The sequence below is a fragment of the Lineus longissimus genome, chromosome 6, assembly GCF_910592395.1.
Source record: "Lineus longissimus chromosome 6, tnLinLong1.2, whole genome shotgun sequence".
In the NCBI taxonomy this organism is placed as follows: domain Eukaryota; kingdom Metazoa; phylum Nemertea; class Pilidiophora; order Heteronemertea; family Lineidae; genus Lineus; species Lineus longissimus.
Genome location: NC_088313.1, coordinates 15,543,589 through 15,749,165, shown reverse-complemented (window position 1 = coordinate 15,749,165; position 205,577 = coordinate 15,543,589). Strand labels below are relative to the sequence as shown.

At 41.3% G+C, this 205,577-nt stretch overlaps 16 protein-coding genes and 1 long non-coding RNA gene across 22 annotated transcripts; 13 read left to right on the top strand and 4 right to left on the bottom strand.

The window, feature by feature from the left end:
• Positions 1-2,694: 2,694 nt before the first annotated feature.
• Positions 2,695-18,398, top strand: LOC135489216 (prominin-1-A-like). Its single transcript, XM_064774461.1, has 25 exons — positions 2,695-3,158; positions 3,345-3,452; positions 5,354-5,409; positions 5,823-6,028; positions 6,396-6,516; positions 6,660-6,819; positions 7,056-7,273; positions 7,559-7,636; positions 7,838-7,901; positions 8,228-8,304; positions 9,233-9,306; positions 9,593-9,745; positions 10,121-10,247; positions 10,511-10,614; positions 10,892-10,979; positions 11,193-11,333; positions 11,663-11,767; positions 12,166-12,240; positions 12,507-12,560; positions 12,798-12,878; positions 13,513-13,581; positions 16,539-16,628; positions 16,937-17,058; positions 17,247-17,315; positions 17,694-18,398. Exons 1-25 carry the CDS (start codon positions 2,984-2,986, stop codon positions 17,779-17,781), a joined length of 2,703 nt encoding a protein of 900 aa, XP_064630531.1. The 5' UTR covers positions 2,695-2,983; the 3' UTR covers positions 17,782-18,398.
• A 3,479-nt stretch (positions 18,399-21,877) lies between these two features.
• LOC135489800 (homeobox protein ceh-2-like) lies at positions 21,878-28,905 on the top strand. Its single transcript, XM_064775350.1, has 3 exons — positions 21,878-22,296; positions 27,979-28,123; positions 28,326-28,905. The coding sequence occupies exons 1-3, from the start codon at positions 21,900-21,902 to the stop codon at positions 28,624-28,626; spliced, it is 843 nt and encodes a 280-aa protein (XP_064631420.1). The 5' UTR covers positions 21,878-21,899; the 3' UTR covers positions 28,627-28,905.
• A 736-nt stretch (positions 28,906-29,641) lies between these two features.
• Positions 29,642-33,662, bottom strand: LOC135489639 (fatty acid desaturase 6-like). Its single transcript, XM_064775074.1, has one exon. It carries the CDS (start codon positions 33,369-33,371, stop codon positions 32,229-32,231), a length of 1,143 nt encoding a protein of 380 aa, XP_064631144.1. The 5' UTR covers positions 33,372-33,662; the 3' UTR covers positions 29,642-32,228.
• Positions 33,663-34,668: 1,006 nt separating this feature from the next.
• LOC135489268 (E3 ubiquitin-protein ligase RNF103-like) lies at positions 34,669-39,065 on the top strand. The gene is made up of 4 exons (XM_064774542.1): positions 34,669-34,800; positions 35,255-35,502; positions 35,908-36,160; positions 36,415-39,065. Exons 2-4 carry the CDS (start codon positions 35,277-35,279, stop codon positions 38,120-38,122), a joined length of 2,187 nt encoding a protein of 728 aa, XP_064630612.1. The 5' UTR covers positions 34,669-34,800; positions 35,255-35,276; the 3' UTR covers positions 38,123-39,065.
• A 667-nt stretch (positions 39,066-39,732) lies between these two features.
• Positions 39,733-44,582, top strand: LOC135489068 (heme A synthase COX15-like). Its single transcript, XM_064774190.1, has 10 exons — positions 39,733-39,905; positions 40,282-40,401; positions 40,701-40,867; positions 41,299-41,421; positions 41,743-41,935; positions 42,279-42,446; positions 42,670-42,751; positions 43,014-43,168; positions 43,462-43,575; positions 43,816-44,582. Exons 1-10 carry the CDS (start codon positions 39,831-39,833, stop codon positions 43,945-43,947), a joined length of 1,329 nt encoding a protein of 442 aa, XP_064630260.1. The 5' UTR covers positions 39,733-39,830; the 3' UTR covers positions 43,948-44,582.
• Positions 44,583-47,799: 3,217 nt separating this feature from the next.
• LOC135490006 (cytochrome P450 26B1-like) lies at positions 47,800-52,790 on the top strand. The gene is made up of 5 exons (XM_064775651.1): positions 47,800-47,879; positions 50,276-50,465; positions 50,792-51,289; positions 51,628-52,044; positions 52,377-52,790. Exons 1-5 carry the CDS (start codon positions 47,800-47,802, stop codon positions 52,740-52,742), a joined length of 1,551 nt encoding a protein of 516 aa, XP_064631721.1. The 3' UTR covers positions 52,743-52,790.
• A 1,211-nt stretch (positions 52,791-54,001) lies between these two features.
• LOC135489445 (soma ferritin-like) lies at positions 54,002-58,442 on the top strand. The gene is made up of 5 exons (XM_064774802.1): positions 54,002-54,242; positions 55,437-55,534; positions 56,122-56,289; positions 56,679-56,804; positions 57,443-58,442. The coding sequence occupies exons 1-5, from the start codon at positions 54,074-54,076 to the stop codon at positions 57,575-57,577; spliced, it is 696 nt and encodes a 231-aa protein (XP_064630872.1). The 5' UTR covers positions 54,002-54,073; the 3' UTR covers positions 57,578-58,442.
• A 1,215-nt stretch (positions 58,443-59,657) lies between these two features.
• Positions 59,658-64,184, bottom strand: LOC135489464 (docking protein 1-like). Its single transcript, XM_064774828.1, has 3 exons — positions 64,064-64,184; positions 63,223-63,634; positions 59,658-62,856 (listed from the first exon to the last, which is right to left on the bottom strand). The coding sequence occupies exons 1-3, from the start codon at positions 64,118-64,120 to the stop codon at positions 61,835-61,837; spliced, it is 1,491 nt and encodes a 496-aa protein (XP_064630898.1). The 5' UTR covers positions 64,121-64,184; the 3' UTR covers positions 59,658-61,834.
• Positions 64,185-64,349: 165 nt separating this feature from the next.
• Positions 64,350-78,189, top strand: LOC135489158 (uncharacterized). Of its 2 annotated transcripts, none has more exons than XM_064774370.1 (15): positions 64,350-64,399; positions 65,077-65,258; positions 65,493-65,637; positions 66,527-66,651; positions 67,127-67,195; positions 68,590-68,617; positions 72,915-72,977; positions 73,093-73,269; positions 73,540-73,817; positions 73,999-74,173; positions 74,446-74,800; positions 75,066-75,723; positions 75,961-76,020; positions 76,430-76,609; positions 76,925-78,189. In XM_064774370.1, the coding sequence occupies exons 2-15, from the start codon at positions 65,187-65,189 to the stop codon at positions 77,189-77,191; spliced, it is 2,652 nt and encodes an 883-aa protein (XP_064630440.1). In that variant the 5' UTR covers positions 64,350-64,399; positions 65,077-65,186; the 3' UTR covers positions 77,192-78,189. The 2 variants fall into 2 exon arrangements, with proteins under 2 accessions (XP_064630440.1, XP_064630439.1); XM_064774369.1 differs by having other exon boundaries at positions 75,958-76,020.
• A 2,430-nt stretch (positions 78,190-80,619) lies between these two features.
• Positions 80,620-92,711, top strand: LOC135489157 (protein SPT2 homolog). The gene is made up of 21 exons (XM_064774367.1): positions 80,620-80,632; positions 81,194-81,411; positions 81,694-81,844; positions 82,092-82,213; positions 82,581-82,649; positions 83,892-83,919; positions 85,602-85,664; positions 85,983-86,159; positions 86,379-86,626; positions 86,954-87,128; positions 87,540-88,284; positions 88,501-88,978; positions 89,177-89,227; positions 89,583-89,639; positions 89,843-89,956; positions 90,113-90,214; positions 90,405-90,497; positions 90,673-90,765; positions 90,932-91,024; positions 91,290-91,391; positions 91,607-92,711. The coding sequence occupies exons 2-21, from the start codon at positions 81,319-81,321 to the stop codon at positions 91,772-91,774; spliced, it is 3,222 nt and encodes a 1,073-aa protein (XP_064630437.1). The 5' UTR covers positions 80,620-80,632; positions 81,194-81,318; the 3' UTR covers positions 91,775-92,711.
• A 727-nt stretch (positions 92,712-93,438) lies between these two features.
• LOC135489717 (uncharacterized) lies at positions 93,439-99,569 on the top strand. Its single transcript, XM_064775207.1, has 10 exons — positions 93,439-93,507; positions 94,175-94,430; positions 94,728-94,805; positions 94,971-95,055; positions 95,305-95,480; positions 95,813-95,901; positions 96,294-96,488; positions 96,678-96,916; positions 97,391-97,472; positions 97,849-99,569. Exons 2-10 carry the CDS (start codon positions 94,241-94,243, stop codon positions 98,185-98,187), a joined length of 1,473 nt encoding a protein of 490 aa, XP_064631277.1. The 5' UTR covers positions 93,439-93,507; positions 94,175-94,240; the 3' UTR covers positions 98,188-99,569.
• Positions 99,570-101,608: 2,039 nt separating this feature from the next.
• On the top strand, positions 101,609-107,248 carry LOC135489100 (signal recognition particle subunit SRP72-like). The gene is made up of 14 exons (XM_064774269.1): positions 101,609-101,715; positions 102,113-102,230; positions 102,449-102,569; positions 102,780-102,845; positions 102,969-103,046; positions 103,374-103,645; positions 103,925-103,982; positions 104,315-104,495; positions 104,741-105,054; positions 105,346-105,449; positions 105,700-105,777; positions 105,951-106,079; positions 106,258-106,461; positions 106,642-107,248. Exons 1-14 carry the CDS (start codon positions 101,613-101,615, stop codon positions 106,817-106,819), a joined length of 2,004 nt encoding a protein of 667 aa, XP_064630339.1. The 5' UTR covers positions 101,609-101,612; the 3' UTR covers positions 106,820-107,248.
• A 1,391-nt stretch (positions 107,249-108,639) lies between these two features.
• Positions 108,640-126,196, bottom strand: LOC135489749 (uncharacterized). Of its 2 annotated transcripts, none has more exons than XM_064775244.1 (6): positions 123,842-124,677; positions 114,140-114,257; positions 113,727-113,869; positions 113,081-113,162; positions 112,605-112,744; positions 108,640-111,792 (listed from the first exon to the last, which is right to left on the bottom strand). In XM_064775244.1, the coding sequence occupies exons 1-6, from the start codon at positions 123,936-123,938 to the stop codon at positions 111,737-111,739; spliced, it is 636 nt and encodes a 211-aa protein (XP_064631314.1). In that variant the 5' UTR covers positions 123,939-124,677; the 3' UTR covers positions 108,640-111,736. The 2 variants fall into 2 exon arrangements, with proteins under 2 accessions (XP_064631314.1, XP_064631315.1); XM_064775245.1 differs by lacking the exon at positions 123,842-124,677 and adding an exon at positions 125,521-126,196 and having other exon boundaries at positions 108,642-111,792.
• A 5,254-nt stretch (positions 126,197-131,450) lies between these two features.
• On the top strand, positions 131,451-145,227 carry LOC135489040 (uncharacterized). 2 transcript variants are annotated; one of them, XM_064774124.1, is made up of 11 exons: positions 131,451-131,569; positions 133,158-134,864; positions 135,404-135,490; positions 136,378-136,548; positions 136,774-136,955; positions 137,262-137,411; positions 137,613-137,727; positions 138,154-138,174; positions 139,322-139,499; positions 139,871-140,070; positions 140,676-145,227. In XM_064774124.1, exons 2-11 carry the CDS (start codon positions 133,178-133,180, stop codon positions 140,894-140,896), a joined length of 3,012 nt encoding a protein of 1,003 aa, XP_064630194.1. In that variant the 5' UTR covers positions 131,451-131,569; positions 133,158-133,177; the 3' UTR covers positions 140,897-145,227. The 2 variants fall into 2 exon arrangements, with proteins under 2 accessions (XP_064630194.1, XP_064630195.1); XM_064774125.1 differs by lacking the exon at positions 138,154-138,174.
• A 2,558-nt stretch (positions 145,228-147,785) lies between these two features.
• LOC135489741 (uncharacterized) lies at positions 147,786-149,950 on the top strand. Its single transcript, XR_010447212.1, has 2 exons — positions 147,786-147,882; positions 149,563-149,950. It is a non-coding gene; the product is annotated as an uncharacterized LOC135489741 (long non-coding RNA).
• Positions 149,929-153,683, bottom strand: LOC135489740 (beta-1,3-galactosyltransferase 5-like). 2 transcript variants are annotated; one of them, XM_064775233.1, is made up of 2 exons: positions 153,576-153,683; positions 149,929-152,380 (listed from the first exon to the last, which is right to left on the bottom strand). In XM_064775233.1, the coding sequence occupies exons 1-2, from the start codon at positions 153,591-153,593 to the stop codon at positions 151,151-151,153; spliced, it is 1,248 nt and encodes a 415-aa protein (XP_064631303.1). In that variant the 5' UTR covers positions 153,594-153,683; the 3' UTR covers positions 149,929-151,150. The 2 variants fall into 2 exon arrangements, with proteins under 2 accessions (XP_064631303.1, XP_064631304.1); XM_064775234.1 differs by lacking the exon at positions 153,576-153,683 and adding an exon at positions 152,929-153,012.
• A 24,031-nt stretch (positions 153,684-177,714) lies between these two features.
• LOC135489159 (homeobox protein Nkx-6.2-like) lies at positions 177,715-196,974 on the top strand. Of its 2 annotated transcripts, XM_064774371.1 has the most exons (4): positions 177,715-178,576; positions 179,734-179,769; positions 186,606-186,781; positions 194,513-196,974. In XM_064774371.1, the coding sequence occupies exons 1-4, from the start codon at positions 178,120-178,122 to the stop codon at positions 194,693-194,695; spliced, it is 852 nt and encodes a 283-aa protein (XP_064630441.1). In that variant the 5' UTR covers positions 177,715-178,119; the 3' UTR covers positions 194,696-196,974. The 2 variants fall into 2 exon arrangements, with proteins under 2 accessions (XP_064630441.1, XP_064630442.1); XM_064774372.1 differs by lacking the exon at positions 179,734-179,769.
• The last annotated feature ends 8,603 nt before the right edge of the window (positions 196,975-205,577 follow it).

Sequence of the window (205,577 nt, the reverse complement as noted above, 5' to 3'; positions counted from 1 at the left end):
CAGGAAACACTGCTACACGGATAATTCAAAGAAATACACCCGACACCTCATTTCAGTTTGTTTTGTGAAACTTTAGCAACATATTAATGAGTTATTCCCTCTTTGACAACGTTATACAGTACATATGTTTGGAAATAGCTTGCCTCAGTTATCGTTTTGGTGCTGTGGCAGCTCTGAAGCCTTTACTTGTAAACAACAGATAGCTGAAAAACCCAATCCATGAAGATCCCGATGGAACGATAAAACAAACTTGAAATATCACTTAGAGAATCCTCGAAAGTGATCGTCGGCTCAAGTGCATAGGTACCCATCAACTGGAAGATGCAAAAACTTCACTTTCATTCCTCTTATGTTTATTGTGGATTGAGGTAAAGTATTTAAAAAATTTAAGGTACCCAGGAGAACTATATCGATTTCAAATCGAACTGAGTACCCGAGAGATAATGTGAAACAGGATGAAGCTGATTGAAGATTGCGACCACTCACCGTGCTCTATCTGGCAGTGGATGTCGGCCACTCACCGCGCCCTATCTTGAGGTCGATTGCTCTCTCAGGCAGTCGATTACGACCACTGATAATAAATATGTATTAATTTATTTTTATAAAGGTTTAATTGTCAGTTGCGCTTTACTACCTCCTGACTTTGATATTCGATGAAATACCTCACCCGATATTTTGTTTTTTAAACATTCTTTTTCTGCGGCGTGTCATACCGACTCGGCCGATCATAAACAACCATTTTATATAAACTCATACCAGACAGAACCACCCAGGAGAACTAAGATATGAATTCCAGATAGTTTCTTCTGCGGTATCTTCTCCATATATCGTATTCTTATAGCTCAGAGATTATATAAAGAGAGGTTGTAGCCGCTTTTAACGTTTGCATCGAAAAAAGGTTTTAAGAATCGAGGTCAAAAGCAATCGTTTTTGGCGCCAATGACGTCATCAGTAGAATCAAGTAGAATTTTCGAATTTGTTTTGCCGATTGCAGACCAGGTAATACAGGCACTGTAATTCAAGCGAAAATGACGTCAGTAATGGTGAAAGCCTGTCTACTATGTAGACCGTATGAGACCTGTTCGGAATTTTAGACAATCAACTGGTTGAGGCGTCCAGTTGACCTTAAAATCTTAGCCAAGGCTATCAGTTGTCGGGAAAAATTGGATTCTCTTGCTCCATCCGGTATACTGATTATTTGTACCAAGGAGTGCTCGGTTAACGCCCTTCTGGCAACCATCAACCACACCTCCACCATAAGACAATCTTTCCTTCCACAGAAGATATTTTCTCATATATCCGGGATACTTCCTGATTGACAATTACTTGCATACCTTTCCTAACTAACGACCAAAACATGCTTCTTTGGACTCAGTGACATGACTTCGCCGTCAATGTCAAAACACGAGGAAATGTGCCATCGTTTTTGTAAGATTGGTGTTTGTAGGTAGTTCCCGAGCTGCCGGCTGCATTGCATTGTCAAACAGCAAGAGGCTAAAGTACAAGGTCATCCAAGTACAGCTTGCCACCAAAGCGTAGAGAGAGTATTGGGATATTTTCATCACCCGCCCCTACGCACCTTATTACCATCAGTTGCAACCGCAATTCTTTGAGGGACATATCGCATGTACATTCATGCAAAAAAAATCTCCAAAGCCAATGGTCGTAACTTTTTTATCCTGTAGTGTGTGTGATCAATCATCTTTTACCTCTCGCATAAGCAAGACGCGACCTTCTCCGCGTAGGCTGTAACCACTGGCTACTCATTGCTTTTAAATGTTTTGGGGGGTAACCGCGTTGGAAAATATACCCTCAGATATCGTATGTCCTTTTTTTCGTGACTATGATCAACCATGCATACTGTCGACGGCGATATTCATCACACGAAGAGGACTGACCGTCTGAGATGTTCTAGGAGTTATCATAAGCATGTGTTCATCTGACCTTTCAGTGGAAACTGTACGTTGGCTGTCAGCGCTAATTCGCCTTTGATGATGATTGCGCTTCCTTGCACATCGATGTATTTATGGTGTAATCTGTCAGCTGCAAGAAAGTTCAAGGTTGTTGGAAGTGAAGGTTTACATTTAGGGGAGGCGAGACTAGACGCGATTTCGGAAACGTTTCACAACGTATGGGATTTTTGCAAAGTTTGGGTGGACAGCACTAATAAACGCGTGCGTTGTCGAAATCGCATTCGATGTATGGGTAGGATAACACTGAACGCGATTCCGACATATGCATCATCACCGCGCTATAGACTCGCATGCGTTGTGAATTATTCGAAACCGCAGTAAAAGCCTACCTTAAACCTAGCCTTTGGACCTACGTGTCTCAGAGGAATCGATTCGACGATATCGCTGTTCTTCTGTCGGTATATGATTGCCCTCTACCCTTCTTTAGAATAACCTTGCAGCCTGCGTTTCCCAGACATACACCAGCAGTAGCTGGTGATGGCGCAATGATTGAGGAACCAAGTCGAAATGAGATTCAGCTTTAGTCCTTGCATTAAAGAAAAATGAATATATTTAAATGAGGATATTTAATAAAAACTTCATGCGACACCAACTGAGCTGTTCAAAATGTAGGCCATGTGGCGCACGAAGCCTAGAACGATTTGTGACGTGTCCTTTCAAGTCAAAGGATTGCAATGTGCTTATCCTGACAATGACCTACAGAGGCGCTGACCTCATTTCGATAAGCGTGACGTATACAGTGACCAGAGAAACGTTGGCGGGAGACCCGGCCTTGCCTCCCCTCAGTACAGCGACAACCAGTTGTTCGAAATAGCAATGGGAACGTGAGAATTGAAGGATAAACTGCTGGATATATATACTAAGATTCATAACGAAGTCTATACGTAGGTCAAGCGAATATAAAAAGCTAACTTGTCGCGTCAACAAGGGGCCTTTCCATAAGGCCTATACATTGTGGCCAGGCTTAATCCGTTCTTAATAACTGTACAAGGATATTTCAGGATTTCAACATGGCTCCCGACCGGACTTGGTGCCAGCCGAGTCTAGCATGGTTGGCTTTGGCAGTATTGGTGACAGTGGTGGGACTGCCATCAGGTACAGACGCCACGGCAAGTAACTACACTAGGGTTACCAACACCCAGGATTTCGCAAGTGGAAATGTTGTATGGGGAGATTTGCCTGCTGGTTAGTATCTAATTATATTCTGTAATCCAAAGTATTGCCAGATAAGTACATGTTCTTTCGTTCAGAGTTTATTCTATGATTCTGAAGTACTGCCTTTGTTACCAAACTCCCAAAGATGAGATCTGATCTCTTACATTTATTCTTTGTATCATTTAATGTGTAATTATTTTCTACTTTGTTTCTCAGATCCAACATGGACGAGCACGAACGCTACAGGAGACGCCATCTTGGGCATCTTGTACGGCATGGCCGGTGGCCTGATCAACATCATGCAGCGAAATCAGTTCCCGTACAGTAAGTGAACAGGGAACAATGTGAATATCTCAAATATAATAACAGGTTTAAAACCACCCTAAGCAACTTATTATGTATTACTACCCGACTAAGCAAAATATGAGCAAGCACAAAGAACCTTAATATTCAATGAAGACCGTTATGTAGAGCAAATTCCCAGCATTCTGAGAACATAGCCTACATTTCTCCCAAAACAGTCGAAAACACCTCGTCATCGAGAGCGATATCCAACCATAATACTCCACGAAAAACAAGGAAGTGTGCGGCCAGTTTTGACAATAATCCTTTGACGTAGCGCTGGGCATTGAATTACATTCCTGCCCGATATCACTGCTACTACCATTTGGATGGGGGAACCAGAGCGTGACAAACATGCTATCATTCAAAATCAACCGAAAAATGCCTTAACATTATGTTGATATAAACGCATTATTTTTACCGAGAACGAAAATTGGATCAACAGCGATAAGCCGTGCAGTGTCAATGAAATACCATCGTCTGACAACGTTATGTTTACTTTATCAAAAGTGTCATTTTGTCGGGTAATACTGCCATGCCAGTTACCTGAATTTCTGAACGATACGATTATTATACGATATTGAATGCCCGTGAAGTACTGATCAAATATCGTCACTTTGGTTGATATCATTTTATTTAAAAGAGCATTGATTAGTGGGTGGACTCATGTTATGAATGTTCATGTTGATATTTGTGATGGAGAGAGGAAACCATTTTTTATCATATTTGTAGCAACATGATAACTGTGCTTGGTAATGCTGTTAAACATCATATCATAGGCAGGAGCTGAGTTGAAGAGAATACGAAATGAGAATAGTGTCATTGACATGTATAGGGAGTATCTCCTTTGAACGAATATACAATTTATGAAGAGGGGCTCCAATTTATTAGCCATTTTCATTTAACATGTACGAACTGCAGCGAAATGTTTAAATGATTGTGGTAGTTTTGAAGATGTGACATATTGATCAAGAACATAGATACTTAAGAGACACTTTGTCAATAAAGTTAGAAAACATAATTGGAACGAATAAGTTGCAGCAAGAAGACAACCACCATAGTTTGCATGGGAAATGTTGCATGGGGAAGTAATACTTTAGCTATAATCTCCGACATAGAAAAGTATAAGCATGAAATCAGTTTGTAGTCCATGTTGGTTCAGTTAAGTTATTTACATTTCAAAATATTTTTGCAATGTCTTATATACTTAAAGCCAACCAGCAGACGTCATTCAAGTGGACTACATGTAGTTACCTGCAAAACCCTTTCAAACCCTTTCGCAAAAAAGGCAACCAAGATTTAGGTTAAACATCAAAATATAATAACATAATATAACATGTAATAATGGGCTGTTGGCCAGTTCTTGACGTGGCTACTGTTAGCAATTTGCAGGAAATCTCTACACTGCAAACCTTAATAACAAACAATATATAAGCATAGGCTCAGCCATGCATAAGGTATCTTGCTATTAAAGCCCCGTAAAGTACCGAAATAAGCGACTACTTCATTAGCTTAAAAGTATGTACATGCTTAAAGACTTTCACTTTTTACAATGCATTCCATTGTTAAATAATGGTTTTAAGTACAGGTTGTCCTAACGATTTTCTTGGTCAAAATTATCGGTCCCATCTGCATTTCTTTTTGAAGCAGGCTGTAGTTTCAATTAAAACAGAAAAAAGCTAGGGTTGATGAATTCTATAAAAAGATCGTAAGATGTCCGAGTATTCGCCAATTATTTCTTCTTACTTCTGAGAAACTCTCCCCTCCACCAATGTCTTTGATCTATTGAACTGAGAGCTTAAAGTCATGTCAGGTATGACCAATCAGTAAATTGAGTGGCCCTTTTATGAATTGAGGGAATTATATATCGTTTGTCTCTTTAGGTATGCTTCAAACCATCGCCAGAGGACATTTCGATACTGCCTCACGACAAAGCGAGGTAGGATACAAAAGTTGTACTCCACGTTAATATTACAGCCTTGACCTCTTACCTGTATCACATCGTGAACCATCTCTGTGACTTTCACCTTGGCCTATTGTTTAATATAATCGATTGCGACCTTGGCATTACATGGCTACATTGTTGACCTCGTATTTCTGATAACCTTCCTGGTCATCATCGTCAGCTAAATCCCAAAGGCCTTGACATTTACCGTCCTATAGACTATGACCATGGCCTTTTCCCCTACCGTTTCAGATTGGTCCTATCTCAATGGCCATCGTCGTCTGCAAAATCCCAGTGACCTTGACCTGTACCCTCCATTGTATACTACAGACTAGGACCTTGACTTTTGCCCTGCATTCCATACACCAAACTACATGTATGACCTTGGCCTTTGCCCTCCCTTTCAGATTATCGACTATGACCTTGGCATCGTGATGGCGTCGATGGTTGGCCTCATCTTCATCCTGATTGCCCTCGCCGTCCTCATCACCATCGTCGTCTGCCGGCGGAAGGGAAAATGTGGAGGACAGAACTACCAATCCTATCACCCTGCAAACGAAAAGTTTAAATTGGCCTTCATTGTCTTGAATTTCCTTTCTCTTACCATGACGTTGTAAGTTCCGAAAAAGAAAAACATCAATTTTCTATCAAAATTTTATCTAATTGTTCAATTTTAATTTCTGTGCTGAACAATGGTGACCGTTTTGTTAATGGGAACAATGACGTTTGGTGTCTCTCGTCTTCGTTGGTGGAGATGAGGCTTTTCCGAATAGAAAGAGTCGAGATAACTCTGTTAAGGGATTTTACATGTATCTGTCCGTATACACTCTTGACTGCAACATGCCTGGTAAGAAAGGTTACAAAGGATTTTACAAGGATCAGTCTTTATACGCTTTGGTTGCTACTGGCCACGAAAAAAAGGCAAGAATAAGCATCGGGAGAGAATAGCAGTAACCTCATGGCGGTACTCTTTCTTTCAGTGCTATGGGTATCGTATCGATGATGACAGCGTACTCAGCCATGGCGGGCATGACAACATTGGGGACCACGATGGATAATAGCTTGTCTGAGTTTAAAGCGTACTGGAGTAACCTTGCTGGAGTAAGTACAACATGGCTTCGATAGAGGGAACTTGAAAAGTAGGATCTTATCACATTTAACTACGAACCCCTGGTATGGACTTCATCAAAAGCATATTTCAGCAATTGAACTACAAGTTCATTGTACAGCAAATATCATTTCAGCAACTGAACTACATCTCTGAGGAGTCGTTTGGCCATATGAATGACGTCATCATTGAAGCTGACCTGACCGGAATTGATGTACTACTGGGGCAACCTGTGCGAGAAACATGGAGGACCGAGACCGATGCCGCTTTTGATTACCTTTTCAGTTTAGACTCTGGTGAGTAGGATGGTCAGTGCACGAGTATGTAGTGGCACTCATGGTGTCGCAATTTTGGTTTTCAAAACCATGGTAATCTTTTCATTTTTGTCAAACATATACAATGTACATACATTACACATGTGCTTTGCCTTAGCTTATGGCGTGTTGTATTATCATTCGAGTCTTCGCAAACTTACCATATGACACATGACTGGCTGTAAACCAATTGTTTTCTCTTTAATTTCTTTTTTAAGAACTCTTGGATGTGGAAAAGAAATTTATTAGGTACTACCAGCTTATCGAATACATCAAGGCAAACGAAGGAGGAGATTTGAAAACAGCGTATGCAAATATCCATTATGACGTCACAAACACTATCAATGACGCGTCATGTTATGGATGCAATGGTTCCTGTTCCGGTTGCAATGAAATCGTTGCAGGTACTATTGGACTCGGATGTGATTATTGGGATGTAAGTCTCGTTATACATTATTACGGTAGCACTCTAAGCGTCCCTCCTTCTCCATACATGAGCCCTTCTATTTACTCATCTGCCAGACCGAAGTCAAGCAAAATATAGAAAATATTTAGAATTCTCAGGTTTAGTATACAAAATGTAGTTGAAATGTTCAGAGTGTTTGAAGTTTACGACAACAGGCATTGATTCATTAAGTCGTAATAGGTAACAAAAAAAAACTTTAGGAATTTATCAATATCAACAGTTGGAATAAATTTAATTTGTCTAATTTCGTTAAAGTTGCAAAATATCGACAACGAGTACGGTGTGATGGTGAACAAGTCGAATGAGACGCTGACAACAGGCCCAGGCTATAATGTGAGTACATTTACAAAGTAACTTCTAGAACGTGTTTGATGACACAATGTTATACGAACCGTACTTTGTACTGTCTTAGAGGAATTCGATATCCACACTTGTCATTCCTGATTGTCACATTCTGTCGTCTGTTTATTTTTCTACTCTTACAATCGAAGTTTGGAGATTGCCTACATACTGTTCTTTGATTTTATGTTTCAGGCGAAACAAGTTTATGAGAACATCCCAACGACCTTAAAGACGAGGTTTCTTGACACCACTGATAGTGAGTATAATCAGCTAACATGAAGTGATGATGATCATCGCCAACAAATTATTTATAACTCTTGTGGTTCTTTAAATCCTCATGGATATACAGGACATATTGGTGCACATTCACCCCCCCCCCCCCCGCCCACGCCGCTGCATAATACAACCAATCACAAGAAGGTTTTATCGCCACATCTTATCACTTGCTTTTCTTTGCTACAGGTTAAGGCATCAACAAGGTACCAATACAGATATCGTGCCCTCTGTTGCTTCCATATTCAAATTTGTACAAACTACCAGTATTTTTTTAAAAAATTTAACGCGTACATTTTGTTTTTTCAGTCATTCGAAACATCTCACTCCAATATTCTGAAATCGTTAAGAATATGACGTACACGATGCAGGGTAATATCTATACGGTAGGTAGGAGACCAATAAATGCATGACAAGTTCCAATATATATTTCAATTCGAGATATTTAAATCGTCCTTTGGCAATGAAATCAATGAAATAAAAATGGAAGTGACTACTTGGCAAGCAGCGACTTTTTCTTGTCCTGAATGGAGAGCCGAACTCATTAATATTAAAGTAAAGTCTCCAGCTCGCCAAACAGGGTAGATTTTTTACCTGTTTGGCAAGCCCGGCTGGCCGAACAGGGTGGCTTTTTAGTGCTGTTTGGCAAGCGGCTCTCCAAACAGGACAAAAAAAGATGCCTGTTCGGCGAGCGGCTTGCCAAATAGATCCCGGCCAATAAAAATTGTATTTCAAAACTCAGGCTGTGTATGGCCTTATATATGTTCTACACTTTGTTTAAATACGTTATGTACTTATTGTGAAATGTATGCATGAGTGCTAGACCTTCACGATATTTATCCTGGTAGAGCCCACGGTAACGGCTTAAACTGTTTCGTATTATGTATTTCTGTAAGGAGAAAATAGGCCTAGCACTTGATTTGAACCAAAGTTGGGTCATAAAAATAACAAATGCATCATGAACTTTCTTTAAGCATTTTGTCCCGATTTAAATATTGAGGAAGTTTTTCAGTGGTGCCACATGAATTACCATTTGGTATCAACATCGTCAGAAGTATATTGCAAACCACAGATACCAAAATGGATCATGTATCTTCGCAAACTGCCCAGCAGATTAGTCGCCTTCTCCACACATGTTCCCCTCTGCTTACTCAACTAAGTACAGTAAGCTTAATTAATGTTGTACCAAGTGAAACACATTGAAAAGCATAATCCTATTCATACATCATACATAAAATATTACAGAGTACATCTTTAATTGATTCCCTGGTGCAAGTAACCATTCTGCATTCAAACAGTGTGTCTCTCATTTAGGCTTTTGACTACACTAATATGACGAGTGGTTGGGATCTGGCGTTTGAAGAAATATCGTTAACTACTATGGCGTTGTAAGTATACGTCACGGTAATCTATGGGCAAATCGAACTGTTGTGGAGATATCCATCTCATGGGGAACTCACTTTTTTGCATTCGGTGCAACTCAACTCCTAATCGCCTATATTAGACATCACGTCTAAATCACGCGATACCATGACCCGAAGGTATGGCAACCCAATGCTCTACCCTTTTTGGCTTTGACAGAAAGGGACCTTTTTTACGCTTATATTTTGTAAAAAAAGCTCTTTATTGCCAATTCCTGTACTGCATGTTACAATATCGTGTATTTCGCTGCAGATTTGCGGTAGTGTTGGTTTCGACGCTTTGCGTGGTAGGCTTTGTGGTGGCAACCGTGGTGGCGATGGCTCTTGGTATAAAACATTACGATAAGGAAGTTACCGCCACGCAGAGGGACGCAGTTTCGGACAAAATGGGCAAGATACTCCTCATGTAAGTCGAAAGTAGTGATTACTACGAGAAGGATTTCGTCGAAAGGAAGCTGAACCAATACTTTGGGTCGTTTTAGCAGTGTGGTCAGATCTACTTATTCGGGTAAAAATTGACAGATAAAAGGCCGATATATCTGTGGACCATATTTATCCAGCACTACTTTCCTTTATATATACATTCTTTGTTATCTTTTCGAAACCAATTAAGACAAACATTTGGAACAAGTGGAACACCTTTTTGGAAAAAACTTATCTTCCCGGTAGAATTATGGAAATGGGCAACTGGACAATAAGTTGAGCATCACTTGAAACTACATTGTTATAAATTCAGTCCAGAAATTGAAAACGTGGTAATTGTTTGGTTCTTTTGTTTCAGCATGGTCTACTTTGGCATGGCGACGGGTATCGCTTACTTGGCAATGGCGGCGACCATCGTCTTCTTCGGCGCCAACTGGGAAAAAGCGACATGTGAGCCAATGGACGATCTCAAATTTCTAGACCAGGTAAATATGGCGACGTGTCTAGTCACAGGCAGTTCAATTTTACATTACAAATCTCCTTAACCGATGCCAACGCTGATGTCTTTGAGAAAGAAGGTGATCATGCATGAGCTGCAATATCACCCACCAATGTTTCACCCATTGGCATCTGAAATAATCGCGATTGTTCATTCCTCTTTGCTGATTGAAAATTGATGGTCGGCAAGGGTATAGAGGGCGATTTCAACTTTCAGTGCCGGACAATCTGATTCCTGTATCTTTTTCAGTTCATGGATGAGCCTGACACCATCCCAGGATATGATGGCTACTTCCTCGCTTCAGCTCTCCTTGGAAATGGCACCGTTCCACTCAAGACCTATGACGTAATAAAGTAAGGATATGTACAACCCAGCATCTAGTTTCTATAGGCTCTCTTGAAATCCAAAATGGCTACTGATTAGGATTCGATGAATTACTGAAACTGAGCAGAATTCGAGTGACGGTGATATGGTGATGAAGACGACAATGAAAATGACCCAAACGACGATAAAGTCTTGAATTTAATTGATTGAAGTCAATGTCATTTATTAAACCATGGTTTCGACTTCCCCAAAATTAGCGACTTCAGGTGTGTTTTCTAAATATTTTCTATTCGTGTCGTATCCTAGAGCTTGCCGTGACAACAACTCTGCCGCCTACTACGTGATGGACCTCTTTGAAGTGAACGACCTGTCCTATCACATCAACTACACCAACGTGAGTAGGGCTCTGGCATATACATGTAGATCATACTGCATATTTCGAGAAAGTGGCGCCCCGGATATTTGGTAACTTCACACAGAAAATAATGCAGCAGTTGGATGAGCAGCAATCATGTACTCTCAGGATCGGACAATATTATTTGACCTTTTTCCTCTCCTCACCACAGTTCTTACCTCTGAAGCTAATTAAGGATCCATTTCTCTTCAGTATATACCGAATGTGGGCCTTGCCTATGAGTTCATGTATTCCAACCTGACTGATGTGGAGTTCTACACAGCCGAGTTGGACACGTGGCTACAGGAGTTTAAGACGGCTGCCAACCTCAACTGGACTTCGATACACGAATTGGTAAGATTTAAAATGACAACTGGAATGTTGTAGCCTTTCCATCGCCTGCAACACTAACATGACAAAGTTTCTTGCGAACTTCCCGAGACAAAATCCAATGTTACTTGTGCTTTCAAAGATTTGTTAACATTAAAGCCTGTCGAAATCTGCAAAGTGCGATCACTCACCCATACATTTTTCGAGACAGCTGAAATCACGTTTGTTTTATCACTTCGAAATGAAAGATAAAACTTCTTCGATCGAAATAAAAGCAGACCTCACTGGTTTCCTGGACTCAAGCCCCATTAGTTAATTATTTCTTATTCTCTCGAATATGGCTTCCGTTTCAGATTTATCAGAATGCGACTGGTTTCGACATCCAAGCCTACTGGGCGAACCTGGATACCGTGGCGAATACAGCTTATGGCTCTGGGGGACCCATCGACCCTGCCAAGGTACTTATGACAAGAATATTACTCTCAGAATAGAAGACCCATTTATATCAGCAACGTGTCGGTTCGGTAGGTTCTTGTGGCAGTACTGAATTTAAAAACGATGAGTGGAACCATCTACCAACTTGTCAGGATGCCACATTTAAGATGGCACCACTAGCGTAACAGTGGGCGTCGCGACAGGTATGATCCTGGTACCTTACCTTGATGGTAGGTTCATATCATAAGACGCAGTGCCTTTGTGGTAGTGTCCTTCTGTAAAATTTTACTCCACACCGTTAAAGATTCGGCCTTGCGATGTTCAATGTCCATAATTGCCAGAAATGAACAGACTGGTCGTTCTCTTTACCATTGTGTTCCATGGTACATCCTTAGAACTTTTTCACATCTTTCATCAATAGACCAGGTTAGGCGACCATAGCACCGACCTCCAGAGTGTCTACTCTACACAAATACCAGCGTTGGAGCCGTATCACGTAAGATATTTTTTTCCTCTCAGTCACTCACAAGATATGGCAATCTGGCAACGTTCATCTTCATCCTGAGATGGCCCGGTAATCATGGGAGCGCTCGCTGGAAAATTTCTGTCTTGATACTTCGTATTACTGATTGAATGTTCCTCGAAACTTCAACAGTCGTCGTTAAACGTAAACGAAAATCGTTGTTCAGGATGTTACAGTGATACTAAAATCCAAATTCCTTCTGACTTGTCATTTAACTCTTTTGGCGCTATTTCTTTCAGCAAACCCTTGTAACCTACATGGAATCACTTGAAGCAGCTGTGAACACAACCACGGTAAGAATCATTACCGGTGAAAGAAACCAGCGAGTTACAGCAAATGATACACTGTACTTATAGGACACCTCAGCACGTTACCCTTGTTCCACAGAGGTAACACATGAAACTAAATTTCTGGAAACGTCTGGATGATTGCGATTTTCTTTACCATCACTTGCACATTCCGTAAAAAAGTTCAACAAGTGGCGGCCACACGATAACAGAAAGGCCCAAAGTTTTCATTTATATTTTCAGGACCACATTGATACAGCAATCTTAGGAATCCAGAACATTCAGGCCAAGATGCACAATGAATCATACGCGGCTATCGTCACTGTAAGTGAAGACATTCATCATTTTTATTCGGCAAAATTAGAATAAGATAAATTGAGGCAACACCTGTCAATGACAAGATATGGTTATGGAAAGACTCGTGGTCGGTTTAGAGAGGGCTTTGGTTCGGGATGTTAACGGAAAGTCCGAATCGTCGTTTGTCGTCAAATCTGAGTTGGTGTTGATGTTGCTGTTATACTTGTGTCAGTGTCAGTGATGGTAATATTAGTTTGGACTTTAAAACAATGAGTTGCAATCATCGTCCGTTAAAGTGAAGCATATACCCGTGGCGCGGGCTGTTCGAGGTATAAAAATCGGATTGTGTGGGTGCTGGTATGTTGTGGGTTTGGTGTAAATGGGGTTCTGGTTTGTGAGTAACACTTTTTTACATGAGTGTAATACTTCTTGAAAACGGAGCTATGTAACCATGTACATGATGTACAGGCGTCCACAATGCTAAACCAATTCTCGGAAAACCAAGATGGTGCAGACTGGTGATGTACTCGATATTAGCCAGCGATTAGCGCCAGAATGGTTTAAGTTACCGGTGTGTGCGTAAATCTTGTCTCCCATTGGGTACATTGGGTCCTAAGATGAGCTAAAGTGATGGTAATATTCGAATATGTATTGGTTTCAGGCGACCAATGAATACAGGACGAGAGTGCTCAGATATTATGAACAGTATAGGACCCAGTGTTTATTGTGGGTAAGTACATGTTACTTTAGGAATAGGGAACCCCAATTCTTTTATAATCACTCCCGGTGTAATACTTTTGAATGTACTAGTATCGAGTGTCATGCCCATTGGACGAAATATTCTATTACACGCTTTCAATGTCTGAGCTATTGCAGGTCATGGGTCTCTGTAGGACGATACCTTAATATGCCACCATAAAAAGTGCTCTGTATGGAGAGAGAAATATCAAAGAACTCGAACCTTTGCATAAGAGACTATAGCTGTCGTTAAAAACTTCAAACATTCAAGTATATATTTTATACAAAGCCCTGAATTCGGCCAAGTGTGAACGAGTATCAGATTTTTTAGATTCAACAATCTTTGCAAAACGCAAAATACGCCGTCGTCGTCTGCCCTAAGATTAGGTTACGTTTTGGAAAAATGCTTGTTTTGCAGTGGGTGAACCTTCGTTATGGAGTTTGATGCAGTACATCCAGCGCATAATTCTGTAGAGAATGTACAGGTTGACAACCCAAGTTAGGTTGGTCTAACATCACACATTATGCTACTTGTCTACTTATGAAGTATGTCATCGACATCAACTGTAAACACTGTGCATCACTCGGCAGCTGCTGGCGGCATTTACAAAATAAACAGACAATGGCCGCAAAGGAGATCGGACAATGGCGGCCATGCTTCCAATGGTGGCAAGCACCTCCAAGCACCCTCAGCCACAAGTTAGACATGTGTCGCTATTTACCTTTAATAGAACTTCAATGGGACTTGTCGCGCCAAGTGCAATATAATGAGACACAAATGGCATTGAGATCTGGCCGGCTTGATCATTCAAAAATAACCATTTGTTGCTTCATCTCATTTTCAAAGATAAGATATGTTCATAAGTAAATTCCTGCAACTCAGGCGCGGATCCAAGGGGGGGGGCGCACTCGGCGCACGCCCCCCCCCCCCCTAATTCCTGCACGGTGTAAAAAAATTGTAGCCCAAATTAAGCTTAAACAAGCTTAAACGAACGAGCCAGTGCAGCAAACTTTCGTACACGTTCACTCTCATATAAAACATGACCACACCCCTTGGCTTTATCGCGAGAATATGTACACGCCATGATCCCACGAAGGATATTTCCCGCCGCAATCGGCTATCTGTGCAATGGTCAGCTGACCGACCAATGCGCCGCAGATGCGCTACAGACAGGTAGCCTAATCATGGCGGAAAAACGAAAGTCGCAGTCATCTCTCGTCGATTTATTTGCGAAGAGTAGAAAAAAAGACGCTCATCTTTGAAAAAGAATTTTCAACCTTCTTTCATAAATCACTACCTCCTTCAAACCACGTGCCTTTCCTTCAGTCGGACTTTTTTTCAGAAATTTTTCAGGCAATACCGATCTGTTCCTGATGATTTTGCAGACAAAAAACACTGAAAATGGGGTGGGAGTGGTGCTTAATATTTGAAGATCAGATGGCAGGAAATCGCATATATGGAGTCTTATCTTAAAAATTTTTCTGGGGGAGGCCCCCCAGACCCCCCGCCGTCGCTTCGCGCCTGCGGCGCTCGCAATTCGGGCTACGCCCTCAAAGTGCGCCCCCCCCCTTTCGAAATATCCTGGATCCGCCCCTGCAACTTGAGGCCGAATTGTCGTTAACGGGTAAGAAAACTGGCTGAAGACGTTCGCCTACCTTGCAGTTTTAAGCCTACATGCAGGACAATTCTTCAGTTGATAAAAAGACAATCGTTGTGTATATTTACTGTCCATTGATTAAAGAAACCATACCAAACAGTCTGACTTTGCTTAGAAACTGCGTCTCAAAACTTTCAAAGTTTTCTGGCTGAGGACCGTAAACCCCCAATTCGAAACCTAAGGTGCTCCTAGTTTACTTTCCCTGCTTACCAGTCCACGTTCCGTCAGGTGAGATCCTCAACGACAACCCTGAACTTATTGGCCAACTTTATGCGCTATTTTTCGAAAGCAATATTATAAATAACGAATGAAGGTATTGTTCTATGGAGACCCATGCCGGTCAACACCCCTGAGACAAAATGCGGATATTCAAATTCATTGTCCTTGGGACATTCTGTCAAAAAACTGTTTTACCGCCGCGAACGCCTTTTTGCAAGGCTAGCTTGCTGGTATCGCGGCACCGATCAGCAGACTGCTCTTTCCTTGTTGCTGGTTCCATTGAGCATCTGGTTCGAATGATATTTCACCACTTTATACGGAGAGAGAGACCAAGTCATTGACCATTCGATGATTGCTCTTCAGTAGCACCTATGATTGTTGAGTCTGATGCAACTGTAATTGTTCACCTTTACCTCTCTTATTGTGCTTATCAGATGGTCCTTCACGCGCATAACTGCGTTGTGTTTACGCTTCACTCGAGGGTGGTGGTATGTTTTGGACACAGCCACTTCGCTGGAGAGCTATTGCTGTTGAAATTGCGGTCTGGCGAATTCGCAAGAATTGCTGGCAGCTGCAAGCTGATAAAAAGGCACTTTTCAGTTTGCTCCCTTCGTTGGTCAGTGGACATTCTTCTGCACTACGAAGAGTTCTTCTCCCGAGAGTAGTTATTCTTCTCCAAAGCGTGCATACGGTTACGTTCCAATCGAGGTTGGCCTAGAGACATCAAAAAAATGGCTGCATCATCATTACTTCCTGTTGGGACGGGTGGCAGATGAGGAAGAGGACAATACTTCTGAGCAGTCTGGCCCCTTGAGGTGTGGTCCGTAGTATCGGAACGGCTCGAATAATGGCCGACAAGTACTCTTGGAGTGTTTGTGGAGGAGTGGGGTAACACTTTGTCACAAATGGCCATTTTTGTACCCCGTGTTTGGAATAGTCAATGTTTTAAATCTAAAATTGGATGCGTGAACACGTCGTCCTATTCAATATTTTTTATAGATATTAGTGATATATTCAAGCTACAGGTATAATTCCGTGTTGATACTTCTATGATGCCGATTGATATTTTCAGCTCAGTGACACCGTTGGCCAATGTGAGCCTCTCTTCGACCTGATTATGGCAGCCCAAACCCAGCACTGTGACGTCACAGTGGACAACTTGGTAAGAAATACGTAACCTTCTAAAAAAACGATATTCATGTACATGCTATGTCAAACAGTTAATACAGCGCCCTTACAACTGAAAATTGATCAATGGTCAGAAGCGCTTGCTAAAAAGGTCATATCACCACTCAAAAAAAGTCAAACATTTATATAAGTGTCTCATATCAGTAACTATGGTTATGTTGATGAAATCAACTCATGATAAAAACTTATACATACGCCCTGAATCTCAACCAAGATGGAAATTATAGATCCATCATCACGTTGAAATCGATCTTTTTCATGGTGTTCTTTTCGATATTTCAGAATGCCTGCTGGGTAGCCCTCGGATGGGCGTCAGTGTTCTTATTCTTGTGCGTTTTCTTCAACTTGAAGCTCTACCCGTATTTCAAGTGTATGGAGGAAGAAGATCCCATTACAAGCGACCTGTAAGTATTGTGTGGACATCTTGATACACAAGGCGTCCAGATCACGAGGTCAAGTTAACGCAATCGATGTTATTGAGGTGGGATTGGGCAAATATGTAAGTTATACGCTGATGCAGCAGTTAACTAGTTCATTTTTTGTTGAAAGTAAATGTTTAAAGTCATTGATTTTTACGGGCAATCGTTTTCAGAGCTCCTATCTTCGAGGTTGGCACTGGTATGGATCTTGGTGGCGGACACGCTGGACCCTCTGAAGCCTAGTAAGTAACGCGTTTATTGAAATCGGATATTATCATTCCGTGATCAAACTTAACCATCTTGTTCTGATGAAACTGCGCGGGGAAAGTTCTATTGATAACTTAGGGGGCATGTGCAAGCACGATTGTCCATGATGTTGATCACTGTTCTCAAACAGGTGGTGACCGGCGGTTACGTGTCTGTCACGAAAACTGACCTGAGAATGTTCCATATTATTACCATACACTCGGCGTATACGACGGCAAAGTTGACATTTATATTCAATGTGAATTCAAATAATTGAAAAATCTCATGTTAAATTTCAAAATATCAAATTTTGTACAAAGGTCGTCGGCATGTCTGATGGATTTCTAATTGATTCGGGTTTGTTTATTTTTTAGCTTCACCAAGGTCGAGGGTAAGCAACGTCAGTGGAACAAACCTTCTGAACCCAAGTTGAAGAGCAAGAAAGGCTTGGAGAAATGGTAACCGTAACAACGCCAAGACACATATCGCTATATCGTAACCAATCAAAAGACTTTGTTAAAAGGTGAATGGTTATGCCAGTGCCAAATCTGTATAAAGGACTATAAATTCATTTCATGTAAATGTATCTTACCACTGTCCATGACCAAGGTCCAAGGTGACGTGAGGATCCTCAGTGTAAATTTTCGTACATGACTGATGCATATCCGAGTGATGCTTTTTTTTTCGAAGATGAGAAAATGCATAATTATTTTTATACAAGCGTAAAAATTGCATATTTATTTTATTCAAGCGTAAACTGGGTCGAATTTTGAATGTAACAAATTGTGTATTTTAAAAAATTGTAGGAAATACTGTGATAACGCACTTGTCGAGTAGAAGAGTTGTCTTGTAATCCCTTTGTGTTCCAATTTCTTGCTGTTGCGTAAGAAATTTGGCTGTTGTACTTGTACATAGTTATTTTGTGTGAATCTGTATTCTGTATTCTGGTCCAAGATAAATTCGTTCTGCTGAATGAAGCGAAAAAGGAAGCTCTTTGTTATAAAACATCGCTGAATTGCTGCGCAATTTTAACGCTCTCGGGAATGGTGTGCAAATAAATTTTTCTTCTCAAAAACTTCTTACTTCGATCTTTTCCATTTGACAGTAAGTACCAGAGTTATCTCTGGCCTGGCAAGATAGTACATGTACATCATTAATTACCAGCAAAGTGAAAAATGGAGAGCACCCATAATTTCGGATCGTTTTGACTGACCCTCAATGTTTTGAACAAGAATGATAAACTATGGTTGTTACCCAAGTGGAAAAATTCAAATCAACATCTTAATTTGGGGACAACAGTTCCATATTGGAAGTGAATAGCGTCTTGATGTGCTGACTAACAGTCCCGTCAACCTCTAAATTGATGCAATTAGCCGAGCGGGTTATCCTAAATGATGGTGCGATAATTGCTCGATTGGTCATAAAGTAGGGAAAACTGGCCTCAGCGGGTCTTACTAATCCTGGGGGAGATCGTGAAGTCTGCGAGTTGCTAGGGTTCCCGAACCAAGGTACAATGTGAGACTTGTATTTTTCATCACTTTAAGATGTCGCCAAGTGCTTTCTATAATCTATGGTGTCGCTGTGCACCTCCGTTGAAGTTGTCGTCTCTCTATCTTGATAAAGTCGGCCTCTGATGAGTCAAAGCGCTTTAAATAGTGGCATGGTTCGAATTTTTGTTATCGCTGTCACCAAGAATTAAAGGAATGGGCGGTTTTTTACTGCAATCTATTTGTTCATCTCCTGGTTTATTAGTAAGCTATTTTTCTGAACGTGTTCTCTATTAATTCTCGCTGTCATGCATTTGTCTCATCACCACTGGCTAGTGCGGAGACCTTGGTTCAACGGAAGAAGACATACGGAAGTATAATGATCCCGACGATATCGGCGCCTGGTGATCATTCATTGCTCTTTATTATCACATTACGGCCGCCACGCGTCCATGACACGCCCTTAGCTGATCGCGAGTGAGAGATGACAGAAATTCCTTTGAAAACCATATTAATTGCTTGAATTTGGGATGCTAAAATGTTGATGCTTGGTGGTGGAGAATTTTCTGAAAACCTAACTGTCATGACTGTATCTAGATGAATGGCTTGACTTCCGTTGAAGCCACCAAAATGGGGGGGGGGGGTCCCCCTAAAAATCGTAAAATGATGGAAATCGTGCTATCAGGTGGCTTCTTGGATACAGCACCTATGCCGCTTTGAGGCAATTTTGCCTTTCCAATGATCTGGTAATATCGCCAAAATTATCTTCCAATTTGTTCACTGTGGGCAAATTACTTAACGACAACACCTCTATAACCAGACAGGGAATACTTCTGAACCAGAAGTCCCTCAGGTATCCTGTAGACAATTGTTTCATATATTATGGAGTTACTGTTCCAGTGATTTGTACATAATTACGACAACCGTATTCTCTTTTTCATCTTCCTTTAACATCCACTTAAGCAATTTGCAAACCATTCAAAACATTTTCCAGCGATGTCCATAAATGGTAAAACAACACCAGCTCCCTTTTCCCACTGATTAAGGGCTTAATTACAGCTTGGTAGATTGGATAAGTCACGGAACAATATGCTAGATTCGTGAATGTTTTGAAAATACTCAGCTATCGAAACTGTAGTATAATTACGTTGTGAGGTGGTACTTTACTGCTTTTGTTTAACCACATTGAGACCTTACGGTGTTGTTTTATGTGCGGTCTAGGCGGTGCATGGAAACAGAACACTGTACACACAGGGGGATGGCTAAGGGTCCTATAAGGGCCTAAATCGCATTATAGGCGAGAATTAAATAAACATTGGTACCTTATAAAAAGACTCGATAGGCCTTGTGGAAACACCGCAAGAAATAAAATAAACATTCGGGCCTTATTAAAGGAATAATTTTCTTCCGAGTTTGTGTAAATGTTGTCTACAATAAAAGGCATTAAAATATCACCGTATGTGTTTTTCAACTCCGAATTGTGATCCGTAGTCGTATCAAAACACATTAGATTCGAAATGACTCAAAGGGGTACCGCGTCATTGAGATGACGCTGTTCACAGCTTTGTCAATGGAGAAATCTAATTTGCATTCCGTTGTACAATGGAAGGGCAATTTAAACTTGGGAATATACTTCTTTCAAACGACATTGCTCTCTATCTTGGTGTGTTTGTAAGTAATCAAGGCACAATAAATCAACAAATCAACTCTAAATGAGACACGATTTGACAATATGGAAACCGCGGGGTCCATTCCACGCCAAATTTGCCTGGCCACCCCGTGCAAAGATGCGTATCACCCTATTTAAATCGTGTTGGTAATTTCGGCCATCTCTTCACCAGAATAAACCTGACATTGCGCATGGAAACACGGTTTATTGCATATCACCCTGATTGGTGACGAATCCAATTAAATGACACAAAGGCACCAGTGATGTCAGGGAGTTGATCAGACATGTAAAATATGCATTTTTTTCTTCATTATTTGTCCGGTCGCTCGGTGCTCACAAAACGAAGACAATTTTCTTGTTTCCTAAATGAACATCGATGCGGGTCACTCTTCTTGGCAGTTGTTCTTAATTGATTTTTTGCAATAACGGTGAATTAGCACTCTTGAGTGACTCTAAGATAACCATCCCTGTCGTCCGACAGACTTCTTTGGGTTTTTGGTCATAGCCTCGTATTACACCCGCTGTATAGACTGCCTTCGTTCGCCTTTATTTCACCAAATACAGTTTCTTGGTTTCTTTTTACTACCCAATCGCAAGCGTTGTGTGCAACCCGGCCACAGCAGACGGTACTGCATATATTAGAACACATCTTTTATAAACGTCTTTACAAATATTATAAGAGTTGAATTCTCAGATTTTCAATATTTATGTCAAAAAAGCAAAAATACACCGGCCAGCCAGTGTTGTCTTATTGCGTTACTATCAAAAGGGAGTTCCCACAAACCATTATGACAGCCATACAGCCAATCACCGTCAAGCTTTCACCAACCAATCGTCGTCAGCTATTTGATAATACAGCGGTCATTAGAATCTCTTCAATATCATACATTTACCGTTATCACCAATTACTGCATCGGTCCTGGTCACCTCCGAAACTCTCAGACCCCAAGCACCAATTAGTAAACAATAGGCTCCTATTGTTCAGCTCGTTTTAATTGTCCCGTGGTGTAGTGCCGCTGGACTGCGCACGGTTGATTCGGCGATCCTGCGCCTGAATAAATAATCCAGGGAGGTTGCGCTCAGCAGTCATTTCGTATTCGTGTTTCAATAAGTAAGGACATCGGCACGCGACTGATCGGTTGTGAAAACAGACGCAGCAGTTTACGCACGAGGCGACGGACGCAGATTCGGAACGCAACTCCACTCAGCATCACTTATAAGAGGAGTGAAAGACTTCATTAGGCTTACTCTTAAGTAGCTTAATTTTAGCTTTCGACTTGAAAAAGGGACTTTTTCTTTGGAAATGCAAATTTAACGATATCATCACAACTTTTGGACTTTTGATTCAATTTGAGCTGAAGTTTGAGCGATAAGTTGTCAAAGTGGCAAGCGATTCCGAAGACAGCGCTACTGCAGAATACTCAATGAAGCACCCGACCATGCCTGTCAACCAGTTCCAGAGTTTGGCGGGGTCCGTGTTTCATCCGTTCCCGTACGCGTTCCGACCCATGAACATGGAAATGCCGATCCATCCGGCGTTCCTCCCAGCAGCGTACACCAACCAATTCGCGGCAGCAGCCCTGCAATCGGCCACACGGGCTGCGGAACAGTCATCGAAACGCCGCTCCTTTACGATAGACGCCATACTCGGACACGACAGGGACGAAGAAGGCTCTCAGAAATCTGATTCGGACTCGGAGACCTCGAAACATGACATCAGGAGACAGCAACAGAGACGATTAGAGGCACATCCTTACCTCAGCAGCCTAGCTTGCAGCCCTGGGCTCGGCTACCCATCACCTCACCAAACAATATCAAAAGGTAAGAGCGAATTTCGTTTTAAATTTCACGTTGAAATTACATGCATTTTTAAATACATGTACCACGTTTTGTCTCCTGATGTCATGTTCCGACATTGTCCGACGTGAAGCTTTGAATTAAACTTAAAATTACGGCAGTCTAGTCCGCCTACTATATCATGTACTCGACGACAATTTCAGGGTGCAAGAAATTCTTTTTGTTTCAGTTGTTAATAACAAAGCGATAAGTCAAGTCAAAATGTCTTTCTTATGATAGGATTTTAAAGTTGTTGTCTCGAAAGAGGTTGCCTCTAATCAAAACTATTTTTTTCTCAGTTTAACTAATCAGTTTAATTTTGAGAGAAAAGAGACGTTTTTATTATTTGGTTAAACTCACAAATGCTGATTAAATAAACATTTACATGTAAACTCGTTCTTTTTCACCCGTGATCAGCATCTCGTTCCTTATAGACTATGTCATTTACGGCCGTTCGCCCATTAACCTTGTTGATTGTCTCCAGCACCTCATCACAAACCTATGCTTGAAACCCTGACTTCAGTTTGCATGTGGAGGAGTTTCTGGTGATGTCTTGTTTTTCAATTCAACATCGGTCAACATTCTACCAATAGAAACTATTGAAATGATATCCATGTACACGTAATGAGAAAACTCAATGAGTGTATGGGAGAAAGGGAACCTATATGGAAAAGCTAATGAAATAAAAGGAGATTCCTCTCCACCTCTCCATTTAAAACATAATAAGTAGTGTTTGTGTCACCAGGTGCAATGACATTGGTTTTTACTATAATTTTTTTCATAATTTGCCTTCAATAGTCTTTCAACTTGACAATAAACATTATGAAAAAATAATGTCCCATTTGATGGAGATACTTGTAATTTGAACGAAGTACCCAATGCCCCAAGGTTTAAGCCCCTCTTAAGGTACATTGTACGTGCTGACAATGATCTTTATCTATTCAAGTAAAAGTGTTGAAATATTTGAGAAGTTGTCTCAAAATGGTGTTATGACCATTCATGGGCATCTGATAAAAAGGAAACGAAATTACATCGAAACAGAAACGAAATAGAAACGAGTGGGCTTAGAGTGGAATAGGACGGACGGCACCTCTCTTACACGAGGTTGCTCTTCATCAATCTCGTTTCCATCTTAAAGGTATACCTCTGACAGGGCCGGCGGTAATTGACTATACACTGACATACTCTCGTGAGCCAGGGGAGTTTTCTCTTCCTGTCTAATTTTTCAAATGAATCAAAATGAGGAGGTTGGTGTAGCGTTAAGATTGATGGGTACGAGATGTTAAATATCCATTCAGATCAGTATCTACAGACCCTAATCTGTCACAGGGCTCGGTTTCTGTTACGTCTCGTTTCTAGTTTTTACTAAGGCCGGCGAAATCTGGACGAAATCTAGTTCAACAGAATCCGCGATTGATGCCCCAACCACAAGGCATTATTCGGGACAAAAAAATACTGAATGAAATAAGAATGAGGATTTTTTTAGTTGTAATGTATACGCTATTAATTGATTATTGAAAAGGTAATAATACAAAGCCTCTTTATTGCTGGTGAGGGCATATCACTCATCTCTCCTTGAAGGAGGATCGGACGAGTGCACTTGAGTCAAATAATCAGCACATGATGCCCCGCTAATCCAGCTGTGAAATGAGTTCGTATTTTTTTAGAACACGTGTTACGGCTCCTGGACTGGATGTCTCCAGGGATCTATCCCAATGACACTTGATGTATTCCTTCTCCAACATTTCGAAGGTGTAAACGTTCGCTGGCTTAGATTTACCTTCCTTTATAAAATTGGTTGACGACTGCCTCACGAAGCTGATATAAGTACATGTAGTTATAGCTTCATGGCTGATCAGAGTTTCAATTTTTATATATAATTAGCTAGTTTTCTTGGCTAGTTTTCTAGCTAGTTGTACATGTAGCAGATATGCATAATGAACTGCGCTAATATTTTCCTTGATGATACTGTATTCCATATTTTCGTATCGAGTTATGGCGTAATTCATGCAGAGTGTTTTAGGCATTCTTTGGCACTCATCATTAACCAAAACAATCTAGACAATTATCGCAATTTCACCGTACCACAAAAACGTCGCCATTTGAATAATTTCATTGGGCAAAATTCACACATTGTACAACAAATTCAGGCGATTGAATACTGGTGTAAGTTTAACGAGCCTAATCACAGGGTCAAAGGTACCGCCTCGGATTCCACTCTTAATCTGTTTAGGGTGTTTTTTCGCCATGTTATTGCACTTTGATTGAAGACTCTTGAAAGTGGGTGGTGAGCTAGATACTTAGTCCCGCTCTGGCGATCCTGCATCAACCCAATTGTCCGTTAAGAAAACACTAATTTGAAATTTGTCAATTCGGTGGACAAATGGACACTTTCAGACTTCATTCGTCGCAGGGTGGGCCAACTAATAATCCAATTTGAAGCCTGATAGTTCCAGAAAATTTACCCATAAAAAGAACGGTAATTCAGTTGCAATTTGCTTGAGTCAACTTGGCCGAGAAATAAGAATTGTCAGTCCAAACATCTGGGGAATTTCGTCATATTATTCAATTTTATAGCTTTCTCAGCGCAGCTGTGAGTTGGGTCTGGGCGTGTGTGTGTCCAAGACGACACAGGTGAAAAAGATCACATTTTTTAACCGGCTATACCCCATGCTTTGGGGGGGGGGGGTTGGTTAGAATTCACTCTCAACTTGTGCGCATGCCTACGCAAGAGCCGAAACCATCACCTGCGTACGTACGCAAAAAGACCGTCAGTCAATGTACCAATGCACAGGTGATGTCGTTACGATGCATAATGAAACACCATGAAACTCGTTCATGTTCGATATCGTTCAAAATCAATAAAGTAAATTCTAACCTTAACGCCACATCTTTTTTTTAAATATTCAGTGACTTTAATAATGTTCAAATAACCTTCCTCCGCTGGTACGCACGCGTATAAAGCCAAATGGGCCTCAAATTTACAAAAATGCCCCCCCCCCCCGCCATGCAATTGCGCATCATACACAGTCCCATTATACATGTAGAGCGACAAGAGTGCATTGACTGAGGGGAGGGGCATAAGTGAAGAACTCATTATTCTATACCAAAAATATGTATCCATCATATTCATTGATTGACATAATGACATTGCTGGTGCTTGAAAACCATTCACAGCAAAATTGAAATTTAATGGGGCAATTAGATAGTCATTAAAATACATTGACACCTGGCAATGGCGGATATGATGATACATTCTACGCGAGAACGGACTTGATCAATTGCCATGATATATCACAGTATCCCTTAAACTAGTCAGTGTGATACGCCATGAATTTTTTTGGCACGACTTATATAATGTTGTAAAGTTTTGGGGCCAAATATATTCGTTCAACAGAAACTTTCTCCTCGTGTCAAATTTCCTTTTAGGACAACAAGCCATATGACGATATTAGTAAAAACATTTCCACAGGCCGAATATATTCTGTGTTTAATTGCTATTACCCTAACGATAATTGTTCACAATGGTACAATACCTGCTTGAACAGTTAAGGACGCTTATTATTCTTGCTGTATCGTTCCTGTTTTGATAATACATCGCGTAACCAAGCCATGGTCTTTATACCAACCCTGATATATTTTTCACAACAAGTCGGTGTTTTTATAAACATTGCCTAAAATATGGGAAAGGCACATTTGGTCAACTAACCTGAAGCTCTCTATTGGTCGAAAAGTCAATATGATGGCTAATATTTTCCGGCGAAAGGAACAATTAGGTCTGGACATTCGACACGGCTGCAAAATTAATTGTCCGTTTCGGCTATTTAAAGGAGTATTGACCATGAGATTCATGATGAATTTGCTTGCCCGTCGCTGCTTACAGTTACTTACACCGCGATCTGGTCAGCGTTGGGCGTCGGTACAAATCCTCCTGAAGGAAAAGATTTAAGGATTGACGCACAGCATCGATAAACCCGCATGCGCTGCAGAAGGAAGAACAGCCCCGGGTTCTCCATTCTTTTCAAAAGAAAAACTCAGGATTGTCACAATATAATCAGAAATGAGAAATTCTTATTTTAGTTTTTCGGCATTTTGCCCTGCCCTGCCCGGGGATGTCCGTCATCCAAAAATCATGCGCATGGACACCATTATCCATGAGCGATAAACAGTAGCATCAACATCATGTATATTAGATACCACTCGTCTCCTGTTAGTTATACACTAATTTGAAAATGAACTCTGAAATCAGCTAATACAATGGGTCAAGTAATCAAGCATAATTTGCTCGACACTGTATCAAGGGGGCTTAATTAGTTATTAATTTAGTTTACGTCATGAGGTGAATGTAATAGGTTACAACCCTGCCATCTGAAAACGTTGAATGTGTAACAATTTATGCAAGATGTAACAATTTGCGGTTGAAATGACATTAGGGAGCTTGAAGGATCATAACATGGCTCTTAGACTAAATAATTATTCGGTTTGTTTTCCTGCCATTATGATGACTGTGTAGGAAATTTTGACTCCGGGGTACAGCATGTACAATGACATTAATTGATAATTACCACAGCTGAAAAGCTAGAATATATACATGTCTTTCTTCATTTTCATAAAACACATTAACATATAACACATAAAAAACAGCAAATTGAAAGTTTGCAGGTTGTCTGATATTACATACATTGTAGCTAATACGCGCGTGGCATTGTTTCCGGTAAAGTTCAGTGATAACCGGCAAAAATGTGATTTTCAAAAGTGTGTTTTTTTGTTAAGGTGTGAAGTCCGACAGGTTCCGTTTAATGGCCATAATAGCCGTACAGATTTCCTTCACAAAAGTTTTTCACATAAAATATTTAGTGATATATCTTATGACAGTGCCAATAAGAATAATTTCTACAGTGGAAAAAATCGTTTCTTTCAATTGGGTGTTGTAAGCGAAACAGGTGTCGTCTGCGAACTCTCGCTGCGTGCGCATCAATATAACGTCGCTTAGGAGAATGTAAACAGTCCGCCATTAAGACGATACCTCCGTGGTACAATGATCTAAGACGACCCCACCCACCAAGCGTGTAATCTTAACACCTGCAATCAAACGCCAGCGGTTTAATAGTCGTCATTAAATTACAATCGAACTTTGATTTTTATATAGTGGACAATTAGTCTGTGCTTGTCGTTCGATCATTTGATCTGAGTAAACCCGGACAACACGCAGGGTGATGAAAAATAAATGAGCTCTTCCGCGACAGCTAATTACTAAAGAAGTTGCCATGAAACCGCCGATAATGTGCGAGGAGGTGGTAGTTAGGAAGAAGACATGGCGAGCTTGGGGAACATTAGACATCACTTTGGATACCGTTAACCCTCGTTAGTGAGACAATGAGATAATTTGGTATATTGTCGAAGAAATTAGTCATCTTAATGATCAAATAAAACAAATTAAGTTAAGGTCTATTGGAACGCATGTCAGTTTGATTTTTTTGTCTTGTCTTATTCTACAGCGCATGCGGTTTCTATGCCCTTTCGTACATGTATTTGCAGCCAAAAGAGGACAACGTGACTCTCGTGTACATCACGTGAGCGAATTCTTCGATCTCAAGTACTCGCTGGCAGTTTTCACCCTTCTTGCACCAACAGCGATTGACAAAAGTGTCCTTCTTATCATTGCAGAAAAAGCAGACACCCTGAAGGTGACGAAACATCACGAATGGAAACCGAGCAAGTCCAAGCGAGTTCGAACCATCTTCACACCCGAACAGCTCGACAGGCTGGAGGCAGAGTTCGAGAGGCAGCAATATATGGTCGGCACCGAAAGGTAGGCATCAAACAGCGGCAATGATCTGATTCTAACCAAATGCAAGATACGAGACCGCTAGGTTTCACCATCATGAAGGCAGTCATTTTTTAAACAGAAGATAACAATGCTACCCGATGAAAACAAGGCGTATAGGCTGGTCCTCTTGATCGGTCTACACACATTTTATGAAATAAATTGCAATGTATATATGTTTTTCCAGATACTACCTCGCATCAGCACTTAACCTGACCGAAGCTCAAGTCAAAGTTTGGTTCCAAAATAGACGGATCAAGTGGCGGAAACAGAACTTAGAACAACAACAGGCAAAACTCGCTAAACTCAACTTATTGAAGACGCAATCTGACAGTGATTCTGAATCCGAGGAAAATGACCAGAGAAATGAATTGATGAGGGCGCATGCGCCGAGCCAGGACTCCTGTTCGCAGAGTGGATTAGGTTTGAATGACTTTGCCGATGTTGACGCGCATGAACAGTGCCTCAGTGATGACGAGATGTCATAGTCGATAAAATAATGCGATGAAAATCGATATGGAGACAATGTTTGTTTATGATGTTTGTTGACCATGCTGTGAGAGAGGTTGTCCACTCACATCATCAAAAGCAAAGACATGATTAGTTATTTGGATCACAGGTTCGCAGACAGAGATTTCGATTCTGCTGATTGGACAATCGTTTCACATTTGCGGTATTCTCTGGAGTGCTTTTCGGAACTAAAGAAAAAGAAAAAGAAGAATCGTAGAGTGCTTTGTTTGACAAGAATAAACTTTGAGTGCATGATAGTAACGTATTGCCGTTTGAAGCGGTGCACATGAGAAATATTACCTGCAGCTCTGCATATAGTTATTGGTATAAATATTGTTGTAAATAGCAGTTAGGTCTAGCTTTAGATTATTTATTGTCTTCTGGAAAATCATATCGAGAAGTTTCTGTAAAAAGTGTACATTCATTTGATGTAACCAGTTTTTTTCCTTGTAACATACCACCAACCTGTGTTGTAACTGTATAGGCTCGGATTTTAGAGCGTCCGCAACACCAGCGGAATGTAATGGGTTGTTCGATTACCTGCAAATATCGACTTAAAAGCCATTTAGTGGTTTTTAAATCAAGTCTAGCGGTAGAAATCTACTTAAATTGATTGTCATTTTAATTTCACTTTGACAACATATAAATAGTACAGTATATGATGATGAATATGTAAGAGACACTGAACGAAACATTTGTTGTAACGGGTGACATCCGTTGAGTGAACTGTTATCCTAAGGTCGGTTTCGGACGTACATGTATTATCCTTCTCTGTGCTTACACTCACAAAGCAGTTGGTGTCCCGACATACCAACCCAAAGCCCATTTTAGACTCTATTTCTCCTCCTCATAATGTTTTGTAATAATTTGGACAATATCAATCAGTACCAAATCAAATATCAGTGGAATGTCGTTCAGTCATAAGAACGAGATGTTATTCATAGTTTCCTTATGGAGCGTTCCTCTTAACAATAACCAATAATGACTATAATAGTCCCGCATATTATCATGTATACTCATAGTGTTATTAAGATTTTCCTAAACGGAAATCTTTACAATGAGAAATAGTGGTTTCACTAATCATTTGTTTGCTCTAGTTGCTGGCAGTGATGGGGACGTGGTGGTTTATTTCCTTATGTTTGGTGTCGTTCAATTCTTTGGAATGACTGATGATGCTCTGCCAGTATACTCCTTCCACAAAACTGGTCAGGTGTGGACATACTATCAAAGTAATAAATATAAAGGACCGACTTCTGAAAGTTTTTCCTTTATGATCTTACCTACCAAGCATTTGTTACATGTAGTCTGCGACCATTCTATCGTACAGCAGAATCCAACATTGCTGCATTATAAACGATTTCCTTTATCCGTATATCCAAATCATCCAATTGGGTCGATCCCGCGGGCATATTGAAAGTCGCTTATGTCACTGCCAATATTTAGTTTTAATAATAGCACTTGATGTGGCGTGATAATTGCATTAGCCTCCTTATTCATGTCACCACCCGATCCTATACCTCTGTAAATACTGTCAAACCATTTAATGGCATTAACACCGGATAACCAATGTTACTCGAGATTATTAATTTATGAATAGAGAGCACTTTTCTATAAAAACATGATTGTTGAGTTTTCATTTTGCTTGCGTTTATCTCGTCTTTGATGGGTCCTCGGTCAAAGGAGAGTTATTAAATCTTCCCAAGCGCTGATCTTATACGCGGCTATTGAGCGCGGAAGAAATATTTCTCGGAAGACTAATATATCAGGGCGGTTTTATTGAGGGAAGTGACGTTTATTGTGCGATTTCCGGGCCGTTCTTCACTTAATTAAAATCTGGTCTCTTTTCAAGGGGTAAGCATCCGTTTAATGATGAGAATTAAGAGCGAGGAACGCTGACACCCAGAAGTAATAACGGGAGAAAATACCAGCAATTTAGCACGTGGCTGTCAAAAGGCCACGATTTGTCAATGGAATGGCGGCCAGGAATCTTAATATGCTTTCCCGTGGCTGGTTTATCGCGCGCGCAATATCCCGCCAATAAAACCCACGGGATAATGATTGTCAGAAGGTGATGAATTGATACACCTATTATGTTCGGGGTCTTATAAACTGATGATGCTGACACCGGGAACGCGCATAACAAGCGTTCCAGGCGATTGATGATGCCCATCAAGAGAATGGGGTTTTCATAATATCACACAATACCATAATAATTTGTCTGGTTTGATGATGATGGCCCTGCGGATCAGTTGATCGGGACAATCAAGACAGGCGTCGGGCCACTGAGCGCAAAATGAAGCGTGGCGATTTAATCTCTTTTAGTATTTTAGTAACAAGACGTTATGAGGATATTACTTTTACCCAATATCATCAAGCAAGTTTTGAGACTGGCTTCTCCGCAGACATCATCGATATGAGTCAAGAAGCCAATACCTGGACAAGAAGCACCTTTCTTTACCAACAGCCCCATCTTTCTTGCTTCGACGAAACACCCTTTAGAGCAGTGACCTCGTGGATGTGGCGTTAGGCAAATTACTGTGGTGCTCGAAAGTGTTTTTCTCGCGGTAAAAAAGCCAAATCCGATAATTTGTCATCCCTTCCATCCGGACACAGTAAATCGACCGGCTTTGTCAAGGACTTAAAGAGAGCATTTCCATAAATGTATCTGAGTGTAAATACCCTTTTTACATATTGCAAAATTGCGTTTAAGATTTCTTAGAATGTTTTTTTTAATTTTTAGACATCTGAGCACTGAAGATGAAGTGCAAGCAAGTTTGTCGTTGACCGACAACAAGACTCAGCCTTATATCAAGTTAAAACACTTTGTAGTGGTAAATATCAAGTTCAATTATAGAATGCGTCATGTATCTAAAAGGCCTACTTGTAATTGTTATGCCATATCTGGGGCGTATAAGCTAATCAGTTTAGAAGTACCGAGTGCACAAGCAATACAATACAGGTGATATAAGTGATATATGGTGTACATTCTAAAAACAAAGCTCTTGAGCCATCAGACAATTAATGTCAGAGGTCTGTCACAGAGTCACACGCTCAAGAAATCTCTGAATCACTCTCGACTCGTTTACAAAGTTCACTACGCCGTCCAAGTGCTGTTCCAGAATAGAAGCCCCTCAAATTCTGTCCAAATAAGGGAGGGACGAGGTCAAATGCGTCCGGAGTGTACCTTAGGATTGATGTCCAGCTATCACCCATGGTCAGTGAAGTCTCACCAGCAAATACCACTTCCTGCCCTGTTACCAGTGCCGTTAGTCCCTGCCTTGAATTCCACAAGATGATGATAAAAGAATATTAAATCATTACGCGGGTTCATAGCCTGGAGGATCAGAGGACCAACTTTTTGTCACCTACATTGCTGTCCCTTCATTCTAAGTGCATACCCTGTTTCCTCGACAGTCATAAGTTACTGTAAAGCCGACACTGAACCGTCCATTGTACCGGCGACAAGACACTGCTAGATAACAGTAAATCACATTTTCTTGACGAAATTGTTAATATTCTCGAGCAAAAATTATTCCTAGATTACAGTGTATGAGAAATGTTTATCCATATAAATTCTGTATTACTGGATCCCCACAAAATGAGTAATCGGGGGCGCGTTCTGCATAAGTTCCTTGTATTTGGTCAGGAAAATCACCAACCGATTCCAATAAGTGTCCTCTTGGTATGGTTGTCCATGCTCCAGAAGAAACTTCGAAACAATCGGCTTGACCTTCAAGCACATGTTGTCGGAGAGCTTAGGGAAAAGGTGGTGCTCAACGTGACAACTTATGATAGCATGCCCGAAGGCGTAGTCCAGGATGAAGTTACGGTCAAGGTTGAGGACGCCTGTTGACATCTGGTAAATCCGCTGGGGGCGATGCTCCTGGGAGTACATCGGGAGTCCGATGTGTTGAAAGATGTTGACATGAATGTACGGTATTGCCAGCGCTGCTCTGCTTGCGAACATGACGAAGATCGCTGTGGGCCATGCATATCCACAGTAATGAACCAGGACCCAGACATTCCCGTAGAGCCCAGCAAAACTCAGCGGGAGATAACCTAGGAAGAGTTCCTTAAACATTTTGTTCCCGACAAGGTGATGGATTGTGACCAATGGGGTGATGGCCGGGACGACGAGAGGAGCTACGAACATGTAGATGTACCTTGGTAGGAAAGGGACTTTCCAGGTAGAGGAGTCCCCTAACCCGATGATATTCGTGTGGGGGTGGTGAATCCGGATGTGGATGTCATATCCCATTTCTGTGGAGAACGCACCAATAAAAGTAAGGAATACTCTTGACCAGAAATGGTTCCATCGTCCAGAATTTGCAAGGGCACCGTGAGTGGCTAAGTGGCTCGCCTTGTTACTGAAATTGGCGTGTATGCAGCCCATGAGAAACATCCCTGCCATGATCACGGGGTAGCTTTCTCTCGCCAGGAGCCAGAATCCGACGGGAACTAGAGACGCGCAGACGACAATCGCAACCCATTCCCAGCCGTAGCGCTCCCACCACGAAGACCGCTCGACGACCGCTTGTACTTGCTTGTTTAGGTCTCTGAAGCTCGGTAGTTGTTTGATGCGGGTGTAAATCTTGTGGATCTCCTCTCCGTTGTCCGTGTGGTTGATTTCACTGCTCTCACTGTGGGCCTGGAGGACGGGATGCACCGTGCCATTTCGTGGCACGGCCGCACCGTTTTGTTTCGCGTCTTTTCGATTCCCCATGACGGTCCCTAAAGTCACAACCAATATGTTTATCTTAAAATCCTCTAGTTCGTGCCCGTTAAAATGTTCCGTACAGCTCACCAGTGGCTGTTTTGAGAATTAAACGTCCGTGTTAATGACGAAAAATAGCCAAAAGCCAGTCGAATCGTCGACTGAGGTCGCCTGTCCTTGAGATGCTGTACTGAATGTGTCCAACAAAAATGTCTTCGACTGAGGTCTCCACTCCTTGAGATGCAGCACTGAGGTGTTTAATAGCAAAAATGACGTGAGTTGTAGAGGCATGCAGCTGTCCTTGACCTTATCTGCTATATTATCGATCAATACCGTGGTGGCGGTGTCGTCTGAATGAGAACGAGGCTTTACCTTATATGCTAGTATGGAATTTTTATATAACTTTTATATGCAGGCTATTTAAGGCCATTGTTACACTTTTTATCAAAACAGACGTCTTATTATTATGATGACCCAAATATGATGATATGATAGAACAGGGCACTTCGATATCAAAACGTTGACTAGTCGATTATGGGCTTTTTTCAAAAGATTATCAAAAAGTTTTCCAGGTTAGAATATACCAGAAACAAATTTATGATTCTGTTTTGCGCTCTAAATCTACGAGGTAAAGTCTATCAAAGGTCTTAGGTCTCTACAGTATAATGCCTTAATCCATCACCATAATATGGGAGGACACTTTTCCAGGGCTCAAACCCTGAAATTATCATGGTCAACTTAAAACGAAAATTTTGAGTTGAGAGCTTAGCGTCAACTTGGAAATTATGACCTCTGGTTCCGGCCTCCGCCTCGCGGTGAACGGAAGGTCGAAGGCTCGAGGCCCGCTGGTAACCTCTTTCCGATACGGCCGGTTGGTTAGCCGCGCCGCCAGCTAGTTAAATACAGCATAAAAAATGCCTTCTCGCCAGGCGCGAGGCATAAGAAATAGGAGATTGGAAGTAAAGAGTGACTCTTGTAAGCCAAAGCAAGCTTGCCCTGCCTTTCACTAGGGGTGACACCATAATAAACAAACTTTACTCACAGTGGGCAATTGAAATGTTAGAGGGGGAACCCCGAGATATTCGTTGAATTATACTTTTGAGGAAAAAATGTATCAGTTGATTGTTGGCCCACTGTATAATATCGATGCCATTCCTAAAAACACACCGGAAACACCCAAACTTGTCCAGCGGAAAAATTTGAATTTGCCGCTCAATTTTACAACAAAATAACTAGTGCTCCCTCCAACTCTGACTGACACGCAATGAATGCTCCTGGTCATGTGACCATAATAAACACTCGCCATTTTGACTTGTCAAAGGAGTGTTCGGTGTCAATTTTTGGACTGAAATAAACCATCTTTCGAACAATATCAAACATCAAATAGCAATGAAAACTGCTCAAAGGACATAGACAGACATGTCACGCTGAAATTTAGGTAAATTACACTATGCCAGGGCAGGAAATCACGACTTTACCACTGACCATGAAAACCGGATGACGTGTCCGATCCGGGCAATGCACTGCAAAATGCATGTATTGATGTACACCCATGCTAACTGCCGTGTAAACAAACCCCAGCTGGGATACACACCCCCGCCTTTGATATTAGCCGGCCTGTCTGCCACACCCACACATATGGCTAACGACGAATGTGATGTTGTGTGCCTTGTCAATATGAGTAGGAGATTCCTTGTCTCATTCTCAATGACAATGTCTCTCTGGTAGACTCACTAGAGTGGTGCGAGGTGCACGGTGGTAGGCTTAATTAATGATACTGATAGGCCTGGCCTACATCACTTTGAAACTTCAGCTAGGCTAGATTGCGATGTTGCTTTCTCTTACAAGATATATACATCATTCATACGGACTGCTTGCTTCTTTCATTTTAGGTCCATTGAACACGGAAACAAGATGTGGTGGCGTCTTTTGCTCCTGTGCATCTATGCTGCCATACTTTTTGTTTTGGCAAGAATTTTGGAAACCGTTGCTTTTTACGAGCACGGTTTTGTGGCGAGTCGTTTACTGGACCCATTCTCATTGAGTGTCAGTCGCCTCAAGCTTCTCCTAGATCAGCGTGGAATAGGTTACCATGGGATCGTGGAGAAGAAGGAATTGTCCGAGATGCTTGAGAACACAGGTTGGTGTCACAATTTTCTTCTTGGGAGATAGGATTTATTATTGAGGAGCAATTGCTCTTTTGCAATGGTACAAACTTGATTTGACACTGTCTTCATTTCTGCGTTTTCCCTCCATCTCTGTCTTCATAAATTGTTTTGGGGGTCATGGGCTTGCAGCAGGTGAGGAGTTAGTGCCTCCAGGGCACCTCAATTTTGGGTGTAAACAGAGTCCCTTTAAAAAGTGGAGTAAGTGCTACCAAACGAAGTACCCTGCATGCTAATTACTGGTAGTGTTGCAGTGGTAAATTGATCTGTGTTGAATAGAGAACGGATCACAGATGCATAGTTATATTTGTACCCAACAGCCTTTAGATAAATTATACTTTGCTATTGACGATATGTTTACATTTTGTATGATTTTCTAGGCGATGTGACAGATGGTGAACTGGACTGTGCTAAGAGTGAGGAAGAGGATGCCCTGCAAGTTAGTCACAACTTCACCAGCGGCTCTCATTTCTATGAAGAAGTCGAGGACACTAAGGACAGCATCTGGTTGGTTCATGTCATGAAAGATCGCCATTCTGCTGTGCTAAGCGAATTAGACTGGCGGAATCTGGTGAAGAAATTGGTACGCTTTGGAGTTCGGACTGGGATATTTGACTGCTCAACAGATTGGAGGTGAGTGAAGAATTTTAAGAAGACGTATTCTTATAATTCGAAACATGAGCTTTTTAAACCAAATCCAACCTGTACTGACAACCACCTAGGTATTTCAGTCAGAAAATAAAATATATCCTCTGACTAAAGGATAACTTTCTTAATGAATAGTCATATCAGTTGGTTGTAAATTTAACTTTTGGCAAATTCTGTGATCTGCACTACAGTATGCCACTGATCTCGCTGACAACTAATCTCTCCTATCTTTCTTTCAGATTATGCTCCAAGAAAGGCTGGTACAAATCTCAAGTTGTTCTTGCCTATCCTCAAGGGGTCCATGCCAAAGATAACGTCGTGCTTGGTAGCTTCAAGGGCGCACCGAACGTGGACTCCATATTTGACTGGGTCAACTTGAACATAGCATCAAGAATTCGAAATATGTACGACTTTCGAGAGATCGAGAAAGAACGAAAACAATACGAACATATCAAGGACAAACAAACACAATGGGTCTCAGTTTATTATTTTTCCCAGTTACGGAAAATTCCAATGTTTTTATCATTCCTTAGTATTAAGTTCACTGGCAGAGTCAAATTTCGCCGTGTGAACATCCACACAAAGGAAGGTAAAAATGTGTTGAAAAGGTTAGGATTTGGAAAAAGTCCTTTGTATTTCATTATGACTCCGGAAAGAAATTTTACATATGGTAAAGGTTATGGCGAGTATTACACATACAGTTCCCTGGAAATGTTCCTGAAGATGTTAAACCCTGAAGTCAATGATATGTTTATGTTGAGCCTCCTGTTGTTGAACTTTTGTTGTTGTTTTGAGTTTTTTATAAGACAAGGGGGACCAATAAGACGAATGATGAAATTGATATGGGCTCTTGGGAAATATAACTGTGCTCTTCTCATGCTTTGGTTGCCAGTTCTTGGTCTGATGAAGTTGCCCACCTCGGAACATGTCCTTTTCTATTTTATGAAATTTGTTCGACTTTTTAGTGGTTCTTCCGTAGCTGGCATGGTACGTCAAGATGTTCTCCTTGGAACGTACAATTCAGACGTACTTCTTGCCACTTTTCTTATCCTAGGTATTATTGTCGGTATTCGCGAGTATAAGCGCACAGGTGGGGTCGAAGAGGACATGGCTAGTCCTGATTGGTGGAGTGTGACGTGGGATGGGTACACCAGTTACCTTTTCCAACCCATGGCCACTCTCTCCCGACCAATGACGCCACAAGATTTAGACCTTGAGGAAGGTATGGAGCTGTTGATTGAGCGACTCGCCGTTCCCAACCTTTGGTTACAACCAATGATACAAATTGACTACATCAAACATCTACCTGTATGGCCGTACCACGGCCCAGTCACTGATAGCCCGGTGTCCTCAGATGGGGAAGGTTATGATAGTGGTACAGACACAACGGATTGTTTTCTCCCTTCTGGGTCAGGTACAAAATGTCACTTGTCGCAACTAGCATCTGTAGAAACCATCGGAACAACCTCGATTGGGGCACCCTGTTTACCTACCATTCAGGCTCCTAGTCTGCAGAGTTCATCTGAAATGACACGGCATGCCTGTGCGAATCTTATCATGGACGGTAACTACCAGTGCATGTGTGCTAAAGAACACTCCAACAAACTAGACCATTCAGAGAAATCGGAAAAAGGGAAATCGGTTGATGTGGAAGCGAATAAAGAGAAAAAAGAGAATGTGAATAAGAGTCAGACGAACATTTGTAAGCAAGACATTGAAAGTGAACAAAGATCTACTTTTCCTGCTGGAATGATCTTCAGTTCTGAGTGTGTAATCTGTCTTGATTCTTACAAGTACGGTGTATTGATCTGTGGCCTGCCATGTGGTCATTCCTTTCACCAACAGTGCATCTTGGAATGGCTTGCAAGAGATAAACACTGTTGCCCAGTGTGCCGTTGGCCAACATACAAATCTAAACGCATACCCACTCACCGTCATAATGACTGAAACGTTTTTTCGGAGGGGGGAACCAAGACCATCTTTACACTTGTGAGATATTCCTTTGAGTCGGGAACGAAAGAGGTTCTGGCATTGAGGCAAATTTTTTGTTATGTCTCTCTCAGGTTGTGGAGTCATCATTCTCAAAATCTGTAAGTCTCGCCATTAACCAGTATTCATTGTGTCTTTGTCCCTTTTTTCAGACTGTCTAAGAATAGGCTCTTGTACAAATTGAATTGTTGATCGATACACAGTAATTCATTCTAACACAAGCAATAGAACAAATGTGAATATATAAATGTTAGAAAAGACTCATCGAAGTAAGCCCGCTATATCATGACACCAAATTTATGTACTTCAATTGAATCAATTTCTTGAATTGACAAGACTTGCACGGTAATGTGACGAGCTCTGTCAACTGTTGGGGCTAGTTGCATGTGGAGAAAGAGGAGAAAAGATAAAAAGCTTTAATCTAAATAGTGATGAATGATAAGTTCTTATAAAGGGCTTCTATAATGTGCAGCAATCTCAAAAAGTTCTAGGAAGTGATTGTACTTTGTATAAGTCAATTTAAGATTGTTTTCCACTTTGGACTTGGTCCTAATTGTGATTTTTGGGTCATCTGGTCCTGTGGGCAGAATCTGATGGAATTTCATTATTGGACTAGTGGTGGTGGTGATGTTTTATCTCCCTTGCTTTACTGGTAAATGATAGTGCTAACATGTGATAGGACTAGACTTTGAGTCAGGAGTTGCACAGAGATTGTGGCCAAATAGAAAAACTTTGAGGATTGTGTCCAAAATGTTTTTGAAATTCAGAACAAATGCCAGAAACGTATAAGTTTTGGAAGATACCCAGTAGAGTTTCAAGCTGGTGGGGGATTTTTACTTACACGGCATGAAAGAGAAAGTTATTCCGCTGTCAATGAATATTGAGAAATAAAGGAATATCCCAAAAACCTGTTGTTCATTGCTCATTGAGAAATCAAACTACCTAAACATCATTTGTGGCAAGACTGAGTGGAAGTCTCTTCTTGCACGCATGATTGTCACAACCTATGTGTTGTCTTCAATATACTGCTTGAGGGTCTTGCAATCTTGGAAAAATCAAAGGATTTCATTTGGAAGAGTCAGGGTGAATACAACCTTGATCCTTGGCGTCCACCACATCGGTGCGATTATGGAGGACACGCATTTCGGAGGGATCTGTGATGTCACAACCAGTCTGAAAGACCACCTAATGCATTGCCAACATTATTTTTTGCTCTGACTGTAACAACCTGTCTGAACCAACAAAACAAACAGACTCAACCCACGAAACCCTTTACATACTGCGGAAACTTTGCTGCAGGAGGTTGGGCAAGTAGGACACCCATGTCTTGTCTCCGATTTGCGAGACGGATTCTATTTTTAGGATTTCGAGGAGACGTGTCGCAACAACAAAAAAGGCCCCACCTGTATTTATCAACCAGTTTAACATTTTAAACACTTTACGCAATAGTCATTGCTAATAAATTATATTATATATATAGGTTATTTTTCAAAATTGACAAATATACCCATAAGACACTCTTTTCAAAAAGGAATGGTTGTGTAAGTGTTTTATCGTTGCAACACTAATTGCGAAACAAGGTCACTTTACAGACCTTCGCCCAACTAAAGCCGTTTTTTGTGGATTTCCGTTAAATTTGCATCGAACATTAACTGTCAACGTCACAATGTATTGCACACGTTTGCTGAGTTTGCCGAAAACTATCCTGAAGTCTTCAACGAGTAAGATTCTGCCCCAAATGGTGAGGATGCAAACTGAAGTAAAACTAATCTACAGGGTGTCCCCAAAAAATGTGCAGGCGGTTTTGGGCTGAAATTCCTGTAGATGGCCAAGCGAGTCATCATGTACCTTTCATGGCCAATACGAACACTGTCGTGATTAGAACTGTAAGGGCAACAGCAACTGCTGGAGGGTTTTCTTGTTTATTTCAAAGGACATCATGTGATTGATCATCTCTCTGTCATCGACTCATCACTCCGCTGCAGGATGTTTCACTGTTTCAGCATTGCGACCTCACAACCGCATAACTTGCTCACCAAATGTCAAAACGATACGTGCGGTTACTACGCTGCATGCAACATAATGTCAGCTGTTTGATATTTCTGTTTACATTTCAGAGAGGTACCTGCGCCCAATGTAGCAGCAAACGATTTTTTACGCAGAGTGCAGAGTTAGCTCGTCCAGTAAGGCAGTATGGGCAGAAGACATGGCCGTTTCAAAGGCTTTTAGTTTTAGGGGTAGGTATGGTTATCGCACTGGTTGCGCTTCCTTGACATCATAGTCCTGTAGAGTGACATGAGCCACACGTGATTTTACCTCACAAAAAAGTTTAGCTCTGCATCTAAAGGTGTTTAGTTTCATCTTGAATACACAATTTTTCCAAAGACTTGAAGGGAAGAGAGAAGAGTGCAGCCTCTCCCCCTTAGTTAGCTTCCAGCATTTCGATGCCAGAATAGATGCATTAATGGAATAAGTAAAAGACTATGCAGTAGAATGAGAAAATGTTTTAAATTTAAGATAATAATTCTCTTTACAGCAAAATTCCAAGTTTTTACCCCAAGTTGTGCGTCAGACTACAACTGTTACCAATCAGGGAGCTGCTGCTACTGGCATACCCTCTCGTGCTGATAAATTGGTTGGAACATGGCTCCTAACATGTGCTGGGATGGCATTTGGGGCAGTAGTTATTGGAGGAGTTACCAGGTACATTCTACAGACTTATCAGAATCTATCACTTACATCTCTCTCTTGATAAGTTTTCTGGACCCGTCTAATTTGTCAATGGTTTTTGAAAAATGCTTATCCAACCTGTGAGAAATTTATGAAAATTCTTAGCGATAATTGAATCTAGTGAGAATGGATTTCGTTGATTGGTTTGTTGATGCCAGAGGAGTAATGGCATGGCCCTCTTCCCATCATTGCCACTGCACTCTCACCATGGCACAGCCAACTGGCGATGCTGCCTGAGGCCCGACTTGAGACAGAAGCCTGAAAGTTTGCAGGAGCTCTAACAATAGGTAGCATGTAATAGGACACTCCAATGACTGAGGCAGTAATAGGAATAGACAACTACTCTTCTCTCAACTATTCATCTGACGCTGTTGATTAGCAGGTTTGTTTTGTTTACCGTTCAGATTGACAGAGTCTGGTCTCTCGATGGTCGACTGGCATCTGATCAAGGGGATGAAGCCACCGAGGACACAGGAGGAATGGCAGAATGAATTCAACAAATACCAGCAATTCCCAGAATTTAAATAGTAAGTAAAGTTTAATTACTTGAGCACTTGGACAGCTGTTATGGTGAAACAAGGGAGCTCTTGCATGTTAAAGGTAGTCTAGTACCAGGCTAGAGCCAGGGAGGACAAAATTGTCAATAGTGGTTCGCCCATCTGACAAAACGACACAACTTATTCATGCTTGTTCAAGGATTACACTTAACTGAATATGACCAGTTTGAAAAAACTACATCAGGTTTTAAGCCAGGTTAGGCAGGTCAGCTGTAGGCCACCTGTACTCCAGCTAAGTTTCCTGTCCAAAGCTTGTGGCACAAGTGAAGGAAAATTTCCGTCTTGTTTCAGTTCTGAAACACATGCAAAAATGACTCTGACTGAGTTCAAGTTTATTTGGTACATGGAGTACTGCCATCGGATGTGGGGAAGAACGATCGGTTTGATGTTTGCTATTCCCGCAGTTTATTTCCTGAAGAAAGGTTGGATAAGTAAGGCCCTGAAGCCAAGACTTGCAATTTATGGCAGTTTGTTAGTATTTCAGGTAAGTGTTGTGATTTTTCCATCTTTTCCTACAGCTATTGCTTGCCATCTCGAGTTGTACAAGACAAGAATTGTTCCACGCCACCTTGGCAGGGCCCCCTAGGGTCTTCCGTCTTCGGTGATTTCCCTTCCCTTACCTGGGGATATGTCCTGTCAGTGTCATGACTCTTTGGCCAACCTGCTTTATGTTCTTGCCTGCCAAGGCTAACAAGTGACATCTCCCCAGGTTTTATATCAGTTTTCCTTGTCCTAGACTTGGTACCAACCAAGGCTAAGAATGCCAGTCTCCGACAAAGCATGCATGATTTAAATGTGGGCAATTTACATTGTTTTTTTTCTTCCAGGGGCTGCTTGGTTGGTACATGGTCAAAAGCGGCCTGGAAGACAAACCCGAATCAACTGATATCCCACGGGTCAGCCAGTATCGACTCGCATCGCATCTCGGCGCAGCTTTTATATTCTATACCCTTCTGCTCTACCAAGGGCTGCAACTTGTCCTTAAGCCACAACCAGTAAGTAATCATGATGCTGTGAAACCTTCTTCTCTAAGCCTAGATTGATGTACGTGTAGTATCCAATAATCACAGATGTCGCTACGTGTCTCAGTTTTGCAGATATTGTAGGGTCTCTCTACCAATGCCCTAATGAAGTAATGAAATATTGGAGATCAATTTTTTAAGAATTTCTTTTGTCATTACTAATAAAGATTGTAATTGAGAGCGTTCTGTCCTTCAGATTAAAGAGTTTGCCAAGTTGGGACGCATACGTGGATTTGCCCATGGGCTCACAGCTCTCATTTTTGTAACTGCCATGTCAGGTTAGTAGATATGTGGTCATAATACAGATTTTGTTGTTTGTGACCAGGTAACCCTTTCGCTGCGGATGACATGTATAAGATAATTATATCACACTTCCCAATTCAAGCAGGTGATGACATTAGTTTGAACCAAATACTATAGATGACGGCACTTTTGAATATCGTTTGCCCATTCAAATAAAAGTGTGCTCTGTTAAATAATGTCCACTATTCAGTAGAATTTTCCAAACAAAGACGTGATTTTTGTTTCTCTTCTTTACAGGTGCCTTTGTTGCTGGCTTGGATGCTGGATTGGTCTACAACTCTTGGCCCAAGATGGGAGATAATTGGATCCCAGAAGACTTATGGGTGTTCTCCCCAAAGTGGAAAAATATTTTCGAGAATACCACAATGGTCCAATTCAATCACAGAAATCTAGTAAGTACAGTGGAGCCTCCTTAAGCCGCAAGAGGACACTTGTGTTGGAAGGACACCCAAAAAGCACTGGTTTTAATACCAAATGATGCATTACTGTTCATTTCGACATCTGTTATTAAGACACCTCTCTCTCAAGGGCAACATCTGTTTATGTCCCAAAGGGTGCCCTGAATAGAGAGGTTCTACTGTAGTGTATAAGAGTTGGTGTGTGGAATGAAATGTGTGAAGATGTATGTTGGGATACGATAATTTGTTCTATATAGTCTAAGAATCCTTTTCTTATCTTTTTCTAGGGCGAAACAACGGTGTGTGCGATAGCTGGATTCTGGTGGATGTGTCGAAAGGCACCATTGCCTCCCCGGGCGAGGATGGCAGTCAATGCCTTAATGGGAATGGCTCTAATACAGGTATACTTCTCTTTTTTTCTTTCACTGAAAGTAGCTCCTTTTCTGTCATGTAAGTGGTGGAATTTCATCTGTAGAGTTGTGATTTATTTGGCCCCATTACCGTAGTTAAGCAACGCTGATAGCTTTTTATCTGTGGATTGGTGACTCAAAAACAAAAGTTTGTCCCAAGTTAGACCAAGACAAGAAAGTAGAGTTCTCCATTCCAAGTTGTTGACCATACCTCAACCTGTCTCATTTCAGGTGTCACTTGGCATCACCACACTCTTGACATACGTGCCCACACCATTGGCAGCCACTCACCAGTCGGGATCACTGATTCTTCTCAGCATCAGTATCTGGCTCATGAAGGAACTCAAACGAATCCCAAAGTAATGGAATATATTCTGATGAGGACAATATGTTGTTCTCTCCATACGGTGACCAATTCAATGAACTCATGAAGCTCATTGCCATTGTATTTAGAGTGCCAGGCTTCTGACAAAGAGGTAGTCGGTTCAAAACCCTCCCGAGGCGAGTCACCTCGTTGTTTCAACGTTCCAGTTTGAAGGGTGATGTTCTTAGTAACTGCTCTGAATCAACAGCCTCTGGAGCACTAAGGGATGCCATAGTGCTCCAAACAGGGTTGACTTGGAAAAGGGCTGTATAAATGCAAACTTAAACTTCAAACTTTACATGTTATAGGGTTTTTCCATGCCCTAACCTAATGCCTACAAACATTTGGTTATTTCTTAACAGTATATTTTAAGAAATTTCACAATATGAAGTAATTCCTAGAAAACATTCCCAAAATAGAAATGTTTTGGTGCAGGGGTTCAACTTCTGGTTGTGTCTGCTTCTTGCCTAGAATGGCACTCAATCATGTTAAGATCTCCCGCCTAGGGACTGTCATTGCCAAGATTATGCTTTTCTCTGAGAATATATTTATAAGAGTTTATTGGTGATACATATGCAGATTTGTTTTGAATAAAAATGCTTTGCTTAGCAGACAAAAGATACGGTCTTGAATTTCTAACTGCCCATTAAAAGGAAGCCGCTTCTTGGCCTGCCCAGACATGAGGAAACCTCCAAAATGAGGACAAAGTAAAGGTGATTCTTTTATTGTCTCTCAACCATTTTAAGGTTGTGTCTCTCGGACATTGAAGGTGGGGAAATAAAAACAATTGATGTGACCTTCGTTTTCGTCACAGCTCGATCAAGAGATGATTGTGACACTGTCTCCACAAAAGATTGCTAAAAGTTACATCTAGTTGTAAAAGGTAATATTACGCAGACATCCCAAAAATCACTCGCAGGGGCATATGCCGAAAGCCCCCCCCCCCCTCCTCCATAATAGCAGATGTCAGTATTCGTTAATCACCCAGAATCGTCAGTAATACCGTCCACATAATTTGAGTTTCGATAATGTTCAACTTTGACCGCTGACCTCTAACCAACCCACCTTATCCAAAAATACATAAAATGATGTAAAATTGTTACAGAACTAATTCAGCTATCCAAACAATTGGAAGTTCCTGTTTTTTATCAGCATTTGTCTTCTTATAGAATTGATGTGACGCAACAGCGAGGTAAATCTGGGGCCATGCCAGGTCTGCACCAACGGCGCTTAAAGGCCAACAACCTGCGGCTTCAAATCGGAATCTGAGTGACACAATTCGGTTCATCAGCAAAGTTATCTATCCCTTCACTCACGAGGCCGAGGTATTAATATGTATGTTAGGTGACAAAGCTATTATTTGTGGGTTTTTTGCGAGCGGGTATCGCCTAAAGACTTGAAATGGGACGGCGCTTGAACTCGACAAGGTCATGATAAAAATAATTCTACAGGCAACACGCCCACCCCCGTGCTACTACTATTTGCGGGTCGGGTCACCCTCTCCTAAGTTCAACCTCATTTGGACACTCCCTCCTTTGTGATAACGAAGGTGTTAGCTTTCAAAGATGCGGGGAGAGGTGAAGAAGGGTTGTTAATGGCAAGTTGCCACTGACAGATGGGCGGCGGAAGTTCACCCTATTAACCCTGTTAGGTCACACGCGTTGTAAAAGTTTCAGGGGTTGAAGAAGCGAAAACCCAGTGATTTCCTCAGGATGAGGATGAGGGGCCTGTGATGTGCGCCGATAAAAATGAATTCTCGTCTGCGGATTTAACCGGTCATTCTTGGTCATTCTAAACATCGTCTTGTCGGGAAGGAAGAGGCCGATCCACTGTGTCCGAAGTCGAGCGTAACTCGTGCTGCGCGGGTAACACCATAAAGTAATAACTACGCAAAGGTTCAACCAGAGTCTTTATTTGAAAACAATGGAGCTCTTTTGATCTTTTGCCATGTAAATTGAAATAGTCAAAGAAATGGTGATGTTTGCGGTATACAGGCAAAATGCCTTTTTATTAACTTCACTATACAAATAATAGATAACAAGGCAAAGAACTGGGTTTTCAGAATAAAAGGGGTATGCCTTGGGGAGGGGCTGGAAGCAAGCATCAGAAACGATCTGGTTGTGATGGGAGCAGATTATCTTCGATTGTGTGCTTGCACATTCTTCTTTTTATCTTGGTTTTCTTGTGTCGTTTCGGTTATGAGGCGGGAGACCATTAGACGCAACTGATAGGAAAGACACGTTACGCCATGGCTAAAAGTACTGCACTTTTGAACTAGCAGTTGCATTCTGACTGTCATTACAGTAATGTTTGTTAACAAATTAAAGTACGAGGGGTACTAAAAGTCAGCGTTCAATACGAGTTCACACTCGGTATATGTTTACATTTACTTGATACAAATAAACTCCTGTGTACATGTAATTTTGCAAGTATTTTTGTCTTCGAATTGATTTTATGTTGATCGGTCACTTTGCCTGACCTTAAATAACCGCATGGGGTGTGGGTTCTTGTCTCAGTAATTTGAGGACAACCAACTTGTTTTTCAAAAATGACCCTGATCGGGACATCGATCTCGCCCGACCTTCTTTAACCTGCGATGTTATGTACTCCACAGACACGCTTGATTGAAAGGTCGATTATTTTTGTGCAAAAAACTGCGACCAATAATAATTATACCATCATAAACTAATAACTTACGCATCTATGCAAACATAACAAGACATTGAAGAAGGGGTGTCATTTTCTGGTCTGGCCAATTTTGCGCGAAAACGATGAATACTAAGGGAAAGGCGTCTGGTGAAGACATTGTTTTTTTCCCCTATACTCGTCATGTACAATGAGCGCTTGATTTCAGTGGAGACCCGGGGATGACGATGATAATCATTCCACGTGCTTATAAAGCACTTTGAACAAGGTTCAAGATTCCACGGGAAAACGCTATGGGCCAAATTCATAAAGGGTGTTTTGCTTAAAACAGCGTTTAACTACTGAATAGACATATTCTGGCCCTTCATGTGAATCTTCACAGAATATGAATAGGCCCTGAAACTGACTAGAGAGAAGTTGTACATGTCTAACCCTTAAACGCCCTTTATGAATTTGGGCCTTAATGTTTACGGATAATTGTCTTTATTACCGTTATTATTATTATTACTATGAACGAACAGCATGGGCTACGATAGATTAATTTTGATGAGGTTGTAATAAACGATTTTGCAAGAAAGTCGGCTTTAGTTTTTTCATGCACGTTAGCAGAGGATATCAGAAAATGCTAAATCTGCCGCAAAGATTGTGTAAGAAGAACCCACGCATTCCAAGAAAATCGTGATAATTTAATATTTGAACAATGGAAGAATTTCTCTCCTTTCTTCGATATTGAAGTCAATAAAATCTCTCGTAACCTTTCGTTGGTATCCCCAAATTTATCTCTTTGTGCCAAAGTTCATTCACAAGAATCAGAATCATGAATGGGTTCTACGTGAGTAACAAAGGCCTTATTTGGCCGCGGGTACCCCGAGATGTTTACTAGGAGTTGCTATTCTTGTGAAATTTGGCCCAATTCTCGTGAACTTAGCAAAAGGTAACATCAACCCCGTCACCGTGATGTTGTGAACCCTTTTTCACACGAAACAACAATTCAAGCGTCCGTTTACGAGGTTGGGTTAACATCGTCATCGGGTCTTTGGGGTCATAGTAAATTTGACCTGTGTCCCCAGAAAGAAGTTGCGCAATGTGAGACGACTGTTTAGCATATAAATGCGTCAGGGCATTAGCGTTATCTTCAGGCCTCGTATAAATTCTTGCCAGGGTCAGGAAGGGACCATATTCCGATTTTCAACCAAAGAGGCAAGATGCAGACGCCAAGCTTTACGAGTTTTGTAAACGAGACGGAGACAGAAGGCACAGCCATCGCATCATTCCAAGATCTCTTGTAAGTTGTCATGAACATTTCCGTTTTTCTCATTTTGCTCTATTTACTGTGTTGTATTTAATTTAAGACGCGTCAAAAATTCACGTTATATCCAAAATTTCCAAAGGCAAATTTCTAAGCATCCTCGAAAACCCAGAGTCAGTCGTATCCCCCTCCCCTCAGGAGTATCAAAATCCTGATCTCAGGATAATAATCAGAGTCGCGTGCCTCAATCAATCATTACCTATTATACCATCAGGATATGAGCCGACCTATTACCTATTTAGGCTGTTGGTTGTTTCGACAACACTCTGAAACCATTCTTTTGACCCGGTAGCAATATCTAAGATCCGATTTGATTTTTTGGGCTTGCTAACAATATTCTAAAAAAAGTCCCTGGGAATTTTCAAAGAAATTGTCACATCAAAGTAAAAAATGCATTTTTGGACACCCGATATAGGCCTATCTTTATACTGTATTTCCCGATCTTGCAGATAACTCATAAGAAGATATAAAAAAAGTACTAACATGATTATTTCATTTTCGCAAGAATCTCGAAATTTATCGCGAACGACTCACAGACAAGGGAAATGCCTAGAACAATTTCTTGTTTTGGTCGATGACGGTGACCCCGCGTTACCCTATCAACCCCCGAGGGGTACGGGTGTTTATCACCTCGGACCTATAGTTATAAAATGTTTAGAAGTCCGTGGTGTCACTAAGGGGTCAAATCAAAACGAAGTGAATTTCGGTTACTTCTGCAGATAAGATCCCATCCTCAAATGATCTAGGCTTACCAATGACAATATGAAATGATATTTAGTGTTTATACTTGTATCTTCGAATCCTTTGAACGAGTTCGTTGGTTAATTATCCACTCTCCTTTATTATTACCCCCAAAGTGACCTCCGTGACCGCCTGTTGCCCGCATACCCTTAATACGACCCCACAAGAGGTCATGCAGCTAATCCGCCCGGCCCGCTTGGTTTCATTGTCTCTCAAAATAGCTACCAGTGCCCGGTGAAACCAATTATAACATCAGTGAAACCCTGCCCCTTTGATATTTCATTTGGAAAATGGGATGCATTGTATAGAATGGAAATAACTGGGATGTGATGGGTGGGGGGGGGGGGGTGAGGCAATGGCCCATTGCACTCTGACCTCGCCCTTGTACTTCGCCCCATTCCAGTTCGCTTACTTTCCGAGTTCAGACATTTTTTCTCGATTTTCGGCACATCATTTTTTACCTAAACTCTTGTCATGCACAGCCTCAAATTAATCTGACAAAAACACGAATTAAAAGTAATCAAAGGTAACAATATAACTGTCACTATCAAGAGTATTTGATCATTGGTTATGAAAAAGATCTTTTTTAAAGATGGAGGCATTATTTTTAGTAAGAGAAAATCAAAAGGACGAAGCGCAGCATGAGAGGGTCAAGTTGTTCCGTTGTTGTTTTTGAAACATTTAGCATGTCCAAGAGTGAGTTTAAGTTCAAATATGTCTATTATTATTGAAATCAGCTTTCAAAGGAACCTTTTGTTGGCATGGTTGGTGGACATCTCTCATCTCATGATAGATAGGCTACATAACGATGCCCGTAACCCCTTGCTGATCGAGATTGTCACCCCGACATGCCCGAAGAGCACAACCGATGTTTACGTGAAGTTGTTGTTCGTTCACTCCAACCAAGGTCAGCTTGTCCCTTTTCATGAGGTCATCGGAGGGTTTCGATTTTTGTTGTTACACGAACGTGATGTCCCAGGTTGACACCGTGGTTTCTATGGAATTGGCGAATGCATCAGTGATCTCAGTGATATTAAAAGCAATGGGACGAGATTGATCGATTGGTGACCATCACGTACATAGTTCTCAAAGGTCACATGATATACTGCGAAAGGTTACATTCCAAAGAAGAACACCAATCAATGGAGACATGTTATAAACAACTTCGCTCAAGGTTGGCCATTGCCGCAAACCGGCCGAGGCAGCCAAAGGGTCACATGAACCCTCATTACGAAAACTGTTGACAAGAACTCCGGATCAGTCTAAACGAAACTTATATAAGGGCTATGCGGGGTTCATGTATATAATATGAATATCGGCAAGATTCTTCATCATCTTCTAAATTCTAGGGCGCGCTAGCCTTCTTTTGTAAATGATTGAACTACATGCATTTATGATGATTAATACCATCTACATGATGTCCTCGTCCGGCGTATTTTGATTTAATTGCGCACCCTTCGAAAGTATTTCACTTCTATGAAATACATTTACGTACTCTCCTATGACATGTTTTCAGGAACGCGGAAGTTTTCATCGAATTGTTTCTACAGCGATTTCTTCTTTTTGGCCGGGCCCCTACGCGTTATCGTCGCTCTCCGCTAACCATCAACTCTTCTTTGATATCATTCCAGAATCCCCCATGGCCGAACAGTGCAATTCCTGTTCTCCAACTTCATCGCTCCAATCCTCCTCATCATCGCATGTAATGGTATCTGGAAGTCCCACAACTACAACCTGAAGGATCTTACTTGCAACCTTCCGTTACCGCCTGGCAACTTTGGCCTTCCTTTCATTGGGGAGACGCTGAACTTCGTCCTTCTGGTAAGTTGATTTCGTGGGTCATCGTGACATTGTCGGTTGCTGTTATACTGAACTTTGATCTTGATAATGACCTGTCAGCGACGAAAGGGCAGGGCGGCTTTGTTTCGTCTTATTCCCTACCAGGCGTCTTATGCCCCAATGTTGGGGGCTTTCGCCGACATGGACTCGTTCGTCAGTGAACTTTCGAAAAGCGATCTATTGCAAAGATACTGAAAGCTTTGGTTATGAACATCTAAGGACAATATTGGCTCTGGTGGAAATGGCGACTTCGCACCACTTCGTCTTGCAAGCATTTGAGTTATCACGATCCTTTTCTGTTCTTTTAGGGCAGCAAATTCTACAAAAGCAGACGAGAGAACTTCGGCCATGTTTACAAGACGCACATCCTGGGGCGGCCAACAATCCGCGTGATCGGGTCTAAGAATGTCCGTAAGATCTTGAATGGAGAGAACACGATCGTGACCACACACTGGTCGACAAGTACACGGATGATCCTTGGCGGAAGCTGTCTGTCACAGTCAGTGGGATCCCTCCACAGGCAGAGAAGGAAATTAGTCGCCAAGGCGTTCTCCCACGACGCGCTGTCTTCGTATGTCAAGCCCATGCAGAGGATCGTGAAGTCTCACATCGAAAAGTGGTGCTTTGATGAAGTCATCTTCGGCTATCAAGAATGTAGGAATCTGACCTTCGCCTTGGCTGCAAAGATCCTCCTTGGCTTCAACCTTCGCCAGGCTGATATCATCTCCATGCTCCACGTCTTTGAAGACGTATCCAACAACATCATCTCCATCCCGATCCAGTTCCCCGGTGGAGGACTTACCAAGGTAAGAATAACACTATGTATTTGCTGATGGTAAAGCATTTGCTTGCTTGATTCCTCTCGCTTTAAAGTAGATGGTACATTGCGCCTTAAATGGTTATGACAAACCTCCTATGATATTTTTCGGAATGATTTGCAACGTCATTTCATGTAGCTTTCCCTTAGCACTGTTTGTTCTTGGGCTAAAAACCTGCGACACCTTTTCGAAGACAGCATTGCCGATTACTAATCGTGTTAAATTGGGTGTAACAAGTGTCAGCCGCAGCAGCACTTGGTGTAAGTGTAAGCAAAAGTATTTAGAAATGTACCGTTAATAGTGCAATATTGTTTGATACATTCCAGGGTTTGAGAGCAAAGAAAATCCTCCTTGAAAAAATCGGCGAGTGTATCAAGAAGAGGCAGGAAGAAAACTGCAGCCAAACGTACGTGGACGCTCTGTCCCTTCTGCTGAACGACCAGAGCGAACTCAAGATGGCACCAGACGAGCTCAAGGAGATTGCGTTGGAACTGCTGTTTGCAGGCCACGAGACCACTGCAAGCGCCGCCTGCACCTTGTTAATGCAATTAGCAAAACACCCAGAGGTCACCGAAAAGATCCGAGACGAACTTCACGCGAATGGTATCACAGAGTCCGGCCCCATAAACTATGACAGCATCAATGGTTTGAGCTACGTCAGTAATGTTGTGAAGGAAGTGCTACGCATAGCGCCACCTATTGGTGGAGGATTCAGAAAGGCCTTGAAGACGTTTGAACTTGATGTAAGTACATGTAGTCCTTTAATGCCAGTATTCCATGATATTCCTTTAAACGCGGTGTGTTTCTTTGTCAGCGTTTATTGCTTGACTGCTCCGCTTCTTTACTGTTGTCTCACGAGTTCGTTTGGCATATATATTTGCTAAAAACTATCTTGATACCTAGTGTAGAAATCGCGCAATCTAACGTCAGTAGTTGGTAGTTTGCAATGGAAACTGTCTTTCAATGACGAAGATAAGGTACAAAATATATTAAACGCTATTTCCAAGTTTCACGTTTATGCGTTCGTTCCATTCGAGTGACTGCATTACTAATCTACCCCATGATCAATCTTCAGGGCTACCAAGTTCCCGCCGGTTGGACAGTCATTTACTCCATCCGGGACACACAAGAGACCAGCAGCATGTTTGATGACGTAACAGATTTCAACCCAGATCGTTGGGCAGACTTTAAAGGTCACATGACACCAGAGGAACGCTACCAATACGTTCCCTTCGGTGGCGGCAAGAGGTCATGCATTGGAAAGGAATTCGCGAAACTTTTTCTCAAGGTCATGACTGTTGAACTTTCAAGGTCATCGACGTGGAAACTGCACAACAACAATCCTCAAATGAAATACTTGCCAGTGCCACACCCTAAAGACAATCTTCCTCTTACCATGTCTCCACTGCCAGGTTTTAGGAGCAGGTCTTACACCTTGTAAAAAAACTGAACTTTCCAGAAAGAAACTTTTGCAATTTGCTTTAACTCAGGGTCAGAACTGAACCGTGCTAAACACAGTCAAAGACATCAAACGATGGCGGGATGTTCATATCGGCGAACGCGTCGACTATAACTCTGGGTCCCGCTGCTCAATCCGCGTTGGAGACAGACGCCGCCAGCGTTAGCAAAAGCGTATCTCCTTAGTAGCGTTTGGTTTTCACGCCAACGATACTGTTGACAATGACTGAGCAACCATGACTCAGTAAGTTGATGTGCGTTGAACATCAATCTTGTTAGTTGACGATATTTTAGCAACGGGAACATGGCATTTATATTAGATAAACTCGGTGAAAATTAGTATTTATTCATATAATGTATATATCACAAGCTTGGAACGGGTCTTCGGTAATTGTCACAAATTAATGTAAATATATCTCAAAGTATTCATCTTTTCTGATTAAAATGATCATGCTACAATTCACATCCGATTATGGTTTGTTTTTTCCTACGGTATAAATACTTCATTGGTTAAAGAAAAGTCCGGTTGATATTTTAAAACTACACGAAAACGTAACCGTAGGAAAAAAAGGTTCACGTCTGGAATCTCACATCCTATGTCGTGCCAATGCCATTGGACGTAGAATCTCATTCGTTAATTTCGTTAACGGATCTCGCCGTTTCCAGGTAAGGTAAACTAGCTATCCTCAGAAACTAAAATGACTTTTCAGAATTGCATGACCCATGTCCTAATTTCGATGGACTTTGTCCAAAATCCAGTCACGTTGGCCTATTACAACACAATAAGGCTTTGCCAAATCATTTTTTAGTTGCCGCATTATAACACATGAGGATATAATCGAAGAGGAACGGACACATAGATCGATAGATTGGCGTGAGTATGAAGGCAGATGGTTTCCCGATATCTGTTCTCAGGTACAGCTTCCGACGGTTGTCTCCCGTCCGTGGCATCGCGAAGATCACCAGCCCGCTGTAACGTTTTTGGTTTGTCCCCGATCCTCAATGTTTACATACACTATAGAGTTAGAGAGAATATGATATGTCAACGGGGCAGAGAAAAAAACAGATCAATCTGTTCTTTATGGGATTTGCCAAACACTCGTCAGAAACAGAAAAAAATCAAAAATGCTATGCCTGTATTGTGTTTTAAGATTGGAACATCATGTGGACAAGAAGCAAATAATTGGCCCAAATATTGCACGGCCTAATGCGAATAGTAATAGTATGATAACATGAGAGTAGTGCAAGTTATATTGATATAGTCCAGCTGATCGGGACTGTGAATTCTACTGTCATTTTCTGTTCGATCTTACAATGCGCACCATGGAGGGAGCTTGGTTATCAATTTTTGTAGCCGTCTTGGCTTTCTCGGGTTTCGGGATTTGTGGCTTTGGAGGACTCGGAGACGCGAGCGGAGGACAACACACATGGCCGGACAGTGAGACACCATGGCCGGACAGTACGGCACCATCTCCGGACAGTGGTAAGGTCAACAGAGAAGAGACGCAACAGACAGTATCATCAATTCCCTACATGCACAACCCACTTCTCCTGGTCCTTTGAAGGGTCTTTCATCCTATATAGCATATTTCTGTTTTCAAAGATTGTGACAGCGCAGCACTTTAGGTGACAACTCAACGCTTGCTTTCTGAAATTCGACAAGATATTATGAAGGAATAAATGCCACCTGCCAAAACCATGGCTGAGCTGAGGGGCCGTCTGTACATGTAGACCCTGAGAATGCGTCTAGAAATGGCTAATCATGGCAGAACAACAGCTGAGAATTCGGTCAAATAAGGATGGTTATATTTTCTTGGAAACCAGATGACAGCCTATTCGTCTGGCCGCCATTTCTATGAGGCTAATCATTCCCCTTCTTTGTCCTGAGTACATGAACTCTTAATATGCGCCTAAATTGGTTTTATTTTGCTCAAGCTACAATCTTTCCAAATTCCATCCGAAAAAACTCGTGTACACCAAACCACTCTTGCATCAGTGTTTTTTCAAATGACGTATAGGAGTATCAAAACCTGAATCTCAGGATGATAATGTACTGAACTAAAATGAACCTTGTCGCCGATGGTCTTTGTTTATTGTTGTCTCAACGCATCACATGATACGTTTGTACATTGTTGATCAGAATAATGTCGGTTCAAAGTTTAAATCAATCTATATGTGTCTCGAGATATGTAGGCCAAATGTCATTGTTGCTCTGCCCTTGTTGTTTTGATGCAAATATTACTGAAAAATATCAACGTCTCTCTCGCCAACGCGCCTCACCAACTATTCCGCGGCGTATCATTATCGCGGATTTCATAAATATAGGGAGTTTTCGCAAGTCTCCCGAAGCGTCAACGTAAACGCCAATCTCATTGTTTGACCTCCTGAAAACGAAGGCGAGCGATGGGATGCGTTTACAAGGACGTTTCGGAGGTTTTTTTTGCGAAAACTCCCTATTGACCTAGATGAACTCGCGATCACTGCTTGGAAAACAGAAGAGAATCTAGAATCCGCCAAAAATCGCGAAAATTTTATGATTTTATTCGAAATTTTCGCGAACCGAAAAATGAAGACTTTGTAATAAATGCATGGAGATGTTATGACCTTCTGACCGGGGCTGTATTTTCTAGTTTTTGGCTTCTAATTCTGAAACATTCTGAAACGGGTTTTTTTTCAGATTTGGACGTTCGTCAGTATTTCAACGCAGAATGTGAAGACAAATTGAATGATCAGATTCAGGAGGAGCTAAAAGCCAGCCATCTTTACTTGTCAATGGTGAGATAATAAATTTATAATTAGAAGAGTGATACATTGTATTTAATTCAGGGAGAACAATAACATACATGTTTATAAGATAAAGTGATGTCGGAGATAAAAAGCCAAAGGCTTAATCATCTTTTTCGATTGCGGATGTATTATTGTAACTTAGGCCGCACTGTAATTCATTATCGAATGACCTAAATAGAATGAAAGCCGGATGACATGAAGTGTTTGTTTTTATAAGGACAGTCAGTGCAGCCATTTCATGCTGTCCACCAATAGCAGCTTTGGTGGATAAAATCTTACCAAAAAAAGTTATTATCGCATCCATTGTGGCAAACAAGTTAGCCAAGCCCTATAATGGTCCTTTATCGTGACGTCATGATGGAAAGAAGCGACAGAGAAAAAAAGGGAGACAAAGTCACAACCACCTGCGGACGGCACAAGCATTCGTACAGGGAGACCGTAGAGACTTGGTGGTCTTCATGGTGACCAATTACACTCCCAAAGCAGTGGCGGCGTTTCCTCACGTCCGTTGATGACAATCAGACGCAGTCGTCTCCCTTTAATGTCGCCGGCCTTTCCCTATTCTTCATTTCCAGGCTTATTACTTTTCCCGTTCCGATGTCGCTCTCTACGGCTTCCACAAGTTCTTCAAGAAGATGTCCGATGAGGAACGCGAGCATGGACAGGTGTTGATGGAGTATGTCAACAAGAGGGGCGGCACCGTCAGTATGACACCATCCCTGACATTCACTCACCAGAATAAGGTACTAGTATTAGCACATAGTGGTCGCTGCAGATTGTTTTGCTTAGTATGAATGCTGATGAAGCGTCCATGAGGAGATGGTATCGTCCGCATATTCAATTTAAGATTATGCCATTGGTTTCTTTAGCCATACACATTGAATAGAATCGAAGGCAATGACAGAAATTCCGAGGTGGCGTTAATTCCATTTTGCTTTGAGGGATAGCTTAGATAATATAATATCAGCTAAAACGTCTCGACGGCTCCTGGCTGGTTTTATTGTACAGTCTACGAATCATCCGCTTTTCCGGCTAAAGCTGGAATTACTCCGAGAAACAAATTGGGATGCAGCAATATATTTTAGGTGTTGAGCCTACGCATTATACTTAAAGAGTCTGCGTTTGGTTTCAGTTGCAGACCGGAAACTGGGACAGTGCCCTGCACTCAATGAAAGAAGCCATGAAACTTGAACATCATGTCAACAAACACCTCAAGGAGAAGGTGCACAAGTGTGCCGTCGATCATGACGACGCTCATGTAAGTCAATTCTCCCATGCGGGTGATCCGCCGACTCCCATCATGTTCCCGTCAACCTTCCGTCATGTTTGGGACAAGCTCATCATGTTGTTCCCATCAACCTTCCGCCGCCATGTTTGGGACAAAGCTCCCGCCATGTTCCCGTCAACCATTCGTCTTGTTTCCATCAAGTCTCGTCATGTTCCCGAGGAGCCCCATCAAGTTCCGGTCGTCACAACCAGAGCTTGACGGGACCAGGCCGAACTCCGGTCGTACTCTGATTAGAAGCCCGCATGCCGGATTACCCGGCGGTGAACGTCAATCCTTAAATCTCCTTGATGAGTAATACGCACAATGCCGGTAGATTGGCATGAGAAACCCAGCCCGGCTGTCTGTTAATTTAGACTTCCCGTAATGACTGTATCCATCCCCTGCGCCCGGATCAAAGAGTTGCTTTTTTAGAACATGAGGACAATCGTGTATGTCCTTCTACTCTTACTGATAGATCAATTTCCTCAGATCACGACGACTATCATCAAGTCCCCATTATCATTCATGAAGACCCTCCCCTCCTCATACCACGATGAGGCTCAATGACTTTTGTGCAGTCTGAGTTTTGTTCGACATGAAAACATTGTGTGTTTATTCTCTTACTTCAGCTGCAAGACTTCATCGAAAACACCTTCCTAACCGAACAGGTTGACTCCATCAAAGAGCTCGGCGACTACATTACTAAGATTACACGACTCGGACATGGCGTTGGTCTTCATATGTTTGATAAGGAATTGCAATAAGCGGAAAAGTAGCAGAGCCGACTCTAATGATAATATCAACTAACTTTTCACAGAAATAATTGTGGATTACTCCATATGATTTGATACTTTTGAAACAAAATACGCGCATGGGACAATTCTTGCCCAGTGCTTGGACAGTTCACCCCACGAAAGTTGTCCTCGGAAAATGTTTCCCTTCGGAATATGTCTCGTTGTTCCCAATATCTTCCTTGAGACAATTCGCTAAAAGGTTGCCCGGCCTGCCCGGCCATCGGTCTTTAAACGAAGCACGGGATTATTGGTTAGGATTGGACATGGGCGTCTCCACCATGGACGTCACACCCTAGTTGCAGATTGTCCAATGTGTCTGCCTTTGGGAACAGACGTTCGTGATTTACGACCACACTTTCTTATATTGTTCCTTTTAAATTATAAAAATATCAAATTTAGCTAAGTTGAAAACTAGTATGTACAGTTCTCTACATTAGATCTCATATATCACTCCGTCATTGAGAAGTAACAGTATAAAATAGATGTGGTGTTATTCAAACAGACATGACGCCATTATTTGGTTACTTGAATTGCGACACCCTTGTTTGGATAGCCTATATTTTATAAATAGGCGTTCAATGAAGAAATGTGAAGTCATCATTTGTATTTGTAATTACATGTAGTTGATGAAATTAACCGGGTAAACAGTTCTGGTCAGTAACAACATGCCTTTTATACCAGTTGTGCATGATACTAAGACAAGGACAAGTGGTATGTTATTTTTGACCAGTACTGTACTCCCAAGTTTAAATTAACGTGTATCTCTTAATACTGAAAGGTGTTCATACATTTGATTAAATATTTTGAAATGATAATAAAAAACAACTCTGCTTTCTGTCGTTTATTTTCTTTGAATTCCTCCACAGATGGTAACATGGTTTGCGACCAGAATATTGTCACAACCAGTCTAGGAACACATGTGTAGCATAGCTTCGTCTCGGCCATGCATGGAGTGTTATATAGATTGGCTTTAGACATTGGCACAGCCAAGCGAGTGTCGTGGTACTGAGGATGGGATATTGGCACGTACAGCCAGTCGGAGATCAGTTACTCACTAGGTTCGCTTGAGACATTGTAACAGCCTGGCAAGGATTATATGTTGTTTTGAGATATAAGCACAACCAGGTAATGGTAGGTTGGTTTGGGATGTCCATTGGCATAGTCAGACAATCATAGGTTGGTTTGACTGGCACAGTCACTCAAGTATCATAGGCTGGTCTGGGACATTGGCACAGCCAAACACAGGTATCATCGGCAATTGGTTTAGGATACTGGCATAGCTAAACAAATATCAGTCTATCACAAACGGGTTGGTTTGGGACATTGGCACAGTCGGGCGTGTATTATAGGTTGGTGTGAGACATTGGCACACTCAAGCATCATAAATGGTTCGATACATTAGAACAGCCACGCAAGTATCACAGCTTGGTTTGGGACATTGGCACATCCAGGCAAGGGTTATGGCTTGGTTTAGGACATTGGTCCAGCCAGGCAAGTGTTATGGCTTGGTTTGGGACATTGGTCCAGCCAGGCAAGTGTTATGGCTTGGTTTGGGACATTGGCCCATCCAGACAAGGGTTATGGCTTGGTTTGGGACATTGGCACATCCAGACAAGGGTTATGGCTTGGTTTGGGACATTGGCACATCCAGGCAAGGGTTATGGCTTGGTTTGGGACAATGGCCCAGCCAGGCAAGTGTTATGGCTTGGATTGCGACATTGGCACATCCAGACAAGGGTTATGGCTTGGTTTGGGACATTGGCACATCCAGACAAGGGTTATGGCTTGGTTTGGGACATTGGCACATCCAGGCAAGGGTTATGGCTTGGTTTGGGACAATGGCCCAGCCAGGCAAGTGTTATGGCTTGGATTGCGACATTTGCCCAGCCAGGCAAGTATCAGAGGCTGGTTTGAGATATGATTGATCTTATTAGCTGACCTGAGACATGAGTATTCAGACAATACATGATATATGCTGACAGCCACAAACTGTCTTCATTGTTGAACATGCCAGAGAAAAAACAAACAGGACAACAAGTTTAATTCTTTCATGGATATTTTTTGCTAAGCAATCACATATTAATCAGTGTATAAAATATACCATGGTCACCATTGGACACAAAGTTGATGTGGTTGTGTTGTCATGCATATTTAGATCTATTCTTGATTTTATGATTACAAAATATATCTAGGCTGCTCATCCTAACAGAATATCATCATACATATAAAAGCTCCATGCAAAAATACGTTTTAATTCGTATAAGAAATCTTTGGTCCCATACATGTGCTTTGTCTGTGACATCATACGACATATCTGAGCTCAGGAAAGTCATCAACACATCCTCCAATAGCAAGCCTTTGGCTCCATTCCATACACTAACACTTTGACGCACACAAATGAATCGATAGGCCTGCAACATGAGGATGTGAAAAAGACTTTTGAATCACACGACGGTCATACTCTCAAAGCAGTGATGACCTTCAATCTTCCCTCATGTTCTGTCATCTCCATAAACTTCAATCACGGCACAGGAGTTTACATACATACATCTACAAGAGTAATTATGTTGCCAAAATCAATCTTTGCACTGGCTGGGAAATTATGAAGTTGGTTTGGTCTTTAGTGTGCACAAAAGGTGACACTGAACATTAATTATAGAATGGTCTACAGAGGCGACATCAAACCAAGAAGAAGCTCCATAACGCCAAGAAGACATAAAGACAATTCTTGGTTATACATTCATTCATAATAATTTGGGGATGGGAAATGAACTGAACAAACATGGATCCAATAAATTTGGTCATCAAACTTATACCAGAATGATACCTCCTTTCACAGAATAGTCCTCGAGTGGTGGTGGGGGGGGGGTCACTCTCACTTGCTGCCCGAATTCAATGGTCAATGCATCATAACGGTTGAAATCGTCTTTTTAAAGCTTGCGTTTGCATTGCATGACACTATCAAAAACTTCCTGGTTTATAGTCTTTCGGAGGCCAGGCCCATTCATTATATACAATGTCAAATATATCAAAATACAAGAACCAACAAATGCAACAAGTATATAGCACCAAACTTGGTCGTTTAAAGGTTACACCTGAATAAATGGTCCAATAATCCTGTGCCCGCATAGCTTTACCCACTTGCAATTACTATGCGGCAATTCACAAACTTTTAGTGCAGGAAGAGCAAGTTGTTTCGAGACCAGCAGCTTAACCACAGAAACTAATGCTATTAAAACATTACACTATACATCTTTTATTAAAAACAAGAATTACGAACTCTTTTGGAAATAAATGTATGCTTCCACTCGGATGTAACCAGGGGTTACCGTAATGTTTGCTTCTGAGCCCTGTTGGGGAAGAGAACATTAACGCTGAGCAACATTAACCCCCTGATTTCCTCAAGTTGCGTAATCTGATAATTCTCATTCAAACGTTACTCGTGTCATATGGAAACAATGGTGCGTATCACAGATTTTACTCCCAATAAAAATAAAAATTACAAAAATCACTGTGCTCGGTACATCATTGTAAGCACTTGTCGAGACATGCACACGCAATTACAATAAAACCAATTACAAAAATAGGTTTGTTCTCTGGATGGTTCCATCTAAAGTCTTACCATTTGTGAGGAAAAGCTTAAAGGGGTGCACTGTTTCTATTATATTCAGTACATTTTTACCCAATTGGAAATTTTCTAATTTAATTTCAAATTTCAAATTTTCAACAAAAGGATACGGCTTTAATGAAAGAACACAATACACCAAGATGCTATCACAATTAATTGGGTCACCCAATTAGAGAAAATAACTCCTTTCTGGATTCAAATGTTAAGGAAATATCAAATTTACAATAAAGTTACTAAGGGGTTAATTTTGCCTAAGTATAAGATAAGGTACAAAATTGCCACAAGGAAGGTGCAAGTCATATACCGATACACTATCAATGTATACATTGGACTAAGTGACAAATTTTGTACATGTGACACTGTAAGCATGATGAGTCAGATATAACCTAATTCTGACATGGCTACATGTAAATGATAATGAGATGTGACCAATATGTCCGAGACAAGACTTGGAAGAAAAGACCTGCTGAGGTCAAGTGTTTTGTTCATATAACGGGTAATGTATGATCATAGTGGATTTCAAAAATGCATCCTGGCATCTCCTTTTGATGAAGGGGTCAAGAAAAATCAATTGATGGCCAGCCACCCTCAATCCCTCATTACTCAAGATAATCTGTATCATCATCATCATTTGATTCAATCCGGAACTTGACTTCTCCAGGCTCTGGTTTCTTCATCCAAGGCATATCACGCTTGATATCCTCAACACTAGCGTATGCATATGCCGCTTCGCCAAGCGAGTAATCAGGCTCGTCATAATCTGCATCATCTTCAGGGTGCTCCATTTTCTCAACTTTTAGTTTTTCAGACATAGCAGACTTACGAGAACCTCTATCACTTGGGGAGTCGATCAGTTTTGGCGGAACAGGGGGACGCACGTCAACGTTTTCATAACTAACACCACGGGATCCAGCCTTAATATTTTCATATGGACCACTCACCGCCTGCACTGGCGGTGCTTTGGGAGCCCTTTTTTCGACATTGGAATATGTACAATCAACATTGTGGTCATTCTGACCAGGAGGTGACGAGGATTCCGCAGCTAAATGATAAGCAGAATTAGGATCAAGCAGCGGCGCTGATATTTGTCGATTTAGATCCCCTTTCTTCTTTTGAGAGCCCTGCCTCCCCGTCGTCTTGACCGGCTGAGTATAAACATAAGTACTTCCATTATGTGCAGAATCCTCTCCAGCACCAGCATCAAAAGTCAGGCTTTGCTTTTGCTGAAAGTTTTTCCTAAGATGACTGGAGGGACGCGGCAAATTAGAAACTGGAGGTGGACTTCTACCTTGGGATGACCCACCTGAATTACTCTGCCTTTCTTTTTCACGTATGATTGTCGCCATCCCTTCAATTATGTCAAATATCTCATTCCCTTTCAATGTGGACAATTTGAAAATTCCCTCCCCGGACTCGCATCTTCGGCCGGCATCAAAGGAGAATTCACCTGGTATGCGCCCATATCTGCGAAGGTACTTCAATGGCCAAACGTAAAGTGGTCGTTTAGTTGCCTGGTTGATTAGGGCTATATTGCGTGAATTGACTTGTAAGTTGTACATTCCATAAAGTTTGAGATGGTTGGAGGCATCAGTTTCTTTTATCTCGACTTCGAATGAGACACCTGAAAAATAAAGAAATCTTTATGACTTGCCACAAATATGAATGTTACAGTCATCTGAATGTCACTTGACTGATTGACGGGACTATGTCACAATCAGCTTACAAACAACACAATATGTTTAGGAAGACATTGTCAAAATCAAGTTACAAAGACAGTGAAATTCACATCCACACTGGCCAACCAGTGGGGCACCGTGACTTTTATCTTTCCACAGACAAACTTCTATGAATGGAATAAATGTGGACACGTAATAATGATAGTAAGCGAGCATGTACATCACAAACTTGCATCGTGAATGGTGCCGGACAAAAAAGGCCAGTCAAGGTTTAGACCATCATTTTCCAAGGGAGAGATGTAGACTCTAACCTTCATCTTTTGATTCATATAGATCATTCTCATTTAATGACCACTGATCCGGAGGACCACGTGCAGAACCAATGGAAGCGTCGGTATTCTGAGACAATTCAAACTGGTATGCCTTTACCCAACTGTCAGCGCGATTGTTTCCTTCTTGATCAGCAAGTAGCAAATACTTTTTCCCGGAGTCGGTCATTGTCTCGATTGCATCCTGATCTTTTAGTGAAACCTTGTGCAAGCATTTAATATCTGATATCACAATTTGTGAGTAAGTTTTTGTGCACTTCTCGAACTTGCTTGCATCACTATTCTGCATTTCAGCCTCATATCTTTCGAAGATTCCCTTATTTTGGAATCCTATCAAACAGATGCCTCGCTTGGTTTTTGTGACGAGTGCAAAGAACTTCTCATCCCAGGAGGACTGAAAGTGAGAAGAAGAATACTCAGGGAGGCCTGTCATGATACTATCAAAGCTTTCCGGCTAGATGATTATGATAAAGCCCAGCTTTATCCCTTGTAGGCCTAACAATCACTGGATGGTCCTTGGACCCACTTTTCTCTTCCTGATCACACCGGTTATGAACACTGAATCTCATGGCATGCCAGCTCTATCAATTTATAGGCCTAATGATGACTGGAAGATGGTCCTTGGACCCACTGTATCTCTTGTGATATTAGGCCAACTAAACTGTTAACCTCCCTGTCCCTTCATAAGCCTTATGTCATACATGATATGTCTAGAGTGCTATGAAAAGTATGTTTTGAGTGTACTGCCTCTGGAGTGTAGTAACTAGTAGACTGTAGTACTACAAAAGTTAGTACCAGTAGAATACAAATCGGATAGGCTTACTTTGATAATTTTCTTCTGTAAATATTTGAGACAACCAGTTTTTAATACATCACCCATGTTGTCGTTGAATTCGGATTGCAGATATCATCAGTATCACTTCCTGGTTCTTGGTACAAGTCACGTGACCCAATTAAATTAATGTTAGATGAAGTAAGGTTCATATCCAAACCAACTATTCGAGTTAACCTTGTTTGCAACATTTTCCCTCCAATCAATATGTACACATCAATGTACATAGGATTATCCGGGGAACAAGGTATAGTCGAAAGGAACGAGTTCGGGTAGAGTTCGAACGAGGCTACACTGAAGAATGGTGGAGATTTGATTTCGGCGTGGGTTAGTAATTTCCATCTTTAACACCCGATTTTGGCAATTGCCTCGTTACTTGTTGATTCATCGTATAGTTTTGATTAAAAAAAACAATGTGTAGAATCTAATAAACAACGAACTGTCTAAGCGTGTGTGGCAGATTTTTCGTTTTCATCAATTTTATTTTGTAGTTTAGCTTGACGATCACAAAGTTACACAAACACAATGCATGTAGTGTAGCACTGTACACACTCTTAAGTATTATACACTAGTCCAGGTAACCTCGACACTATCGGTCGTGCAGCGAGGGGGTTGAGGAGGCCTCGTTGATTTTCCTTAGGCGAGCCATACATTTTCAGTGCATACAGTGGATGCATTGTGACGGTCGATTGTCATTTATACAGAGCGAGAGCGCTCTGCCTGGTATTCCTGACAGCGATTATTTACTTGTGGACATTACCCATCTTTGTGAAAAACCCGTGACTGGACACCGGAAGCGGACACCCCCAAGTCTAGTTCATGACGATTGAAATGCCATCGAGTAAAAGTCTCTGTGATGAGTGAATGGCGGACTAAGACTGGTGAAAGAGTCTAATTTTATACATGTATTGTTGGGAAGGCCCTATGGCCTATTCCAGATCATGAGATGTAAAAATTTTAAAAAATTACTAAATTTGGTTAATTTTCTTTTGTTGGCTTCGCAGGATACGTGAAATTGAAGTGTAGCAAAACTAAAATCTTCTATCAGCCTAATAAAAGCAGTCCCCAATCAATCGTCGATAATCTTACCAACTGCGTAGAGTGAGAAAGCAGAATGACCGACACTGAGAAAACCACCGATGTTGCAGAAGTTGAGACCAAGTCCAACGGAGCAGAACCTAGTCAGGTATGTACATGTAGTAGGAGTGATGGATATTTCTGTAATAATCAGTGAGTCTGGGTTGGTGGTAAAAAGTAAGCATGGGTTCACCTTTTGTTGCAATTTTTCACCTTTATTATTATGTCTATAATGATTGTACGCTTTCAACTGTAATGGCACTTGACCACATCCTTTTGATGAAACTCTGAATCATAGTGTTGGTAAACACTGAAACAAGTCAACTTCTTTCTCATTCTGCAGGTTGGAGCCTCACCTACCAAGCTGACTTACAACTGTAGCACATGTAAGCAATTCTGTACAAGCAAGGAGTCTTATGAGAAACATGTCACCACTGATGCTCATAAGAAGAAAGAAGAAGAGAAATTAAAAGCAGATAAGAAAAAAGGTGAGTCTTGTAGTTTCGGTTTAGGAGCTGCTGGAGTCTCAGGAGCTGCTGTAGACTTGGGTTCCGACTCCAGCCTGGCAGTCGAGACGTACCGGATGCGCAGACCCACAGTTGGCGTGGGACTAGGCAGGTCTCTTTAATATCAAACTCACCTTATTCCACTAAATCCAGGTTTGCAGGTGGTAGTGGCCATTGTGGAGCTCATCTGAGTTCTGCTATTAAAATGTCTTGTTTCCTATTGGGTGACTGACCCTGTCATGTTTCCTATTGGGTGACTGACCCTGTCATGTTTCCTATTGGGCGACTGACCCTGTTATGTTTCCTAGGGCAACTGACCCTGTCATGTTTCCTATTGGGCGACTGACCCTGTCATGTTTCCTATTGGGCGACTGACCCTGTCATGTTTCCTATTGGGCGACTGACCCTGTCTTGTTTCCTATTGGGCGACTGACCCTGTCATGTTTCCTATTGGGCGACTGACCCTGTCATGTTTCCTATTGGGCGACTGACCCTGTTATGTTTCCTAGGGCAACTGACCCTGTCATGTTTCCTATTGGGCAACTGACCCTGTCATGTTTCCTATTGGGCGACTGACCCTGTCATGTTTCCTATTGGGCGACTGACCCTGTCTTGTTTCCTATTGGGCGACTGACCCTGTCATGTTTCCTATTGGGCGACTGACCCTGTCATGTTTCCTATTGGACGACTGACCCTGTCATGTTTCCTATTGGGCCACTGACCCTGTCTGGATTTTGGAAAAGACAGGTTGGCAGATCCATGAATAAATCCACTTTCATTATGCAGAGTACATGGAGTTTATGCTTTATGCTAATACATAGGAATAATGGAAATTTTACTCCTACACAAAAGAATTAATTTTCATTTCCAGAGGACGACCTGAAGTTGAAGAACGAGAGACGCCAACAAAATCGTCGTAACCATTTGAAGGATGTGAAGGCTAAAGTCATCCGCATGAATAAAATGGGGGGCCCTAGTCTTCAATTCAAGTGCACGGTAAGTATTCAGTTCTAACCGAAAAATTTATATTTAAAACATTATCTTCAATGTGGCTGCCTCTTTGCATTGCTTCATTCACCTACCTCTCACCGGGCTGTTTTTGGAGATTCGTGGTATCGCCGTTTATTTGCATCATTTTGTCAGGCCCTGTTGCTCAGTGGTGTGGGGTTCAATAGTTTTATCAGTATCCTGATTTGCTACTCTTTCCATCCTTCGATAGACATGCAATGTCCACACACATGTTGACAGAACATGCTATGTACGAGGGATCTCACTCAATTGGTAGTCTAGCGTGCACAGATGAGGCTGGGCCCAGCTTGACACAATCATTGTGTAGTAGCACCAAGCAATATTGCATTGTTTTGGTCTTGGGTCTTGGGATATATTCACTTGGTGATTGTACACCAAGTTCAGCAAAATTTACTTTTGGACATGACCTCCTTGTAATGAGAATCTCTCTCTTCTGTTTCAGATCTGTGCCTACCAGTGCAAGCTTGTTGCAGAACTGAAGGACCACTTCATCGGAACGACCCACTTCATGGTATTGTTAACAAGTGTTTTTGCATCTTCTCTATAGACCAAGACTTGCTTGATTTTAGGTTTCTTTTGCTAATGTTTGGTACTGGTACACCTTTTTGTTAAAAACCACTTCACATGACTGACTATGAGACATACTAGTATACTATCATCATGCAGGTCTTGGTGTGTCATTTGTTCATTCATAACTATTTCTAGTTTCTGATTCTTGGGGTACAAGTACTTTCGCATGCAATAAAATGTTTGTGTGTGTTGCTGAATACCGTTATGAGTTAAAGGGGATAGGTGGAGAAGAAAACTTCTCTTCTCATTGCCTTTCAAATATTGATGAGTAAATCACATTTCTGTCTTTATTAGATTTTTGGAAGTCCGAGTACCCCAAGAACAAATAATCATACATTTTCTTCCAGAATACTAAATACAGAATTGCGGGAAAGCAGAGAAATGTACAATGTTCTTTGCCCGTTATGTTTTACCTATCGTGCAGTTACATTTTTACCTTATATGTTTTATCATTTGGTGCCCAGGGTAAGACAGAAGTTATCATGCAGTGGTACTCATTGTCATCAGTTTGGCTCTATCTCGGCCACCTTCCATGATGAGTCTTGATGCAAAAGTTATCTTCCATGCTTCCTTTGTTTTGTTTGTTGCCCTGGTGACTATCTGGAACAATATGAATATAATATCAAGCTTTTACGGTGCCTTTCCGTGGTTAACATGTCCCATGCACAAAGTGCCACATCTCCATCGATCCGTCTGAAGAGAAGTGTCTTCAAGTCTGCCTTGAATTTCTCAATCAACGCGGTAGTTGAACTAGTGTAGAACACCGCTGAGCTGGTCTTCTCATGAACTGTGTTTCTGAAAAAGACTTTTGAAACAGAAGTCATCATCAGTAGAAGAATAATACATTAATACATGGGAGTTTGAACACCTGTCAAGTTATGCACCTCAGCCTAACCATTGAGATGAATTGAAGTAGCTCTGTCATGTCCGTTATGTATAAATACATATAATAATACGTTTGATTTGAAATGGCCGCCATTGCAAAATGTTATCAGTGACAGCTGTGCGCATCACACAATGTCGGTGCACAGTAGTGTAGATTATGTACTAAACTACATTTAGGTGCAATTCTGAATAACTTAGACATTGTCAATACTGTGATACAAGTCTTGATAATTATTTGTCATACATTCGTATCGACAAATGTGATTTTAAATACCTCTCAAAGTATCCTTCCGATACTGAAGACGTAATATTCTCGAGTTCACCGCCAAATACTGAGGGTTTAGTTGAAACCCCTCAAGGTATAAGTTCAGATTTGTCCCCTGATGAAAAGGGTGTCATTATCCTTTAGTTGAAACACTGTATCTAGATATTCGTATTTTCTTTTTCTAGAATCAGTTGGATCAGGCAGGCTACAAGGGTGAGTATAACTGGAAGATGGTGGCAAATTTGCACCATCGATAGCCAGTGCCAGTAACCAGACGACACCATCATAAATATGAAGACATACCAGTCAAGACTTCCAGTAAACAGGATTCCTACCATTAACCTTTTCAAAGACATAATGGACTTGATAGAAGCATGCTGACTTCACAGTCGCACTTGTTGGCTTAGACTGAGCTTTCTCCAGTCTTGCAACATTTCCAACCATCCTTTTCACATCAGTGAAAATAGTCGTGAGTATGTTGATTTTAACCCTCCGTCAGCAAGACCCCGTCTCACAATGACATTCACAGGAGAGGGTAGAATCATGTTTCATTTCATATGCTAGTATGGGCTGATGTTAAGGTGAATAAGCATATCGAGGTATTCACTTTCAGAGCTTCCATGTGCAATGGTGTGCAGTCTTGTGGGATGGGTAACTTGGGCTGGGAAGAATGCCACTGATGTGTGGCATTCATCAGTCACTGTCTTTAGAAGCCGACATTGACTAATTTACTTTAACTTGACCTACTAAAGTTGGTCATTTCACTGAGGCGAAAAAGCATTTTTCTGCAAATGATATAATGGTTTAGGTTGGAAGTTTTGCAGCCTACCTATGCCATCTGTCCAAGAGCACTCTTCTCTTTGGCATTTTCTAAAAATGCAACAGGCAGCAGAGTGTTGACTAACGTCAATAATTTCATTCATAAATCGGGGTTGAATATTCAATGCATCGTGCAGTTACTCATGGTACAATCTGTAAACAGGCCAAAGTAACTGATTTAGTCTGCACACCCCCTTCCCTTGCGCAAATGGAAGCTCTGCCCAGTGATCGCTTGCCTTAGCTCCGAGAAATGGACCTCATTGAGTCATTGCATGTGCAAGACCTTGCTGTCTTTGTTGAATTCAGCTCTTGACGGCCATATTACTGTTTTTGGCCCAGGATATTGTCAAGTGTTGCCTTCGTAGTAATAGCTGGAAGGTACAATGTTAACTTATGATTGACATTCTAAATTCTGAGGATATTTTTGCCTCGAGTAAAATGCAATCCTATAGGGACAAAAAGCAGCCAATGACTTTGCCAACTCTGCGTCCGTCACTTGAAAAAAGGTTTCCTCCAATTATACTTTTGCTGCTTTCAACCTCTTTAGAGAAGTTGTTGATTTAAAGGTTTTCCGCACTGTCTGTTGCCTCTAGGGCATGCAAACAGTAAGATACATGGTTGTCGGTCACAAGTGGACAGAACTTACCCTGCAGTATCTTGTAGACATCAAAAGTCTGTATGGCCCTGTCCACGTTTAAAGAAAATGAGTTCATACTGGTGTACTTTCCCTCCCAAATTCGGTTGTTGTTGGCAAGCAGACCAACAGGGAAGCAAACATTGAAGAAAGCTCAAGGATTTTGGTCAGGGTTGACAGAACGGGATTAAAAGTACGCTTACAAGAATAGATTCATCACCAAATCTATAGTTATGATGCCGGATATATCGGTAAACTGCACTGTTTGTGTGTCAGTTTGTGAATGTTGTCAAATGTTTGAAAATCAAAATGGTGAGTATCCATTTGGAAAGGTATTGAATCCAAGTTGGATTAATATGCCGTCTACGGTTCGGATGAGACTGATGGATGGTTTCTGCAACGCTTTGTTCACAATGACATAAAATCATTTCTGGGTTGTGAGTTTTGGAATACTCACTCTATTGGTCCTTGACAACGTTATGTGTTGTTCCGGGTTGTTCTTACAATAGGGCTGTGTGCTAGCTCCTGAAATTTGAAAAGTGTAGAACTATTAAAATGTCTACACCGTGTACAATTGGCTACAAAGTTGGTCTGACAAACAAGAGAGTAGAGTGCTGGCCACTACTACATGTATTGAATGTCCTAAATGTGTCGAGCCATAAGTTTCTGCACTTCGCATGAAAAGTGAGTTACCGCAATGTCAAAGAGTCTTTCGTAGTAAATCCACGAGTGATGGCCCTGCTCCTAATGTAAAATCATGTGACTGCCATTTCAGCAGCTTTGCCTCCACGAAGACTTTGTTTGTGCAGTGACGGAGGAATGATATCCACCATTGTAATTTCTATATGTGTTTAACTTGCAGTGTTGCCCGAGATACTGTTAACATTGCTAGCCCCAATCAGTTCGCTCCCAGATTGACTTCTATCCTTTCTTTCCGTATGATGGGTGATCCTTGACACTTAAATCAAATTGATAAACCCAACAACTGACAAAAGACTGCTTGAAGTTTCATGCACTTTGCCAAGCTGAGTTTCAGTAAGCTGCTGTTTGTTATCTTTGCATTTCCTTTGAGTAAAACAGAAGTGTATTACAATACTGTCTCTCTTTGATTTCTGACAGTATGTTCATTGATCCCTATTTCTTGTTCCATGCAGTGCAGCAAGTAGTATGGTTGCATCAACTCCACTCAGGTTGTGGTGCGTGGTCCATTTGCAAGACACCAGCAGCTTACTCATCTGTCTGTAATCATTCCCCATCAAATTTATACTTTACTCCGTGTGCTCACAGTAGAGACCCCAGGCAGCTGTTTACATGCAGCTGGTTGACTCGAGTACCATACTGCTTGAAGATATGACTTTCTGGTTACACACCCTGGCTTTTCGGGGGCTTGGCGCATTACAATTGTGCTACTGCATCGGCAAGCTACGCTTCATGCAGTATTGGGAGCGAACTGATTTTAGAAAGAAAAATAATTACATTGTATAACCTGTCTTTGGTACAGGGCGCATTTTACATATGTTTCACTGTAATTTTCTTGATATAATGTTTGTTTGATAATGAATGACATTGTACTTTTATTCAGTGTCTGAGGTCAACTCAGAACCTTATGGTCAGCAGTTTTCAACAACTGCTTAGTTCCGAAGACAAGTGAACTCTGGAGTTTTATTACTTACTGCAGCAGCTTAACACCTATTGCACTATTAATAAGGGATTAAGTGACTTAAAATTCTTTTTTGGCTATGAGTTAACTTGCAATGTATGATATCTTAAGTGCGTATGTGCAAGTCATATTTCTGTATTCATAGCTGACTTTCTTCAGTAATAGCTAGTTGATCATTGGCCAAATTCCTTAATGAGCAATGCCGGCTTCTTCAGCCCCTCTTCTCATCAAGTTGCTGAGGCCTTGGCGGTTCGAGTAGTCTTTACACTGCTCTTGATGCAGTCATTCTCAACCTTTTCAAATATGACTTACAATGGAGGGATGCAGCCTAAACTAGCCAAGTTAAAGGTACTAAGGGTATGCGCATTCTCCCTCGATGGTTGCAACCTGTTGTCAACAATCGATGTGATCATGTTGAAAACATCAATGCAGGGGATTCCTAATTGACCTAAATGATGTAGAACTAGCATTACTTTTGCTTTGTAGTTCAATTGCCTGTCCTCCTAATGAGGTTTATCCTGAACAGATTAACTAATTAACTATTACTATATATTCTCATATCTTCGAAGGGTTGTAATAATGATTTGGGGGGATCGTTAAATTGAGTCGACATTACCATCAATCCTATTAGAAGTTTCATTAACTAACTTCATTTTCATTCCAGCATTAATCTTGTTGCCTTTCCCAGGGGTTTTGTGTTGGTGGAAATAAATGACTGGACTGGACAACACTTTCCTCGTAGTGATTGGGCTGTTGTAGCTCTGATGGAAGCAGCCCACAAACCACCGCATTTGAATGTCCATTTCTTTCAGCACGATTGGATGGGTCTGAAATGTATTTCACGCATGCTCCCTGGAAAGTCTATCTAAAATGCCAAAACGAAATAGGTCTTCAAACCCTGCCCCACCCCTTTGGTGAAATGGTTCATGAAAATTCCGTTAGAAGGAACAAAGCCACTCAGGAAGTACCCGAGTTCAACAATTAGTACTTGTTTGAACGTTGGCCCCTGATATTTTCAGTCCCTGTAGTTGTCCCCAAACCCCATCTTTGGCCTCAAAACTCACGATGTTGGCTACGTAAACATATTTCAAACCTCTTTTTCTCTAAAATGCCACGCAAACAAGCGATAATTGTCACTGCTTCCTTGCTGTGATGTGCAATACAAAGGTCTCCTCTGCGGGTTTAACTGGCAATCATTGCGTTTGATGTTGGTCACCAGTTGGCGCAATCACCAGTGCTTGTCGCTGGCAGCTGCCATGACCACTGCAAACAAGCGGTTTTTTGTCGCATGCAATTGCGGGTTGTAGTGACGAAAATTGCCTGTTTGCCGGGCGCTTAAGCGATTTCAGTTTATGATGACTTGTTCACCTTCTAACTTTTAAATTGTTTCATTTCAGAAATTGATTTTGAAGACAGCTATGCTGATGAAAAGAAAGACAAGGATAAGATGCCCTTGCTAGGTAGGTTGGGTCTTATCAATAATTTATAAGGCGAGCTCGCTGATATATTTTTGGTCTCATGCAAATTCATTAAAAAAATTCTTCTTAAAAATATGTACCCATTGTTCTGTTACAGGTTTGGGTTACATTCGTGAGCACATAATCCGCGATCGTTACGTCAAGCCTGCAGAGTCTAAGAAGGAAGAGAAGAAGGATGAGGTCAAGGCCACATCTGAAGCCAAAACGGAGGGAGATGGAGAGAAAGAGGCAGACAGCGAGAAGGAAAAGGAGGAAGAAAAAGGAGAAGCAGAAGGTAAAACTCAGCTAATTTTGATATTGTCAGCGAGAAATTTTTGTAGTCCTAAATGTTTCCATATGATTTCAGGTATACTATTGCAAAGGGGTGGATTTCTTGTTGAAAAACATTCAAGTGTGATTTTCTTTTCAAATTTGATGACAAATTGCATAAAAATTAAACACAAGCTTCTTCTAGGGACCTCAGATTTTCGTGGATGATTATACATTATTCATTGATAATCCAGATTTTGATAGAAGCTTTTCACTTTGAAAATTTACATTTCAGGTGAAGAAGAAGAGGTGGTTAAGGAAGAACTGCAAGAGGAAGAAGAAAAGAAGGAAGAAGAAGCAGAAGAGAAGGAGGAAGAAGTGAAAGAAGAGATGGAGGTGGCAGGTGAAAAAGATGTTGAGAAGAAAGAAGCAGATAAAGATGAAGACTTGGTTCCTGAAGGAAAGGGAGATCTCCTTGTTCTCTCCTTTCGCTGCTTTCTCTGTCGATGCAGCGTCCCAAGGAACGAGGTTGTGGCCCACTGTGCCAGCCCAAAGCATTATAAGACTTACCTGGTAAGATGTTGTGGTATCTTGCTTCTGAGATGTGCCAACTTATACTGTAGTTACACAATGCCTTTTATACAGACACCTGTTGTCTCGGAATCATGAATATTTTATCAAACCTCCAAATCACGAGGAGGCAAAATTTGATGAGCTGGATGTCAATATGAGTTTCATACTGTTTCTATTTCAGAAAAAGCATGAGAAGGTTAAGTTTGATGCGCTGAAGCTGGACACCAAGGACCAGTCAGAGAAGGCAATCGAGGAAAGAAAGAAAGCTTACACCACTTTGGCTGAGGAGTTGATGGCAGAGAAGGGTCTGCAAAAGATCAAGAGATCAGAATCAGTTCTGGTCAAATCTTCTATTGGTAAGCATGCCCTTCTGTCATAAGACTATGATGTACAATATAACTGAGGTCACATGGTTTCCTAGTTGCTCCTGTTTCTTTTTTTGCCATATTGGGAGTTGTAAACCATAATCTGATTTCACTAAAAAAAGTAGCCATTTACTGACGAAACTATTTTGCTCTCCATCGATGTTCTCCAGAGGAAACCCTGTCTCTGGCACTTGATTAGCGGAGGAACATCTATGACACAGGCCTGTGTTAAGAGTGTCTTATTCTAATTGATTTTTTTGCAGGCATTCGTCATTCACTTGGAGTACGAGCCCCATTGGTTGAGAAGGACATTCAGTTGGAGTTGCAGAAAAAGCTGCGCATGATGGCTCCAAGGATGGGTGGCCCAATGGGACCCCTCGGCAGGATGATGGGACCACCCGGTCGAATGGGCCCACCTGGTCCTGGAAGGAGGGGTGGACCGATGATGGGGGGACCGAGAGGAGGACCGAGAGGAGGACCAAGAGGAGGTAGAATGGGACCACCTGTATCTGCACGCATGGGACGACCTGGGCCTGGAGCTATGGGCCCTGGAGGACCAGTGAGAGGAATGTCTGCGCCACCTCGGGCTCAGGAGCGGATGATGTTGCTGAACCAAAAGTAAGTCTGTTTTAGAGTGAACCTTCTAGACACTGTCGTCTGCCTCTTGGACATGTGTGCATTTGGTCTGGATTTGCAGTTAATGCAGGGACACAAAGTTTCAGATGAAATATAACCTTTCGTTCAGCTGCTTTGTTTTTTGTGTAATTCGCCGAGTAAAACCCGAGTGCTACGTTTACAGACTAGAGATGTCTACTGATATTCAAGCAACAGTGACGAACAAGTTGAAGCCAAATGTAAAAATGTTTTGTGACTTTTGTTTCAGGCGAGAAGAAGAAATGATGAGGCAGAGTTTAATTGTGCGAGAAGAGCGCGAACGCTTGATGAAAGAAGAACGCATGATGCAGGAGGAGCGACGAATACTTGAAGAGATGAGGCTGCGAGAGGAGCGTATGATTCGGGAGAAACGTCTGCTACAGGAGGAGAGGATGAGACACGAGGAACGCAAACGCGAACTAGAGGTGTTGAAGATGCGTGAAAAAGTGATGCTCGATGAGTACACTACAAGAGGTGGGCAGTTGAGTGGCATGAGTGGAGGAAGAAGCTCTGGTTTCGACCAGGGGATGGGAAATATGTCATACGATGACGGTATGAGCGCGGGAGGAAGAATGGGCCGGATGGGTGGTCAAGGTCAGCGACAAGGTCAAGGACAGAGAGGTCAGGGACAAGCACAGCGTGGAAACCAAGGTCAGGGGCAAGGTCAAGGACAGAGAGGTCAGGGACAAGGACAGCGGGGAAACCAAGTTCAGGGACAAGGACAGCGGGGAAACCAAGGTCAGGGACAAGGACAGCGGGGAAACCAAGGTCAGGGACAAGGACAACGGGGAAACCAAGGTCGCGGAGGGCAAGGACAGCAGGGTGGTCGAGGAGGCCGTGGTGGTCAAGGTGGCCAGCAACAGAGAGGTCAGAAAAGACAGTTTGAGGTAAATTATAAGATTACAAATTCTGGAATATAATTGCAAAGATATGATTCATCTCTATATACTTGAAGCCACACAAAAATTATGTCTTTTTTGGACAGTGGCACCTTCAAGAGACAAAAAAGTGGTATGATTTGCTTCATCAGTTTTGTTCTGTCCTCTCCATGAATACTTTTCGTCTTTTGTGGCTTCAAGATATAATCTCATCTTGTCCTTAATCATTTAATCTTTTTTTAGCAGACAAGAGAAGACCCCTACAATGATGTCAGGTCCAAGCTGAAAAAGATGATTGATTCATTGGTAAGTATGACTTGTTGTGAACCCAAAATGTAATCATTATCTTATTTCTCCATTCAATTGAAATAAATTGACAAATAACTGTAAACTGACCTTTTATACCCGAGGTAGGGCTTTGAAAAGTCAGCTTGTTCGCTAGATCTCAACTCCTGACTGTCTCTGTGCTATGCTTGAGTCTGCTAGCCCCCTTTTAGTTTGGTCATGCTCTTTCACAGTGACTATATGCTTCCTGTGGAGAACTTGACTTGCCTGCTGCCTGGAGCGCCAGTGGCTGGATGAAATAGTCAGGTTGCAGCTGTTGGATAATTGGAGCAGTGCAGTGACTTTCGCTTCCACATTGACCGTGTTGGTCGTCTTCTACGGCACAATTATGTGATTCCATCAATGCTTGACGCAACAATTCTCATTTCAGTCTTCAACAGAATCGAGTATGGTCCTTGATATTGCCAGCTCTGTATCTGATGAGCCAATGCAGGGCGGCAGGAGACAACAGGGTGGAGGAAAGGGTCGTGGAGGCAAGAGAGGGGGCAGGGGTAACCAAGTACAGGCCTCATCAGAGTCGGGCTATTCTCGTAACTCTTGGCAAAATATGGTGAGTAACGCACTGCTGGTGTGGGATAATAATGGGAGATGGGAGTTTAGCATAGCGAGCCAACATCCTTGGATCCCGTTTACTCAATCTAGTGAAGTGATCGAAAAATTGAATGACCAAATGTCATGGAACGCACTTCTGTTCAGTGTTGTTCACTGAGCTTTCTGGTGCTTCTTATTTCTCTAAAATTACAGTTACTCTCCTGCAGTTGATGACTTGCATGTTTGTGTAGCTTCAGGAAGATAACTAATTAGTTTCCTTTTCTTATGAGAGAAACTGTTAACTGTATATAATGAAAAATTGTCTGATTTCCAGGGTGCAAACACTTCTTCTGATTTTGGCATGGGTGGTGCCACTTATATGTCATTCGATGACCAAGGATCGTCAAAGCCGTTCAACTCCCGTAGAGACCTCACGCTTGCGGAGCAGATGGGACTGGGTCATGAATCTGGTGCCACTGGGGCAGGATTCTATGACAACTATACGTCGAGCAATGCATCATCACGACAGGCATCTACATTGGATTCGTACACGACAAGTGGATACTCAAAGTCTGATTGGTCTTCGAACTCCTACTTCTGAACCAATCCTTAAGGACTTAATTCTGTATTGTTGTTTTGACATTTGACTGGCAATTTCAACACTGATTACATATATGTATATGGGAGTTGTCTCTGAAGTCATGTAATGGTCTTAAATCAGTGGATAGAATATCTCCGGATAGTTTTGGCAGGGGCGTGAGACAAGTCTTGCTTGGAATTTGGGGATGTATTAAATAAGAACCACCCTTTTAAAGTTAATTTTTATCAGCCGCTCGCATCCCTGATCAGGAGGAACTTGAATCATGAATCATTTGAATTTGAATATAAATAAATAAGCTTTTAAAGGTGACTTCACATATCTACTTGTTCTTGCATGTAAATGTATTCAACACATATTATGGAAGGAATAATCGGGGACAGGCGTACATGTGAGAGATTGGTATTAAATGTTGTTATTTTGAGCAGGAAATTTTGTGTTGCGAAGATTTCGTTGATGTGGTACAGATCTTGGAATTCTTATGGAATCTTTTTAAATAAACAAAGAGTAAAATGTATCAGAATAATTCGTTTGGCGCCCCTGTGTTCATTCATTAATTGTATTGGCTGGTTGATACTTGAGCTATTGGCTGATATGAATAAAGTCGAGCAAATGCTTTTACTTCCATTTTGTACAAAAAGGTGTAGTGTAAATGTACATGGAGTTTTAGATAAATGCATTTGCTAGTCTTTATTCATATCACCCATTGTCTCAAACTAGTCTCCGGTTTTCATTCTCGGGTGGCTATTGAGTTACAGTGTATGTTCTTTGTCACATTCTTTACATCACTTGAGTATGAGCTAGCCCTGTATGTAGTAATTTTTAACTCATGGTGGTAATGTGAAATCTTAGTATGTCACTTAGTGTCTGGTTCGAGACCTGAAAGGCAGGTGATCCACCCATTAGAGAAGGATGTACATGTAACAATTTTAAGGCGTTTCTGCACATCTGTGCGAAAACTTATGGCAGTTTGTGTAGAGAATAAATTGCATAAACTTGAATTTGCATTACTTCAGTTTCTTCTATCAATAAATACTGGTGACCGGTTTGTGCGTTAAGGGTACAAGACCTATCTTGTCGGCATGGTGAAATCCCCAGCCAGTCTTGAAGACTTGAGGTCAAGACTTGTCATGTCAACTTGGTTTCCCTCTTGGAACACAGAACCCAGAGGAAAGAAATTCTGCACTCTCAATCTAGGATGGACAGACCTGTTCTTGTGACAAATAAATGCTGTGGTCTGCCTCAGTTCCGGTCACTGCAAAGCATGGTCCTTGATGCAGTTTCTAATGCCCTGGATAATGTTCGTTCCTGTCCTTGCGCATTCCCTTTGACAGTTGCCTCGTACATGTCCTGAGAAGACACCAGGAAGGACAACGTGACCTAATATAAAGCTTGTATGAAGATGTCAAACATGCCATGTAGCACCTTCCTCATTCAGCAGTAGCGAGCGCATGGAGTCAATTATATCCCACTGAAACATCAAATCAAGCTGGCAACCTGTACTGTAATATGTTTTTCCTGCGGAGCCACGTCTCTAGTGACAGTGCTAAGTCAAAGGCTTGTTTTCCTCTCTATCTGTTGCATCAGTCATCAGTCCCCTCCCCTCCCCTTCTGTAAAATGATGCCTCAAATAGCGCTGTTCTCAGCATACAGTATCAAAATATACTGGAGGAAGACCATACACATGAGGCAGTATCGAAAGACAAGTCTCATTGCAGAGAAACATATTCATACTGGAGGAAGATCATTCACAAGACCATTCACAAGTCTCATTGTATATTCATACTCAATATGATATCTGAAGGACTATCCCTTGGATCTTGGAGATGGCTATCGTTATTGTCCTTTCTGTAGGTAGGCATATGTTGCAGGCAGCATAACTCAAATATCTAAAATCTAAATAACAAGGGAAAAGAAACGCATTATAAAAATAAAATATAAAGTAAAAAAGAAAAAGAAAAATGTTGTCCACAACCGGATTCGAACTCGCGACCTTTGGATCGAACATCGTATTCTGCCATTTCTGACGAGCGCTCTACCAACTGCTCTAATGTTTCTAAAACGTCTGACGTCATGTATTTGTCGAAATCTGATTGGCTGAAAGTCCCTGTACAAATGTACAATGTACTGCCCGAAAGGTTCAGGAAAAAAATACGCACAAGTCTGGAATGACAGGTTCCCAACCTGCCGCTGGGTGTTAGAGGAGAACTATTCCCCTGGTATGGAATTCCATTGTGGCTGTTGTTGTAAGTCGCATTGTCCTCTGTCCCCGCCTCTGTCGTTTACAACTTGTTGATGGTGTAGCAGGAGGGATAATCCTCTGTCTTTCTTGTCGCCTGTCTCTCACAACTGAAATGCCGTCTCCCACAACTAGGGCCCCCACCGTTCGCAGCTTGTGACTGCATGGTGACCTGCATCCGAGTAGCCCCTGGTTTTTCACAGCAGTTAGTAGGAGGTATAACAGCTGACTTTCACACCGTGGTCCCCTGACTTTCACAGGTCGTGGCTGGTGTAGCAGGAGGAGTACCCCCATCGTTCAAAACTTGACCAAATGTCTTTTACAACCTGGTGGTCCCCGTTTCTCACAACAGCAGCTGAAACAGGAGCCTTTACAAACTGTGTCTAGTGTTACACGTGAAATAGCCCACTCATTTCTACATGATGGTCCCTTGTCCTTTACGATGTTGCCCCATCTCTCACAACCTGGCTGGTGAAGCAGGAGGTACTGCCCTTGGTCGATCACAACCGTTGTCTGGTGTAGTGCAGGTGAAATAGTCCACTGATAAAATTTGGTCCCCTGTCTTTCATGACGTTGTCCTTAGTCTCTCACAACCTATAGCTGGTGAAACAGGAGGTACACTGCCAAAATGGGAATATCTGTCGATATAAAGGGGGATATGGTGATATTTGAATCTTAGAGGGCGCCACTGTCAGTAACTTCTGTTAAAGTGAAGTCTGCCGCTTTAGTTGAAGGTGAAAGTTGTCGATATTTCAAGTTGTGAAGAAAAAGCTACAACCGTCATTGGATTGCCCCACCTAGAAAAAATTGGCATGTGGGTATGTGGGTATGTGGTATGTGGTATGGGGTTTTAGATATTGCCTTAACTATAACCAGCAACGGGTTGTGAGAGACAGGGGCCGACGTCATGAAAGACATGGGCCCAAGTCATACAAGACGGAAGACTGTTTCGCCCCTCACACCCATTCTGAACCATCAGAGTTAATCGGTCCGTTGGTGTAAGGCTTGATGGTCAAGATGCTCACACCAGCCGCCTGTATAAAGACCGGAGACTTCTCGTTTACCACAGCAAACAAGTTCCGTAAGTCCACACCAGGGGAATGACACAAGCCAAATAAAGACCGATTGGGAGGGAAATCCTCGGCCGACCTGGAATCGATGAAAGTTAACTTGATCATATAATTACAAAAAAGTGTGCGGCAAGGGTAAATTTATTTCAGTATTCCAATTTTTGACATCCAATTTCGCCTATTTTCTCAACACTTTTCACTTCGTCAAGTTTTCTGGATTATGAGTAGAAATTTATAGAACGTATTGAACATTGAAATATGAAGGTTGTTTCGCTTGTTTCCTGTTTATATCGACATTCTCAAAGCAGAGCTAGGCTGCCGAACACACTTTCACAGGCGCGTGAAAATAGAAACGACTGGCATTTCCCCAAAAAAGTACATTAGCCTCGGTTTGAGTGACGATAAAAGGGCATTTCTCATGATAGCAAGAAAATAGCAGTGACTTCTTTATGATTTTGGCTGCGAGTGTGAAAAATTGATGGACTGATTCTACTTTCTACCTGCGCCTGTGAGTGTGATTATATGATGAGCTACTCGTTACTCGAAGGGGACAAAACTTCTACTATTGCTATGCTATTGCTTCATTACGACAATAGACATGATTTTGAGAAGAGGGGGACATGCTGGCCTGCTGACCTACAAGATTTAAGGCCGGTTTGTTAAAGCCTATCTACACTGTCGTCTCTGTTTTTTCAGATACGTATGTCGTATTCAAAAGTTCGCAATACAAAAGAATCCTCTATCAGCATCTTGAATTAAAACAAAAGCAGACCCCCACTGGTCAAATCCAAATCTTGGCTGTGCAGAGGGAGAACGGCAGAATGACCGACACGGAGAAAACCACCGATGTTGCAGAAGTTGAGACCAAGTCCAACGGAGCAGAGCTGAGCGAAGTAGAAACGATGGATATTTCTGTAAGAAATATTGAGTCTTGGATTAGCCTAATTGTTAGACCTTTGTTGCTTTTTTGTAGCTTTTTTGTCCAAGGTGAACAATTTTGAGGTTGGCAGAGATGAATAGGGCATGTAAATATTATCTTATGCTAAAGTACAAAATGTAAATTAAATTCATCCACTTTCTATCCTTTAAGAGGATGGATTCAAATAATGTCTAAAACGTAATAGTGTCTCTGAATTAGTATACACGCAAACAGGTTGTTGAGTGATTTCTCATGTTTGAATTGAACATTTATGCAGGTGGATGCCAGAGTCTTGCCCACCAAGCTGACTTACAACTGTTGCGCCTGTGATCAATTCTGTACAAGCAAGGAGTCTTATGAGGTACACGTCACTACTGATGCTCATAAGGCAAAAGAAGAAGAGAGAATAAAGGAAGAAAAGAAAACGGGTAAGTCTTGTAGTTTTGGTTTACAAAAGTAACTATAAAACTGTGTTTACATGTTTGTTATTTTGATTGTGAATACAGAAAGGGTAAAAGGGGTAGGCCTTTAAGATGGGGGGGGGGGGGGGGGATGATGGGTTATATTGTTACAATGCCAACAAGATGAACTTAATGCCAATTGGAACAATAGATTAATGGATATTACTCCTGCACGGAAGACCGTTAAAAATCTCAACGTCTGTTTCATCTCCAGAGGAAGAATTGAGGTTGAGGAACGAAAGACGCTTACGTCAACAAAATCGTAGGAGTCGCCTGAGAATTGTGTTGGCTAAAGTCAACCCGATGGGAATCCCCGGTTTTCAATACAATTGCACGGTACAGTATTTTAGTTCACACCAATGAATACAGTGGTCGTACAGCATCTCCACTGCTCCTGCAATTCAAAGTGATTCCCTTTCCTCATATCACATCATCAGTTGGCGTGTGTGGTTTTTTTCCATTCTCCGACGGTGAACTTGCTCGTGAACTTGACCGCCTTGAATCATAGACAACCTCCCAATCGCACTCGGTGCCTGTTGTGTCGTTTTTTTAAGTCGCCATGTCACTTGTGTGTTGCTGAAACGTGGTCACTCCGTCAAATGACGTTACATCTGCAAAAGCGTAAGCCATTAATTTGTCTGCAATAATGGCTGTCATACTGAGATGGGTTTTCTTATTTCGCCCTCTTTCTTGTTTCTTTCAGATCTGTGACTTTCACTGCAAGTTTGTTGCCGAACTGAAAGAGCACTTCATTGGACAGGCCCACTCCCAGGTAATGTTGACAAGTGCTAATCATCTTCTCTCAAATGATTTTAGGATGTTGCTCATACCTGGGTACTGAAGTCAACAATGATAGCCTAATCCTGGTTACACTTTACATTCTCACCAGGAAATGAAGTAGGTGTCAGACCTAAAGAACCCCATCTTGTCCCCATGAAACCAGCCCATCATTGGTAATCATGGTGACAGGTGACTGAGGTGTCTGGTGAGCTAACGTTCAACATTTCCACAAGGGTAGAGAGAGTACTCTTCCTCTCACCCCAAAAAAGTATTGCCGGTAAATGAATTTTTGCATGTACATAAATTTCATTTACAGTAAGTTGGAGTATTCCAAGAATAAACAATCATACATTTTCTTCCAGGATAGTGGAAGGCAGAGAAGAATATTGTCTTCTTCGCCATTTATGATTTACCTAGTTTATGATAACATTATTCTGTAGGTTTAGACAGAAATGATTCTGGTGTCATGCTCATAAGTGCAACTCTCATCTCAGCTAACAAACATGATTCTTGATGTACAAGTCATGTCCATATTGACCACAGCCAAGAACAATCTACAGATTAGTTAAACACTTTTAGATTATCAATTATTGAATCAGATAATTGTGATGGCTTTGTTTTGAGCTGGCCTTCAAATAAACTCCTTGTCTGAAAAAGACTTTGGGAACAGAGGTATCCTTACCTGTGGGAGGGCAACATGGGTTTAAAATACTCGGGCTTCTGTCAACTAATGCTCCTCGGGCCTGCTTGTCATTGAGAGGAAAGTACTCAGACGTGTATTTTCGTTTGATTTGAAATGGCCGCAAGTGCATGAATCACAGTTGTGCGGGTCACTTACATGTACATGTTATGTCAATAGTGTGTGTCCTCCATGTACATGCAAGAGGTCTACTTCTGGGATGTTTGCAGCTTAACAAGTGAGACTGTCCATGTCTCAGATGCAACTTTGAATTATTGAAATGTCAATAATAATGTATTAAACACAAGTAATGATTTTTGTCTGACATACATGTATGTCTCTCCAAGGCAAAGCATTTCTTCCAACAGTGGCATTATATTTTTGAACTGAGTATACCACTGAGCGTCAGGGGGTTAAGTCTGAAACCCTTTTGGTTTAAGTTTAGTCTCCTTAATCAAAGGCACCACCTCCAGTTGACCCTGGTTACCCATTGCATCTTCTTCTACTCCGTTCGGAGACCCATTGTATCTAGATATTCGTATTTTCTTTTTCTAGAATCAATTGCAACAGGCAGGCTACAAGGGTGAGTATAACTGGAAGATGGCTGCAAATTTGCACCATCGATAGCCAGTGCCAGTTATTGGGAGAATAACCAGACAACACCACGATAAATATGAAGACATACCGGTCAAGATTTCCAGCAAACAAGAAGCCTGCTGACTTCACAGTCGGGCTTCTTGGCTGTAACTGAGCTTTCTCAAGTCTTACAACATTTTAACCATCATTTTCACACCAGTGAAAATAGTCGTGAGTATGGTAATTTTTACCCTCTGTTTTCAACGATCATTTTCACACCAGTGAAAATATATGTGGGTATGACTTCTTCCCTCCTTATGCAGGGCCCTGTCTCATAAACATTTTCAAATGTCATTTTCACAGCAGTGAAAATCTTTGTGAGTTCAGTGATATTTCCCCTTACGAACGCAGGGCCCTGTCTGATGAACACTTTCAGCCATCATTTTCACACCAGTGAAAATCTTTGTGAGTATAATGATTTTTACTCTCGGTGAGCAGGGCCCTGTCTCATGAACATTTTCAACTGTCATTTTCACACCAGTGAAAACATTTGTGAGTATGTTGATTTTTGCATATTTGCCAAGGTATTCACTTTCAGAGCTTCCATGTGTAGTGCAGTCTTGTGGGGGTGGGGAGCTTAAGTTGGTAAAAATACCTTTGCTGGTCACTGTCTGAAGAAGCAGACAATGACAATGACTGAATTCAGTCACTTTGGAGTTGATTTCAGTTGAAGTCGACCTATAAACAAAGGGCATTTCATTGACTCAAACTGCAGTTGTTTAATGTTTAATGTTTAATGTTTAATGTTTAATGTTAAATTCTGTGAACAGACCAAAGTTACTGATTTGGTCTACATACCCCCTCACTTGCACAAATGGAAGCTCTGGCCAGTGACTACTTTTCCTCTGATCTTAGAAATAAGTCGATCAGCGCATGCTGAAGACATGACTGTCAGTGTCTTTGTCTAATTCAGCTCTCCATGTATTAAATTCTGTTGGTCATGTTCGTACATGATACAAACGCCAAAATAGGCTTATTGGTTTTAGAGAATGTTGAATTTGTAGTATTTACGTGTAGCTGCAAGAAGTTAACATGTAGTTACCAGTTGATTTTAAATCTTCTCAGTCCGAGTCTGACAGTCCGACTAAATGATGTAGAAAATAGCATGATATTTGCCATGTGGTTCAGGTCCGTCTGATGAATTAATAGAGATTTAAAGATAAGGAAATGGATATATCATATCCTAGATGGGCTTTCGAAATATTATATCTTATATTCTGTTCAAAAATTTGATCACCTAACTTACTCTTGTTTTCCAGCATTAATCTCTTTCCCTTTCTAGGGCTCTTTTTGGAAGAAATGGAGGTCACTGATTTGAACAGTGTCCTCCTTCATGTTGAGTGCACTCTTCAGTTGTGATGAGGGCAGTCAGCATTACCTTACAACTCGAAACCGCCAAATTTTCATGCCTGTTTATTTTTTTGCAATGTCTGAAAATTGGGAAAAAATAAAATTTTCACGATTTTTATATTGGGGGATACTGAAATTTAAGAGTTTTTCAGTTTCAAAAAAAATATTTTTGCTGCAATTTTCATATTTGTCAACAAAAATTATACCCCCGTGAAAATTTGACGGTCTGACTAAACTCATCCTCCAACTTCTATATGTCATGTATTTGTTCTATTTCAGAGGTCAGTTTTGAAGATAGCTATGCTGAAGAGAAGGAACACAAGGATAACGTGCCATTGATAGGTAGGTTGGTCTTGATAGCTTTAGGAGTTCAGTTTAAAAAACAGGGCTCAAATTTAACCATGGCCACCGTTTGGGTCGCTGTACTTTAAACCTTTTGAAGATTTGCTTCTTCACACTTCAAAAATGGTACAGAATTTGCTCAGAAAACCAAATTGTATCATACTCAAAAATACCTGATTTTACAGTTTTATTTCAAGGTTTTTTACTCAAAATGTTTGCTTGGGTACATGTATATGTACATGGGTGGCTCTGAATTCACATGATTTTATACAAAAAGTCTGCAGCAATTTGTCAACTTAAGATACTTCTGGTATACAGGTTTATGTTACATCCGAGAGCACATAATTCGCGATCGTTACCTGAGGTCTGCAGAGACTAAGAAGGAAGAGAAGAAGGATGAGGTCAAGGCCACGACTGTAGCAAAGGAGGACGGAGATGGAGAGAAAGAGGCAGACGGCGAGAAGGAAAAGGAGGAAGAAAAAGGAGAAGCAGAAGGTAAGAATGAAATGTCAACCAGAAATATCTGCACCGCTAAAAGATTGTTGAAGATTCCAAGTGCATAAATTTTGCTGGGAATGGAGTTCCTCAATGATTTTAATGATAAATATTCGTGTGCAATTCCTTTTCTTCAAATTTATTCATAAATTGTGTAAATAAAACCGTAGCATTGAAGGTAACGTTTGCGTTAAAATGTTGCGTATGATTTTCATTCAGGTAAAGAAGAAGCAGAAGTTGTGGAGGAAGAAAAGATGGAGGACGAAACCAAAGGAATTGATGCGGAAGCTAAGGAAAAGACGGCGACAGCTGGTGAAAAAGTTAAGGAAGTGGTACAGATGTTAAATGAGAAGGGGAAGGGAGAGATCCTTATTCTATCGTATCGTTGCTACCTCTGTAAATGCAGTGTCCCTAGGAACGAGGTCGTTTCCCACTGTGGAAGCCCACATCATTACAAGACATACCTGGTAAGATGTTATAATGCTTGCTCCGGTTGCTCAATCGGCTTTTGCAGATGTTGGCGATAAGTCCTGTGGCTTCTATTGTAAAAGTAAATCACTGATGGAGAAACCGCTTACTTGAGCTAAGCTGTCGTTTGTCTCCAATGCCGATTGGCCATTCACGCACGCCCTGGAGATGTGATTGACAGAATACTTGATGCACTTTTGTGTTAAAAGCATGTCTCTTGTAAGATGGGAGTATCACATCGGAATTAATGGAGAAGTTCTACCAAAGGATTGGATGCTCTCAAGTGTGACATGCTGGATTTCAATATCATTCCGTTACGATTTCAGAAACGGCATGAAAAGGAAAAGTTAGATGCGCTGAAGCTGGACATCAACGAACAGTCTGCGACAGCCGTCGAAGAAAAGGATAAGGCCTACACCACCTTAGCTGAGGAGGTGATTGCTGAGAAAGGCCTGCAGAAGATTAAGAGAGTAGAAACAACTATTCCCAAAGCTACTCTCGGTAAGGGAGCCTTTTGAATTATAAAACAACATGGTTGACTTATGGAATAACTTGGGTCACAGCAGGGTTTTATTAACGCATACTTCTTTTTGTAGCCATATCAAGAATTCTGTTAAAATATGTAAAAAATATCCGCACCCTTTTATTTGGCCGAATTGCAAAAATTTCTGAAAATAGAATTCGCATTGTTTATTTGGTAAATCTTAGTTACTGGCAAAATCGGCAAAAATACTGTGCCCGTGAAAATTGGGTGGTTTTCAGTATCATTGCAGGTACTCGGGATGATTTCAAAGAATTTTAAGCACATCCCTTATATTATTACAGATTAGTATCTGTTGGGGAGGTTGTCATGCCATCAAATCAATAACTCAACTAAAGCCATGCTAAAGGTATCCGATTGATTGCTTGCAGGTGTCCGTTATTCACTTGGAGTAAAAGTCCCATTGGTTGAGAAGGTCATCCAGTTGGAATTGGAGAAAAAGGCACGTGGTATGATGCCGAACAGGGATGGGCCTACAGGACCCCCCAGCATGATGATGGGACCCCCTGGTAGAATGGGCCCACCTGGCCCTGGAGGGAGCAGTGGACCAATGATGAGGGGACCAAGAGGTGGACCTGGAAGAGGTAGGATGGGACCGCCTGGTCCTGGAGCTATGGGCCCTCGAGGACCGATGAGAGGAATGTATGGACCTGACGGTATGGGACCTGGGGGACCAAGGAGACCTATGTCTGGACCTGGAGATTTGGGTCCTGGCGGACCAATGATGAGAGGAATGTCTGGACCACCTGAAGCCATGGGACCTGGGAGACAGAGGAGACCAATGTCTGGACCTGGAGCTATGGGCCCTGGAGGACCGAGGAGAGGTATGTCTGAAGAACCTGGACCTGGCGCTATGGGCCCTGGAGGACCGAGGAGAAGAATGCCTGGACCTGACGCTATGGGCCCTGGAGGACCGAGGAGAGGAATGTCTGAACCTGACGCTATGGGCCCTGGAGGACCGAGGAGAGGAATGTCTGGACCTGACGCCATGGGGCCTGGTGGACCCAGGAGAGGAATGTCTGGACCACCTGGACCTGAGGCTATGGGCCCTGGAGGACCGATGAGAAAAATGTCTGCACCACCCCGGGTTCAAGAGCAGAAGATGATCAACCAACAGTAAGTTTGCATTGATTCTTTACTGATATCATAGTCATTCCCCTACTTCCGGCACCTTACCTATTTTTGCCTGGAGGTGGGTGCTGTTTAGCAATAGTACTATCTGAGTGCTTAAGAGTTTTGTACAAATGTTTCGGCCAGGAAACTTTAAATTGAAGCTGGAGTCACAAACAATTCAAGACAAGTTTAAAGAAGTTAAATGCTGTGGTGTTTCAGGCGAGAGGAAGAGATGATTGAGCAGACTTTGATGGTAAAAGAGGAGCGTGACCGTTTGATGAAGGAAGAACGCCTGCTGCAGGAACAGCGGAAAATGCTTCAGGAAATGAGGGTGCGGGAGGAGCGTATGATTCGGGAGAAACGTCTGCTGCAGGAAGAGATGATGAAGCACGAAGAACGTAAGCGCGAACTGAAGGCTTTGAAGATGCGTGAAGAAGAGATGCTCGATGAGTACAGAACAAGGGGCATGAGTGGAAAGGGTGGTGGGAAAAGCTCTGGTTACAACCAAGGGATGGGAAGTCAAGGTCAGCGCCAGGGGCAAGGACAGAGAGGTCGAGGTCGAGGTCGTGGAGGCCAAGGTTGGGGTCAAGGACAGCGTGGAAACCAAGGTCAGGGAGATGGATTTCATCCAAACCAGCAAGGACAGTGGGGTGGTCAAGGTAACCAGCAACAGAAGACTCAGAAGAGACAATCTCAGGTAAATTTTCCAAACTAACTGAATATTAGAAGTAAGGGACTCTGGAAGTTTTTATTTTGACGGAATTTAAAAAAAAGAAGTTTTTTCAAAGTTTTTATTTTTGTAATTCTACGCTATTCATGAAATCTATGGAATAAAACACCCGCGTGAACTTTGCGGTTTACAGTATAAGCATTTCATAATGGGGTTTTTTTTCAGGCAAAAGAAAACCCCTACGATGAAGTCAGGTCCAAAATGAAAAAGATGATGGTATGTCTTTCATTTTTGAACTCAAAACATCAGGCCCATGGTCATTTAATTTATCCTGTCTTCTTTGACACTTTGACCTCGTTAAATGTCCACGTCCTTTTAGGCCGCTGTGAAAAACAAGCAACTTGATAATTAACTGCCGTTTCCCAAAAAAAGTTCATTAGCCTCGGTTTTAGTGACAAAATAAAGGGCATTTATCATAAGAGGAAAAAAAGTGGCAGTAAATTCTGCAGTCAGGCCGCAAAAAGTACTTGGTTCACTTCTTCTAAGTTTATTTTAGTCTAAAGTCAAATTTTGAGTCCCAACACAATTCAGTGAATTAAGTAAAAGAATTGAGTATGCCTTCTGATTTCAGGCTTCAACAGAAACGAGTGCCGAGTCAACCTATCCTCACACTGCTTGGCAGAATGCGGTGAGTAAGCCACTGCCTGTGTTTAAAATAATCCCATAAATGTGTTATGCACTTCATGATGTTCTCTATGAAATGGACACCGTTAGAGCTCTGTTTGCATCTCTTTTGGACTGTTTTGCTATGTCATCACTGCTATAGACAAATCTCGAAATTGATAACATGTAGCATTGTATGTTTTATGCTAGTATACCTTCTGATTACAGTCTTCAACCGGATCCAGTGGTGGAAGGGGCGGTGGAGGCAAGAGAGGTGGAAAGGCTACACAAGTGCAGACCACACAAGTCTCAAGCTATCCCAACACTGCTTGGCAAAATACGGTGAGTAGTGTCCTGCTGGTGTCAGGTGATATAAGAGGAAGAGGAATTACCCTGTTCATGTACCTGTCAGTGAAATACTTTCTGAAAAAACACACGATTTTTTGCTCTTTTTGTTGTGATAATGATGTTTCATGGGCGTATGCCTTCTGATTTCAGGCTTCAACCAAATCAAGTGCAGGACTTGGTCGTGGAGCCCAGGTTGCCCAAGCACAGGACTCGCAAGTCCCAACCTATCCTAAGACTGCTTGGCAAAATGCGGTGAGTAATGTACTTCTGGTCTCGGGCGAGATTTGCGAGTTGGGAGGGCTTAACATGGCTACTTCTCCTTACTTGTAGGTGAAATTCCGCCAGATATGTCCGGATGGATCTGGAATGGAGGGAGAAAAAACAATGTTTTGCTTTTTTTGTTATGATAAATGTTTTATTGGAGAATGCCTTCTGATTTCAGTCATCTAGTTCTGGAGTCGGTCGTGGAGTCAAGGTTAACCAAGCGCAGGAATCAGCAGGGTCAGGCTATCCTAACACTAGTTGGCAGAGTACGGTGAGTAATTCACTTCTGCTGTCTGGTAGTTAGGGAGGGGGGGGGGGGCTAACATGGTTTCTAATGATAAATGGAGGTAAAACTCCTCCAGATGGATCCAGATCTGAAGAAGAAAAGAAGCTACATGTACTTTTATTGGGATAATCTTTTATTGGAATATGCCTTCTGATTTCAGTTATCTAGTGCTGGAGTCGGTCGTGGAGCCAAGATTAACCAAGTGCAGGAAACAGCAGGGTCGGGCTATCCTAACACTGGTTGGCAAAGTACAGTGAGTAATTCACGTCTGCTGTCTGGTAGTTGGGGGAGGGGGGCTAACATGGTTTCTAATTCATAAATGGAGGTAAAACTCCTCCGGATGTGTCCAGATGGATCCAGATCTGAAGAAGAAAAAGAGCTCTTTGTAGTGTAATCTTTTATATGCCTTATGATTTCAGTCATCTACTGCTGGAGTTGGTCATGGAGCCAAGAGCCACCAAGCGCAGGAATCGGCAGGGTCAGGCTATCCTAACACTGATTGGCAAAATGCGGTGAGTAATTCACTTCTGCTGTCTGGTAGTTGGGGGAGGGGGGCTAACATGGTTTCTGATTTATAAATGGAGGTAAAAATTCCTCCATGTGTGTTCGTAATTAATTTTTCAAGGTTACAGAGGTCAAATGGCTTAAATTGACTTGTGGATACCTCTGGTAACGTCTCTGGTGGACTGTCTTGTGATGTCATCAACGCTAGATCAACCTAAAAATTGATAACATGTAGTATTGTACGTTTTATTCAAGTATACCTTCTGATTTCAGGCAACAGAAACAAGTGGTGGAAGGGGTCGTGGGGTGGGCAAGGTTAACCAAGTGCAGGCTGCACCAGTCCCAAGTTATCCTGCCACCGCTTGGCAAAATACGGTGAGTAATTCACTGCTGGTGTCAGGTAGTTAGGAGAAGCCAATTAAACCGGATACCAAATCTGGAAAGTGTGTTCCAACTGCTGACGATCATAGTGCTAATTGAAAAGTTAAAAAGGATTATTGATTTAATTTTAGAGACAGAGGAGAGTAATCATAATAAACTGCATTCAATATTCAGTGTCATTGTAACAAGTATTTTCTGTTTGTTTCCAGACAAACGCTTCTGCTCAGTACGGCACAGCTAGTGCCACCTATGGGTATGAGTATGACCAAGGATCATCAACGCAGTACACCTCCGAAACAGACCAAACGCTCTCTCAGCAGATGGGACTGAATCAAAACTACCCCCAAACTGATTGGTCATCTAATGCCTACTTTTGAACAAATCCACAAAGACTTCTTGATTCTGGAGGATTATTTCAACATTTACATGTACATGTACATGTAACTGGGTCTTAGGACGAAATGTACATCGGTTCATCGCCTTGGTTTTTGTCATTGCGGGGCAAAATTCCTCTGCACTTTGTTGTTACACAAAGAATTTCTTTCTCAATGGATATAAACCCTTTCTTCAGGAGGTATAAGAGTGAAATTTTCAGATCATACTTTGGAAGGAGTAAACAATGCTGTTGTTGTTTGTGTTATCATTGATGTCGTACAGATCTTTGAAATTCTTATGGAATCTTATCCGAATCTGCCCAAACACGATCATGAATGGTTGAGTAAAATTTGTCACATGACACAATCATGTTGTACCTCCGTGTTCATTCATTATTTGTCAGTGTCACGTCTGGCCGATACTTGAGTTATATGTAAAATTGATGTCTCAAACTTTGCACTGATGTTGTTCACCGTCTGCTTACCAATGAGGTAGTGGACCATGGGACTCACTCAGTTTAATTACTTTAGCTTGGCTACCGTGAAAATATACCGTTGTTTCCTGGTGAACTACATGTAGTTTGGTGAACTGAAAGGTAGGTGTTGTAATTTGTGACCCTCTCTGAGAAAACCCAGCTAAAGTTGCCTTGAACTTGGCAGGTTGACACAGACTTGAGTGTTCATTTCCTTCTGTGGTCCTATTGTGAAATCGAAGTTGATCAATTTTGACTCGGATTTCATAAAAGGCCTACAATAGAGAAATAAAACAACAAGTCTGTTTCATACTGCGAAGTTCACAGCGACTTTAGCTTGGTTTTCTCAGAGAGGGTCACATTTAACTCCTGAGACGAGAGTTATTTGATTTTTCTGATCATTCATGTACATGTAGTACCAGCAAAAACATTGTAGTAGTTTAGAGAATAAATTGTATGAACTTTAATTTGCATTGCCTCAATTTCTTTTATCAAAAACATTGATGGTGTTTCCCCTGTGAGAGTTGGCAAATTTTCTGATGCACTGCCATTATGCACCTGTATCATCTGCATGGAAAAATCTCCAGCGTCATGTTGCGTGGAAGACTTAAGGCAAAACTGTCTTGTCAGCTGGTTTCCTTCTAGGACTCTGGCTTTCCCTTTATATCAAGGAGGTCATCCCTAGAATATTAAATTTCTCTGATTCCGGGATGAATCAGGAGGACTCCCATCCGACCTTACCATCAGGAGGCTTTGAACACAGGCCACTGGATCATGGTCAGTTGGGGGGGGGGTTGGAGGTCCAGGGGAAGGGCTAAACACTGGGGTTACTGACAATGCATCTCGAGGATTTTAAACCAGAAAGCCCCCTGCAGTTTAGTTAACAAAACAAACCTGAAATTCAAAAAACTTCTCTCCTTTTGTAAAAGCATTTACTTCATGCTCCTGAACCATTCTGAACCATCAGGGTTAATCGGTCCGTTACCTTCCCTCATTCTGGAGTGGATCCAATTCCAAGGCTTGAGGGTCGAGATGTGCTCCTGTGGTGTACTTGTGCACTTATTTGCATTGCCTGTGCTGCTACATCGTTCTGAACCATCAGAGTTAATCGGTCCATTACCTCCCCTCATAGTTTATCCAAGGCTTGAGGGTCAAGATGTGCTACATCGGCTCGTGAGGAAATGGTGTGCCAAAGTTTACTGTCGTGGTCGAAAAAACATGGTGGTCAATGATTGGATTATTCTCTCTATCTGAAATTATTTGGTGATTTAAATGATCAATTCGTGTTAATGATGGTTAAATATTGATGTGTAAACATAGTTAAAGTGATAATCTACAAATACATGTTACATTAAGCGCGGCTCTTCCACAATGTGGACAATTACAAAAATAGAAATACAAGCATTTGGGGGTTGCAGCCCTCGCTCATCTGCAATCAAAATTCAATCAATGGCCTGTGTAATTTGATGAAAATTTTAGCCTTTGACATGACAATTCAGCTGCTTAGGGATCAATTATATGTACCGCCATTTTGGTCAACCCTTAAGTGCTACTGCATCAGTCACTGCTAGTGTAGTGAGTTGGTGCATGAGCCATGACTGTACCTACTGACCTACCTAGCGCTATGGCATCCCATAGGCCCCTTGCCTTGGCCCTTGTCAGTAGGCCTACGCCTCGGGTCAGGAAAACAAACCAATTCTACAGTAAGCTTTTTAAGTTGGAGACGCCGGCCATTTCCCCTGTTGTCTCTTGAGCTGTGGAGTGTGACCGTGATTGTCCTGAAGATGTTTTGTAAAGATAGTTTGTTTTCCCAACACTAGGTGGTACGTACCTACATCGCAGCGGCCTGGCAAAGGGCCTAGATACCCATATTGATGTTTAGAGCATTTCGACAAAGTTTGTTAGGGCGCTGACTGGCTGTGCTTTTCAGATAATGACGTCAACAGATGTAGTGTAACTCTCCAAGCAGGTTAGGATCGTGATTGACATCTTCAAAATGGCGTCTTTACCTGGAAGTGCTGGCTTTGCGGTCATTGGTGACAAATCTCTTGAGTTCTACAAAAATCCTGTGAAATTTGTCGACAAGAAAATCAGAGAGAATAAGTCACGATTATTTGTGACAAGAGTTCTCAACAAGCCGGCTGTGGTTATAGCTTCATATTACGGTGTAAAGGAACTTCTTGATAGTAAGTGTTTGTCATTTAGTAAGGGACAGCGCTTACCGTACCTAATTAGCTGATACTTGCTTTAGCTTACTTATACCAGGGCTAAATGCCCCATATCGTGAAATGGTTTAACTGAGCTTATTGCTCACCACCTCTCATTAGCACAGAAATTAACACGTGATAGCTTTCTGGGACAATACTGTCAGCTGTTTTGTCATAATTACTTACAAGCTAATATAACTAAATTCTACAAGATTAAATAAATTAGTCCTGAATGACATGATTCTTGATAATCTATTTATCGTTTCTTACCTTCAGACCACGCTGATAAAACGGACCTTGGTTATCAGTCATTTATGGGAGATGTCTTTGGTGAAAACATATTGTATTCAGATGGTGAGTCTTCAGTTTTAAATGATTGATTATGATGCATTTTTAAATCACTGATTACTTCTTTCACACATCAGTTTCATTTCCAAACTATGATATCATAAAGTTTCAAGGCATATCATGCATTCACCCAATTAACAACAACATGACTCGAAGTATTTGACCTTTCAGGAGAAAAGGCAGCCAAGCTGAGGCAGCTCATGTCCCATCTCTTCAATGACGCTGCCGTGAAGAATTTCCATGTGACTGTCGACAGGTAACTATAAACTACATGTACCGAGTTGATTCGTTAAAGCTGGTTGAGGTGCCTTGGTTCAACATAGGCTGATTACATTCTGCCCTCCTCTATAAGTTTGCTGGAAACTATGATCAACTATATACCAGTATGCATCTTGCCCTTGCCAAAAAGGACATACTTTGGTTGTGGCACAGTTTTCGATTCACTCTGAAGCTTAATTAGTTGTCAGTCTTTTCGTAACCTTTAATTTCCATGTATCCTTTTCAGATTAGTGAACAAACTACTGGCTGGGATAGATGAAGCTGAATCTCCTCTACCTGTGTATACATACTTCAAACAACTGACCACCGAGATTTGCCTGACTCTTTTCTTGGACCTAGACTTTGAACAGTCCCAGGAGCTAGCCAGTCAGATCATCCAACTGACAACGCAACACTGGCATGGTGAGTGGAATGACTCCTTTTGATCTTGGAGATGAGCTAGGTTGTTTGAAAATTTGCATTTAGATCGATACGGGCAACGTTACATGTAGATGACAAGTTATTTTCTTGTGTGGTTGAAAGACGTAAAAGGATCATTCCTCATCATCATTTTGTGTTTTGGTTTGGCAGCTTCATACCTATGTATCTGCACCTGCACTGTTGATTGAAGTCCTTTGTATGAATAAAGAAGATAAACTGTGTCGACGTCATTTAGCTGGTTGAGCAGCACCTGTACAAATGGCCTATCTTCCAGTGATAGGCTTTTGTGTCAGTCTTCTGCTTCTAAATTTCAGGTATCATATCAATTCCAATGAAGTTGAAGCTGCCTCTACCTGGCTTCTCTACCTACTCATCTGGTTATGGCAAGGCCATTGAAGCCAAGGTGAGTCCTTAATGTGAAAAAGAGATCCATATTGATTGATATTCATTTGCTATCAATTGTGTGGAGCATTTGGTTTCTCGAGCTTATTTGTCTTGTGCTCATCTCAGTTGCCCCTTCAAAGCCAAGTTATTTCTGGTCAAAACCCAGCATTAATCAAAAGGCCATTCTAGCAGAATATCAACGATTGGTAAGCCTCATTTTGATCGCAGCAGTGCTTGTGGTCGCGACCAAGGACAAGGACAACCAAGGTCGCAAGGTGCTTGTGGTCGCAACCAAGGACAAGTCACGATGATTGCAAATGTTTTGTTTTGACCTCTTTGAGAATTAGAATTAATACCTTGGTGATATCTTTTAGGAGGTTTAAGTTAAAGATACTTCCAATTTTATTTCAGGAAGCTTTATCAAATATCATCGACAAGAAGTTGTCTGTATCTCCGAGAGGTCTCTGCGCAAAGTTTGCTGATACTAATTTCCCATCACCTGAAGATGCCAACAACAACCTATTGCTGTTCACGTGTGCTCTCGTTCCCAAAGCACTAGCTGCGGTGATGACCTCTTTTGTTCTCGCAGCAAACCTCTATGAAAAGGTGCGTATCATTATTCTGTACTTCAAATGTAAACCGCGAAATTTTCGCAGGCGTTTAACTGTCGCAGATCTCGCGAATATCCAAGATTATGAAAATTAAAGTGGCCAAAAGTGATTTTTTATTGGAAATCTGCCAAAACAAAACTTTTTGGTGCAAACATATTAAACAGACCATCTCATTCATTTTCAGGGTGACCTTTTGTCAAAGATAGAAAAAGATCCAGAATACCATGATCGTTTCCTTCTCGAGGTCTTGCGTCTATGGCCGCCATTTTTTGGCGGTCGGCGCCTGGCGAACGAAGACATAGAATGCCAGGGATATCGGATCCCCAAAGGTTACTCAGTGCTTTACACGACAACAGCTGCCCATCGTGATCCTGAGGCGTTTGATAATCCGGATGGATTTGATCCCTCAAGATGGAGAGACAAGTAAGTGTTTCAGATATTTTGGTTCCGAATTCATTACGGAATTCTCGATAGAAGTTGGACCAGTTCTAAAACCAAGGTGGCTTGTATCTAGTGTTCATGTCAGTGCAAACAAAAGACCCCACCTCGTGAGTACCTGGCGTGGACTCTACCTCTTGCTGGAGACAGCGTCACGTGGTCAGTAAACCCAACTGGACCATAGTGGCACATCAAACTTTTCATCCTGTGTACACTCTGGAGAAGAACACTGCCAAGTGCAGGGCGAACACTGAAGAAGAAGAAGACCCCGTCGAAATGAATACGTGTCAAATGTTGCAGAGGGCTTTGGTATAGTAAAGAGGCTCAATTGTTCTCTTGGTTACAATGTTCAGTGACAGTTTGCAAGGGCATGTTTACATATTCTGATTCATTGATCTTCTGATTCAATCATTATCTTTCAAACATCTGGTCAAAGTGTCGATCGGTTTTCATTTTCAGGCAAGATATTGATAAGCTCCTGTGTTTTGGATTTGGACCAAGAATATGTATTGGCCGGACGTTTGTTTGGGATATTCTGAAGGTAGGCATGCTTGACATTAAAAAGGGTGAATCTTGATCTCTGACATCAGGCAATCAGCTCACAGCAGGCTGGAGTGTCATTGCCATTGATTTTTCTAACTCTTCAGAGGGCACATCCACTCTTGAGACTGCAACGGTCCAAACGACTCCAGGCCTGGCCACTCCTTGGTTCCCATGCTGATCCAGTCTTGCTGTGTACTTGTATAGTAGTAGCACTTGTTACGATACTCAATAGAGTCTGCTTGAAGAGTAGGAGAGTTTTTGTCCCAAAGTGCTTGTAAGAAGCACTGAACATGGAACAATCATTTTACCTTTAGAAAGCTCTTTACTTTTCTTTCCTCTACATGTAGGTTAATATCATGTTATTGTGTTTTCAGACGACCACTCTTAAAGTTCTTTCACATTTCTCTTGGAATGTGCCCGACGGACAATCTCTTAGCTACAAATATCTGCCAGTGTCACGACCAAAGGAAAAGGTCCTGGTTGAGTTTATCTTGCGCAAGAAACACCCTCGTTTGGATTTGAAGGAAAGCGTGAGCGAGGACAGCGAGACGTTGTTTGAGAGGCCAAAAGGAGAGGAGAACGACGACGTAAATAAAGACAAAAACTGCAACACCGAACAAATACATGTATGCGAGAGAACAGATGAAGAGGTTGAAGCCAGCAGGATAAATCAAGCAGCAGTATTGTTGGATGAGAACATATTTGTTCCTTAGGGTAGGCTAGATGGCAGGGCCGGGGACATTACATTCCTTTAAGAATTCAAATTGTGTGTTAAAAGGTAGAATTTTTCATTTTTCTTCTCAAGATAATACATCAAGTAGAATGGGCTTTTAAGCATACAATAGTGAAATATGATATTCAGTTACTGACATATTTCATTGCCAGTAGTCTATAAGACAGACGTTCTCGATGTGTTGCATTAAAATGATGTTTTCATGGGTGGGATCATGGAAGCAACAGAAAATCAGCATTGGCAGTTATGCAGTGGTCAGTGGTCCCTATACCTCCTCAATCCACTCAGGCAATACCTATTTAGTTGACACTCAACATTTTATTCTAGAGTATGAATAAGACACTAATTCACCCAGCACTTCGCCAGTGCATGCAGATGCCACTACTGTTTTGAAATATGGCGTTGTATACTTTGACATGGATATTTTTTCGGAAGTCTTAAGTCTGTGGGAGAGGGTGGGTACAGGATTCGCATTGACTGCTGCATTAGTAAATGAGAGGAAACCAGTTGAATTGCCTGTGAATACTTGATTTCTTCTGTAAAACAGGATCACTTGAAACTTCACAAGTCTTGACCTCATTTTAAACAATACAAGGTGTAACCGTCCAATCGATTCAGATATTCTGACTTAACAGTTTTTATGTCACATGACGTATTTGCATTGTTATATTGCATGGTGTTCTTATAGTATGATGTTGTCTGTACAACCCGAAATTCCTTCGACTACATAATCAAGACTTTAAGATGGAAGCCATAGTGTTTTTTTTATGACACATTTTGGCCGATATCTGCCAATAATTTGAGAGCTGTTGCATATCGGCTGGGATTTGATGCTCTGCAGCTTGCTCCAAAATGTGACTCGCTCTACATCTGAACTTGACAGGTTGATACGGACTTGTTGTTCATTTCCCTATTGTAGACCTTTTGTGAAATCTATTACAAACTGATTTGGTCACATTTCACAAAAGGTCTACAATAGGGAAATGAACAACAAGTCCATATCAACCTGTCAAGTTCAGATGCGACAAGCGCCTAGTTTTGGTAGAGCGGGTCACAAATGTGTATGTAAACGATCTTTGCCCAATGCTTAAGTGCAAAGACTAGTGGGTTACAGGAATGAGCAATGAACACAGATAATGCTGCAATTGTATTTTGATGCCAGAAATCCCAATATTGTTGTTGTTTAGTTTATGTGATTTGATTTAGAAAATTATTTTTCTTGGCACAACGAAATATCAGTACCGGCAAGAATAAGACTTTATTGTTCTGCATGATGTCTTTTTGAAACAGACTGTATTTTTGTTTATTTTGTTTGATAAGTTTTATAAATAAATAGTTCTGTACTTATGATATTGTATGGTATATATACATGTATTCTGTTAGGAGTATTTAATTTTTATTTCATTGCAAATGAGTTATGCATAATGGAGGATTTATTCTATAAACCTATTAATAACTTTTCACTTTTATTGTAACGTTAGATTTTTGTTGTTGTTATTGTATACTATTATACACATCACAGCAGTTTCTCATTCGTGCCAGTTATGACCTCTTCATGTACACCTTTACTGTACTGTTTGGTTGGTATAATTTGACAAATTATGTTCACTATAAACACTCTAAAACACTGCACTTGTCACTTATTTTAGACAGTACATGTAGGCCTTTCATCTCTGATGGCGAGTGTCGCATCTAAGGTTTGTGCAGTGTGAGGGAGAGTTGTCCTATCAAATCTGAAGATGACTGTGTATACTTTAAATCTTGAAATGTTAGCAAAAGCCATTTAATTGTTGGGGAATTGGCTGTAGAATTAAGATTGCACTTGCTGCCGAAATTTACCGGTAAATGGTTTCAGTTAGAACTTTCATCATATGTTTTAAGTTAATGTTTGACAGTTTATTCATGAAAATTGCAAGAAAATACCCACAAAAATTTCATGGTTTACAGTAGTTTCCTTCTCAGGAAAACTGCATTTCGCTGTTTGTTTGGAATGACAGATTTTTGTGCTATTTTAGGTCGAAGATTACATTAAAACATTTATTTATTGGTTCTTATAAATATTGGATTACAGTACACCCATGTGCAATATTATACTTTAAAATCATATCATATGTTATTTGATAAATTTCAACTACCTTACATGTACATGTATAATTATAAACTGTGAACTAGATGTATATTGTATATTAAAGTTTTATAAAGTCCAGTCTTACACAAAAGTATCATCATCAGTATGAAAAACTTGTTATTTCCAAGTTTGATCAAATTATGGCTTTTGTCCGTTCAACAAGGAAATGGCACTCACGCCAAAAAGGTACAAGTTGTCAGTTTCAACACAGGCACATGGAGATAAGAGCTCGATCGCCCCCCCCCTTGACTGACAAACACACCCCACTGACAACATACTTGTCTTTTAAGTTTTATGTATGTTGTTAGTCGGGGTGTCTTTGTCAGTTCAGTGGGGGGCGATTGAGCTCTTATTTCCATGTGCCGGTGGTTTTAAGTGCTTTAAAAAATGATAATGTTTTGTTCTACTTCTGAATTTTTCTTTGTTAAATCCTTACAAATCAGAGTGCCATTTTCCTTGAAATAGACATGTGGTCTCTACTTCTGAATTGAACTGTCAAGGACGTTGGCAGACTGAACATGTTATCAATTGGTTTTGAGAGTTCATAACTTGGCCTTCTTCAACAACGAATAGTCTTTTATGATATTTATCATTATCTGGCATATACTTTTTGACCAGTGTTTGGTCTCGTCTGTTATCATACCTGAAATAAGAAGTTTTAACTAACCTATGTGTTTGTTGTTGCATTGATTTTAGTCACTCTCCCAACGATCAGGAAAGTAAAGGCCTTCAAGGGAGCTTTCTGAAAGATCAACATTTCAAGGGAGCTTTCCTGAAGTTTTAAAAGCCTCCAGTGAGCTTCCCAGTGAACATTCTTAATGTCCACAAGGCTCAGTGGTCCAGTGCATGGGAGGTTCCTCAAGACCAAGAGATCAGTCTCAATGAGACCAAGGTATATTTCTGATATTACTAATTAACTGTTTTTTAGTGTTATTCAGTCTCCAGGTCAGTTGGAGATGGAGCAGTAAGAATTGAGTTGAGGACTAGGACTGAGCTCAAGCAAGATCATCCTCCTACTGACAGGGTATTCAACATGGGCCTGAAATCATGTCAGGATGAGATCACAGGTGCATGAAGATCAAAACTCTAGCCCAACTGACAACACTCATCAAATAATATTATTCATGAGTGCTGTCCCTGTTGGGTTGGAGTATTGTCTTCATCACGTGCCTGTGATGAGACAAGCTGATCCTCTGCCACCTCGTGTTAATTTGTTAAACTAAACTCTTCAGTTTGTCTCCTTCGGTGGAGGGCTGGAAATTCCACACGTCGGAAACATGGCGCAACCAAAAGAAGTGAATTTGCAGGCTTTTTTCGCCGAATTAAACAAATATGGGCAAAATCAAGAGTATGATCGGGCTCTTAAAGTAGCAAACAAAAGTAAGAGATCATTTGTCACAAGTTTATTTTCGTTTCTTGGCCTAAGAAAGTGGCTTTATGCGGTTGAGAGTGTTCCAAATTTCTCGCGTTTATTTTTTGCAGCCATGCCCATAGCGCTAGCCATAGGCATAGGGCGTGATAGGCCTATCTATCTTTTGTCTATCTATCTAAACCTATCATTATCCAAAGGAGCAAGCTTAAAAAGCTACCATCAATAGTATCATATCTATGGCTATTCATACATGCACTATGTATGCGCATGATGCACTGTAGTCTGTAGCACTGTAGTCTGTAGTGCAGAGTGAAGATGCCTCCCTAGGCTAGGCGGCAGGCCAGAGCCCCTCCCCCCTCTCCAGTAATCATGTATTTGTACTTCATTTCTCTTTTGATGTTGCAGTTCTCCAAGAAGTTCATGATGATGAGGAGGCCTTCCATTGTAAGATTGTCTGTCTCATTCACCTAAATAGATTTGAAGATGTCCTCACACAGATCAGGAAAAATCCTAAAATCAGTGGGTGAGTTGCTAAGTAGGCCTACATGTAATCATCACAAGCACCAATTTGGCAATTATCTTTGTTACTAGAATACATCCATGAGCTAACTGTCGAAAAAAGCCCGAATAAAACCATAACCTCACCAGAAGACTTGCAAAATATCAGTAGTTTTCTCCCGCCTCACCCAAAGAGACTCCTTTATGATTGAACATCGATGTTGAGTCTTTTTCTCATTCCAGAGTCTTGATGTTCGAGAAAGCTTACTGTGAATACCGTCTGAACCGAACCAGAGATGCACTGGTAACTTTGAGATTTTCTCAGAGCGAAGATCTTAGGTTGAAGGAACTGATGGCACAAGTGGTAAGAGATTAATCAATTGTACTGGTAATGATTGAATTCAAACACTTTTATGGATGAACTAGGTAGATCTGTGTGAACTCTGGCCCTGGAAAAGCTTTTGCAAAGACCTTATACAGTTAGCAGTCCATGGAGTTCTCTAGACGATATTCCTTCATCATGGGCAGTGCCTGTTAGTAAACATCAACTCATCCATCTGCTTTCCATTTTCAGCTCTACCGTCTTGAAGAATATGATGAATGTTACGAAGTCTACAAGGACCTTGTCAAACACTCTATGGTAAGAGAATGCATACTTTTGTCAAAGAAGAATAGAAGTGAAGTCAAATGATCTGGCCATGATGGTGCACATTTTGTTTTAATTCATGTCAATGATTTGATAGGGTTTTACTTTTCTCTTCAGGATGACTTTGAATACGAAAGAGAGACTAACATGTCTGCTGTAATGGCAGCACTTCAGCAATGGACAGATAATGACATGGTAGGTTATTCCAGACCATGGCTAACTTGCTTATCCTTGAGGAAAATGTTAGTTCTTTTCTGTGCTGGAAGTTGTGGCACCTGGTTCTTCTATCTACTGACTAGACTTATCATCCCTCTGCCATTGTCTCAGGTCACTATTCCTGAAGTTTTTGGTGATGGAGGCGGATCTTTGCCATTTAGTCTGAACGTCTTAGTATTAAATCCTTTTTGAGCTATCTTTAAAAAAACGCAGTAATACACACTAATGCTATTAATTGCCAATGGGACTAGTTAAAAGTTTTGACTTGTCTCAACTTTTCTAGTTAAATACTCAAATGTTTTTCAGGGTGATGAGACAGGTCTGCGCGAGGAAACGTTTGAGTTGTGCTACAACAATGCCTGTTTCCTTATTGGGAGGGGCCTTTACAAACAGGCTGAAGCAAAGCTTAGAGAAGCGGAGGATCTCTGCCGAAAAACCCTTGAGGAAGACCAAGATGTCACCGAAGAGGAGATTGAGAGTGAGCTGGGCATTATCCATGTTCAGTTGGGTTATGCCATTCAGTGCCAGAACAGGATGGAAGAGGCCCTCAAGTTGTACAATCAAGTGGTGAAATCAAAGTAAGTCGAGAGCTTACTAGACGCAAACAGATTAGATAAAGTGGTATTGTCTCCTTAAATTGCATTGACCATTCTTTGTTGACTGTCTATGCTATTCATGATTGGAGATTCCTGATTGGAGATTTCCAGGCACAAGAGCATGCATTAGAGGTCTAGTCCCTTAGGATGCGGGCATTCCAAGCTTTGCAGGGAGGTGGATAATCTTGCTAGCAAATGTAAAAGAAAGTTTAGAAGAAAAAAACGACTCTTAGTCTCATACTCTTGCATCGTTCTTTTCAGACCTTCCGACTCTGGACTTGCAGCTGTAGCTTCTAATAACATTGTTTCTATCAACAAGGTAATTTGAATAATATGTAGAATTGTGACCCAACATTTGGTTTAGAAATACCAGGTCACATTGTCGGTCAGTTCATGCATGGAACAAGCTATGGAAATGTTAGTTGGTTATCTTGGACCTCATGTTGCCGTTCATGATCAAAACATGTCTCAGTCAAATCAGAAAGTCAAAACCGCTGCCACAAAAACTAGGCACTGTGTAAAAGACTGTGTAAAAGACTGTGTAAAAGACTGTGTAAAAGACTGTGTAAAATACATGCAATACAATGCTACGTCGCAATCGAGGTGTTTAAAATGTTGTATGGTTTTGAGCTGCATTTACCTCCCTTCCAGGATCAAAACGTTTTCGACTCGAAGAAGAAGATTAAAGTTGCCACCGCTGATAACCTTGGGCAGAAACTCACCAGGGAACAGAAGAAAGTCATCGAGTTGAACCAGTGTTTGCTGTTCATGTATATGAACCAGGGAGACCAGTGCAAGAGAACTGCGAAAAACCTTGAGGCCAAGTATCCAGGTGTGTCTGCTCGCTCCCAATTCCCCGCTGTCTCAAATTGAAGCTGCCTTAAGGAAGTGCATCCTGATTCCTTTGCGTCCTTCTTTCTCATCCAAGTATGACAGTTTTATACTTCTGAGGCAGGAATATGAAACTATTAACTGATACTTCAGGTTTTCGACGACTCAGGTTTTTGATTTGGGGCAATTCCATAATCCAACAAATAAACAAGTGTGGCCTTACATGTACGATGTATTTTTTTCTAGACCTGGACAATCCTATCCTCATCCAAGCAGGACAACTCTGCCGAGAGAAACAGACCAACAAGGCAGCAGAATTACTCCAGAAAAAGGTGGACGACAGCCCGGAATGTTCGATCCAAATCAAGCTGACCCTGGCACAGCTTTACCTGCAGCAGCAGCATTGGTACAAGGCTTGCAACGTGTTGAAGACAATGGGGGACTTGAGCTACAAGCCTGGTGTCGTGTCGGCGCTGGTGACGTTGTACCTGAACGGAGAGGATGAGGAGGCCGCATCGCAGGTTCTCATATCTGCTGTCAACTGGTACAAGGAAAACGATGTAAGTATCTGATAAAAAGAGTTGGAAAATTTGATGTTCCTGTCCACCAACCTCCTCTTGCGGGCATTTTTGTATTTTTTCACTTTGATCTGCTGCATATGATGTCATACCTCTGATTGTAGCTCCAATTGAAAGAGCAGAAAATTCAATTAATCCAGTAGACTTTCACTTTTATGCTCTATTCTCTGCATTATGTCACGTCAGCCATTGCTAACTTTGTGAACTATGAATTACTCTCGGGGTTCCGGTCTAGACCAGTGTATGCTTCATGAAGATATTTTCCATTTCCAGCCTGACTCTGATGAGTTGATTGCTCTGATGAGGGCAAATGCCAACTTCCAGCTGAAGCATGGAAGTCCCAAAGAGGCAACGACGATGCTTGAAGAACTCAGAAGGTAAGTGTATATTGTAGTAGGTAACACCAAAAATGTAAGAGCGAGTTGTCCTCACGTGGTTTTTGAGTGACCTCTCAAATATGATGGCGCAAGTTTATCTGGGTCGGAAATATTTTCTTTGTGTTGTGAAGATAAGATTTTCATTCATCAAAAAATGAGTAATTCACTCTGTGTCCTTGGCCGTCTGTTACATGTACATGTATTATTCTGTCAATACATATCGAGATGCAAGTTCTGTTTTATTTTCCAGGAGGGATCCAAAGGACATGAAGACCTTAGCCCAACTCATCTCCGCCTATTCAAAGTTTGATGCCAAGAAAGCGCAATTGTATCCTTTTTGCAGACTGATGTGTACGTGTATTGTGTCTGTTACAAACCGGTTCCATACTCGCGAAAAGGCCTCTTAGTTTTGCTTGTTGTGACAAAAATACGATAACAGATGCAGTGACGTTGGTGTGGGTCTTTGACAGGGTCACAAGCTTCCTTAACTCTTCCCCTCAGGATAAGTAAAGACCTGCCGTCATTGACCGAGATGGCTACTGATGTTGATGTAGCAGCTTTGGAGTCGACGGTATCCAACTTGACTCAGAAATATGTAAAGAAGTCGACCAAGATCGAGTCTCCTAGACCGTAAGTATAACATTTTGTTAAGTTCTCTTCCTGAATTCAGTTTTGTTGTTTTGAGTCTAGGAATGAATTTGTCCTTGTAAAGGTGGCAGTTTCTTTTAGATCTGAATACCTGGTCAGTGGGTTAGATGTTTTATAGTCTGCAAAACAGTAGAGACAGTAAAGCCTTTTTCTTCTTTAGTGGTTCCCATGGCGATGAACTGATTCAGAAGAAGAATCGGAAGAAAAAGAAGGGTAAACTTCCCAAGAACTTGGACGGCGAGACTGACCCCGAGAGGTGGCTCCCTAAGCGTGAACGATCGTACTACCGTGGCAAGAGGAAAGATAAGAGGAAGGACATTGGCAAGGGACCCCAGGGTGCTGCCAGTGGTGGTGCCGATGCTTAGTAAGTGTAATGCCTAATCATTGTCTTGGGGTCTTGGATATTTTGTGAAATAACTACAAGATTTCAAAGTTACCTAACACCTGTCATCAAGGTTAAGATTAAATAAGTTTTGTTTAACTATGAAAATTGGCATACAGAAGTATACTGCAAGTGTAATGACCTGACTTATTTTCTTTCTAGCGATGCAAGTAAACCAGCTGCGCCCTCCCCATCTGCCAGCGGTAGTGACGTAGGTTCCCCAAGGCCTGGTCAAGCTCAGGCAGGATCAAGCAGTGCACCCGCCCCTCAAGGGCCACGCCAACAAAAACCCGCTGCTGCTTCGAGCAAGAAGAAAAAGAAGGGGAAGTCGAAATGGTAGAACTTAATCGATTTACGCAGACACGCTTTGGCTATAAGGATTCTTCTTAAACTTATGACTACATTCACATGTACCATGATATAAAATAAATGAATGAACATAAATCTGATTACTGCTGTGTTTGTAACATGTACAATGGATACGCTTTAGTGAGGTCAGTTGAGATCCAGACATTAACATCGCGACTTTTGTCGTCAAAATGATACTTTGTTCTCATGTCAAAATCTGAACCTGTCCGGGAGTTCATCACAGTCTCTGAGTTGTTTTTATCAAAAAAACCCTTAAGTACTTTCATATATACATGTTGTGACTTATCAGTTTGAACTCTTCAGTTATGCTGAATGTATAGCCCATCATGTCCATGCTAAGTGCATGTATGCGTACATGCACTCATATATATGTAAAGCAAATAACATGAAATGACATTGAGTTTGTCTTTGAGTTATTCTTTTGAAAGAGTCTCTTTCATTTAATCACTGACCAAAGAAATAAAGGAAGTTGTTCTCACTGTCGGGGAAAGTATATTTGACCCGTCAGCTTTAAGCCATGCAGCTACTACTAATCCCAGCTGAGAACCCCTCCCTGTTGCCTATCATCAAGCCAAGGACTCATCCCAGCTGAGCACCAGGCCTGTGACCAGTGTTAAGCCATCAACTCTTGGCTGTACCACCAGGAGCTTGCCTCCTATCAGAGTCTTTCAAATACATTGGCTCCTATCCATCAAGGACTCTGCCCAGTTGAGCATGAAGTCCTTTTACCTCCAGTGAAGCCATCAAGGACTCGTCCAAGCTGAGTACCAGGCCCATTAGCTGGCGATAAGCCATTTTCCGGTTGAAAAGTGACAAAAATGACCCCCTATCATCATCATCACTCCCAGTCCCTCCCAGTCCTCTCAAAAATCCCCAAGTCAACGCGTCGAGTCAGTTCCTTCCTCACCCTGAAGATGGCGTTCGTGTTGCTTTAACGTTGAAGCCTTTAGAGAAATAAAGTGCGGGAATTTCTGGCCGAAAAGTTGACGTAGATCTACGTCAGATGGAGCTAAAAGTTTTAAAAGCCCAAATGGAACTTGTGACTAGTGGCTTTGAGGGGTTTAGTAGCTTACATGAAGGAATAGAAGGGCTCCAATACCTACCACCAACCAGGCACGTGGCATTGGAGGCACGTGGCATTGGAGGCACGGCCATCTTCACACGCCCAGCGAAAGCGTTAACGAATAATCTTTGAATTACCAATTAGAAATCGTAGCCACTCAGTTCCTTCCGAAACCACAACACCAGCGCATAGAATTTCATAAAATTGACAAACCATGCTCTGAAATCTGACTCCTTAGTCATTTTGCAACTTGAGAGCGCCTACTGCATTATGCATAAGAAATGATCAAGATTCGATATTTTTGTTTGGCTCTTTGAAGAAGGAGTCATACGAACTGTGTTGCATAGGTTTGCAGCCATTGATTTAACTTAATGGTGACTTCTGTATGCCAAAGGGAGACTATAGCTTGGAGCTACATGTAGGTGACTTGAGCCATATTGAATCAATTTACACCACCACAGTACGTCGTCATTATTCACGCTTGTACAAGGAATACATTAAGTCAATCCCGGCCAACCGCTCTTCCCTAACTGTGTCCATCCAGATATCATCAATTTGACCCCCCCCCCCCCCGCAGCAGCTGTCTAAAGTCCACCTTTATTCCAAAGCTGCCAAAAGAACGTGCATCGTTGGCCAAAAATGTTGACCACTGTCGGGAAGGAGCTATATTTCATGTCAACACCACAGTCACTGTTTTCTGGGCGATTTCTGATTCTATGACAGTTGTTATCAACTCTGCCAACGCGTGTTCGAGAATTTTAAAGAAAATGACTCATGGTTTCTGCTGGCACACTCATTATCCCAAGAGAAAAGTAGAATGTGAAAAATTATACCTGAAGATAAAGCGTAATGATAGGGTAATTTTATTTTAAGATGGTCGCTCATGTTGCTGATGTCACCAAATCTCAGGAGGTTTTATTTCTGTGTCTGAAATTGTTTACCTTAATGTAGCCATTGCTATTGCCCCCGAATAGGATAGGCCTATACTAGTAAGTCAGTGCCCCCAAAGCCTTGGCTCAGCAGTTTTTAAAAGAATCTCGAATTATACGACTTAAATATATTGATTGACAAACTGTCTTTACGAACAAGCAGGGCCTATTTCTAGAGTATCGGGGACAAAAATAGTACTGATTGTGTGATATGAACTGCATCATGTCATTTAATCCTTGTTCTCACACTTTTCTTGTTCATCGCCCTTTCGTAAAGCTGTCAGGCGCAGGATTACACTAGCAGAGTGCTCTCCAGACCGATCATTCTGATACGATGTTCCATTTTAAATAGATGTATATCATGGAAACGTTTTAAATACTTCAAGTTTTCTTGTTTGGGGTCGGTAAGTAAAAAGCCTATACACCATCTCGTTTCGTTTGAAAATTGCATTGTTTTATTAAGGTTGAGTCGTCATACAATTTCCACAATTATTAACTCAAGCGTTTGATATTCAACTTGAAACAGTTGCATAATCTTCTAACGAAATCATTCTGGGATTACATGTTTGCGATGAAATGAAACCAGGCCTCTCAAAAACCCATGACACTTTAGATTGGTACACGATTTACTCCCTAGAAAAGGTCGAAATGAGTCCTGCAATATCAGGTATACCAATCCAGGATTCACTTCACGCATTCATCAATTCCCTCAAGCAGCATTTTGGGAGTTCCTGACAGGTATCGACGAATCAGAAGAGCTGTCACACTTGTTCGGCACAGACAGCACGACCATGCATGATCACATACGGGGGTTTTGATTGGTCGAAACATGTCACCTGACGGTGTCTGCTTGAAGAAAGTGGCGAATTGGCGTTACGAAGTGGATGCACGAGTGACGACATCACAATGATATTTTAAGCTTTGAAATAGTAACTACTGATAGTATATACATCACCAATAAACACATTCACACAACGTATAAAATTTTACACATATCTTCAGTAACTATTACATAATGTTATCAATACAACAATTGTGTCCATTTCTACTACAGGTGTATATTATATTCTAGCTGATTATATACAAATACGCTTCCGCATATCGTACTTGAGTACATTTAGTTTTCTAGTCTTTAAGAAAGTCTTTTAATGGAATTTCCAAAACTTTAAGAAATCATGAAACTTGATGGTGTTCGTGGTCAGGCACTCTCTCTCTCCAAAAGCAGAATTAGAGAAACTTCCGGTTGTATTCGGCCCAATCACAACACCAGAATACTGCATCACCGGTGTATACATTAGATCTGAGCCAATCACAACTGGTCATTTTGCAATTGAGTGACTTCCGGCCTGTTTCTCTTTTGCCTTCTTTAGCAAAGTGTTGATAACTGCATGTTTTATTCTTAAAAACCAGAAACGATCTTCCAGAAAAGCTCTTAAAGTGTCGACCCTTCCTGTGGTTTATTTGCATATCAGTAACCATAGATTACGTAAAGTGAAATCTAGGTGAATGTTGATGAGAATTTTGATGGAGAATTATGGTAAATGAATATAATATTATGCAATAAATATGGATGAATATCAACAATGCCCGTCAATGGCAGTCTTCTGCAATATGCTGTTAAAATGGTGAACCAGCTTTACTATACGTATGGCTGTATACGTTCCGCGGAATTGTTTCGGTATATATATGATGCGGATAATCCATCGACTACCGCCATGTTCTCCTCAAGGCCCTTGACACTAATGCAGTCCCTAATATTTTTGTGAAACCCTCTGAAACTCTATATAAACATGACTTATGACCGCCCATAACGAGATGATACTAACAGTGAAAAATGATTTGCACAAATGTAGATGACGTCACAGGAATGGGTCTACACGTCCGAGTATTTTAGCTGCCCGTGACTCCTCTGACATATACTATCTATATAGAAGTACAAAAGGCACGAGTATTGTTATAATATGTACGCCTGTGATATCAAAGTGCATCAAAACAATGGTAAATTATACGAAATTTCAAAAACTTTGCCGAGAACTTTTTCAGACTTCTACACACTGATCTAGAAAATGTCCTACGGACCTCACCAGCTAATTGCGTGTGTCACCAACGAAAGTGAACTGATGTCCACTACCGAACTAGATAGGCAGGTTTTGCAACCCTCACGAAAAGTTACGAACGATGAAGTACGAAATGCGTAGCTCGTAGGTTGCGAAATTTGCCTATTAACTAAAGCCGCGAAATAATTCATCGAAGGCTAGGAACCCTTTGCCACGTTCTTGACAACAAAGCGCTCTTTCTCAGCCAAGATACATCTCATGAATTTGAAGTACATCCATAGTAAGGTCCGACACCACTTCGGCGCTTTCCCGCTGCGGTCGCCGAGGGGGAAACTATACTCGGCCCCAACGTTTATCTTATTACAGTAAAATATCTGCCGGGAGGAGTTGGCGTCTCTTGCTGGTACTTCCGCTTCCTGGCGCTATAGCGACGGGTAATTTGAATAACCAAGGCGCTGGCCTGGCGGCGGGAAAGCCCCATGGTACAGCCGGCCTTTAATAATGACACAATACAGATTTAATTGTCCATGCATTTGTTATCCCTTCGTAAGTCACTGGTATCAATCATAACCAAACTGCAATCGTTAAAGTGAATGCTTTCATTGGTGGGACGGCAGGGACTTGGCAGGACAGATCGACATTGCACACACATAGAAATGTTTTTTTTCCACAAGAATCGTCCTTCAATTATCAACTCATAGAAGTGAGCAAAACCATGGGTGCGGGAATGAAAAACACCTTTGGACGTTTAGGTTCGCATCAGCTGTACTGTTCATTGTTTACAATAGTCTGGTGAATTGCTGTGACACCGTGCAGCTGTACATTGAACTCTCGCCATCCTAAATCGTGACCGAGATTGTTACCACTATCGCCATGGTAGTCCAAAGCAAAGAATCTGAAAGAAAAAGAAAGGTTTGAAGAGCATTTTATTACATATACCGATCGCGAATATCGCTGCCACTGCCCTATTGTTTAAGATAACTAGTCCTCATGAGATTTGTTCCGAACATCAGACATTCCTTCGAAATCTTACACGTTTGTTTCTGATTTGAAATGTTCTCTTCAACCTTGTGCTTTCTCCGCCTCTCCGGGTTTTAATTGTGAACAACATGGTAGCACCAGTATCGTTGAACGTAAGGGCAAGATTACTTTTTTACCTGGCCAACAGGTTTGCTAAAGCCTAAAGCATTGTTAGGCTAATCTAAACCTGATTGCCCCCTCCCTATTTGATTTGTTCATGTTCAAAAATTTTTTGCTACATTTACTTAAGGTAGTTTTAACCTTGAACCTAATTACCAAACGTACATATCGCATCAAGTGCTAGAGGCGTCAATACTATAGATTCCTCTAGAAAATAGCATAGTGCCAGAGCATGGAGCAGTTCGAAAGGATTTGCATAGCTATAATGGTGATATTGAGTTTAAAGATGCTATCACATGGTGATCCATCCGCAGAGTTCTCACAGGGTGATCTATTAGTATGGAAGAACTCAATTTAGTTGGGAACAATTGAAATAGTGCATGCAAAAATTTCTGTTGATGTGCTATTTCAACTCCCTATGAAATATTATATTGGAACTCGGTGTCAAATAACACGTTGCTTCACTTGAGGATGCATTTAAATACGTAATAGATACAAATGTCATCAATGGGTAGACCGATATACAAATACCAGGCATGCCCACTAATACCTACGCCTTTAACTTACGTAATGTTTTCGATGAGCCACCGCAGCCCATCTTTTTCGCCTGGTCATTTACTTTTTGAATATTGTCTATGAAGTTTTTCTTCAGCAAGTCACAATCGCCCATAAATTTGTCGACGCACTTCAAAAGTGTCGACATGGCGCTGCAATATTAAAATGAAATGAATGAAACAGATAAAATGTATCTTGTATTAAGGAATCTGTGTCATGTATGTGTACATTTTGCAAATATAGCCAAAGAGTCCATAATCACAGTTGATACTGTAAGCCCATACTTCTTAAGCAAAAAAGTCACCAAAAGAAGACATTATCATGATGTAAATAATGATGCTGATGATGATGCTGTTGATGGTGATGATAATCATGACGATTGATGGTGATGAGAACGACAATGATGTATCTGATCCCAGCCCCCACCCCCCTCTAATTCCCACAGCCAGAACGTTGGTCTATCATCTGTCTAGCTGAGTTCGCCTTACCTGCAACTCTGGTCTTTATCAGTCACATCTATACTGAAGCATTGGGTGAGATCCAATGAGCGCTGGACCATGTTATCACAACCTGAGAACACAAAGAAAGAGTAAACAGGCTATCTTTTGGAAGAACACGACCTCAGTAGTGTTCAATGGTTGTATTTTGAGTGGCAACCATTCAAGACAAATATTGAAAATCCGTAATTTGGATACCTGAAAGAGAAACTGTTTATACTGTTCGGAATGGTGATGTTTTCCAAAAGTCACATTACATCGGGTGTGCTTACAAAACAGGTCCAACTTTTAGGACCAATAACTCCCGCAAGTCCTTTTCCATCACTTATTGTATATATGTATACGCATATAGTATGCGCAGACATTCTTATACATGTATTATACTCGTGAAAAGTGCTCGACCTTGGACATGTTGTAATGCCTTGTTCTTTACGTGTTTCGACCCAAAGAAATTGTAAGTTCCGGAGCAACTAAAGCATCACCGGAAGATACTAGTAGATGGTAATTATAGATACTGCAGGTATCTTCTCAGAACAACTAAGTGGAAGCAAAGATATTGGCGCCAAGAGCGTACAAGGTGCTGCAAGACGCGAGTCGAAAAGCCGGAAGATTCTTAGTTGTGATCATTCCCACGTACCGTTCACACTGTTGCAAATATGAGTTAAATTTGCCTTCATCTTTTCGAATCTGATTTTCATGGTATCCACGTTGGTCGCACTATCTTTGGAACATCCGAGCAGGTGTGTATTCAGACAGCTCTCAATGTCACCAAGACGAATGCTGAAAAATCAACATTACTGTTTGGTTAGGATGTACACAATTATTTGATAAAACGATGACAAAAATAACAAAATATACAGATGATGCCACGGTATCGATCATCAGACGATCTGATGATACATTGCCGCCATGTTCAGGATGTTCATTTTTCTAATCATGAATATGTGAGTTACATTTCTAATGGGTAAATGTAAAGGTTTTACCAAGTCTTCTAAACTTATATGTTGAAAGTTAGGAATCTAGACGTATTAATCAAACGGGCGAACTTACGTGCAGAGTTTGCCAGCAACGTCATCTGGATTGTTTTCGGCGTTGGTAAGGCCGATGGTCATGTTGTCAGTGCACTTGGCGGCGGACATGATGTCGCACGATCCAACCAGACCAAGGGCTAAAAAAGAAGAACAAGAACCCAGTCAGATGATAATGGATGTTCCAAATAAACAATGATAGATCCTGAGATCAGGCTTTTTTTACTCCTGTATGTCATATAAAAAATATCGACAGGCGGATTGTCTGAAAAGCACTCAGTGGTTATGCCAGGATGGAAATGACCTGGCGGCGAACAGTTTGAACGACTAAACTTTTAAATCAACGCTTCATACACGCAGATCAACTTGGAATTCAATAACTGCACGAAGACAATTTTGTGTGTGTTTCAAACCTATGAAAATTTCTTGACAAGGTAAAGGTTTCATTTGCAAAGGCTAGTTTGTGGGGTTTGTCTTGCCATAAAGATAGCATATGGTATCGATAATCAAACGATCGCCTGGTAATCTGATACATTGCCGGCTAGAGATTGGAACGATTTTTTACAAAGGGTCACTGACAAACTAGGGTGTGGCGGTTGGCGAAAAATAGAGGAGGATTTCCAGCTTTGAAATATGAAACACATATTTGATGTCATCTTCGCCCATTCTCGGGTGAGTTCGTCGATATCCGGACCAAGGCCGAGAATGATGTCGTACTTGACTATGACTGTACTTTCCGCTCTGTTACATAAAGGCATAAAATGATAAAAGTCATGACATTTATTTGATATCTTAACCAGCAATTTCCCTTCCCTTCCCCAACCACAGAACGCCTGTACTGGACGAGTATTGCTCTATTTATAAATTGCACTTGACGACATTCGTGGAAGCGACAGAGTAAAATCCATATTTGCCAGGTCCCCTGATTTCAAATTATATTAACTTAGCGTAGAAGGTCAAGTAGCACGGGATGTTCTTGGAATGACATCGTACGTGTCCACAACGGCTTATTGTCATTAGAAGTACTTTTAGCGTTTAGGATGTGGACAAACAGGTAAGCACCATTCGTCATCGGCCAATCAGACACTCAAAAGTGCCGATCCGCCCCAAGAAGCCTGTGCACATGGCTTTTTATTCCTTGAGAGTGTCATCCCTGATTAAGTAAACTATTGTGGATAAGCCCTCGCATGCTCAATAAGCAGAAACTATATTTAGCACTTTACTTGTGAAGTTGTGAAAAATATATCGAACCGTACATCTTTTTCAATATCAATTTGCTCCAGGCGTCGAAAGGCATTTGAGGTGTTTACTATACAGCCGTTTGTACGATAATCAGGAATATATCTCGCCCACTCAAAATATAAAAACAGATAATGACTAGGTTTCTATAGTAACGGGACCATCTCCTGCCACAAATAGGTATTACTCTCTGTCTTACCACTGTCGAATTGCAAATAAAATGGAAAAATTCAAATTCTGGTACTGAATTCTGACTTGCAGAGCCCGCCATCGATACGGGCTCTGCAAGCACTAATTTAGCCCATTCTGCCATCGGCAGGGGGCTTGCGCAAGCAAGCACCAACCAAGCTCCCTCCAACATTGATACGGGCACTGCAAGCACCCACCCAGTTCCCTTCGCCATCGATACGGGCCGGCTCTACAAGCACCCACCCAGCTACTTCCGCCATCGAAACCAGCTCTGCAAGCACCAACCAAGCTCCCTCCGCCATCGATACGGGATCTGCAAGCACCAACCCAGCTCCCTCCGCCATCGATACGGGCTCTGCAAGCACTAACCCAGCTCCCTCCGCCATCGATACGGGCTCTGCAAGCACCAACCAGCTACCTCTGCCATCGATACGGACCCTGCAAAGCACCAACCAACCTACCCCGCCCTGGAAATCGACAATAGACTGCATGACCTGCTCTCCACCTTTATCATCTGCTAACACCGGATGGATTATCTACTGTAATCAATGACTATCGATTTGCCGATGTATTTGACACTTTTTCTAATATGGCATACAATGTTCTTACTACTCGGCCTTGAGTGCATGCATAACGTTAAGTGATTGAGACAACCTCGTCCCAGGTTTTGGTAAAATACAATAGAAAACCAAAGGAAATACAATAAAGCATGTTAGACGTGTACATGTACCGCAGGCATTGCTTCCATGGGAATGTAGGGGGGGGGGGGACGAGTAACTAAAATCAACACATATATTTTTTGTTATTATTGATGTATGCTCAGAGTGTCAGAAGTAGGTACATATTTTGTTTAACAGTTTTCCTTGCTTCCTAAATGTGGGGAAGATTCAACACCTCTGACTTGGCCACTCGAGTGAACGTTGTGACGATACAATTACTCCGGTCAGAAAAAATGACGCATCCTTCAAGAAATTCACAAGGCGGAAAATGAAGAAGTTCAAGTTTTGATTAAAAATATTGAAACCAAATCAGACACTGGATTTAAGTTTGGTCACCATACACAGCGTTTCCATTGCATTCAAGAAGCCGTATAACGGCGCCCATTTTTGCGATGCTTGGGAAAAGCTATCATTATCAATATCGATTATTTGTGTTGGCACAGAAAGTGCATTTGAAGACTTTTTTACTTTTATTGGAATGTGCTTTATGCATTTTGCAGATATTTCCAGAATGCTATAGATTTTCGCATCCCACGCTTTTGCCTTGAACTGTATTTAGCATCAAGTACTAGATCACTTAATGTTATGCATTGTTTTGCAACAATACGTACCCATGCAGCCCCCAAGGAATTCATTTATGCAAACTCACATATGGGTGTGGCGTTATTTGTTGTACGAGTAACCTTCACCGTTTTAAAGGCAGACTTTCCTGGCACTGATGGTCAACAGCAATCGACCCTTTTCCTCAGCATGCCGTTTCTCTGTACTGCTTCTTAGTATGGAAGTCGATTTGCGAGTGTCGCGTTAATGATTTCGACTGAAGATTGAATGAATGAGGACTACAGTGGCGTAATGGTTGCGAAACCTGCCCCCCTTAAAACCCTGACTACGCTTCCCCCCCCCCCCCATTCCCACCCCCCTCCCCAAGCCATGCAGCTGTCTTTCAGGTTGACTCAGCCCGTCACTTCCAGGCTGCTAATGAACTTACGGACCTAGTCAAGACAAATGGAGCCATTCTCATTCATTTAAACAAAAGAGAAAACACAAGATTAATTTGTGCACGTCACCTCGTCCCCAGAGACTAATAGCCTCCAAATCGCTGCAGCATTACCCATCATGCCAGGCGTACGATGACTTCCGGTCCGGACATAATTACTCAATCAAGTATTGTCACAGAAAGTGCGTGCACGCAAGAAACAGATTAGGGGTTAACCCTTCCCTATCGGATGCTGACGGTTTTCGAAAACAGAAAATAGACACATTTATTTATGCCGGCGATATATATTCCTAGACTGACCGACAAGCAGTAACATATATGTAGAGAAATTCATGTCACAAACTTTGATATTATGTATTCATAAGTCCAATTGTTGTCGTCATGACAGTACGATGCAAGAAGTATACGGAAGTTGGATGCTTGGAGTGCGTACGTGTTCTATATATGCAATTTAAAGACTGAGAGTTTCTTTTTTCTTCGGCATGACAATTACACTTTCTACACAAATGAAGGAGTCTTCCATCCTTTAAGCTGTTAAAGGTCAGGCTACTAGAAGCGTTGACCTTATTCAGATTTGTCATATGCAAGTAAAGGCCATATTCATTCTGCTAAAAACGTAAATATCTCTGAACGTTTTACTGCTTAGAGTTAATGATTGAAATTCCTAAGAGTACCGTACTATTAATTTCATCACTATGCGTTTTCAAGAAATTCTTTAGCTTATCTAACCTCCACAGATCCTGTTAAAAAGAATAGAACGAATAGAGCAAAACCTTATTGACATTGAATCTATCCACATAAAATATTATTAAATAAAGCATGACACCCTCTATTCTCAAACCTGGATATCGATTTAAGAATATGCATAATTTGCCCTTTACGGGTGGTAGCGGCATGCTCTACACTCGCGCAAATATTATTCAGACTGATAGTACAATAGTTGTGAGGCAAAGCAATAAAATATTGATATTAGTACTAATACTGAAAGTATTATCTTCGTAACCTAAAGCTCAATCTGTGAGAGCAAAACTGTTATCTCGTCTTGAAAATTACAATTCCTTAAAAATGTTGCTCTTTTCGGTCCCTCACCAAAGTGACTACATGTACATGTACTTCCATGACGTCGAATGAGCTAATAATGTTTTTGTCTCTTTGATACATGTATATCGATGCATTTTTCACAGAGTAGAGATTATAGCCAGTCAATTTTATATTTGCTGTCGAGGAAAAACTCTTTTTTGCTATGACTTGACACTGCAATCTGCACCACCAGTCAACATCCATGACAATTAATGTATCAAACTTCAAAGACACGTCATTAGAACTAACAGTTCTTGAGGTATTCGAGATTAAAATTCCGTGTGGTTCACGGTACAGTTTTCTTTTGGCCAACGGGTATATTCTGCAACATTAGCAAAGGCAAACTGCCTAATCAATGTAAAAGAAGTTACCGTTTTTTAATTACTGGCTATTTGCAGCATCAACATTTGTTGTTGGTGTAAATAGAATGATATGAGTACCCATTTGAGGTGATAAATACATTACATAAGAAGAAGGATGGTGCAGATTCAACCTCATACGTCGCTATAGTCTTTATGTGTACTGAATCTTGCCTATGGAGTCGACGTGGGCAAGATGAAGTAATACGAAGTTACAAATACATGCAAGTGTTTCCGCCATCGTAGACCACTATCCCTACTAGTATCGCTTGTACAAGGAATAGTTTATATCATAATTATCTATACAGTCCCCTTTACTACCAACGTATACATAAGCCCTACGGATGGACTTAGTCATGACCTCTTCACGTGTAGTTGTCATCCCGAGAAATGTCACCATCAATCGAGTCCACACAATCATGACACGTAGCAAGTCATCAATGGCCAGTTCTGACTCGCCCGGTTAATGACTTCAGCCAAAGAGAGGACATTAAGTTCGAGCGGGAGCAAAGTTTTCTAACCATGGCAAGAGAAACCAGAACGTTGCTTCAGAGAATACATGCATTCATGAGTCCAGTTGCTGTTCTTCAAATGAGTCCAGTTGCTGTACTTCAAATGAGTCTAGTTGCTGTACTTCAAATGAGTCTAGTTGCTGTACTTCAAATGAGTCTAGTTGCTGTACTTCAAATGAGTCTAGTTGCTGTTCTTCAAACTAGTCCAGTTGCTGTACTTCAAATGAGTCTAGTTATTGTACTTTGGATGAGTCTAGTTGCTGTACTTCAAAACGAGTCTAGTCGCATGCTGTACTTCAAATGAGTACAGTTGCAACGGCTGGGAAACCAATGTGCCTGATCATCGATGTTGCTGACGTCATCAGGTTTTCCAACTCTGCATGGAAACCTTTAGATTCTATTAAACAAAGCTGATGAAAGTTTTTGGATCCAACAGTAATACCTTGCTTATAATAATCTTTTCATCACGATGACATTTTCGTCCTCGAAGGTACAGGGGACTTCATGACTCGTGGTTAATAAACGCATGTGGCTTATCGTCTCGTCGTCAATATTGCATCTCAAAGGTTATTTAACGTTGATGACATTCATCCTCATGCACATACTTGGTTCACCAAAGGCAAAAATCTCGCACCAGTTATACCATGAGCAATAACAGAGATTTTCATCTCTTTTTATCGTTGACCATGCGATGAAACGGTTGACTTATCGATTCTCTTTAACGAACATGTTTAATAACCGGTGCATGCGTCAATGACATATGGGACCCTGTGCTGCCAAGTATTAAGGCTAGCCCGGGAGCCAGCCAGAATACATGCAGGTGACCGGGGAAATATTTGAAATCGACAACGCTTTGCTGTTGTGGTGGTCAAACGTTAGCAAGTTGTTTGATTGTGGCGGCACGTGCACTACCAAGCATGTCAAATGAAGTGTTATGACGATGACGATATTTGGCGGGCCGTGTAACGTATATCACAGTTTCTTAGCTTGTGAGCACTTAATTTGTAGGACTGGTGTGCCAGGTCCTCTTGATATCTCATGTAGCCACTCCTTGTCAGATTACCATAGCTTTGGTAACACTTCGCTTGAGATGATGACAACTCTCTCCCATGGGTGTGTACCCAAGGTCAGAGTAGACCGATTTGCCTTTCATTGTAATGCCTCTCTTGTGAATAGCAACTTTATCAATCTATGACTTCGTCCTTGGTGTGACATGTCAGATTCTGAAATGGTTTCAGACCGAAATTGTATGCATGATGAGTTCCATTAAGCATCACCAAAGGAAAAGGAACCAGCGCTTACTTCAATAACATGTGCACTGCAATTACATGTACACTGACAATTTGATTGCCGTCATTTAAAAAAAAATTAACTCCGTGTTTTCTCATCCCCACAATTTTTTACCGACAGCTTCTCAAGATTTTTTCCGCCGAAAGACTCAATATATCCCGTGGCACCTTTGTGGGCTGATCACATCATACATTGAGGGAAAGACTACCGGTGGTTATTATTTGATATTGAGACATCAATGTCAAATCAACGCTTCCAGTCATTTCAGGACCTTGAAAATGTAAATGCTGATAATTCAAAGTTCAGTGTTCCCGAGTTAAGTGCACTGCCATAGCCTCCAGTCACGAACAAATAAATTACAGTAACCGACTGATAGTTACCTGTTTCAAGACAGTATCTGCGACCCTGGATAATTTTCATTTTACACATTTAAAAACATCCATGTTCAAACCATTTGAGTCAATTGTAAGAACTCGTATAGGCCTAATAAGTTTTGAATCTTATTTAGAAATGATAATGATTAGTCAATAATTTCAATTAGTTTTAGAAAAACATTAATTAAATAAAAGTCAAACTTGATTAATAAAACAACAGCATTAAAATAGCTTTTGAGCACGTTTTTGTAGGATCTACAATGTATTTTTAGTTTACAACGCGTGTGCAGGAAAATGCGCATATCTACAACATTGATAATTGGTGGCAAACCTGCCGCAAGTCTGTCCAAATATCAGTCACGTGACGGGCGGATCTAAAAAGGCCTCAACGTTCACTGTTAAACATGTTTTATTTACCGTAACGACGTTCTCAAGTTTCCTCTGCAAAAAACCATGAAGATGCGCGCACCATTATCTTCGAGAGTGATTTCTCGCCAATGCCAAGTCTAGTTAACGCGGTAACGCTAGTTAGCTAAGACAACCACCTTGCTGTTTAGCCGGTGAATATTTTATAGCCGGTATGAATAATCGAAGAGCTAACAGCCAACAGAGGCTCGCGTGAGGAACAACCGTCTCATTAATTTCATCTTCATTTGCTGTCCACTTAACGATCCATTAACCCTCAAAAGATGCAGTACGGGAAACCCAGTACATGCATCACCAATATCTTCCTCAGAAAAAACAGATCCTGAGCAGAGCTTGAGGATTTCCGTTTCTGGGTGTTTCCCGATGATCGATGATGACCATTATCTTCGCAAATTTGAAATGAAATGTCACTTTGACGTCAAACGTTTGTACTTACAAGTGCATTGCATGTACATTTATTCAATGTCGCCCCACCACATCCAATCCATTTGGTGACAACGTACTCAAGAAGTAGTTACACCTTCAATGGGTTAAAAAACACCTCTCCATCTCCAGGTTAAGTTTGGTTATTCCGCTGACATTGCCCTTATGATTTAATATAAGTGAAGGTACAGCCCCAGGCGGCTTACTGAAGCGTATTAAGACTGAATCATTTCAAAAGGTGATTATAGCGGCTTAGCATTATCTTTGGGCAACAGGACGTCAATTTGTCGCTCGGCTGCTATTCCCGAGTGAGTCACCTTAGCAGAATAGCATGGTGACATTCGTGACAGCTCCGACAACATCGGGTCGATATCGTGCTCAACGGAATCCAAAATACAGTGGAAAGAATCACGTAAACTGCATGGACACTCCTAAAATATTGTGCGAGATTATCAAACAGGGCTCGGAATGCTGAAGGGGAACCTTCAGATGCTGGTGAACCCAAGTCACTGCGCTCAATCATTAAAATATCGCTCATTAAATTGATATTACCTGCGATTCACCTGATTAGTAATCGATTTTTCAAAATAAACTCAACTGCTCTAGTGTTGCTTGCGCTGGGATGTAAATCAGTTAATTTAGCATGTTACAATTGTGAGGACCATTAATAAACCTGTGTTGAAGGAAGGCTGGATGACATTGCAATTTGTAGCCTTCTGTTTCGCTCGGCGCATGTGGTGCATGTTCTCCAGGAATGGTGTTTGCGGTGTTGGAGGGAAAGCGCAGCAGCATTTCTGACGTTTTTTCACGTCGCGAGGCATTTCACATATTTTTGTACCAGGATGGTGTGTCAAACTACCTATTATTTCAAGAAAGCGAAGAAAAAAGCCTCTATGGTTGCTTCATGCTTAGAACACAATACATTGCACCGGTAGCCTGTATGTTTTGTATATTGCATATTGGAAGCACCAACCCCCCCCCCCCCCCCCCCCCCGCCGCCGCCAGCTATAGATGAACGCTTTACGATCATAAAGCTGGCGGTAAATGAATGAGGCGCGAATTAGGTTATTCATTCACATATTACCAAGCCCCAATAGCAATGCCATATGATGTGAATTCTTAACGAAACTTGATGTTCATTTGATGCAAATGAAAACTATTGTAGTAAACGATGAGGTCACACTATATTGCAACCCATGGCCAGGCGTTAATGAAATCTGCAAGCGTGTGGTTGAGAATAAGAAGAATTATATTCTGTTATAGTCATACGATGCGTTTTCAAGAAACGTTTTCCAAATATCTTTGAGCATGCTGTAGAGCGTTGCGTTAAATGGATTTGAAAATAATTTTTTCGTGCTTTGCTGCATTTGTAATAGTACAATACTAACCAATTGGGCAGCTTTTCCCTACATATTTATTTAATAAATTTCTAAATTCTCTCAAGAGGATCCAGCAAAGCAGTTTTTCTTCTGATTAAAAAAAAAGATTGCTGAAAAAATATAATGATTTAAAGTAAGAATCTTGGAGAAAAGAAGTTTCACAATGCTGGCAAGAAAGTAATATACATGATAGATTACTACTTAACATGCTTGTCCCAAAGTCATTCCCACAAACCGAGTTTGGAGTGTCTTAATTATAGGTTCGTCTTAAGCCAACTTGATGCCGGACAAACGCAAATGGCGGCCAAGGAGGGATGGAGCCGTCACCCGAGCTTTAAATCATTATGTTCCCGATGATCAACACTCCAGTAACAAGAGAAAATGTTACTTCTTCTCCACTAATTACCAGATGTTATAAAGAACATCCAGCATCTTAAGCCACTTCAGTCGGGAATAAAAGCCATCATCAATAAACGATGGTGCCATTTGTAGGCATGGAAATGACGGCAATTTGCCACTTTTGCTGTTTAGCTGGCAATGAATGATGATTCATTGAGGGAAGGTGCTATCTTACCCCAGATTGCCGCACGTGGCGGTGCTTTTTATACGCAGCGTACGCGACGGGGAAAAGATTCGACGCTAATTCTGGGGTGTTAACCAACATCGCGTGCTGAGATGATTAATTCATCAATTACCCAGCAAAGGGACCAGTGAAACTGGAGCAACATTCTATTTACCTCCTGATGCGGTTTCAAATGTGTTTTTACAAAAAGAAGGATGTTTTGCGTTCGCACGTTTTACGTTGCCGCGTCCGTGATACGGCTGCTTCGCCATTATACAGAGTCAGAACATCAGGGTAGCTGGTTGGAGCAAAGACAGTGTTTTTGGCTGCCATCTATATTAAAGTAAGAATCCAGTTCTAAAAATCACTTCAGGGACCAACACGGACCCAACAAAAAAACAAAACACATGTACGCACTGATATCCATACGCGTAACTTATCAGATTCATAACCAATCGATCAATGTCGAATCCTCGTCATGTTCCATTAATCCATTTGAAAGACAATGTAAGACATTATAAGGCCATATTATCAACATAGTTGTTCCCAAAGTATGAATTTGATACTCCAGAAAGAATAACAGAACGGAAAGGTAACGTATACATGTAAAGAGCATAAGAACGATTACATGTACATGTACTTTGTTTTAGCACTCCACTTTTGTGGCAGTCCTCATGATATCCGATTGTGCTTCGGTTGTTTCCGGAACCGTTCGTAAACCGATAGATATCCAAATCAATAGGGCTGATCAGGGACCTCAAAAGCTGCTTTATACTGTTTTGATTGGTTCATGAGCTATCGTTTTGAGGACAACTTAGCTTTGTGGTGAAGCTGAGGTAAATTGTATCAAAGAACTTGGCTCTCAGTCTTACTCGCCCAGAAATTCGAAATCTCGACAAGACGCTTCACGGGCTTAAGCCTTTTTTACATTTAGTAAGCTCACACATGCCGAGGGACAGGGGCAGGAAAGAGCTACATTATCCGAACTATTTGCTCATCCGTCATCATGTTCACGTAAACTGTACCTGAAGTTGCCGCAGAGCCAAAAGTTCACTTCGCCAACTGCGAACTTTATCTACCACTTTTAGAGATTCAAGCAAGCATTTACCCTTGTGGAACATGAAGCATGTGAATGATGATGATACCAGAGACAGTATTCTCATGGGAAAACACAGGTACCAAGGTACATATGTTTACAAACATAAGCGGTGTAAGATTGCAAACAATGGCAACTTAAAAACAAAGGTACGGGATTTGTTAAAACAAGTTATGGTTGTTTTCACTTGTCACGGTTTTTGCCGCCATGTTCTGGTAAATTGCTTCCGCGAATCGACTCCAGAATGAAGTCAACATTGCAGCTGCTTTCTCAGGTCGGATAACCATGTCGAATGTGGTTTATATATCTTCACCACTATCAGAAGCACATTTCTTGAAATATTGAAATGATTTCAAAATCTAGATACATGTACATGTACGGGAATAGCAATTTCGGATTGTTTGATGGGGAAATTTTGCCTCACGCAATAAGGTAAAAACGCACAGTTGCCGGGCAATGATTACTATTGCAATTAACTATAGCGTGATATATACTAAGCTCCATGTAATTGCCAGACAATCTCATGCTTTGCATTATTCATTAGAAATATGTGCATCATTCACTTTTTCATACTTGCACTTGCAGAAATCTATGATGAGCGACTCTATTATTAATAGGCACTTAACGTTTTGCAGCGAAATCCATTTTTGAAGGATATCTACATTATCATTTTCAGTGCAAGCATTGAAGTTAATGGCTTACATGTGGAGGCAAAAATATGCTATATATATGTGTCACAAAAAAACCCAGTCACCTACCGGTTGCAAGAATAACGTAACATGCAATAAAGAGAGGAACATCCAGCACCTTCCCCTCCATTTCAATCAAAGATGGCGTCAATTCCTCTTCGTAAACAAATGTCACTTTTCCTGCAAAGTTCGAGCGTCTGAACTTGAATTTCCGGAGTGCACGCTGCGAATCCTTTCGCGCAAAAACAGAAATGAATCTTCAGTAGAAGTTAGAAGGGTGTTTCAAAACAAACTGATGCTTCCCTGCAGTGTGATGCAGTATCGATTGGCTAACAACTGTTTTCGTAAGTTTTTTTTATAATCCGCAAATCTTCCTTTGTGAGTGCGCAATACCTCAAATGGCGCTGAACTCCGAAATGCAAAATTCGAAAAACTCCCGAGGTATTGTGAACTGCACCTTGGCTGATATCATGCAAGACGCTAACCCTTATCCAGGTATAGTTAGATCTCCTTTTGGGCAACGTAAATTACTGACTCCTGTCAACTCCTCCTCATATAGTGAACGCCGTAAAGTATAGCACCGTAGCAACGCATGCAGAGGCGCGCGCGTTTGCGGACTAAGGAACTGGGGACGAGCTTTACGGATATATGCAGCTTCCCGCCAATTAAGATCTTGGTATTTTTATATCGCGTGCAAAAAGTCGAAACAGATCTGTGGAGAAATCGAACAACTTTTTCTCCTTTTGTTGCTGCTTGGATAATCAATCAATAATCTTGAGAGCGGGAAAGTCGGTTAACAGGGTGTGCGCAGCATATGATGCTACACGAAATGCGCTCTTCTGGTTTATATCGATCGCACACAGGTATCTGATAATTGTTTTTATAGCCTGGCCTTTCGTCATGAAAGTCACTGTTTCTATTATAGGCTGTGCAATCGATGTTGTCTGGAGCTCGGATGAACTACTGTCTCATTTATATATCATTGTGAAAAATGGTATCAACGATAGATGGCAATATCGAACGATGACATAAATATAAACCATCTGTAGGTGCAGAGAATCTCTCCAATCAAAACTTAAAATATAAGGCACCGTCTAATTCCGTCTGTGTTATACCAATGGGCATGTTGAGTGTCAAAAGAACTTCAATCGAAAACTAATCCGTATTTTGGCACTAAGCAAAGCAACTGCATGTATTATTGAGGGTGTTACGCAAGGGAAATAAGTTGCTGATATCCATACAGCCACAATTATCACTCTGAACTTTCTAATAGCCTTATCTCTAGTCTATACTTTCAAAGGAAAAAGCGTAAGTAGCGGACCCCGAACATACAAGACCTCTCCCTGTCGATTTCTTAGTGCGACTAACGAACCGTCTTAGATCGCCGCTACTTTCTGCTACGCCAGGAGACTGGCATAGTATAGTAGAAAGTCGCGACGATAGCAAGAAATCACTATTGCGACAAGTCCGATTTCTAGGATACTTGCCTCTTACTGTTCATAGCACTTATCACACCGGAGTTAAGCCGAAAAGGCAGGCAGGCATGCTTGGCAACACGCGGCACATATATCGGAGATGGAAAGAAAGTAACTCCAAGATCACGAGTGAAGTTTTCGCCATCGGGGACGCGGGAAGTGGAGTTTCTTTCGCGTTCTTTGCGTTGGGTAATTCGACGCGGCGACAATTACGTTCCATGGCAACATTGATGGACGAGGATAGGCTATACTCATGGAGCGGGAGAGGGTATAATTGTGCCAAAGAAAACTATCAGGCTCATCGAGTTAACACCCCTGAACCAACGCATTGGTCAGAATCAGATGTCACAAATACTTAATCCTTTACATCATGTACAGTCTTAAATCGCCGCTAACTTTTTTATCATCTACTTACTAGAGGGATGCTGGACACTCGGGCACGTGATACGTGCGAAGTGTACGTCGATTTCCTGAAAGGGAGACCATTGGCAGGAGTATATTTATACACGAATACGTCAACAGGGATATCGGATCAACTTTTCACCGTACATCAAAACTGTTTAACTAAGGGGTATGAGTTGCTAAAGCTAAGAGTGGCGCCGAGTCAAACACAACACTGACTATGGCCCTAACTCTGCATACCTTGGCGGCCCGGCGTTATGCTGCTGCACGATAAACGGGCCAGAGAATGAGTTAAAGGTGGGTGTGTCCTCCGTGAGTCACTTACGCAACCGCAGCAGCCTTGCAATGTAAATCTGCAGCTCTCGACACCAAATCAAGGATGGTCAAGAAATTGATAGACTGTTATTCCTGGGGGTCTGTTTCATGTGGGACACTGATAGCTTGCAGGAAAGGTTACGTGGCATTATTGCCCCATGAGCGCTTTTTATTGTGTCTACATCGGGGTTGAATGAGCTTGGTATTCATTAAGTAATTAGTAGAAAGAGGAGGAGGATTGTGGCGTGTCCTGTTTGTCAATGAGTTTGCTATCCCCGACACCAAGCATCTCTTAATCCATGCTTGCTGTCACTCGAAAATACGTCCTACTGACAATGAAGTATTTTGACATTAGATTCAGGCTTGTGAAATTACAGGGAAACTTACTATTATTAATAGCTGGCTGATGGGGATCACATCTGCCAGTCGCAGCAAGTAGAAAATGATTCAATCATCGGGAATCCACATATAATCATTATATATTCTTGTGGGCAATTGGCCAAGTTAAGAAAATCACGTGGCCAGAAAATTGGGTCCGTTTAACAAATATGCGGGCAGTGGGAAAAGAGCTGTTTTCGGACAATATACTAAACGGCCGAGTGTCGATATCAAAAACGATATTCTTTCTACATGTATTTTAAAACCTCTTTAATTGACTTTTTAGATGGTGAGCAGTTTTCACTTTCCGTACGATGATAGGTTACATTATTTGCAGTTGCCGTGAACTCCGTCTACTGTCTCAGCTTGGCGTATTGGAATCCTAATCCATGAATGAACACCACAGTAATGAATGAGTCAATGAATTAAGGATACAGAGATGTTTCATCTGAAAAGGACAGGATCATATACGTGATACCACACGGTAATACGCAGAGATAGACGTCAAAGTTAGGCTGGGCTAGAGCCGAGTTTCGGGCGAGGCGTACGCAAGTCACGTCGTCATTTGCTCATTTAAACAATCCCTCTCTTTATAAATGCATGTGTAATGCAACGTCTTTATGGATGGTTTCACCCAAAATCTACCTAAGGTCTATTTAAGGCCGCCAGTGTGTCGTTAGAGACAAGCACGGTTAATTTGAACGTGACACGGCATTTTGAGATGTGAATTATACAACACGTCACATCGCACTTGCGTCTTGTGGTAATTAATTGTCCTTAACCCTTTCGTACCGTCTTTTCTTTTTAATTTTATGAAGTGAAGGCTCTAGGCCGGAGCCAGATGGTCCAAAAAAGTTACATGGAGTCGCCAATCTCTGTTTTAATTGTCCATAAAACACCTCACTTTGTCTCAGGTTTGAACTGGGTTTTTTTCTCTCTGTAAGGTGCTTTACAAAATCTTTTATCTCACAGCACATAGTTCATGCAAAAAAGTTACATTTTCATCACGAAGGTCAAACTGCCTTACTCGAAATATATATAAGAAATAAGGACCCGGGTTTTGTTTTCATCTGTTACATTGTTACATCGATAATAAATGTGCTAAGCAGCAGGCCTATATCCTCACCACGACTCTAATTACACCGGACACTACCATAGTCCCTTTGAGCATCAACAGCCCGATATAAGAAACCCTCTTCATCCGTCGAATCCTCCACCAGAATCGGCCTCCTGTCCTCGAATGTGTCATGTCCACTCATCAGCAGTGCAATAAAGTTCGTAGCGATGCCTACACATAGAAGACTAAACCAAATAGCTTGTTCTGTCCCGTCCATGATCATGCCTGTAAGTTCTGGCATTAGTCTGATCATACTGCTATCTACTAAAATGAATGCTAAAAAGACGCCAGTCAGCGTCAAGGAGACAACGTTACTGAGGAACAGTGCTATTCGAGCTGAATAAGGCAGACATGTTGGCCAGTTTCGCCTGCAGCATCGTGGGTTACAGTCGGAGATGTGACCACAAATTTTGAACGTTAGTGTACAAGCAGTTATCATAGTGGCAGCAAAAAGGAACACGTATGGACAAACAGAGCCATGATACGTCGGGGACAGGGACCAGTCCCAGCAAGCCGCAGTACTATTGTCCTTGGGATTTGCGAATTCTTTCACTGTGAACCTCAACAGGACGAGAAGATAGAGAATACAGGATATGAAAGTGATTGCAGTTGATATGATCTTGCTTTTGTTGATGTTCGAGCTGATCCTACCGATTGTATCGGTTGTGACAAACATGGCTCAAGACAGTCTGCTCAGATGGAAACCTGCAAGGAATGAAGTACATGTACTACGAAAGGGAGTTTACGCATACAGGCATTCCACTAATCATGGGTCTTTTTTTATCTGACAGCTATGTGTGCCCTAAAATGTTGTCGAACTTTGTCATGTTTTTATCATGTTTGTCGATTGACCTGTCTATGACATATATATAAACGCCTAATAACAATGTATGCTTGTTTATACGGAACAGCAATACACCGATAAGATCGATGGTAGTTGCATATCCACCAAAATAAGTTTCAAATTCAAAATTGTAATTCTTAGTTGTGCATGTTTTGCCGGAACTTAAAGGTTATCCGACAGGCGAGCCATGAATAGGTTGTTCCTTCCGAAGACGAATCATAAGATCGCGAAATCTCAAGCCTACTTTTCATAATACTCACCATTTGCACCGCATCCAAGTGACAGAGAAGGTTTTATCCAATAAAAGCAGGCAATGACAATAAGATACGGTTTTTGAAGACGAAAAGTCAATGTCAATTGTTACCAATAAACCTACTGAAAGTGGCAGTAATACATTATCATGTCATGTGTCCGTGTAGGTCGGCCTATAACGATATGTCACATGATGAATTATAGTTTTTGCGAGCTTTAGATAACGATGGACCCGTAGAGATTTTTCGGTAATATGATATATCCATGAAAACCTATCATAATAGTTTACAGCTACTTTTCATTTGGAACACTCATTAAGTAGTCAATAAGGTGGAGACAAGGTCCACCCTGTAGAAACATGGTGCACTACGCTGGGAGAGTACACATCTAGATCAGACAGAGTACGCATAGTGAAGGGGCATGGCACATCCAACAAAGACTTGGTACACTCGCTGACAACATGGCGAGCTATGAAGGGGAGGGCACATCCATAAGAGATATGGTGCACTCTCTTTGGCCGAAAGTCATTTCTGCATGTAACAATATAGAGCGACAGTAGGCCCGTTGCGGTGGAAAACAGAAAGGTCCTCGTTCTTTGAACAGGGTGACAAGTTCATGTACTACAGGGTGGCCCAGAATTATTTCCCCTCACACAATAGATACCGTACACAATAGAATTCTATTGTGCAAGGGAAAACCTTTCTGGGCCACCCTGTAGAGTTTGGTGAGTATCCTCATCGATGATTTTGACAGGACCCCAGCTGGCGCCATCTGAGCTAAAAAAGTGGAACTAAGCCATTACTTAAAATTAAAAAATTCCCCAGTTTTGGGTGGAAATCCCCCCCCCCCCCTTTTAAGGGGGGGGGCTGGGGGACGAGTTATTCCGTGAACCCCAAACATGGTACTAACGACCGTTAGATCACAGCTTATCGTTATCCGAACTTACTTACATAACAGGACCCTTATATATACAGTGCAAATTCTCACGGCATTACTCCCATGCAGTTCAAATTATTCCCGCCAAAAAACTTGGTTTATATCAGCCCCGATAGCGGCGCTCAGGTCACATTATTCCCGACTTGGATCTAAGAATAGAAAAAATACTTTCCCCACAAAATTGGTGGACATTGGAACTTTAGGGAAGTTGCACATTCACCGCAGCCATTTTCAGGTCATGTGATTTACGAATAATTTGCATCCTGGGATATTGTTTATTGGCAACATGGCGGCACATGAGTGAGCTGTCAAAATGATGTTGCCAAAACACTGAATTTCTCCTTAACCACTGATTGAATCTCACAATGGAAGACATGTAGTATTTGTAAAATAATTGAGGTAAGTACGAAATATCTGTTACATTCCAAATCGTTCAGGATTAAAGGGAAAATCGTGTTAGAAAAAAGATAACCTGGTACTGTGACGACTCGGTCACGTCAGCTGTAGTACATTTTCTGTATGCATTGCACTTGCAGCGGCCAGTGTATATAAAAATCAAAAGGTTTTGACATTTGCTGTCAATCTTCTTTCATCACCTGTTCATGTCTTCATTCATTGATTGTCTAGATAAATAAGTGAACAGTCAGTAATGTTGGTGTGTACTGTAAGTGTAAGGTCTGTGTTTAAATTTTTTATATCACTATGACTAGGCCTTGTCGGTATTGACATGTCTATGAGTATGACTATATTAGCCAGCAATGAGCAAGCCAAGAGAAGTGAACTTATCTTGAATAGAGGCCCTTGCACCAGGCCGAGGAAGCCACTGCTGGCCACAACAAACAAGCAGCAAACAAAAGACCGCATGGTCAGGTCGCACACCACATCATCACATGTTCTTTTGTTCATTGTGCCTAGGTTTGTCTGGGCCACCAGTGGCTTCCTCCGCCTGGTGTAAAAGGGTCTATCATCCATTGTATACCGGTAGCGTATGATGAGCTTCACGATGCAATCTCTAGAAAAAACCCACAGTACAGTTACCATCCTCGAAAAACCAGAGCAAGTTGTATGCTTCTCCACTCCCAGACATTACTCAAGGCTAATTTGCGGGTTGGGGGTAAATCCACTAATCAAAACGGCTCTCACATCTTTCCTAGCAACTTGGTCACCATTGAATACAGTCACTGCTTCTAAAACACGCTCGCATCGGCCAAAATTTCCAATGCATGGAAACCACCAGTGGAATTTCTTGTTATTACATGATTTTGTATGAAGCATTCAAAACGATGTACATGTACATGTCCATATCATAAGTAACCCCCTCCCCTCATTTTGTGATGACATATCTAGTCACAATTCAATTACATTTATTGCATGTCGTGTTGTTGTAACCGTAGTTGCCACTAATCAATATGTTCTGCAATCTCAAAAGACAAAGGGTTTTAAGAAAAACGTAATTGACTAGCAGCCCTGGATAGCGACCTTCTAAATCATCACTTATAAATCACTGACTTACGTGGCTCATGGCTCTTAGCATAGGGAAATCTCTGTTCTACCGGCCGTTATGTAACTAAATTATTCATCCAGGGCCAGTCCATCTGGGTGCAGATGATAGTTGCTATTGATTTTTGCCGTAATGTCCTTTCATGCATGTTTTATCAGTATGTCAGTATTTACAGTACCATTTTATTCTTCTGGTACCGTTTGTGTTCTGTATTGGGATTGGGAAAGGAATTGAGACGGACTCTAGGTATGTTGTTGTGGCACCAAACACAATGATGTTGGAACTAAAAAATTTGGACAGCTCCAAACAGCAGTGTTTGTTGAGACAGTCAATACCAACAGCGTTTATGAAAAGGTCCCTTAAACATGCAAGACCATGTTTAAAAATGTATTCGTTTCATGTATCTTAATGTCTACATTTTGAGAAGGGAAAGTTAAGAAAAACATGCTAATCTTAATATCCAGTCTTCGTCTTGTCTATTTTCAGTTCGGTTACTTTGATGAAGAATGGCTGGTCGTATGTATGGACGTCTCCCCCGCCTTCAGACCATCGGCAAGGGACAATCAGTTGACAGTGATGAACCACCCGACACAGGAGACAGTGACAACTTCGACAGCACAGACACAGCCTCTGACAATGATGACATCATCGTCGCGTCTAGGCAGTCGTCCGCTCGGCAGCAGCTCTGCTTATGTTTCGAGCCAGAAGATGCCTGTGATGCAGCCAAAACGCTTGGAAAAAGCTTTCGCGTTTTGAACCCAAAGGCACATGTTTGCATGCGGAATCGCACCTATGGTGCAAGTTTCACTCATTGCCAAAGAAGTATCAGCTTGAGTAAGAGTTATTCCCAATTGCGGAAGTTGCTTGAGGGGAGGGCTAGAGTACAGCTGGTCCGAGACTACACCAGTCGAATTCATGCGCTCTCTCTGTTTGTGGATGAAGTGGAAGGTTTGGTCAGTCAGGAGTACACAACATGGCATGCAATAGTTCACAATGATCAAGAGGCTGATCCACCGTCGACAAATCTGGAATACTTAAGCTGTATATGTGAGGATTTACGTGTTCATATATACCATTGGAATTCTGTGAAACAGCGTATACACACTGAACGGTGGTTGAGCGCCCATTTACCAAGTCTGTGCCACGAGTTAGATTTTGTTCGCGTGACTTTGACGAAATTGCGTGACAAGGCTCTTTGGTTGATTGACAAATTGATACGCATTGGCTTGCAAGTGTTTGCGCATCTAGATCAAGACTCGATATCGCATGAGTGCTTGTGGAGTATAACGCGAGGGATTGAGGAATTCAACTCCATCATATCTTTTATACGTTCCACACATGTCACGTGCCCCTACGAGACATTCAGCCGTCTAGATTTCTTGCGCGGCCGCCACCGTTTTCCGACCTCTGTGACGAAACAGAACTGGCACCCCTTCCATAGTAATAACCTTGGCGTACGCTTGGAAAGTGTGAAAGCTGTGCCATTTACTCGCATTCTCAATACTATTGCAAACGAACGTTCCAAATATGCAGCGACACTGACCCGTGATTTCTTCACCATGAGTGAAGAACTTCTGAACAAGCTAAAAGTCTGGAAAATCCAGGAGTACCCATGGGCCGGTTTCATTGGTGAAGAAATGAACCGGTCGAATCTACATGGCAAATCGGATACGAGTGATTACCACAGTGCTACGGGTAGCCAAGCTAGTCTGAGCAGTTCCCTCTTAAAAGTGGGTAGCACTGAAGCCCCTAATCTTTCAACCTCACACTCTTCTCCTCTCTTGCACTTCATGCAACGCGAGCATGACTTTGCCGTTGGATTTTTATCCGCCGTCTGTCAGTGTACGAATCTCCTTCGAAGGAGTGCAAGCAAAGGATCAGAACATTCGCCGAAGAAAAAACCACACCTGCGTAGCGGAGGGAGCGATCCAACTGTAAATAATCAAAAGGACCCGTCGAAAAGGAAATCAGTTTCTTGGGGTGACACTGCAGACACGAATGTCAAGGCACAGTTGTTGAATCGCTACATGGACACGTTGTGGCAATGTTTCAGTAACTTTCTGTTCGATTTCTTCTTCCATCACACATGGGGCGATGGGAATATGGGAGAGCAGCAGGTCGGCCACATCCACCAGTGTCCGTCTACGGTCATCCTCATGGTCGTGCAGATGATGAAGCAGACGTCAGTCAAAGGTGAGAAATGCTACCTAGGTTTGTTTGTTCAAAACAACATCATTTTTGGCGTAATATTCATCATGTCAACAAGGCTTACAGTAACTGGAAATCGTCAAGATAACCCTTTTTTTAGCAACTTCTTTTTCCCTTATTTACCTTGCATGATGGCGGTTGCTCTGCCTGCTAGGCCGACTCCCCGCAATGGTCCTCACCACATCTGCAGGAGTCTCCACGAGGTCACCAAAAGGTTGCGCTCCACCAGCCAACTTGTCCATCTGCACTTAATAGTTTGAGTATAGTTTGCTGTGCCATGAAACTGAAAAGTACCTTTCTTTGTCAGCCTATGAATAAAAATCACATTGCGTAAGTGCTCATGCAAACAAAGCTAATTTCTCATAAAATCTGGGGATGATAAAATTGAAAGATTGGAATGCCCTCAAGTATGAAATGAGTATCATTCTTCAGAAAATCTCCCCTTTATAATCTGACCTGCAGGCTCATATGCTAGTCTTCATATATGGTGGCCTACAAACCAACTTTCCCATTTTTGTCTTCAGATTTGTTCCCACCTGGTGCTGTTCCGTCGATTTTGATGGTGACAAGGAAGCTACAGGGTCATGCTGCCATAGCATCTTGGGATACAAGTAAGTATGTTTTTGTTGGAAGTATTTTTGGATGCAAGTTGGCAATGATTTGGTCGTTAAGGCGCTGAATTTAACAAAATTGGTGAGCACAATGGCCCTATTTTTTTTTATTCAACAAAAAGTAGAAAGTATTGAATGAGTTTTATTAAATTTTTGCTTTATTGCCTTTGATAAAGCATCAAATTATGCTAGTTAGCATTTCCTAAAAACACATTTTGTGTGCTGAAAATAGGCTTGTGGAAAGCCTGGTCATGTTTTCGTAATTCCTGTTCGTTCAGTGGTACATGTCGATAGTGTAGCCTGGGCCTTGAAAAATTACTTTATCTTAGGATATTGGCCTGTCTAAATAAGTCCTTTAGATTCCATTTATAATGGGAGAAAGTAGGTTAGAATGACAGGAATGTGTCACATCAAAGGATCAGTGGAAATATTGTGAATGAAAATAATGTGAATGAATAGTGTAGTGGGATTGGTTGTAAGTAATGGACTCGTAAAAAAATCTTACCATGGCTAGGCCAAATAAAGTTATCAGACATTTATTTGTAAGTCATCCCCGAATACCAGGTCAAAACTTGCCTTATCTGAAAGAAAACTTAACTTGTTCAAGGAAAACTTAAGATTTCCAATGCCATGTTATTCGTTATATTCCCCAAGACATTTTTAACGTCTGGTCCAGGATAAATCATCCTCTACTGTCCAAGGCATCCACACACACTTAGTCATCTCATCTTGCATGTTACTAAAGTTTGTAAAGTAAGTACTGAGTAAATGGAAGTGGATAGACTTCCTTTATAAAGGAATGATGTTTTGATGTGGTACAATCTGTAAACTAGAAGTACATGTATCTGTCAGATCAAAAATTAGATGCATTTGTTTTGTTTTTGTAGTGATATGCACAGCACTGGCATCAGGTGCTGTTGACAAGTGCTACCCTATTCCTCTGATCCACAACGAGTATTGTACAAGAACGGGTAAAGAACTACGGGACTGCTACCAACCCCTGACTAGCGTGCTTAGCATGGTGCAACAGAGCCCCAGTGATAGGACCACGCTAAAAAGTAAGTTTTCTAAAAGTGCTATCAAAACAAGCACTTTAGTGGAGAGTGAAATCTTTTGGCTCTTTTTTCCGACATTTGAGCACCTATAATTGTCTGAGTGCTTTAAATTTCATCTTGAATTTCTTTCCAATCATTAGCTGTCTACTCTAACTTGTGTCATGTTTTACGTTGCTCTTGTTTTCTATTGAAAGTCTACATGCACTGAGAAGTATCATACATTTCCAGATTCTGGTCCGAACAGTTTGATGATGATGCAATTGGTTCAGCTACCACTTCTGCATGCGGCGATGCTGCGGCTGATTACCACCACCCAGCTGGTTCTAAATTGGTGTACGACCAAATCGTATCAGTTCATGGCGGCCCGGTCGGCGGGATCTTTTCTTTTGATTATACAGAGTGATGCAAAGGTGAGAACATGTATTTTGCAACAGTGAATTCAGCCAGGACAGGAAAATTTGGAAATAAAAGTCATGGTTGTGTTGGTAGGCAAACTTGTTCCTTGTTTGATGGGCAGTATGTGGAACTGGCCTCAATATGACTGTAGTTTAAGGTCGCTTTACAGTAAAGATCTTACGTTATTTGCTGTTTGGGGTGTGATGTCATTCTGTTGATAACCTTCATTGGCAGCTAGTGCTACATATAGTTATAAATAAATGATACCATGATTCATAAAGGGCTGTTTCAGATCTGTAGAGTGACTGTTTTCTTTATAGCTTCTTGCCGATGAGATCACAAAAGCCCTACAGATGTCACAACCTCTGTGCGAGCCCCACAGCAAGACTGCCCTCCTTCCCGACACCAACTTCCAGGCTGATCTACTCCGGCTTTTGCAACAGCTCAATAATAAAAATGGACAGTTGCAGGTGAGGAGATTGCAGCATGGTTTAGTGGCAAGGTTTCAAACTTCTTGTCCTGACATTAATAATGGGTACAGACACAGTGTTTTTTTCAGTCGTGTGTAGACGTCACTTTGAATGAGATGTCAAATTGAGATGCCTTGTTCTTGCTTTTGCATAAAACCCTGGAGAATCAATTCCTCACCTGACATTTCTTCCTGATTTTAGACCCTGTCTGGCCAAGCCATGAAATCGTTTGGCGAAGATGTTTACAGGATGTCGCTGGAATTCTTCGAGGAGTGTATGCCCACTGGGAAACTCTGGAAACAAAAGGCTAATCAAAGTAAGTAGAACTTTCCTCTCTGAATGATCGAGAACAAGTAAAGACTTGGCCTTTAGTCTTTATTAATTTCAGGTATGAATATGTTATCAATGCCTTGCTAGTAGTCACAGGGCCTCTTAGTGTAAAACAAGGCACTCGGCCGTCTGATTTTTTCACCGAAATTAGGCTATGCCAAGAGAAGGTTAATCGATAGATGGTTGGCTAGAAATATAACTTTGACAGAATTCCCATCTCACAGTCCTGGCGTCGTGTTGTGGACACAGACACAGTGAGGCACTTTAAATCACCATCGGGCTGATTTTGTCCAAGGGGGGAATAATGTATCATACTCCTAAATGAGGGTCGTCCAACCAATCACTCTATGGAAGAATTTTAACTTTAACTCGGTGAAAATCATCTTATCTCATACGCTGTTCTTTCTTCCAGTCGCATTATTGTCGGAGACAGGTTAGCTCTCAGTAGATGTAGTGTCTAGTTCCCTTGTCACTCAGTGCACCTGGTAGTCTTTGCATCTTGTAATTCTGTTTCACTGGGTGTACACATCTGACTGCAGGCCTAAAATTGATTAAAAACAAATTTCCTCAATAAAAATATGTATTACCAAAAAAGTGATGAAAGGAAATAGTGTCCAGTTTTGGAATGTTTGTTTAAAAGTCTTGCTGTCAACTTGCCATCAATGAAGATAAAACGTGATGTGGTCTAAATGGAAACGTATCATACTTTTTTGCCGGGTTATAAGCATCATCAGTCAGTGCTATCATAAGAATGCTCAAAATAGTCATGTAAGTGTCAGAATACCCAATCAAAAATACTTTTCAACATGCCTTAATCGTTATTTAAATGCTTGGTCCCTGTCGCCATGCCATCCTGATCTTGTAGTTGTCTTCAATCCACCACCTTTGCTTGATAATAAAATCATTCATTGTTCACCTACCTTGTGTACCACATAATGCATAATGATTTCAATCTGCTAGGTTTCTAATCAGCTGTATAATGTATTACTCTCGGAGTAGTACCGTAGCCACTTATCATGAAGTAGAAAATTTTGAAAAGAGGTAGTCTGTTGGGTTATTTGAAAACGTCTTTTCCAATCCAACAATACTGCTAAAAACTACAGAGTTTTTTCCAAACATTTTGCAGTAAAGATGTAATTGAAATCCGTTTTAAATTAACATAATGTATTGTTTTAAATTTCAGACGTTCAGATTTCAGATTCTCGTTTGTTATAGGGGCTGTTTATTTAGTAACTGCACGTCGTAAGGGGGAGAGGGGGTCAAAAGTGTGGGGTCGATTTTATGTGGGCACCAGTACAGCTTAGGGATTGGAAAGATGCTTTGAACATTTTTCTTTGCTATTACACGTCACTAAGTATTTTTGCTTCCGTGCCCAGGAAGGCTTACTGCCTCAAGCATACACATGCATAGAAGGGGGGTATCAAATTGGAACGGCCCCATTTCAACACCTAAGTTCTGTGTGCGAAAGTGGGAAGTCTGACATGCAATAGACGAATAGAGGGATGTGCAGTGTACTGAAAAAAGGACGGATGATTTCAATTGCTGCTTCTCTTCCATAAAATGATCTTGTTTTCCTCCAGATTTTCCCTCCGAAGTCAACCCATATGTCCAACAGGCCTTGGACAGAATCCTTGAGCCTGTCGTGGATGGTGTTAGCAAGTTAAAGACCACTGCCCAGCTCGGTGCAATATCCATGGCCGTCACAAAGATGTGCGAAGCGTGGACATCTTTCATCCTCAAGGAGAAAATCAAATTCAGGTAAGTGTTGTGGCTTGAATTCCCAACATGAGCTGCCAGAAAATGGCTCTCTGTGTTCGATCAGAAGATAAGGCCCCATGCAGGGGCAGATCTAGGACGCAGAAATAGAGGGGACACCCTGGCACTTGACACTAAAAATCCCGGTTATCAAAATTCATTGGCTCATTTCAAAGATTAAGTGGTGGCAGCTAACATAAATATAACCTTTTGGCTATTGCTCATCCCACTATGTATCTTAGAGGAGATTAAATGCCCTATGGAGAACAACTCCTCCAACTCTGTAGAGCAAACACCAAAAGAAAATAATGATAATACATATGATCAAATCTTGAACCATCACTCAAGAGGACCGTCCTATCACTTCCTTTCAGTTTGTATGGTGCCTATCAACTCCAAGTTGACTTCGAACATGTACGCATCTGGTTGGATGCCTACCTGGAGAATGAGGAGGTCAAACAGAGCATCCTGGCGCTGGATATTCTCAAATACTTGAATGGTGCTGTTCTACTACTCAAGAGACAGCCACCGAGGAATGCTGGCAAGGGGAAGGAATCGCGCACTGATGAACGAAGTGAGTAGCTCTAACGATGACTATACTGGACGGTTTTAGGTTAATAGAATTGATACTGAACTGGAGGCATTCGTTGTGGCACCACACACTACGAGGGTGGAGCGAAAATTGGGCCCAAACCAAGGCGGAGTTTTTTGGTGAAAGGCCAGCTCTACTCGAGTGGTGTTTGGGAGAAGACCAATACCGACTGTGAGGTATCTGTTTCTTTAACCCGCAGACAAGAGACCTTTTGGTCGAACACCGCAATGACTATAATCACAGGGCCAGTGACAGGAATCGCTCATTTGCAGAGAAACACAACACCCAACAAAATAACACTATTTCTAATGAATGTGCTCAGAAATGGTGGTACAGTGGAACCTCTGTTAGCGGACACCTCTCTACTAAGGACAACCTCTCTATCAAGGACACTAGTTTTGGTCCCAAATTGGTTGTTTCCATTCAATTTGACCTCTCTAATCAGGACACCTCTCTATTAAGGACAGCACTTGTCAGTCCCGAGGGTGTCCTTAATAGAGAGGTTCTACTGTATTAAATTCGGTTAAATTTTGGGAAAACTGCACGATTTTTTGTGTTGTCTACACATTCGATTTCTTTTTCCTTAGGTGTCGAGTACAGCACTAATGCTACGGAACAAACAAGTGGAAGTACAGAGAGCGGATCGCAGTCTGGTTCAGCCCAGCTGAGCATCAGCAGTGATGGAAGTGGTCAGAAGAATGATCTAGAACTGGATGATTACACCATGCCCAACACTGAAGACTGGCTCGCTCTGCGTGTCCACGGTGGCTCAAGGAACTGGAAATTCTCATCGTGTTTCAATCCGTAGACGTTGTTCTCAGCATGCAATGTTCATGTGCTAGAAACTTGTGGTGCCTGAGGCCTTGCTGTATTCTGTCCTACATTTGCCTACATTACTGTTGTATTCACTGATTATAATATGTAAACTTCCTTCTTCTAAAGTAGAGTAGGCTTCATAATGTGTTCATAATCTGTTACATCATTCCTGTGTGTAGAAAAAAAAGGGGTGTTAGGAGATTTTCAGAGATTTTCCTTTACACCAGTGTGGCCTCTGGGCTCTGGGTGAGGTATCTGCCTTGTGCGAGTTGAATTGAATACAGTGTGGCTTAAATGGAAGCTACAGAATCTTCAGAATACTGTTAACTCGACAGTTTTCATGTGCCTTTCAAGTTTACGCACACACACCTTGAATGAGGTAGAACTAAGGTCGCTTAAGCGTGACACAAAAGATCAACTTAAATCACAATCATATTTGTAAACGAGCTATTTTTTGGCAAATCACTACTTCAGAGCCTAAAGGAAGGTGAGCTTTCATAAACCACGATCAGATGAACCAATGTGAAAGCTGTACGTATAAAAAAACAAAGTTACGAGGAGCAAATAGTCTGTTTAGGGTAAACAGTGTTCTGTATAGTTGTTGTCAAACTGTCATAGTCAAACAGACCAAGTTGATTTGAGAAGAGGAGCTTGAAGCTTGAATTCGTTGTTGTAATTTCAGGCACGAGATGTGGTTAAAGGAATTGATACCTCACTGTCGGTATTGATTGCCTCACCAAAACCGCTAGGGTGGAGCTGAAATGTTGACCAAAACCTCGGCAGATGTAATATAATTCTATTCTTGTGCGGGATCTGAAAGCGGATTACGGTTTGGGGTTCATGCTCATGGTTCACTCCCAGTTAATTTGTGAGATTACGGCTCAAAGCATGCTACGGGTTTCTTACTTGTATCAATTGACCATTATTTGTGTTGAATAATCCCAGGAAAAATCATAATTTGTGGTATAAACTTGTAATATTTCAAAAGTAGATTAGAGTGTGTTCGTGCGAGTATTTATAGTTGTTGTTGTGATACGATGTAATGTTGATGCATTTACCATGGTGCTTCCCAAAAGCGCCCTGCAAATGAGCTATTTGAGTCGCAGCGACCATGGCGACATGGCGATTGTGGTTGGTATGCGGCCGCCGATTGGATAAATTTCAATCACCCGTCATCTTGTCAAGACCCCGTTCCAGGTCGCAGTGATTCAATTGTTCGTTTGCGCCGCGCTTAAAGCACGATAGCTCAAAATATATTGATGGGTTTTCCTGAGTTTTATGTGATATGGTCTTACCATGAGTATCCACGAATGACACATGTATCCTGTTGCGAAGATCAAACATTTTTAGTCACCTCAATGTAGTCGTTGAAGTTTTCAGTAGAAATATTTGGTGTAATGTATAAAAGATGATGAGTTTCATTGCTAAACGAGATATGTATATTTTGGCCATTTTGAGAAAAATCACGTGGAAAATTTGGAAATTTATTGAAAATGCATTGGCAAAATCCAGACAAATTTGTATGCATGCATAGCGTAAAAATCAAACTAGGTAAAGTGTATACACATGTACAGCTTCAACTGCACATAACCACTTAGCACTAAGCAATTCATGACGGATGTTGTATTCTTTTATCGACATCAAAACAATAATTATGACAATGTGATGTCTAGTCATTGTGGTGTATGTACATGCTAGTACCTTGTGCAGATATTAGCCTCTGTGTACAGCTACATTGTGTAATAAACCTGTGTTAAAATGGCAATTTTATAATCTTATGTACATAAGTGATGTGTATACGTGTACATAAGGTGTAAATCTAACTTATAAATGACGAACGTGTTTGTGGTAAACCTACATGTATTGAAAGTATATTGTACTGGCGTTGTATCACCCTGTATACCATAGCCAAGTAATTTGTGCAGTTATTCAAAATAAATAGCGTGATTTTTATATTGCACTCTATATAGTTTTGATGCACCTTTAATAGTATTGTATATGCCTTCTTGAAGTCACATATGTAGGTGACAGGGGATGTATAGTGTACTGTAATGTGTTCACCTGTGTTGTACATTTGTAGAGCATCTTTTCTCTTCTCCGAGACACCAGATTCTGAAGGGGCTAGGCAGGGTTTGGGTAAGTGGGCACGGCCTGGTACTGCTGGCCTCAGGGTTCAGTTACGACAGCGTCAATATCAAACAAGTGGGTCTTGATCCCACACTCATACTGGTGACACTAGTCGTAGTTCCACCTATCATAAAACCCCGTGTTTTTTCAAGACCCGTGTCTTCGCCGTGTGTCAAAAAACCCGGGGCGCACTTACACCTATCAGTGGTGTTAGATAATGGTTAATAGCCCCGGCGACAGGTGCGCTGTAGGTAGGGAGCTCTCCTGTGTTTCTTTCCCGTTGGAGGAGAATTTCACGTGCGCAATACTGAGGCAACTACACCGCGCCATCTGTCGCCGGGTCTTAGAACTTGCAATTGCCGGGGCTATTCAGATTCCACCTATCAAAAAGCCCGTGTTGATCACGGGTCTAAATTAGCCCCCGATTAGCCCCATCGAGCTCGATGGGGCTAATAGACACGGGGATTTGACACACGGGTCTATTTAGACACGGCAATTCAGGTGTAAGCGCAAAAGACACGGGGATTTGATAGGTGGAAGTACGACTAATGCCTTGTTTTTTTGATGGGACATTTTTCGCCTGGCTAGGGAAATGGGGAATATCCCGTGAAAAAGGCTGCAGTGCCTCTCTTGTTTGGAATCAAAATGGGTTCATCATGCGACGTCTCAATTATTCATGTGACGTCACACTGTCACCTTGGCGTCAAAATCGCAGTTCAATACACCACCAAGGTGATTAAGTCAGAGTTTACTGATGTGACAGTTACGACATCAGATAGCAGAGGGACCCATTAGCAACTTGGTGAATGTTGCTCTGGCCCATCGGAAATGTGGTCCAGATTCTTCAGGGTACCAATTGGGGAAAAGGTATGATTATATTTGTGTGAGTAAATCATTTTTGAAGTGTTCTCTAGCTTTTATCGCCAGTGCCAAAAACACAGTGATGTATTGTTGAATCGTAAAATTTATACCGGTCACATTTTATGGAGTTTGGAAAATTTAAAGTAATGTTCACACAGTTGTCATTGAGACCTGAAATTATTTTTTATGTACATGTATGCGATTTCTTCATACACAACTGATCGTGATTTAACTACGGTACTATTGCAGTTGTTCTTGCAGATCGAAAGGCTGATGGCTTGTTATGCAATCACCATTATTGGGAATGTGAAAATTGTGGATCTTTGTGCATGAATGACGTTGTCTGAAAAGAAAAGTGATAATTTGGGGTTTGAATGACAAAGTTGGTGAGAATCTTACATGTAATAGACAGTTCCAGGAGAAATAGATAATCAAATGGGTTGTACATTTATTTGATGTGAATTGTAGAGTGCCAAGTACTCAATGTGTAACAGTTGTGCTTGCATGTTGTGGTGCACTGTGACGGTATGTTCACAAGTTGTTTTTGAAGTTATATTGACCCTAGTTTTAGAGGTTGCACACGCGACCACGATTGGCTTGCTTTGTGGGGGAATACTGTTGTTGACGTCTTGAAAATAGTTAACATTTTGTAGGAGGTGAAAAATTCCGATAAAAATATTGCCTAAAAAAATGGTTATGATATGTTAAAACTGGTTTCTGTCAGTGGTGCGTGCAAATTCCCTAACAGTGTTTGTATGTTGTGCTGAGATAGCTCTTGACAAACAATTAGTGATGTAAAAGCTCTTCAGTATAATGTTATTTAAAGGACCACTCCGTTTATTAAAAAATTTGAAAATTTCCAATCAGGTAAATAATATGCACTGAATATGAATTTTTGACATCATGTAGACAGTAAAAAAAAACAAAACAAGTTATAGCAAATTTTCATGCATAACGGCATTCCAGAATTGTGTGTGTCTATTTTCCTGAACAAGCACTAAATCCAATGAACTTGAACAGCGTGCCCCTTAAGGGCAATTTCAAATAGACTATTGGCCCTACCTAATCATTTTGACCTGTCTTAAAATACTAGCCAATGTAATACTGTTATGCTTCGTGAAACCAAAATAGTGATTTGATTATTGTGTTCTGTTGTAATTTTGTCTTCTAGCTGTGATATTATTCTAGTTCATATGCATTCTGTGTACATTCAGATGTATTTTTGTATCTTATAAATTATACCCATCCTAGGAATGTTATCAAAATCACTGCATTGCGTGGAGATCCATGTACAGCCGAAATAGGTTCAATAAAACAACAATTCATGAGGGGTCACTGCATTTTATTTTGGTTTTTGTTTTCCAAAATGTCTTGCCGGCTAACTCTGAGAAGGAGTCAGTAACTCAACTTTCGAAATTGCCAATGCCCTGTGTGCTCTGTTAAGCCCTGAACTGATGACAATTCGTTAATCCTGTAACTGAGCAGTCTTTGTTGGTGCCGACCAGCGGCTTGGTTTAATTGACTTGACCCCAGATATTGTAAACCCATCGGGTTCTAGACTTAAAGAGTATGCCCCTGGACGTCTAGACAGTTCGCCAGCGCCATGGAATAAGTTCTTCACTTGCCAGCGCTGTTAGCACAGCTGCTCTGGAACCTTCTCAAAACGACACGACCTAATTTGAGTCACTGCAATGGCATCCTGAGGAAATCGGGGGTCACTGTTCGCTTCTCCGGCCCAGCACACAAAAGGGCAGGGGAAGCGAACATTAACCCCTGATTTCCTCAGGATACTGCATTGCCTGTAATGCTAATGTTAGCTTAGTAATTCCATGGCGTTCTGATATATTCTGTAATATTCTTTGCTTTGATCGGTGGATAGGGGTTTCTCAGCTCTGGGCGACAGAAACATCCCGAGAGCCTGATTACCTGAACGCTGAAAGAAGCATCAAAGTTGAATGTTACAAGACTTAAGTTACATGATATTGGACTTCAGGTTCATTTACAAACTTCTGAAACATCAGCTGTCCGCCGAAGGTCCAAGCCCTCGGGTATTCTGGCTGCTGATCACCACATACAATCGGCAAATCGTTGAAAATATTGCAACGGTGAACCATTGCAACGTCAGGCTGCTCGCTGGGCTTGAAGATGTATCATAACACCCCCCAACTCCTATCAATGGCGCTATCACAGCCAGCCTCTGTCTGTTCTTTAGGACGGCAAGAGGTGGGGGAAGCGACGAATGGACAAGATCACTTCGCTCTATCCCTTCGAAAGTCGAGACAAAGCCACCTACCTTACATTTTATACAACTACAATGTGGGAATGATGCAGTTGTTCTGTTCAGGACTGTTAAGACGCATTGAGACACTGGATCGGATCACAGAGCTGCCCGATATTAGGCCTACGGGGATCGAATTCACCGTCCCTAGCCTCCATCAGGAAGGCACTGGCAGCCAATAGATCAAGCCCCAAGACCGCATCCACAAATTCATCAGACTGATGAGAGTCGTCAAGTCCATTGTCAGTCCCATGGAAAGCCTTACTCTGGAGATTTCTGGATGACCAGCCTGACCAGTAATGTTGTCTCGGTGATCTTAAAAATCAAATGCATTACTAGTATGTCCTTATTCTTGGTTATAACTGCTTCAGAAACAAGAAATACGTGATGGCTATATTTGCCTGGCTTTATCCTGATAGTGAACAGAGAGTTATAGACATGTGGTGTAGCTGAAACGCAGGCCCCTGACCATATTGGGAGTCCGCTCACTGATGATGAAGCAATACACGGCCACAACTTTGGCAACAGTTCGTAACTACCTGTCCAAATCCGGAGGCTACCATTCGTAGGCTATTTTAGTAGGTTATAGCCCATACCATCGATGGTATAGCAGGATCTTTTGTACACCGTGATTTATTCATACTAGAGTTACATCACTGTTATCAAAGACCCATCTTGTTTGTAAGAAGGAAAATCCAACATCTGTCGAATATGATAAAATAACTCCTCGGGAAATAAGATAAACTATTTGGTTACTAAGCACGGTTTGTGTGTCGTTAACGTGTCGCATCACCAACTGACACGGTATCTTTTACCATCTTAAGGGAAGACACGGCTCCAAGTTGCTTCGGGCATGTCAGGTGGGTAGGAACGCGAAGAGAAAAACTTTCAAGGTGAAACTGGTGACTCGAATTTGCCAATCTAAGAAACATTGACCCGAACTCATCCAAAACCCACAGAGAGGCATAATGATAACTCGGAGGACAACATTGTCACCTTTGGTCTGCATGGCCCGGCTCAGAACAATATCTTATCCGATTTTTGGTGTTCTAAAAAGTTCTGGTGTCCTTATAGCAACTCGAAGTCACTACTGAGGTTAATTAAAGGGATAATGTCCCCGCGTAGCCTCATGGGTTTGACGTCAAATGTCTATTAATTACCAAATAACCGCTGGGGCCGAATGTAATTTTGTTTCCGTAGCGGGGATATACTTTATTGAATAAATGTTCCTTTCCCAGGACAGGCTGGCTCAGTGAACTGGAAGCCCTGATAAGTTTCTGGGCAATCTGGGGAATTGATTCTCCAGGGTGGAAAAGCCCAGTGGAATCGCATCGACCCGTGGAACCCAAACGACCATACTTATGAGACTGAGGGAGGGAAGAGCTTCTTTGCCTTGATTTGTAAATCTCATATCCCATAACATGTGTATCATTTGTTTCATGCTCATTCACGACCATGTATTCAAATCGGAGAGAGATAACCAAAACCATTATCACGAGCTATTAGAATTCAGTCAAACTGCCCAAACATTCTCCAATCACGATCCAAGCCTTGGGGGGAGTAGAGGGGCTGATAAATTTATATAAAATACGACCTGTTGGAGACCAGATTCAGACACCACGAATTAATCTTCGAGTCAACGTGAAGCTTCCAAGAGCTGACGATCACCTCGATTTTTGAACTTGACCATTTTGAAATCTTAAAACTAAAAGGTAAGTCAACAAAGGCATTACGCGGTGTGGTGAAAGAAGGGATGACATTAACCATCAAGAAATTGGTTGAAATATTGCTTGGAAGTCCGACACCGCTTATATTCTGACAATACTTTTTTTAAAGTGCTGTACTGCTGTCGCTGAACGCTCATCGTTACGTTGCGCGTCACTGACGCGAAGCAGGACGGATGTTAATTGTGATCTGGACTGTAGGTGTGGCTGAAAAAGTCTTGCCTGTATGTCCGATTCTACTTAGATTCCTTAGAGTTAATCTCCAACAGATCATTGATGAACAGGACGGATTGAAATGGAAGACGGTTTTGGCCTGTGCATCCACGTAGATCCTTCGTGTATTGATGATGTTATATTTATATGGGGCCTGGTAAATTTTTTTCCCGAGCATAAAAATCACCCTTTTGCCATGCCGATCTAGCGTCGTTGTGCGTATTATCCATGAGACGTTAGGATTGACGTTCACCGCCGGTACGTCGGCTTGCCTTTTGCAAGCAACTTCCAGATACCACACACGCCACGGTCATTTGTCACATTCCTCACCCTTTTCTTAATTAACAAAAGGAATAATTGCGTCCCTCCCAGTGCAATCTCCTAGCCGCGCCATTGGTAAACGGTTGCTTAGGATACTAGCACCGTTTACCAGCGTACATTTGGCCTCTTCCGATTGGTGTCTTCTCGGAGGCAAATGAAGCGGCGTCCTCTCATTGGGAGATTACTCCCAGTGATGAGGGTTCGAAAGGCAAATCTCGTCGAAGATAACTCCTTTATTTTTGTTGCAGATGCGATTTGTTGTCACAGTCCTTGTTTTGGCGCTGGTCGCGTTGCGCGCGGACGCCAAATGCGACTCCAAGGATATTGCCTTGTGTGGTGGCGCCAATGGCAAGGACCAGTGGGATGCATGCATTAAGGGCTGTAAATTTGTAGGCAGTAACATGAAAAAGTGTTGGCATTGGATTTACAACAAGAATTCGACTAAGAACAAGTGCCCGGATCACTGCACCGATATAATAAAATGCAAACATTCTTCAATGCCCCAAAGCTATCCTTCTGATTGGTGATAAACATTATTGAGAGATTTTCTGACTCGAGAACTCCTACAATCCCGGGATATGTACTAACTTAGAACTGAAAATAAATGGAGAGTATCATGTTTGGCTCATGTTGGTTATTATCGTTCGAATGGATTTTAAAACTTTAAATTACCGATTTCACACTGCAGTCAGTCAATCCATACTGCTTCGTTAGTGACGACAATCACTTTCGGCGAGTCTACATGTACTGTCTGTATCCGGCGGCCCGTTAGCGGTATATTCACTTTTTGAATCGCCACAGTGATATCGAGGCAAAATAAAGAAAACTCGAGGCTCCGGTCCAGCTGCTATTCAGCAATTTTACGTCACCAGAACGTTTTAAAATCCATTCGAATTTGTTATTTTTTTGGTTTACATACTGTCCAAATCAAATTGTCATCCTAAATTCGCGTCAAGGCGTCACTGGTGCGTCATTGGCATCCAACTCGGCGCGCCGCGTACGTTGCGCGTCAATGACGCGAAGCAGGATGGATGTCACTTGTGATTTGGACTGTAAGTGTAAGAGTTTGGTTTTCGGTCAGCCTAATTCTACTCCGATGATTCCACATTGGTAAACCAGCTTTTTCTGTTGCAGATGAGATACGCTATCTTCGCCCTTGTTTTGGTTATGATGCTAATGACCAAATCTGCCGAATCGTCTTGTAAAAAGAAGTTTTGCAACGTCGAGGGAAAAAAATACAATCACATGAAACACTGGGAACAATGTAAATTCAAGTGTGACTTTGAGAACATATTATTCGACATGTGTTATACCTGGGTTTACCACGAGAACTCGACCCTTAGCAAGTGCGAGGATCTTTGCGATAACATAAAAGATTGCAAGCTCTCGGGGATGCCGAGGTCCTATCCTTCAGACTGGCCGCCAGCACCCGCCTACTTCTAAAGTGTCGTATAACTTACGAAAAATTAACTTCATTCCCGGGACATGTAGGAGTTTAGAATGCAATAAATAGAATCACATATTTTTGACTCATGTTCATGTGTTCATCCCGACTATAGTCCATTCGTAAATGTTATGCCCGTACGTTTGGGGCTCTGGAGGGCGAACTGCTGGTCGGATTTCTTTGAAGTTTGGGTTTTATTAGTCTACACCTCAAAACCAAACAGGATCGTTTCATTTTAGTAACCGTTGTAACAAAATCATTTTTATAGGAGAACGAGAATGAGATGTCTCGGGAAAAGTCGCAGTGAGCATTTGCACATATTGGCATTGGTAGGCCCATCTTATATAATGGGTGATTTCAAAGTCAGTTTTTAGATTTAGTTTTAAAACTAAATGGAACACTAAAACCCTTGATTAAACCAGCATTGAAATGAATTGGGTTTTAGTTTCATCCTATTTCAAAGTCGGTGTTTGTTGGTTTTAGCATTATGTCCGGTTTGAGCTTAAAACTAAGGGATGGTTTTAGTGTCAAAAACTAACACCGGGGCTAAAACTAAAACTCTCCACAACACCAGAAATGAAATCAGTTCTGGTGTTAGTTTTGACACTCAGTTTTAGCATTATCCTATTTCAAATTAGGTTTTAGTTTCACACTGAAACCAATTGGAACACCAAGGTCTGATCTTAATCCCAGCTCGGTGTTATATTTGGAAGATTTGTAGTGCATTTTGTATTACCAATAAAACTAACACCTTAGGCATTAACACCGAGTGGATTTCAAAGTTGGTGTTGGTGTTAAAAAAAATAAATCATGTTGTTCATACCATTTCAAGAAGTAGTTGCTGGTATTTTGAACGCTGATGGGAATGATGATGGACGTGAAGACGAACAAATTTATATAGATCGGAAGCGGTTACAATAGGGAAACAACAGTAACAACGACAACAACATGCATGTTGGTTTTTCCAAGGTTTTATCTCTGTCCATCTTGGTGTTAGTTTCACCTGCAGAATAAAACCTCTTCTTAGTTTCAGCCCAGGTTTTAGGTGTTTAGATAAAACCAGGTGTTGGTGTTAAACTAAAACCTCGAATTGGTCTTATCCAGACATAGGTTTTTAGGGGTAGGAATTAAGAATAAAACTGACACTTACACCCAACACTAAAACCATCAAAACCAACTTTGAAATCACCCACTCTGCCTCGTAATATGTCCATCTTCTTGGATGTACCAACAACTTTCATGAGCACAAACAGAATGATGTGTTCAGTTCACCAAGATCTAGCACTTATAACCATATCTCATGAACCTCTCAAAGTTATCCCAAAAAAATGCAAACTGTTTCGGCGTCTGGAAGTTATGTACAACGTTATGGGCTTTCGAGCTGCAGAAGTCGAACTTCTTAGCAATCTTACTTCCGTCGTGTGGAACGAACCCTGGTATCGCAGTGGCAGTCACATTTGTAGCATTGGCTAACATGCCAATGTACACATCTTCGAATACGAAATACTTCACATAAGGTGCACCAGCTAAGAAACGTACTACGCTTTTCTTTGACATAAGTATTCCAAACCCTAGTGCGTAAGAAGGATAGTTTGCGTATGGGTACTCTGCCTCTGAGACGGCCCATTTCTGGGGTCCTCCTTTCCCCTTTCGCACAGGTGCAACCAACCATTGGACATAACCCCCGTACAAGAACTCCTTTTCGACGTGCTTCAAGTCATTCAAATAGTCAAATATAGAATGAACATTTACGAAAACGTCTACGTCGGTTTTAAGTATAAACTGCGCATTCGCGCAGTATTTTATCGCCCACTTCATCCCGCCAACAGTTTTTAACACAAGAGCGGTGTAAACGTCTGTATAATTCAGCTGTAAAATGTCTCCGTGTAACTTGCTCTCGATCACTACTTTTGCTTGAGTGAGGTTATCCTTTGGCAGTGCAACTATAAACATAAAGGTCACTTTGTTGTCTCCGGCCGTTTGAAAGAAGGACAACTTTGAGCGCCACGTACGGCGCCGATCAAAGTCGTCAACAGCACTCTCAACGTATATGAACAGGCTTAGATATTTTGACAGTTCACCCTGACAACGCATTTCGTTGTTCAAAACAAACGCTATGGATGAATCATTTGCAGTATTAACTTTGGTATCGAAGTTTTCTGGTGGTGTCCAAAGCTTTTGTACAACAACAACCTTTTTTGGGACCATTGGCGCCATCTCTTTAGATATGGGATCACCCTGCGCATGCTTTGGTGACGTCACCGATGTTGTCCTCCGATATTCTGCTGCTGCTGCAGTTGATACTGCCACAAAAGCTGGAATCTTTGGCTGCTTCCTTGATGAATTCTGCATGGGATGGATATTCAACGGTTTCTCCTCAGAAGCTGGAATACTGTTTGTATGGATTGGGTAGCGAGGGGACCAACCCTTGGTCTGAGTTCCAATGAAGAGTATTAGGAACACCACTGATCCCATAACAAGGGGAATGTACCAGAGCTTGCGTAAACGCTAAAAAGAGAAATAAGAGCGGCGTTATGGCGTAGGACAAAGTCATAAGGTGATTTATCTAAAGCGTCCCGCAAACCGGCAAGTGATTTAAATCGCAACACCCGTCGAAGGGTCTCCCGGAAACAAGCGATTTAAGTGGAAATCGCAGGTATCTGCGACGCATACATGTAGCTTTGTACACGGCACTATATGGTAAAAATACGGCAAATAGACCCGTGCAGGGCGTGGGTGTTAAAAACAAATTCTCTCACTAACGTTGGCGTTAACTTAACATAGCCGTATCTCCTTCAATTAAGCCCTTAGACTTAACGTCAAGTTAAGTCAACGCCAGCGTTGGTGACAAAACTTGTTTTGAACCGGGCCCTGATGATTATACCGCAGGTCGCTACGCTGACCGCTGACTCGGCAAAGAAGCACGATCCGTCACCCGCAGATCGCTGCGACTGCGATGCTTCTCGGCAAACGAGCGAGTGCTGGTATTTTCTTCAAGAAATCTCGCAGGATTTGCAAGGTACACACTCATGTTGAAATTTGGGCCCCTTCCATACCTTAAAGGGACGGTATAGGCAGCAGCTAGGTAGGCAAGATCAAGTTATACGAAGTTGCCAAAAGGGGTTTCTCCCATCTCACGGTACATCGAACCTGTTCACACTTGTACGAGAAATGTATATATAGTGCTGAATCAAACATGACCCAGTGCCCTTATATACTGTACATGTAATAGCCACCTGAAGACGGTTTTGCCTGTAATCATCGAGGTTTTTAGGACATCGATTTGTCCGTGTGTCACCTGTAGGTTGTCGTCATTTGAAGCACTTACAGTGTGTCGTCCATGAAATTTATCGTGTTTGCCTAATAGTATGTGTTTTTTTAAAACCTAGTCCAGATCGGTCTGGGCGATCGGTGTGGGCGGGGCACTTTTGAACAGGATAATGTCTGCACTACCATAAGGTGAAGTGGCGAAACACAATACAGTCTGATACATTTCATTAGAACTGAACTCTTTAGACAATCTTCACTCTGTCTTCGTGTATGTCAGATCCCAACCTCGCCGTGCCAGTTGACAATCATTCCCGCATTCCACAAGTCCGTGGTCGCAGTGATGTCGATGTCACAAACGATATGAGCCAAAAAGGGAAATTGTGCCTCCTGAAAATAAGTCCATAATGTATCATGGCTGCTCTTAAGAACTTACCCTTAAAATCAAATCCATCGCTCACTGTCCTGCAAGTGTGCCAGTGCTCTTCGTCATCAAGTATACAGTCACGCAGATTGTCCCTGTATGCGGGACAGGTCAATTCAACATTTCAGCTGAGCGCCAGACCGTTGATTGGCCTCTTGGTGTAGGGGAGCACTAATATTCATTACACTGGACTACGCGTTCAGATGCTTTGAAGGGCCTGGCCTCTTGGTGTAGGGGGGAGCACTAATATACATTACACTGGACAACGCGTTCAGATGCTTTGAAGGGCCTAGTTGCTGTGTACTTAAGTCCGCGAGATGCGGACAAAACCATTATAATGATATGCATCGATCGCTTCAAAACATGTACATATGGTATGCGGGTAGGATTCATTTTTGTATATAAAAACCATTGTGTGATATGTGGACATCTGTATAAACGGCCACGTAGAATTAGCGGAATGAGCGGATTCTGTACAAAATATGATATAATTTCATACAAATAAAAACTTAATGAATTCATTAAGTTTTAATTTGTTCGATACGCCACAAATGGATTTTTCGAGATTTCCGATCATAAATATGTCTTTAACAATCGAAATTTATCAATATCACTTTTTTAATTTATTTTTAGATAAATGACTCCATTTTTGAATCGCTAAAACATAATCGTTCCTTGATGTGAGCTGTGACACAGCTCGAACTCAATCAAGACACTCCGCCACTCCAAGGACAGTTTCCTGAGTTCGCCTCAAATATTGTCTAACATTCTAAAAGGCCTTAGTCACAGTATATCATTGTTTCTAATACAAAATACATTACGCCTCGTTTTGATCGGAGCGGTCTTGGTATCGTAACCAATGACCGCCTGGGTAGGTATAAAATTCTGAACTTTAGCAGACGAATTATTTTCACCAAGAAGCAACGACTCAGCCCCACAAAACAATGTCAAGAACACGAGATTTTGAAGTATTCCCCGATATATTGGGATTTGTGAAGTAGGGAGGATACCCGAGGACTCTTTCGAGGTCGTCAGTCAGGATTCAGAAGAGGTCAAAGACGAGGAAATGGTAGAAATCGAGCTAGCAGACTGGGAATTCCCTTGCTGCGTGACGTCATCTTCACGAGCAACAATATGGCGGAGTTCCGGACACCAGGCTGGATCATTCTTTGACGAAAACGGAACATATATACCTTTCAAATCGTATTTAATTTGTTTAATTTTGAAACCTTTTAGAATAGAAATTAATACCTCGCTGTCGGTCATTGGTTGTATAATCAAGACCGCTCGGGTAGACCTCAAATTACGTCCAAAACCCTCGGCGAAGCGCCTCGGGTTTTGGACTGCATTTTCGGTCTACCCGAGCGGTCTTGATTATACAACCAATGACCGCCAGCTCGGTATTAATTCCTTAAATAAAACCAAACCATCATCGGGGGAGGTATGCATCTGTCCTTACGAGAGGGTGTTGACCATTAGTACAGCTATTTTGGTTCGAACTTGAAATACCGAAGCACTTAGAACTCTTTTAAAATGCCCATTTTAAACCCGAGAGAGCTGTTCTCTGGAAAAAAAAGAACCACTGACTCCCACTCTTGAAATTGACATTCAGGCACCTTGAAAGAATTACAGTTGTGTGACGCCTCGAGGATTACAAGTCCTAACCAAAATTGTGGTGGATATAGTCAACTCTTAAAACAAGCCAACTAAAATGATATCAGAACCTTAATTAAGGCATGGAGGTCTATATGGTGTATTCCTGTTTCGCCTATTCCTGGTCCGCCTATTCCTGTTTCACCTATTCCTGTTTCGCCTAATTCCTGTTTCGCCTAATTCCTGTTTCGCCTATTCCTGTTTCGCCTAATTGCTGTTTCGCCTATTCCTGTTTCGCCTAATTCCTGTTTAGCCTATTCCTGTTTCGCCTATTCAAATGTATTGCTAACCTCCCCACAGACGTAGGAATATGAACCGTCCCTTACTGACCGACCAAACCCGAGGAGAGCCACATATGTACGCATTGACGAACGCATGTTACGCCTCAAAGAACAATACGTCAATGGAGAGAGGGATAATGAGTTACGTTGATGCCATCAGTTACCTTGTCTGACATAATATCATGATATGTATTTTCCACCTTGTTTGTCTTTATATGTGCTGTACCTACATGTATATTATGACATGGGTTTTACAGCTGATTTTGATCAAATAATTATGAGAATGTACAATATTATGTATTTTTATCAAAAACTCATGAATTCAGTTTTCATAAAATAAACGACTGCTTTACTCTACTTAATCTATTAGTTTTTACTGTGTGTCAGTATGGTCCTATGGTCCTATGGTCAAATAAGTCCCGGACTGTCCCCGCTTTCAAGGTGACTCTTTCAAAACGGTCATGGCATGGTTTGTTAACAAAGTTGATGGCATTTGATTAGTCAAATTGTCATCACATCGTTAACATCATCCAATTGTCCCCTCACATTTTCCCCATAAAATGGACATGCATCCCTAAGGTTCCCCGTGGGAGAGTCGATTTATTGTAGGGGTACTGGAAAGTAGGCGAAACAGGAATAGGCGAAACAGGAAATAGGCCAAACAGGAAATAGGCCAAACAGGAAATAGGCGAAAAAGGAATAGGCGGAACAGGAATAGGCGGAACAGGAATAGGCGAATCAGGAATAGGCGAAACAGGAATTTTGTAGGCGAAACAGGAATAGGCGAAACAGGCATAAACCGTCTATATACGGGCCAAGGGGGCTAACCGTCCACTTGGCGAAAGGTCTACAAACAACCGGCATTTATCATGGCTGGGTTCGAAAATATGATGCATGTATTATAGCATCAATTGAGTGCAGCTGGATTTTGCTGACGTCGTACTGCCACCAAAATACCATCATCGGTACTGGGTTCCGGGAACTTAAATTGTATAGCAAGAAACTGAATAGGACAGTGATGGAGATTTGTTGTGAGGAAAAGGAATTGCACGACCCAACAAGATATACTGCTCTAGCACTTGTAGTCATACCCTGCAAATCGTTCAAAGATATCCCAAAATAACCCAAGTAGTTTTGGCGAATTAAAATCATGTATAACTTTGTGCCGTTTGAGGCTACAGTAGTCTAGTTTCTTTGCAATGCCTCTACCTCCGTATGGCATAAACCCTTTAACCCATGTTATGTTGACATTAGAAGCTTTTGCTAGCATGCCAACATAGACATCTTCGAAGATATAATACTTTACATAGGAAGAACTGACCAAAAACCGCTCAAGGGTTTTCTTTGCCATTAATATTCCGAAGCCTAGAACATATGGAGGGTATAAATCATACGGGTACTCCTTCTCCGTAACCCCCCATTTCCCGGATCTCATTACCCCTGCCCAAGACTGTATATAGCCTCCGTAGAAATACTCCTTTTTGCTGTCTTTTAGTTCGCTTAGAAAGTCAAAAATAGAGTGCACGTTTACAAAACAGTCGACGTCAGTCTTCAGCACGAATTGCGCGTGCGCACAATATTTCACCGCCCATCTTAAACCGGCGACTGTTTTTAGGACAAGGGTCTTGTAACTGTCAGTATAATTCAGCTGTAAAATGTCTCCATACACGCGGCTCTCGTTTACTACTTTAGCTTGAGTCTCATTATCCTTTGGCAGTGCAAGTATGAACAGAAAAGCCACTTTCCTATCACCGGATGTTTGTAAGAACGGCAGCTTTGAGCGCCACACACGGCGTCTGGCAAAGTCACCAACGGCACTCTCAACGTAAATGAAAAGGCTAGGGTTTTTGGCAAAATCCCCAAAGCATCGCTTTTCATTGTTCAAAACATACGCAAGGGCAGGTTCATTTGCGACGTTCACTTTTAAATCTGGTTTTACTGGCGCTTTCCAAACCGTAAGCTTCTTCTTCTTCCTCTTCCTCTTCTTCTTCGTCGTCGTCGTCGTCGTTACCACCACAGACACTGTTTGGTTTGATTCAGATTGAACGTTCAGGTGTGGATTGGCCACTTCGTTTTGTAAAGGCGCACTGAAATTTTGAACCGACTTTTCAGATTGTTTGGACATAACATTGGATCTTGATACCAATAGTGGCGCTGTTCCTACCGATTCGCTTGCTTTTAAAGAATCAGTCGCGGTTTTTACCAATTCTTTGGCATTTGCAGGATCCATTTCCGTTGCTGTTTCTACGGATACTTTAGCCATCTTGGAATCAATATTTGTTGCTGTTTCTGAATCCGATCCGATTGAGGTCACAATCGGCACAGCCGGCGATGCTGTTGTAGCGGTTGTAGAACTCGGCGTCGATATCAATTCAGTCACAGCTGTTGTTGAACTATCCTTTGATACTATTGCGATTCGGAAACGTTCAGATGAGAGATTTTCTGTTGAACGATTAGATTTTACGTATGCTTTGTCGCGGGGTAGACGAGCACTGACTGGCACCTTCCGTATCATTCGGTGTGGATTTGCAAGAATATTCCACTCATCTGCAAACGGTCCGAAAATTAATATGAGGACCATCAGTCCAATGAAAGGTAGAACGTACACGCGAAGTGTGCGGTATATCTGAAAAGAAAAGGGTATATCGTTAAAAGGTATATACGGGGAAAGTCCCTTTAATTGTGTAATCTTTTTGTTCGACGGGAAGCAATTTGTACGGCAACACACGTCGGAATACGATTTAATTCCCGGCCATTAGTAGCTGGTGTCTTCAAAATGGATGCGGCTTTTTCATGTCCGTTGTGGACGCAGGGTGGTCAAGAGCTATCTTGGTATTCTTTTAAATATGTTATTGGTAAATACGTTTGAGTGAAATGTTTTACCCAAACTCAATTTATACTCTAATGGAAGAAAATAGTAGTAGCTGGTGTCTTCAAAATGGATGCGGCTTTTTCATGTCCGTTGTGGACGCAGGGTGGTCAAGAGCTATCTTGGTATTCTTTTAAATATGTTATTGTTAAATACGTTTGAGTGACAGTTTTGCCCAAACTCAATTCATACTCTAATGGCAGAAAATGTAGTTTGTATTTCCCTGTTTTTCGGCATATTATCCACCGATCTGCTACATGTATTGTGTTCAAAGCGCGGATGAGTGTGAGGCTACAATCATGTGCGGAGAGGGCAACTCCAAAAGAGGGCTATTCCGAAAATGAGGGTGGTGGCTTACCGATTGAGGGATGAGTTGTGTTGTCATCTTGGCACGACTCGTTTCTCGAACGATACTGTCTGCGTCAACACCGGTCGATCAGGGCGGATGCTACCTCCAAGGTCAGGGAAGAATACGCTGAGATAATCCCAGGCTTCCGTTGTCTAAGTATGCTGTAGAGCCCGGCTACAGTGACGAATGTTTACCTCTACTTGAGATCAGCCGACGTGGAGAAGGGCATAAAACGTTTAAAGGTCCTTGGCCACAATGTTTTACAGTCCAGTGCTGTCGTACAACATAATCCCACAAGAAGCACAATGCCATATGGCTATTTAATCCGTAATTAGACCTTTTCCATACCCGGCGCAGTGTGGTGTGCATACACGACGCAGTGTGGTGTGGTGACGCGTGTGATATTAGTGGGCACTTAGCTTTGTCCCTTAAAAATATTTCAAATGAGGGTGAGCGCATGGGGGGGGGGGGGAGGGGTCATGTGAGAAAAATGGCAAGAATGCAAAAACATAGTTTAGGACAGTTTATGATAAGGTTGCCTTTCGGTGCGGTCGCGAGTGCAACGTAGCTTTAGATATGTTTTAGGATGGCTATGGACTGCCTCGAGATTATAACCATTGACGTCTGAACAGTTGAAATCGACCTTCGAACCAGAATATTGCAGTTTGCTGGAACGTCAAGTTCCCCGACTGTTTGCAACCTATCAAATCAATGATGAAGGCTAACTCCTGGCGGCACCTGCTCCACAGCTGGCCATTGTCGGTGAGAAAACCACTAAAGAGTTCACCCGACGTCCTAACATAGTCGTTCTCATCGTCATCGCCGATCCACGCATCGTCCGTCGCAATTTTTTGGCCCGAGTCATTCATTGGTCAAAATATCGCAGACACATATCAAATCTTTCCAAATCCATGCCCGCGTTTTTAAGAAAACCCTGTTCCGAAAGTTTCTTATTGAGTGAACCTTCAAAAAGACACCTGGCGCTCTTAAATCATCGTATGTTTTCTCCACCGGGTAATAATACACTCTCACTAAAAGCCTCCGTCAAAGGATGAATATCGCCTGTTTGTTTCTCTTGTCAGAAAATGCAGTTCATTAATACAGTTAAGTGTATATAATCTATCTCTACACTGAGGTAGGTCTTCTTCTTCAGCGTTTGCTCTCGACCTGCATTTGGAGGATGTAGGCTATTCACCAGGGCCGGGTTCCTCCTGCTATAGGCGAAATGAGCGGTTTTGCGCGCCATGTTCGGCGCAAATGTTTGCTATATTGGGCCAAAGTCTTTGACCAGAGAAGTAGTTCGCTCTCTAGAACCCCAAATTACCAAACAAGGCGGACTTAACATTTACGCAATGGACTATAATTGTCCAATCACCAATCCAATCATCATGCCCATGCGCATCACGTCTGGAAATTTCGTTCCAAGGTCTGCCAATCGCCGGCGTTGCTGATTCAAAGTCCTCTGAGGCGCATTGACCAATCAGAGTTCTTGAGCTTGTTGCCTTAGTCGGAAATGTCCGGGATATAATGTACTTTTTGCAGCCTTATATTCGAGTCGGATGCATTTATCACGGCGCATGACGAATAGTTTGGTTTATTTTTATAGACCTCCTCCACCAAGTGGCAACTTTAAACAAACGTTACCATTGGTAAGGAGATCATTTCATTAGGCTAACAGGCTGTTATGTACCAGGAGGCTCTCCTTAATCATCTGGGGAAGCGCCTGGTCAAACAAACTGACATCTGGCCTATAGGTCATAGATCATCTCTACTTGGAGACGTCACGGATGATTCTATAGTCCTTTGTGATCTTGTCACCTTCGCTTATGATGGATGCAAATTGTATATAGGAATTGGGAAGTATTTGGGAAGTAAATTACCAAGCTCTATCTCCTCGCTAATTCTTCCTTTGGTCAGTGATTTGTTTGATTCGATAGCGGCCAAAGTGGTCGTATGAGAAATTGAGATCATGAAGACTTATGATTTTGGAGTAGAAATGACTGGTGTAACATTTTTAAATGTCCACGAATAGAGTGTCCCGAAGACAAAGGATTCGATTACGCTTTTATTCCTTCGTGTCTATGTCTTTACGGCCAGGACGATTAGCTAATAGCGTACATTATACTAATTACCTAGCCATCTACAATTTGGATCGTTCAACCTATAGCTAATTGCCACAGATGCAAACATCCTGCAAATCTCATGATAGAAAAAATGACATTTTGATCTCCCTTTTCATGGATTTATTATTCTAATGAGAATATCATACCTCCATTACGTTATCCTTCCTTATTGCGCAACTACGCTGCAGTGAAATGATAAGAAGGACAAAGATGCCAGCTAACCTTGCTCTTATTCAGTTGAAACAACCCTTGAGAGGAGACCAAGAAGGTAGAAGCCAGTTCGGCCAGATTAATGTTATGTTGATAATCAAAGAAAAAACATACACTCAAAAAAAACCATCAGAAGAGTAACGGTAATCTAGAGTTTGTTCCTTTTTGTTCCGTGCTATTTTTGCCGAGGCGCGCCTCCACGCATCTGGTGCAGGGACTGAGCCATTTCACCAGCACTATTGCCTTCGATGGCATCTTGACAAGCTTTTATTACCACCGGTCGATATTTATTTAATTTCTTAGCATCATCAGGCAATACACGAGATCATTTAGGCGCTGTATTCATTTAAAATCTCCTGGCTATCCAGCGCATTTACATTGCAAAGAGCCCGGATAAGAATATAAACGGGCCTCATTTGTGCGACACAATGGGGGCTAATAGAGAGAGTAAAGATCAATCCTGCTTGGCTGCTGATGTTTACTGATGGAAAGGTTAACTTTCCCCCATTCAGGCTCTGTTGGTGAAACCAGAGAGTAATCTATCACGGGGAGAGTGTAATTACACCACGGCGAGCTCTCTTGATGGATTAAATGGTAACGATCTATGATCATGCTAGATGTCTTTAACGCCTTGATTAAAAACCATCCTGCTTCCAATGATAAGTCACACTGAGTAAATACATTTCCTTACCAATTGAAGCGAATCAATAGAACACTTAATATCCATGCTATATTTTTTTCCCTTGAACTGGGCTGCCAGTCGCTATTAAATCAAATTAATGCAATATCGCCATTCTTAATGCGTCAACGATAACGTGAACGCCAAGTTGTTCAACTTGCGTGTGGGACTCTGAGCCGGGCTCTTACATCCATGAAGACTACGGCTAATTTTGTCAACGGGCGTTTAAATCACAGCAACCATATACAGATAAATAACTCTTGCGGGGCTAATCTAAGTAAATGTACTCGAACATGCCACTAAATTGATCATTTCCTTCACGCGATAAATCAGCCAAACGTCATCCGAAACGTGGTCAAAAGTGAAAATTTAATTAGTCAGGTCCTTTCGTGTTTACGCAGCAATAGCAAGCGGCCATTATTACACCTCGGCGAGGTCTCGGGTTTGAAAAAATCTGACCAAGACTGTGAGACGGGCTGACGGTGATCCGTCTTCTCTGAGTGACGCGCTAGACTGGTGAGGATCAAGTCTCTAACCCTTGTTCGTTTTCTCTCTTATCATTCCGAGATTGCTGACAGTGTTTCTCCTTGCTTGGGATTATTGATGAGGTCCGGGTCATTGGAGCCCGCCATGTTTACTTATAACGCGTTAACCGGGAATTCATGCTATGATTGAGTGTTATGTGTGACGTCAGATAGCCCCGCCTGGATGCTGCATCTCGGAAGATGAATCAACCCGCACTGGAATGATTATCTTGAGGAATGGGATGACTTCGGGCGTGGCCAATGTACCTGACCAGCGGAAGACCAAAAGTCGTACATAACAATAATGCAGGGTCATATTTACATGCAGTGTGTATGGGGAGCTCCTATCCCATCATGTCGCCGAAAAACAAGATTTGCCACAAAAGGTGATCCCCCACCGAGAGCCTATCCTCCAGGACCAAAAAGCATTCATCTTTTGCGGATCGAAGTCATGAAAACGGTATATTTTGATTCAAAAGTCAACTTTGGTGTGTTCGGTGGCCAAATTAAGCCTATTGGTGCAGTGATGAAGAAATTAATTATGGTCATTTTATAATTTTTATCTTGTCTAGTTAAGATACATGTAGAACAGCAAACAGGAAAATATCATATGATTGATGGCCGAGTTCGCAAATTAAAACATGAACCTTCCAAGTTGATTTTCAGACCTGTTACATGTACACGTAAATGACGCTTTGATGTTCAGTAATTCTCGCCGATACGAAATGTCTTCAAATCAACAAACACTATTATGTTGTAACAAGCAGAATCACCAGCAAGAAAAAAAAATTCGAACCATCAAGCAACTCATCAGTTGGTTCGAACCAATTAATTCAAGTATTAGACGCATTCAGCTTTCTCAAAGCAGTACCGAAAGCATTTAGGAACAAAACCGGGCGAAAAAAACGTTCTCAGCAATTCATTAGGTATGTCGAAAGCGTCTAGTTCATTAGCTGAAATTACCGTACCTAATGTCAACTGTTTGCAAGTCTGACCCAATCCTAACTTGTCCTCCCTTATTCTTCCCAGGATGATTTATTCCTTACATTGTCTGCTTGGCAGAGGATCAATCTTTGAAAGTTTTAGATAGAAAACATCAGGATTAAATGGAATTAGAAAAGAGGCCATTCGTTTGAAGCCGTTTCTGCGGGCACGTCAGCCGGCGCGTGACAAGAATCAAGAACGAAGGGGACTTTTGGGGATGTTTAAATTCAGTTTGAAGCACTGCAGTAACCACGTGATTGTTAGTATCTTTATCAAAGGGCGTGTTACCTACGGAAGTTGTTTCGAGCCACAAGAATTCTTTCCACAGCTGGAGACGAAATGCGGTGGGAAAACTGCGCAATTTTCACAAGCGTTGTATTGTTCTACTCAAAATAGTATTCTTTAGTTTTGGACGAGGGGGGTTGTGCGGGCAAGGGGAATCAAACAAGCTTGGTTTTAGACGGACAGGGTCACAATGGCGCAAGCAACTTGAACAGGTCGAGCAGCATTCAGACTACCGTTGACTTGCCTTGGACAATTAATTTGCCAGCCTTGATAGAAAACTTCTTATATTGAAGATGAAGTTCATGTTAGAGACGAAATCACAATGTCTTCTCATCCTTTTTATTTTAGAAATGGTTTCTAGCCCTGTCGTCATTTTGTATGTAATGCTGGTCGTGTTACGACAGTCTTAGACAAGCGAACGATTAGCGCTATTAGGTTTGAGTAAGATAAGGGATGGCCCACGGCTTAATAGGGACCCGATTAATCATTGCTGACAATGGATCAGATACACCGTGAAGACCGTGATCATGATACCATTTATTAATTGCTTAACTAACAGCAGTCGGAACATGAACCAATCGAGATGAACAGATTTCTCTCACTTCGCGAGGGGCTTCTTCAAGATGGCCTTGGTGAGCGCCAGAATACTGCCTAGCCTAGCTGAACTAAGAATATCGCCGAATGTATTTTCTTTTTGGGCAGATTTCGCACGGCGCAAACGTACGACTACGTACGGATACGTCAGTCCGTCGTGTCATCAAGCCCTGCACCTGACATACCTGGCATTAGAGATAGGAGTTGGAAGAGTGGAGATGAAATTAAAACTTGTTTATAAGCCAATTCTGGCGGGTCCTTTATCTTTTTTACATGCGTTTTCAAGGGAACACTGAAAACACAGAGAGCTGTCGCCGAAATATATCGGCATACATCCCTCGGCCTCCAAGACAAATTGAGTGTATGTAATCAAATCAACTTAAAGATTTTACCTCAACATCAGATGGCTTATTTATTCATCTGTAAAATTTTACAGCCGAGTAACAAAAGCGGGAGAAAAAGTAACACATCAACCAATCTAATTCAATATTCACCAATCAAACACCGTCAATAACTTTACACCAGATCACTGTCCCGCAGATAACAAATGCGGTACATCTTTTGAAAGAGTTTAATTTAGAAAAGAGATGTTGTATTATCCGTGTTGTAAATGCGATGTTTTCTTTAGCCGTCATTCACTCATCATACGCACACAGAATTAAATTCCCAACTCGGGAGTTGCGTCCCCCGTTTTGTCATCTTTTAATGGAGTGCGTTCTCTTATTTGTAGCAATGAAGTTACACCGTTCGTGTTTTGATCGATTGGAATATAACCATAGTACCGCCATCCAACATGGCCGTTTGCGAGAATTAACGAGGAATTGCTCAGCCTAATGCGATTTTATTTGGCGATAAAAACGGAATCTAGTGGGCCTAATGGAATTTTATATCTTATAAACAAAATATTTTAGATTGCGCATATAAAATTAGCAATCGTTTAGACATTACTTATTCCACCTTGTCGGATTTAGCGGTGAGATATTACTCGGAACAGACCGAATTTGATGTGTTTCCCGACCACGAATCTTGCCAGTGTTACATTCGTTATTATATTACCTGCACTTAATTTCAATTAATCGAAAACCGCCCGGCAGTAATCAAATGAGTAGTGATTTACAATATTTGTATTAACACGTCAGTTATTGGCGCTTTCGAGTGACCATTGATTAAAAGTGGCCACTAAGTCGGCGAAGGAAACCGACCTCTTCTAACCACCAGTGTATGAAAACAAATTTAACAGGCATGAACCACCCCCTCGAAGACGATTATTGATAAGGATTACGAGGTTTTACAGTTTATCAATGCTCATAAACTATCGAAATGGCGAACTGAAGACGCATTTTTCTTTGCTTCGTTTTCTGTATTGCCATCTTGGCGTAGGCGTGTGTCATTCTTATGGAAACGATCATTAAAACAATGACATGAAATTCTAAGGTACATTTACATGGAAAAAAAGGTTAATGAAGCGTGGACAATAAGTTGTGTTAATATTTCAAAGTATTCATTTTAAGGAGTCAGCACAATTATAATCATAATATTTTCAATATTTGCTAAGTATTATTTCGAATCGCATAACAAGATTAAGTCCCGATTTGTATTCAGACTCGATTGTTTTGAAATTGCCATTGTTTCGAACAAAATAGGAGTTTGAACATCGGACCAAAATGTAAACGTTGATTTGCAGTTTCCGGTTTGAAATGTCACATGACACGGATCAGTGGCCATTTTGAACGCTGTCGTTCTTCTTGTTATTTCAAGCCTTCGAGTTTTTATGCGTCGCGGGCGGGGCATATTTCCCACCTAATAAAGGAAACAGAAAAAACAGAAAAAAAACAGAAGAGAGATTATTCTATAAACTGTATTAATGAGCAACGCTAAATATGCTTTAAATCAACTCGAGAACCATGACGCATTGGTGATCTTTTCTGAGTAATTCCTTTCTTGTTACAACAATCGTCCAGAGACGATCTCCAGATTAAAACTACCGCTAATTTCCATCATTTCCTCCAACAGCCCCAAACATCTTATAAAAGCATATTCCTTTAAGACCGGCATCATGAGATGAACTGACATAAAAACCCACGTTAGAGTAACATTGAGGCAACCAAATGGGACTGTTCAGTAGCTTGGGTAATTATAAGGAGGGACAAGCAATAATGGTGTCGGTTTCCTTAGCATAACCCAGGAGTTTAACTACCCGCTTGGGGCCCGGATTAATTTCCTAAGACAAGAGCCTGCCACAAGCTCGGCCCAATGGTGATAAATTGTTCGCTTACTGTATCGACCTTAAGTAATTTGTTTCGGGTTTCTTGTGGCAAGGAAGGTTGGTACCATGTCTATTGCCTTGTCACAAGGCCCCACCTCCAATTGGAAGAGCACATCCACTCATTAAATTGATATTTGACTGAATGACAAGATTTTTGGCTGCTTGGAGACGCCATCGACCATCATCGATTTCAAGAGAAAAGACCCGTAGATTCTGAGAACGTCTTCGTTTCGTTGACTTAAATAATTAAATTGCCTGGCGCATATAAATGCGACATATCTCTTTTTATTGAGTGATCATTTTGTTTCATTAGGAACGAAACTTGACACTAAATTGACCAAAAGCAGAAAGTATACTTCATTTTGCTATTTACTCGACGTCTGGTCTTTAGAAAGTCTGTAGAGAATCGATCCCCTTTCTGAAGTGTTTTTGCACATTTTCGTTCGTACATGTATTTCAGCAAGTTTAATATCGCAACCTTTAGGATCCTAAACGATCTCCGAGCCTTGTGTGTCAGATGCATTCGCAAAAACGATTATCAAACAGGTTCAGTTGCGTCAAAAATAAAATATATCTTGACTTTTCTAAATGCTTGGTTGAGTGCCGTCAACCCACCCGTCAATAATCCCATTCATGTTTTAAGAAGATCTAGCACCTCATCAATTCGTGTTGTTTCCATTCGTTTAATACGAGCACGGATCACACCAGTGTCATCTGGAGCAAGTCAGCCGAGAAACAGAATATTTACTTTCGTATTAAAGGGAGTCCATGGCCAGATCGGTCAGATTAAATTACACAAAGTCACCAATAGGGGCCTGTCTTTGCTGAGACGTTCCACGGCTTTGTCTCTGTATCAGGAAGGGTGTTGCAATGACGTCATTTGGGCCAGGTTATTCAAAACAAGTTCTGTCACTAACGCTGGCGTTAACTGACCTTGGCGTTAAGTCTAAGGGCTAAACTAAAGGAGATAACGTCAAGTTAAGGTAATACCAGCGTTAGTGACATAATTTGTTTTGAACTACCGGGCCCTGATCTTCGTGATGATAACAAAAATGACGATTACTCCCCGGAGTTACCAATAATGTGCGGATGACTTTCGTTCACGGTTGGTCGGCTGCTGGGATTAATCGAATAGATAGTGAAAGGAGGCGTGTGACAGTTGAGGGCGATGGCATTAAATGAAGGTTGACTTCACACTGCACTTCTCAGCATTCTCATTCACTTCGAAGGCTTGGCAACAACCACCACATTAGTTAACAGAAAAATCGAATAATGTCACAAAAAAACCCTGAAAATCATCAGAGTGGACCCCTCCAAAATTCAGATCATACACGGCAATTGCCGATTTTCAGTGGGATTGGTCAGTGCAGCCCCATACGCCTTTACTTTTGAATATGACATAAAAATATTCCTTAATCACATTTGGTGCCTTTCTGTTTGTTATGCCGATAAAGTACGATTGTTTGATCCATACAAACGATAACTCAGCCTAGAAAAAACGCCACTGTCAATATGAAATGATAAAGGGGAAATGTTAATGGTCTTGTCCATATTCTACAAACAGTTCCAATGATGTTTAAGGGTATGGACACAATTGGGCAAATAACACTTAAACAGGGTCATTAGTCTTTGTCACTGGCGGGTGTTGGCCATGGTTTACACATCGTAATGTGGCCAACCAAAATTATTAATCTCAGCATGTCAACAATCTGTCATCCACATTCTGTTGGCAAGTTTAATTGAACAATCCCGTTGTGCTTCACGCCAAGTAATCTCCGGTCCTGATAAAGGCCATATATCATGGACAGCTTCAATATCCTTTTGCCATTCGGTTATCTCAACCAGAAGGATTGCCACAGCCTCCCATAACCGCATGCACCATCCGCCTCTTAAACAACCAAAGAGCGTGGACACAATGTCATGTCATAATCACAGGCTGAAGCAGCATGACGCCATTTTGTCAGATCAAAAACGTGGCGGCAATGATGACAACCGGAAGTTGGAAAATCGCCATGATTGTTTGGAAGAACGCCTTTAATTGTTCTGGTTTGTCGTATTTATCGAATGATTTCGCTCCAAGTGGCATCCGATTACGAATCAATTGGTTCTTATTGAAACTCTCGCAGTTTGACGCGTTGCTGCGCTTTTATCCCCTCGTCTTCATAGTACTGCTTGTCTACAAAAACAATCGATTCTACGCTGCCCAAGTTGACAGAGAACACGAGATCATTTTATTGAAATCGAAATTACACGCGATCAGGACGAATAGCGCAGTGGGGGACTTTTATGGACCCGGAGACTATCTGTCCACGTCGCACTGTGTTATCATAATCCGTTCTCTTGACTTTTCTATCGATCTTTGAATATTTCAAATGGAACCATGAGAGGACCCCACTGTGAAAGACTGTCAAAAAGGCAACGGAAAGCCAAAATTTGGCCAATAGATGCCTGAGTTTTTACCAAAGGAAAAGATGCGATGATTGTGTAACTGTAATATCCTGAATTTTTCTTGTGCCTTTGTAAGAATTTTTTGATATTTTTTAAAAATGGTACGTGGTGAATTGCAAATCAAGCAAAAAGTGGGAATTTGAAAAAAGTTCTTTTGTCAAGAGATGGCATCATATAAAATGGAAATCGACCACTTTGCTTCTTTTTCTGATATATTACATCCCTTGCCCCAGATGAGCCAGCGGCGAGACGCGTACGGGACAATCCGAATAGACCGGAGATTATATTCCTCCCTTCTTCTCATACTTACTCTTCCTCGTCATTATAATGGGAATTTATCTCTCATGCTAGAAGGTGATTGCTCCATCTTCAGATTAATAAATAGAAAAATCTATAAATATTGCTCGGTAATCAGACTCGGTGTATCCTTACTAGCAATAATTAGAACTGGGATGAGATTTGATGGTAATACGACCAGAGATGTATGCGTTTATGAAAGACCTCGCAACCTTTATTGAATTATACAGTCTTTTGGAAATGATGAAATCCAAGAGCTATTTGTCAAGTTTATTGGGTTCGTATGGCGTTTGCTTGGTCATGATAATGTCACTCTTAGTCAATTCTGGTCTCGAGAGAGAAGCATTTTGTTTGGGCAATTGAATTTAGAGCAAGAGATTGATGAAGGCGGGCATGTACGCTTGGCGAAGAATGATATCGACACCGACAGCAATCGCAATTGTTCAGCTTGGCAATGGCCGCTGGAAACACCTCGCGTTAGGAGAAAATGACTATCATATTACAAAAATATAAGTTGAAAGGATTTTTAAAAATATTTCTGCAACTTATCATCAGAAAATGACGACGAGGCAATTTTTTTTATTTTCATGTTATGCATGTCGTCAAATTCGTGGTGTCGAAGATACCAAGGAATCTGGAGGATTAGGCTTTTGGCTGGCTTGGGGCTTTACTCCAGAAGGTTAACCTCATGTTCCGCATGTTGAGGCGAGGCGAGTGCCCGTGATGTGTCTATGAGGTACAGAGGTAGGGAACGGGGCTCTACGTCGGTGCTCCGACTCTGCGGAATTCAAAGGAAGCTTAGAAAAACCATGCAGAACCCTTTAAAGTCATTTCAGTTGGTAGAGTATATGAAGGTAACCTGCTCTGGGAAAAATATGCTTGTCGCATATGGAGAACAGAGAGAGAAAATGTCTCGTTGCTAGATTTAAATGGGATGTTTAGCTTCATAGCTAAAACGAGCTTCCGTCCGCGACTGGGCTATACCTCCTCCCATGTTCTATTCCGAAAATAGTCAGATCCATCAGTTGCTGACCCCACTACAGGACCGTGTTTGCGTTCCCCTTATTAATCCAGCCGTCTCATTATATGGTCGAGTCGTATCAATTCCAAACCGGCAAAGAATTTATGGCCGAATTATACAATGGGTGATATGATATGGCGAGTTGATATTAGTTTGGTTTCTGGCTAACAAACCGTGCTACCATGTCGCAGCTTTATGAAGCCTTAATACACTTGGATCACTTCACTTAGGACGAATCTCATTTTCTCCGATATCTTTCTCACAATGGACAAGACATCAAAAGTTGTCATTCAATTAGGTGGTACCTAATTGAGCGGGACAATGGTATTCACACCCAGACAGTCAATTGTCTCGAGGTGTCCTGTAGCTTGGCGGCTAGCGGAGAGTACAATAGTATACGGGAGGCAGTTTGAAGGAATGCTACAATTTACTGAAGCCCTCTCGTATAGACCATTACTTTGCCGCTACCCAGGCAGTGAACTGTGCTGTGAACTGTACTTTTTGCAGGCGTTTCAGTTTATTTCAGAGGATTTCGCTAATAACTATTCGCGAAAATAAAAGTACTTACTTGTTTTCCTTTGATTTGGCAAACCCATGCCGAGCTGCCTCGGCGGTTGGGGCAGCTCTTTCTCTAGGGCGAGATTGGAAATGTTTTGCTGTCATGGTAATGAATGGTGACAAAAAACGAATGTTGGACCTGTCCGACTTCGCTTTAGAAAATCACAAACGTGCGAACGACTCAAGCTCATTCTAGTAGTCAATTGGCATATTGATGGTCAATGCATCAAAATTTGACCATTTTCATCGAACTTTTCTAACTACCTGAACCTGATTGATCGACTGTCATTGGATCATCACTCAGAATCTTTGGCCAAATCGTGGTCAACTCGTTACTGAGCTTATATCGCATTCGATAGTGACCTCTGTCATTAACACGGGGACAGATTGGCCTGACAATATAATGAAGCGGGGAAAACAAATGCCGAATTTATACCTCTGGCTGTCAGGTGTCTTGGTCACGATGAGTGGTGGGAGAGGTGATGAGAGGAATCGAGATGAAGGGACTAATGACTCACGAAGGGGTCGTGGCATGCGATGTTATATGGGGAGGTTGCGCATCCCACTGTCTATAGTCCTTATAAAGGGGGGCGATATATATGCAGGAGATTAGGGTCCGCAATTGGTTGTACGTGTATTTGGGTTACTTATAAGCTGAATTTGGTGACTATACACTTCACGTAAATATATTTCACGAACAAGCGTTAATAGACTTACGCTTGTTCGATATACCGAGAGATTGGAAAGACCCCTATCGTCGGCTTCGTGTAACTTTCTGACCTATACCTGGCTCCTACATGTACCTATGGATAGTCTCCCTTTAAGACTTCTCCACATGTGAAATGCGTTGCTTCTTTCTATAAGTAGCCCAATTGCTCCACTTGAACGAACCTCTCCTGGAAGGAACCAACTCATACCAACTTGAAATGTAATTAAAGGCTATATTTATAAGTTTAATCTTTACCTGGGCCGTTTCACGGTACATATGTTCCGCGCATTTTACCGATCTGCGCTATCTTAAGATTGCGCTGCGCATTCTTAGGATCCTATAATTGCGCGGCAATCTCGAGATCGCGCAAGGGAGTTGGGGGGTCTTGCGAGCCAATGAACGAATGATGAATGATTGTCCTGCAAATAATATAACTGACTTATTGTGTTCTCTCCGAGAATTTGCAACATCAGACTGCATAAATTATGATGAAATATATGAACTATGGGTTGCCATTCCAACAATAATCTTCCGCACGGATCATGGGCTTGAATTTTGTGAAAAGTCCCATCAACTTCTGCAATGTTACAAGAAAACGAGGACGGGAAACTTGGTGTGAAAGAAAATGGTGTCCCCTACGTACTACTGTCACGAGACACTAGTCTCCCTTGTCCCACAACAACAGGTAAAACTATAGTAGTAGAATTCGTTCTATTGTTCAATGATTGTTCAGGGATTGTTAGATTTAGGGTAAGGGCCGGTGTAACATCTGTGGTTGTTCCCCATGTTTCAGTGTTTCCAAACAATAGGCAGCTAGAGAGACCATGACTTTTCAATAGGAGGGATACACAGAAAAACTCGTCAATCTATTTTTGAGCGTTCCCAAACAATGAGGGGAAACACTCAAAAACAGAAACACTCAAAAACATTACACCGGGGTAAGGGGCCGTTCATAATCATCAATGTGAATAAAGGACACTTAGTGCGAAAGAAAATATTGTCCCCTACGTTATTCATTAGACTATAATCCCACCTTTGGTGACAAAGAAAATGTCGTCCCTTGTGGAGAGTAAGTCATATCATATTCGTCAAAAAGTGTCATAGTGAGATCTGTTCACATTATCAAAGGCATGGCCGCATTAATTACCACTGCTAATTAGGCTTCTGAGATGATGGTCAGTAAATATTGGTCAAAGTGTCATAGTGAGAAATTAATTTACTTTCAGCATCCCATAGACAGTCACATGACAGTAATGTGACTGTTGGTGTAGCAAAAAATTAGGTGAAAAATAAAGCTACCAATGGCAATGCAAAGCTGAACATGTAAAAGTATCATCATCTCTAAAATGCGCAATCGGCAAAAAGCGCACGCTCACCCTTGCGCGATCTCGAGATTGCCGCGCAATTAACCGATCCTAAGAATGCGCAGCGCAATCTTAAGATGGCGCTAATCGGTAATTAGCGCGGAACACATATACCCCATTGCTTGAGAATAGTAGGACAAGAAGGGTGGTTTGCACGACCTGGAATGTTGGAAAAGATCAACACACGGCGTATAAGAAAAACATGGTTATTGGTCTACTGTTATATGTTTTATGAAAGATGGTTGATGTCTTACAAATGGATTACATTGGTTAACTTAACATTAAGGATCGAAGAAAGACCATATTTTATCGTTTCATCATTCGGAAGACTTTGAGAAGTGTCGGACTGGTCGTGAGGGTTCGGAAAATTGTTGGGTGTATAGTGTACATTTGTACATGTAAGTTTCCACTGCATTCGATTGCGACAACTTTGTTATTTTACGCCCGCCATCTGCAACCCAAACACCCAAGAACACTATGCCCTAGTGCTACTCGAGCAAGCCTGTAAGCCTAGTATATCCCCACTCGAATCCTACTCCTTCCACTCGTATCAAGGGGCGCGACAAAGCATATGGATTGAGCTCGCGTTGTTAGTTCAATAGGAGCTTTGGTCCAAGTCGCCGACCACATCACCATTAAAACTGTACCAATTCCTTTTAAGGGGGCCTTGGGGCTATTGGAAGAGAACGTGTTGAAATTTAATGCCTGATTATTGCCGTGCAATAGTTTTGGAATGAGCAAGGCATCCTAAATCCAGATTTAGAATAATTTATCAGTTTAACATGATTGTCATATCGGCCCTCAGACTAAAGGATCTTTTATCAACAGGGTTCAAGCAATTTTGCAAAATCGCAAAAATAGGCGTTTTTCAATATATTGGATGAGGAAAAGTGCATTTTGTTGACATTGATGATTAAAAATTTGATTTTTGTAACCTATCCAAAAGCATCTGTCTGACTCCTAGTACAAACAAATCGTTCTCACGATAAATTTCACCCAAGACTGCACAATTACTTCACCGATAATGAAAGAGCTATTTGATATGAACTTGCAACGTATCTACACCTCGACACGAAGCTATGATCACTTGAAATACGTAAGTCGGTAGGCAAGGTGATGAGAATTGTGTCAAGCCCCTCGTATGATCTCAATCATGATATCCTATTGGTATCAAAAGATGCTTTGCAAGGAAAGTAACTAGAGGTTATTCGTCGATAATTGACTTTTATTTTCGCATCAAGATATTTGAAGTCACTTAATCCAGATATGTTAGCAATTGAGGTAAATTAAATCTAAAGGGTAACAAGTTCTGTTGATATTTTACCCCCGATTAAGAGAGCATCATGTAGCAATGACTCTGTAACATGTATATGTATACTGATTGCAATTTAAAATTTGATTCAGCCCGTGATTGTAACCGTATACTAACAGACTCTCTCAGATACGATCCACACGTTCTAAGCCAAAAGTTGCAAACTTTCAACGCATTTCCGAGGCCCCATTTTGAAACCCAATTCACCTCCTTTTTCGCGGCCACAACAAGCATTATAGTAAAGTCAACAGAACTTTTTTTACTTGCCTTGCGCTTGTTACAACTGATAATGTAGTAATTTCCCGATAACGTAGTATCAACCAATAATTTTGAAGTGTGCCTCGTTCATGTTACATGTGGTTGGTCTCTCTAGCCATGCATCCTGTAATATTATCCCTTTGACTCATTATTTGCCCTTAACGCTGGTAGCTTAAAGGGGAATATATCTATTTTAAACAATGATACTGGGACCGCCACATCACACTACACTGCTCGGAGTATGGGAAAACAGACTTGAGCATGATTGAGGAGCCTGGATTAATTCCCGGCCATAGGATACAAAACCCAACATTCGCAATTGTTTCACTAAAGTTGATACTTATCACGTCATGAATGGCAATCAAGATGCAAGAATGGTAGAAAAACAATAAAAAGAACGAGCGAAGAACAAAACATAGCTAACATTGCCAAACGGTCTACAATAAACTAGCGTTAAGAGTCCATAATCGCGAAACGTGAAATTAATTCATCCGGGTAATAATTCCACCAAGATGTCTGTGTAAACAGTGCCCATGGAAGAAAGTGGTGCCTTAATTACTATCGAGTCTCTTGGTGAACGTCGTGAGCCAGAATTTGATCTATGGTACTACCGCCTTATGATACCCTAGGGACCTGGCGAAATTAAGGTCACACTGCTCACTGATTAACGTTGTGCATTTAGGCGGACTCAAATGAACAATAAAATGTCTTGGCGTTATTATCAACATTAAACGCAATACGCATTCTCTAATTGATTAAGTCGCGACTGATTAAAAGTTTTCTCGCGGAGGATCTAATAAGTTTTAGATCATCGTTTCGGTTAACGTCTCCGCGGGTTTTCAACCCGTTCGTTTCTCGGCAGTGCTATCAGGGGCAGATGTTAACTCGACGGAACGAAAGAACCGGAAAATTTAATGTCACGGAGTTATGATAATAATTTGGCTTTCAGTTCGATTGGTAGCCTAAAGAAGCTGTAAATGACATCCATTAATTATTCAATTTGTCGATAGTCGGCCGCAGTGGTGTAGATGCTAGATCGGATCGCCAGCCGGTATGACCGTAAAACTGCAAAAGAGAAAAGAAGGGGGGGGGGGGATATTACCCACGAGACTGTTGACGCAAAATGTTCTGAATGCTTCCCTTCCTTTCTATTTAAGACCCTCCATCTGCCGTCCACCAGGACAAGTCGTCTTTTCTATCGACCCGTGTACCACTTGGTGGCTACTAATCAATGGTTAATTCCCCTCCCGCCTCGATAGTCCTCTAGTTTGTCTTCATTAAAGATTAATACCAACTTCAGCTTGAATACTACAACATAATGGAGACTAACAAGCGAGTTTGTCGCTGCTATATCACCGCAGAGATGCCACTTAAATTAATTTTATCGAATTTATAGGCAATATTTTATGCGTAAAGCGATTCATGTTTTAATTAAACCGCACTTCAATTCCCGAAAATTGAATTTGCTGGCTTGTTCCCGATTTGAGGTCTGGTGCTTGGTTCTTGTAGAATGCCACTAGATCTTAATTATTGCTCGAAGAGAAGCAGATTATAAACTCTATGTAATGGAGTTGTTTGACAATCATGCAGTAAGATAACTCGAGATGATAGTTTCATGTAACCATACGGCTAAAACGAGGATTCTGCCGAAGCAAACCTTGATGAAAACTTAAGGTTTCGTGTCGACACCAAGAAGTCTCACTAGTATAGCGAGTATCATTGATCGAAAGTTGATAACGTTTTTTTCTAATATATGCATGTGTCAAGGCAGATCTAAACAAACAAACACAAAAAAGCAAATAGTAATAAATATAAATATAAATATTTACAGTTAAGAGTGTGAATCGGCCCGCATGCGTCTTCAACAATATTTTGATTCAATCACCGAAAATTACCTATTTTTTCGAAATTTGATGAGCCTGCCTGTGATTTTAACAAAAGGGGGTGTGCCTACAACCCCAATAGAAGTGTTCTGAGTGTGCTATTAGATTGCTTTCTGTAATCATCTTTTTGTCACGTTATATACTTTGATTGGATTGCAAATAATCTATATCTGGCCTGTTGGAGACTACCGCAAACTTGACAAACAAATGATAAGGCCTACTTGCACCCGCAAATCTATCTATTTCGAATGTCTGGACACAATCAATAGCCATTGATCTAAAAAGATATTGTTTAAATTTAAATTAAACTTCTACATTTTCACGCAGCGCACGAAGTTTCTTCGGCGGAATTGTTTTGAAGATCTACGAAAAATAAGAATGGATGTTCAAATGACATAATACTTAATTTTGGCAATAGTTTATGGAGAAGTATTTGTGATGATTAAATGTGAAATGGATATTCTATGATAACGAATTTGTAATTAACTACGACGTCCAAAATTAAAGTGACCTCCCAAAATCTGTCACATTTTGATCCCCATTACTAGATAACAAAGACTCGGAACTTGCCTAAATAAATTTTCCAGTGTAAAAAGAATATAAAAGTCATTAATAAGGGGATTTAAGTTAAGGTCAAGAATTTTAAGAAAAAATCAAGTAGTTTGTAAGGAAATCTCAATAAATTGATGACAATGCCTCTTTTTTTAATTGAGTTGTTCAGTTAATACGTATGCAGGACATTATGCGCCAATTCATTACTTCAGGGTGACAGTTTTATGGCGAAGGGCGGGCAGCCTTCTCGCATCTTAATTTCACGCTTTGGAATGAGACGGGTGAAAAGGGTGTTAATTTGATGTTTCCTAAGGCAAAAATGGTCGCTTGTAGAATGCCAAGTAAAGCGGAATCGTCATTCAACCCTGAGATTTTATAGTCTCTCAAATTCTTTATTGGGCCCCGATAGATAAAAATAGACAACGGGACAAAAGTTGATACCAACGCATCAGCGTAGAATTGATATGATTCCATGTGCGTCAAATGCCATTAATGCTCTGATGTGAGATCAGTCTTAATGTTACTCCAAGATGAAATAACAAGCAAAGTGGAATACTTGCGTAGAGCATCCGCTTTGTATCGGCTAATAAAGAAACCACATCATTACCGTCTGTCTAGAGCCCGGAACGTGGCTCAGTGTCATCTCGAGAGCGCTCATCCAATCGAAAGCCTCTTTACATCTCATTAAGGCCAACCCCCGCTGACCGGCCAATCAAACGGCAGATTCGTTCAACAGGTCGAGTAAGCCTCGTTCCAAGCTGTCGCCGTATCAATTGCGGGATGAAATGTGTGGGAAGGTGTGTGCGGGTTCTACAAAGGCGACCTGAGGTTGTAGGTCGCGAGGTAGCGGCATTCGAATGTGATCAATCTGTGTTGACTGATGATTGATGACTCTTCGTCAATCATGCGAACATGTCGACTAACAACTAACTTCAAATGAGCAGGACCGCCAGACCGGCTATGCATTTGATACTCAGTGAGCGAGGGGGACAGGTCAGTTCACAATATCAGGTCGGCACAATATCAGGACTTACACCTTTTTACCAGGACACATTTCTCAAGAGGCGGTCCCTTTGATGTGGGTATCGTTTACCCTGATGTAACCTGGTCAAACACATCGATAATCTATTATGAGATTTGAAGCGATTTTGATAAATCGAAATCTTTGAATTCACCGATTTTTAATACTGGGGAGATTATCTCGAGATAATTATACTTCCTTATACGGCACATCTTCGTTAAATATCGCGAAGTTTAACTCACGTGGAAGGCCTTCCTAAATAACCAAAGTGTTGTCGAAAGGGAATTTGAGCCCGACGGGGACGGAGGGCCTACAGATGTTGGACTACTGTGGAGTTTCGGAGGGGTCTACGGCAGGGTATCAAAACCCTAGCCCTACGGCCATGGCCTCCCTTCTCAATCACGTTAATATGAACATGGACAATTCTCGGCAAAGTGCATTCGTGTTGAGTAGCCCTCCTTTGGCCGCCCTCCACAACATGACGGAGATGAAAGTTCCGGCAACGACGGCCATGCTCACTCAGACTTCTCCATACACCCAGGCGTCGATCAAACAGACTCTTAGCTCTCCCTCCACCCCACATGGGATCCAAGACATCTTGAGTAGAGGTTCTCAACTTATGCAGTTACAGCAGCTAGGAGCTTTACAAAGGGTAAACGCGGGGATGTATTTCAACCCACAGGCTCGGTTTTCTAAACCCTTGGCGGAGTTGCCTGGACGGACACCCATATATTGGCCCGGGATTATGCAGAGTCCAGCATGGCGGCCTCCAGGTAAATATTATTTTCCATCTTCATTCTGCATGCCATTACAATCATAAATAGATACATTCCTCAGTGTATCGTGTTTAACTCCATCCATGTTCAAACATAGCTTTCAGTCGTGACAGTACGGCAAGCTATGAGAAGGATAAAAATCGTTATTTCGATATTCTTTCATTATATGAATGTTCATATTTTTGGTTAGGATGATTGATTTTGACAGTCTAATTATGATTTTGATAAATATCAGTATTCAAGATTATGATCGCGGTCCAGTGCTTTAATAATTTACAAACTCAAGCAGTGGCACCGTTGTTCATTCATTTAATAATTGTATTCGAACCCTCCCGATATTTATTTGTATTCTAACACCTCGCACGTAGACTTGTTCAACAGTCTGACAGAATGGTATTTTCAGTACTTCTTATACCTCAGAATAAAACTCTAACTCATGTACATGTATATATCACTTTCTTTGCAAAAGAATACATGAGTGTTGCACAGTTAACTACACCAGACGGACAAAGCTTTATTTAAGAAGTTTTTTGAAAGTATTTTGTAAATGAGTAATATCGTGAGTGATTGTGTATTGTCAAGCAGTATTCGAACATTTAACATGATTTCGATTTTTAGTCTGTTCAACTTCAACGTGTTGGGATGGAACACTATTAACTGACCTGAGGATTTTCCACAGAGTAAACTTAGAAATACGGTCATGCATTTGCTCTATAAGTTTACAATTGGGCCATTTATTTTCAAATTATTAGGTCAAGACGTATGACTTCTGTCCTTGAGGGAATTACTAATAAAAACAATGTCACAAGACTTATTATGCTTTCACAAGGCAGAATAAAAGCTCTGTGTACTGACCAATCAAAACTTTAAAAAAATCACACTCCTTTTCAACCAGCATTTCAGATTTTAAGATTTTTCAAATGCCAAATAGCAATGGACGATAATTTGGTTTATATTTCATGAACGTTCACAAATTAAGTGAGATTAACCAACATTTAATGCAATTTTTCAGTTTTGAAAAATAGCGTATTAGATAAAATAAATTCGACTGTAACAGGGACCATGTACTACATTCATTTGATATTACCACGTATGTACGATATTCAGTATGCATTCTTAACACTTTTTCATTCATTTCTTTCATGAACTCTCAGGCAACAGATCACTAGAAGACTATGGACTTAGCCAATGTATGTACATTTTAAAACACTGTTTAATGTCGATTTCAGAATAACTTGGCATGTCCATACACACTGAATGTGCAGAATGGCACATAGTATTTTGTTTGTATTCAATACATGTATGACGAATGCCAAGTAAATTTGACATCTACATGTATTTCTACATGCACGCACTACCTGCACTTTTCGAAGCGTTTAAATTTTTTGCATCACACATACATTCACCATGTCTATACGAACGATTTCTGAGAAGAGTGGCAAGGCGAAGCATCCTATAAATCTCGATATCCTGTTGGTCATCAAATTTGCATGACTTGGTATCTGAACTGGATCGGCATTGCGGCCAATAAATTAATTCACATCCATTCAAATTTCTACATGTTATCGCTACCGATCTTTCGCATCAACTGGTGTTATGTCTGCGGTTTCCGTGGTAGTGCCCAACTATAATTCCTCAGCCTCTAGGCCATGCCCATCCCTGCTGTGCTCACTAGACCTTTACAGAATATCACACGTATATCTTTCATCTATGACTGTAACACAAAGCAACCAAGATACCGTGAACATTATCCATCTTGTCCGAAATCATCATGCGTCAACATCATCAAAAAGTCACGAAAAATGAAAGCAATGGCCTTTGGGTATGCTGAGGGGAGATCTACCCTTTGTCATAACATAATAAGGAAGCGTTGGCGCAGTCTTGTCATTCTGCCGTGTTTCCCTGCATCGTTGCCGAAACTCTTCCGCAACAAAAGCGCCGTTATTAAAAACACATTCTTTGTATAATTCGCTTGTGTTTCGAGGCCGCTTGATCTTCTGTGTGGTCACGGACAATATGGCCGGGTGATAGAAGATGGTGTAGCTTTGATGGCCGGACAATTGCTCAGGTCTATAGCCCTCGGCCCTTCGCACCATATCACGGCGCGCATTAGTCCGCATCCCATAACAGGACCAGCGGGATGTTGACCGCAATGCCGCAGCCTCCTTATCTTCACTGGTATTCTAAACGACTCCACTCAAAACATGGGTCATATGTTCCGAACAATTATGCCTTTGAGAAAGCTTTTCCCTCTTATTCATCCAGCCATGTTGCCCATTGTCTCAAAATGGACGAAAATGCACTTTAGATCACCTTCATGCACTAGAATCTTCAAACCTCAGTAAATTCATTTTTGTTTCGATAATCATAAAAAGATGCTGTAAGCTCACAATATGTGGCACATTATGATAAAGCTAACTAAGGTGCTGAAAACACATATCAAATACTTAATAGCCAAAATTACAAAATTAGTCTGTTATTGAAGCTTCAGGTTTATAAGCCGAAATTAAGCATATCGACATAACAATTGTATACTTTTCAAGATAAAGGGTTAGCATGATATATCCTCTATAAAAATTGAATCAACATAATCTTATTCAGATTTATCTCATTGTATCGAAATATACATGACTTATCAGCGCGAAAACATGAGTTTAATTCGCTCATTTTCGACTTAAACATGTAAACTTCGCGGCCTATCTTTAGTGGTCAACTTAACCAAAAATTGGATAACAATCGCCGGTTATCCTGAGTGTGATTTCATGCCATTTATCAATCCGCGGCGATATACACAATATTATAACAGTTGACACTGTGGCTACAATGCGTTTATGATAGGGTAGTACTTCACATTTGGTGCAAGGTTCGCACCTGGTGTCTTTGACTTAGACCGCCTTGTCAACGAGGCTTGTCAAGGATCTGTGATATTAAAAGCAAAGTACACATTTGGAGTTGGAACTTTGACAACTGCTTCAATTTTATATTTCACAGCCACGAGTTTCATGTGCCGGTCATTACTAGCACCTGCGTGTGGGTGGACGGGCTCGGCCGAAGTCGGTCCGCCAAAACCTTGGCCAACTACCGGAAGAGTAATCTTAAGCATCGTATACAAAGAAAAACATCGTAAAATTAGAATCAGCAACCAAAACTCCCCCTTCGGAAATCTTTTACGACCACAAGGCTTAAGGATTTGTGTATGTTGTTTAATAAATCTAGACAGTGCTAAGAGTGATCTTTATTGAGTTCGAATTTAACAGAAATGATATTTGACAAGTTGATAACTTACATAATTACATGTACATGTATCTAAAAAAATATAACAACTTTTGGGAGAAGTATTGGACCCCCCCCCCCCCTAATTTCAGACGTTTCACTTGTTATCTGCAATTAACAATGTCTCTTATACGGCCCCTTAATTTTGCATATACGTGAAGTTTCTGAGCTATATCCTAATTTAAATGAATACAATTTTATTTTATTTGTTTATTTACAAGTACAAATTTGCACCTTTTTGTCGACTGCAACAGTATCAACGAACGATAAGCTTTGTTTTCCAAATAGTTTATCAATTATTTGCTGATATACAGTTCGACTGACGAGTCATTAATTAGGGATCGACCACATGTAAATAAATCTGATTGAATCCTTCCTCGATACCGATGATCGATCTCTAAATATTTATCATAAGTACCATTACATTGATGCGATCGCCTTGGCTTTATTGGCATAGCAATGATGATTCATCAATCATTTGGAAATTGGTAGCCAACCTGGAGTAAAAAAATTACAACTGACGCAATCACTGATCAATCTGGTCCTGCAGAAGGTCAAGGAAAAACCCGTGCTATGATTTGATATCCACAGGTATTTACGCAGTATCTCCATGACGCGCATCTTTTACCGAGGCTCGCCATGAAGAGAAAAAAACCAAACTCATCAGGCAGTTCGTCAAAATTAGAGATGTCAAAACTCATGCTACGGGACTGGTTTTATAAACATGTGCAAATTGACATGCTGATATTCACTTCATTCTAGATCTGAATCCAAGGCTTTTCACAAAGCTCCTGTCCTGAATACTGACCCCGCAGAAATGTCATGCATTTTGAGACGTTTTTGGTTGATTTCTCCGAGTTAAGACAGAAGGCTGATCTATCTCTGTTGAATATCTCCTTGGCCATCGTTTAATCAAAACACGGCATCTTCTGCTTAAAAAGTCATGAACTTTCTCTGCAGGCCCCCTTCAATTTCTTGCTGCTGCAGCAGGACCAAACATAAAAATGGACAAAATCACAAGTAGCAAATGCTAAACAACCCCCCCCCCCCTTCGTACGTAGCATAGCCGCCTAAATTGAAAGCCAAGAAAGATACAATTCTTATTCAATAAGCAAGAGTGCGGATTACCGGCGACCAAAACAAATTGTGAGTAACCGAAGCTCTTTATTATGGCTACGGATGATTACTAATGATTGGAATAACAGTAAATATTCCCCTGTTTCCCGCCTTAGTGACTCACAGGACAGCCTCTCATCATTCTGCTGAATCAGGCAAGAGAGATGAAATTTGTGGTTCATACTCGCCCCGTCTCGGATGTGGGGAATTTGGTTGCGAACACTGTTTTCTTGTTCACGAAAGTGCACAGGTGCTTGTCCGCCCTACATGTACAGCGGGCGGATCGAAGCCTAATTTAATGGGCTCATGGATGAGCTTCGTGTTTAAAACATAACTTTCTATCAATATTTTAATGTTGTTGATAGAATATTTGATTTCTTTAAAAACTATAGTTTGCAATTAAGGATAGGTTTTGGAAGGTAGACCGGTATATGTATATACATGTTTTGCCATGTCGCTAAGCCTGTTTGAAGAAGCCCGTGGTTCTTCCAAGAAGAAACAAGACATTGATGTTATGCGTCTAATAGCATGAGTTGCGTTCATCCCGCCCAGCCACCGCATCAGTATGCTCAGCCTGTCACCAGTTTTATGTCTCCATCGATTGGTTACATGGCGTGAAAAGGCTGTCTTTAACACTCCATGCGGTAATGTTCACTAATACCCCAATAGACCATCCTGAAATCACGCAAAGCACGGGCCATGCATACACACCCGAACATGGAACAGCACTGTGAGACACTTATCATGATTTTATGCGCAAAAGACTTGTGTTGTTGGAAGTATCTGATTATACATTGTATATTCAAGTAGGTACTCGATGTCGTGGAGTGCGCCGATCTGTGACACAATGGATAATTTTTTTCTGTTGATATAAAGACATTATGTCAAAAATTATAAAGATTAGTGTCTGTCTTGATAGTTTCAGTCCGAGGAATATTTTCCTTCAAGAATATCCGTCAAGGGTTCGTTCTTCAAATCAAAAGCAAAACCCATTGAATGATGGTACATGTGTACATGTACTCGGAACGGTCTGGCCCTTTATCCCTGATGTCAACGCCCAGCCCGTGAGAAAGCGACACTCAATACCAGAATCCCATCCACCAGCCAAACGAGAGAGATAAGTCTGTCAATTTGTAACCAATTTGTTTCAGCGGATATGACGTGTTGGCGAACAATGGCGGGGATTTAGGGCGTTTGGTCTAATGATGATCCGCGGCCTTATCGGCGTATTAGGAGCATCCGAGTTTAGCCACGACATAATGACACTTAGTGGCCAGTTACACACAGATAATGCGCAGTATGATTAATATCGGTGACAAAGAAATTGGCCTGATGATGCTAATTGAGTAAGGCGATGAAATCGATAGAGGATCATTAAATGACGCGCGAAACGAAATTACCCATTTGTTCTTAGAGAAAAAAAACGAAATTTTGCGGAATAAAAACCTGCGTTAACATAAATCCCACAACAAGCTGCTGTATACTTTCACCAAGACATATAAGTTACTGACACGAATTCCCCTCTTCATTAACTGGAGGTATGCACATTACCACAATTACAGGTGGAAGACATCTTGAAATGAGAATAGCATTATTAATGATATTCATAATGATAACCAGGTTAAGATAGATGTATCCACTGTAACCTATACATACGAATGGCGAGGTGACCGAGTTAGCAGAAAGGTCATGATCAAAAGAACATTCAATACTTTCACTGATATTGGCGAGAATAATTCAAAATACCTCTCACATCTGCAGCACCCATGGCCCAAGACATTATGTGATACGTTCATGAATTTCATATGATTTCATTTTCAAAAGCACTTACTTTCATAGAATTTTATTCGGACTCCAGACTGTAGCCATTACTGGCTCATTTGAACAATAGTCTTTGTTTGATATTCCTGCCATTGGTGCAGCAACAAAATCCTGATGCCGATCATTTCGGTCAACCACTACCGGACACCAGCATGATGGAATTTTGCTATTTATACATCTATTCGACCACGGACCTAAATTTGAATCCCTGATTCGACAACCCGAACGTGACGGATTGAAAATGTCAATGAACATCACAAGTTCGCATCTACTATTAATTCCCCAACTTGATTTTTGATCTGAATTTTATGAACCATGTTTCATGTTCAGTCTATAGTTCGCATATATTTAGTAACTGATCTGTTCTTAATATATCAGTCACAGCAATTAAAAACTATACCAGGTGAAACTATCACAATATTTTCCGCCCCAAAATGAGTCTAATTAAGGCACGTGCGCACATTATTGTCTACTGGGCGTGTTGCTAATTGCTAATAATAATTATTCCAAGACGATTTGGGAATGAGTTAAGTAGTATAATATTGTAGAAGTTTGCCATGCCTTTATCATTAAAACGGCGGGAAACCTAGAAAATCGGTCGGAATGTCACAAGGGCTTTTTGTAAGTCGAACGATGGCTGATCAAAGACGATATGTCGACTTGAAAAAAACTCATCACATTTTTACTGACTATCGCTGCAGCAAGACTGCAACGGCGTCTGGGCGATGTTTTATTGAATTATTCGGCACCAGTTGTAACATTTCTTACGTTATATATCAAAGGTATATAAGCATAGACATTGATATTTGTTATTTCACTCCATTTTGGTACAAGATCAGCACCTAATTATTGACTTGAAATCGCTTTTGGCGCCAATTATTAGCGTCTTCTCTTTTAATGAGTACTAAATTGCTCATGTTTGACCTAGCGGTTGGAGCCGTCTGGCCACACTTTTTTCTCTCAAACCATGGACAATGAGCCTCGATCTAAAGATGTGCAACTTGCCAAATTTGAGCTCTGAAAATGGTGTCGGTTTATGTAAAATGGCAGTTGTAATTTTCGCTCTTTTTAAGTTCGCGTTTGACGGTGCAAACGTGTGCCACAACTCTATGTCGAATGCAATCATTTCAACGAAAGAGTCTATAGTAGGGTTAATACGGTTATAAGCTGAAAGAATGTATCTCTTCTCAGACTTTTGTTTGGGTTGACTTTCTCCGCAACTATAAGGCTGATATCGTATGCGGAGTCACACGCTTTCCATGGAGTTATTTCCTCAGTGTTGGCTCGCCTTTTGTCCGGTTTGCTTGATCCTGTTCCGTGCCGACCTAGGGGTGATTGTGCCTTTGTTGGCGGTAAAGAGATACATTTCCAATGATGGTCACACAGGGAAATGCCGGTAGCAGAGCAGGGGATGTTGTGCTGTAGATCTGAGTGTTGATGTCGGGACAGGCGTACATTTGATACATTTACGTATGGTGCAAGTGCCAGGGATAGCGCGTCTATAGTCCACACGAGAAAAGGCACTCTGCTTTCTATCACACTGTTTTTTTATGCGCAGTGCCAACCACCAACAACTCATTGAGTAGTTGATTACCATTGAAATATAAAGAAAAATAAGATAATTTACTTGTTTTTGTTCCTTGCAAGCAAAATAAAGACAATAATAAATTAGTGCAGTTTTGAAAATACATGTACTCGTAAATGTCAATGCATCCCTGAACTGTAAATGATAAGTTAATTTCAAATACTAAAGTGGCCACCAAGTACTCTTGTTCCTTTCATCACTTATAACTTTTTCCTTTTTTGTATTTTCCAGTATCACAAGGACAAATGGGACTAGATAAAGATGGCAAACGAAAACATACACGACCAACGTTCTCAGGACAGCAGATATTCGCTTTAGAAAAGACATTCGAACAAACAAAATATTTAGCGGGGCCTGAAAGGGCGAGATTAGCTTATGCACTGGGCATGTCAGAAAGTCAAGTCAAGGTAGGTTACTGCGCATGACTGTGACGTCATGAAGAAACATATACATGTATGTGTTCTAGATCAGATCATCATCAGCAGTTTTATTCATTTTTGCTGTCATAATTAAGTTTGTAGGGACATGCTGAAAATCATTGAGAACGTTTTATAATGTTGATGGACTATCATGCTGAAAGTGCCGGGTGCGGAGAAAAGAATCCTCAAAACAGAAGGGCAGCGAGGAGTGCTACTGCAGTACATTTGTCATGATTAATGACCGAGTGTATGTCAGAACACGAAATGCTACCGCTACTTTAATATTTTTCATTGCTTGTTGATGTAGCACAAAGCATGGCATTTCTGGGTGGCATCTGCTTACCGCTTGATGATATTTTGAAACAAAATTCGCTCGTATTTCACTGCAAATGACACAAGTCAAGGAGTTCTTGTTAAGTGATGGAGAGTACAATTTGTTATAAGTTATTGGACAGGAAAAAAACGTGTCATTTGTGTACTCATTGCTTGCTTGGGCAGGTGGTGACCAGATGGTTATAAAATGTTGGACAGATTTGCTTTCGAAGTGCTGTTTTCCTCTGTTGATTCTTGAGAAGAGGTAATTATCCACCACCACATGCAGCGGCCTAGTGATAGGCTCCTGCGCTCTGGCCGCGGCGACCATCCTACGCGATAGAGCCTGGCGTCCAAAAACCAACCTCAGGACCGAATTCTGGTGACCAAAACGTTTCAATGACATGTGCAAGTGAAAGCCTATTGGTGATCTTTGAACCCTTTCTACCAATATAAATGCCATGAAATGTCCGTTCAACATGGACGCACGCAGAAACGGATGTGACCTCTACAGGTTTTGATTACGATCGTTTAAAAATTGTTTTTAAGAAATGTCATGTTCAACACATGTTGCTCTATTTGATTCACTTGGCACATGTTCTAAACACATGGGACATGGCAAATTGATGTCATTATCTCTTTTTTTTCTGCTCAACCAAATAACTGAAACCTGTCACATAATCTCAGTTTCACGCCTGCAAACCGTTTTCATCGGTCGGGTAGCGGTTGCTTTGAGTAAAACCGTAATTAGTGATTGATTGATTGATTCGTTTACTCCATCTAAAACAGATGATTACAAGATCTGCAGGACTGCTATCATTTGACAAAAAGTCACACATTTATTATTCAGACTGGGCCGTTGATTTTCAAAACAAACTTGTAATTGCCATTAAATCTTTGACTAAGGCGCTAAAAATCACAACGCAACTTCTACCCCGTCGCACCTGGCGGCTTCTTCTGATCTCGCATATAATCCACTTAAAGTATTCCCCTATTACATAACAGTGTTAGTCTTGTCCATTGTTGATGACACACCGAGTCATGCCTATCTCAAATTAATTGGTTTTGCCCGATAGAAAATCTTACAAGTTGAATAGAACAATATACTGACGAAGAAGGTCCACCTCTCCTTTGACAAAAGCACGCGTCTTCTTTTGACTCGACCGAATTGAAATTCAACGCAGTTCGCTTGAATTTCTGTGGTTGTTTCGCAGCTGCGGTGGCGTTTTGCGTAAAATTAGATTTGTTAGTGTCCATGGTGGCATTGCTTTTCATTACCAATTCATTAATCCGAAGGCTTTGATTATAACTTTAGAAAAGTGAGCGCAGAATTGGAAGAAAGCAGAACCTCAAATGAACCGATCGTGGATCGCACACGCGTCCGGTTGAGGTAGTCACGTGATCATGACTATCTATAAAGGCGATGACAAAGAAGGATTACTCCCCCGGATTCTGAACTTCACGGACGGTGTGCACGTGTATAAAACTACACCAATACAGTGATGTCATTTCAACCTGCTTGGAAAACAGCGAGTCGTGTTTGCTGCAGTTGTATCGAGAGTTCGAAACGAACGAAAATCTGAAGCAGAAACCAAGTGAAACCAACCTACTTCATCGGCAGTACGGGTTAATGAAACAACTCTCCGAATGATCATTGCTTAAGTGCAACAAATGTAGATTGATGTGTTTATTCGGCCATTCCTGGCAGGAATCTATTGGTTCACCTCACCGCATACCCGTATCCCAACAATTTGATTAGACCCCATACGGCCGCCACTAAACGTCGTTCTTATAATCTCCAGGCGACACAAAACAAATTTCATGTTCAGGCAAACGCTCGTCAAATTCTTCGACTATGCTAATCACTCGGTGCAAGTTCCAGTCCGGTTTTGGTATGTTGCTATAAGTATCAAAGTTGGCGAAAAGCATTCATCTAACGCCTTGCCAACATTGATTTTGGGGTTTCCTCCGAACTCCTGACAAAAGCCATTGGTATGAATTGGTATCACGGAAGGTTTGAAAACTACTCTGCCAGGACAACCCACATTCACTCAGTCTGGCCTAACTGTCGTTCATCTTATCCTTACCGTTATAGGAATGAGGAAAATAATGAGGCAAATGCGTCAGATTGATGCCGTATTCTGGTCAGCTCTTGAGCTCCCTTGATTATCATTAGGTCAAATCTTCCGCGATAGACATGACATTATTCTAAATCGTGCGATCGCTTGCTGGCTTGATCCGTGGTTGAAGAAGTAACCAATAGCTGCAGTGTTCCCTGATCTACGGCTCGACTATTGGGGAATTGAGCTGTCATGTTGGTCACTAGAGCCGGCCACTGAGGGCTGCAGCTATTGAATTAGCCGAGTGTAGCCCAATATGCACTTATTGCAGCGAGGCCAATGTGTGACCCAAAGAGCACTTTATCTTGGTGTCCATACTGAGGCCGTTGGGTCACCGAACTGCCACTGACTACATGTAAGTCAAAGATAGTGTCGTGGACACAGAGGCCCGATTCCCATCTACAGGAGGAACGACGACCAGCGCAAACAGAAGGCTGTGACCCCCCTCGTGCGTTGTACCCTCATCAATCAATCAATGAATATTGGAGTTGGTTGGAGTCGTCCCTTCTACGGAAATTACCTCAGCCTCTCGTATACCCACCACTCTGTCCCAGCTGGCCTCGTGCCCTGATCACATAATCGATGACCAACCCTCGAATCAATGAAGAGGAAAGATCATTGCTTAGCTGATATTGTGACAAATAGACATTCGATAACCAATATATTTCAATCGCTTCAAATAATCTTTTGGATGAGCACTTCCATAGCCTAATGATTAATTATTAGAACTGTCTCACGCGTCCATCAATTACATGGGAGATGGCTTAACTTGGTAGCGGTGACGACGTTTAGCGTGTCAAACGAGAGGCAGAAATGATATTGGGAAATTACGCCAATCTGGTATAATATGGTGATAATCGCGGTTGATATCCATATGCTTAAATGAGATATCAGATTTTTGTGATTGGCGAGTATGAGCAAGCAATGTTAGTGTCAATGTATTACATGCATTGAGACAATATCAGTGCATATCGTTCCCATTAGTATATAATTACGCCGCTGCTGTTGGATTCTCTATTGGTAAAAAGTTGGGACGGGATAATTTGATGTTCCAAACAGAGAAATCAGATATTTTTAATATTCCGGTGAATCGTGGCGTGAAGGTTCGGGTTGGATACCGATAAATAGTGTTATGAATAAATAAATTGTTTTTGTTCAACCTGAAGCACCAAGATTGCTAACTCCGGTAGCTCAAAATTAAAGTGACCTTCGGTGGCAGATTTTCTCTCTGTTGCAAAGCTGCCATTTTGTTCACACGACAAAGCTCTGCCACTGAGCGTTACAAATGCTACTTGTCTGCACAGGGTAGACAATAGTTCTACCAGTACATTTAGAAGCATATCATGTTGTATTCGGAGTTAGCAGAGTTACTGTTTTGATGTGTAGCCACCGCCCGTTTACACCATGCCTGTCAAATGAAAGAACAGCCGTATTCAGGTGTTCTTAGCACATTGCAACATCTGTTAACACTTTTCACAGGTGTTGCAAAAAGTCATCAATTTGTAACCAATTTGTCAAAATATCTCTTAACCAAGTTTATTGCTTGTGAAACAGGATACCATTATACCTGAATCGCGTGTGTCTGAACTCCCAAGTCATCATTACAAAGCCTACATGTAGTCTTACTCAAATTGAATTGCAGAATAAAGATATCTCAAACTGTATATTGGATGGTTTGAGCGCGACTGTGCGTCACCGGGAGCTTCCGGGAGCCATTTTGAAAATGAGTACGGTTGACCTAAAAACACTCTACACTATGCTCACGTGTCATTCATGTGCATCAGAATTAAACTTCGGATTAGTTAAGGCAAAGGTCATCACAGTCATCACGTGGCTGTGTACGCTGATCTTCTGTTGCATCATTCTTCAGCAGAACCAGACTTCTGGAGATCATTTCATGAAATCAACAGCAAACAAGATTATTCAAAGGGCATCCATGCCCGAAACAACTAACGCGAAAATAATTTCGAAACAGCCAATAGGCAGTAAATATCTCCTTATTGCCCCGAGAGAGGAAATACATATATTCTCGGGCCCATTAGGCGATGGAGTAAATAAAAAGATGAAGCGAAGGCCGAGGAAATAAACGACTCATCCCATCTTAGAAACGCATCGAGTTATTAGAAGTCGTCCCTCAAAGCTTTCTGTAAACAATGAAGCTCTCCAAGGGGGACATCTTTCACAAATTAGTGACACAGAAGATACATTGTTACAACGCTTGCGCGAAGTACGATTTCTCTACAGACCAATTTCGGTCTATTTGACTTTGTGTTTCCATAGTAACCATATCAGTTTCCTATTCGTGTTTTCTTATACTCCATTTTTCTCATGAAACGCCGTTCATTTCTTTCAAATCAGTTGTTTCTTCCATTCGCGTCTGCGCGTTCGCTCTTTTATTCTGAATCAGCCTCTGATTCTACACATCGATGCGTATTTTCATCTCGTCTGTTCGTCCCCTAGGTGTCGTTAAATTTCGCTACGACTTGTTTGCACTGCCGTTAAGTGAACTTTACGACATTGAACGCTGTACAGTGCATTCCGAGCTCGTAAATAATGCTACATGCCTGAACAGCATTGGGTTCTACAGGGTGTTAAATAATAGTCCGGTGATGAAAAAGGCCAATAAAATTTTAATCGACAGTCATTTTCAATGGTTGGCATGGAAAATAGAATCGACCATAAAATGCAGCCACGTCAACTACAAGACAAGTTATCTCTGAAAAAGGAATCCAATTGGACCCATTGCTACATGGCAACTCAAATCAAAGCCACATCAACTCCTTCTGATTATGATACCAATGTCTCTGATCAACAGTTATCGTATAAAATCGATTTACGTCACAGCAAAGCTGAAAATGATCCAAAAACATAACATTTGCATTTTTCAGCGTATTTTTCGATGACCATCTGGTATTATGCTGTTGCGACCCTATAGAAGGTCCGCAGCAGCACCGTTCACTGCGGGATCATTACCCGGCAATCATTTAACGGCTGGCATTAGGTCTTGTTTGCAATCCTTCTTGTCTTCTCTAATACCTGTATTAATGGACAATAGCCCCAAATGCTCTCAAGGATCGCTTCGATATCCCAAAGACAATCCCGCGGTAATTTGTAGCAATTTTCTCATGGCGCCCGGACCAGATAGCTCAAATCCCAAATAATCCGTTTTTATTATGTCTGACACTATTGGCAAGATAATATTTGATTGATACAAACGATTTACATTTTCTGTTTTACTTATTCGTTTTCAGTCGCTCTAATCGCGCGGCAATCTTTTGTTCAAATGCGAACTAATGAGATAGAATTGGTGGCTAGCTCTGCTTGTCAAAGCGCGCGCTAATGTCCCGAATGAACGTTGATCTCCCGTGATCTCGCTCCATTGCCCACAATCGAAAAACAAATGATCTAAATTAAATTTGCAAATATAATTTATGAAAAGTAATTACGGTTGTTAATCTTCGGGATGCGCATCATAATGCGCGAGTCCTAACGTTGAGATGCATAATACAATAAGTATTGCTGAAAGTAAGACCTGTCTTGATCATTCTTGAATCAAGATACCAAAAAGAAAATGTCAGAGGTGATCGACCAACATCTTGTTTGAAAATCATTACCAGTTGCATCACTAGCAGCTCAAAAACAGGTTTAGTCGCTAACGCCCGCGTTATCTCCATCAGTTCAAACAGTTACATGCAAGTCCATGTTAAAGTCAACGGAGTGACCTTTTTGTCTGCTCCTCCATTTTCTCAGAGCTGGAATGATTCTGAAATGTAAACGGATCCTGAAAAACATACTGACAGATGCATGAGTTAAAGCAACCCAGCTTACGTGAGAGGTCGTTTTGCCGCCGGGTGATTGCCGAAACTGAGCAAGCAGGTTCTTATGTACATGTATATGTACATGTATAGTCGAGGGCTTTTACGTCTTTTACGACTAGTTCTTGTAGAAAAAGAAGTCGGTGGCAGCCTGTTTGCTATTTTTGAACAGCTGAAAGGGATGGTCCCATCCCGCTTGGCTCAACGCCCAGGGATCATTGTCAGCCATTGGAGTTTAATGTAGCATGAATGAGTGAGCGTAGCCGATCAAATCGGGCTTTACCGCTGCAAAATGAAATTAAACTGAAATCTCCGCGAATTGTGTTTGGGGCTCTGATGACGGATGGTAGATCAGGGAATCCCGCCCCAAATGAACAGGAATAGGCAATCGTGAAATAGGTGCCATGTGGGCAAATTTTACGGTGGGGGTAATCGAAACATAGCGGGAAAAGATTGGACGATGCTTGGTCTATTTTTGTGGACGGTATTCGAGAGTCAGGCGGAGCTTCGTGAGATGGAAACAGTTGTAGAGCTTTCAGCACAATTCATGATAGAGCATTCGCAATCCCCGATGAATAGTATTTGGTACACTCTTCAAAATAAATGGTCTGAGGCTTTTGAAAAACCTTGTGTTATTCGGGCAAGACAATATTAACATGTTTTCAGCGAAATAAAACCCATTTGAGGTGATTCAGAATATCAAGAAAATCCGAAAAAATCTACCAGCGTATACTTTTTATTCTTAAAAAAACATAGAACTTTTCATTTTTGCAAAATATATATATGACGAAGTGTCTTAGTTCAAGAACCACGGACGTTTTGGCAAAGACGCATCCCCTGTTCACCATGTAATCTCAGGCGTCACACCAAGCATCAGTGACTTTTCCAGCTGATGACTTAATTTCTACACTTGTGACGCGGCTGGTCGTTAATCTGGTGACCAGACATGTCAAAAACACAACTAGCGGAAACATTGCCAATGAAAATCTGCAAGAAACCACGGCGATGGGAGTTTTAAGTTTACCAAATTTAGATTTTGCGTAAAAGCCATAATGATTCAGGCGCTGATTCTTGGCTTGCCCCGAGGCAAATGTCTGACCGTTAAATTGGATTTTACGCAGGGGACAGCGACTAACCTTGTTTGGGCAACCTTCTAGCTGATTGAACATGTTGCATATCATCAGTGTCTGTGGAATTGGTGATAGATCGCCTCGAGGGGTTGGTTCGTGATGTGGAGCCAAGAGAGTTTCGCGATTATTTATAAAGTGTACCCGTAATATACCCATTGGTTTACCATTTGATATAACTGGAGTTTTTCTGTCAGCATGTGTTCATACATTGTATGTTTCAGAGATCAATATATGTATATCAATAAATATACTAGTCAAATATAAAGAAATCAAGAATTTTTGCCTCCCAGATTCAATGTTTTCCAAGACAACCGCTTATCATTTTACCCTCTATCGCTTCAGGTCTGGTTCCAAAACAGAAGAACAAAATGGCGGAAACGACACGCAGCTGAAATGGCCACGGCCAAAAAGAAACAACAGGAACGTGCAGACGAGATGGACGATATTTCGGGTGATGAGGATGACTCTGAAAATAGTCGAGGACTAAACACATCGAGTTTATCATTATCACCAGCAAACTGTTGAATAGATGCGTAGAATATTTATTGAAAATAGTACTTGACGAATTCAGATCGAGACTGAATATATGCAGTGCGCCATATTTGGTCAATTCAACAACATTGCGACATCAATCTTCCGAAACGACAATGCACGTAGACTGATATTGTCGAATGGAATATGAAATCTCCCAAAAACATTCGAGTGTAAACCATGACAGATGCCAAAGGACTTTCTAAGAGACCGCCAAAACTTGCCAAATATGAACCTCATGACTTTCATTCAGTCTTCAAATAATTTATCTATTATTTGAACGAAAATATATTGGCATTCTGGCGGATAAATTGTGTAAATGGAATGAGGTTTTTTCTGTCGATTGTCAACTGCTGTACCTTGGATGCAATATAATGTAAACTATAAACTCTGGTCTCTCGAACCATGTGTGTTCATAATCTCTATAATCGTTTTTGAAAGTATCACCGGAAGCACAGATGTGTGTCCGTGCCGGAAGTGATTGCAAAGTTCTTATATTTTAGTTAAGATCTTAATGAAAATATTCAGTTTCGTTTTCATATACATGTAAGTTCGTCAGAAGGTTTTTGTTAGATACTTAGTCAAGAATAAGATCTTAACAGAGATCTTAAATAAGGATCTTACAAAAATCTTGTAACGGGTGTACATGCACATACGTACATGATTACCTGCACATGTACACGAAACTACTCGCTTACGAAACCGAATAAAATCTTGACTACATATGATAATCTTATAAATAATCTTAAGGACTTTCGACCCGGGCTTGCTTGCAGAACTCGATAAGCTCTTTTACTACTTAAGGATCTTTCGAAGATGGACTCTCCGATGATTAGACATAACGACATTCATATTCGTCTGAACCTCTCAGAATGCATTTGCGTTTCCGTTATTGCTGTAAACTTTCCTGCTTTGTTTATTTTTCTTCAACAATGATATGTAAACCCTTACATTTTCGCGCCTATTCGCGAACATTTCTGAAGAGAAAAAAAATTTCACGATTTTATTTTGGTGGACGACAAAATTTATTTCCTGAATTTGAATTTTATTTTTTTTAAATTCGCGATTTTTATTTTCGCGAGTTGAGATTATCCGTAAAATCAGCGAAAAATGAAATGCTCGCGAAAATTCGGCTGTTTACAATGTTTGTGTGAGTAAAATCTGTTACTTCATATTTCACAGGTGATTGCCTGGGCAATGGTGAGGGCTATGCTGTAGCATCACTGGTAATAAGTCACAATTTATTTCATAAGTGATGAGTTTTACAGTAATTCTTGATCAGAACAACATTGATTTGTTCAACTGCACTGAACTGTTATATACCAATTGTAAATAGTCCTAAAGGCATCTGTATGTGTAAATATTATATTATAAAGATGTTATTTTCTGTGGTCTGCGAACCTAGGTGTCTGGGTGATATAAAAGACGAATCTTCCCCTGATAACCGGGCAACATGTCACAACATGTGCTTCCTTGACAGATGCACTGGGGGAAACACAGCAAACCTTTTATCATCGTCCCAAATGTTTTGAAAAGCAGATCAAGGAGCAGAATATGGTTTCTTCCAATTGCAACAAATCTTTCGTAGGAGCATGTATCCTCCCAACTCATCTCAGCCCAATGATCTTCACAGCATAGCGATTAATCGTTCTTGGTAAACGGGCAACACGTACGATATCGTCCTGCTATAAAAAAGACTTTAAAGCACACAGAAGAGGGAGCATAACCCCTTCGTCCAGCCAAGGTAGTATGTGTACCGGCCGCCTGTCCCCCGCTGAGACAGAATCTCTGCCTGAAACGAAAGTTTGGGGAAGCGTTGGTCTAAGGCTTGAGGAGGGCGTGATCAGCACTCGGAGTGCATCTCTCTCTGGTGTATCACCTAGCCCTTACCAAATCAAAGGTGTGACTCCAAACCAGAATCGACTTTAGGTCTTACGTGATTTTTTTCTGAATCAGATGGGAATTTGGTGAATTAGCTGATAATCGATTCAGGGGGAAAGCCAGATGTGTCCCCTGAATGGACAATGCAACGACTCTACTTCACGCTGGTTGAGTCGCAGTCACAAAACTCCCTCGGTCGTGCAGTGTTTAACCAGTAGAAAGATATGATGGGTCTATTTGCTGAACAGTTCGTTGCTTTCAGCTTCTAGGAAAATATATCGTTAAAGGAATTTGATATTGTATTACCCGGTAGCTCAGTTCCCAAGTAAACTCAGACACATTCTGTTCATTTTGTCAATGTCCATTAGTTCAACAATTTCAAATAAAACCAATTCTTGCCAACATGTGTGTTATCTTATTCAGCTTTCCTTCACATCGGTCATCGACGAACTTGATGGCATCGTAATACTTAAGAATAGTCCGAAGTGCTTCATATAACGGCGATGCTTGCCACCAAAGACTCGCCCTCAGTCTCGGAATCAGAATATCGTGAATTCAATCCCCATACGGGCCACGGTGCTCAATAGAGAGGTTGGCAGCTATATTTCTTATTGATATTTTGATGTTTTGGACATGTGAGTTGGGTTTAGTTTCAGGACTGTGGACAATTTCAGGGGGCCATGCACTGCCGCTGACATAATGATTGTGATGACACTGATCCAGTCTTTCCGCAGTTTTGTCATCCATCTTTTCCAAAACCTGCTTGGGTAAAAACGACATTTTGAGATAGTTTTATACTTAGATGTTGACATCCCATGTCAGAGTCAGGAACTTCACATTCGTTAATCGCAACCAGCGATAAAAACAAAACATTCCGTAAGTGCCAACAAAAACGGTCTCATAAAAAACTTCGCATCCCGGTTAAGCCGCCCAACAATCCAGCTATTTTCCATTAACTCCAGACGCAGTAAATTTTATGATGCAATCTCGAAATATAACAGCATATTATGAAGTTGTAAAAACTTTGAGCTATTTTCAATCTCAGCAGTTCACACGTGACCTTTGAGGTCTTCCGGTGACCAAACTTTCACAAGAGACCCAAATGAACCCGCGTAAACGATTCAATTACTTCAGGGTTTTAATTTCGGTCGATGGCGTTCGAAAACTTTGCTCAATCTGCTCAAAAACCGGAACAAATTTTCTAACGAGCATCGCAAATTGTATAACCTATTATTAGCCCGTGAAGAAAAATGACACGAAATGATGCAGCAGTAAATGCAATTCGTTAATCTCATTGGTCGGATTCATGATGTCACAAAGCCAACATGACACCGCATCATCGCTCATTTTGCCAAATTGTAAAATTTTACACCCTGATATATATTTAACGAGGCCTTTTTATAACCTGGAGTATCAAATGTTGTGGAAAATCGCTTAATGTTGATTTCTTTTTAGTCCGGTCTGTCAAAGATGACGCGATATCTAGTGCCCTCTCTCATGCAATGAAAAGAAGTCCCCAAGCAGCCCATCTGTAGCGAGAAGTTAAGTCCGGAGATCGCGGCTCTCCTCCGATCGTAATTGCCATCAATTGGAATAAACCGTTGGATCCAAATCATCAGGCCCCCAGATTAATAGCCCACCGGTCTCAAAATCTCTGTAATGAAATGAATTAATTCGACGTCTTGGTGATGGAGGCTTCGGCTCAGCCACTCGGTAATGGACAAATGGCGTTTAACGCGCCAATCATGGATAGCAGACGATACGTGCTGGCGCTCGGACCTGGCCGTCATTGAAAAAGAGCCTGCGCCACTAAAAAATTCAGTCCGTATTAAAGCACGTTTTTGGCAAGTGTTGAGCCAAATCAGGAAGAGTACGAAAAGGTAGCCCCATGGTTTTCGTTTGATTGTAGACGTCACTTTGTTTGAATACGTTCTCAACAGTAAAGGGGTGTTTACTATGTTCAAATGGTCATTTCTATGGAATATCAGATCCCGATCAAGATATGGTGATTCCTAAGTAACCATGTTGCCGGCCAGCTTCACTCGTCTGTTCAAACCACGAGGACGATTCACTCAATTCGATGACATCTTCCTGTGAAGGGTTTTCGTCTCCCACGATTCAGTATGTTATCAGTGATTGCATAACATTGGTCATGGCTGCATCATCCCCCCCCCCCCCTCCCAAAAAATGGTGAACATTTACTGTATTACTACACATACGACGAAGAAAGTAAAGTCAAGAATTGAATCTCTTGCCAAGCGTTGATGTTGTTGTAACATTCTTTTCCGAAAATATTCATTTCATAAAGGGCATATGGGAAACTAGAAATACGAATGAAATGATTATAATGCCCGAGTGGATGCTTTTAATGTCCATCAGAATTCTGTTTGATATGTTTATTCCGCTCTGTGATTAGCCAAACTCAATTACAATAAATATTGAGAAATTTGTGGTCGATTGGCTTGTTCTTAGCATAAGGGGCATCAGTCAATGGCCACGTGACGTAATAAAGGGCTTATTTTTCTTATAAAAACTGCTCATTAGCAGAAAGTTTGATTTCAAGCTGGCGAGGAATAAAATTCAAAAGAAATTAAGACAGCGATATTTCGCACACGATTTCCCTTGAGCCTCTATTATGTCGCCTGTAGCAAAGAGAATCAGCGAGGTGAAAGGGATTTAACACTTGTGGTGATTGAAGCCTTGTTGAGAGGTGCTCAATCTCAAAATCTGATTATATCTTTTGTAAAAAGTTGTTGTGGCATTTGTATGAATCAGGGCCGGGCGATAATGACGTTATTAACATCTTCAATACGAACAAACCGAGCAGCTTAAACGTCTTGATCCGTTTTGTTTGTGACCCTGAGTATTTTTTCACCATTTTCACACCCGATTTTCAAGTTACATGTATATCCCATGTTTATTCGCCTGAAAAACATCTGAAACAAGAGAAATATACACACTTTCCCGTGGATTTATCACTAGGCACTATTAGCTAAGTTTTTGTATCGCGATCTTATTAGTCGTGTGCAATACTCTGCATGTAATTCAAGAGCCTTACCACAATGGACAATGGACAATGGACAATGGATATCCTTCTGAGAGTCGCACCCATGTCCGCCTGGGAGATGAGCCCAGCGCTTCGATAACTATGACACTGATTCCCCTACTAATTGATAACACGGACAGGACAATTTTCGATCAACACAATTGCATCAGTGGTCCAATGAAGACTGGCGTTGCTCTCTAAGGTCAATAGTTATGATTGATCTTTGATTGATTAATTGGCTTTTATGAAGTATCATCAATAGCTGATACGGACTCAGATCGTGTGTCCACTTTTATAATGATCCCTGTCTCATCATTATTTGGTGATAATATTGGCCATGCCATTATTAGTATCTCAATGATTCACATGGCGCCATTACGAAAGCCATGGTCACTTATACTTGATGCCCAAGTAATTCCTCTCTCCATATCCATATTAAAGACTTAATTTGCCACCGATATATTCAATGTGCATCACGGTCATATTCATTACAGTACTGCGTTTTATAACTTTTGTGCCATGTTTCAAGGAAGAGAAATGTCAGTCAAGAAACAAAATGTGACTATACTGATCGAAGGTCAAGAATCATGTGAAATGTATGCAAATCGCATGCAGATTAACTAAGTGTTTATCGTCGTCTTAGAATCTGCTTCTTGAGAAAATGGCCACTGGAAATCCTCTGCTAGAATTTACGGCTTTGTTGAAAACTTAATCATCTATACGATGGATGATAATTAACACATCATTTGAGTGACCAAGGGCGAAATCGGCCGAAGACTTAATTAGAGGATAGTTCTTAATATTGTCCCATTCATCTTCAAGGTGATCAGAAGAATTTTGAAGGCGCGAAGTGTCCGAGAATAGAGTCAAAATGATGTACAGATGGTACCATATCACGGATAACTGCCCGTGACGATGAACAAGAGTTTGATGATGCGCAGGGGCAGGATTTATGTTACAGTTCTGTGTGAAGATTGCTTTCGTTTCTTATGACCCTGTCTAATAGTCCTGTAGTGTTTATGAGCGAGATTAAGCAGAAGATGTCTGGTGAAGAAACTGTAACCAAAGTTTACGATATTACTCAAGCTGGGTTCTTCTGGTCGTTCTCGCTATTAAAAAACGGTACTGCAGAAGCAGCAAATGTTGGCTTTGTTCAATTACTTTATGCAGCGGGACTTGCCACGTTGATCGCAGCCCAGACAGTGCCGAATAATCTCGCTCTCGGGACCATCATACTTCCGGTCCAGGCGAATTTTTGCATTGAGTGGCACTGCGGTTGAGCCATGAACGAAAGAGGCATCCCCGTAGTTTCATTCATACAAACTCCAAATGAGTACAAGCCTCTGATATGCGATATATAAACGGATGCAATCTTAATTACATCCGTCAGTGCCACCATCAGGAAGTTGCCGGAAGTTGCCGTAAGCGTTCATCACCAACAACAACAGCGTCAATGCAACACCGGTCAGTTGCAGATCCATGATTCTCTTCCTGGACGCGAGGCTGATGATGTGGGATGGTCTTCATGTATGTGATCTATCACAATTCCCGAGATCTCTTTATTCGCCATAACGTAACGAGACATCATTATGATTCGGGATCAACATCAATGCTTTAGCGCTAAACCTCCCATTAGAAACAGCTTGATAAAAGCTTAATCATGCGGACCAACGATATTATCTCCTTAAATTATTGCCAATTTGTTTCCAACTAATATCAACTGCAATTAATATTTTGGAATGGGGCAATAAATCACAAGCATTGGGTGAGTTAGCTGGTAAATAATGATCGAATGCTACTCGAGCTGAGGTGGTCGGGATCTCGAGCTCCTGGTGTTCCGCTGATCTCAGATCATCGACCAGATAGGACATGACGTACGACCACGGGGCGCCTGCAGTAAAGCTGCCTTGGCATTTGTCTCCTTCTCCTCGGTCGCGGTGGCCATCTTGAAGTGATTTGTACGGGGCTCACGGTAATAACTGCTCAAGTCCAATTGTTTGTAACCCTCATGCTGTAACATTTTTTTCTTGAGTAGAGATTAGTGGTGCTTTTGCGATATTGCTCGGCTGACAATGTGTCAGACATGGTGCCTGGATTCTGAGGATGACTCCGTAAGCTATCGTGAAATCAAAACCCTGATAATCGTGACTCTGGAATTATTCAACTTGTACGAATAAAACTTGTGAAAAAACATACCATGGTTAATCCGGATTGACAAGTTAACATCAAAACATTAAATCGCAGTCAAGTGTCGTCGCAAATTAAATCTCATAATCTTCAATTTAAGCGTTGGTGAACCCTGGATGGGTTTTTTAGTAAGTCTTTTTATAATTAGCTTAAAGTTTAGTTGGATACCCTGGATTTATTTTTTTTCATAATGTTTCATTGAGAATTTAACTTGAAAAAAAGAACTGAAGTCTCAATTCCGAGGCACCGCATTCGTCATGTTGATTCATCACATTATAACCTTGATTTTGGTCTAATCAAATAGACGACAGATAATGGCGATATTAAGGGTTCTGCAAGATGTCAGCCATACGAAAACCATTCAAAACATATTTTTTTTGCGGGGGGGGATAATCATCCACATGTTATAGAATAAAGCATTGGGCTTATAGTCTGATGTCAACAAGCTTCTGCAGTCCTTTTCATCCGACTTTAGACTTTGACTCTCTTTCCTGAATCTTTTCACCAGGAGAACTCAGATGCTCACTATAGACGAGCTGTTCAATCTACGGACTGGGCATTTCCGACCACATGGCTGGAGTAGCATACAAGGGAAAGAGACATTTCTGGAAAGTCACGCTGACGATGGGGATCAAAATTGGGACTGCATGATCTTTTTAAAGAGCAACATATATTCAGGTGGTACATGTATACGACTAGTTCAGTTTTCCCATTCGCCATCAGCCCTCGACGCTGACAACAGTTTCACTTAAAGACCCTATTCACATCGTCTACTGACCCGAGATAGAACCCAAACCATATCAATTATCAGCTGTGAAAGACGCAAAAACCGGAAGAAAAACTATGCATCATCATTCATGCGAATGTATCCCAATGCTGTTCTTGACGATGGGGGATAGACAACTCGTGACAAAGCTAGAAGGGAAAAGGAATTTAAAAAAAATTAAATTGAATATTTGAGTTTATGTAGCTGGAAGATGGACACCTAACGAAGTGCCTGATATGATTATTTGAAATTGGAAAAGATGATTACGATCCCGCAGAGTTACATGCAAGCTATGGCTTCATGTGGCTGCAGCGGAGACCCAGTCATTCACACAAGTGACAAATTGCAGTTTTGGCTGCCTTATGAGTGTTACACGATTAAAATCCATCTCATTCCATTACCTTTATAGAATACATTAGGAATACATTGAATGCACTACCCGTTTATTTCAGACTCATAAATCCACGACTGGTCAAATAGCATTAACTTCATCTAACCAGTGTGTTCATAAAAATGTAAATATCGTCCATTATTAACAAATAACATCATAAAATCAATCTTGTAGGATAAAACCAGCGCATTTTCTCCCATTTGATTGCATGGATTATTAAGCACGTGCTCCCACGCCACTAATGAAACCAAAATCAGTTGTTTTGAGACTATTAGAATATGGTCAATCACGCACTTACAATGCTAAAATACCAATAATTAATCAATTAAGACAGTTCTATTTCAAACCTTTGGCTAATATAGCAACCTTTTACGATACATTGGCCGTTAATTGTAAGGGGATCATGTTGTGAACTGTACCCATTTCCGAGTGTTTCATCAAGCACTTCCGGGTGAGAAGCATGTGCATTGTCACGCTGTAATTTACCGTGATTGATAAAGCATCAACCTTGAGTAGAATTATTTAAGACTGGACCCGTACTTGTATTCTTTCATTATACGAGGTCCATTCATCACCTATCTCGATATAAAAGCTAGCTGAATAAGACAATAAACAACATAATCGTCTGTAGAAATCTAAAGACTGCGGTCGGGATATGTAATGGACACGGGACGTCATGCCGCACTGAATCAAAATATGGCATTCATTGGTTTAGATATGCATGACGTACCACATTAACTTGTTATTTTCAAAGGAGGTACTTTATCATGGCTAATTCGCTGCAATTAATTTTATTTTAAAAATCTAAACGATCATTAATCAAAGTTTTATTATGTGATTGTATTTTGGTTGCGAGACACTGAGGCGGGGTGTTGGACACTGTTGCCAAGGCTTGCTAAACACAACGGTAACTATTCAATCTTAATGGAAAATGAGACCTATACGAATGAGGCCCACCACTAATTTTCGTGGGAACTGAACAGGAATATTACTCGGTGTAGCAGTTGGAAATCTTCCCCCTGGAAAAAGTATCCCTATCGTATGGTGATGGATTAAGGTATCGCCATGACTGTACATACCTCAGAGATTAAAAGCGCTTACGTAGTATGTTACATGAATCCCCGCACTGCAGGCATACATGACGAAAAATATACCGACTCAAACCCCAAAGCCAAGATGAAATATTTAAAATGATGAATTAGATCACCCATTGTGATCACATTATTGGTGAAACGTATCAATGTCACATTAATTTCGAAATAATAAGTTAAGCAAACTATCCAGCGCATCATGGAATATCAAAGTTTGCTTTTGGTCAACATAATGATGGCTATGGAGAAAATGGCACAACACGACATCTGCATGCATATAAGACGAGGTGTAGATAAATTCAGATTTGCCGTTGATTAATGTTAGACTTTGAACATTTTTAGTTTTCTATCATTACAAACCACAGGAACATGAACATGTTCAATGTACACTTTGAAGTAAATGCTTCTGATGGTGATCTAACAGTGTATACTGGCGAAAATTTGAAGAACGTTGATTTTCGAAATCTGCCCGTGATATCAAAGAACCTCTGGACTATCTGTGTTGATGGAAAAACATTTTTAAAAGCTCAAAAACAATTTTATGATCGAATGTTTGAGTCATGACTTGCATAAAGGCCCGCCACTCATCCAAATCATATATGCGAGAAGTGATCATGAACGTAAAAAACATGACGGTTTAGCCAAGACGTTAGCTACATCAGCAGAAATCGCAACAACCATTGACTCCCCTGAAGACCTCTGCAGCTAATGATGTCCAAATTGCTCCTAATTACCATAATAAAACCACATCCGAGGTGATTTTTCATCATTGGTCATCCCGCGTCTCAATTTGTCTTCGATTCGGATTTAAAGCTTAAAATGCGATGCCGACTTCTGAAGAGTAATTGTGACTGAAACCATTAACCAAATGTCCACTAGGAAGAACCTTTGTGATTTTAAATGTCCGCGACCTGAGCCCTTAAATTACAATTAAGGGTCATAAATTTCCAGGCTATCCTCTCGGATTCTTGCCCCTAAGACCGCGAGGATCAAATCCTCACTTCAGAATAGTCTCGAACTTGACTTGGATGAGCCTAAACAAAGCCACTCAATTGGTTGGTGTGTGTAATGACCGGGTGGCTATAAATCTGGATTTGTCCGGATTGAAGTGAAAGACGGAGCTTGGTGAAACTATGGAGTAAACCCAGGAGCGGATGCGGCTTTGGTTAAGGGCAATTATTCATTGTCAGGGGGCATGCACACCGGATAATAACGCCCTTTGACTAAGACCGCCTATTTCTTCCAACTTATCACGAAGTCAACTCATGAAAATGCCTCATTCAGAAGAAATTTACCAGTAGAGTCACTTTGAAAGAATGTTTGTGAAAAAAAATAAGTTTATGTTATAGAGTATGATGAGTTCTTTTCATGGGAGTCTAATGATAGTCGGGCAGCTGGGATTGGCGGTCGGCCATGCGACAAATTGGCCGTGCGTAAATCATGCGAATATGAAGTGATTTTGATGGCATACAGTAAATAGTGGCTATCCTATAGCATGTAGAATTGGCCACCAT

Coding starts and splice junctions, on each gene's coding strand:
- LOC135489464 (XM_064774828.1), bottom strand. CDS start 64,120: ATGGGTGATGTATTAAAAACTGGTTGTCTCAAATATTTACAGAAGAAA. Junction 63,635..64,063: donor TACAGAAGAAAATTATCAAA/GTAAGCCTATCC, acceptor TCTCACTTTCAG/TCCTCCTGGGATGAGAAGTT. Junction 62,857..63,222: donor ATATGAATCAAAAGATGAAG/GTTAGAGTCTAC, acceptor TTTATTTTTCAG/GTGTCTCATTCGAAGTCGAG.
- LOC135489216 (XM_064774461.1), top strand. CDS start 2,984: ATGGCTCCCGACCGGACTTGGTGCCAGCCGAGTCTAGCATGGTTGGCT. Junction 6,820..7,055: donor CCTTTTCAGTTTAGACTCTG/GTGAGTAGGATG, acceptor TTCTTTTTTAAG/AACTCTTGGATGTGGAAAAG. Junction 16,629..16,936: donor ACGTCACAGTGGACAACTTG/GTAAGAAATACG, acceptor TCGATATTTCAG/AATGCCTGCTGGGTAGCCCT.
- LOC135489100 (XM_064774269.1), top strand. CDS start 101,613: ATGGCGCAACCAAAAGAAGTGAATTTGCAGGCTTTTTTCGCCGAATTA. Junction 101,716..102,112: donor TCTTAAAGTAGCAAACAAAA/GTAAGAGATCAT, acceptor TTGATGTTGCAG/TTCTCCAAGAAGTTCATGAT. Junction 103,646..103,924: donor AATCAAGTGGTGAAATCAAA/GTAAGTCGAGAG, acceptor CGTTCTTTTCAG/ACCTTCCGACTCTGGACTTG.
- LOC135489445 (XM_064774802.1), top strand. CDS start 54,074: ATGCGCACCATGGAGGGAGCTTGGTTATCAATTTTTGTAGCCGTCTTG. Junction 55,535..56,121: donor GCCATCTTTACTTGTCAATG/GTGAGATAATAA, acceptor CTTCATTTCCAG/GCTTATTACTTTTCCCGTTC. Junction 56,290..56,678: donor CATTCACTCACCAGAATAAG/GTACTAGTATTA, acceptor GTTTGGTTTCAG/TTGCAGACCGGAAACTGGGA.
- LOC135489068 (XM_064774190.1), top strand. CDS start 39,831: ATGTATTGCACACGTTTGCTGAGTTTGCCGAAAACTATCCTGAAGTCT. Junction 42,447..42,669: donor TTGTCCTTAAGCCACAACCA/GTAAGTAATCAT, acceptor TCTGTCCTTCAG/ATTAAAGAGTTTGCCAAGTT. Junction 43,576..43,815: donor TGGGAATGGCTCTAATACAG/GTATACTTCTCT, acceptor GTCTCATTTCAG/GTGTCACTTGGCATCACCAC.
- LOC135489157 (XM_064774367.1), top strand. CDS start 81,319: ATGACCGACACGGAGAAAACCACCGATGTTGCAGAAGTTGAGACCAAG. Junction 81,845..82,091: donor AAAGGAAGAAAAGAAAACGG/GTAAGTCTTGTA, acceptor TTTCATCTCCAG/AGGAAGAATTGAGGTTGAGG. Junction 90,766..90,931: donor ACACTGGTTGGCAAAGTACA/GTGAGTAATTCA, acceptor TTATGATTTCAG/TCATCTACTGCTGGAGTTGG.
- LOC135489800 (XM_064775350.1), top strand. CDS start 21,900: ATGAAGCACCCGACCATGCCTGTCAACCAGTTCCAGAGTTTGGCGGGG. Junction 22,297..27,978: donor TCACCAAACAATATCAAAAG/GTAAGAGCGAAT, acceptor TTATCATTGCAG/AAAAAGCAGACACCCTGAAG. Junction 28,124..28,325: donor TATATGGTCGGCACCGAAAG/GTAGGCATCAAA, acceptor ATGTTTTTCCAG/ATACTACCTCGCATCAGCAC.
- LOC135489159 (XM_064774371.1), top strand. CDS start 178,120: ATGTTGGACTACTGTGGAGTTTCGGAGGGGTCTACGGCAGGGTATCAA. Junction 179,770..186,605: donor AGACTATGGACTTAGCCAAT/GTATGTACATTT, acceptor TGTATTTTCCAG/TATCACAAGGACAAATGGGA. Junction 186,782..194,512: donor TGTCAGAAAGTCAAGTCAAG/GTAGGTTACTGC, acceptor CTATCGCTTCAG/GTCTGGTTCCAAAACAGAAG.
- LOC135489749 (XM_064775244.1), bottom strand. CDS start 123,938: ATGGCGAAGCAGCCGTATCACGGACGCGGCAACGTAAAACGTGCGAAC. Junction 114,258..123,841: donor ATTTGAAACCGCATCAGGAG/GTAAATAGAATG, acceptor CTTCTTTTTTAG/CCCTTGGTCTGGTTGGATCG. Junction 112,745..113,080: donor GATAAAGACCAGAGTTGCAG/GTAAGGCGAACT, acceptor TTAATATTGCAG/CGCCATGTCGACACTTTTGA.
- LOC135489040 (XM_064774124.1), top strand. CDS start 133,178: ATGGCTGGTCGTATGTATGGACGTCTCCCCCGCCTTCAGACCATCGGC. Junction 135,491..136,377: donor CATAGCATCTTGGGATACAA/GTAAGTATGTTT, acceptor TTGTTTTTGTAG/TGATATGCACAGCACTGGCA. Junction 138,175..139,321: donor CGCATTATTGTCGGAGACAG/GTTAGCTCTCAG, acceptor GTTTTCCTCCAG/ATTTTCCCTCCGAAGTCAAC.
- LOC135489639 (XM_064775074.1), bottom strand. CDS start 33,371: ATGGGGAATCGAAAAGACGCGAAACAAAACGGTGCGGCCGTGCCACGA.
- LOC135489158 (XM_064774369.1), top strand. CDS start 65,187: ATGACCGACACTGAGAAAACCACCGATGTTGCAGAAGTTGAGACCAAG. Junction 74,174..74,445: donor TCTGGTCAAATCTTCTATTG/GTAAGCATGCCC, acceptor ATTTTTTTGCAG/GCATTCGTCATTCACTTGGA. Junction 76,610..76,924: donor GTAACTCTTGGCAAAATATG/GTGAGTAACGCA, acceptor TCTGATTTCCAG/GGTGCAAACACTTCTTCTGA.
- LOC135490006 (XM_064775651.1), top strand. CDS start 47,800: ATGCAGACGCCAAGCTTTACGAGTTTTGTAAACGAGACGGAGACAGAA. Junction 47,880..50,275: donor GCATCATTCCAAGATCTCTT/GTAAGTTGTCAT, acceptor ATATCATTCCAG/AATCCCCCATGGCCGAACAG. Junction 51,290..51,627: donor CCGGTGGAGGACTTACCAAG/GTAAGAATAACA, acceptor GATACATTCCAG/GGTTTGAGAGCAAAGAAAAT.
- LOC135489268 (XM_064774542.1), top strand. CDS start 35,277: ATGTGGTGGCGTCTTTTGCTCCTGTGCATCTATGCTGCCATACTTTTT. Junction 35,503..35,907: donor CGAGATGCTTGAGAACACAG/GTTGGTGTCACA, acceptor ATGATTTTCTAG/GCGATGTGACAGATGGTGAA. Junction 36,161..36,414: donor GACTGCTCAACAGATTGGAG/GTGAGTGAAGAA, acceptor TCTTTCTTTCAG/ATTATGCTCCAAGAAAGGCT.
- LOC135489717 (XM_064775207.1), top strand. CDS start 94,241: ATGGCGTCTTTACCTGGAAGTGCTGGCTTTGCGGTCATTGGTGACAAA. Junction 95,481..95,812: donor GACAACGCAACACTGGCATG/GTGAGTGGAATG, acceptor TCTAAATTTCAG/GTATCATATCAATTCCAATG. Junction 96,917..97,390: donor CCCTCAAGATGGAGAGACAA/GTAAGTGTTTCA, acceptor TTTCATTTTCAG/GCAAGATATTGATAAGCTCC.